The sequence below is a fragment of the Gymnoscopelus braueri genome, assembly GCF_963280865.1.
Source record: "Gymnoscopelus braueri genome assembly, chromosome: 23".
Lineage (NCBI taxonomy): Eukaryota > Metazoa > Chordata > Actinopteri > Myctophiformes > Myctophidae > Gymnoscopelus > Gymnoscopelus braueri.
Genome location: NC_137625.1, coordinates 12,028,324 through 12,316,681, shown reverse-complemented (window position 1 = coordinate 12,316,681; position 288,358 = coordinate 12,028,324). Strand labels below are relative to the sequence as shown.

Genomic DNA, 288,358 nt, shown 5'->3' with positions numbered 1-288,358 from the left:
ACCGGGATAAATTCCAGTGTCGATCCTACCAAACAATCCCTAGCAACCGTGTTTGGTGCCTGAGTTTCGTCCATGTTTGACATGGTGACTATAGCAGTGCTGATTGGTCAGCTGCCATATAAAACCCCTCGGAAAGATATGGCAGCTGAACAAACAGCTAAAGCTTAGCAGCCTATTGGTCCTTAAATCATCCCCTTCACACAGGGAAAATCAATTCTGGTTATATGATAATATATTGATATATTGTCCAGCAATATGTGCAGACTTAACCACTTGTCATAATAGGCAAACATTCTTCTCACATAGGTGAACATTCAGCTCACATAGTGGAGCATTCGGCTCAAGCTCACCATGTCTCGCGTTGTGAGCTTGTAGGCTATTTTCAGCGAAGAGATTTGGTGTAGAGGAGAAAAAAGAAGTTCGCCAAGGATTGACCCCTGACAAAGTAAACAGGGTTTAAGTGATCTCAGTTTAAAGCTGATATTTAGTGGTGAGTATTCAAACTTCAATTATTGTTACCTCTGTGTTTCATACCATGCTCTGGTGGTTATGCAAAACAGTACGTACTCCTAAAACAGATTAAAAACATTAAAGGTCAGGGTCAAAGACTTCTACCACACACCTGCAGGCACCCATGTGTGAATTCCTACTGTATGTGCACCCCCACACTCTTAATGTTATGTAGAGAAAGGGGAAATTATAAATATAATAATACGTTATAATAATAATAAGTTTGCATTCAAGTAATCAAGTTATCATGTGCATACACCACAGTTTGTGTACAACTGAACAGACGGATAAGGAGCCTATTCATATTTGTTATACTTGATCTTCATCTTCACCTTCCTCTTCCATGTTGCACAGCTTGCTAATGGCTAATTATGTCAGTGGTGGGCCTGGCAATGGTGGTGCCCTAGGGCTAGACAACGTCTTGCAATGCCCCACCCATCCTGAAACAGTAAATGATTGTTACCGTCATACCATCTTATTGCTACATCATCATATAAGTGCAACTAAACGGTTGCTGAAGCCTAATGATCACGAATGAGGATAATGGCATTTGCCTTCAAATATGTGAGAGAGAGATAGAGGGAGAGGGGAGCATCCAACTTGATGTCAAATCAGTACAGCATAGGCGTGCAGTACCACTGACATGCGGCGGTGGTTCTCAACCTGTGGGTCGGGACCCCCAGGGGGGTCCCCACATGATTTTTGGGGGGTCCTCAGGTGACAGTAAAGTGACAATGTAAGGATTTTTAAGACCTTTTTAATACCTAAAAAAATGAAATGAAATGAAAAAAGACTACAACTGCATCAAGTAATTAACCAACTATACTATAAAAACTGGTCAAACATTGGCCAAATTATCAAATAATATAAGAAAGGGCTAAAATCTTGAAAATAGCTTGTAGATCTGCTATTTTCACAATATTTATCTGTAGAACCGGGTCAAACTAAATTGAATGCCTCAACTCCTACATTCCAAGTGCTTATCAGGGTTGGGGGGGTCCCCAGTTCAAATATGATTATTTTGGGGGGGTCGCTGCCTGAAAAGGTTGAGAACCACTGTTATAGACAAGCAGGGTGCCTATCTTTAGCCTGACTTCTGTGCAGCAAAGTCCTTGATCAGGACAGTAATCCACTTTCCGCAGTAAATCACAATCAAAGGACATCATCAAGGTGAGAAGATTAAGCCTCTTTGAGCCATTGGAACTCAGTCTGCTTTTTCTTACCAGAGCCAATCTTTTGAAAGATTGCTCACTGCTTGCGCTTGTGACAGGTAATGTAAGGTAAATCTGTAAAGCCATATGCCTATCCACATAGATTTCTATTCCTCAGAGACTCAAACAGGGCTTCTACAGATTAAGCCCAATATGAAATATGATGAAAAACAAAACCTAAATCCTATTTGTTTGGATGTGATGAGGCTACATTCCATGAGCCCAATGACGTGAAATTGCGCAATTGATGTCTTTGGCAATCAGGACGTCAATGTTTTTCAGAGAAATACGCAGAAGACTTAAGGTATTTTTCCCCGCACCGTATTATCTTTAGTTTCAAAATCAGCAAAGTTTCTCTTTAAACTGAACCATGTCCTCCATAAAATATACTTCCCTTTATGTCCCGGTGCAGTTGTGTGTAGTTCTTGTGCAGAACAGCAGGATAGACTAAACTAGAAAAGAACATTTCAGAGATAGATGATCTATTTAACTGCCATGACCAAATCTCTAACGCGAAAACCTGAATGTTCACCTTTACCTGTCATTTCAAATTAAAAGCCCTACAGCGTTCCATACACGGTCCAGCCCTACGCTAGGTTTTGACCTAGTCTTGTTATTTTTGCATAGTTGCCTCACTGGTTTCCCACAAGTGTCAATCAACAGTGGTAATGTCCACAAAGCTAATTCTTCAATATTTTAATATTAATGTGGGTATCATTTTGTCATTCAAGCAATTTGAAAGTGTATCACCCGTTATCTCGGGTACCACCAGTATGATAGATGCTTGTGTTCATGTAGGCTAGGAGAGGCACGCATTTAGTATTGTTTAAGTTCATATTTCAATCAATGTGGGTTGCTACCCTTCCCCTTCCCCCCTCGATTGTTGTGCCCGCCAAGCGGCAACGTTTGGGGGGGGAAAGCCAGCATGAGTGCCTGAAGGCAGGTATTAAATTGCAAGACGACAAGGGCTGCCATATGTCACCTATCTATGCCAAGGATCACCACTGAACCACATAAACCATAATAAAGCATACAATCAAGACCTCAAGAGCTGGGCCTCCTAATGCTCTGTTCCCCATGATTTCCTATTATGCTCTGAGAAAATTACACAGCTGGCACACACAATAGGGACAGATAAGGAACAAACCATATTGAAGGCTATCTTTCTCTGAGCCTCCCATGGCTGGAGAGAATGAAGCTAATCTACAGTGAGGTTCACTTTATCTGTCCTCCACCCACACTGTCTTTCTCACAGTAGAACAAAAACGAAATAAGGACTGACCGTGTGAACAATCGGTGTTCCATTCGCTGAGTTGATGGTCTGATGGTCTGTTTCAGCACCTCACAGAGCACATGGAAAGTTTCAAACAGCCCTGTGCGAGACGTCCCACAATAATGTTTCCTATAATTCTTTGGTCAGACGTTTTGAATAACTGCCAGAGAATTGATATTGGATTCAGGCGAATCCACCTCAACGGTATTTGATACCATTTGATTTAAAGAGACACAACAGATCGTGGTTATTTTTTATCATATTGTATGATGTAAATCGTGGTACAATGGGTTTTCCTCTGTGTCCAATATTTGTTGAATTGTAAATGCTTTAGCCCTCTGTGCAAGGGGCTGTTTTCTGCTCTAATAGGCTCAGACTTTGGAACTGTATCCAAGTGTATCTGAGGGCAGTTTTGTGTGCCTTCAACAAGGACTAGTTTTAGTGACACCAAATTCTGTACTTTTTCCCTTTTACACTGCTCTTATTGAATTATTGATTTACATTTATTTTCTTTACTGATTAGATTTTGCAGTGCAGGCACTTTTATGGCAAGCACATTACACCACATTTTACAGACTGTGGATCAATTGCCTTCCAACTGGCTATTGTAGCGCAATGTTCAGACTGTGACTCGGTTGATACAATGGAGGCTTGGATGGTTATCGATCACTGGAATGTCCTGGGATTGACAAAGAGAGGATGTGAGTATTACAAGCATAAAATCAACAAGGCATGACAGCATTTTATGTACTATATGCAGGTCACTGTGACTTGACATATAGAAGCTTAATGGTATGTTTAAGACATAACAAACGCTATGGATCCATTGTATCCCTTCTCGCTTGAGAGAGACTTGGATCCATATGACAGATTAGTGTGTCCAAGCCCAGAGGGAATATGGCAGCCTACATCATCACTTTATGCTGTGGAAATAGCATAAGGCTTCCTGCCCTATGATCCACTCATGGCTCACTGAAGAGCCACTTGCCCTTTAATAAGACATGAGATGTCGGTGGTAATGCCCACTTACTTTGGATCCCAGAACATCAAAGACTTATCAGAGGCCTTAAGTCATGCATGTGGTGTTCCAGGCCCATAAGAAATCAATTCAATGGTGGGTCAGAGAGCAAAGTGGTGTGAGGTTACTAAGCTCGGGTCTGACACTCGCTGATGTCTGAACTTTCAAGAAAGCCGCCATTGGGGGAGGGGAAGCCAACAGTGAGGAATTTGAGCCATCTACTACGTGTGCGTGTGTGCGTGTGCGTGTGCGTGCGTGTGCGTGCGTGCGTGTGTGTGTGTGTAGAGAGAGTATACAATTGTCTGTCAACATAACTTAATCATGGGTGAACTCCTGGCACCTGTACGGTAACTGGCCTAAGATTATTGATCGTGTAGATTGCTATCCATCTATCCATCCATCCAATCAGTCAGCAGGCCATCAAAAGGCCAATCAAGGTGTTATTTGTAGGTCTAAAATAGCCTACAATATACTGTCTAATATGTACTGTGCACTAATATGCACATGAAACAATATTGGTAAAAATTCCGTAATGATTTGGGGGACACCAAACAAGTTTGGAATTAGTACAGCTTCCTCATCGATTTAATGATTTTATGTGCCCAGTTTCACAAGTCATTAGTACCTTGTCAAAAGAGTTAACCCACATGCCAAGATGGAGCTTAACTGAATTGGCCAACTTTAAATTACGTGCTGCTTCGCCACAGGATATTTACAGTTCTTTTAAATTCAGATTATCTGGGTAGCACGCCAAAACCCAGAGGCCCCAGAAGAACCTCTTGAAACCAAACCTATTACTTCCAGATCCTCATGAAGTGCAAAATAAACAGGAAGTAGTCTATTTAAGGAAGGTCGGTGTGCCCCATTTGTCGTGCCAGAAAATAATATCTCTCCATGTCAGACTTCAGTATTCATAGTGACAGAGAGGGGACAAGTGCGGGCCCCTTCTACTGCTATCTGGCAGCGGGCACCCTTCTGGCATGCAGATGTGTCAAAAGTGATGCCGTCATCTGCATTTCTCCCTGGCCTGAGTTTAATAGAGTTAGTTCAATTTGGAAGGGAGATAGCTGGAGACACGTGTGCATTTGACATTAGGCTGACGGTTTATCTCCGTGGCAGCAGTTGGCAGTGAAACAGTATTCTCCACAGCTTCCACTTTTAGCTCAGGAAAGGGGGGTGAGAAGTTCAGGTTGTACAGCATGAAAGGGTTGAGACCGACAATAGCTACAGCAGTTAAACAGGTAATTTAACCACATGAACCCTAGCATCCCCTATTCTATTCTACAAACTCACAGTGAGCGTGTAGCTAATATCGGCGAATATATTTGGTGTAGAGGGGGAAAAAAGGAGTGGACTTAGTATAGAGCTGTGGTCGGAACTCCACTCAATGAAGTATATAGGCCCTATATACTTCTTTGAGTGGAGTTCCCTACATTATAGGGTTTAAGTCAGGGGTCTTCAACAGGGGGTCCGGGACCCCTAGGGGGTCCTCAGAGTTACTACAGGGGGTCCGCCAAATCTTTGTGATATTTTTATTTTTTACCTTAACCACTTGAACCCTAGCATCCCTTTTCTGAGGAGAACTTAAGCCAAAAATAGCAGATCTACAAGCTCACAACGCCTCGCGCTGCGAGGCGTTTTTGAGCTTGTAGATCTGCTATTTTTGGCAAAGAGTTATAGGTGTAGAGGGAAAAGAGGAAAAAAATAACAGATCGACAAGCTCACAACGCTTCGCGCTGAAAGGCGTTGTGAGCTTGTAGATCGGCTATTTTTGGCAAAGAGTTCTAGGTGTAGAGGGAAAAAAGAGCAGAAAAGTTTATCTGAATTTTTTTTTTTTTACAATATAGAGGGGGTCCCTGCTTCATCTCTCTCACAGTTAGGGGGTCCTTGGCCTGAAAACGTTGAAGACCCCTGGTTTAAGTGGTTAAAACAACAGATCTGAACTGCAAGTCTCTTGACTATAAGCTGCTGTTGCGAGAGCTTTTTAGAGAAATCACACGAGGCACTGTTCATTTGAAATGGAATGTATATTTTCGGAGGTATGAAAATAGATCTCACACATTCAAACAATCAACTGGACAGAGTGGCTGTAAAGGGCACAGCTAGAACTCAGTATGAGGGATGATGGCAGCATTGAGGCATGTGTTCAGAGAAGCGTTGCTCCAGTTGTAGTCAATAAAGGGCACAGCTATCACTCTGCTTGTGCGGTGACGATGACATGGAGACATGTGATAGGGTGGTGATACACTGGCCGAGTTTTAGGGGCCCTGCAGATGGGCTGCACATCCAGACAGGGGAAACAACATGTTACAGAGCATCAGCCACTTTTCTAATGCTTACAGGAAGATATTTCCATATATGCAAATAATACTGAATAATAACGTTTTTTTTTAACACGACTCCCGTCAGATGGCCAGAAGGTTGCCTGTGTATCACCACATTTAGGGGAATCATCTCACACATCCATTCTCCACATTCTTCCTCTCAAAGCTGACTTGGTTCGTTTCAGCTCAGAAGAGCTGGAGAAAGACAAAAAATGCTCCACATGGAACTTTCACAGATTTAAGACTCTAAACAAAAGCAAAATAAATAGTCTACATACCTCAACTCTGGTTGTTGGTATACACAATTGAAAAATTGAGATGATATACTGCAGCTAAAATCAATCAAGCAATCAAATAAAAATACATAGGGCTATAGCTCATTTGGGTATTCCATCATATCTGCACAGTTTAAACACTACACAATAGAGGAAAAATGTATGAGTCTTTGGTTCAATTGAAGAATGATAACAATGTGTTTTAAGGACACATTTCACTCAAAAGGAAATTATATAATCTTATGGATGTGACTGAAATGAGTAACTACATTAACATCACTAGGCTTATTTCCAATGGAATTTGTTTTATAACATAGGATATGAACCTCCAAGCATATACCTCCATTTAACAACCATACTGTACATTCATCATCAATGACATAACACCTTGATAAAAAATATATACACATCTAATAAATAAGAGATATACCGTTGCACGTCGAAATACAAGGGTTTTCTCATGCTTTGTACATCAGTCTGTTTGTGTTTTTGTTTAGTTTTCTTGAAGAAGTCTATATTGAAAAAAGGGAATCGAGGCGAAGGATGCTGATCTCTGGAAATCACTAAAAATGGAAGAGGTGTTTCCTGGTGGACGGTTCTTGGTTGTGACACGACGGGGGGAGATACAGCCGGGTTCAACGTGGATCCTCCTGCTGAATGTCCAATTGGCCTGTGGATGTACAATCAATTAACACTGACTGAAGGACATGACCAACCAAGCACATGAAGTCTCCAACACATCGATTGCATTACATAGGAGCTATGACAGGAAAGAACCACTAACGTTATGTTAACAATGTTACCTCATCACACCAACATTACAGGGTTGCTTACTAGTGCAGCCACTACTAGTGTGTTATGTCATGTAGCCTATTTTACCACTTAAACCCCATGGGTGACCACAGTCCCTCAGGGCACTATGCTAGTGTCTTTTCAGTTTTCTGTTATTGTGGGGAAAGCTTTTGCTGAAAATAGCTCAACGTGAGGTTGTCGATCTGCTATTTTCTGTGAAAGCTTTCCCCACAATAAGGATGCTGGGGTTTAACTGGTTATAAGCTAGTGAGTGAATAGGGTCTATTACATCTGGAGAGCAAGCAACGTGGGAAATTTCGACTGACAGCATTTGAAGTGTGCATGTAATAACTTTGTGCACCCTGATGCATAATTTGGGATCACACTACATTCAACAAAGGTTTGATTCGATCAAGAGTCTTAATTTAAATATGTACTTATGCATTCGTCTTTCGTTGCAGATTACACATGTATGAATGCATAATATAGGAAGAATGAAATCAATTACATCTCATCTGCCTTTAAGCCGTTCCCCCATCAACACCGTGCGTAAAGCCGTGTTTTGGGTAACAAGAGAGCCCTGAGCCTCGTCAAAGATCAAACGGTGCCAGGGGAATGTATATCCAAGCGATTTTCTCGTGGGGGGATTTTCACCTCTGTGAGGATAAAGTGGGCCCAAGAAAGCCGCCGAGAGAGAGATCCATGTCGGATGTCTTAACGCAAATACCAAAACACTCGCCCCAAAACACAGTCGCCCCGGGGCAAATCCGGCGACCTCGGAACGGTCGCCACCTGGTATTCCTAAATATCCATGTCCAAACCTAACCTTATTCCTAAACGTAACCTCAGTAAAAACGGTGTCAAAACCTAACCTTATACCTAAATGTAACCTCAGTAAAAGAGTGCCAAAATCTAACTTTATTCCTAAACTTAACCTCAGTAAAACTATACCTAACCCTAAACTTGTTTCAAATCTTATCCTTATCCAGTGAAACAAATACACGAATACAAGAACCACTGGGGGCGAGCGAGCGGTCCACGAAATAAATGGGGGGCGAGCGTGTTTTGGGGCGAGCCTTCCGGTTTACTGGATGGCTTACCGCAAATGGCGAATGTCCAAAGCAGCGGTGTCACGCAACGTTTGGCGAGCTGCGAGCCATCTTCTGCCCCGGGATCTGCACCACGAGCAGGTGCTGCTTCTGTCTCGTCGACTTCACCGCCAGGATCGCCTGTCTGTTCTTGTACTGCACCATCTGCAGGGTGATCTCCGCGTTCCAGCCCTCGTCCTGTGGGCACCTGAAGTCTATCTCCTTGCCCTCCAGCATGACAACGGTGAAGTAGACGTATTTCCCTTTCCTCTCGACACAGTCCACCGTCTTCATGTTGGCAAAGTGCAGCTCCTTGATCTTGATCTCTCCTCCTCCGTGGTGGTGGTGCTGATGCTGGTGGTGGTGCGGGTGGTCGTGCTGCTTCGGCGGCAGCAGCAGCACGCCGTCCTCGGTCAGGACGCAGTGCTTCTTCTTCCACAGCTGCAGCAGACCGTCGCTCCGCTTCTCCAGGAGCCCCTCTTTGAAGATCTTGCCTCCGTTTTCCAACATCCTCACGTAAACGCCCGCCGGTCTGCTCTTCCTCTGGATCGTTATCCTCCCCCTCGCCCAGGTGAAGGCATCGGATGCTGTGGGGAGGATCACTGCGGTGGTGTATGTGTGTGTGTGTGTGTGTGTGCACTGTGCAGTGAAGCCGAAGCGTGTGAAGTGTTCTTCTCCTGCAGAGCGTTGGGAGGTTTGTCCGCTGGCAGCAGGCAGCACTAGAGTGGCTGCTCGTCACGTCGTTTTGATTGGGGTTTTGTGGAGCGGCGGACCGCCCCCTGTGTGACATCCATTGGGCTCATGTGTCAGCGGGGCCTTTCATAGGATACCAAAACGCTCGCCCCAAAACACGCTCGCCCAGGGGAAAATCCGGCAACCCCCGGCAAACGGTCGCCACCTGGTATTCCTAAACGTAACCTCAGTAAACTATGCCTAAACCTAACCTTATTCCTAAACATAACTTCAGTAAAACTATGCCTAAACCCAACCTTATTCCTAAACGTAAGCTCAGTAAAACTATGCCTAAACCTAACCTTCCTAAACATAACTTCAGTAAAACTATGCCTAAACCTAACCTTATTCCTAAACGTAACCTCAGTAAAACTATGCCTAAACCCAGTGGTGGAAAAAGTACTCAAATTCTTTACTTAAGTAAAAGTACCAATACTGCAAAATAAAAATACTCAGTTACAAGTAAAAGTCCAGAATTCAAAACTTACTTGAGTAAAAGTACAAAAGTATTGGCATCAAAATGTACTTAAAGTACCAAAAGTAAAAGTACTAAAATGTTTGAAAATAGCAGATCTACAAGCTCACAACGCGTCGCGAAGTAGATCGGCTATTTTCAAATAGCCTAGGTATAAAACAGGGCTAAAGTGGTTAATGTATGTTTCATAATATCATAATTTATATCTGAAAAGTAACTAGTAACTAATGTTCTCAAATAATTGTAGTGGAGTTAAAGTACAATATTTGTCTCAGATGTAGTGGAGTAGAAGTAAAAGTATTGGAAATTGGAAATACTCAAGTAAAGTACAAATACCTCAAAAGTACAGTACTTAAGTAAATGTACTTAGTTACTTTCCACCACTGCCTAAACCTAACCTTATTCCTAAACTTAACCTCAGTAAAACTATGCCTAACCCTAAACTTATTTCCAACATTATCCTTAGTAGCCTAAAACAAATACAAGAATACGAGAACCGCTGCTGGGGGGGGGGAGCGGTCCACGAAATAAATGGGGGTGAGCGTGTTTTGGGGCGAGTGTTCTGGTTACCCTCTGCTCTCATACACTGAACATTGTGCATTTACATTGCGGTGTGTGGAAGGGCCTTTCAATGTCACAGCGGGGGCTTCTTTCCTTAACGTTGAATTGTTTTGACATCGTGTTAATAGCCGACAGTCAGTGGCAACGGATAGGAAGTATTAAACTGGAGGATGTATTGTAAAAATCGATACATTGGCAATTCAATAATGCACAATTCTGAGTTATGACTCTACTCCACGTAAAACCCCACTAGAACTGAGGCCGATTCTAAAAACACCTAAATCCTGACTAGGTTATCTGGAAAACTTCCGATTTTAATGAAAATGTTGATTTTTTTTAGTTGTTGCTCACATACATATACACCTCAAAAGCTAATGTTACACAAGGTGTTCCCAGATTGAAAGCCAAGGTATAACAACGTATAGGTGTTCCAGGTCTAAATGGGTTAAATGACATTTTGAATGCATTTCGGTGACGTCTCCCCACTGCTGTTGCCTTATGAGCCACACATGTCTATAATGCATATACTTATACAATAAATATTACATAGTATAACTTGTCTTGTACATTTATATGAATGCTCACAACTTATGCAAGTAATACAGAGCCTACTTCGGGATTAGACCAGTGCGATTTCAGTCGATTGCAGTTGCAGTGAAGTTTTGGACTGAATTAAGTGATGTCTGACTGTTGGTTTAAGCATGAAAATCTATGGTCTGAACAGAGCTTTGGCCACTATAATCCCCAGAGCCAGCTTGGATCATAAATCAGCTTGGATGAGTTGTAGGTTGAGTACTAGTATTAAACCGCTTGAGTTTGCAGTATTGACCCCTCATTAACTATACCACTACTTGACATTTGCAGTAGGTTATTCAATAAAGATTGATAACGTGATTATAATGAATCAGACCTCAACAGAAAATACAAAGTTCTAAGCAAATTTCTATCCACAAATCCTTAGCTGATCAGATAAAAGATCAAATAAATCTCAGGTACTTATAATTTATATTAAATTATTTTAACCACAAACACATCAAAATAATTCACCACAACAGAAACCACGTTGAACCAATTTATTCATACACGAACAGTTATTGAGTACATTAGTATTTTTAGCATAGCATTTTGCTTTGACAACAGCTGCTCTAAAAAGGAGCCGAACAGAATCCTGTTGCATCCTTCCTTCCAAAATAAACGGATTTGAGTTCTCCCGTCTCCCAGCAAATTTGTAAAGTACCCTGGCTCTCCACTAGGGGCGACAGCGAGAGGCTGCCACTGGACATGATGCTGTCCAACACAACCGACATGAACGTTATACAACTTAAAAGGCATAAGGATGCAGTGGGTGGGGTTCGCTACTCTTCCTTCACAATCCAACCCCCCTCCCGACTTTAAAGTATTGCTCTTGACATGCTTCAGTGTGGCCTGCTGGGTAGAAGAGTGGGCTACACAATAAGGTGTGTGGGGGGGGGGGGTATGACCACAGAGAAGACTGTATTTTGACTCCGTTCCGTCACAGTGATATAAGTGAAACACGCACTCGGTGTTCAGACCGAGGCGGTGCCATGTGCCACCCAGTCTTACTTCAGTCTCATGAGTCAATAATAAGAGCTTTGAAGGGGTTAAAAACAAAAAAACTCGTATGTCTATACCAGATGCTTCAATTTGGACCCTTCATCAGTTAGCTGTGCTACTTCTACCAGAGTCTGTTCCTTAACCAGAGCTTTTACAGAGGGGCCAAACATGGATCCCCCATGTTAAGGTAACACACTTAAGGGCTCGATATACTTTGTTGTATGCGGTTCGGTTTCACGCACCAAAAATAGCAGATCTGTAGAAGTCAAAATACCCCCACCGGGACAGGGAGGGCGGGTGGTTGGATTGGTGGTTCCCCTGCCCAGAGGTGTGACACGTTTGATTACATGATCCGTCAAACAAAGTGCTGCTCTTGTGAGATTTGCACAGGGAATACTTGGGAACAGGCTAACCGTTCACAGAGAAGACACCACTGGTACATCACACAGTAGTACAAAGTGCTATAGAAAAGACAAACAGTCAACGCAACTGCAGGCCTACAGTGAGAGAAGCCTCAAACAAACATGATAGTGGGCTTGGTGGCCCCCTACTGGCCAGCCCTCAAAACTGTCTCGTCACCTCATTCTAAAAAGAATTCTCTGGAATGTTAAAGAGAGAGTCCTGACTGGGCCACAACAAGCCGTGGGGCAGAGGTGGTGGGCGGGTGGTTGGGTTGTGACCTCGTCACGGATTGATGAAGTCAAGACAACACTAGGCAAGGGGAATACAGAGTGGCAGACTTCATCCTTGCTCAGTTTAGCAGCGCCAACACATGGTTCTGTTTCGTTTAGAGTGGGGCCCATTGAGCCGGATAGGCGGACCCTTCAAGAGGAATTATTTCCTTCCCATGCCTGCCAGTCTGCTTACTGGAATGTATCAAGAGTGGAAAGTAGTTCAATATGATGGCATAGAGGTGGTCCAAAGAGAAAACAAAAGAGCTCTGAATGTCATACACGGCAGATTAGATTAGCCAGAACTGCAGGATACAACCGTTCACACATCTGGGTCCCTCTTCTCTACAACCCAATACACTTCATTGCTGTGACAAGTGCTAAAGACCCTGCTAACAACGAAAAGTACTCACTTTCAAACCTTTTTCAACTAACCTGGAACGTAGTAGCAGGGGGGGCGGGGGCGGGGGGGGGGGGTAATGTATTGGGCTTATTTCAAGTTGCCACGTTGCAGTCTAATTCACAGCTGTTGTCTAAGAGCAAATACAACAAAAGACTTCACGAGAACCCAAACTAGTTTAGCAGTGAGGAAAAAACAGTCATGCTTTTTTCTGAAGGGAGAGGGGTTCTGCAGTCTAACTATTGTACAGAGGAAGTGGAGAAAAAAAACATATAGGTCTAGTAAAATACTATGCATGTCGAGCCACAGCTCCCAGTATATTACCATGAGTTTTTGTAACAAAAATCTTCAAACCTTTTTTTCTTCAAATTATTTCTTCTACCAAGAAAAATACAAAACATTATAAGGCGTAAGTAACTATGTTTTTTTTTTTCCTTTTCTTTTGGTTTGTGTTTATTAACATTTTTTTATTTTTTTGAGAAGCTGTTACAGTGCAGTTGATCCTCAAGGCCGTCGGGGGGGATGTTGAGTGGTGTGGTGGTGGTGTTGGGGGTTTCACTGCTGCTTGCACTCGGCCGGTGGGTTTGCATCCTTCTGCAAGAGACCAGAGATACGGAAGAGAGTGTTGGGCAAGGAACACCAATCCACATTTACACACTCACCTCAGTCAAACAGAAAGCTGGGAACTAGAGCCTGACTGATAAGTGATACATCACTCTGTACGATATATTGCAATATGCCGCCGATGTTTCCCAATTTATTTTAACCACTTTCAACCTGGCTGGCATCCCCATTTTTGACATCATAGCCAAAGAAGATTTTCAAGTGATCAAATATTGTCAAAAGTAGCAGATCTACAAGCTCACTACGCTTTGCGACGCAGTCCGAGCTTGTAGATCTGCCATTTTTCAAAAATGTGTTAATACATTTGGTTTGCTTTTATGCATCAAAAGGTTATTTGTTTGCATACAAGTTAAATGTTCTTTAATAGAAACTTTTAACTTGGTCAAAACATGGGTGGTCCATAACTCCAAAAATCCGATCGGACCCACACATCTGGCATCAGTCAGGCTCTACTGGGAACAATCAAAAGCCACGCCACTGTGCGACACATTCAAAGTGACCTAACCATGGTCCTCAGCCTGCTGACCGTGTGAATATGTCAGGGTAGGAAAAAGGATCAGTTTTGGGGGTTCCCCCAGCATGCCCCAAGGACAAAATGGCTACAGAGTTCGATAGCCTGTTGTCATAATCAGGGACGAGTTAAGGCCTTGACACACTGAAAACATGTCGTCATAGATGCTCATGTCAAACGCTGTTTGGCTGCAGCAACACTGGAGGCATCAAGTGGACAAAACCGGTTGTCTTTCAGAGCTTGGTTAATGAAACCAAGCTGGGTGGCCCAGACCAGGGTGGGCAGCATTTTTTCCCCAAGGAGCCATACTGACTTCGATAAAGTGAGTTAAGGGCCACACATTGGACTATTGGATTTAAACTTGAAACACAAAGTGCTGAATCATTAAAACTGCATGAATTTGGTAGACATGGGGCCAACTTTTGTGAGCGATACAGCGTTACTGTATCACTCACATTATCAAATATATTGCATGTATAATATGCATTATAAATATGGACTTAAGGCAGACTGTTTCACCGTCTCATTATAAACATTTGTGTACATAACGATGCAATATAGAATGCAGGTATGTACTCAAAATGGTAAATACATTTCCGTCAAAAACATTAACATAAATGCTGCCTTTTAAGATGTAGATTTTCATTTTTTTTTTGGGGGGGGGGGTCATTTTATTTTTCTTTGAGGATCAGATTTAGATGGTCAAAGGGCCTGGTTCGGTCCTCAGGCCGTATATTGCCCATGTATGGCACAGACCATCCATGAGTCAATGACGCTTTCAGTGTGTCAGGGACTTTAGATCTTGGTTGCAGGGTAACGGTTTAACTTATTTTAAAGACTGGAAAAGAACAGGATGTGGACTCATGAGGACCATGGTTTGGAAACATTGACCAGAAGCACAGGACAATCTCAAATGTGACGGGAGTACAGTACACAACACAGCTCTGAATGTGGCGATGACACATTCAGATCCATTAGTATGACGTTACCTTCATAGCTGCTTCTTTACATTAAAGGAAAACTCTATATTTATTTTATGACACAACATGGGCCTCATTTATTTTCATAGTATTTGCCATAATGCTATATAATTGCAGACATTTTAGGAAACGGCAACACCACTAGACACAGCTTTACAACATGTAACTGGGCCACAGAACACGTTCCAATTTAACCCAATTATCTAAAATACTTGGGAGGGGAAAGTTAAGTTATTACCAACCAATGGTCCAATGCATTGCAGTTACTTCCTACTTGCAGTAACGGCCTACTGTACTTACACTATTTACATTGGAAGTAAGTAATACCTTAAGTACTGCATTTACAGATATTAGTTGGGACTCTGGACTGTGGACACCCTGCTTGAAACCGGGACGCCTGGTCACCGTACAATAGACACCACTGTAAACCTGTCTAGTGGTGGTATCCAAAATCTCTGGTGAGTGAAAGATCATAACCAACAGGCATGATGGCAAATAATCAGAAAATAAGACTCAGGTGGTAAAATACATTTTCCTTTGAACGTGATGCTTGCGAGTGTTTATGATCAGCCTGACAGAGGAATGCTAGCACTGTTTACATGAAACCCACCTACAGTATATATATATGTCACAGGTAGATTGGCATTCCAGGTAGATTGGAAGTGGAGCGCTTGTTTTTAGGCTCGGGGCGGGGCTGCGATGCGAGGACGACGAGAACGACAACATGAATATACATACATACTGGCCTCAGTGGCGCACTTCGATAATCATTGGACTCCCCATCCACTATCACTGGGTGTCTGGGTTTGACTCCTGCTCGGGACATTACTTTTTCAAACAACCGCGGAGTATTTTTTTTCGCCGATAAAGTATAGTTTTGGACCATGACGGAGGCGCTCCGACTAAGGAGACCTTGAGGCCAAGGAGTCGCGCCCGAGCGCCTCCAGGCGCGAGTGCCCGCGACGACCGGCCGATGGTCTCCTAGTCGACTAAGCGCCGTCCGAGTTATGTACCGATAGGCACAGAATAGTAAATGATGTTGTGGGGACTGCGTTTGCCCCGCTATGGTTTGCCCCAACTGCCACTCACTGCACTAACATAGCCCGCCAGCCATCGGCCTGCCCGCGACGACCGGCCGATGGTCTCCTAGTCGACTAAGCGCCGTCCGAGTTATGTACCGATAGGCACAGAATAGTAAATGATGTTGTGGGGACTGCGTTTGCCCCGCTATGGTTTGCCCCAACTGCCACTCACTGCACTAACATAGCCCGCCAGCCCCGCCTCCTCAGTCTCGCCCCATTGTTCGCGGGTGTGCGCGCGCACGCGTGCATGTGCGCGTATGCGTGTGTGCGTGCTCGTTTGTGTGCGTGGTGTGGGACTCATGTGTGGCTTGCATTGCCCTCTGGCGTTGGTTCTACAGAATTGCCTGGGGGGCGGACGGGCGGTGAAAACAAGCGCTTATTTTCCATTCTACCTGGAATGCCAATCTACCTGTAACATATATATATAGTGAGTGTGTATCTTTCTCTCTCCCTCTCTCTCTCTCTCGTGGGTGTCCCCTTCCCATGAGCACTCGAAAATAAAAAAACACAAGAGGAGACAGCAAAACATAATGTCTCAAATGTAAACAATTAAACTAAATTAAAGTCATACAGTGCAACATTCATCTTAGTAGTCTGTTTTAGCAACACGCCTTGTAGCTCTGTTGGAACGCTGAAAGGGTTCTAGCGCCCAAGGAGATTTTGGAAAGCAACACCACATCTGCAATTATATTTATTAACTCATTGACTGCCATGGACGAGTACACTCGTCAGTTGGCCCGAGGTCCACAGTGCCAAGGACGAGTATGATGAGTTTTCAGTGGTTCTCCACCAGATGGCGCTGTTTGCTAACCTATGAAGGCTGTCTTGCCTGTTTTTAAAAAAGTTAGTTTTTTTAATGTTTTTTTCTCCGTTGCCGTTTGGCAAAAACAAGCCACATTCAACTGGCCACAACTATGCAAACATATTACTGTGACCAGACACATTATACATATAATATACCAGTTAAAGATTATATTAAAAATTTTGTTTACCGTCAAAGTTACACAGTATGGCTTTAACCACTAACGCTCCATTTAGTATTTGTATCATACGATGCATGGCGAAAATAGCAGTTCTGCTGCCACTTTTGAAAATTTGTGAAAATTTAAATCTTTGCCTATAGTGACATGGCAAAACTTGGGACACCAGGTTTTAAGTGCTTAATTAAACAAAAAGGAAAACTCCAATGCCTGCTTCATTTTCTCAAGTACAATTGCACTGTGAGGGACTGCTAGCGGAATAAATGTGAAATAATATCTGGAACTAACATGCAATTACAGAAAGGACAAGTGATATTACGTTTGCTTTTTTGGTGTGAAAGTTAATATTCTGATCATAAAGGTTTGTTCAGTAAATACTAAACAGGGGTCTCCCTATCGCTACAGCTCCAATGCATTTTCAGGTGGGTGGCCATTATTTCAGCCAGTCAGGAGAGAGAACCCATACTATTTTGTAATACAGTTGAAATAATACAGTTGAAGAGCCTTGCATACAGATTCTGGACAACCATATCTCCATATATGGGCTCATCGGTTGGATCGGTAGTTCTGCACAACCGCCTATCTGACCGACTCGACACTGGTGATCCGGTTTGGAAAAAATAAAATAGGCTTTCGGTGGTGGGTTCCGGTTGGCGACGCATTGTTTTTGTTCCCCACATAATGACTCAATTACTTTAGTCTCTCTACGAGTAAGAATAAAAGATGGATACATAAAATATGGATATAAAAGAAACAAAACGATTATACCACAAAAAAATTAAATTAAACTAGGGGAATCATTTGAGGTGCACGCCACGCTTGTTTCCGGCCGTGGGTTCTGGCCGCCTGATGATGTTAAGTTATTTCCACTCCAGTCCTGACCAGCAAACCGAAAATGGTATTGATCCCAGGCTACAAAAGAGCTGGAGCGACAGGGAGAACTGTATGATAGTGAATATACACTGCACCTTTAATCTGACCCCTATTAACTACATAACCCATAGTGTCCCTTACTTTGGGCATGTTATAATAGGCAAACATTCTGTGAAAACGTGCGAACGTCCACCGAAAATAACAGATCTACAAGCTCGCACTGTGTCGTCAGCTTGTGGATTGGCTATTTTCAGCAAAGAGATTTGGTGTAGAGGGGGGAAAAGGAGGGGACCAAGTATAGACCCCTGGGGGATACCCCAGGGGTCACAGCTGCCAACAGTCCTCCAGTACAGACATCCCAGCGCTAAAAAGCCATATCTCTGGGAGAGGTAGCAATCCGCCCAGAGGTAGACTTATAAATGCACACGAAAATCAAAAGAAAACATAATAGAGAGATGAACAATGACATTCACATGGATTGGAAAAACATAACAAAACAAATATACATCCAAAATAAACAAAGCAGAGTTAAATGACTGACAATTGATTTTCCGTATGAAAGGAAAATCGAACTCTAGTCCACGTTTGAGAGGGACACGTTCAAACTGGATACAAGGACTGGACCAACTTCAACATACAGAACAGATACAGGTGCTATAACGCAGAGCTCACTAAAGGTTAAAAGGGAAATCCAAAAACTAAAACCAGCAATGCTCTAGGTTAGTCAGTCGAAGGTGGGGTTAGGTGAGAGGCGGAAGGTGCAGGGATGAGATGGGAGGGGGGGGCAAAAACAAAAATGAGCGAGGAGGAAAAGGTGGTTGCACTAGGGCTGGGCAATATATCAATATTGTTTAAATATCGTGATATTAGACTAGATACATTGTCTAGGAATTTGGATATTGTATTTATGACATTTTCTGGCCGAAATCACTTAAGCCCCATTTATACTTCCTAATATTACTGATTTTTTTTTTTAAATAGTAATTTTTTTAAATAATGTACACACAATCGTCACAATAACGATACAGTCACAATATAGATGGAGGCATTTGGTCACAAATACAGTGGTATTTGGTGACATTTGATTTTGTCCATATCGCCCAGCCCTATTGTGCAGTAAGCAGACAATTCACAGGCTGTACCTACCAGCACAGGGTTATTTCTACAGACACCATTTAAACCTAGTGAGGAAAGATTTAAAGAGCAGCTCACAAAGGGTGCCCAAGTGATTGGAGATGAAGATACAATTAATGAACTCGGGGAAATTAAGCAAGAATACAGAATGTCAAAGATGTTTTTTTTGGTCAATATACTGTACAGCACTGGTTCACAACCGGTAGGCCGGGGCCCCAGGGCCGGCCGCGGCCATAAGCAATATAAGCGGTCGCTTAGGGCCACAATTTTTTTTTTTACTTTCATATTGTAATTATGTCATTATCTCCTATCCAACAACTAGCGTTATTATTTTAGTATGATTTTATAATGGGGGTGTTTTTGGGGGGGGGGGGCACCCAAAAAAAATCTTGCTTAGGGCCACGAAAATCCTAGGGCCGGCCCTGCGGGGCCCCAATGGTGGGCCGTCAGGATATTGCAAGTGGGCCCCCAACTAATTGGCAAAACACTATGATCGGAATTATGATATAACGTCAATATAACAACTTATATATAAATAAATGTGATCTATTTTTTCTTTACAAATTTGAATTTGTTTTGTGATACTGATAAATATGAACTTAATGTTAGCTCCAATGATCCAAGCCGGAACACAAATAAATCCAGAAAAGGTTGAGAACCACTGCTGTACAGCATAACAAAGCGGTCATGCTCATTCTACACTTAGGCATTCCTTAGAAGAGAAAAATAATGTGTGGAAAAACCAGACTTCTTTTGGTGTTAATTCATTAATCTTAAAAGCAGCTTTAACATGGCAAAAGCACAGGAGCAAGTATCCTCCAGAATGAATCCATTAAGTTGATTTAAACATATTCTATGGATATTATCCAACTTTTCTTCAAAAGTATATTCCAAATTGTGTATTGTGGAAATATTGAGTCGACATCTTGGCAGGCATTACAGCATGCAACAGTGTCACAACTAACAGCCAAATACAATGGTGAAACCAAGACCGACTGAAATAACAGGATTATAATTGATTCTGGTTCATTTTGTAGTCTGGTCAGCCAGAAATCAAGATTGTCAAGGACACAAACAGGAAAGAAAAGCTGATGCAAATTAAAACCCAGTGCAAAACGAGAACAGTTTGTATTCTGTATGTTGAAATTTGACGAGTCATTGTTCAAAAGAGTTATTTTTTTAATGTGGAATATGGCTATGGATGAGTGGATTGAGTGGCGTCTTACCTTGGGGTCGTAGTCGGGATCGTTTTCCTCGTCAGCTTCTTCCTCGCCCTCCTGAACGACAGAGAGAGCCATTAAACAGCTGGACCACTGAATTGAAAGACTGTTGAGAGCTTTAGCACACTAGTAAAACACCACAAATCCCCTTCTGCAGTACTTTAAAGTGATGAGCTGTGAACTACACTGGATGCGGGTCTTCTTCATTACACTGAATAGATAATCCTGTCTATTAATAGTCAGTCTACATTCTTATGAAAACCATCAATAAAAAAAGAAAAAGGAACAGTAGGTTTAAAAAGCCTTATAACAAATGTTCTGTTCCAGAATTGAGCAAGCAATGTCTCGAGACATTGTTTCATTTCAACATGATAAAGCTTTTTTTGTAAGCTATCATATTGAGAATTCTGTGCAACATAAGAATGCCTCGTAGTGTATGTGGCCTGAAATGCCTTTCTTGATGAATAAAATGTAAGGACTTTATGTCTCCATTGTCAGGACTCAATTCTACACACCACTCCTCCATGGCCAACCCCTTTTGTGTTGCTTTACAGCCAGGAAAAACATTCACAACATTCACCAATTTACAAAACTGGTGGAGGTTGTTTCAATTGGCCGTTTTTAACTACATCGGCAACAATCGATTATCATGAACCTTACCTCATCATCAGCCTCCTCTCCTTCCTCATCGTACTACAACAAAACAAACTTAGGGTTAGCAAGAGACGCATCTTACAAATGAACAACTGTGGTTTAAGCTGGTTTGATTTCTCATACACATAAGTCACATTTTATGTATAGATATTCAACTACCCCTTAACACACACAGGCTACTCAAAAAGAATGCTGAATTGTTTCTAGACACTCACATCGTCATCATCATCCTCGATGGCCTCTCCTGTGAAATAGAGCACAGCTCTGGGAACGATGCGCTCGCGGATGAAGTGACCGATCTCAAAATCTGCAGCCAGGATGGCCTCCGAGTCCTCATCCTGAAGGAAGTCACAATCACCAGGTCTCTAGATCAGCACTCTTCCAAACTATACTCTTATTGAGGCTCCTCTGCCACTACTGTCTTGGTGGAGCGCAGCAAAATGTGTGTGACAAAGTCATACGACGGTGCATAAATTAAGCATAGTCACTAAAACAAATTATGTCTGGTAATAACACTAGAACTGTACACAGTAGATCATTACTCAATTCTTGAGAGTTTACTTGAAAAATTACTTACCAATTCTCCACTTTCTGGGACTGCAAAATGACAAGAAATGAGGTAAAATATGTTAACCATATACGCAGATGCAACACAAAACCCCGCTCATACAGTCAATTCCCCAAGCTAAAGCTCAACATAGTCATAACAAAAATAAATCATTTAAAAAAAATCATAGCGTTGACCAAAGATGCAGACTTCAGCAGCTGTACATAGTGTGGTTATATAAACTCACAGCAACGACGTATGCTTTTCCGCCTGATTTAAAAAAAAACTTTAAGTGAAATTATTTATATATACACAGAAGAAAAAAAAACAATTCAGCTGAAAAGTTATTTTTGTACGAGCCTAACGTAGAGTGTAGTTGTTACAGTGCGGCACCATACTACAGCAGTTGTGTTTTACACAGCAGAAATAAACTCAAATCATCAGTTATATTCAGTCATAGTGCTAGTGACTTCCTGAAACTTGTTGTGACTTTGGTGGTAGAATACGGTTGTCTTTTATAACCAACCTGCATGTGGGCTGGGCCATATGGACAAAATCAAATATCACAATAGGTTTGATCAAATACCATGTCTATCTATCTCCATCTACATCTACATCTACACACACAGGGCTAGAATTAACTGCATTTTACGGTAGTGTGAACATGCATAGAAGGGGTCCATCCTTACCCTCTGGCGGGGTGAAGAAGTTGAAGAAGGAGTCGTTAGGGACCGTTTTGGTTACTGTCCTGACGGTACCGCGACCCTTGTGCTTTTGCTTTTTCTTGATTGTTTTCAATGTGACGTTTTTGCCCTTCGTCCAGTCGATCGTGCAGCTGGGAAGGATGGAGGACAAGGATAGAAAACAAGTTCAGATCCCTGTGACACTTGGATCAGAGAGCCCCCTGGGGTCTACCATATACTGTATTATTATATTATATACCGTACCATATACCGCACTATAAGGCACACTGACGGTGCGCCTTATAGTGCGGATGCGCCTTATAATCCGATGCGCCTTATATATGTATCAATATTGGTTCCCTTGGTTTCCGCACTATAAGCCGCACCGTCAGTGCGCCTTATAGTGCGGATGCGCCTTATAATGCGGTGCGCCCTATATATGAAAATAATACATTTATTGAAGGTGCGCCTTATACTCAGATGCGCCTTATAGTGCGGAAAATACGGTAACTGTCTGTCATAGTGTAGACTGGGCTAACAGAGTAAAAAAAAATGTTATCAAATGAGGGTCCATGGCATAAAGCATGTCAAACTGGGGGTCCTTGCAATTAAAAAAGGTTCAATTCTTTAGACTAGATTATTTAGAGAATGCCCTCACTGAAATGTGTAATTGCATTTTAATTGATTTTGAGCTGGCATGGTTTCGCGAGTGAGTGAGTGAGTGTTTGTTTTCCTCACCCCGTGCAGCCCATTATCTCCGGCCCGTCAAAGGAGAAAGGGTCATTTTCATCTGGGACAGATCTCATCTTGTAGGTTTTTGTCAGCACTGTGTTTGTGAAGAAGTCATTGGGCTCAAAGTAGAATTCTAATGTGAAACTCTGAAACAACAGAGAGCCAAAACATGAGGGGGGTTAGGATGTCACTATTAAAATAATAATTAAGTCTGCACTCTGGTTCTCAGCTCCACTTTATTTGCCGTTCAATGTTTTTATTACACTACTTCTTCGGGAATCTTTCCTGACGAAGATCAGCGTGATCAAAGCAATTTTTATTGTTGATCTGCCATTTGTCCAGCATCTGGACACTGACGAGATCCTTAGGTTGTCACAATTACATGGCATCGACATTAATATGACACTGGACAATAGGTAGATGGCTGTCGATGGCGGCTGAATGAGCAGTAGGAACTCACCATAGGCTGGCCCGGGTCTGAGAATTTGACTTTGATATCTTGTAAATGTTTTAAGATGGGTTCGTCATGTTCCTGGAGAGGAGGAAAAAAAATGATGATATTGTGAGATGGGGAACATGGTTTCATGTATTGCTCCATGACCAGAATCAGAATCTCTGTCATTGTACAACGAAATTGAGGTAGCAAGCCAACTCTAGTGCATTAAAATACTTTACATCTATTTAAACGCACATCTGTCCATCAACAGACTGCACAAATTGAAGTGTCCGTTGTGCAGTGTTTAGAGCAATAACAGATCTGTGATAAAGGGAATTAATCAATTAACTAATTGATTACATCGTGATGAGTTGTGAGCTTGTAGATCTGATTTTTGAAAATCCATAATTTTATTAAGAGTCGTTTCTTTTTAAATAATTAGTTTGATCAACTGTTCCACCCCCATTCTGGGCTTGATGTCATCACTCGGTTGGTATAACCCTAAACAGTGGTTAGGTAGGAAAATCCATCCATTCAAAAGTTATGATAAAATAGGTGGTGGGAGGTCCCACATAAGACCACAAGGTGTGAAACTGCCTTAGGCCAGTAGGTGGCAGCAAAGATCCAGTTCTCCTCTGCAGTATTTGCATCTGGTGTGACCTAGTTTCCAGCAGCATATCATATTGTATCGTCTGTCTATCCTTCCTCACCTGCAGCATGTCACTGAGCAGGTCCACGTTCTTGAAGACCGTTAACCAGAACTCTGGGATGCCCTTGGGGTCCTCCTTCTCCTCGTCCTTCTTCTCTTCCTCTACCTTCGCCTTCTCTTTCATCTCTTCCTAAAATCAGGGGAGGATGGATAGGAGGGATACAAAAAAAAGGGAGTGTAAGACAGGGGTCTCACCCTCGAAACAAAGATTTGTCCTTGTTTAGATGTTGACACTATAATTGAACCAAAAAAAAAAATCCCCAACCGCACTTTAATTAAAGGCTTCACTCAGCAGCACCGTGCACTAATACCACAACATGGGAGAATTAGCATTCAGCACCACCGCAAAATGAAATCTCTATTCCAATCACCATTAGCGCTGTTGTCACAGGGTGGGGGGAATCGAACAGGAATAAGCCAAGGGCTCCAGTTCTAATAGAAGCAGTAAAAGATCAAAGAGATTTAAGCTGCATTGTGAGATCTTTGAGAGTCACAAGGAATGAAAACTTGCACCATGATGAGGGTTTCATTGAGATATGACCATAACGTCTCCCGTCTCCTTTCTACAGGATGTTTTTCTAAAGCTGTGTGCTTCCAAACTTAGTGCCCAAGCCATAACAATAGCCGAGTCAAAGTGTCAAGGCACACCCGTGTTCACCGCGGAAATAGCAAATTGACAAGTTCACAACATGATCGAAACACATTGTGAGCTTGTAAGTGTTTATAGTATACAGCATATTTTAGGGTATATAATTTACCTCTGCATTGGTGAATTAATGTGCACAAAGTACTGATATAGAAAGTTTAAAAAAAACTAAACGAAAAATGAATTAATAACTTAGAATAATGTGTGTTTTTCACAAAATCCCAAGGCACACCTGGACTAGTCTATCTGCTATCTGCACAGCGTTTGGGAACCACTGTTCAGAAGCATGATGTCCAATGGTTGATGAGCGATTCTAAGCTCCTCCCCATGACTTTAGTTTCCCCTCCCTGAGACACTTTGGCACACACCTGGCACCATACCGCCGCTTTTCAACTATGGTAGACTACGCAGTGCAAGATGACCAGTAGTAGAAAGGTTTGTCTCTAAACTTGGCTGCCTCTGACAAATACAGTAACAGCGTAATTGCCCTTGTTTATCGGCGGAGGGGTGGGTCGTGTGTCGCACAATGCAGCTTCGAGTTGCTTGAATAAAAGATGTAAGAGGCATGCAGGCGTAAAAGTCACCTGTACCTGCTTACTTACTGTCAACTCTTCCTCCTCATCCGCCTTCCATTCACACTCCTCGTCTGTGGGTTCGTAGATGGCTTTGACGATGTCACTCCTCTGTGGGGAAAAAAAGATGAAAAGGGAGAAAACTGTCAGAATTTGGAACGGCAATCAGGCAGACGGGCGTTTTCCCCCCCCCCATTCTTTTTAGCCATTATTAAGATCATAACAACTTAAACCCTACCTCGATTGACTGGTGTCCCCCACAGGTCTATACTTGGTACCCTCCTTTTTTTTTTATCCCTACACCAAATCTCTTGCTGAAAAACAGCTCTAGATCTACAAGTTCACAACATGTCGTTCCAATGCGTTTGTAAATCAGTACACGTGCCCTGGTACTGCTGGGCTTCCATCCTACCAGGACGTTGGTTGCATTTGCATGGTTATCCTTCTAACTCAAGCTGTCCAACCAGGGCCTAGTTCTACCTGGTAGGATCGAAGCCCTGCTGTACTGGGGGGCTGCAGAGGACTGGAGCTCCGAAGCGCTTGCTTCAAAAGATGCAATCGTTAAGTCCTCTGAGGGCGTATGATGCCAACATCTAGAGGGAAGGCTTGGAGATGGCAGAAGCCCATAGTGGGCAAAAAATAATAATAAACACCCTCCAAGAAAGACACAGCTGTTGTCAACCAAGATAAATGCAATATGAGCCCACTGAGCCAAGCCAATACATTATTTCCCTAAGACAGCGGTTTGGCGGGGGATACTGCTTGCTGCTGTGTGCGCCCCATCCCTCCTTCCGTCCTACAGTACATCAATGCAGTCAGCTGTAAACCTCGCGCCACCGTAAAAATCAGAGGGTGTCAACATTTCAAGAGTTTAGAGTGCAAAAAAGAAGGAAAAAAAAGGCCTCTACTTTCAGATTGATAACCATCCATTTCTGGAAATTGAATTCATGTATTGGGTTTTATGGTCCCCTGGCTCGTGAATGCTGCTCTACCTGTTAAAAAGGAATGTGTAAACCTTCTGTTCGTATAAAAACAGTGAAACCCAGTCCGCAGACTTGTATATCACATCTTATGAAAGAAACTAAAAAGCAGAGGTCCAGAGACCATGTTTGGTGCCACAACATAGCCACAACATAGAGTACCACGAGTGCAGTTTGGGAATTCCAAGTGGAGATCAGCATCTATGATTCTTGCTTTTTAGTTTCTTTCATAAGATGTGATATACAAGTCTGCGGACTGGGTTTCCCCCCAAAAAGGCCCAATATATTCTGGGCTCCAACCCTGGGCTCTGCCTGAAACGGCCTTGCTTTCTTTTCAAACAGAAAGCCTCCTTCTCCTTAAATCTTGAGCTAGCTTCAAAGAGCAGCCAAGCGAGGGGGTGGGGGTGGGTGTCTGTGCTGGCTAAGCAGCGGCAGAAACAGCAGCGCTAAAGATCTCTGCATACAGATGGCTGTCTGATAAAGGCCAACAGATGCTGTGGGAGAATGACTCCTCCACAATGTTACAGCGAGGTGCGGTGACACCGTTTTTTTTTTGACAACCAAGTACGAGTGCCTCAGATCAGGTGTCAAAGCAAAGACACTTGTGCAGTTCAATGCACAACGGTTCAAGAGGCTAGGGGCTCCTACAGTTCCTCCCTCATTAAATTCTATGGTATATAGACAAGTGGAATTTCTAAGAATACTGACTGAGCACATTCAATTTGTACATTGTTGAAAGGCCAAAGCGCATATTCAGAGTATTGGATAGCTATAACCATTACTTTAAAAAAAATGCAAAATACAAATTTGTATAAGTTATTTGTCTGCCCTGTGCAGTTTGTGTGTACAAAGATTAAAAGGCAAACAATTTTTACTTTTATTATGTTCCAACGTTCAACGACCAAAACATACTTAAATCATTAATCACAATCATTTGTATGATGATTTGTTAAATCGATCTAGTACTTACTTTGTCGAAGAGGGGCTGGTAGAGGGCAGCGTACTTTCTCTCCAGTTCATGGACCTCCTCGTAGAACTTGGCCTCGATGTGAGCGCATTTCACCTGGAGGTTCTTGAGGGCGTTGACACGTCTCTTTACAACCTTTGGTAAACTGAGGATGACGGGGAGGGAAAGAAATGTTAGTGGATTCATATCCGATTGGCTTATTCTAAGCCATGCTGTCGGAGCGAAAACCAGAGGTGGTAAATAAAATGCACAGATTCTGAGTGTGAAATATTTTTAAACTACATGGCCCTGATCCCATAAAGTTCTGTTTCACAATATGAACGTTCAACTAAGTTTCTGAAAGAATTAAAACACTGGTATCATAATGCCTGATTTATAATTGGTCGCGTGACATCGGCACAACTAAGGATAACAACCGTTAGACAAGCGCTGAGGCAACAGAAGAGCGGGACAAGACATTATCTTTTGTTGTTGTACCAACTGTTCAAATCAACAAGGCTATAATGCTAGCAGATTTTGTGCTATATCCATTCAAAGGTCTATTGGTGATAATGGTAACTATCATCATTGTGCTTTCCCCATTCAAGAGAGAATGTTAGTTAGTGTATTTTGTAATTAACAGCTGGCCTCTCGAGATGTTGGGCCCCAAGAGATTAGAGCAGAAACACCGCGAGTCATTAGGTTGCTAAATGGCATCATTGCTACAAAAGCTCTCGAGAGGGGATGTATGCGCTTTGGTTAAGACCACGTGACCCAGCCCTCTGGGACCAAGATGTCAATAAGGGGTGATGGTGCTCTTCACATGGGCCAGTCACACATGAACACAGGCACATCCAGGGAAGCAGCTGATTTGAATGAACTGCTTCCGTGTTCACTCCACAAGTTAAAGATAGTCACCTAGATTCAGTCTCACTACAAAGCAATTACTTAAGTTGCAAGGAGCTTGATAAGCTCATGACCGCTCACGGCCGTCTGTCATTGACAGACAAATGAAATATCCCGGTTGATTGGATCACCATCTTCACTTGCCATTTGTTCGCGTCTGCCTTCAAGGCTGCTGTTGAGATGACAACAGCAGCTATTCCAGTTAAAGGTCGAATTTTCCCAATTTTTAAACAGAATCCTATGATGTCGGGAAAATATAAAATGGTGGAGATTTTGGTGACATCATGTCCACACAACAGAACAAAGGATTTAGGTTAAAACATCTGCAAACAAACTCTCCCATGGTCTCTGGACAGAGGTCCAGAGACCATGTTTGGTGCCACAACATAGAGTACCACGAGTGCAGTTTGGGAATTCTAAGTGGAGATCAGCATCTATGATTTTTGCTTTTCAGTTTCTTTCATAAGATGTGATATACAAGTCTGCGGACTGGGATAAATACAAACTTTAAACAAACTTGAAACCATAGGAGCCTGGCATGGTGATGGTTATCTCTAGAGCGCTGGTGCAGTACACCAGCGCAGCACTTGCCCGGGGGGGGGGGGAGGGCTCTCTTTAAGTCTGTATGGCCATCCAAGTGCCTGCTTTAAAATGGACAGAAACCGAGCCAAGAACACATCTTATACAGATTTGCCTCATTTAATGGCAGTTAAGAAATTATGCCTTGCTTGCTTAGATTTGTTGGTTGTGGCGGCACTGGCCGGTTCTGTGTGGATGACACAGAGAATCAAGATTCATAAATGGGTCTCATTGCAGGATTTAAATACTAGAACAAATATTCTTGACTGCATTTGAGGATTTCAGTTGGTCTCCACTCTCCAGCATGACACCCAAGGATCTCAGCGTGTTAAATCAATTTAACATTCAACATTCACGAGTGACCAGCCAAGCACTGAATGAACACATTATTTGACCAAGCGGGAAAAGTGCAGGTTCAAAACACAAGGCCAGACCGGAGAAGCAGGTCACTCAGAGGAGTGGGCGGAGTCTATGGTCTGGACCCACGCAAGGACATCGTTCTATGCTCTTTAGTCAGCAACTTAACCGAGGTTATTCATAAATACGGCAATTAAGGAGTTGGGACCATAGAGAAGTCACACCGAAATAACTCTGTGTAATCAATAACAATGCCAGAGCCATCCTGGCAGAGACTTATGTCTCCAATTGCTCTTATTTTTACACTGCCATCAGTGGACCTAATACATTGACTGCCAAACCCATGACATGCTGAGAAAAGTTGTTGTTGGCAATGCAGCCTCGTCAGCCAACACACAGTTCCATGTCTACATAGCACCCTACAATATAACTGATCTTCTGTCAAGGACCACACACACACACCTCTCATCTCAAGTGACGATTAGGAATTTAAAGAATTAAAGCTGGGATATCCCCTAGTACTTCCTAAACTTCTATTTTGTATTGAGAGTGTTCCAGGGGGTCCCCAGCTAAATTAGTTAATATAGCATAAACAAATCAGTGTAACCACTTGAATGCTTTTTTATACTTCGAGTATCTGAAACTGTGTGCTATTTTCATAACATTTTGAAAAACAGTGAAAGTTCTTGAATAATTTAGAATCTCTGTGGTATAAAAAATGTTCATATGGGGGGCCAAATACTGTAAATATCAATTTGGGGGTCCTTCACATTAACAAAGGCTAGGCTCAGTACAAGACAGAAAAGAGTTTTCACACTGTAGCTCCCTATTATTACTTTGTGTCATCTACTGAAAAGTTACGTTCTGAACAACAATGCTCTTCTTCAGACTGATTAGCAAGACAGAGACCACTGGTCTCTAGCCTGGCTCCAACCCCTGTATTGCTAGCCTCGCATTCAGGGTCTGGTGATGCTGACGAAGGCGGGGTTTTCTCTGTACGGTTAGAATATAACCAGCCGGGGCGCCCGCTGGCCTAGCGTTCTAGGTGTATACCACATATAGGCTTGCGGGTTCGAATCCTGTTCCCGGTGACCATTGCTGCGTGTCTCTCCCCATCTCACTCTCCCTGTTTCCGGTCTACCTCCTGTACTATCAATAAAGGCAGAAAACGCCCAAAACAAAACAAATTAAAAAATCTAACCGGCCCAATGGGGATGATCCAGTATGAACCAATCTCAAAGAGTCCCACTTTGGCCATGTCCCCAATGCCATCTCAAAAAACGGCTGCACTGTGAGGGTTTTCAGACTGAATAATGGAGTGAAATGAAATGAAAATTCAGGCCGAGTGTCTGGCTAACTGGTCTCCATTGATGAGTTGTAATACAAAAGTGGAATCTCTAGCATGTCATCTTACACCAAGTACCATGTTTCGTGACTTCAAGCTCAATAAACTTCTGATCATTACATTTTTAACCACACGAACCCTAGCGTCCTCATTCTGGGCCATAAATATGGCGAAAAAGACGAGCCATTTTCTGTGAAGATATTTGGTGTAGAGGGAAAAGGGAGGGGGCTATGGTAAATTAAGTATATAGGGTTTAAGTTGTCTTAAGAGTCCATGTTTACACCCAAGCAGGTGGCAGTAATTGTGAGGTCTCACCTCTCCATGTACCCTGATGGTGAGCCCACCAGGCCATCCAGCCTTTCCTGTAGAGCAGCCAAGATCTGTGGGTTCTGCATCATCTGTACTGTGAGCTGGCGAGCTGAGGACGAGGACAGAAACGCACACATTGTAGAAAGATACATTTTGGCCCTGGTTTTAAATGACAGGAGGCATTTTACAGTATTTGGCAGCACACATTATATACATATTTTACAGTTACACTGAGCTGAATAACAGTGGCATATCAATTATACATCGTTAGGAATTACAGTTGGTAAATTAAAACAAATCGTGCAATATACTTTTTTTTTATTTAATTGTTTTACTTTTAATAACTTACAGGAGTTCTTACTGTATGGTGTGTGTGATATGAAATGTGAGCTTACCATAATCACAGTAATCCTTAATCATATTCCATCATATTCAAACAAAATCACTGTATTTTATTAGCTATTATATTGATATTATAGCTATTTTCTCCAGCTCCCTGTGGTGCATGAACCCCCCACCACTATTGTGTGGGGTGGGTCTATGATGGACCCACCACGCACAATAGTGGTGGTCCCCAGGTTGCTCTTAGTCAGGATGGTGGTCCCCGGGTCAAAATCAGTTGAAAACCCCTGCTGTAGATTACAAGTAAACGTATCCAATTTTCGATGTGTCAAGACAATTCTACAGTAATATTTCAGTAGCGCTGAATGAAACATTCCAAATGTCATGTCGATTATTTTGGGCATTTCAGATTTACATAGACAGAACCATGAAAAGAGACAGGATGCTGTGGTTCTGTGGATGGTGGATTCACTGGCTGAGTCATCAGGGCTCCAGTCTCGCGAGCCAGACTGTTGCCTCCCACAATTTTCAAATGCTTCAGTCATAGTCTGGAGCACGGAAGCTCTGACAATGATCAGAGGATAAAGCGGATGAGACGCCTCCTCCCCACTTCCGTATAGTCTTTACAGTGGTGCAAATTTGTCCCAATATAAATAATCGAAGCATATATAGCTTGCTGCTCATCAGAAATGGAGATTCTAAAATTAAACGTTAAGATTTTTAAAATATATTTTCGTGAACACAAATGTCAAACGGATGACGGCTTCCGTTATCGGCATGTGCACTTCCGGACTATAGAGCATTCGGAGATTGTGGAATAGCTGCCTGCCTACGCGAGACTATAAGGGCTCTAAACCAGGGTGCTTTCAGATACTGTCATTGATGCAAATGCATTCTAGATGCAAATTCGTCCAGCAACGTCAGGTTTGTGTTAACCACATGAACCCTAGCGTCCATATTCTGGGGAAAACATTCGGCAAAAATAACAGATCTACAAGCTTGCAATGCATTGAGAGTTTATAGATCGGCTATTTTCTGCAAATTGATTTGGTGTAGAGCCATGGGGGACCCCACTCAACTATAGGCTATAGCTCTAAGCCTGATTTATATTCATTGTATGACAGTGTGGGGAGCCGAAAATAGACAATCTACAAGCTCACAACGTGACATGTTGTGACACACGCGCGCGACACTGGTGTATGACAGACTATAAATTAAACATAAATGTGAGGCAGGCCACAAAAAAAAACAATAGCAACTCGTATTATTGGCCAGATATACGCAATAAATCACGAGCGTATCCCAGGTGCTGTAAATGGGAGATATTCCTGGACAACTCCGCTATCCAGGATTTTGACAGCAGTGTTAACGTACACGCCTATCCACTCACTGTTGTGAAGCAAGTGAAAATGGGGAATGCGCTTCCGTCCGCGACAGCCTGACAGGTAAAATGTGACACAATCATGAGTGCGAAACACACCCATCAAAGCCTACTCGGCTAGCTCACTGCAGAAGGTGAGTTGACAGGTATTGACATCCTGAAATAATTTGCCTTGTACCAGTTTACAGCCGTCACAATATTCGAAAACTCAATAGTATCTACAGCTACACGATTTAAAGGAGCCACCTGTCTCCCGTGTGTGGGGGGTTATCGATAATCACATATCTCCATTGCCAAACGATCGAGAACAATCGTCTGCAGCCACGACTAAAGCGAGGAGGAAGCTGCTGCATAATTTATAACCGAGCCAGCAGGCTTTACTTTGTGCTGTTGCCTTCAAATGCCAATGCGAGGTTCCCAAATCTTTTCAGTTGTGATTCATGGGGTCCACTGCATTGTGTTGACTGACTGTCGTTTTCTCAGCATGCAAACAGTGGCACGCTGTAACTCTCCATTATTCAGTGCAATTCTAATTTCACTGGGTGTTTGAAGTTCATGCAAGGTTTTTGCTGCACGTGTGTGTCTCTGTGTGTCTGTGTGTGTCTGTGTGTCTCTGTGTGTCTGTCTGTGTGTGTTCACCGTCAGCATGACTGAGAATTCTTGAAGTATGGTTAAGACTATAAATAAGTAAAAGGCCAAACGGTTGTCTAAGTCTATCCACAATAGGCTGCAAGTAAGCCAATGAGAACAGACCAACATTATTTATTGAAGATCTAAGGAAGAATAAAAAAGGGTGTCTACATCTTAAAATAATACAATAGATTACTCAAATTCAAACCCTTACTGCTGGAGCAAACAACAAAATGCCAACTCAAACCAACATCAGTTTAATGTTACCGAGTGTTGAGTTCAGAAGAGGAATGAGCACTGTTGAAAAATATTCAAATCCAATACCAGTCCATTATATACTTCAATTTCACTACCGGATCCAAAAGAATATTTGTTGATTGAAAGCATATTTCATTACGCATTATACGCATTAGGGTGAAATGATTATCAGTCACCAGTGAACAAGGAAAGACTGCTTTCATGTATTATGCTCCACACAAAAACTTCAGGACTCTCTGAAACTGGAGCGATTGGTCTCAATAGAAACATTTAGGGTACTTCTTGAGGACACATTGCATAGTAACTGCACCCGTTTCATGTAACACTATATTTATTTGTATCTGTGATGATCGTAATTTGATTAAAATGTTTGTTATGGTTTTTCATTATGTATGTATTCCATTTGTTTTAGATGCTGTTATCAGTGCGTCCTTGAAAAAGAGAGCTTTGCTCTCAATGGGCTCCCCTGAATAAATAAAGGAAAGAAAAAAAAAAGAAAAATAACTATTGTCAAATTATTGTTGCACAAAACAGACCCCGTTAACTGATTCACTGCCAATCACGTAGATCTACGCGAACCTATTTAAAGCCGCCACGTGCCAGTCGCGTAGATCTACGTAGATTTTTTTTCAATTTGACCCAAAGACCAAGGACATTTTTCGAAGATCTAGACTCCTATCCACTTCCTTGTTAACTCAAAACTTATAAATTATGTATCTCGGCTCCTGAGTACTTTTTTTTTTCAATGAGAAATCTCTGGCACTGGCTAAAAAAATATGAAAATACCTCTTGCAGTTAATGGGTTAATGTAAGAAACTAACAGCATTCGTCATTTGATACCTTTGCTGTTGACATCTTCTCCCGTCTCCTCCTCTTCTACCTCTTCCACGTCCTCCATGTCTGCAGGGTCCAGCTCAGCCTGGTCTTTGCTGTTCAGGGAGACAGTAGGAGTGGGGCAAATAGAAAGTCAGAAAAAAAAATACAGAAAGCCATGTTTTACCAGGCTTTTTGCTGTGAGCAAATTGTATGGATATTAAGTAGTAGAGTTCAACTGACAATGAAGGTGTTTTATTCAGTCAGATCCGGCTGGACATGATTTTACTTTAGAAATATAGAGAATCTATCTATCCTGATTTATAATAATCACCTTTTTATCCTGAATGCCATTTGATGTGGTGACATACAGTACAAAACCGTTTTAAACGCATCACAGGACAACACTGATACTAACAGCAACCAGTCATCACCTGCCCACCATCGTGTCAGTCCGTATCTATGGGGCAGATCAATGGCTGAACAGTGTGTGCGCGGGTCAAGAGGGCCTCTGTTGCCTGTGGTGTGACACACTGGAGCGTTGCTCCTATTGGACCTGTGTCAAGGCCCATCCATCAAAAGCAGTGATGCGTCTGGATGGCCAACAGCAGCGCATGTGGAACCAATGAGTGTTCGAGTGCCTGTCCATTTGTATGGCGGACGGTGTATATGCATCGCGAGGCCAAACATGACATGCCAAGCGGGTAAACAAACAACCACTTTCATGGCAGTGAAATGAGGAAGAGCCATCAATGACGCGAGACAGGCGAGCTGGATGGCCTTGTATTTATCTGCTTACTCTGACACACAATGATGAAACTGCCGCGTGCAGCATTTGTTCCCTTTTCATCAACACTGGTCCTGTTCACAAGCGTCAACTGTACTCTTGGTAATTGGCCTCTCTTTCAGCTATAATTTCATTAAGACTGTTCCCAGACACCATGGACTAATGTGGGTTTCAAATTGATACCACATCTGCCCTTCACCTCACCACTCTAAAGAGGAAAAGCAGTTCCAAAACAAGATGCTGCCGATTGGAATCCAAAGACCATTTTTTTCCATGATATACTGCATTTTAATTTAAACATTTTACGTAGGATGGTAGAGACAGGAATCTGAGGACAGAGATGGAGGAAGGACAAGCAATACGGGTCTCCAGTCAACTTGAAGCTATTTGACTTGTATAACTAGACTCTCCGGAAAAAAATGCGATTATGCGATGGCATTATTTACCGCATAATCAGCCAAATATGCTGCATATTTCACAACTTCCCGCAATTTCACTGCATTAAAAAAAAACGCATATCCCACACAAAAACCCTGCATATTTTATCGCAAAATCAAGGATTTTAGCCTGCAAAATTAAGGACTTTAGCCCACATATTAATTAAGTATTTTTGCCCACGTTTTTCTTTAGGGTCTATATAATTAAAGAAAAACATCATTCAACAATGCCAAATGCCCTACAGCAAGGCACTTGGATTTCTTAAATTCTGCAGGGGAGCTGCCGGGGGGCAAAGAGTAACTAGTTTTGGCCACTACATACTTTCATATCGGCAAAGCGTCAGTTTGAGGCTAAAACTGATTGGCCAGTACATTATTAAAGTTAGCGTGCAATGTGTGAGCAAACTGGTGCAAATGTAGCATGACAATAATGATCCACGAGTTTGCTTCCTCTTGGGGCTGGAAAATCAACACCAGCCTATGTAAATTGCTGTGCATCGATGCACTCGACACACAGCATGTACTGAAAAGTGTTGTCATATTCCTCAAAATAGAAGGATAGCATTCAGGATAAAAAAAAGGATGCACTTACTTGTCTAGGTCTGCCATCTTAGCCAAGTAGATTGATGCTATAAAAAAAAGAGAGGAAAGGAAACCGTTTAGACTTAGACAATAGTCAGTAGTTCGGGGTTACATCACAGGGCCAGTCTGCCACCAGACATGATTCAATAAGTATTTGCAGTACATCCTTTATATTCATTTTAACATGCTAGAGGTTGGAGGGATTTGCAGTCTCGAACAATGGGTTGACAGTAGCAGACAAACTTTAGACGAGCAAAGTGAAGTTGGTATGCTTTTCTGTGACTGACAATTGCACTCATTTGGTTTCAAAAACACACTGCTAAGAATTTTTTTATTATTTCAAACCGTTAATTAATTTAGGTCTGATTATGAGAGGCTGTTACAGACATTCATTCATCAATCGTTTAAGGAACCAATATCCCATTCCCAGGAACCATTAACCAACACTAACAGGACATAAACTGATATATTCAGCATGATCCTACACTTTCAAATACATCACCAAAAAGGACCAAAAAGAAAAAATCTCTTCAGCCCAGTTTCTCCACTGGAAACAACATGATGGCTACGAACTGTAATCCACCAAACCCCAGAGAAAATAGCAGTGCTAGCATTGCCCTGGTGTAAGGCGATATGCATTTTTAAAAAAGGCATACATGTGTTCATTACTGTACTACTTAGTCCCCACAGTGTTAACCAACAGTCAACATCTGCTGCTGCAGTTTAAAGCACAACCCAACAACGCCTTAATCTTACAAGCGACCTATATATCTCCTCAGTCAACCGTTTTCGCTGCAGCGAGCAGTGCTCAGTTAATCCATACCCTGCCTGCACTACCCTGGGCTGAGGCTTTGGCTGCTGATGACACAGGACAGGGGGCACCCGGTGGCTACCTGATAACATGATAGCAGCATGCAGCACACACGGCCTGACCCAAAACGGACACATCTGAAAGGGCCGCTTTCATTCAAATAAGCCAACAGGGCAGAGACCAACATGAAAAGAAGACAGTGGCCAACTGATTCCAAAGCAGCCAGTTTCAACCTTTCATCGGCCAAGATATATGGGTTTCAGCTTGGGAAACAACTTCTAGGCAATGGCCAAAGTGGCTGGTAGACAAGACTAAGAGGCAGCGAAAGACAATATTTACCATAATTTGGCTGGTGACAGATACAAGCTGCAAACCCTAGCCCTGCTTGTAAAGAAAGCCTTGTTCATAACGTGACAGAAGATAGTAGCAGACCCAACATCATCACTGTGATGCAGTACAGTGTGCAGCAAACACAATTTACAGATTTGTTGATCAACTAATAAACCTATGACTATTAGTGTGCCAAAGAATTTTTGTTGAGAACAGCTCCTAGAAATGACTTCACGTGTCATCATACAATTACGCATTTTTATACAAGAGACCCAGTCTCTCAGTCAAATAAAGCCACATGGGGACAGGATGAGAATCAAACTTGGTCATGACTCACACCACCTTCCTTAACCTTCTCCTAGAGCATTCCCTCGGGGGGGGGGGGGGGGTAGATTATCAGTGTTTTCTCAGGGGGTATGGGGGACAGGAGACATTCTCACCGACAATCAGCACCACAAGACAGTCATGGTAACAGCTCACGACCTGGAAGTGACACCGGTGTCAAAACTCACAATCGCTAAGGTGGCTGTAACTCAAATCCACTGACTTGTGGTGGCAGATTATGGATTGGAAGAATTCTGCTGGTCAAGTGAAATGGAAAGAGCCATGAATGCAGATTGATTAAAAAGGGGTTTGGATTTTCAATATTGGTAGCACAGAAATACCATAGGGGTAGCCAGGACCTCCACGTCAACCAAGGTGGAGGTTTGTCATCCATCAAATGTAATTGATCGTAATCATTTAAAAACGCATGCTACGGGGCAGGTTACGTGGACGTCACACTGTCCTATAGGTGGAGCATCAGTCACATCACACAAATACTAGGCGTGTCTTGATTTTTGGTTCTAAATTGAAATTAATGTTCCAATTTCAAGCATCTGAATCACTAACAGGTTCGGGAATCTGGCAGTTTTCATTCCGTTCATCCTGTGCATGCGTGCATCAGAGGGAAGCACACAGTTACCGTTTTTCTGTGTATCCAAACCATGCGCTCGTCTGAAGGGAAAAAAGGCAAAGGGAAAACATAATTGCCTTGAGCAACACAGAGATACATGACCATCATAACACTACATTAATGATGACTGGTTAATTGAAAATCCCTTTAAATGCTCAAAAGTGACAATTTGACATTTGTGTGACTTGAGGTAAGCAAAGCATAATGGTTATTTAAATAAACTTACTGAGAAACAAATGTTTGTCTTAGCAATGACAGCGCAGAAAATCTAAATTAAATTTTGAGAATCATGGCACTTCTAACAAATAGGGTGCCAGGAAGCCGGTGTTCCCTCACATCACTGCTGGCTATGAATAGGGATGGGACGATAATCATCATCGTGATGAAAAAAGAAACCCTCACAATAATCGTATAGCGGAGATTTATTATGAAATTGTCCTCAGTCATACAATAGGATGAATTAGCTTTTGTTGATTTGAAATTCAGTACCACTTAAAACCCGCTACACTTAAACGGACCTGTAATGAGCGCACTTGGTACACTCTCATGTCACTCTACACAAATCGATTGGCCAAAAATAGCAGATCTACAACAGCTTGTAGATCAGCTATTTTTGGCGAACGTTCCCCCCAGAATAGGGATGCTGGGGGTTCAAGTGTTTAACAAAAGGGTCATTTTAAGTTTTAAGCATATTTTGATTATCGTGATATCCTTAAATCGCAATTATTTTTGCCACAGTAATCGTGACATGTTATTTTCATATCGTCCCATCCCTAGCTACAGTATAATGCAGCAAAAGCTAATCCTACAGAATGGGCCATCCATTTATATTTAAAGCCAGAATATTTAACCCATTATGAACCCCCTCCCAGAAAGAAACTCATTATTGGAGGTCACCAGAAGCGAAGATGCAAAGAACATGCAAAGGACAGTGCTCATTTTCAAAGCCTGGAGCCATGCATCAAGGGTGTGTACGCATAAAGATGATGCTGAGCAAACGTCTATGCAAAGATCAGCATGTATGCAAAGGAAACTTGACGTGACAAGTTGCACACCTCTCCATATACTCTACAGTTAAGTGTATGCACTTTATCAGGGTAAATTATTTTAGTGAGGAGTGATTCCGAGAATAATTATAAATGTTATATTTTTTACTGTTCTTACTAGACAGTCCAATAGTCTGATCTAAGTCTAGGCCAGGGCAATACTGCATATCAATATTGTATCTAGATCGTGATATCTGCCGAGATATCATCTGAGATGATAGGACATAAGTGATGTCTTTTCCTGATCGGGGTCCCCCAGGCATCTATACATGGTCCTCTCCTTTTTTCACTCTAAACCAAATCTCTTCCCCGAAAGTAGCCTATCTACAAGCTCCCAACACGGTGCCTTGTGACACTCCCCATTTTGGCCATGTCGTTACAGGTGAAAATGTTCCCAAAATGTCAATTAACATAAAATGTAACAACTGGTTATCTACAGAAAACTATCCAAAAAAGTTGAATTACGTAAACCAGTGAAAATGACACATCTAGAGACACCAGCCCTGACTGCCAAGGGACAAATTCAGATTGGACAGGTGGTAACCACAGTCATTTGAAGAAAAAAAAAGAAGCTCAGACGTTAGAGTTAGGTTTGAAGTCCATTGTCAAAGATCCATTTTAAATAGAGCTTGTCAAAGGAACCTTGATTTATCTCAAGGAAGGAAGGAACTTAATTTAGTGAAGCCGCCATATCAACGGCAACATCTTTCTACCGATGTGATTAATTCTGAATCAGCCTGCGATTAGCTAATGAGGTATGATCAGTCACCTGCATGTTCAAAAATACCCACCCATATCACATTATTACAGTCACACTAGTTGCGTAGGACAGGCTAGTGTTGTTTCTTATTTAAGGGGGGTATTGATATGAAAGGAAAATTACACTTATGACACAACATTTCAGCTATAACTCATGTTATAACACTTCTCACATATCTAATGCAGTGTCGGCACAAGAACAGCCAAGATGCACTCCTGCACCAGGACATGCTGTATAGTCCCATGCATTATACAAGTCATATTGCCTTGCAGACACATATGTCACAAATAAGTTAACATGACAATATCAAGGCAAGATGATATTCTCCATTCTCACCAAATTATTGATGGCAGAGTGAGTACTATAAAAGGCTCTTAGCAGAGAATGTTTATTTTCTTTCCTAAAAAGCAAACAATGCATCAATTCAGTGACAGAGCAAATATGTTTGAAAGCCGAACTGTTGATTTTTCCTAACCAATGAAAACGCATCTAACTAGGACAGGATATTCTATAAATATGAACCTGCAACTCAACAAAATAACTACCGTCATTATGTTCCTTGAATATGTTGATTGCCTGCAAAGAGACACTTGACTCTGGGAGTGGGGCTATGCAGAGTGCCATTGCAGAAGATCTTTATATACCTGCCACCAACTCACAGAGCAGATCAAATACCTGCCAACTCACAGATCAGATCAAATATTTTCACCTTTTCTCTTCAATGTGTGAAAACTACTTATTTAGAAGGAATTTATAGAATCAGCCTCAGGTCTTAAACAAGATCATTTGGACCAAGCCTTCCAATCAAACACTGCTCAAGCCATGTCAGACACGTTATTGGCCAGTCAATCTGTCTGTACTCAGATCCGTTACTGCATATAGAACCTGCTTTTCACCAACCCATGTGGGAAGTAACTAAGTATTTACTCAAGTACTGTACTTAAGTTTTTAGATTTTTACTTTACATGAGTATTTCCAATTTTCTGTACTTTTACTCCTACTCCAGGCTAGCTCAGAGGTAAATATTTTACTTTTACGCCACTGCAATTATTTGAAAACTTTAGTAACTATTTACTTTGCAGATATACATTTTTATATCATAAAACACACATTAACCACTTTAATCCCATTTCATACACCCGTCTACAAGCTCAGTGCTACTTTACCTAAAGAAAAAAAAATTGGGTACTTCCATCAGTGTCACAAAGCCTTGCCAGCGACCACGTGTTGCATGCTGCACATTGCACTAAACATGGCAAACCATCAGTGACTTCACAAAGGACTGGTGGATGCCTGCCTACTTCACTTTGAACGTTAACAAAGTAACGATCTGAACCACAAGCCTACTACTAGAAATATGTTGGCATTATGGTAATAAACTTATTTTGACCAAGATAAGTCATAGCAAGTTGGCCAAGTTAGTTGACCGGGCCGACCAGACTTCTAGTCAGTACAGTGCCTTTAGTTAAGTTAGCTTCTACTTAGCAACCTTGCTATGTGTGCACTAAGAAACTTTATAGCGCACATACGACAGAAATGAGACGAAAATATGGGCAATCGGATGTAGTAGGGAGTACGAAAAATGGCCAGCTAATTGGGTCCCAATATAAAATAAACTACCAAGTTACATTGATCAAAGAGCATCATCCAGTCGATTCTATTCACACCCCACCCCGCAGCATCAGTAGGCTACTCATAACCTATTGTAGTCTTCTGTACATCACTGGGTTACTTTAGTTTATTATAGTAAATTGTTATTCTTTAATCAATAATTAATGTGGGGAACTTTCTGAATATCCAACACAAGACGCTAAACAAATATATATATATATATATATATATTTTTATATACATGGATGGTACAAACACAAGGTCCACACCCTCATCCCAATAAATAAGGTCTAGTCTAAAACACAACACACGTGCCAACAAATGCCAACTTATAACAGGGATCATCCGAGCCTAACACTACCGACCCGGTAGGAGGATCCATGATGACTTCTAATCACCGTGTGAGCAGGAACACCAAAACGCTCGACCCAAAACACAGTCGCCCCAGGGCAAATCCGGCGACCTCCGTAGGGTCGCCACCTGGTATTATTAAAAGTTGTCCCAAAACTATGCTTAACCTTATGCCTAAACGTAACCTCAGTAAACTACGCCTAAACCTAACCTTATGCCTAAACATTGCCTCAGTAAACTATGCCTAAACCTAGCCATGGATCACATGACGGTCATGGATGCACTTCAACCGTGTGGTGGCTTTTCTCCATCCCCATACATCTACATTAAAGTTCAGATTTCAAATATGAAGTGCTTACCCCATGGCCATGGATGTTACAATTTTGCACGCACCAGCAGAAGTAACCGAATCTTCCATATTGTTCAATAAAAAAGCCTCTTAATCTGATTGGTGGCCATGTTCTAATAGTTATAATGTATCAGAGTGCAATACACCTCCAAACCGATAGGGTCGCATAGTTGAAAGCATATGGCGAAAAAAAAGAGAAAATGACCACCGATCAGATTAAAACTCCCTTTATTTAACAATACGGAAGACGCAGGTACTTCCGTGGCGCGTGCACTAATTGTAACATCTGTGGCCATGGGGTGAGCACTTCATATTTGAAATCTGAACGTTCATATAGATGTACAGGTTGTTAAAGGAGAAATCCACCACACACGGTTGAAGTGCATCCATGACTGTCATGATTATGACAGTTATGTTTCAGGGCTAGCCTAAAGACACAACCTAAGTAAAGCAGTGCCAAAACCTAACCTTATCCCTAAACTTAACCTCACTAAACCTATGACTAACCCTAAATTTATTTCTAGCCTTATCCTCATTAAAACAAATACAAGAATACAAGAACCACTGGGGGCGAGCGGTCCGTGAAGAAAATGGGGGCTAGCATGTTTTGGGGCGAGCCTTCCGGTTACCCCGTGGAAGCAGCGAGCTGCTTTACATGTTAAAACACATCATGGTGGAGCCATGGTTTTGTGCCTAACATTGTATCCCTGTCACAATCCGTTTCCCACTCAAAAGTTTAGCGTTTTCTCCCACCCACTTTCGTCCACATTTGGGTTCCACGGTTAATAAAACCGCGAGGGGGAAAGAAGCTGATTCTTACCGGGGATACAAAAATTTGGTACAACACCACCCTCTCAGTCTCAATGGCTGCTCTTCACCGTTGCCAGATTTTGCGAGAGAAATAAGTAACCAGGTCTAGGAAAACAAGCCCAAAAGCAGCAACTTTAGTCACACGAACACTTTAAACCTAATATGCATCAGCAAGCTCACAAAAACTCACGCAAAAATAAATGTGAAAATGTTTTTTTTTTTTAAACATTCCAACACAAAAAATGCTCCCTGGGCACATAACATTTATGAAAATATTTTGAGAACTACCGATTTAAAAATATCTATTTTTTTGTGAGCAAGCCTAAATAAGCAAGTACACTTTAGAAACAAGACCCAAAAACCGCAACAACCACCAATATTTACAAGAAACTTTACAGAAAAAGAAGCCCAACGTCGCTTATAATAAGCCGAACTGGCAACACTGCTAGCATTTTTTAGCCGGATGGCTCGTCGTTTCAACACGTTATAGCCACATTATCGCGTTTCCTTTAGGGTTACAGGGTTACAATCCCGCATAAGGTGCGTGCGAAGCGACTGCAGTTCGACTCGGAGAGCATAAATATCGAGTCATTGTCCCCCTACCTTCTGGTTGTACAAGGCGGTGGTTGGTGCTACGCAGTGAAGCGGTCACACAGGGAGGAGGAAAAACACTCCGCTCTGATGGCGGTAAAAAAAGGGAGCGAGGTATCCCGCCGCCTGCGCTCATATACATCCGACGTCATCACGTAAAAACCAGGCGGGTCACGCTGCTTTGTGGGAGGGGTTAGAGAAGAATTCCCGGGAAAAAGGCTTGTCGACGTCAACTTTGAGAAAGGCTCGTCGTGTTTCGTGGTATGTGTGGTGTTGTACAGTGGTGGAAAAAGTACTCCGATTTTTTACCTAAGTAAAAGTATCAATACTGAAATGTAGACGTACTCTGTTACAAGTGAAAGTCTGGAATTTGAAATTTACTCGAGTAAAATTACAAAAGTGTTGGTATTAAAATGTTCTTAAAGGGATAGTTCACCCAAAAAATTACTTATTTTCTATCAATTACTCATACTCAGATTTTTCAGTTTTTGTCACATTCCCAAGCCAATAATTTGATGACCGGCGGAGTCTCCTACCGGAGACTCCGCTGGTCATCAAATTATTGGCTTACTAGGAAAGCCGTGGGATGACGGATGAGTAATCGAACTACTATAAAGAATGTCCCGTTTCACAAGTTTTCAAATGTATTAAAATCTTTTGAAAATAGCAGATCTATTCTACTCTTGAAAATAGCTGATCTACAAGCATTGTGAGCTTGTAGATCGCCTATTTTCAAATAGCCGATAGGGCTGACATGATTAATGTATTAGTAATAATAATCAAAATCTACAAAGTAACTACTAACTACTAAGTTTTCAAATAATTGAAGTCGAGTAAAAAGTATAATATTTGCCTCTGAGATGTAGTGGGGTAAGTAAAAGTATTGGAGTAAATGTACTTAGTTACTTAACATCACTGCGTATAGGCTCATCGTTGATGTCAACTTTGAGGAAAAGCTTGTCATGTCCAGTGGTGTGTGTGGTGTACTACTACTAAAGAACAGAGAAGTAGTAGCTGTAGTACTTTTACTGACATGGTAAACCTATCTTCATATATATGGTCCTCACTAATGCACATTATAATATGGTACCCTTTTTGTCTACTCACTCTCTTCACTACTCTTCTGTGGACAGTTTCTATTAGCTTCGACTCCCCATGATGTCACTGGTAGCCAGTGGTAGGTATACGCAGGGTCTCTGAACTGCAACATTTGTGTTCCTAGGATGAGCAGGGCGAGACGTGGTTTCTGATTGGCTAAGACGGGGGTAGGGAGCGCTCGGCTGTGTTCACTCAGACTGTGCGGGAGGCGGTGTTGACGTCTCGGAGGTACAGGCACTAGGGGGGACGAGGATTTACGATTCTGTCCCTATCGTGACATAACTTGGTACTTGGACGGTGCTGAGTTGGCTGAAGGGGACTTCGCAATGTTCGGCACGGCGACTCGCTCGCTTTAGCCCGCTCGGCGGTGCCTCTCGTGGCTCGAGTCCCCTTCAGACGGCGCGCCTCCATCGAGTTGTCCGCAAACAAGCGCTCCCTCGCCCTGCTCATCCTAGGAATACAAATGTAGCATACCTGTCCACAACCCTCCTCTTCAGACCAAGTAGACAAAAATGGCACCATATTATAGTGAGCGTTAGTGAGGACCATTGAAGATAAATTGAAAATGGGTGAAGTGGTCCTTTACGTAAAAGTAGCAATACCACAAAATAAAAGTACTCTGTTTGATTGACTGATTGATTGATTGAATACTTTATGAACAGTTTGCAAAAAGTACAGAGGTACAGTTGTACAATAATGCTAAAAGGATACAAGGGGCTTGTTTCCATTGTGGTCCTGTGTATTATTCAATTCATCAAGATATATAAAGACATATACAATACAAGAAATATTCAATAGGCCTACTGGGAGCAGTATATTAAAGTAGCCTATAAAGTATATAAATAAAGTATAGGCCTATTTACAGAAAAACAGTGGGGGGTCATTTCTTTTGGCAAGCTAGGAGTCCTGTATTAAACATTTTTACGTGAGTGTAAAAGTAAAAAAAAATTGGCATCAAAATATACTTACAGTACCAAAGTTAAAGTACTCAAATCTTTCAAAATGTGTCTAACTTTTTTCCAAAATAACAGATTGTGAAGCTCACAACTCACCACGACACGTTGTGACTCGTGAGCTAGGCCATTGTAATGTTATGTATGTATTATGAATGAGATTTTGTGCAAGGGACCCCCACAAGTGATTTGTGTTGTTAAAAGTGTCTTATTGCTGGGGCCTCTTATTTTGCTGGGGACCCCCTGGAACCCCCCCCAAGGACCCCACATTGAGAATCACTGTTGTAGCTCATAAGTCAAGTCAGTAAGCTATGAGAGCAAACAGCATGCATGCATCCATGAAAGATGGACTGGGTTTGCACTGATCTATACTTTGCCAACTGTTGACACATACAGTACTTAATCGCCTCCATAGTACTGATTTCTTAACCACTTCTGGGGGGAACATTAGCCAATCGTCTATTTTTGGCAAAGAGATTTGGTATAAAAAAAAGGTGGTCCAAGTCCGGAGAAAATTCAGGTCCACTTTACTAAGTCGAGAGGGGTTAAGTGGTTAAACTGTGGTATCATGATTCCAAATGGATCACATGTGCCAAAATCAATAATATTTTTATTTGGCCCTCCTATAACTGCTGACATTAGAAAAAGAAGTCAGAAGTGTTAAGACTTCTGACCTAGATAATGTATCTGGACATCAATCCTTTCGAGAGTGGTGGGCAGTCTATCTCAAAGTCAAAACTAAATGATTTGTAAATATCTTTTACCCTGGAGTGGACTGACCACAAACTAAGCCAGAGGCAAAAAACTGAACATGAATCATCCGTCAATGAACAGCAGTCCAGTATATTTACTAGCACAGAACACGCTGCTGCTTTGCTCAAACTCTCTGAGAGCAATACGTATCTGGCAAGAGCCCAAAGGTCACAACTGTGATCCAAAGCCTCCCGCAGGAGGAAACTTTTCTACTGTACAGTAGGTGTATGTGGGTTTCACATCAGAAATAGCATTTCTCTGACTTACCTTTACAAATAACACAGGCATGAATGAACAGTGGTGAGGGATCCAGGGTTGGTGTAAATACATGGTCTTTCATGAATAAATGATACGAGGCAGGCCCAACAATTTGTTTTCTTAACATTTATTCTGATTGGTCCAGAAGTGACGCTACCGGATGTTACAGTACCGTACCACTACCTACCCCTGAATAACACAATTTCTGTCCAAAACCGTGACTTTTTAGGAAATAGGAAAACTAACCTGTGTTATTATGGATCACTTTTTAAAAAGTGCAGAATTAGTGGATCTACTTGTGCGAAATTGTAAATCTGCAATTTTCGCTACTTTTTGTCACAGGACAAATTATATAGGGCATTCATTTATGACAAAAGAAAAAGATGTAACATCGATATACAAGGTTTCTGCCGGCATTGACAACATTGTCAGTGGCAGTTAGTTGTCAAGCATTGCTTTGTCTTCTGATGTGGAGCATCATGGTAACGTTTTAAGTGAGCCTGTCTGTCTATAAATAGATCTCAACCTACCCACCCTCTAGATCAAAATGGCAGGCTCTCTATTTTCACATTAATTATTAATGTTACCCACATTAGCATGAGTCATCTCATCACAATGCTGTATATTGTTATTAAGTTGGACAATGTCAGTAAAAACACAAAACCACATGGGCTGCAAATGATTTGGATGAAGACGTCAGACCCAGTTCAAATGAAGCTTGTAAACACCTTCATAATGAAAAAGATATTATCTGCTATCTGACAGATAGCTAATATGTCTCTAATAATCTCAGAGGAAATTGATTTTAAAATATTTTGCGGTAGTCTGGCATAAACCCAAGGCAATTTTTTTAGGGGTGTAACGATACATTAATTGAATCGATGTATCGATTTTGAATTCCAACGATACAACTACGTACATCTATGTATAATGTATTATTACACCCCTACTATTTTTCAAAGAAAACCCAAGTACCATTATATCATTACGTTGATATTTTGAATAACCGGACCACAAAAAGGGCCAATAGAGTACCAATGTCCTGATGTCAAGTGTTTTTTCAACATCAAACCTTTTGAACACATTACCAATTGGCATTTATATGGTATAACTATATTGCGTATACATCGGTTCATAATAAAAAATTTAACCGAAAAATGGGAGCCGAAACTTTTTTGTCTGTCCTTGTGTGATTGATTGGTTTCACTAAGCACCACCTTGACTCAAATGGAGTGCATTAGGTAATAATGCAGCTTTGAAGCACCTTGCAGCGAACCATCATCTAGGCAGGTGTAAAGAAGCGGAGACCATATTGAGGTGAGCAGAAGAGCGCCCTACATAGGTCCCTGTTGGCCAGCTGGGATCCACCTCAGCTGTGAGTCTGCCATGCAAGCATGCAGAACAAGCCACCCTCAAAATTTCACGGTACGTTGGGCTTGTGTTTAAACCCGGCTGAGGCAACAGTAAATGGTGTCACGCAGCATATCACTTCACACCCCAAGTGAGTGTTTTGTAACCTACCAACCGGTAGATTACACATTATCTGCTAAACAAAACAGACTTGATAACGACGATGCTATGTAAATTTCGAATTAATTCTAAAACCATCTTTAGAAAAGTTACAGCCTAACTTGACAAAAGGGCCAGTGGGCTGGGATAAGAAACTAATTGTTTTGTAGTAGGAGTAATACATATCAATTTGGTGAAATTTCAATTTGGTGAGTGGTTAAAACACACCCATAATAATTATACAGGTCTCTTAAATGTTATCCCAAATGCCACAGTCCTCCCAAAGCATAGAATTTCAGAAGAGGCGTTTGATGCTATAGGATCCACTGTCATTTTGTGCATGATGAGCTATCAAGTTTTAAGTATATAAATAGTTCTGCTTTGTTTGCAGCACAGCGAGTGACCTGGATGTGCGAGAGGGGACAGTCAGAAATGCACACCATACTTAGTCCAAATGCATTCAACTTGAAAATTAAAGTTTAACCATCCCTATGCATTATTAACTGAGGAGAGAGTAGAGATACGCCTGCAGGAATCTGCAGCCAATTGTGTACAACAAAAAGAATAGCAAGGAGACACCACTCAAAAATGTTGTCTTCTATGCTTAGTTCGGGCAATAATAACTTACATCAGGAGCGACCAGTTTATTGGGGATAATTTTTTTAATTCACATGGTTTTGTTCACTAAACAGTACATTCAGTACAAAGAGATGACCTTGCCTGACCTGATCTTTGATCCTTGGACCCTGTGCGAACCTTTCCCCTTGAGGATGAATTGTCGACTGATGAACGCCGTGAAAATGCATTGACCTGGAAATCGAGGTGCAAATGCACGATCAGCCACAGTCCCCGTACGGAATGGGGGTATCTGACAAGGTGGCCCACATTGAAACGGTCAAGAGCACTTGTTATTTTTGTAGTATTCCCTGCTCCCAAACCGCCCATGGCACCCACCTGCACTATGCAGCATCATGAAGGGTTATAGAAAATTATGTAGCTGGCTGAGAGCTATAAGTTAATTAACTCTCAGAAACAAATGGTACGAATGTAACCAAATGGACCCGTATATTTGTACGTACATAGTTACAAATGGATACATTAATTGACTGTGTTGTGGCAGAGTATCAGAATCATGGGACAATGGCTTTATTCAGGTTTGGGTTCATAAAAGGTGTCCCCCTATAACTTGATTTGGACTGGCTTTTCTGTCAGACTTGGGTCAGGGTGGGTATACATTTTCAAGTCCAAGTCAAAGTCTATCAAGTAACCTTGCTCAACCTGTACAAAAGGATAAGTCTCCGTTTGTCAGGGGAGGAGTTCCCTTTGATTGATTCCGAGGTGTTTGGTTTCAAACAAAGGAGACGTGCAATGATCAGTCCCCAGTGATGTGTAACTGTACATCTCAATGTGAGAAGAATGCATAGAGAGTCCATATAGAGCCTAACAACCCCAAAGGCTGTTTAACGAAGCTGTGACCTTAAAGGAGATTTGTCAGCTCCAAGCCATGGCATTGTGATTCAGACAGGATTATGAGGATTCCACCTCAGATGACTTTGGCTTTAAAAGAAACTGCAATTCCTCCCCTTGAGATCATACTGGGCCCCGGAATGGACTCTCGAGTGATTATCGAGGGAATTAAGTGACGGACGATGTTATTGCTCAAGTTTAATCACCTACATTAGTAATGCTGACAGATACTGCCTTCATAGCAACAAGGTGTAAATTTAGAAGAGGTGCACTCCAGATGACCAGCCAATGGTAAGAGGCGCTATGTGGCTGCAGGGGGAAGATGTGATTTTATTCACCGGATCCAAATAAAAATATGACATCACAATATCACAGTCAAATGCCTTAATGCGCTAGATGCCAAGGCAGTCATTGCATGCTCACAGTGATCTGTGGAGCTCCTGGAGACAGTCTTATCATTACACAGACTTTGAAATATAATTTGAACTATAATGAAGTTGAGGTCTGAGAACACAGCACAGCACACACCCAATAAGAGGTAAGCAAGAAGTAATGCTTCAGCTGACACCTCCAATAAGATCAGACAAAATTAGAAGTTTTCTGTGACAAAATGCACTCTGCACATGGAGCTACCCCGTCTGAAGCTGGGATTCGGGTGAACCTCGTATTGCCATATTTATTTATTTATTTTAATAGATTAATGCTATAGTCCATATTCACAAGGCGGCCATTTTGGAATTTAACATTGCGTTGCTGTGGCAACTGGGGTGGCATTTCATTGACTTAATGGCAATATGGCCGCCGTGTGAATATGGTCTATAGGTCACTTTACATCTCTCTGTGGGTTTTAAATATATTTAACCACTTACAGTATACTTTCAAAACATTTAGCATAATAATGCCTTGCCTGAAATGGGGACACCAGGTTAAAGTGGCTAACCAATGAAAAGTATTACAGCTTGTGACTAAATCTCATAACTCTCAAAAACGAATGTACGGTTTTGGACACAATACAAGGTTTCCACCCGACAGCAACGATCTTAACCAGGTTTTGGTGCATTAACTTTGAATCCATTCCAACATACAGTTTTAATGAGAATGGCACATTCAATCTCAACACACCCTTCATACTGTATATATTGTATAAGAAGCTGTGCATAGCTAAAGTCTTCCCTCTTGTAATGTACACTGATGAACACAGTATCACCTATTGCAAACATTTGGAACATCCTGACCAGACATCTTCCCAGTGGCGACTGTAAGGAGAGATGCCAGAGCGAGGGCCAAAGGATTGAAATATTAATGACAGCCACATGCCTCCTTTTAACCCTTTTAAGTGATGAACACTGCTCCATACTACTTTCCCCCATTCCTTCCCCAGACACACAACTCAAACAGCGGGGTTTGAGTCATTTATCACTAGCAGCAACATTAGCTAAAGGGGCTGAAGTTAGCATTAGCAAAATGGTTTGGGAGACATGGCTGACATGTGTGTATTTTGACCAAGTGCCTCAGGAAAAAAAACGAATATAGGTCATGTTTTCCTTGATGTGGACGGAATGCAGAGAATAACAATCTATTTCTTGATTGTTCGGGTCCTCTTCAGATACGAAACGCTCATTTCTGGGAACGTCATAATAGGCGAACATCAGCAAAAATAGCAGATCTACAAGCTCACAAAGTGTTGTATTGCAACATGTTGTGAGCTTGTGGATTGGCTATTTTCGGCAGAGATTTTGGCTACGGAAAAAGGAGGGGAACAAGTATAGACAGAACCCCTAGTCAACCAAGTATAGGGCATAGCAGTGGCGGCCATTTTCTGGTTCCACTTCAAAATTCAATGCATTTTTCCCATTGACATTTCCAAAAATATTTATATCAATTAATTTAAGCCTAGAATCAAGCCATCCAGGGTCCTGGTGAATCATGACCATAAAACATTTTTTTCTGTGATTTTATTTTATATTTAATTATATGATATACTATATTTAATAAATACCCTTTGTTTTGCCGTTTTCAAATAAGTTTTTTCACAGAATCAAACGTTTTATGGTCATGATTCACCAGGACCCTGGATGGCTTGATTCTAGGCTTAAATTAATTGATATAAATATTTTTGGAAATGTCAATGGGAAAAATGCATTGAGTATTTTGAAGTGGAACCAGAAAATGGCCGCCACTGCTATGCCCTATATAGGGTTGAAGTGGTTAAAATGTGTTAAATTATCGTGAGGTGAGTCAGGCAACATGATGAGGCAGTGTGATGCAGCAACTAACGGTGAGCTTTGTCTCTTCATTTCATTTGCTCTGTCCTCCTACAAACAGCTTTCCTGACAATCTGTGACGAGCATCTTCTGACACGCCAGATTTGAGCCTGTGATACCATCTGATATGACAAAACACAATGGTGTTTCAGTGGACCCACCTGTGGGACACCTTTATCCATCAGATGGGGTGTTGTTGTCACAAACTGCCACAGTCAAACACGTGACTGTGAGTATTTACTCATTGTAAAGGAGCTTTCTGTTTGATTTTGTGTCCTGTGCTATGGCAGCATATTGCTCTACATATTGTGATACACAGACAGGTTTGCGCACACTTACTGCCTTCTGGAATGGATGAGATGAGATGAGAAGACAACTTATGATGCCGCATCAGAGGAGAGCATTATCAGAAATATCACAACTACAAGCTGCACACGCACGCACGCACGCACGCACGCACGCACGCACGCACGCACGCACGCACGCACGCACGCACGCACGTACGCACGCACGCACGCACACACACACACACACACACACACACACACACACACACACACACACACACACACACACACACACACACACACACACACACACACACACACACACACACACACACACACACACACACACACACACACACACACACACACAACAAAGGGTGGGGGCACATGGAGGCTGGCTGTCGGGGATAGACTGCTGTGCTGGCAGATTGGGTCATCATGACATCTGGGTATCCTGAGAGAGAGTTTACTCTCTCTCTCTGTGCGTGCGTGCGTGCGTGCGTGCGTGTGTGTGTGTTCGTGTCAGAGAGACAGAGAGAGAGAGAGAGAGAGAGAGAGAGAGAGAGAGAGAGAGAGAGAGAGAGAGAGAGAGAGAGATGGTGTTTGATAGCAGAGGAAAGCTGTCTTCAGTATGCCCTTCCCAGCTTACACAAGACACATAAATACTTAACTAGGCTGTTGCAACTGTCATAAACGTACGGTGTGTTGTATAACAGCCCCTGAAAAAATGTTGGGACCTGGGAGGCAGCAGATGGGATGGGGTGATGACAAGGAGAGGGCCGGGGGTGGGGGACTGGGGGAGAACACAGCCCACAAGCAGGTATCCCTCTGTATGTAACATTGCTCTGCTCTTGTGGTAACAGAACATGTAAAAAATACAACGTTGTTACGTTGTTAACACAGACTGACAGACAGACAGATAGATTTAGTTTTAAAAGCCAATATGATAGAATAAAAGCGCTCATATATCTATTGGTGTCACCTATGGTGATAAAACATCCGCCATGAGTGTAGAAAATTAAACTCACTGTGTAAAGGGTGCTGGGAGTCTAATAAGATGACCTGAGCTATCTGTGTGGCTCAGATTTGGTACAGATGGTAAAGAGCGTTTCAATTTACACCAGTAACTTTACAGCGCAGAGCACACACTTTAGCCTATGATTTAGTTTTTTACACTGACCAAACCAACCTACAGTTAACCACTTGAACCGTGTACTGTACTTAATTGATCAGAGTACCCAAGGGGTCTATACTCCTTTTCCCCCACCAAATCTCTTCATTACAAATAGGCGATCTACAAGCTCACAATACGGCTGAACGTTTGTCCCAGAAGAGCCACGCTATGGTTCATGTGGTTAAAACAGATTCAATACACAAATGATATAACATTTTCAGCAGATACTTCCAAGCCTCTTTAACAAAAGACAATCTTTGGTTTGCCTTTAGTTTTTACAAATAAAATCAGCGTTGGCATCAAGGTTAACTTTATCATCCAGGATGGTATGGTTGTACTACAGTCACAGGCTCACCTATGATGGTGGCAGGGGCACGATAGGTAAAGGTAGTTCTCCTGTGAAAGTCAATGAACATGTCTTTGGTCTTAGAAACATTCAGTTGTAGGAAAGACTGTTCACACCAACTGACAAATTGTCCTACCACTGGTCCAAGATTCTGTTCCTCATTGTGCAAAAGGTTGACTATTACAGTATCGTCTGCTAGTACAGGAAGTGCACACAGTGCGTGAGTATGGAAATAAGTCGTATTTCCACAGCTGGCGGCAGTGGCTCAGGGGTAGAGTGGCCGGGTAGAGTGAACTGGAAACCGCAAGTTTCCAAGTTCGATTCCGGGCTGGGGCGCTCCCCCAGAGTTAGTGTCGAAGTGTACTTGAGCAAGACGCTGAACCCCTAATTGCTCCGGATGAGCAGGTTGGTGCCTTGCATGGTTTCCTCCGCCATCGGTGTATGAATGTGTGGGTGAATGGCACAATCAATGTAAAGTGCTTTGGATAAAAGTGCTATATAAATGCACCATTTACCATTTACATAAATGTGAGTGTGACATCTGGTTTTAGATTAGGACACGTCACAACCAAAAGTGTGAACTTGTTAAGTGTCATTGATAGGCTTTAATGGATTAATCGGTCAAAATTAGAATCAGAATCATCTTTGCAACAGGCTAACTGGATTAATAACTGATTATGCAAAACAATTACCCTGGGACTAGTTTAAAATAACATTAGAAAAGTATTTTCGTAATTTTGTAGGATACTTATTTTTCTTCAATTTACTTTCAAATGTTCTGCATTGCTGTCTAAGGGCAATTATTTAGCCAGAACTGAGCTCTCACTTCAGGTCTCCTGTTTTTTTTTGGTGAAGCAACAGAGTTTAAAATGTTAGCACAGGTGGAATTAAATAAAGACCATCTTCCATGTGCCTTGTGAGGCAAGGAGGGGAAGGCCTGTTTAGGGGAGCAGTTATTTAAGCATCAGAGTACTGCCTGCCACTATATAATGGAGGGTAGGAGGCAGGAGCGATTTATGAGTTGGACTTGGGAATGTGTCATCAAACATGATGGGCGAGTGATCAGACAGACAAACATCATTAACGACAACATTGGAGACTGGAGTGAATGCAGCCCCGGGGAGACCCTGTGGAAGAGGAGAATGTACTACACAGAGAACCATTCATTCAAACTCTCTATTCTGTTTGTCAAAAAAAATATATTAACCAATAAACAATATTAAAATCCAAATGAAAGTTTGACAGCAGCCTACAGTATGTGCAGGGATGTGAGGCTGAATACAATTAAAAGTTGAAGCGCAGTCTTGCATGTTTTGTTCCCAGCCAGATACTTCAAAACAAGCTTTAACAGGGTTGTCGTAGCATCTTCAACCCCTCTTCTTGCCATATAAAAAAATGGGGGTGGGTGGGTGGATGGATAGATAGATAGATTTTTTTGAGACATAATCCTATTCAGTGCCTTTGCCCTAGTGTGTCAGACCAGTGAAATAACAGCCGCTTGCTCATTACCCACTATCAGAACCCCCCCCTCTAACCCTGCTCAACTTCAATGACTCCAAAGAAATAACTCTTATGACTTAGTGAGTTGTGACACTGACAGCATGGATATCTTTGGAGACTTCTATTTAAAACATGAGAAAATTAACTGTCAAGCAGCGTGTGTCTATGTTTTCGTTTGAACGATAATCCTTACATCCACAGAGATCTGCCCCATCTGCGCAGGCGTCTGCTTGGGAGAAGTATTAAGAATATCATATGAAAGCTAAAGCCCCATATTTCAGTGTACGGTTTAGTCTGGATAAATGCATGTACACTAGTATCAACCTGCCTCTTTGTCTGTGTGCGGCAGTGGACGTTTTGGGTCGACTCGCTGTGCCTGTCTCCCTGTGAGAACGTCTGTCCTGAATGATCTTGTGTACCACAATCTAAATGTCACCCACTCTCCCTCTGGTAATCACATGTTGTGCATGCAGATGTGACTGTGCACGAAGTGGGAGACAGACAGGGAGGCAAATTCCCCTACATTAGACACATATAGAGCTCGATAGTGAGATATGGATGTCATTCACAGAGAAAAACAGAAGCAGACAGCAGCAATAGTCTATAACAGAACTGATGAGAAACAACACAAGTTTCACTAATGAGACAATTACAGTAGTCAAGGATATTTTTGTCATCCCACTGTACTGACTTTGGTGAGGTTTGTGTTTGTGTGCACATGAGACAAAAGGTGCAGGAGCAGTGATGAACAAAATGAATGAAAAATCTATATCACAGCGTTGCAAAAGAAGGTAAACCTGAACACGTTGCCTCCAACCCTCTCCAAAGCAAGGCGTCTCAGTATAGCCTCACTCAAAGTGCAAGTTATTTAGTATTTCAATGCATTATTCAGATCCAATGGCTCCTGCCGCCATTGGACTTGTGTGCCATGTCCTATTTACTGAGCCACTCGTGAATCCATTAGCCATGAACGCCTGAAGTGTGGTGGCTCATTCATATGCACACAAATCCACTCATAACCTTCTAACACAATGAGAGCAATGTGGACAATACATGGAGCAGGGAGTTGGTATGGAGGTATGGCAGCCACCTTTTTATTAATTTACATACTACAATGAAGTGCTATTGTTTATTCAGTTTATTTAACAGGCACAATGTGCAATTTTTAACATGGATTTCAGCAATGGAAATCTGAAGCATTGTACCAGATATAGCTAAGAGTTCATTTTCATCTGCAGTCCCTGGGTAGGTATACAAGTGTACAAAAGAAGAGGCCACGTTAAATAATACATTAAACAATACTCAGTGGTGGAAAGTGAAAGTATCAATACTGCAATGTAGAAAAACTCTTTTAAGTAAAAGTCTGTAATTAAAAATGTACTTGAGTAAATGTACAAAAGTATTGGTATCAAAATATACTTAAAGTACCAAAAGTTAAATTACTCATTGTGCAGTCGTCGTCCCATTTCACAAAATGTATAAAAAATCTTTTGAAAATAGCCGTATATTTTCAAATACATTATGTTGTCTCTTTTGTAATAACAATCAAAATCTAACTAGTAACTTAAGTTTTAATTGGAGTGAAAGTACAATATTTTCCTCTGAGATGTAGTGGGGTAGAAGTAAAAGTATTGAAAATTGTAAACATTGAAGAAAGTAAAAAATACCTCAACATTGTACTTAGGTACTGAGTCACTTTACACCACTGATAATACTTTACGATACTATGTAAAACGTCACTTAAATATAAAACTTAAAACAATAATAAAACACAGAGGATTATAAAAGAAAAATTAAACATTCACAGACATTAAAACAGCCATTTAAATAAGAAATAAGCACACATATAAAAGGTAAGTTTTGAAAAAATGTGTAATAGTGTGTTTTCCTTTAATGATGCGTTTCTTTTTAACAGTTTAAACTCAGTTTCTCATCTTTGTTCAAGGGGAAAGCACAGGCTGGGCCTCTGAGGAAAGATGGATGGACAAGCAGAGTCCTAATCCTGAGGTTAAATGAGAAACGCCACATCGGCTAGTTTGGAACAAGCGTCATAGACTATTCGTAGTGATGCATTCCATTGTCAAAGGCCATACAGAGAGCTTTAACGCCAGCGACTCGCACACATGTTTCTGCTGAATGCTACAAACCTAAAGACCATTAGGCTATGCAGTAACGTCTATCACACAAGGGCAAGGCAACACTTATATGAAACTTGTGAACCGTATGAAACTTTCCATCAGGAAAGACATAATCACATAAGCCTATATAGAGATTTTAAAATTATCTAAAATAGCTGATCTACAAGCTCACAAAAAAACAAGTCGCTAATAATAAGCAGACATGACAGCGCTGCTTGGATGTGCGTGCACTAGCCTTCCTACGTTTTAACACCCCCTCATAGGTAAGGCCATGAGAGGACATTGTGTGTGAAAGTGGGAAAAAATGACTAACAATTTGTTATAGAAATGGCTCCGCTATGTACCACTCATGTCCGTTTGCCTGACTATTAACTCCAGTAGTGATCTACTTCAGGCAGTTCAAAGGCCCCTCTTCACTGATAACCGCCATCCAGTGCTCTGGAACAGAATAATATTTCTATTCTGTAAGCTCTCAGGAGATTTTATCCTTCGTCGTACAACACTGTCGCACAAAAATACCAAAGAATAGCAAATTTACAAGCTCGCTATTTTTGAAATGTCCGTAGCTACCGCTACCCAATTGTGGGTGTTATGGAGCACTCACAAAAATAGTAAGATGCAATGTTTGGGTGTGCTATTTTGAACAAAAAAGCATGACGCATCTTTGGTGAGTATTTGACATCAATAGCATTCATCTCTTTTGCACGGCCTAGAAATTCCAGCCATGAAAGAGCCAGATGGAGGAGCTGGTTTGGTTTATTTGTTCCACAGCCCGAGAAGAGAGAAATGAAAACCTCACACTGACTGCTCTGTCACACCACATATATATATCTGTCCAGAACTAAAGCTCGCAACACCTTGCATAGCAAAGCGTTACTTAATTGTTTGTGTGTGTGTGTGTGTGCATTATTTAGGACATTGTAGAGTAGAGGAAACTGACAATAGAGAGAAGGGGGTTGACACGATTCATTTTATTAGCCCATTTCATAAGAGAAACTCACATCACTACTGAAGAGACCAAATTAGCAGAGAGTGCCATAAATTAAACAAGACTAAGAGTCTAAAAATCCTGCTAGCAGCCCCTAAAGGCTGTCTGGCTCTTTAAACCGGATTTTTTAATTATTAACCACTTAGTATAGACGAATCCACAGAGCGCGTGTCACCGACTCCTGATGCAGTGTGCATTCCTTTTGGTCTTTATTTATAGTGTATAGTGGAGATGGACAGGAAACAGGGAGAGAGAGAGAGATGGGGAGGGACATGCAGTATAGATCGCCGGGAACGGGACTTGAACCCACAATGCACTGTCAGGCTACTTTAGAGCGTAGGTGCCTGGACCGCCAAGCTAGGGCTTTCACCAACTAGTCGACTAGTATAACCACTAGTCGACCTTGTTGGTACTAGTCAAAGGTCAAAAGTATGTCCAATAAAAGCCTATTATTGGGCAATGGGGATCCTTGGAGACGCTGCTGTGGTGCTGTGCTGCTGTGCCAGAAACGCTTCCCTTAAAACGGCATAAAAATAAGGGCAGGAGGATAATAACAAGACCAGGAGACCTGGTTCTGCCAGACCCAGAATAAAATCCTAGTACTTTATAAGGACTTCGTATGACGGACTTCGTATTACGTGTCAGCCTGTGTCCCTTTTATGCCCATGTATGGAGAAGAAAGGGTCCCTTTTATACAGCCGGTCTTTTTCGCCCATGTATGGACGAAAGGGGGCAGAGCCTCATGTAGGCCGACCCTCTGGGTCTGGCAATAATAGTAATATAGTAGTAGGATGGCATTAAAACAATGCCGCCCCTAAAAAAAAAAATGTAAATGTAAATTTCGACTAGTCGACTAGTCGACTACCACTGGGTCAAATTAGTCGACCTGTAAAAATCTCTAGTCGTGAAAGCCCTACGCCAAGCCACGGTCCAGGCCTGCGGTGTGCATTCTGACACCGAAGTTACGATTGCGCCAGGGGAGTGCTCTGTGGATTCGTCTATACTTAAGCCTCATTCACAAATGAACTATAACATGGAAGTTTTCCAGACTTAAACGTTGTGGCTGTATGCACAGTAAAGTATGTGTGCAAATGTCCGACTGCGTAGGACCTGACATGCAACGAATCTTACGCTGCCAGCTCCCTTGAGTTAAGTCTGTGTAATGTTCGATTCAACCCAAACGGCTCTATGTGTGAATGGTGATACTCTGGTGAATTTACATTGAGCGAGTGGGCGTGTTGATGACGCTGCTTCTATGATCGAAGAGAGAGGAGCCTCCCCTACTCCTGAGGTGTTTGGAGAGAGAGATAAGATCACTGAATTCACAGTTAATTAATTTGGCTTTTTATTAGCGTTTGAGTTGGAAATATTCACCAATCTAACTTCCATAATCAATGGCTCAAAAGTGAAACATTGTTAATACACATTGCTGATACACAAACAACGCCTCATTGCTACCGTAGTAATGTTACATATTACTTCTGTCATGCTGCAACATGTATGTGGTCAAGTCATAACAGTGAACGTAAACAGGGCATCCCAATTTGGCAAAAATAGGCCAACATTCAGCAAAAATTGCGATATGTTGTGAGATTGTAGATTGTCTTTTTTGGTGAAGAGAATAAGATGTGGAGGGAAAAAAGGAGGGGACCAGGTACAGACCTCTGGTGTACCCCGGTCAACAAAGTATAGCTAGTTTAAAGGCCAGTTGAATGGAGCAAAATGTTTTTCACACTTTCACAAGTCCCTACTAGTCCAATCTTAGGTACTTCCTGTCAAACAAAAACATAATAAGCGATTATTACATTGAGGTACTAACCATTCTACCAATAAAATGATAACAAACACCGGTCAATCACTATTCCACAAGGAGCATTGATTAACTATGCTACTGTAGCTAGACACTAGACTAGAGGGTGGTGCTACTCTCTTGAAAGTCAACAAAGATGGCAGACGGACGTGCGCTACAATCTTGTTTTAATACAGTACACCAATATATTTCTGAAAATATTTGAGGTGACAAATAGGCAATAAAGTAACAAAAACATGATTCAGCACTGCCTTGATTTTTTGTTTTAGACCGACATTGACCTGACATTCAGGCTGGTACTCACAGCCAGATGTAATCCATATACAAGTCGTTGATCTTAAACTCCGGTGGTTCAACCCCAGTCCCCCGCCCCCCCCACCAACCCCATCGCTGTGACGCTGTCATTGGCCGAGACGTGCCCAACCCTTGTTTCACAAGGAAATATGTCACGATATGGAAGCGAAAAGCCATTTCCCCTGGTCTTTAAGTAGAGGTGTTCGAAAAGGCGAAAATTGTGGACCATACTGATGGACAGGCTCGGCGAACAGAGGCGATGACTCAGAGACAATCTCAGAGTCATCGTTTGACTTCCTTTGATTGCTCTCTCTCTCTCTCTCTCTCTATCTCCCTCCCTTGTCTCTCTATTGTTTCAGCCACCTCTCCCGCTGACAGCGCACGGAAATAGAGCTTTTTAAAAGCCAGACGTTTTGCCTTTGGCACGACAGGGCCGAGGGTGAAGTGAAAGCTGCCAGCCATCGTGAATAGACGGGGGAGGTAGGAGTGAGGGAAGAATGGAAAGAGAGCTTACAGTATGCCATTCAGACACTACAGACCGGTGTGACAGAGAGAGGGAGAGACACACAGGCAGCCACAGAGACAGACATATTGCCAGAGAGACAGTGAGCAGGTCTAATCTTAGGGGTGTGTGTCTGGTAAACTGGGGATACCGTTGCCTCTGTATATGGATCCATTATCCCAGTATATTTGATTTATTTGATTTGCACAACAGTTACTTAAACATAGGCATACATAATAGCTCTTTCCATGGGAAAGTTTACAGTATTAGTTGTTGTGCCGGTGAGGTAAGAAACCCTGGGGGGCTTATGCGAGTACCTCACCGTTTACATTACATATATTAATTTATTTATTATTAAAAACAAAAACAAAAAATAAAAAATAATGACCCCCCCCTCTAAGTTAGGAGACCTGGAGGAGATTCATCCGTTCAATCCAGGAACGCATCTGTGTCATTTTAGATTTATTTGGCTATTCAAAACAAGGGAACCAGGAGACCTGGTACTGCCAGACCCCTAGTGGTTGAAAAATCTGAATGGCCGGACTTCGCATGACGTGTGTGCAGAGGAAAAGAGGGACAGGACAGGAAAAGAGGGACAGACCGACCGACAAAGCCTCATGTAGGCCTACCCCCTGGGTCTGGCAAATAGCAGATATACAAGCTCATAGCTTGTAGATCTACTATCGGTATTTTAAGCGAACATTTTTAACTCAAATCTTTGCTTTTGGGGGGTGGGGTTTTTTCAGAAAACTGTTAGGATTTAGACAATTGTAGAACCCCCAAATTGTCTTTGGTCTACGTATCGATGACGTATGACTCCAAATTTGGGCTAGGTTTCAGCACAATCACATAAATTAATTAAATGAATCAAAAACATGTTAAACATGTTCTGTGGCCTACTGGCAGCGTACATACAAAGTCTGGCGCTGATGAGAATGAGAGATTAGCTGCGGACAGACAGACAGACAGACAGACAGACAGACAGAGACAGACAGACAGACAGACAGACAGAGAGACAGACACACACACACACACACACACACACACACACACACACACACACACACACACACACACACACACACACACACACACACACACACACACACACACACACACACACACACACACACACACACACACACACACACACACACACACACACACACACACACACAGCCGCGGCAAAAAAAAGAAGAAAAGGCTTATGCGTTTTTACACAGCAGTATTGTGTGTCAATATTTCGTACGAAAATTATATTTCAATCAAGTATTTCTCAAGAATGCTATTTCAAGTATTAGTGCTTGTAAGGCCATTTGCAACAACAACAAAAGGATGAGGTGAGTTTCTTGGAGAAACAATATTTTGTAAATTGATCTCCCAATTATATGTACACATTATCTCGAAGATAAGACTAACATTAAACATTCTGTTCTCCGGTATAATATATTTAGTGTATTTGTGTAAATCCAGCCTCGGCATGCAGTACAGTGCTTATTGTTTGCATCTAGACTAAGGATGCCCCCCCTTCACACCGAATATATGTTTTTGTGTCGATTCGTTGAAGAAATAGAAAAATATTAAAATCATTAAAACCTGCTTCTCGATTATTCAATTAACCTACCTGAGCAACATTAAGTCGGTTAGAGGTTAGAAATGTCGGTTTGGAACAACCTAAAATTGAGGTCTTGAGTCTTTGGTCTTGCCCCCAACAAGACTGTAAACGTCCATAAAACGGAAAAGGGGGGAGGGGGGGTAAACTTTGGTGATTTATGGACATGATTCAAAAACTGAATGTACGCTGGATTTTCCAAATACAAATAAAACAAAATGTCCGTTTGGATATATTTTCTGTTAACTGTCCAGTCCAAGTGTCAAAATGGTGCAGTCAGGAAACCTGATCGGAGCACACTGTCCTGTATTGATCCATGCTACTATGGACATCCATTAGCTTTGTTTTAACTTGGATGGATGGCTGAACGAGGAAACCTGAAGCAGGGGATTGGCAGTCTATTAATAAAACAGAGAGCCACAGGTGAGGTTTATCATTGGTCATGGACACACAGTCATGATCCCAATAAACAATTAAATATTTGTTTAGGGCCCTGCAATTGGTTCAGGGCCCCCTCCCTCCAACACTACTCAAAAGAGTAACAATGAAGATATAACTTCCTTTTTCTTAATATAGTGCGACACATATTGCTATTTTAACACTTTGCGATGCGCTTGTGAGCTATTTTCGTCGAACGTTTGCCCCCAATAGGGATGCTAGGGTTCATGTGGTTAAAAGGATATTCATCTTGGTGATACAGGTATGACTTACATTTAGCTACATACTTTCTCACCTGTTAAAGGGCGTACTCTAGTCTAGACTAGTGGTTCCCAATTAGCTTGAGACCCAAAAGAGAAATTTGATGTCTCCCCAGGACCCAAACTAATGAAAACAGCCGATGTACAAGCTCACGATGCGACGCATTGTGAGCTTGTAGATCTGCTATTTTCAATACTTCTTAAACGTTTATTTTATTGTTTTATTTATGGAATTTCTTAGATTTATTTTTTTAATGTTGGAAATTCTCTTGAAAATGTTTGAAATGTACTTTTAATTTCTGAATTGTTTTTTTCGTTTTTTACTTTCTGAAAATATTTTGAAATAATAAAAAAACTAAATTGTAGTAAGCAAAAAAATAAAAAGAGATATCTACTCCTGACCCAAACATGGGTCCCAACCCAGTGTTTGGGAAATACTGCTTTAGAGACCACTGGTTCTCAACTTGGGATCCTTGAGGGGGTTCCAAGGGGGCCCCAGCTAAACGTTTGACAGTTAGGAACCAAATGTACCCTTGCGGGTCTGTAACTCGGCGAATGAACAAATTGTACACTCTCTGAGTTAAAATGAACATATTAGATTGGGGTCCAAGAGATGAAAATCGTATCAAATGGGGGTCCGTCTGATGCATCTCAAACTGGGGTGGGGGTCCTTGAAATTAAAAAGGTTGAGACTCACTCACTGCTAGACCATTGGTTCTCAAAGTGGGGTCCGGGGACCCCCAGGGGTCCTTGAGGGGGTTCCAGGGGGTCCCCAGCTAAATGATGGATAGTTAGGAACCAAATGGACCGTTGAGGACCCAAATGGACCCTGACGGGTCCGGTCCATTTGATTCCATTTGTACACTCTCAGAGTTAAATTAACATTGATTTTACAATATAAATTGGGGTCCCAGAGATAGAAATGCCATTAAATGGGGGTCTGCGGGCTAATAAGTGTCAATTTGGGGGTCCTTGACATGAAAAAGTTTGAGACTCACTGCTCTAGACGGTAGACTACACGTATCAGTGCACAGCAGCATGACTTTCAGCCTGACCTTCAACTACTTTCCTGCGATTGACTCGACTCCCTGGCACTCGCTGCATTGTCCTATACATGGCGGGCTCACCCATTTAGCGCTCCATGCATGGAGGTGAAAATAAACACAAATAGTGACACTTTTTGCAAAAGCACTCGACACGCATAAACGAGCAGCACTGTCTGTCGGCCATGTCACCTGTTCTCAGAGATTTGTGGTTACCGTATTTTCAAGCCATGTTGAGAATTATTTTGAATGTTCACTGCTTTCTGTCCTGCGACCCGCCATACGGCAAAAATAGCCGATCTACAAGCTTGTAGATCTGCTTGTACTGTAGATCAGCTTTTTGGGGGGGCACGCACCGTGTCGTATGACAAGGTATAAACCCGGTTTAAATCCATATGCACCACATGAGAAGATGGAAGGCGGGGGGAAAAATCTCCCATAGCAACAGCAGATTAAAAAAAAAAAATCAGCATACAATACTGCAAAAGGTGTGTATGCGATTGGGTGTGTTTGTGAAGGGAGGGAGGGAGACATAGAGAGAGAAGTACTGTAGCTGTAGGCTACTTAAAGGGGTTCCACCACTGCTGTTCCCAAAGCACCTCCTGCTTCTAAAAATAGCTCCATGCAGCTCTGCCTCGCCTGGACCACAGCAAATATATGATCACTGCTGAAGGTGGGGTTCCACTCAAGGGAACGAGGCATGAATTCAAATGAAAGAGAGAGAGAGAGGGAGAGAGATGGACAGAGACAGAGAGAGGAGGTAGAGGGGATGAGGGGAAAAAGAGGGGATGGGGAGAGAGAGAGAGAGAGAGAGAGAGAGAGAGAGAGAGAGAGAGAGAGAGAGGGGAGAGCGAAGGAGAGAGAGGGGAGAGAGGTAGAGAGAGGGAGAAAGAAGGAGACAGAGAAAGAGAGAGAGAGAGAGAGAGAGAGAGGAGGGGGGAGGGGGACGACGACAGGAGGAGAATGAAGGATGTAGGATCCAGAGATATTGAAGGGGTTCCCTCATCGGCAGAGCGTGGATACTGGGCGCTGTGTGTGTGTGTGTGTGTGTGTGTGTGTGTGTGTGTGTGTGTGTGTGTGTGTGTGTGTGCGCGCGTGGAGTTGATGGCGGTGCTGAATGTCGCATGCATGTGTCTGTGTTGACAGGGACGGGCAGGGTAGGAAAAGAAAAAGAAGGGTGGGAAAAAAGAAGAGAAAAAACGGGTAATGCTCCTCTAATCCTGCTGTGAATGAGAGCGGCTCACTGCAGCAGTTCTTTTATGCACTGTCGATTCCACAGGGGGATAAATGCAATGCTGAGCCAGCTCTCTCTATCTCTCTCTCCCCAAACACATAGACACACACACACACACACAACACCGGTGCCCTCCCCGACCCCACTACACTGCAAGCACTGCGGATTACCTCATTTTATGTTAGTTAAGGGCATTCCTGGTCGTTTTTTTCTTTTCTTTTAAATGGGCTAGAAGGGAGGGAGGGATGTTGCCTTATCAAATAAGCAATGGACAGTTGGATGGAAGTGTGTGTGTGTGTGTGTGTGTGTGTGTGTGTGTGTGTGTGTGTGTGTGTGTGTGTGTGTGTGTGTGTGTGTGTGTGTGTGTGTGTCATGCGTGTGTGTGTGTGTGTGTGTGTGTGTGTGTGTGTGTGTGTGTGTGTGTGTGTGTGTGTGTGTGTGTGTGTGTGTGTGTGTGTGTGTGTGTGTGTGTGTGTGTGTGCGTGTGTGTGTGTGTGTGTGCGTGTGTGTGTGTTTGACAAAGTGTGACTGCTGCTTGACTAATTAAATGATCAATTCCAATGCATGAATTTTTCAGATAATAAAATAAATAAAAACAGGATACCACTGCATGTGTGCGTGTGTCTTTTGGGAGAGCGAGGCGGCACTTATCGCAGTGAGCCATGGCAGTGCAGTGCGTGGCCTCTTTTTCTGTACTGAACATGGTGTTATAGTACATGGCTCTGCTCTAAATAAACACCACAGTACATCCATGTCCCACAGCTGGAAGGATGCTTTGGTGGCGGCTGTGTTCCATAAGGAGGAGGAGGCGTGGTCTGGGCGAGGAGCTGAGATAGGAGCTGAGGTACGACGAGAGGCGAGGAAATCAGACGACAGGAGAGGGAAATGTAATAGCGCTGTGAGCTTGTAGAACGGCTTAAATAGGGCTAGTCACTTAGTCAATTATAAAAACAAATTCCAGTTGATTCATCGATATATTAAAACATTTAACAAATTATGAAAAAAAACATGCTTTATGATTATCCGAGTAATCTGAAAAGTAATCCATAGGATAATCGCTAAGAAAACAATAGATAGTTGCAGCCCTAATAATACGCTTAAAAAAACCTGACCTTGCTCCATTCCTTGATGTCGACCCACCTCCACTCCGCTTCTCCTTCAGTTTGTCACACTGGGGGAGGGGGGGCTGACTCACACTGAACTCATGTCTCTCGGTTGGCATGTGAGGGTGGCACTGGAGCACCAGGGTACAGAGGACAGAGGATGCTGGAGAGGCATGTGGCGGGTAGCCACACTTTCTCAGATCTGTGGCTCAGAGGAGGAAAGGCCGGCCAGATACAAGGATGCGGGCGGGGGGGGGGGGGGGCGGGGGGGGGTCTAGCAACTGTGACATGCAGGTTTAGCTGGCTGGGATAAACAGGATTCACCTATGGATGTTTTGATGTAAAAGGGCTGGAGGAAAGAGATTGTTCCACGGGTGGCGGTGGGGTGTGGGGTGAAGACGGGGATGGAGTCGGAAGAGGCCGATGATGATGGAGATGTGACCCTATCACCTGGCCTCAAGCCGATCGCGGTATCGACAATGTTTTTGAAATGTGCAGATCTACAAGCCCACAACGCATCACATCGCAGAACCACTGCCATAGACGGTTCAACTCAACAGGAAAAGCGCTTAGTCAAACTAAACAAAAGCCATTACAGTGCAGAAATATGATATGGTTTAAGATACTGATATGCCAAACATTGCAATACATTTTTCTCATTCTAAACAGAATTGGAACATTTGCTTCTTCCCTTCCCCTTATCAGAATAATATGTGAACAGGTGCGGGAGAAAAATGGAACAGAGTCATTGTGTGTGTGTGTGTGTGTGTGTGTGTGTGTGTGTGTGTGTGTGTGTGTGTGTGTGTGTGTGTGTGTGTGTGTGTGTGTGTGTGTGTGTGTGTGTGTGTGTGTGTGTGTGTGTGTGAGCGAGATGCAGTGATGGGGTTCTTGCCTCCAAGCTCCCAGAATGCCTCAGTAGATATGAGGATTACAACATAATAAACTGCCAAACATACTCAACGTTTTGTGTAAAGCACTTGTTGTTGAAATGTGCTCTACAAATAAACTTGCCTTACTCCAGCTGTTCTGTCATGCTCTCAGCAAAGTGAGTGAGTGAGTGTGTGCGCACATATCTGTGCAAGTTTGAGTAAATTCGACAGTTGGCCTCAGCCTACAAGACATTCATTTAGGATTAGAAGAACAAAACTGTACAATTAGGCCCCATCATGACCAATCTGGTGATCCTTCCTATTTAGGGTTCATTGGTTAAAACCCACAGCGACATTGTTCAGTTTCCCAGAAAGCACACATCTCGAGTGACGGTTACATTGAGTTTGATGACCCGTAAAGCTCGTAAACTAAATGAGAAAGACATGCAGAGAGAATCAAAGTTGATTACACCAGTGATCCTCAAACCTTTTCATGCCAAGGACCCCCACATTGATGTGTATTTGGCAGCGGGCCCCCATCTGAAAAGAGTTTGTGCCAGGAACCTCCTGAAGCAAAGATTTGAGTTGAAGATGTTTGCTTTAAATTATATATATATATTCAAAGATTTACAAAAAAAATGTTTAAAAAATGTTATACTTTGGCTATTTTTGAATATAGTATAAGTATAACACATGGTTAAAGTGGTTTAAATGACTGTGACGTTACCTTAACTAATTAAGGTACACCCCCATGGACCCCTTGGGGGTCCCCGGACCCCACTTTGAGAACCTACGGATTACACCACAAAGATGATCAATGATGGGATTTGACGAGTTTTACTGATGCATTGCCTTCTCTAGATGTAACCACCAAATTTGGTATTCTTACTCTAGCGTAGGCCTTATTATGCCATAGGTATAGGACATACACTCCAGACCAGATCTCAGATGAACAGAAAGCAAACTTACCATACATCCGCCCCCAACCTATGGACTAATATAGTAGAAAAACCTAATAAAAATAATCATTGATAAAGCACTGTGCTTGATTGCACTGCCACATTCTATCTGTTGTACAAAGTCATCTGAACTAAAAAGGCCACATCAGCTGTTGGCTGAAGCTATGACCTGTCGATTAAAAAGATATCTCCTTAAAAGTGCCAGTAAAGGATTCAAGCCGAGTTTTCTTTTTTTCTCCATCACTATTTCATTTCTCCCTGGATCTAATGACCCAGCAGCCAAATATGCTGAATAGATGACACTACCCACTTACTGTAGGCCCATTTCCTAATTTCCTAACATGCGTTATTCAGTGCCAAAGTTAATATAGTTAGTTAAAACCTAAACTAGGCATGGAAAAGCCCTGGAATTAAAATAGAACCTACATTTAATAGAAATATGTAATGAAACACGGAGGCAATCAGATCTGCTTGGTAGGTAACATCTGTCACCAACACTCTATAGGATACGGTACATCTGTCTTCAACACAGGCTAGGCCTATAGACATCTGTCACCAACACACAAGGTACTGTACAGACACAACATCTTTCACCAACAGCTTGTAGATCAGCTGTTTTTGGCTAATGTTCCCCACAGAATAGGGATGCTAGGGCTCAAGTGGTTTAACATTTCCAAGGATCTAGGACAGCGGTTCTCAAACTTTTTCATGTCAAGGACCCCCAAATTGACACTTATTAGCCTGCGGACCCCCATTTGAAAAGATATGCCAGGGACCCCCATAAGAGAAGATTTTTACGGCTCTAGCAGTGATTCTCAACCATTTTAATTTCAAGGACCCCCAGTTTGACATGCATAAGGCTACGGACCCCCATTTAACGGCATTTCTATCTCTGGGACCCCAATTTATATTGTAAAATCAATGTTAATTTAACTCTGAGAGTGTAGAAATGGAACCAAATGGACCCGTCAGGGTCCATTTGGTTCCATTTGTACACTCTCAAGAGTTACAGACCCATGATGGTCCATATAGTTCCTAACTATCCATCATTTAGCTGGGGACCCCCTGGAACTCCCTCAAGGACCCCTGGGGGTCCCGGACCCCACTTTGAGAACCAAGGATCTAGGACATTGCTAGATTGGAGCAGAAGACCAGCGCTGACCAGTAAACACAGTCGCGAATGCCAAGGCTTGTACACTATAGCTACACTACGGGAAATAGGCAATACACATAATGACATCTATGCCTGTATCTGAGCTACGTAACTGAGCTCCGACTATGCTCACCACTGAGTTGTGATAGTCAAATCCTAGGGAAGAGTTCCAATTATTCCGATAATTAATCATATCTACAGCGGGTTACTTTGGCTGTGACAGTAGTTTGCTTGCTTTCGAACACATGGCTCCCTGCTAAACAGCGGTGGAAAGTAACTGTACTTAAGTAGCACTGTACTTAAGTACAATTTTGATGTACTTTTTCTTGAGTACTTCCATGTTTCAATACTTTATACTTCTACTCCACAACATCTCAGCTGTGATTTAGTGGAGTAGATGTTATACTTAAGTTAAGTAAATGTACCTCAAGATTGCACTGAAGTACAGAACTTGAGTAAATGTACTTAGTTACTTTCCACCAGTGCCCAGTGTCAGTGCAAAGTGGCACAGGGAAACAGATAAGGGCCAGAGCAGGGCTTGATATCAGATGCCCTCATGTTATATGAGAGGGACAGGAAGAATTGCTCTGTTCACGTCCTTGCCCCCCCCCCCGCCTCCTTCCTCTGCGCCCTTGCAGGTGTAAACGAGAGCACCAGGGATACGAAGTCTGCCAATTTCGTTGCTATCGGGCAGAAACCTTGTAATCTCTCCGTATTTCAACTTTTTAGGTTTTGTTTCGTAATTTAATCATACAAGAGTGTCGCACTAAAGTAGTGAAAATAGCACATCTGCCAGCTCACAACGTGGCGCGATGCTATCTATGCGTTGAGAGCTTGTGGATAGGCTATTTTCACCATTTTATTTTATCATTTAAATAGTAATAAAACAAGGTATGTTTTTTGGACATGTGAGGTTTTGGCCCCGACAGCGACGGTATGATTCAGTGACTGGCCTTCCTCGACCTTGACACCTCTGGTGAAGTGCCTCGTCACTCACAGACATGCTTCAGCCACAAGGGAGACAAGTTCAGAGTGTTTTCTTCATGTGCCATTTAAATAGTAATGAATAAACACAAGCTCAGGATACATATTGGGCTACAGGTGACACAAGGACAGTGGTGGACAAAGTACTGTACTCAGATTATTATTACTTAAGTAAATGCTGCAACACCACAATGTAGGTATATTCCGTTACAAGTCAAACTCCTGCATTCACGATTCACTTGAGTAAAAGTACAAAAGTATGGGTATCAAAATATAGTTTCCACAACGACACATAAAAAGGTACTCATGATGCAGAATGGCCCATATCACAATAATATTATTGCTTTATAGCTTATGTTGCAGCTGGGTAAATGTGGTTGCTGGGTAACTTAACCTATACATAAATACATTAATGTATGAGTTAATGTATGTTTTGTAATAACAATCAAAATTTGCAGAGTAACAACTATAGTTGTCAAATAATGGAGTAAAGCGTACAGTAATAGAAACTCAACACCTTCCTCTGTGTTTCCGGTTCAAATCTGCTGCTGAGCCAATCAAATGAAGCTATGACAACCCCCCCCCCCCCCCCCTTATGACACCTTCTGGAAAAGGGAACTACAGTTATGCACAGAGGTGACAGAGCCTATTGCCCCTGAGATGGAGTGGAGTATAAGTATTACGTATTGTAAAAGGGAACTACTCAAGTAAAGTAGAAGTACCTAAAAGTGCACTTAAGTACAGTATTGAGTAAATGTATCAAGTTACATTGCCCCACTGCTCAATAATTTTGCTGTGGGCATGCATGCACAAAAATGTGTGGATCACGTCTTAAAGAAATCCCCCCACAAAGTTGAACCTGTACTGACATAGTATGGGTTTGTGATGATGAATTTACAGGGAGGGGAAAAAGACATGAAGGTTCTACAATGCCCTCTAGTGACAGTATGGTTCCATGCCACCAGTGTCTCACCATTTCCTCCATGAGCATACCATTTAAACGCTTTTGAGACTTTTCCACTGAGTCACTCAGAAATAATAACAAGGTATAACATTGGACATGAAATTAAATGTGCAAGTGACACACACACACACACACAGTACACAGAGTACACTTACATGGCAATGCCAGTCGTTTGGTTTGTCCATCCTCCAATGATATCTCCCAAATCCCACGTGATATCTCGGCTCGTTGCACCAGAGTTGGATCCTTGCTCATTTTGGTGACCCTGAGTCCTTTCCTCTAGCACAGGGGTGGGCAGCATTTTTGTCCAAGGGACCATACTGACTTCTATAAAGTGAGTGAAGGGCCACACATAGGACCTCAATGGAAACAAGTCCTCAGGACTTTCTTTGGGTTATCCTTTTAGGCCAAGAGTATGACTGTACTCGTGCTGATTGCATTTCTGCCTAATAAAGTATTCAATCAATCAAATTGGACTACTGTTGGATTGAAACTTGAAACACAAGTGTTGAATTCTGTTAAAACTGCATGCATTTGGTATACACGACAGACTACTTTACAATAGGGCCAACTATATATATATATATATATTTTTTTTTACAGCTTTACTGTATCACTCACATTATCAAACATATTGAAACGTGCAGGCTTATTATAATTATTAGAGCCAGTATTACTAATAGTAAGAATAATGTTTTTTTCTTTTTTTGGGGGGGCTTTTTTATGCCTTTATTGATAGGATAGTAGGTTGACATGAAATGGGGAGTGACATGCAGCAAAGGCCGTCGGGATCAGGACTCGAACCCACAATGCGCTGTCACGCTACTTTAGAGCCTAGGTGCCCGGACCTCTACACCAGCGATCCGGGCCCCTACGAATTATGTAGAGAGTGGGTCGGTCAGTTCAAAACACCTTGGTCAAGGAGCAGCACAGCACGACTTTTAGGAGCTGCCAGCAGGGCCTTTAGAATATTCATATTTCAGCAAACATGACAAAGCATGTACTGTATAGAATGGCAAGGTGTCCACAAACCACCCATGTTGGCCATGGTCACAAGAAACAGTAAATAAATGCAAATTATTAAGTGGAATGAGAGGATGAATAAACATTTGCATAAAAGCGACTAACCGCAACAAAAAACTAATGAATGAATGAAAATAAAATAGTAATTTAAAAAGTAGGTGAAATGGAGAAAAGTCACAATAAAATGTTAATATATCTATGTACATGTACTTCCAATTAAGTTCCTGTGCATCGGTATCACAATTAAACAGATTTTTCCTTTTACAGATTTCTTAGTTTACATACTGTAGGCCTATATATTTCGTATTATATTAATAATAGTTATATTATGAAAAAAAGTGTTTTGCGAATTATTTGGGGGCCCCACTTGCAATATCCTCACAGCCCACAGGGTGAGAATGGCTGAAGTAGAGATGTTATCAAGACGGTTGAACACATAATTACCACCACCACCACCACCCCTTCATGACACATCATTACCACCACCACCCCTTCATGACACATCATTACCACCACCCCTCCATGACAAACACCTCCAGACAAACCAGTCAAGGATGTCATTTGTTTTTATTTGGTGATATGTTACAAGTGACCATCAACTTCCAGGAAGTTACAGTTGCCATAGAAATAAATATGGTGGGGAAAGGGAGGGCTGTGTGAGAAGGGGTCGGGTTGATGTCATTGACAGTGTGCGCACGTCAAGCGTAGCGACGCTGCAAAATGACGAAGAATGAAAACGGCATCAGTGAGTCATGGAACTTTTAAAAACCTGCACTGAATAAAAACAAACGATAACAAAACAAAAATAAACAAACAAGGAAAACGATCTACAACTACGTGCAAAAACATACCCACATAGAAAAGAAAAATAACATCTTTAGTTATTTTTTTTACATAAACAGTGACAGTGACGAGCATAGACATGGTTTGTTCCCCTGGATTTGGTGCCTGAGAGAGAGAGATAGCAATGCAGCGAGAGAGAGAAAGAGAGAGAGAGAGAGAGAGAGAGAGAGAGAGAGAGAGAGAGAGAGAGAGAGAGAGATAGCAACGCAGCAACAAGGACTGATAGCAGCGTGGCAAGAGAGACAGACAGACCAGGATGGAGGGATGAGGTGGAGAGAGAAAGAGACCTTCTCTCTCCAGTGGCAGGAATCGGCATCCAGAGACGCACTGCTGTGTCGCTACCGTGACTCCAGGAGAGGGGTGGGGCTAAGAGGTGGGGAGCCAATCGGGACTCTTCGCTAAGGCTTCATATGGCACATCCTCTCTATAAATGTGACTTATGTGATGCTCTGCCCCGCCCCAGCAGTCAAACCCCTTACCTTACGCCTCCCAGCCCAACTCTAGAAGGCACTGGTGTTAAAGTTTTGTTTTCTCCACATTCTCATGTCTGGCTTCTCTATTAAGATGAGCAATTGAGGCAATGAAGACGCACATAAAAAAATAATAATAAAAAAATTACAACACATAGTTACACACGTCCATCCGGGTGCCTTCAATGCACAGCACAGCTAACTCTCTAGCATGGCTATCAAACTAGCATGACCTCTTTATAGTCCTCCTACAGTGGAGAAAGCCAAATCTGTAAACATTTACATGGCTAAGAATAAAAAACAACAACAACACACAATAAAAAACAAAAGCAACAGGTTATGTTTTGGTTAACCGGTGATATGGTGAACACCAAGATATGTGTGTGTGTGTGTGTGTGTGTGTGTGTGTGTGTGTGTGTGTGTGTGTGTGTGTGTGTGTGTGTGTGTGTGTGTGTGTGTGTGTGTGTGTGTGAATGTGTGAGTTCATGCCTCACTAGAGTGGGTTTACGTGTGTGATTTTTGCCTCAACTCTACGTGTTTATCAATACAATCACCGGCAAAAAAAACCAAACAAAACAAAAAACACAAGATACAAGAGAGTGACTTGTGCACAGAATGTGAGTGAGTGCCTGCGTGTGGCATCTCACAGAAACGACACACGCGCTATTTGAGTTAGCCGATCCCATTGGTTATTTACACAGTGGGTGGGACCAACTTCTATTCTACACACTGTGTTTGGCTGTTACGTACTTATGTCATTATGGACGATTGACAACAGTGACAGTTATAATTAGAAAAAATCTATCGCCTCCTAACAGTAAAGTGTCTACCATATGTCTCGTACTGTAGTAACATTAAGACAACATACGTAGGGTTAATGTTCAGATGACCATTCCTTATACTGCACATGCTACCTGTACAGTAAGAACATCTGGTTCTCTTGTTTTGTTTTATTTTACATCGACCTCGTATGCAAAAGGTGAAAAGAATCGCGTTGGACAAGCAAACTTCAGCAATCGTAGCTTTCATTTTGGTTTACAATGTCACTTTGCTTTATTACCGTTCCATTAACCATTTTCCCCTTCAAGTTTGGAACTTCAAGCCAGATAAAGCGTTTGATAATGACACTAGTAATAAAAAATAAAAATCACATATATTGGACCACTTCATTTCATTTTGTTATTCCTTTACTCTCACTCGTTTCCTTCCTTTGTTTTGTTTGTCTTTTCCAAGTAGAGGTCTACTCACACACCCAAAACATAAAAACAGCACAATCCTTTTGTTTAAAAGAAAAAAAAGGAGAGTCAAATTAAAAAAGTGTTTTCACGTATTAGTCTCTTCATTGTCAAATGGTCCCTGTAGTCTGGGAGCGAAGTGAAATGTGAACCTTCAGTCCATTGAGAGTGGTGGGGGGGGGGGGGGAATCTGCCAACTATCAGTGTTAGTTCAAAACCCTCATCCCCTTCTACTCGGGGCCGTGCTGCAGTCTCATCAAGACCTCCTCCTCTCCGTTTTGAAATTCAAGGATCACTTCCACAGTTTGTGGATTTAGAGCAGTTAAGAACAGGTAAAAAATAAATAACAAGTTTTTAAAAACGTCTCTTTGTTGTTTGTTGTTTTCTTTACCGTAAGTGGGCGTTTATCTGCAGGGGGGGGGGGGCAGTGTTGGTTCAAGATGGAGGGGAATCTTATGGTCCAGTGACGGCCAGCTCAAAGTTCACGGCTGTGATCCGTCACCATAATGGCTTGAGTTCATAGTTCAAGAGTGCGGTTGTGTGTGTGAGTATATGTGTGGGTGGGTGTGTGTGTGTGTGTGTGAGGGCTATGACTGCTACTTGAAGATGTAATTGATGACGACCTGAAGCAGGACAAGGAAGATGATGATGACATAGTCACGCTGACGGAGGAAGGAGCCTCCCGCCGACGAAACCTGGCTTGCCGTACGGCTCCTCAGCACACCGATGCTCCTGGAGGACGGACACACACACACACACACACACACACACACACACACACACACACACACACACACACACACACACACACACACACACACACACACACACACACACACACACACACACACACACACACACACAGTCATTTGATGCTCTCTCTTACAAAAACAAGGCATGAAAAGAGTGCGAGAGACAGTCGGGTGTGTCACCTGTTGATGTCCTCCTGCGTTTGTTTTATAGATTCAATGGCACTTTGAAGTTCACTGAGGTCGGTTCCCTTTTTCCTCAACCGGCGGTCGTGTTTGCTTTTGTGTCCTGCAAAACAGTGGTGCACCATTATTGAGTGTGTTTCTACTTTTTTTTTTGTTTTTAAGTGGTTCACTATTGCACATTTAAAGGTAGCACATAGTGAGATGAGAAAAAAAGTTGTATTTTGTGTGTGTGTGTGTGTGTGTGTGTGTGTGTGTGTGTGTGTGTGTGTGTGTGTGTGTGTGTGTGTGTGTGTGAGACTCACGTTCGCTGCCAGAGGAGTCTTGGCGGTCGAGCTCAGGTGAGGAACAGCCACTCTCTGTACTCTTAGGTTTGTCGCTATGCTTGTGTTTTCTCTTTGGTGCCGTCACCTGGAGTAAATAGTACACCACACACACACACACACACACACACACACACACACGATACAGGTTAACACCCGAGTCAAACAAACGAGGAGACGAAACACCAGCAAACACACCCATGCCACACAAACACTATGCAGTCTATTTTCAATAACTATGTTATCAAAACGATATAATGTATAAGAAATAGTACACTACTACCACACAACTGCTAGTATTATCACAAATCATTTGACACACACACACACACACACACCTACAGCACAGTGTGCTCATCAGTGCCGTGCAGTGCATTGTCAGCCATAGGAGGCATGCTTGTCAGCTGCTCAGCCACGTCCAGATAAAGTAACTAAGTAAGTAAAACTATCTAATGTCTCTCAAAACAAGCACGGCCAGGCGTAGACAGTGGACTAGCGCAGCTTGCAGCGAGTGCACATGGAACACAGCATGCACGCAACCAAAGTAGTTCTTTATTATTAACAACGAAAGACGGAAACGACAAAAACCTACGTGACCACACTGAGTCACAGCGCGGGGAAAACGGAAAAACAAAACATAGCTGGGAAATGGATGAAGAGGTGGAAGGGTGGGAAAATGGCCGCCAATCAGCGATGGTGGAGGCACGCGTGTGTCGGTTGATATCGGTGGTTGGATCAGAGAGGACACAGACAGCGCAGGCAGGCGGTGGGAGAGGCCAAACGAGACACTTAGGTGGTCAAATGAATGCAACGAGCGCTGTGCGGAGGGCAGGTGAGATGAGCGAGGTAAAAAAAAGAAAATTGTAAATACAATTTGGAAGGGAGTGGGCGGCGGTTTATTTGATCGGGCCGACCTACCTGACACTTGCATTTGTCCCTCCGCGGCCCCTGGTTACTGAGACTAATAACACTGCCAGAACGTACCATAGGCGTGCGGTGTCGGACCTGAGTCTGAATCCAGCCATCTTTCTCAAACTGAATCAGATCATTGAGGGGGTCCCACGGCCGCGTGCTGAGGTCAGGAGGAGGGGGAGAGAGTCACACAACCGTACACACGCACCACACACAAACACACAAACACACACACACACACACACACACACACACACACACACAGACACACACATTAACGTGAGAGAGAGACAGAGAAGGACGGAGAGAGAGAAAGAGAGAAATGAGAGAGACAGATTACACTTACAGAATTGGGAAATATGAGCAACATAAACACACCCACCCAATGGCAGGAAAATATAGGGAGAAAATGTAGAGGAAAATCTGTTAACATCTGTAAATGTATGATTCAATGCAGACAACTTCCAGTGTAAGGCTATATACGTGAGATCTGAATCTGAATGACTAAACTATTCACCTTATACTTGTTTGTGAGACACGGAAGCAAAGTATTACATTCTTACTGTCTAGAGTTAGCATTGTCATACCTGCCAACACTACCGATTATCAAGAGTCTCCCTCTTTTTTAACCCTTTCTCCCGCTGTGCTCCCGAATGGAAATTTGCCTTGTGCAATGCCTGTTGATTTAATACTTTAATAGACAGAAATGTAAACAGCACAAGGTACAGTCAGACGTTTAGGCTAAAAGGATAGCACAAAAAAGTCGTGAAAGTGTTGAATAGTTTAGAACTAACGATTTAGAAGGCATTTGTAGAATCGGCCACAGGTCTTAATGAGTTAAAGTAATTTTACTTTCACATTCTTGTGTTTATTCTATTAATATGTAGTATAGGGTTATATGAAGCTGCCATTTGCCGATATACCCCAGGAAATCTACCTCTTTTTCACAGGCTAATGTTGTCAGGTATTGGTATTGTACAAGACCAAACAGCCACTAGGGGTCAGAATTGTATTATTTAGTCACTGTACTATAAATAAACTGTGTTAGCTACACTTGCAAAATGCTGTCTTGATGTTTCAACCAAAGTGGTTTAGCTTTATATTCACATGCTGTATAATTTTTACTCTTGCAAGTTAATGAACAGGCCCTCTTATAAAAGGTTAATATTCAACATAATTATTCACAAAGTTACAGTGAACATAGTGGGGAGGCAAGAAAATATTCCCTGTATTTACAGAAAATGACCAGTAGATGGCTCCCTCTTCCTGTCTTTAACCTTGACCTCTGCACAACATGGGGCTGATGTTCATATTTTATAACATAATGTATTCTTGAACTATCATCCATCAAACCCATGTAAAAAAAAAACTCCTCGTCCTTTACAAACAAACAGGACACTGAGACTTTTAATCCATTAGACCTGAGGCCGATTCTAAAAGTGTTCTGAAAAACATACGTTGCTATATCAGTGGTGCTCAAAACTTTTTCATGTCAAGGACCCCCACAATGTGTAGAGATGCGACGCGTTGTGAGCTTGTGAGCAGACTGGATATTTTCGGCAAAGGGATTTAGTGTAGAGGGGAAAAAGGAGGGGGTCAGGTAGAGAGCGCTTGGGGACCCCGGTCAACAAATTACAGAGCTTAAGGGGTTAAATTAACACCGAGGATTTCACAGCTCATGACCATTGTGTTGTTAACCACTCACTCAGCATATCTGTAATGCCACTCTCCAGTAATGGGGTCCTGTTCGAACAATGCAGGGATCCAGTCCTCGCACTTGACCTTGCGCTCGCGGGCCAACTTCCTCTGAGCCTCCTCCAGGATGAATTTCTCATTGGTGGCCTCGGTCTGGTCCTTGTTGTTGATGGCCCGCGTCACGTGCTGCCACAACCTGGTGAGAGAAGCAACACGAAACTAAATAAGTTCATGAGAGAAACAGTGAATGACAAGGAAGAAAGATCCATGTGGATCTTGGATATCATGTAGATGATGTCATATTGATAGTACTAACACATTTTTTGCTCTCTCTCTCTTCATTCTTTTACAGAGCAAAACTTTACTAATCTACTTAACTCCCCAGTGTTTTTGGTTGAAAATATGCCACTTGTTGAGCGGAAGGGTCTTGTGTAAAACATGCCTCAAGCCCAACATCACTGCCTACATTGAAACTACATTGAACTGCGTTTGTTTGGGACTCAACCACAAATGCATGTTCATTACAAATGGGCAGTGTTGGGTAATGTTACTTTTAGAATTAACTTGTCAGATTACAAGATTACTGCCATTAAAAATGTATTAGTTACGCTACATAAGCCAAAATGTATCTGTAAATTGGGTGCTTTTCTGAAAACGAAAATAACGCATGCCCTGTCTTTTGCTATATCTGTATGAATATTGTTATGTATTGGATACTTTATGAATCTGTGCTCCATACCATGTGAACATAGTCTTGAGTTAAATAAATGACGATGACATATTTTAAAGGGAAATGGACTTGCTTTCCAATGATAAAATATATAGTGCTATTGATAAAGTATTAGTTAAGTTTCCAAACTTTTTTTTGAGGGTTTCATAAACAGAACAGAATACATACAGAGGAACTCCTAGGAGCCTCATACTGTACATAGACAAAGAACATTATTGTGGGAAGGACGGTACAGAGAGATGACAGAGAGATGGTAAAAGAAAGACCTTTCAGATTCAAATTCGTTCTGCTCCTCAGGGGGGACGGTGCAACGGGTCAGTCTGCTCTGCCTCAGCTCTGGGGTGGGGTTGAAGAACACGTCCCTCATGCCTGTCTTCTTGTCATTGATGAAGATCTCGCTGTCCTGGAAGGGAGGAGGGGATGCGGAAATGTCATGTCGTGCACACTCCAGAATAGCTTCACTCTCACTGCTGAAGCACACGATAGACACGCACTTAAGCCTGATTTATACTTGGTTGTGTGTCCGTGAAATAGTTCACAACATGTTGTGTGACACGATACGCAACAAAGTACATATTAGGGATTAAACCAGGAGCAGATTTGCCCCCCACACATACCACAGACAGACAGACAGACAGACAGACAGACAGACAGACAGACAGACAGACAGACAGACAGACAGACAGACAAGACATACACTCACTTGCGTGCTCACTCGCGCACACACACAAAGAGACAACATGTTCTATCATCAAAATGTCAAAACAACTAAATTGCAATCAACTGAAATGGCAAAGTGCTGAATCACTATTAGCAGGAAGGAAGCCTCAGGCAAGTTAAATTAATGGCCAATTAAGAACAGGCTAGATGTTGAGCTAGACAGACAGAGAGAGACAAACAAAGAAAGACAGACAGAGAAGAGACACTTTGCTACATGCTCATAATTCAAAACCTTATAAAAGTAAAGACTAACTGGGGAAAAAAAGAACAGGCTGAGAGCACCGAAACAGTATTGACTCATTTCTATGGGCCTGGCCTGCAAGCATGCACAAACATCCAGTTCTTCTCACTTTAAGAAGCAGTAACCATACTGGTTCCCCACAAAAATAATAATAACAGAATGCCTTGTGGCAGGCATGAGGGAGAATAATGATTCAGCCGTTTGTTATGGATGGGGCAGGCTCAGGTTAATATGGCTATTATTTTCCTTTTCCACTTCAAACCCCAGCCTATTTATTCTACACTTCATTCTTCCATCCCCATCTCTCTCGGTGTCATCCTTTCTTCTGCTCTGTCTCCATGTCTAATAATGCTTCAATCTCCTCTGTTTGCAGTACACCCGCAGTATATCATGCCTGGGTGTCTTTGAATAACGGAGAGGACATCAAAGAGCCAAAGACACAGCTGGATGCTGCCGTGAAAACAAATCAAACACAGCATGAAGGATACACGATGCAGAGACGTCTAGGCCTGTGTGACAACAGCCTGTGTCCCCACTGTCCTTGTCACAGTATTAATCAGGGGTGCAACAGTTAATCAAACTAATTGATTACATATTATTTGGAGGGAAATTCTGAAATGTAGCTTTTTCTGTAGTTTTTCTAAGTAGAAAAAAATTGCAGATCGAAGGTAACTGCACAACCCAAACCTCTACCAATGTGTCCTATCGCTTTTAAATGTTACATCCTAGTTTGATCATCTTCATAACTTTGTAAAATGCTGTAGTATGAAAGTCTCTTTGGGGAGAATTGAGAGCCATTTCATTCATTCTGTTTAATTCAAGTCTTTACAACACACAACCAGTGAAAAGCAACAGATTAGGACTGCAATTAATGATTATCAATCTGTTGATTAGTTTTTCATTGAATCTCTAATATAATCTATGCAATTAAGTTTGACCATACAATTAGGGGAAAATAAGATAATAAAGTACAAAATCAAGGTACATTTTCATTTATCTGAACCCAAATAGACATCCTGAAATAGCTTGACACGTTTACCGAACAGTAAAAGGCAATTTTATAATAAGGAACAAAGACAAGCGTTCACCTTTTTTGTTAAGTTATATCCCATATTAGAAATGTCTTCATGATACATCACTAAACAAATGATTTAATTGCTAAAATGTAATTTTATACATTTCTTTTGTTGATGGATTGATTATTCAATGGATCACTTCAACGCTACAACAGATATGACTATCGTCCATTCTCAGTAGTGGAAAGTAACTAAGTACATTTACTTAAGTACTGCACTTAAGTACAATTTTGAGGTATTTGTACTTTATTTGAGTATTTCCAATTTCCAATACTTTTACTTCTACTCCACTACATCTCAGAGGCAAATATTGTACTTTTACTCCACTACAATTATTTGAAAACTTTAGTTACTAGTTACTTTTCAGATATAAACTATGATATTATAAAACATACACTAACCACTTTAGCCCTATTTTATACCTAGGCTATTTGAAAAGCTCACAACGCGTCGCGATGCGACGCGTTGTGAGCTTGTAGATCTGCTATTTTCAAATATGTAGTACTTCTACTTTTGGTACTTTAAGTACATTTTGATGCCAATACTTTTGTACTTTTACTCAAGTACATTTTTAATTCCGGACTTTTACTTGTAACAGAGTATTTTTATATTGCAGTATTGGTACTTTTACTTAAGTAAAGAATTTGAGTACTTTTTCCACCACTGTCCATTCTCTATTTCACAAACCTTAGATTGTTCTTACCCAATGTCCTTCTAGCGTAGCCAGCACCTCTTTGCCCAGCTTGATCTTCCCGGCGATCTGATTTACACTGTCATAGTTGCCCAAGAACGGCTAGAGGACAGGAGACAAGGGGACAAGGGACAAGGACAGACACAGGACACAGAGGAGGTGGAAGGAGGGAACAAGGTAATGTCAGGAGAAAGGAGGTAAAAAGGAAGAGAAGGAGGAAGGGTGAAGGAGAGACATTGAGAGGGAGGGAGAGATATGCATAGAATTCAATCACTGACTGGGAAACAGTCGCTTATGGCAGTGGTTCTCAAAGTGGGGTCCAGGGACCCCCAGGGATCTTTGGGGGGGGTTCTAGGGGGTCCGCTGCAAAACGAGAACAGTTTAACCAATTTAACCCATTTACACCGGGAAGCCCTATACGTAACTATACCTTTCAATCCGGGAACCCTTTTGGGGTAGTTGTTGTTATGTACGACATACATTTTTTTGTAATTTTTGAATAAATATCAGAAATTTTTCAGAAAACTTGGGACAGGATTTAGAAGGCCTCAGGTCTAAATGGGTTAACACTATTTTATACTTCAGCTTTTTGGCCGATCTACAAGCTCACAATTGAAAAAAAATTAATAGTAGAAAAACTGTGAAGAATTCTGAATGTTTTTAACCATACATATATTCTCTTATGGTGGTCCCTGGCCAAATACATATCAGTTTGGGAGTCCTTGACATGAAAATGTTTGAGAACCACTGGTTTATGGAATAAAACTTAATTCACTATTAAATGTCCGTCAGGATCTCATAAACAGCTATTGTGTATAATTTTCTGGCCTGCTGCAACTTAATATCAAACTTCCTCCGTTTGACTCAGAAACCTGGAGTCTCCTCATGCAAACACCTTGGTATTTTCATTGACAAATCATTAACCTGGATCACCCATGTGGACAGTGTCTGCAGGAGATTACAACCGTAGATATATATAAACACTAGATGACTCACCCGCGCTCCTGGCCAATGGAGTACGACGTTGCCACATGGCGGCCATCTTGCGACAGTCAGCTCGCTCATTCATAACATTATGTCTATGGTGCATGTACTATTGAAATAACCATAGCGTGCTCAATTTTCATCCGATTTTCAAACACCAAAGATGTAGTTATGATACTGCATACTTAAAGTTATTTTCATATAAAGTCCATGATTATAATTATAAGTATGCATTATCATAACTACATCTTTGGTGTTTACAACAAACCAAACCGTTTGAAAATCGGTTGAAAATTGAGAACGCTATGGTTATTTCAATAGTACATGCACCATAGACATAATGTTATGAATGAGCGAGCTGACTGTCGCAAGATGGCCGCGGTTGAGCTACGCTTGCGACGCCCCCTTGAGCCATCTAGCATTTCTTATATATATCTATGATTACAACAACCACTGCACTTCCTGCTTCGACTTAAGTTCCCAGTGTTGATCAAAAATTTATGTCAAGTCTTTTATCATGCAGTCTTAGAGGGCCTTATCAGATACGGCATCACGGTTCGGTCTGGTAACCTTTCCGTGCAACTAAAGTCCAAACTGGTCCAACTGATCTCTGATTTCATCCCATGTTCTACACGCTGAGTATCAACTACTGCCCTCTGGGAGGAGGTTCAGGGTTCCCTTGTTGCAGACTAAACAGATTTAAATATTAATTTATCCCTGTGTCAACAAAACATTTAAAAAAAAATGGATGAGAAAAATAATGGAAGTTGGTTGCCAGGGCTGCTGTTTTTCAGTTTTTCTAGGTGCATCTTTTTTAGTTTTTTGTTGTTTTGTATGCGGAATGTTTTTTCTTTTACCACTGCAGCCAAATCTTCCACTTTGTTGGACAAAAAAGTTCATCTTGATATTGAATCTCGATGTACTGATACAAAGGGTTTATATACGAGTGGATCATCTCAATTTGTGGCTATATCAATGGGAATGTATTAACCACTCAAACCCAACAGTATATACTTTGTTGACCCCAGGGGTCAACAAATTTGCACCGAAATCTCTTTGCCGAAAACAGCTGATCTACAAGCTCGGAACACATCACGTTGTGAGCATGTAGATCTGCTGTTTTCACCGAATGTATACCCATTTTCTACAAATGTTCCTTTATTATGGCATGCCCAGAATAGGGACAACTAGGGTTCACGTGGTTAATGTACTGTACCTGGCTCAAGAGTGCAGGCTGTGGTATGGGACAGGGTGTGTGTGGGCATGGGGAAGGGTGTGGAGAGGAATGGAGAGGATGGGGTAATGGACAGTGACAGAGACATGAAATGAAAATCTCAACGTTTTATGTAAAGCCCTTTGAATTTCCTTGTTATTTGCTATACAAATAAACTAGCCTTACAGTATGTCTCCTCCATATGAATAATACGGTATAACCACTATAAGCCCTATTCTTATACTTCGTCATTTTGCTGCACGGCAAAAATAGTCAATCTATAAGTTCGCAATGCATCGTGACACGTTGTGAGCTTGTAGATCTGCTACTTTTTTGTCGTGTTGGCATATTTTGAAAAATATGGAAACTTTTCACCTATAATGACATGCCAAAAATAGGGACGCCAGGTTAACAGCGGATATAAGCCTGACATGACATTTACAACATATTTGGGGCACACAGTGACATACTTTCAGTTTGAACTCGAGCTGAGCGCTGTAGCCCGTCTTCTCGCAGGTGATGGTGACTTGGCCGGCCAGCTCCAGGGTCATGGTGCCATAGAGGATGCCTGGGCAGAGAGACAATTATTTTCAAGGACGTATGTAGGTATGAATGGATAACTGTCAAACTATTTAGCAAGTGCCTGCGCTCTAAAATCCTGAGCGTTGATTCAACCCAAGACGGTGTAAAAATTAAAACCCTCTTGGAGTTACGAATGGATGTACCAAAGTCATTGGTAGTAGACAATATTTATTTCACTGATAGAGACAAATTAAACTGGTTTAATTTCCTTGGTGAACAATTAGACACTTTGAATACAATGTGAGCAAGCAAGGTACTGTAGCGCATTGGTTCTCAAAGTGGGGTCCGGGGACCCCCAGGGGTCCTTGAGGGAGTTCCAGGGGGTCCCCAGCTAAATGATAGATTAGGCACCAAATGGACCCTTATGGGTCTGTAACTCAGAGAGTGTACAAATGGAGCCAAATGGACCCGTTAGGGTCCATTTGGCTCCATTTGTACACTCTCTGAGTTAAATTAACATTGATTTTACAATATAAATTGGGGTCCCAGAGATAGAAATGCCATTAAATGGGGGTCCGTAGCCTAATGCATGTCAAACTGGGGGCTCCTTGAAATGAAAATGGTTGAGAATCACTGCTAGAGTCATAAAAATCTTCTCTTATGGGGGTCCCTGAGGCATATCTTTTCAAATGGGGGTCCGAGGGGCTAATAAGTGTCAATTTGGGGGTCCTTGACATGAAAAAGTTTGAGAACCACTGCTGTAGCGTATTCATAGGAGTATAGTGCTTGCTGACATGAAGGGAAGGGAGTGCCCTACGCCCACTGACCTTTACAGTGGGCGTAGGGCATGTTCATGACATAGTCCTCTCCTCGGTTGAGAAAGGTGAGACGAGCCTCTCCGTCCAGTATGGCTGACAACGAGTTCCCTGATGAAACACACACGCCATGTTAATCACTGCAGCAATCATCATCATGAGCCATCATCAACAGGCTGGTGGAAAGTAACTAAGTACATTTACTTAAGTACTGTACTTAAGTAACATTTTGAGGTATTTGTACTTTACTTGAGTATTTCCAATTTCCAATACTTTTACTTCTACTCCACTACATTTCAGAGGCAAATATTGTACTTTTACTCCACTACAATTATTTGAAAACTTTAGTTACTAGTTACTTTTCAGATATAAATTATTATATTATGAAACATACATTAACCACTTTAGCCCTATTTTATACCTAGGCTATTTGAAAATAGCCGATCTACAAGCTCACAACGCGTCGCGATGCGACGCGTTGTGAGCTTGTAGATCTGCTATTTTCAAATATTTTAGTACTTTTACTTTTGGTACTTTAAGTACATTTTGATACCAATACTTTTGTACTTTTACTCAAGTAAATTTTGAATTCCGGACTTTTACTTGTAACAGAGTACTTCTGAACTGCAGTATTGATACTTTTACTTAAATAAAACATTTGAGTACTTTTTCCACCACTGTCAACAGCCCGTAATGCCAAAATTATACTGCGTGCCAAAAATAGCAGATCTCTGCTGTTTTAGTGCTTCCTTTCTAGCCTTGTGTGTGTGTTTATCTTTGTGTATAAATTCTGGTCAGTCTGCGCTAACAGGTTGACCAGGCTGTGTGCTTTAAAATCCTTGCAACACATTTCCCTCTGTCACCACTTAAACCCTATATACTGTACCACAGAATTCTTTCCTCTACACCAAATCTGTTTGCCAAAAATAGCCGATTTACAAGCTCACAACCCATCACAATGCAACGCGTTGTAACGCTTGTAGATCCAACTATTTCGTCCTGTTATGACATGCCCAGAATAGGGACGCTATGGTTCATGTGGTTAAAACATAACAAAGGCGATTCAAATCAGACATTTTAAAATGTGCGTTCACCATAGAACTTGGATTTGGCCAGGATGCTGCCACTCAGACAGAAACCGTCTTTCCTGTTGCTGGCGTAGAAGGCAGACACTGGAGGATGATGGGAAACCTGAAGAGGAGAAAACGCACACCAACCAAGTTCACTGGTAGCACTCATATTACACACATCCACGATACACACAGAAAATCCACTTCATGAACAATATCTTCTGTTTATAGTTTGGCTTGTACTCTACCTCCCTCCCGTCTAGTTTTCCCTTCCTTTCTCTCTTCACCTCATTTCACCCCTCTATACTTCCCTCTTCAATCATCAAGCTCCATTCTTTTTCCTCTCTCTCTCTCTCTCTCTCTCTTCCCAGTTCCCAATAGAACAGCTCCTCTCATTACAGTTTTAATGCAATCAACCCATCTGTGTCTGTCGTGTTAGCCGTCACCTGCTCCGCGATGTAGAACGTCTTGCTGCTGGTCTTCTGGTGAAGCCACATGCAACGGAACGTCTCTCCGATGATGGGGTTGTAAGGCTTCTTCAACCCCTGGGGTAAAAAAAAATTAACAGCGCAGTTAATTAAATTTGAATATACCCCATGTTTGTTTCTATATCAACTAAACTTAAATATTTATTTCCAAGGAACCTTCAAGAATGTTTTAATACCAATATAAGAAAATCATTTTCAAAAGTACAGAAAAAAGGAGGGAAATGGAAATTTTTGATACTGATGGAAATGTTTTATGGGGGTACTGCATTATGAAGTTGTAATAATGAATGTGTAATTATGTTTAATTATTTTATTCATAAGATTTGAGTGAATATAAAACTGTTCAAACGGTTAGGACATGATAAGAATATGGCTTCTTCCTGGTTTATGGAGATGGTTGGATTTGTTTTAATTGTATTCTGTATAATTTTTTACCTTTTATTGTGACTTTAAAATATTTTTTAAATGTATGATGTTCAAAAAACAAATAGAAAGAAAGAAAGAAAGTGTCTTCCAGTCCTTCTGACCTTTGGCTTTTTGTAGAATCCAGAGATGTACCACTTCACCACCTTCTTCATGCGGTTGTAAGCGTTCTCCTCTATTGCCGCCCTGGGAGGGAACAAGAAGACACCATTTACACCTGTTCCGTTTCTCAGGCGGTCATCCAATTCATAGAACTTATATAATCATACTGTAACTCTTTGTTGTACCAAAATGGAGTCGCATGTCCAAAAATAGACTATCTACAAGCTCACAACTTGTCACGTTGTGACGTGTTATGCAATTTTCAGGTCGCAACTCCCCTTTGTATGAAGAAGTTAGCATAAAGTAATAAAGTCTTTGTGGAACAAAACCAAAAACACCCCACTCAAAAGTGACCGGAAAGCGCCAACTAAAGTCTAATTTAAACTCCATCCACAAAATTGTAAATTATCGCCTTCCTAGGCAGTGCCAGCGCAGAGCACTATTTTCCACCACAGAGGAAAACCGGGCTGTGCTGTCCTCCTGGAATGTGACACAGTGACTAGGGGGGGCGAAGCAGTTCCGCGCGCGTCACAGAAGGGGCCGTTTTGTAGGTCAATCAGAGGCAGACGGGGGCGGGTCTTTGCGTAACCGGTTTGCAAAAATAGATATACGCGTCATGCGGAAAGTGGACTGGGCACTTACTCGGACAAGAAGTCGGCGTGGAAGTAGTAATCAGAGAGCTTGTCCAGGAAGGACCTCGGTTCCAGGATGAAGGTAGGCAGCACCACCTTGGACAGGTCCATCCCTGGTCGCACCTGCTTCAGCAGCATCCAGATCATAGACTTGTTCTCCTCCGACACCGTCTCTGTCTGGGACTCCTCGCCAGCCTGGGAGAGGAAGGCCATGTCGTTAGACTGCAATGCTCTACAGTCCCCTGTCCATCATCTGTGTGCCATCTGTCGCATTTCTATTTCTGCTTCTATGCTTATTTATTTGTGAGCTTTATTTTTTTAATCTGTAAAACGTGACACTCAATTCTATAGTTTAACCCACATTCATTAACCCTGGCATCCCTTCTCTGGGGCTAAGATTTAAGCCAGTAGATCTGCTATTTTCTGTGAAGATACTTAGTGTAGAGAGAAGAAAAAGGAGGGGTCCTAGTATAGAACCCTTTGGAATCCGGTCAACTAAGTATACCGCTTAACTGGGTTTTATATTATATTTATATTTAGTGGTGTATTTGTATTACATTTTTAACTGCCTGATTAAATTATGGTAAAAAAAACGAATCTAAAATACAGTATGCTACACATGTACTTACACACATACGTGAACACACATATCGTCACTGTCGGGTGGAAACCTTATCCCAAACCATTTTCTTTTTATTATTACGTTTTCTTTTTATTACATTTAAAAACATAAAATTAAATCGTGAAAACAACTAGAACTACAAGCTCACAATGTGTCGCGTTGCGACGCATTGTGAGCTTGTAGATTGGCTATTTTCACCACTTTAGCTCGACACTCCTGTATGATGAAGTAGGGCAGTAAGTGACGAAAAAACATACGTTCAAATTTGGAGATACAAGGTTTCTGCCCGACAGTAAAGATATGCTTTATACTGCTGCTACATTCACCCATGGGCATTCTAGGTTTTATATTTAAGCAATAATATAGTACATAAGAGGGAGCATTAGACTGTGGGATAATGGCACTGGTGCGCCAATATCGAACGGAATAGCGCAATCTTGAGTGTATTAATGTGATTATACCAGAGTTTCATTATTTCGGTGGCTGTTGCTAGGTTACAGGCAGGTACGGTAAACATGGTGGATGTGTTTGTATCAGGAGATATTAGCACCCAGTAGAATGTCCCTCAGCAAATCATAATGTTCTATGAATGCTATTTTGTCATTGGTTGGAAGGTGTGTATTAATACCGTGTAATGCACACACATAGTTCGGCTCAAGTTTATCCACCATTAAAAATGTATACGCTGGCTACAAATATAACCTCTAGGCCTATACTGTAGCTAACCAAAGCCCCAGCTGGCCAGCATTGCACGAGCTAGTGTAAACAACAATAAACGATCAAAACTTTACAGCAATTGGCACAGTTAAAACACTTGTTTTACCATTAGTTACATCAACAACAACTTAGCTAAGCAGTTTGGTGTTTATATGTGATGATGAGTTTAATGAATGTCTACAAACTAGTTAAAATAATAATGAAATGAGATGCCAACAATATTGCATTTATGAACAGTAGCTGTTAACACGCAAGCTAGACTTTAACATGTTACATATCTAGTTGCTGGTTATCTTTTCATGAAGGATTCACACACTGTGAATGAATAGATTTAGCTCCTAAATTTAGCAGGTGTTTCATTAGTAGAATGTCACCTCATCAATATTTCACACACCTCATCTCACACACCTCATCTCACACACACACACACAGTCACACACACACAGTCACACACACACACACACACACACACACACAGTCTCACACACACACACACACACACACACACACACACACACACACACACACACACACACACACACACACACACACACACACACACACACACACACACACACACACACACACACACACACACACACACACACACACACACACACACACACACACACACAATCAGAACCTACTGTTTGACAATCACCTCAATATACAGTAGCTGAGATATCTAGAATTCAATTTAAAAGGAAGTGCTGGAGTTGAGACTCAAGTGAACGGAAAACGACCTATAACGTTGTTGAAGAAACAAATGTGTACATTTATAGACATACTTAAGACAATATAGAATAAAAGAAGTCCGCAGCAGTCCGAGCTGCTGCTCCGAATCGTTTTTTATGCACAAACTGGTATGTACCAGTTTGCACATAAACTTCTTTTATTCAGACTTCTTTTATTCTATTATGTAATTTTTTTGTCCTGCACCAGCGACCAACATGGATGTGCATAACAACTCCTATTGAAATCACATACTTAAGACAAACCAGTATTAGCCTGATTCTTAGTTGTACGACGGTGTCCCGCACAAAGTAGCCACGTTCACAATACACAGGACACCGTTGTATGACCGAGTATAAATTAGGCAATAGTGTGGCCCGGTGCATACCTCTCCCAGCTCCTCGTGCGACTGCTCTAAGTATGGCGTTTCCCTCAGGGCCTCGTTGGGGTCCAGGTCAATGTACGAGTCATCCTGGCGCTCCGACGTGTCACTGTCGCTCTCCTCGCTCTTCTCCAAGCCCTCGGGATCTGACTCCTCGTGGTCCTGCTCGCCCTCACGGTCCGACTTGTCCGAGTACAGGTCGGGGTCCTTGAACTGGTCGCTGTCGTTGAACCTAGTGTGGAGCAGGGTGGGCGGAGGAGAGGGGGACACAGGAAGAGGAATAAATGTCAATTCAGATCAGACGAACTCTACGTTTCAACAAATAACAACCACAAAAGTCCTCACAAATAGAGCTATTATACCAACAAAGTGCTCATTTTCACACAATTATTTGGAGGAAATGGATATACTGTAACCATCCATTGGTAATTCATACTGTCTGTGCAGAGCTAATCTCACAAACAGCTGGACCGATCAACTCCAAACTTTGTATGAATGCTGCCAGTAGGCCACATAAGTCGTTTTTCATGTGATGTTTTATACTCTATTTAATTGTAGAATGTAAGTTAATGGGGCTGTGATTATACTGAAACTTTGCCCAAATTGGAGTTATACATCACTAATCCGTCACAGACGACCGATGTTATAGGCTGTTCGCATGAAGTCAGAGATCAACATTTTTAATTAAGTATTTGTTCTCACTCACTGGAAGCCCTGCATGTTGTGGGCTCGGAGGAGGCTGTAGAAGTTGATGGAGTGCTCTCCGGAAGGGGGGGCGATGTTCACGTCCTCCTTGCCCTCCCGGATCATGGACCTTTTCAGCAGGCTGGAGCACTTCAGGGCCAGCTCTAGAGCATCCATCCAACAACGGCCTGCGAAGGTCACAGAAAATCATGTTACATTCAGGAACATGACTAGGGTTCGATTTGTGACAAAAATAGAGGGGGGGGGGTACATTTTCTTAACTACTTAAGCCCTATAGAGAATATTCTTCTTTGTACGACAAATAGAGAAAATAACATATCTACAAGCACACAATGGGTCGCTTGTAGATCTACTAACCTCGCAATTTTTTGAAACAAATAAAGAAGACATTAAAAATAAATTTATATTTACAAAAATAATGAATGGCCAGAAGATCAAAGGCATGGATTTTGATTTTGTTGAAAATGAAGACAATTATGAGTAGCAAGGGTTATGGATTACCGTCAGACTCTGAGGCGGCACGGATGATGAGGTGGCTGCTGGGTAACGGCTGGGTGATGGAGCCCACCGTCTCGCCTTTGGGACCCTGTTTATCACAGCAGAACATGGACACACACAGCAAGATACAGAGTTATAAAAGTTAAGTGTGAATGATTTTTTTCCCCCGTGTCTTACCTAAGGCCCATCCCTTTCGGCACTAGTTGTCAAAGTGGAGTCCGAGGACCCCCAGTGTTCCTTGAGGGGGTTCCAGGGGGATTTTGTTGTCGTTGGGGATTATAGACGTGTTGTGAGCTTATAGATCGTCTACTTTTGAAAAAGTTTGGCATATCTTTACAATTGTTGACAAATCTACTCTTATTGGAGTCCCTGGAACAACATATTTTCAAACGGTGGTCCATGGCCAAATACATATCAATCTGGGGGTCCTTGACATGAAAAGGTTTGAGAACCACTGGTCTAAACAATATATCCTCTGACCATTTATTCTTTTTTATTGTTGACATTTCCAAGGAAATGTCAACAATACCTTTATTTTGGAATATATGGCATGCCTCAATTCCTATAATATCTCCCATTTAGTGTGCCCATAGACCTTTTACAGTTACGTACTAAATAAACAAAAGATTCTGGCAACTCTATTCTCTTATATTTTTATTAGTCTATTCCACAAAGCTACCTTTCTATTTTGCACAGCTGTTCCTGTGGGCAAAGTATGAGTCATGAGATTGGGACTTGTTCTTACCAAGTCTCTTGACAATGACTTATTTAGACTATGGAAAAAAGATCATGTCTTGACAATGGCTCATTTAGACTATGGAAAAAAGATTATGTTTTTCCTGAAAAACCCACATTGTCGCCCTCATGTGCTAATAATTCTAGTGCTAGTAATTCTTTGTGAATAAAATAGTGAAGATTTAGCAAGCAACTAAAACCAGTGATATATATGTTCCAGTTATCTATTCCAATTGTAGATTGAAATCACTTTATTAAAAATAAGACCTTAATATATTATGTAAGCCATAACAAGGGACGGAGGGGGGTAGGGATCCCAATCAATAATTGTGAAGCTTTGCGCAACTTAACTGTTTATTTCAACACCCATCAATACAATTGAGATTCTGAAATCATTGTACTGTAATACGGAGAGCCTAATTAAAATTAAACCCTTTTACACCACATTCATATATATATATATATATATAAGAGAGGTGAGAGAGAGAGCGAGAGAGAGAGAGAGAGAGAGAGAGAGAGAGAGAGAGAGAGAGAGAGAGAGAGAGAGAGAGAGAGAGAGAGAGAGAGAGAGAGACCTGCGTTGAGTAGTCGTTAATGGATACCAAATAATGACTGGGACTTACAATGCACCAGCTGAACCCACTGCAAAGGAACAATGTCTGTTCCCTTATGAAAAGGCTTCCAGATATGAAAATGTACTAACAAATTATCATGGCTGGCTGCATAATCTTTTCTATAATAATTCCTGAAAAGCTATTTAAAAAAGGCCTGAGCTCCAGTGATAAATTAGTCAGTACATTTCCTCATAAAAGCTAAGTGGCCTTGTGGTTAGAGTGTCTGCCCTGAGACTGGGAGGTCAGGGTTTAATCCCCGGCCGAGACAATGGTATACCCATTACATGGCACTCGCATCAAGGGTTGGATTGGGGGGAAACCCCTGCGACATACTAGCGTCATGTCCAGTGGATATATTTGTACTTAAAATTTGACCTGATTTGTACACTCTAAAGGCCTTTGCAGACAGGGTGCGATTTTTCGCACGGAAAAAACGGACAATATCATTTTTAAAAGAACACATGGTTCTCAATGACCTCATGCACACCGGCTCCGAATTTACAGTGCGGCGATGCGATGCGTTTTTTTTTTCAATTGAACCCAGTTCGATTCGTGCGTCTTTTCTCATGCGGTAAAAACTGATTGACTAATCGCACCCTGTGTGCAAAGGCCTTAAGAGTAAAGGCCTTTGCAGACAGGGTGCGATTGGTCAATCACTTTTTACCGCATGCGAAAAGACGCACGAATCGAACTGGGTTCGACTGGAGAAAAAAAAACACACCGCCGCAGCCACTTGCCGCACGGCAAATTCGGAGCCGGTGTGCATGAGGTCATAGAGAACATGTGTTCTTTAAAAAAATGATAATGTCCGTTTCTTTTGTGCGAAAAATCTTACCCTGTCTGCAAAGGCCTTTAAATGAACACTGATGATTTGACAATCTTCAGTATGATTGTCACACAATCATACTGAAGATTGGAGGTCCACCTCTCATCTGTGACTTAACAGACAGTTTAAAAAGACGGTAATCTGTATGTACTGTAAACCTTTATAGTGTGTGCCTTCATAGCATGTGATGCTTTCTTCTCTGGCACAATCTTTTACTATGACCCGTTGACTAATACTGTACAGATATTCATCTGTATGTACTGTATGTGCTGTAATGATATCTTTTTTCAACTCAGTTTTTTTTACCTTTAGTTAAGTGTAAAAAAGCAAAATAATAATAGCAATTAAAACAAAGACAAAGCTCAAACCTTTACCTATCCTAAAAAAAGAGAAAAGATTCAGATGTACTGTATTGTGTTGGTTCCTCACCTTGACAGCCCAGATGGACTGCTCCAGAGGGTGGAAGAGCTTAAAGCAGAAGCCATCCTTCTTGGACGGCCTCTCGATGAGCTCACAGGCGTTCAGTAGCACCGTGCCAACCCACTGGCCGTTCTTGTGGGTCTTGTAAATGAGCAGGACCCCTGGTTTCAGCACACACCATAGCTTGGTCCAGCTCTTCAGAGTGCCACGGATCTGTGATAAGGACACACGCACACACGCACGTGCACACGTGGAAAAAATATTGATTTCTTAACGTATAAACCGTGCAATGATGTTTAGCGGCCTGTCCAACCAATATGCCCATCTATAGGCATACATTTGAGGTTCAGTTGTCCAGAACAGCCTATCCGACCGATATATACTGTATGTACAGTATACTTTTTTCCAAGGAGTTGAAATTCGTTGTGAGCTTGTTCAGTGAATGTTCTCCTATTATGACATAGGGACGCTAGTGTTCATAGTGGTTAACATCTCTGAGGTGAAACTAAGGAGAAATTAACCCCCTTTTATATTTTTTGGCCTCATTTCAAGGTAGCGAGCATCCAATTATCAGAATTGTACGTTTTGTCAAGTGTGAAAACATCTGATGCATGCAAGGACATAACAGCAAGGCTGACAGCCGAGTGACAGCGGGTGATCGAACCTTTAGCCAGTCGGCCATGACAATGACAGAGGGATCGGTGATGGTACTGAGAAGTTCCTTGGTGGCCCTCTTCTTCTCCTCCCTGTAATTCTTCTTTTGCACCTGCAGATGACACACCGCCAACAAGGTTGTTATCAGTTGACTCCGGAGAAATCACCAACTCGAAAAATTACATTTCTCATGGTTGTTAATACTGAATACCAAGTAATTGATGCATATTTTATCAGGCTACATTCCTTGTTTGAATAATTGCCGCTGTAACTGTGCTACCACCATTTGTACATACTGCATATTTTATATCAATTATCTATTTATTACTTTTATACACGTGTATAAAAGTACTTTTATACACGTGTACTACAGTATGGTGCACACCAAACAAAACTGGACAATGGACATGAAAAGGAAAATAATGAAAGGGATGATTTTTTGTGATTTTTTTATTAATTTATTTCGAATTAAATATCAAAGCGACAACTTGTTGTTGTATGTGAAGTCCATGGCCAGTTAAGGATGCTAAATAACTACTGCGTTTATGAGGGCTACATTGGTATTCAATGTATAGTATCTCATACTGAAGGTCCAAGTTACAAAGAATTGTTAACACTCAAAGTTACAAAAAGAGGTTAATCTGATTGATTTGAATTAAGGAGAGCTGGATTAACCCATTGATACCTGGAACGCATCTGTGTCACTTTAGATGTCTTTGGCTATTCAAAAATAGCAGATATACAAGCTCATAGCGCGGCACCGAGTGCCGCGCTACGAGCTTGTAGATCTGCTATTTTTGAAAAATCGTGAAATTATTTTTTTACATTTTTTTCCGAAAAACTGTTAGGATTTAGAAAATGTTTAGAAGCGGCCTCAGGTCTTAATGGGTTAAGGCAATTTCATTGCATTACACCTATCGTTTCTTTTTTTTAAAGTTGAATATTTCCAATTGTAATGGATGGATAATTGCAACTGCACTGATATCTCACACTGGTAGGGATTTGGGTTGCAATCATTCCGTTTTGAACGTGACATGGGTCTCCATTTCATTTTGATGCATCAGATACATCGATTACAGTACATGGCTGCGGAGTGACAGGGAGATTTTCTAGGATCATGAATTAGTGTTTGTGGATACGGAATGGTAAATTCACCAACCTTGAGGGATTCCTTCTTCGTGAGCTTTCCTCCGGATGCCGACACGTCTTTGTCAGAGCCATTGTAGAGCTTTGTTTCAGACTACAAGGGCAGAGGAGGATATTTCAGACCGTGAACTCACACAGAAAAGAGGAGGTAGATATGACGCGGGTCCTGAGCGGGACTCAAACCCACATTGCTATCCTTTTATCTGTGGCTTGCAATTAAGGCTGGATCGGACTATTAGCAGTCATACAAATAAATGTGTTTTGGGCATTGGCATTCATTTGATCTAGCAGTTTTTATACAGATGAATGGAAATGATTCTAACGATTATGCAAAATAATTGTCATTAGCTCAAATAATTGTGGTCTGGCGATTATGTAATAACTGTGACCGGGCTAGTTAGCAGGCCGGTCAAACTAACCAGTGACATTTCCAGGGAAGAAAAGACAATCTGTAAGAACTGAAGTGCGGTGGTTTGATTCAAGATACCACCCAAGATACTGCCTAAATAAGTAAACACCTACTCTATTTGAGGCGTGAAACAAGTTGAGAGCAGCATTATCACAGCAGAAAAATATGATCGCTTGGTTCCTGCAAGGCCGGCAAACTTTTTCAGTGCCCACGGCCACACGCTATAGCCCAGAATTAGCTCAGCTGTTCTAATGAGGAAGCACATAGATGTCAATTCAGGTCTACATCTGTGTCAGCTAACTCCATGACCTAACTGGAGTGATTTAAGAATGGAGCGTGAGATGGGATAGAGAGTGGGAATCAAGACGATGGGATTCTAGGCAGAGATGAGAGCGCTTGAGGGCACAGAGTAAGTATCACCAGCCAAGTACAGTTTTCCAAGTCTTTGCTCTTGTTATTCAGAGAAGAACCATGAATAGTTTCCTCTGGCTGAGTTTATATTGATGCCGATACGTTGATGCCGAAAGTGAAACAAACAGAAATGGAGGGGTTTGATGTTGATAGGGTTCTGGCTTGATTTTACTTAAATCAGCCATCTACCCAACACATGTAGCGTATAGCGTTTGAAGTGAGGAGAGATGGCTTTAAGACATTATTGATTTCACCTTGCTCTTGGTTATGGAATGTGAGTCCTCTTTCAGAGGCAATGGCAGGAGGTCCTCCTTCCCTCGGTCGAAACCTAGAACGACAACACAACAGGAAAAGATCAACAATGATGAACAACATTAAAGGGTTTCTTTAAGACTATATTTAAAGGGATTTATAACGTATTAGGTAGTGCCATGGATAGAGACAGGAAGGATGGGGCAGACTAAGAGTAGTCGATACAACTCACAGATCATGAGTCAGATTCAAACCTACCTGTACAACGTTGTAGTCTGTGCAAATGTGTAAATAACTGACTGAGAAAAACTATATAAGCCGATACCTCAGCAGAAGTCAAACACAGAGGAGAAAATAGACTGCCCAGTAAGATGCCTGCGGTTGATGACATCAGCAGCAGTTCCCTTGCACTTTCTTAGCACACCGAGAAGCTCTGAATTTTTCATGGCATCCGTTCCCTCCTACAAGACCGTCAGCAATGATTTATGGGGATTAAAGAACCATCACTTCCATGCCAAGAATGCCTGAGTGACATTGACAAAATATTATTACATTGCAACTACATTGCTGGATATTGCGACTGCATTATGAATGCAACATACGGACGTGGAGATTGCAACAGATTCTAGATGTTTTTTCTTGAAACAAGTGGGTAATTGGGGTGTAAAGCTAAATGCTTCAGCTTTACTCAGATTACTGCCTTCAACAACTTAACTCATTGCCTAAAAATATATTTTCTTAGTCTCCGTCTAAGGAGTCTTCCTTTTAAAGTTTTTGATTGCGAACGCGGGAGGAGGCGCGGCGAAGCCGCGCCTCCGACCAAGTGGAGCTTACTATATCATCGTGCTTGCGGTGTGTGTGTGTGTGTCCCATATTTATGGTCTCTTTCCGTCTGTGTTCACGCTCTCATTCTCTCATTGGCTCGCCGGCGAGAGATTGCGCCTGATCCCATTGCTTCACCGATCTGTCCGTCAACCCCCGCCCCGTTAACACAACATTACGAGCGACGCCCACTGCACTCTGGTTGGTTGCGAAATGAAACACTTCCTCATACCGAGTAACCTCGCATCACCAGTCTTTTCCACCTCCGAGTACACCGACCCGCTGGGCCAGGCTTTTATTTTTTAGCAAAACTAAGCAATAAAAGCCTGGAGATCGAGGCGAATCTGCGTTCGCCTCCAGCGTTCGCGCGTCTTACTTGTTAGATTAGATTTAAGAAGGAACTTGATTGCCAGACCAACCGGGAAGTTGCTGATCAATTTGAGCTGCTAAAATGCATGATCAACTATCTGGATAGTCAGTGAGGACATTTCCACAGCCATGCTCTAAATTAACAGCAGATTCATTATTCAATAGTGTGAACAGCACAGCACAATTCACTATTGTCTACATCTAATATGAAATTAACAGCTGGCGATTTCCTCATCCTGAGGGATTTATAGTAATGTGCCTTTCAGAAATCACAAGCTTGCAAATCAGTATTATGCAACATTAGTCAACTCCATTAGTCTGCAATAAGGCTTTTAAATATCGACTGACTCAGTTTGTCACTCAAGCGGATTGGCTGGGAAGAGGCACTGTTATAAATTCGGGTTTTATCAGGAGACATTTATTATGTGTTCCTGCCTTTCCCAGTCAGGCAAATAAATCATCCTGGTCATCTGGATTCAGATCACTCAGACGTTCAAAAAATAAAAGCTTGTGAGCCGAGTCGCTGCCTAGAAAACATAGTAAATATCATCAACATGATGCTTTGATCAGAGACCCATTTGTAAACAGCCTGGACCTACTGTAGTATGAACCTACAATGTGCAACACTATCCATCCAACTCTTATCAAACGGGGAAGGCTTAGGCTGGCCTGGGAGTGCTTCCAGGCGTTTTTGAAAAATCTTTTAAGTGTGAGAACTACTGATTTAGAAGGCATTTATAGAATCGGCCTCAGAATGTATTCCAGTGACACATAAGAGGTCCAACTGGACCATCTGTTCCCACTCGTCAGGGTCATCTCCATGCCTACCTCAGCCAGAGGGGCAGCTCAAGGGCCTTTCAGGCAGCAACACTGCCAACACATTTCAACCACAAGCAATCCTCCATAATTTACAAAAGGAAAGAAATAATGATTATGTGAAGATCAAGATGGACAATCAAAATTGACATGAGAGTGAGTTGATAAGTGTGTAAAGAGCACTAAGCTAATCAAAATCCAGGTTATTCACTGCTGTTTCTTAATGCAAATAGCAGTGTCACCCATACATCATATCATTGTAATAAATATGGATATGATGAGATGTGATCATCAATGCACCACTGCAAATACGGTCATTTTATGATGCTATGATTATCAGGGTATCGTGAGGCTTCTAATAAAATAATAATTAGGGTAATGAAGCAAAATCTACACCAAGTGATTCTTCAAGGTGAACTTTCAATCTGTTCATTTGAAAAACACCATGCATGTACACACACAAATATACACACAGTCACACACACACACCCCCCCCCACACACACACCCCCCCCACACACACACACACACACACACACACACACACACACACACACACACACACACACACACACACACACACACACACACACACACACACACACACGAGGTTTGGGTTGCCCGAACACCTACGCCGCACCGCCGATCCGACCAATATGTGTGAGTCATAGTGTCTGGGTCTTTGTCGGAGTACCCATTGTACCAGTCTATGTACCATTTTATGCCCATATATGGAGATCCCTGATGTCATATATATATATGCCCATATATTGGAATGGCCATATAGGTTGGATCGGCGGTTCTGGACAACTGGATATCCAAACTACTCGACGGCGGGCACCACACTCCCTCGAGGCCTTGCCGCTGCATGTGCCGAGTTTGTGGTTGGTCGGTCCCATATATGCACATGACCATATATGGGCATAGCGATCGGATCTGTGGCTCTGGACAACCAGATCCGTCAGTCCCTGTCCCTTTTATGCCATGATTTCAACAACCAGGTTCATTACCTGGTGACATTAACTTGCTGGATAACCTATCAGCATGTATCTGTGATTTCCAATAACTATCCCCATTTAGTTGAAGGCCTATTAATTGTTAGTATTCTTTAGTTTTTGAGGAAGATGGAAGATGGACTGGCATTCTAAACATTTTACACTAAAAGCTTTCCATTCCTACGGATGCTTACAGCACTGGGACATGAGTCAGAGAGTGACATTAAGAAGCTGTCTGCTGGGAAGAAACACAGGGACCAAACTCAACATTCATTGTCTCTGTGTGTGTGTGTGTGTGTGTGTGTGTGTGTGTGTGTGTGTGTGTGTGTGTGTGTGTGTGTGTGTGTGTGTGTGTGTGTGTGTGTGTGTGTGTGTGTGTCAAAGACAAGATAAGAGGCATCATTATGACCTTGTGTGTTGTCTTCCTGTATCACATTCATACTGTATCATCTGTATCGATAAAGTAATCGATTGCCCGACACAAGATAAGAGTTGACTATTATGAGATGATGGACTCGATGCTGGTATCCCCCGAAGCTGGATCCTTAAATGCTTCATATCTACAGCCACAGAAATACGGCAGAGCCAATGCCTTTCTTCTGGCATTAAATGCACCCGTTATGACAGTACTAATTTTAGACAGTGGAGGCGTTTCAGCGAAATCGCTGTTCTGGGTTTGAGCGGGGTGATGTTTGTGGTACAAAGACAGGAGAGAGTGCAGATGGTACAATATGCACAGAACCATCTGCCAAATACAGAGCTAAAACAAAGACAAAGCTTGTGCACAAGCATACACACAAACACGCTACACTAAAAAGTTTAACCATTTCAGTCAGTAGTACATTTTTGACCAAAGCTGCAATTGCAGATCATTGTGCTCATTGTTACTGTCTCATACTAACCCCTGGTTAATATGAGAGTAATCTCTCAAGAACAGATTCTGCTCTGCGTTGGAATCTGTCGTGAAGGTTCGTCATAACGTGTACACACTGGGCTACAAGTGGGCGTTGCCTTCAGATCAGGAAGCAGGCCGCGCTTTACCCAATCAAATGTAGTGGGCGGGATTTACGTGTCCGCCGATCATTCCCCACTCGAAACCAACCGAAACTAATTTAACAATAGCGTCCGCGGAGCAGACAAAACCACGAAAAGATATTCACATTTTAACTTGCTCTTTTGTCATAGAAACAAGTGGGCTTATAACGAAAACGATCCATGTTCTCTGGGAGAAGTGGTGTTAGTGTTCCGTGCAGACATATTGTTAGTGGGAATGAAAACATAGTCGCACCACCGGAAGTGAAACGCTGAAGGCAGACCAAAACCCCGGTTTCCTTGCGCACGTGTGCTACGTCGTCATTGTCCCAGAGCCAAGTGAGATAGTACAAACAGCAGAGGGCGCTGTTTTTCCTTCTCATTTGGTTCTGGGTTCCCAGATTGATATGAGAGATATACTGTAGCTGTACAGCTTGGTAGTGTCACTGGGATGGACTGCAGGAAGAGAAAGACGAAACGAAAACCATGAGCATCCCTCAAAAACAGATGAAAGCGTGTACTGTATGTTTCTTAGATAGAATCTTTCCGTTGAATTAATAAAGCGAATGTGGAATGGAGAATGCAGTTTGCGTCAATGTCTATGAATATCAATGTGTGGGTACGGCTGGAGTAGCAGGAGAGTGTGGCTCAGACTGGCTATAGCATTCACATGACTGCTACTGATACTGCAGTGGTTCTTCTCTGCGACAAACCTGACACATATGTCACACAGAGAGAGAGAGAGCGAGACAGAGAGAGAGCGAGAGAGAGAGAGAGAGAGAGAGAGAGAGAGAGAGAGAGAGAGAGAGAGAGAGAGAATGAAAGATAGGTTATTTATAATACTACTGTTGTTATCTGTAAACATGTTTGCTTTGGCAATATGAGCAGCACTGTCTTTTCATGCCAATATAGCTCTTTAGTTTAGACAATTCGAGTGAGTGAGTGAGAGAGAGAGAAATAGAGGTTATTTCTAATAATTATTTTGGCAATGTGAGGGGGAGAGAGAGAGAGAGAGAGAGAGAGAGAGAGAGAGAGAGAGAGAGAGAGCGCAATATTTTGAATTGTGGCTAATTGCTTTAATTTACCCAAACACACAACCTTTCACATGAACTATTGATTTCATTGGTTGCACTTTAAAAATCCTGAGTGTTAATTCAACTCTGAGACATTCATAGTTAACACTGGTTTTGATGTTATTCAAAAATACATAGTTTGGACAAATGGATAGGCAGATAAATCAATGTGAATCAGACTGTTCAGTGAGGCAGACAGTGATGACAGTTATGACATAGTTGATGTTAGTTGATGCTACGTTTGAATTCCTACAGCAGGCTGCTCTACAGGATCAATGCTAAGCTGGCAAAGAAGGTAATGTCCACTTTGGATTAAAATATACTCAGCCACGTACTGTAGGCTACACACAGATGCAGACAATGTTATGTTTCCTCTTCAGACTGTGCTCAAAAGCCATGTTTCGGCGTGCTATGTTGCTATTTTGTAAGATGGTGGCAGACGAAGAGGCTGCTATAGCAACAGGTGAACTGACGACAGCAAGCTGTGAGCCGCGTCAACTTGTACCACACATCAATTTAGGGAACAGACAACAGAGAGTGCACTTATGTGGGAAACTTGTCATGGCAACGGTATCTCAGTTAATCTGACTCTGGATAGCTTAGAGCCGGGTGAAAGTGGAAAAATGGATGGGAGGGGGGTTTATGTATCCAATTTAAGCCAGCACAGAGAGTATGACATTTCTGCTGTGTTCCAAAACTTTCATTTGAGCAACATGGTGAAATCATTAAACAACTTTCAAACATTTAAACAGACGTGGCACTGCCAAAAGTGTCATGATATGAATTAACAATACTAGACAATCTAGAGCTTTGAGGATCTGCTATTTTAACCATTTTCGAAAGAAATGTGGCAAACATTTTTGGCCTATAATGACACACCAAGAATAGGAAGAATAGGGAGGCAAAATAGGGGGGGCAGGTTGAAAGTGATTCACCCCTGAGTCAATAATAATCAGTGATACAGCCCCTACTAAAATGATTCTCCATCGATTGTAACAGCACAGTGAAAGTGGAGTCATTCTGCCCATGGAGTGATCATCCATTGCAATTACCAACCCGCCGGAGCACAGCCGGTTCCCAGGTTTTCTACACTGACCGTATGAAAAGTTTTCATGCTCCCGTTTCATTTGCAGCCTGCTAGCTTGCCCCCTAGCAACAACAACACAGCACACAACAATCATCATCAGACACCACGTTGCACGACCCGCATGAACCATCCGCAAACAGCCGCCTCAGCCAGACAATTCACATTAAGAAGGGATAATATTCCAAATAGCAGGATGTGTGTGTGTGTGTGTGTGTGAGGATGGAGGCATTAAGACAGTGATATTACCCCTGGCAGACGCAATGCGTAGGTGAGCTCTATAAATAGCGCAATGGACCATTGGTTAATCTGTAGAGGCCCTTCACTGACCTCGTCCTACAGAACCCTTGCCCTGGTTAACATTGGGAAATGTAGGCTTTTCCAGACAATGCACTGCATCAGGTAAGACTGTACTCTGGTATTTCAGAGTACAGCTGTAAATCACGTTCAAATTTTGTTTTAGATGGGCACAGAGGATCATGGCTGAGTGCAAAAAAAATTAAGCACAAAAAAACCTCATTCATACGCATAATTCAATGTTGTGACAAGTTCATAATAGAGGATGACTGTCAATGCTGAATTCTGTTCAAGGAGAAGATAATCACCACAAATACAGATAACAGTTACTGTAACATCAAATGAAGACACACCAGACTTTCTGTGAGTGTGAGTCACCAGCCTTCTGTGTGGGTTTTTCTTTCTTTGTTTATTACTTTCTTTGTTTAACATTTATTTTTGGCATGTTTATGCTTCAGGTCCTTTAGAGAGACAGGAAATTAGGGTGGGGTGGGGTGGAGTGGCAGTGGCGCCTGCTGTAACCTGCTAGTCAAGCTTGGGCGGCCAATCGCGGTCCTGGATTCACAGAGATTTCAAAGAACTACCGACCAGTGAAAATTTTCCCCCCCACTCCCGCACCCCACCCCACCCCCGTCTGCCAAAAGCCAATCCAAGGTGCCTGCCACTGAGAAACGAGGAGACCCCCCCCCCCCCTCTACCCCTCTACCCCCCGAATCGAATCCACTGACAGCCAATCCGCACATTCCTGGTGTCAGAAACTCATTTACAGAAGGAAGAGCAGGAAACGTCAAGGAATAAATAAATTAAGTTTGATTTGATAGATTTTGATTAGTGACACTTTTTCAGCTTGTTCTTTTGTCATTCTATGGCATGTCATAATCAAGTTCTTCTCAATTGTGTTTTTTTTTACGTGACAGGTACGTCCATCTGGAAATCAGTTGGCTGTTCAGGCTTCTTTGCGACGAGGAAATCTTCATTACAATCATTACAATATTTTCTAGTCTATTATCACAGCGTGGCACCAAATGGCGCGCTACGAGCTTTTAGGGGGTCGTCCCTGGAACAAAATATTTTGAGATGGGGTCTGCGGCCAAATACATATAATTTTTGCTGATTGGTTGCTATATCAGTGGTGCTCAAACTTTTTCCATGTCAAGGACCCCCACCTCAAAATATTTTGTTCCAGGGACCCCCAGAAGCAAATATTGGAGTTAAAAATGTGCGTTTTAAATATATATATATATATTCGAAGATTTGCAAAAATGTTTTTTTGCAGATCTACAAGCTCATAGTATGAGCTCATAGTACAAGCTCATAGTATGAGCTTGTATATTTGCTATTTTTGAATAGCCAAAGTATAAAATAATGGTTATAGCTAAAATCTAAAATGAAACGTATGCATTCCTGTATTGAATGGGTTAATAAAACGTGCAGAGCCAAGTGCTCCAGTATTTTATATGGGTAGTCTATTTGAGAAGGGCAAGGAAGCACATGCTGTTTGTTGACATTCTAAGGATGCATGGCCTATTTGCATAAATAGTGATATGACATTATTCATTTTATCCCACAACTTGGCTGAAGCACGTTGGACTTTAGAGATGTTTTATATAGTAGTAGTATATTTTATACGTACCAAAAGGGATGTTACTACACTGTTTATTTTTATTTGTATTTGTAATAAAATGTCATTGAAATTACATGACGTGTTCTTCATTTACTTTTTCAGTATATTATGTATTCATATCATTCATTGTATTCTATGATGGGAGTGAAAGAGAAAGGTAAGAAAGAAGCGAGCGCAAGGCGGCTGTTTCCAAACAGCATCTTTAAGCAGGCTGCTGCCTGTTTGCCCAAGTATATGTCTCTCACACAGCATCTTAAGCAGGCTGCTGCCTGTTTGTCCAAGTGCATGTCTCTCACACAGCATCTTAAGCAGGCTGCTGCCTGTTTGTCCAAGTGCATGTCTCTCACACAGCATCTTAAATTAAGCAGAATGGAGCTGTGGGGCACAATGAATGACTCATGGATGACACAACCACACAAAGCACTAATCACTCAGAGAGAGAGAGAGAGAGTGATCAGGTTGATGGAGGATATCCCAATCACTCTTTCTTTTGCCTTTATTTTACCAGGTAGTCACAGATATCTTTTATAAGTAAGACCAGGCCAAATGGCAGCATTTAAATTTTCTAGACACAAAGAACATAAAGAGAAATGATTGGGATCAGGATTCCTCTGCCATTTCCCTGCTTTTTAAGTGCTGCTTGTGTAGTTTTCACCCATTTCACAAATGCATGTTAAATTGAGTTAATGTTAAAGTGTTTCAGGATTTAGATGCATTTCTGGGATTGAGGATTATCGTTTTCGTTCATTAGCGTGTCCCAAAAGTTGGAGCAGAGGCCTTGATCATTTATGAAACTGTAGATCAGCTGAAAGGCTTTTAATCTTCTTTTTTTTTTAACAAAAAAAAACATCCACTTTGCTCTATAATGCAGGGGGGAACAGAGGGGATAGGAGAGGAGAGGCACTAATAACTGATTAACAACACAGTTGCCCGTTTTCAATTGACAAAACTGAAGTGGGATTCAGCTACTGTACTATTTGTGTTTGTTAGAGAACAATCAATATCAAATGGCAACAAATGAAATACAATAAGGGTTCAACATCTCCGAAACTATTTGGCCTTGATTACCTTGTAGCTGGAAGCATTCAGGAAATAGTTGATTCTGTTTTAAGTTCTTTTTTTGGATAGATCCAGTGAGAATAACTCCTGTAATGTATGCTCAAGCTCTCAACACCACAGAAGTGAGAGAAAGACAAGAACCATGTGGTTGGGAGAAATTTGTCTTTAAATATTTTCTTTTAAAATCCTGACAGGTCTTAATGCTGTGTTTACACTGGTGCTTCGTGCCGGACGCACCAGCACCCATGTTAACTAATTGGGCTGTTTATACAGTACGTGTACCTCCCTGGTTGCTGCATTAAGCACCGTGCCAGCTCCTGATGTTCAGTAATCATTTTAGCGTATTTTTCCCCCGCAGTGCTTCCAGTGTGAACTCTGTGTAAGCCTAGCAAAGTTGATGTGTCTAGATTTCTATGAGGTTTTACCTCCAACCAGCCCGAACGAGATGAGATCGAAAGTAACATGACTTCAAACACTATATAAGCAGTCCAGATAATGTTTCTCCAAAGCACAACTTCATAGCTTCATAAGGCATAACATCTACTGTCACCGGTCCAAACATGTGAGTTTTATTTACTCTACTTTTCACATAAACAACAAGCGTAGCTATGGCTACGAAACACGAATGTTCTAGAGACCATCACCAGGTAAAACTAAGGGATCTAACTCTGCTCTGTTGGACAGAGAGCCACTGAACACGGTCTTCACACAGCACAGTCATCTAGCAACCCACCTGGCAGCGAGATGGGCGACAGCTCGTTATATCCCCCGAATGAGGCATTACGGATGAGCTTGCGTCCGCCAGGATGCTGGGGCCGCACGGACGAGGTCCCACCGCACGTGGAGAAACGCCGCCGACACAGGAGACCCTCCTCCTTCATCATGGGGCCGGCGGCCGGCGGCAGAGCCCTGGGAAGGGGCTGCGGCCGCGGCGTGTGCGGGGAACGGCAGGGGAGCAGAGCAGAGCAGGGGTCGTGGTGGGTGGAGGCACCGGGGGTCGTTGAACGCTCCGATCTGTCCACCCCCCCCAGTAGTAGCAGCAGCAGCAAGCAATCCGAACACACACCAAACCGCCAAGCATACACACACACACAAAGCACGTACGTACTGTAGTAGAGCAGGCAGTGAACCAGCACGACACACTTCTTCCCTTACACTGTTCTCTCTCTCGCTCTCTGCCTCCTGTGTGTGTCTGGGACTCTGGGTGAGATGGAACCGCCTGCAATTATTAACTGACAAATCAGCTGAGCCACTCCCACCGACTCCCTCTCTCCACAACTACGACACACACACACCCCAGCTCTTTTGTCTAACTTCTTATCTCTGTTTGTTGCTATCCTCTCTCTTTCTCTTGCAGTCACTCATTTATTCTTATCCTCAAACCATCACGTTTCAACAATCCTATCTCACCCTCTGAAGGGTGCTGGCAAAAAGTAATTGTGATACAGATTAAATTCTGTGGGGAGAACACTCACGGCCTCACACATACACAAACATACACACGTGCGCGTGCACAGTCACATTTACGGTATACACACACACACACACACACACACACACACACACACACACACACACACACACACACAATAATACAGACAGACAACCAATGAGGATAGAATGAAGTCTCACCAATACTCAGATTCCTTAGTTTACCAACTATCCTTATAGACCAACAAGCTGCCTATCAACCAGTCACAGACTGATAGGAGCATATCTGGCAAAAAAATATAATACTGACACTTTATCCAGGAGTAAGATTCTTAGATCTTTCTCATTTGCAACATTTAAATATATATATTTTTGCATGCATCAAGAAGTTTCAACAATTAATTCCAATTATGTTTTGCATCACGATACTTTGTGCTCAGGACATTGATTTGCTCAGCAAGGATATCCAGATGTCTGCGACAAATCATGTTCCTATCTACTGTTTTGCTGAAAACATTAAATTAAAACCTGAAACCTGAACCTCTTTATGCATTTAAGAGATGGGGGCATACAGGTGGGGAAAAATACCTGCCCATCACCGTGGAGACTGGGGTTCGATTGTCTTGTCTTGGCGGACGCTCCAATGAACACAATTGGCCAACGTGTGAAGCCGGCAGGGGAGGGTGTTCTCTATCTTTACTGCAGGGCACTGTATTGCTGAGGGCCAGGATGACAGACATTTGAGGGCAGGGTGACAATACATTGCCCATATACCCCCACTCCAGGTGACAGGACTGCATGTGTTGAAGTCTTTTCACAGGGGGTTATCTGTGTGGAAATGAATAGGCCTGGCTTTGGCACTTATCTCTGAAACCCAATCTCCCGGGCAGACTGCTATTGTTGATCTAACCACATAGTGTCTGCTGGCATCCTGGTATTTCTTTCAGCTGACCTGCCTTGTTTATGCTTCCACATTGGCTGACCAGAAGCTGCAATATTTACACTGTTTTGGTTTGTCAACAGAGGTGACTAGGGTGTCATGTCGCCCATTAAGGTGTGCCATCACACCTTGCCATCGTCCATGGCAAGGCTTCATCCCAGACCTTTTGGAGTGGTAAACAGCCAAAGTACTGACCTCGACAGCAAGTTAAGAACACTCTGGTGTCAAGGCGTTGCATGGAAACGAAACATACAATCTCCCTGAGCAAACTGATAAATCTTCTGCGGTGCCAGCCACAGTCAGACAGGAAATAATTAACACAGGGAAATAGGATGTGTTATATGTATAATTCACACTGTGGGCAGAATTAACCTACTTGTCGTGCACAAGAAAAGTAAAGTTCTGCACCTGCATCAAGTACTGGCACTGGAGTAATACTGTACTCAAATTAAGACAATGACAGCAAGATACAGATCTACTTTTTGAAAATCCAATTTCTAGGTTATATTAAGGCAATACTAACTCTGCAAAGAGGATCAGCATTTTGTGCTATGTGTATATGTACTGTACCATCATGTAAGGTAAACCTGCGTTGTGGCTAATTAGAGAACCCCAACCAAAGAGTGTTTGTCCACAAACAGTGCCATTTCTCTCCTAACCTCACTGCTGTTGCATTGAAAGGTCAATATAACACAACTCACTGACAACTCAAGCACTGAATGTACACAGTGTTGTGGAATTTTGCCTTACTCAGGCAAAATACTTTGTCGATGACCTTCGTTGCCAATAGTGTGACTCTGTTTATTAACCTCTGAACTAATAGCAGGCAGGATATGACAATACATGGTGTTATAAATATCTTTATACTTCTCAAGAGTCTGTGAGATATAAAATTCAGATCGCCTTCATTTCCCCCCCTTCTTTTTAAGCAGCCCTAACGGCTAACCTTTTCCATGGCCTAAGCAGCAAATTACAGTTGACCTTCTTGAGAACCTGTCCTTTTAAAATGCAAATAAAGAAAAAGAATGCTTGAGAAAGTGCCTGCATTATATATTTTTTGCTATCCAGGCAACAAGGATATAGCATTATGGATTCTTGGTTCCTAAAAACCCTTCATATCTGGTGCAGGTTTACAAATTCAAATGTTTGAATCCCAGCTTTGCACAAAGCATTTACTGGACAGACTTAGTCATTTGTGCATCTGATCTGTGTGCAACACTAGTTGTATCTCATGTACAGTACTGTACAGGTGGGTGAGTGTGTGTCAGTTTGTGTCTCATGGACATCAGGTGAGCGGGTGTCAGGTACTAGAAGTGCCAGTGTGCCCAATGGGTAAGCTCCAGACTGGGTCAAAACCAGATAGGCACAGGCATGGATCATTAAGAGATCATTAGGAGAGCCTCTCTTGGACAGAGGTGGTGGTACAGTTTATTTACATTTCCCGAGGGGGATTTCTGTGTTTTTAATCTCATCTTCTGTATCACTTTCCACATTTGAATTTCCTGCCGTCTCAATTAAGGCTCTGACACACCAAGGTGACTTCTTAGGACTACAGTAACTGCGACTACTGATCAGGTTGCTTTGCCTCGGGTGACGTCTCATGTTTCAAGTTGCTCTTGAACCATCCAAACACACACTACTCATAATCAGCTGATGGCGCTGTTCTGTGCCTGCATGTGAATAACTTTATAGTAACAACTTAAACTAAAACCGATGTAGGCAGTCTACTGTACGGATTTAGGCCAGTATTACTGAATTGCAGATTGGCTCAAACTCTGTAACTTTCCTGCCCTACCCGGGATTTCAACCTGGGTCTCCCACTCAAGTGCTGCCATTTTTACCACTGAGCTAGTAGAGAATGCCTGCTTACTAAGGCCGGGACTTTATCGCGTTAATTTCGATCAATTAATTACAGAAAAACGCGTAAAAAAAATTAACACGTTTTAATCGCACCCGTTTTTGCACCGCGGAACGTTTCTCACTGGACGAGTTTCAGACGGACCGATCATACCAGCGCACCAAGTTCTAAATCTATAAAAAAGCAGATCTACAAGCTCATATTGTGAGCTTGTAGATCTGCTTTTTTTTTATAGATTTAGAACTTTTTTTGATACCAATACTTTTGTACTTTTACTCAAGTAAATTTTGATTACCGTACTTTTACTTGCAACAGAGTATTTCTACACTGCAGTATTGGTACTTTTACTTAAGTAAAAAATATGAGTACTTTCTCCACCACTGGCTATATAAATATCAATCTTACAATGTAAAGTTAAAACGGAACGGGACGTGCAGCAATTGCTGCTATAAAATAATTGACGTGACGCATGAAAAAGAGCCGATCTACAAGCTCACGAACGCGTCAGATCATGAGTTTGTAGGTCGGCTATTTTTGCTGCACAACACGGGCGTTCAACTCAGCGTATGCACAAATGTATTTGTAGTGCAAACATGTATGTCCCTGGCTCTCAAAAACGTTAGAAGGAAGGAGTGGATGTATTTATTTTTAACTGTTAAAGACAAGAAAGACCAAACATGAGTCTGAACAATGTAAGGTAAAGCACTTTTTTCAGATCGGCACCTCATCTTTCTGTTATTTTATTACTGAACCCATAGTATGTCCACACGTTGGATTTCCCCCTGTTTTGAGGAGGATACAACTGCTGCGTTACTTCTAATCTTGGCTCATATGGAAAGCCTGGTTTATTTTTCGCGTTAACTTGAATTCCACGCTGTAATATGGATGAGGCTTGACAACAACTAGCCTGAGATCCTAACCGCGAATCACCAGGCTTTCCAGCACGGAGGAATCCGTTCGGTGGATGTTAAGTTGTGAAAAAGAAAAAAAAGTCAGCCGAATGGAGCGAATCCGTCTGGATTACAGGCTAGACATTAGACAACAACAACTTGATATAAACGTGACTTAGGTAACTAAAGATCAGCAGCTCAACATATTGGCAATACAGCTGGCTACAACACGCGTTCTCGACGGCACTGCCGTATATATATATATCTCAGCTACGGGCACCTTCGTACTAGTGCGTAGCACAAAAAGCTAGTACAAGGGACAGTGAGGCAAGTGCACCCACTCGCTGCGATGCTGCCTATTACATTACACCCGCCTTCTTTGGAACTGTATCCGGTGCAGTCCACACACATTTATATGCATGCTCACAGCTCTTTCTGTTTCCTTTGAGTCTCTGTAGGCCGGATGCGAACTGCCTTATCCCATATTGTTGAAGCGCAAGGGGGCGGGTGGGGAGAGAGTCAGCGCACTGAAGTCAAGGCACAGACTACTGTGTTGTTGACGGACAACGGATGCACGCTTATGAGAAACAACAAAAATAAAACCTGGCAAAACAGTTGTGTGCATTAGATAAAGGAAACATTCAGTCTAAATGTGAAAATGTGAAGTGAAGTCGGACTGAATAATGACTTCACTGTAGCCTATAGTAGCCTTTTCATAAATGATATTTGTACTTAGGCTGTCCTGAAAGTTTATAATATTTAGAGAAATTTAAAGTTTCAAATACAAAAGTAGTAGTAGTAGGCGAGAATTAGCAAACTGGACATTTAGGCTGAATGTTTCCTTTATCCTCATCTTGCGCTAATGTTTTGCCAGGTTTTATTTTTGTTGTTTCTCATAAGCGTGCATCCGTTCATTCTTCTCTCTTGTCTTCTATCCTCCAATTACTCCTTCCCATCCCACTGACTTTGCAACTTCCTTTCTCTCCACTATTTCATCTGTCTTTGACCTTCACAGCCCTATCTCCTCCAAGCTGGCAAGCCTGTGTCCTCCAGCTCCTTGATTAACTGAGCTGAGAAAACAAGTCTCAGAGCAGCTGAAAGGAAGTGGCACAAAACTAGCCAATCAGATGACCTCTCCCACATTCACTCCTCTTAGCCTTCCCCCTCCCATTATCCACTGCTACCTGCATATGCACTAAGATTTAGTCCTCTTTCCTCTAAGGGCTACTACACACTGCAAGATATTTGGTCCGATTATGCAGTCTGGGACCTTTTTGGCCGCTCGCCGACAAACCCCCTGATTTGACACAAGATCAGGCTTCGCTCGCTGAGGTTTTGCTCGTTTCTAGATATCTAGCCAGTTTGATATTTGGCTCTGTTGCCGACAGGAAATCATACAGTATGAATGGCGTTGTGATCACTACCCGAGCAGATCAAGAGCACATTACAGCCACTGTGGCTTCAGCACAGTGCAGGATTTTGTGGGGCCTTTTCCCAACCGCAAGTAGCCTATTTAAAAAACGCAAGATTTGCGTGGGCTGGGGACTTGCGGGTACCATGGGATCCCACTGCCGTTGCAGGGCTCTACTCTGTGTTAAATCCTGCGAATTATCTTGAAGTGTGTGAAAACCACAACGATATTATGCCAGCCGATTTCAAAAAGAGACTTGTGTAGTTTGAAATACATAACGATCTGATGACTCCCCGACGACTTTAAAAGTCGTACAGTGTGTAGCTGCCTTAACCCAAGGAAGCTCTTCTCCTCCTACTTTGATAAGAAGGTTGATATCAGACGTTCTTCCATCCTCCCACTAACCAATCATCAAACTCATCTAATGCTAACACCAACATATCATCCTGTCTTCATTCTCTCCTCTATCTCCAGATAGGGAACTGAAACGGGTAATCCACCGACCACCCTAACTTTTTAGCTCGAGACCCAAAAGAGAAATTCGATGTCTATGTGGGACCCAAACTGGTGAAAATAGCCGATCTATAAGCTCACGTGTCATAATGTGATGTGTTGTGAGCTTATAGATCTGCTATTTTCACAACTTTTTAATGTATGTAATTTCTTAGATTTTAAAATGTATTCATATGTATTACATTATTTTGAAAAATGTTTAAAAAAATTATTGATGAAAAATGTCAATGTCAAAATCCTTTGAACATCTTTTTAAATAATGTGTTTAGTTTTTTTTGTATAGGAAACAGGAAAAAAAGGGATATGTACTCACAACCCATAAAAATGGCTCTGAGACCCACAAATGGGTCCTGAACCAACGTTTGGGAAACACTGCTCTAGACCCCATCCCTCCCTCCATCTTCCAGCCCATTGCCTCGATCTACTCTTATTCATTACCACCATCATGAACACATCCATAACCTCAGCTTGCTTCCAATCTGCCAGCCGTTTAAAGTCAGTTTACATTTTCAAATCAGTTACTCCACTTCTCAAGAAACCAACTCTTGACCCCTCCAAGACTGAGCTACTCCTCTAGCTTGGAAGGTCTTGCCCCCGCAGGTTCTTTCCTTTTCCAGAAGACTGTGGTATAGCTCCTGTTCCAACTGCCAAGAAGAACCCAGGATTTGTCCTGGACAGCCACCTGTTGTTCAAGGCAAACATCCTGTGGGTGTGTGCACTGTAGCCTACATCCAGAGCGGATCAACGCCTTTCTCAGAAAAGAGTCTGTCCAGCTCCTTATCCAAGCCCCAGTCATCTCCAGGCTTTACTATTGCAACAACAAACCTTACTGGTTTGCCGGCATGCTCACTCAAAACTCCTACAACTGATCCAGAATGCCGTGGCATGGGGAAAATGTGAAGACACATTTTTAACATTTCACATTGTCTTCCAGTTGCTGCCAATTCAAAACACTGGTTTTGGCAATCAAGGATAGGGCAGCCTCTACCTCCAGGACATGCTCCATCCCTACACCCCTTCCTGCACACTTAGATCAGCTAACACAACATTTCTGTCCCTCCCGTCCCTATGACACCCTGACCAATGCTCTTCTCCCTTCTCACTCCAAAGCTGTGAAATGAAACAGCCCCTTCAGTCAGGACTGCAGTCTGAAAACTCTACCTTATCCCCTAGCACTCCTCATTACCGTTATCACTTCCTGTTGCCTATTTGATAGATGCCAGTTATACTATGCAGATGTATGTTAGTCACTTGTTCACATGTGCCATATATGTTATGTAGATAGGGATAACATGCCAAAAAACATGTGGTCAAGCAAACGGTATGTTTGCTTGACCACAAATGCTAAGAACACTATTTGGCATGTTATTTAGAGTTTGATGTGTACCTGGGGTCTAAGATATTTAACTTTGTAGCACTAGAAGTTTGCAGAGTAGGGTTCATGCCACTTTGTAATCCGCTCTGTATAAGTGCCTAAATTGTAGATTGTAATCTAAACTATAGCCACTGGAATGGTTAAGCACAAATACATCTACTTAAAAAGGTATCTGTTTCACATGACAGGGACATGAGACCACAGTGTTATGGACTGACCTTGTGATAATTGACTAGCTGAAATCCAGCCAAAACAATACTCACGAGTGTGTGTGCAGACAGACATCTCTGTCTTGCATAAAGACCACAAGAAGACACTATAAGCCTGGGATTAACTCTTGAACAAAAGAGGCTTTCTGAATGTCAGCCTACAAGCATCTCCCTCACGCGACCCAGCCCTCCACTTGGACTTGGGCACCGGAGTGAAATGTGTTTTTTTCCCCCAATCTCATAATGTAGCAATAGAAAGCCTGACTCTCGTTTTGTATTGGTTTTAAATTCATTCTATCCTCAGAGACACAAACACACATATGCACAACAAAGCACACACATTGTTAGCTAAGCAACAACACAACATGAACACGACATGGCAACTGAATTTCCCTTGTGGAATAGATTTATTTTTCTAACACAGATATAGATTCAGGATGATGAATCCATAGCATTCATCAAGCTAAGGTGGATTTCACGTGCAAAGGGGGTGGTGGGGGGCATCAGCTCTGCTCTAGCTCAAAAGCTAACAGTACATACAGTAAGCTACCTTGTTGTCTAATACAACTCAATACTGTACCTTGGTTTCCTTAAGGCTAAGATGTGTACAGAGGAAGAAATAAATAGTCCAAAGTGAAGTGGCTTTATCGCAAGTAAAATCACTAAGGCTTTACATCCACATTGCATCGGCCCAGCCAAGCCAGAGGCTCTGGCCTTGCAGCCCAGATATCCTCCATCATGTTGCACTGTCCTTATTTCCACCGACACTACGTTATCTGAAGCACAACACCGTCAAGCACGCTCTCTCAGGCCTCCCGTTACCCTGCCAGACATTGGAGGACAGCGTTGTGGAAAAAAGGAACACTCAATTGGCATTGGTAGAAGACGAGGATAGACCGCCCCCAGGCCTGTGTCATTAACCCTAGTTGAGAGGGCTTAATCCCCGACGGCTGAGCCTAAATCCATGCTGGTCCCACCTGCTCTCTCGCCTACTTTTCTCCCCTCCCACCCCACTTCTCCATTTACCTGGGGAGAAGACGATGAGTTTAGTAGAGCTTAGTTTAGTTTATTTGAAAAGTAATAACACAAGTTATAACTAATCGGGGATATGACACAATAAAGTCCAGGACCTATTTTCATTTCCTTCCACGCAACAAATACACAAGTGACAGTTGGTTAAAAGCCGTCAAAGTGAGAGTAACAGTAAATCCTTTTGGAAGAGCCATGTACTGCAGTGAACCTGATGGGCAGGTAAAAGGCTTTGGAAAATTCTCAAATGAATGTGGCAATTTTCCTAGACATGCTTTATATGACTGATATACCCCACATGGTTTGTGTGTGTGTGTGTGTGTGTGTGTGTGTGTGTGTGTGTGTGCGTGCGTGCGTGCGTGCGTGCGTGTGTGTGCATGCAAGAAAGAGACTGAGGTCATGTGGGACAAAGATTAAACATGGGTGGCTAACCTTTACAAAACAAACAACAAGGTACAATCACTATACCTCAACCAAATGGTGCAGTAGTTACTATAAAAAAAAGACTGAATGACAAAGACAGTGATATTATCACACTGGCCAGTGAAAAAATGACCAAGCTTACTCTATAGACCATATTCACACGGCGGCCATATTGCCATTAAGTCAATGAAATGCCACCCCAGTTGCCACCCCAGTTGCCACAGCAACGCAATGTTAAATTCCAAAATGGCCGCCTTGTGAATATGGACTATTGTTCATCACCTTCGCACAGTACAAAGGGCTTCCTGAGGATAAGTAGGTTGCCATGGATACAGAGCCAAGGCTTTTGAGTGTTGTGCGTACAATGTCGGCAAGAGAATTGATCATGCTCTCTTTTCAGCCAGTTTTGTTAACCATTATCTGAACACATGCAGCAGTATGGTCAGAGAGTGAAGTGTTATACAAAGGTGAGGGCAGACACTTACTATATATCTGGCCTATTTCACAATAAAATACTACAGAATCGTACTGCTTTTAGTCATGACACTGCAGACACTTACTATATATCTGGCCTATTTCACAATAAAATACTACAGAATCGTACTGCTTTTAGTCATGACACTGCAGACACTTACTATATATCTGGCCTATTTCACAATAAAATACTACAGAATCGTACTGCTTTTAGTCATGACACTGCATTAAATGAGCATGCACACAATGTTGCAGTGTCAGTTCCATCAAAACTCTCACTTACAAAAAACTCCTTCGACAAGTTTCAAAAGGCACTTTGTGTTCATGTGTGTTTGTGAGTATGTGAATGAGATGGGACAGGGAACCATAGGATGTGCAGATGTCACAGCCCTTTGTGTTATGCTGACTCCCTCTAGTGCCTAAGGCACACATTGCAGCAGCAATCACCCAGCCTACGCATTTCAACAACCAGACCCTTCCTCATCAGGGAAGTAAGCCCCTTATCAAAGCCTCAGTTATCTCCAGGCTTGACTATTGCACCTCCCTCCTTGCTGGACTGCCGGCATGTCCACTCAAACACTAGGTCAGTGTCCTGGCAAACAAATCGTACATGTCAATGATAAGGTTGATAAATCAATACAATTCTATCTAAATCTACATCTATAGAAAAAATATTTATAATACATGCTCTGGTGGCCTTTATTAGATATAATGCTGATGTATTGCTTAGCTGAGTTATGTTTTCTGAAAAAAATGTTTTTGTTAGTGACTCAATTTCCCTGAATTTGTTAAGCTAAAATGGGCCACCCATTTTACCTATTATGAGCCACTCAATCATTGTAATTTCTGATGAAACAATCATCAATTAACTTTTAACACACATAACACAGTGTGACATTACATTGTATTAATAAAACAATGAATAACATGTAACACAGTGTGTAACATTACATTAATAAATTAATAAAACAATGAACATTAATTAACATGTTAATTTGTTTAACTTTAAGAACTCATGTAAATTGGAAGAAATTCATGTGCATGTAAAAACAGCTCCAAAAGCCTATTGGAACTCTGGTGTGTGTGTATGTGTGTGTGCTGAAACCTAGGTGTGTGTGCTGAAACCTAGGTGCTGAAACCTATGCTGGACTCGGGCCAATTTCTTTCTAAGTCATTAGATGATGGGCCAGAACACAGTCAATGGCTAATTTAAGAACTGGAACTTTGACAGACCGTCTTATACAATAATCAATATATGAATTACTATGTATTGCTATTAAAGTTACTAAAGAAAGATTTGTGGGTTTTAACTGCATTCCAACTGTGAGTGTAATCAAATGTCACAAGTGCAGATATAAATACTTGGGGTAATCATTTTGTGAAGGCCACATCCTTGAATGAGGATGTTTAGTTAATAAAATAAAATAGAACACCTGGAGACAGACAGACAGACATACTCTTTTGAACAGAGATAAACAAGCTCTTTCATTGAATAAGAGCTCAAGGTCTTCTTAGATATGGAGAGAAACTTTATGAAACACATGCCTGTGACGCACTCCCAACATGGAAAAAAACATTCTTAAGGTGGGGGTAGATTCTCTATTTTGACATAATAAGAGTGCTTCTCAAACGTTTTAATTAAAAGGTTCTCCAGTTTGGTATGCAAATTTAGGTCACAGACCCCCATAACTCAGTGAGTCTAAAAACGGAACCAAGTGGACCCATAGGTTCCATTTGTACACTCTGAGTTATAGACCTTTTAAGGGTCAATTAAGTGCCAAACTACAATTTAGCTGGGGACCCCCTGGAAGCCCCTAAAGGACCCTTGGGGGTCCCTGAACCCCACATTGAGAATCAATAGCCTATACGTGGGACTGTTAGATATTGTCAATTATTTACAAAATAATTTGCCGGGCCAGATGTCATCACTGGTAGGTCAATTTTGGCCCATGGGCCACCTGTTGCCTAACACTGCTTTAGGCTGTAGTGTAGGGAGAGAACAGCAGACTAGGCAGGTGTCATTCATTGTTTTATTAATAAAATGTAATGTCACACTGTGTTATGTGTTAAAAAATCATGTTCATCAATGAGATTTTTTTTTATTATCAGAAATTACTCTGTTTTGCTTTGCAGCTGCTTGAGTGGCTCATTATAGATGATGAGTGGCTCATTTTATCTGAACACCTTTAAGGTAAATTTAGTCACAGCCAAAAATGCTTTTTCATTAAAAAAAATCACACCCAGTGTGAAGTGGGCGGTGTGGTCACAGTGGTCATCACAGTGATGGAAGAAGTGATGGAAGAAACCATAACTTAAAAAAAACACATTTATGTTTTTTTTTAAAGTTATGGTCCTATTTATAGGGCTATGCACATGTGTCATGTTTCCCTAGCCAATCACAGTCCTGAATAGACTGTGATTGGCCAATCACGGTGCAGGGTTAGGGGGGTACATTTGTGGCCAATCACAGCGCAGGATTTGGTGTGCAAATATCCAAACCTCACATATAGGGGCGGTTTCACCGCCCAAAAATAAGTCAGTTAAGCAAAACATCAGCATTATATGTAATGAAGGCCATCATAACATGCATCATAAAAATGTTTAGTTTTTTTAATTGATTTATCAATCTTATCATTGACAACAGATTGCTTTCACCTGGCGGTTACCTTCAGCAGTCATCATGTGACTGATGTGATTGCATCATATCAGATGTGAGGCATTACGCCGCCATAACAACCATAGACCAATCAAAGCAATTGTTTTATGTCAAGTACAACTGTGGCAAGAATCATGTGCATCCATTGGCTGTTAAACTTTAACCCATTAACTGCCAGAGGTATTTTCATATTTTTTTAGCCAGTGCCAGAGATTTTTCATTGAAAAAAAAAATGTACTCAGGAGCCGAGATACAGAATTTTTAAGTTTTAAGTTAACAAGGAAGTGAATAGGAGTCTAGATCTTCTACAAATCATATCTCCTTGGTCTTTGGGTCAAATTGGAAACAAATATATATATATATATTTTTTCTTTCTTTTTCTTTTTTTTCTTTCAGTTCACGTAGATCTACGCGATTGGCACGTGGCGGCTTTAAATAGGTTCGCGTAGATCTATGTGATTGGCAGTGAATCTTAACACATTGGGTGCCAAAACCGTATATATACAGGTTTTGCGCATACTAACGTTGAGTGCCAAAACCGTATATATACGGTTTTTGGAAAAAAAAAAAAAGAAAAAAAATGTTTTGTTTTTTTTTTCCTTCACAGCAACAGGAAATATCACTCCTACAAGATTTAGACTCCAATCCACCTCCTGGTTAACTTATGACTTCAAAAACCTGTATCTCGGCTCCTGTGCACTTTTTTTTTTTACAATGTTAATTTAACTATTTTCAACTGGCTGCAACTATGGAATGGATTTCCGAATGTTTTAAATTTTTTCCCCCCGATTGTACGAGACCTGTATGTGTGTAATGAGGGGATCACCGTGAGGACGGTGATCACTGAAAATATTTTGTGACTATTTGAAAAAGGTTCAAAATGTTTAAAAAGTCCTGGCACTCAAAGTATAATATTTTAATAAACCTCTGGCACCCAATGAGCAAGGAGCTAATAGGCTCAAATCAAAGTAGCCCATTTGAGCTGATCAGGTGGCCCATTTTACCTGAAACTGCAAAATCTTAAAAAAAAAATTGCGGCTGTTTCAAAAGCTGCAGGGCCTAAACAATTTTATTTTATTACATAAATTTAACACAAACATTCAAAACCTTAAACCATAAAAAACAAATTCAGTCTCATTCATTGCTTTTTCGCAGTTTCCCAGGAGATTTACCAAAAAGTGGCCCAATTTAGCTGATATCACCCCCTATGTATGTATGTATGTATGTATACTGTATGTATGTATGTATGACTATATTTGGTGCTATTTATTTCACCTCATTCCATTGCACACTACTGTATGTATGTTTTCATATAATATATATAAAGTATTTTTCTAGCAAGACAAATGCTGCTTGCTTTCTTGACTTTTCTACTAGGCAGAGACAAGAAGAGTCATAGGAGGAAGCACTGCTGGTATCGACAGTGCGGCAAATGAGTATTCACACAGTTTCAAATAATCCGAATGAATATATTGTACATTTGAGACAACACAAAAACCTTCTTGTTGCTGTGAACACTACAACAATGTCCACTGAAATTTGGGTATATATGGCATACTGCATACCTTAGTATACACTCCACTACACCATTGTCCATAATCGTTCACTTGTCTACTTTCACCGTAGTGGAACACAATGCCACTCCTATGCACAGCTAAACTTTTAGACATGGTACACATGTCTCCATATAGCAACATACACCTCACTCACTTCCAATAGAGATGGAGAGAGAGAGCATGAAGACGTTCATGTGTTTATGGACAAAATAATCTCAATGGGGGGGTACCAGAGTCTCAAAAAATAAAGAGTGAGGTATTAATCAATTTCTGAAGCTGTGCAAAGTGTGCATATCATTGTCTAGTCCTCACCTTATGGTCATCAAACTAGAAGATCTGACTGGATGAACAAGACATACAATGTACATCAAGACAAACAACAAGACAGACAACAGGTTACACCGACCCCATATTCACACTGTTCGGCTTTATAATTCTCTTAAAAAGCAAACGTCACTTAGCAGAAAAACCTCAAGAGGGCAGTGCAACACCAGAGCAGAATGTCACTAAGAGAAGCACAGATAGTACTTCTATAGTTTTCCAATTCTGATTGACATAACGAAACAGAATGGTGCTTAGAAAGCAGCATCCACCTCAAAGAAAAGACAACAGGTTCTGTTTGCATTAACATATTTTAAATAAAGCCTAATTCATACATTGTCACAAGACAATGTTCCTCACCAAAAATAACCGATTCCTAGAAAAAAGCGAAAAAGTATAAATGAGTATTAAATAAGTCATGATGTTGTATGGTCAGCTGACCTGTGCTCATATTTATCACATGTCTCAGCATGTGGCTCTTGAACTGGTTCTGGCTAACAGTCCAATGATCATAGCGATGACTCAACAAGTCTAGACAGGGAGCTAAATGCGAAGCTATTAGGAACTAAACACACTGGGGACGTGTGGGATATAGAGCAGTCTTTTTGCTACAATACCACCAATCATGGGAAGAAATTACAAAACTGCATGAAGTTCAAAATAACTTAATACAGCACACTATCATCAGGAAAGTCAGTAAAGAACACCACGATTTTAGCCTGCAGCAAACTCTTTGACCCTGTACACGAACGAAGGAGAGATAATAACACATTCACTGCCAGGGGCTTTCTAATACTGGAAGGTAGCTTCTGCCAGACTAATTTTTCAAGAACCAAGAAAATGTCATTGTGACCTCCCGTTCTCTTCTCCCAGTTGAAAATAGCACGTTTCGCCCAAAATACATAGTAAAAAAATAAAGTACACAGGAGCCGAGATACAGGATTTTAAAGTTAACCAGGGAGTGAATGGAGCAGTAAATCTTCGGATGACGTTATCTTGGGTTCTGGACGTTTAAAAGATTTTTCCCCCCCCTTTTTGGCAGTGAATGTGTAAGAGGGATTAGATTAGATCTGTGTAATTCTGTTTGTGGTTCAGAAGTGCACAGCTGTGTGTCAGGATCAATGACTGATCAATAAGAACAACTTTTCACTTTAAAATGTTCAATATTTTCCCAAATTAACCCAATGCATTTTCATGATCTCCATTTTGTTTTAGACGTGTAACTGAGCAAATCCCACGTCGGTCTACAGGCCCACCATCGGACTTGAATATTTCTGAGAACACCAGTAGACCAGAGGAGGCCTTTGTGATATAGGTCAAGTTAACCGAGGCTGCGAGCTTGAGTCAGGAAATCCTGCTCTCTCTCTCTCTCTGTGTGTCTCTCTCTCTCTCTCTCACTCTCACACACACTATATGATGATGGGAATCAAACACATAAAACATTGAACCCATAAAACGTACAATTGGAAGATAGCACTTACCCTGGCTGTAGCTGACCCCTGGGCTGATCGGGGAGGGGCTACTGAGGTGCTCTCTGCTGGGAGTGAGGAGGCCCCCTTCCTTCTCCTTCTCCTTCTCCCTCTCTCGCTCCTTCCCCTGGCGCTGGCTCATCCTCCCTGGGGTCAGAAGGACGGTGTCATCACCAGACACTATGGCAGCTGGAAAAAATAAAGAGAGGAAAACGGATTGTGAAGGAGGAGAAGACAGGAAAAGAAAGGGAGAGAGAAAGTAGAAAATACATTCAGGTCACAGAATCACCACTCACAGCCAGAGTCTGTTTCACAAAAAGTACCGGTCACTGTTTACTTCATCCCACTGTCCTAGTTTTACTCCATCTTGCGTCAATTATTTCTGTCCATTGATGTTATTCTCTGCACAGGTTTAATTTCAAGTCCATAATACAGGGGACAATGACGGATGTCCTTACTCAACCTCTTCTCAAATGCAGTCAGCATACTTGTCCGCACATAGTACAGAGTACGAAAAGTCATAACATCGGGGATGCACATGGACGTCCCCACGGACATGAGCTGGTGATGACAGTCATATGACGCTATTGGACCCTCGCGGCTATGCAGACATGGCAAGTACAATTTGTCCTCAACCCTGACAGTATTCGAACCAATATCACTGAGTTACAAAGCATCTTGACCATAATCAAAGCTATATAATGCATGTAGCAGTTGCTCTAATCCATACAGTCCATACAGTATCAAGCACTTACACATAATCCTCAAACGATGGTAGAGAACAGGCGGTCCTACACATTTCACTGTATAGTGCCCCGACAAACTGATTCTGACTTCTATATAACCTGACAACCCTTATAGAGGGGTCACAGCAACAGCATACACAGCAGTAAGATTATAGAAGCAACAGGCATCATGGAGCCATATGAGTATAATGCTACAGTATTTGTGGTCATCCAGGTCATAATCCAGCTCAAGTAGGATCCAATCTGACCAGAGAAGCATGGACAACAGCGTGTTTCCAGCACTAACTAGTGATTAAGAGTACATCTGGTGAAATGTGTGTTAGATTAGAGCACGGTTGACGAGGAAAGACACAACAAGCACAATAGACCATATTCACACGGCGGCCATGTTTCTATGAAGTCAATGAAAGTAGCCACCCCGGGTGGCGGCACTTTCAATGTTAAATTCCAATATGGCCGCCGTGTGAATATGGTCTATGACACGTGCAAGGCTATCATCACTAGCTCACGTGATATGAGGCTAATATAACACACCCGAGATATTTGTCTTATACTTAAAACAAGCTTAAAAGGTATTTTGTATTTTGTGAGTATTTCATTTCCGTATCTTGTTGTATACCCGCAGGTGCGTTGAGGGCCGACTGGGGGGTCCCCTCCACCCAGCCCCGTACCCAGGATCGGGGTGCCTTGGGCTGGGTAGAGGGGCGGCGTGAGGCCCCTGCCCTGGTTCTTTTGAAAAAACATGATCTGACGCCACCCAGCCCCGTACCCAGGATCGGGGTGCCTTGGGCTGGGTAGAGGGGCGGCATGAGGCCCCTGCCTTGGTTCTTTTTGAAAAAAGAAAATCGCTTTAAGTGTCCAGGGCCCTCTGGGAGCACCGCCTCTGCCTTCCTGCCTTAAGGAATTTTCCCGCAGGTGCGTTGAGGGCCGACTGGGGGGTCCCCTCCACCCAGCCCCGTACCCAGGAATGGGGTGCCTTGTCTGGGTAGAGGCGGGCGGCGTGTCGCCTGTTTTTTTATTTTTATTGGTCCCTGGGGAGGGGGCCCCCTCTAACTTTACAATCAAATACAATGTGCAGCGTTTTGTGTTGGTTTGTCATTTCACATCCAGGCAAGCAGAGTGATAATTATTATCACTAAATCTACAGATCTTCTGGTTAGCATCAAAAACTACACAGTAGACGTTATTTAATGAAGCGGCAATACGCACATTAAAACGGATTCGTGAAACGTACTATGAGAGTATTATGATGATGAACTCATTAAGATCTTATATTAAAATGTAACCTTTAGAACGTGTCCTGCCCATTAACATCATTCATTAATTTGATCATCTGAATGGATTCTTTGTAGCAGTTTGGGGCCAATTGGACAACTGGTGAAGCGGCACAAACAAACACACAAAATCCACTCTTTTCTAATAGTGTGTCAGATAGCAGCGGGATTGGTGGGATCATATCGTTTAGGCTATTCTAGGGTTATTATTCATGTATTTTATGGAAAATGGCCTCACTCGACACCTGTGGAGATGCTGAAAAAAGAAGAAGAAATACCAGCAGCATTAATTGGCTGTCTCTTTATCACCTAGATAGCAGTAGGGGATTATATTGAATAGGCTTAGGTTATTCTAGGGTTATTATTACGTTTTACTACTCTGTATGCCCTGACATTATCCATTAAAGGACGCGAAACACTGGCCTCTGTACAAGTGGAGATAGATATTAAATCCCTTTGATATGAGGGGTCATACGCAGCTGCTCCATTTTCCCTCTGTAAATATAGCTACGGTATGTGTATCTTCTGATGACATGTATTAATATGTTATGCTCTGTTGATGAATTGAATACATAGGACCACAATGGAAACAAGTCCCCAGGACTTTTTTGTGTTATCCTTTTAGCCCAAGTACTGTACTTTCGTGCTGTATTCAATCAATCATTTCAAGAGGGATGCAAAAAGAGAATCATGTACACTATATCCTAACACCTGAATGCACCTCATTACGCAGGCCGATACAGTCACTGGTGCAAAAATACCGTAGACAATAAAGTTCTTTACAAGCATAATGTTCAACTCCATATCATGCTGAATGGCATAAGGGTTGATTCATTTTGATCTGTGAAGTATATTGGGATATTCAAACAGTCAAGCCAAGGCTGATAAACGTAGCAAAGTGTTTCCATTTTCGAATCCATATTACTTGAGCATGTAAGCTCTGTAGTGTTGTATATTATGGGCATATTAAAGGAGTATATCCACCATTATGAATAAAAATATGTCATCTTGATCTTATCATGTTCCATAGACTGTAAAAAATAAGTGCACTCATAAGTGCAATTTAGCTCTCTCTATCACACTCTCACACACACACACACACACACACACACACACACACACACACACACACACACACACACACACACACACACACACACACACACACACACACACACACACACACACACACACACACACACACACACACACAGTATCTCTCTGCCTTTCTCTCTTGGTTGCTGCCTTTCAGAGGCAATATGCAATTAAGCCAACCAACCTGATGACAATAATTGTTTGGGGATTGCTTGTGATTATCAAAAGGCATGTGGCAACATTTCCATTTTTGAAGCCTTCAGAGTACTTGGCCTCCAAGTACTAGGAAGTTAGGAGACTACTGTCTCTACTGGGCCTGTGTATAATACTAGACCGGGCACCGGTCTTCATGGGGACCACATAAGTCGGAAACAATGCAAGTTGCATCTAGACCTCCAACATAAAAAAGTTGGCTACCCCACCTCCGATCAAAGTGAGGCACCTACTGTAGGCCTACGTACTAACTAGGCTGATGCCCGTTGGGAACACATGCCCCTTTATGGTTGTCAGAGTACTGTACATGTAGCAGTGTTGATTTTGACAGCACATTTTGATTTAGTTTTAGTCATATTTTAGTCATCTGAAACGTTTTAGTTTTTGTCTAGTTTTAGTCGACTAAATATAAGATTTTAGTCGACTAAATCTACAGTTGATTTAGTTGACTAAAATGTATTTTGGCGGTGCCTTGATGGCGTCGTAATGGCTGATTTTACACTTGGTTGCATTCTGAAAATAGCCGATCTACAAGCTCGAGCTTGTAGATCTGCTATTTTCAAAGTGCAACACCCACGAGCAACCAAGCATAAAATAACTTGTCTTTTAGTTCTACTTTAGTCTAGTTTTTATTTGTTGATGAAATAGTCAATATATTGACTATTATATTGACCGCGGAGGCGCGGCGGAGGCGCCCCCATGTGACTGGAAACTCTGTGCTGAAATATAGTAGCTGCACTGCCTGTGTGCAGCCGCCAGAGTGCGCCAGAGTGCACTCCTACAGTGTGACTGAAATACAGTCAAGCTGCGTTCGCTTCCAGCGTTCGCGCGTCTTACTTGTTAGTCTTAGTTTTAGTCATCATAGCTTAGTTTTTATTTAGTTTTCATCAGTGTAAAAAGGTAGTCGACAAACATTTTTCGTCGTAGTTTTAGTCAACGAAATCAACACTGACATGTAGTACCCATTGTCAGAGTGCCTGTTGTCAGAGTACTATTACTTAGTGCAGTCTCTAAGTCTATACATATTATCCACTTGAACTCTATAATATATACAGTACTTCATTGACTGGAGTCCCCCAGGAGTCTACTGTATACATGATCCGCTCCTATTTTCCCCTCTACGCCAAGATTCTTCAACAAAAATAGCCGACCTACAAGCTCACAACTCATTGCAACGTCATGCGCTGTGAGCTAGTAGATCTGAAATTTTTGCACCACATTTGCCTTTCTTTGCCGAATGTTCGCCTATTATGGCATAGGGTTCCTGTGGTTAAGAAAGTGTGAAACATCTTGAGCGAGTCGTTTGTCTGCTGGAAGCCAAGATTAGACGGCAGTCTGTATTGTTTGGACTTTCAGCATGGTTATTTGAGCAGGGATGTGAGACCCAATCAAAATTGGTCTCCCGAGACGTTTTTCAGAGGCCTTCCTAATCAAAGGTGTGAAGAAGCAATCTGTCTCAAGTGGACCTAGACAATCTGGATATAATGTGGATACAAAACACCTGGTATGAACAGGCTCTGTGGGGAAGCTCATCTAATCATTCCAAGTAAGAGGCTTGTCCCCTCCTATGGTCAGTTTATTACCACTCTAATTCGGGCATAAAAGATCTGCACACGTCACCTTTAAAAGCCATCAGACTGAATCCCAAGTCATACTCGTATGACACATTAATAAGGTTAACAGGCTGCATGGGAAAAGTGAAGCGGCAGTGCCGTGTATTTGTGTCTGAATGAAAATAACAGGGCTTCTATCCAGTTTTTTAATTAGATTTAAATTAGGGTCTCAGCGGAAAACTTTTCTGTCTGTACTTTTTGTCACCAGGGACTAAAAACCTTTCTTCAGTGGCAAAAGCTATAATTTCTTGGTGATACATTGGGCAACTTAAATGACAGTGAGAAAACAAACCCAGTGTTGCATGTGTCAAACTGGAAAGTTTTAAAACGACAAACTGCTTAAATCAGAAATAATTATATAGCACACATCTTACCGACAATAACTCTTTAGTATTACTGTATACAGACAATCCAATATTACAATAAATATTGAAGAGTCCTTTGTAGTCTGCTTTTCAGTCCAATTTAATGGCATGAAAGTGTTCAAGGTGATTACTTTTTGTAATTTATCATTTCTTATGCGCTTATGAATGATAATACGCCTTCTTTATCCTTTAACACAACCTTACTATGACATTTTGCTGTCAAAATCGATTGTGCCGCAATATATAACAGGTCTACCACCCTGTGCTACTACCTTTACGATACACCCGGTCCCTCTCCCCTTAAGGTAGCCCCTGACCCTCTCCCGACAGACTGAAATGTCACTGGCTTACCTGATGTGGCAGGATGTTCTTTAATCTCTGCATGATGCTGGCAGAGAGGAAGGGTGGACACACACAGAGGGCATGGTGATGGTGGGCACAGCAGCAGCAGAAACCACACAGGAACGACAAAAAAAATAAGAAGAGAAAGAAAAAAATAACAGACGTTAGTTGAACCAAAATGCAACGAAGGACACAACATGACAACACTGGCAACAAAATAGGCCGGGTAACAGAGGGGTAATTAACAGGTTTGAATGGCGGTACAGAATTGTCCATTCTAAGCTGGCCACAAACAGACGTTCATTGCTTGTGAAGACCACCATTGACTAAACCAATGTTACCTAACCCATATACTTTATTCAATACACTGAACCAAATCTTAATATGCACCTGTGGCTATATCTATCTATCCTTATTATGACATTTCACACCCACAAGAGTGTAGTATAGAGTATACTCTATAGTCTATACTGTGCTTAAAGCGCAATGGCACTTTGGTAGAGATTTGGGTTGTACCTTGTCATGATGTAACTAGTCCAAATAGAGAGATACCTTGCTCTGTTGCTCCATTGATTAGAAATTGATATTAAAAAAATAGTTTCCTCATTGACTTACATTGCATGGTGAAGCAGCTCTCAAAGTCACTAGTTTAGCCCATAAACACATGTAAATCAAGCTGATTCTACCAATATATAACATCACAACACCCAGCATGGGTTGTAAACTTCCTGTTACTATTTGAAGATCTGGATCCAGAGATCCAGTCCAGGTCTCCTTCCTAATACATATAGCTAAATCAAATCATGACAAGGTACATGTATGTAACTGCACAACCCAAAACTCTACCCCACACACACACACACACTAGAGTGTCTCACAGCCATCAACCACCTTCCACTTTATAAGGGGTTGAGATGAACAGCACACAACATTTCCATATGTATATTATGGGCATATTAAAAGAGTATATCCACCATTATGAATAAAAATATGTAATCTTGATCTTATCATGTTCCATAGACTGTAAAAAATAAGTGCACTCATACTGCAAGTGCTATTTAGCTCTACAGTATCACACACACACACACACACACACACACACACACACACACACACACACACACACACACACACACACACACACACACACACACACACACACACACACACACACACACACACACACACACACACACACACACACACACACACACACACACACACACACACACACACACGGTATCTCTCTGCCTTTCTCTCTTGGTTGCTGCCTTTCAGAGGCAATATGCAATTAAACCAACCAACCTGATGACAATAATTGTTTGGGGATTGCTTGTGATTATTAAAAGGCATAAGAGGCCTTCATAGTACTTGGCCTCCAAGTACTAGGAAGTTAGGAGACTACCGTCTCTATTGGGCCTGTGTATAATACTAGACCGCGGGCACCGGTCTTACCACACAAGTCGGAAACAATGCAAGTTGCATCCAGACCTCAAACATAAAAAAGTTGGCTACCCCAACGCTGATCAAAGTTAGGCACCTATACTGTAGGCCTATGTACTCGGCTGATGCCTGTTGGGAACACATGCCCCTTTATGGTTGTCAGAGTACTGTACATGTAGTACCCATTGTCAGAGTGCCACACACAGTACACACACACACACACACACACAATGTCGGCCCCAATCTGCATAGCACCTAGAAGCTTATTTGGGATTGTGTTAGCAAATGAGGCAGTTTTTATCCCAGACAGATAACAAAGCTCTGGGAAGGGTAGGAATATGAGTTATTTTCCACGAAAACAATACCACTGATTGGATATTGCGATAATCCAGAGGAGAAAGTACTAATGAGGATTTCTTATTGGTTACAGCCGCATGAGCCACTGATTGAGAGGATAGACAATACTATGAGCTGCTTACAACAAAAAGGCAAGAAGATTAGAAAGGAGGGGTCACAGAAGGGCAGAGTTTGAGTAGCAAAGCTTTAAAATAGACTCCTGCATTGCGATCCCGTGGGACCCAACGTGAATCTCGCAGGAGTGGGCAGCTTTTAACCACTTGAACCCTAGCAGAGGGACAGCGAGTGCATTTTCCGGCAGCGGAAGGTGCCGCAGAGCTGCCGCCAGCTGCCGCTCCTCCACCAGCAGTTCCGCGGCAGCTTCCGCTGCCGGAAAATGCACTCGCTCCTTCTACCCTAGCATCCCTATTTTGGGGGTACCGTAACATTCGCAGAAAATAGCCGATCTACATGCGCACATCGTGTGTCGCAGCGCTTTTAACTGCTGCTCCTTGAAGGAGTGAGTCCCAATTTTCCCAATTTTCTTCTCCTGTTCAGAGTGTCCATACGCCTTCACGTCTCAGGTTTTACTCCATAAATACAGTACATGCCTACATTCAAGCCCCAATGATCTCTACTGCCAAATGCTGAGGAATGGACAGATCCCCCCAGCAGCCTCAGAAAATATCCAGCTCTGTAACCAACCATCAATGTGGAGACACAGACAGACCAAGATCTTTACAGTAATCAACATTTTACCAAGACTTCAACTCAACCAGAAGTAAAGACATATCAGCTAATTTACACAGGAGAGCTAACTCACACCTGTAAACAGTATGACAAGTTTCAATGGGTTATTAACCCATTAAAACCGGGAAAGCATCTGTGTAATTTTCAAAAATAGCAGTTCTACAAAGAAATCTTCTCTTCTGGGGGTCCCTGGCACAAAACATTTTCAGATGGGGGGGTCCGCCGTCCTTGGCATGAAAGAGTTTGAGAACTACTGATTTAGAAGGCATTTGTAGAATCGGCCTCAGGTTTTAACCCATTGAAACCCGGGAAAGCATCTGTGTCATTTCAGATTTTAGCGTGGCTATCAAAAAATAGCAGATCTACAAGCAGATCTACACGTCAGGCGATGTGCACACGCACATCGTCTGACATGTAAGGCTAGTAATTGCAAGAGAGGTAGTGGGTTGACTGTTCGTGGCATGATTTGTTTGTATAAGAAAGAAAATAGGGCTTCTCCTGTCAACTTGTTGCATCACCTTGTTTGTAGCTTACGAGCGAGTCCTGCACCGGCCGTGTTCATTTGTGGCGCCTGAACAGAATGGTGTGGCTATAGGGGTTTGACACATGCGTAGTAGGGCCGCCACGCACGCAATCAGGGGCAACATCTGAGTTTTAACCAAAGTTTAAAGGAAAATATGAAAGTTGCAAGCATGAAAGGTAGTTTGCTGGATCTCCCATGGCATGCATTATATTTGTGCAAAGTTTGGAGCAAATTGCACTACTGGTGTGCCATTAGGAGCCGAACGGATAAATGGCGTACGCCTTGTCTAAGTGTAGGATGAAAGAAATGTCAACGTTTATTGGGGTTCTTTTAATTGTGCTTTGATTGAACATGTGGCTACAATAGGCAAAGATTTGCAGAACATTCGGTAAAAATAGCAGATCTACAAGCTCACAACACATCTTTGTAAGATTGTAGATAGGCTATTTTTGGCTATTCGATGTACTGTACAAAGAAGTATAAAGGGTTTAAATGGTTATTGGACTTTTGGTAGCTCGTTGACAAAGAGATTGTGCTTGTTCCTTCAAACCGGGGTGTTGAATCTCTGACCTCACAACAGTTTGATACGATTATGATTCTTTAGGAAATGGATTCAATGCATCATGAAATCTCTCATTTCACTACGATTCGATCATTTTGATACGATTCATTTCAATAAAAGAAATGTTTTACAAATGTTATAGAGGAACCTGCTTCTATCCGTGATGGACAATAATGGGCTATAGACATATACAAATGACCAACCAAGCTTCAACTTATCAGCAACAATTATTTTTCAAGAAGTGCCATGTACAGAAATAATTAGCACGCTATGCTGACACCGTTAGTAATAGAAGCCAATCTCTCCTTGTTGCAAGCTCAGTAACACCCCATTTACCACAGCAGCTTCTACAGCAAACTGATGTCCGGTTCACGTTTTGCTGACTGTTTGTGCTGACTTTGTAAGCACTGTAAGCAGTCTATTTACTATACTGCAGAAACCACACACCAATACTGATGGACGTAATCTCCTTCCAACAATAATTCGAAAACAAGGCAAGCTAACAGGTGTGCATAGTTGAGCCGCATGGCTCATTGCCTTTCATTTGGGGTGTCTGGTGGTAATGTGTTTGTTTTGGTGTCGTCAGCTCAGGGGTAATCTAAATTCAATGAATGGGCTTGGACGGCGGAGAAGAACAGCAGTACCAACAAACTTACGCCCACTGCACTGCTTTGAACACTAATCCTGATACCATCCCATATGAAGGGAGCGCCCCAAAGTCTTTGCTCTGTTTCCACCCAGTTTTAGCCCCACAGAATTTAGATGTCGCCAGACATACAGTATCTGTAGGCGGAGATCTCTCATCGTCTGGCTACGCGAGACTACATACACACAGACACATACACTAGTAGAAACAAATAAATATAAAATGAATGACCAAATCTGAATTAATTAAAAAACTAACAAAACAAACGTGTGTGCTAGCTTTTTAAGCACCATACACAGTGTGAAGATGACATATGAGGTCAATGATCAAATTGTGACATAAAGCCAACACATGATGGCATCATGAGGTACCGCCGTAGCCACACAGTGTGATAGCGTGACCAGAGATGTCATTTTACACAAGTTAAACACAGCAATACAGGGTGCATACCAGACATTGTGCCAATGCATTTGATTAAGATGAATCTGTCCAAATACACTCACAGTGACGCTCACACGTTTAGATCCTGTGTCAATACAATGGAAAAGGTCAGTCGACACCCATTGCGAGTAATCCACCGACATAAGTGTGCGTTTACCAACTTAATCCCTATTTCAACACGGGCCGAAAGGTCTATTGACAAATAGCCTAGTATTGCACCGTAATACAAGAAAAAGATATGTGAATAAAATAAGGCTACAATATGCAACTATTATAAATGGTATATATGGTTTTCATTACAAAGATGAACAGGTAAGCCTGGCTATTGCAGATAGCAAATTAATTCTCAAAGAAGCACAATAGGTTAGACAGCATTACAGGCAGATAAATGCAAACATGACGTCCTGCACAAATTATTGAGTCACTTATCTGAATATTGATATAATATCGTTGTCACACAGTGAAAATAGCCAATCTACAAGCTACCGATTATGATGCATTGTGATCTTTTGATCTGTTTTGAAATTGTTGACAGTTTTTGACAAATTCCACCTATAGCGACCTGCACAAACTAAGGACGCCAGGCAGGCAGTTGTTAAGATCATGTATGTAGACTGTGTAGAGTAGACTGTTAGAAAGAGAAGATTAAAGTTATATATTTCTCATCTGGGTAAATGTATTTGTATGACTGAGCAGTGAGTTCAAAATAACAAATGTGTGTGATATGAGGATTATAGAGTTTTTTACTAGTTTCTATGTTCCTCTAAGGAAACAAAGTAACATTTTCAAATTATCTTTGAGAAAAATGTTTATACCTTCAGATAAAACCACACATAAATGCCAACGTTCCCCTCAGGTCGATAGCATGCAGGATTGGAAGTTTACAGTGATTTAAAATGAAAACATGAAAGATGGACGGTACGCACTCTGTAGCTCCCACTTACTGTGATTTATGTCTGACATACCATATTTCAATACTAAGCAAATACTTAGACTAGTATGATACCAGACAAGCACACTGCTTCTTCAGTATAGGGTTTTCCTCCAGCGTAGCAATGTTCCCTTCTCTGGAATAGATGGAGAGTGCTTGTGCAGGAAAAAATGCCTTGACATATTACATAATGTTGAAACATAACTGCCAGCACATCTCTGACCCAATTCTCTTTTGGTTGCATAGTGGGGAAAGATATCACTACCAAAGCTTCTTTTTTTTCCTCCAAGCTACTGTATGTCCTAATCCTAAGGATAATACCCAATCAAAGCCTGCATTTAAAAGTAATCTCAACGATTTATCTTGAACAGTTGTGAAGCAGTATATTATAAAAGGTTAGATCTGATACCTAGTGTAAATCCAAATGAAGCTTTAGCAGGTTTTAAAAGGTTAAAGAGGATTTTTACCATTACTCACGTTTTGTTTCATTCATTTGGAATTATAAAGAATAGAGAGAGAGCCAGGGAGAGAAAGAAAGGGGGGGGGGGTATCAATTTACTTTGGGCTAGGTGCTACATTTTCTGCCAAACAGACTGCAGAGTCATCAACTGCAGCCCTTTTGGCCAGCAGTGTACAATTGCCACCAATTTCCACGGATAGAAATAGAGGAAGTGTTTATTCCATCACTGTCATCTGTGCTGTCACAAAAAGATTATTATCCAGGATGATGTGGCTGGCTGGCTTCTAAGGTAGCGTTCACACTACGTTCCTTTAAAAAAAAAAATATGACAAATTACCAACATTTTAGAAAGAACAGATCAGAGCGCCTTTTCTGGGCGAACAGAGCGCTTTGACAAGTTCAAAATGGTTACATTCAATACATTCTTTCAGAAATGCACTTATGATGTGGACCGCTTTTTTCAGATGTCCATCATGATTTCACACAAATGCAGAGCTGCTCATCCGAGCTGGTCTTGCTATGCCTAGCTAAAAGCCACCAAGGCACCAGATGGGGGGCCCATGGCCACATACATATTAATTTGGGGGGTCCTTGACATAAAAATGTTTGAGAACGACTGGCCTAGCTGATCCCCTCTACTTTGAAAATACAAATAAACTTGCCTTGCCTTGCCACCTGGGAGAATGAGTCACTATGATGACTATGTTTTGACAGCATGCATCAGGTACAATGGGTGGTGTAGTATTGTCTTCTGTGTGATATACTGTATGTATGTTATTGTTAAGTAGTGTGTGAGTCACATGGTGTATGATTATGCTGATTTATCCACTGACTCACGGGTGTGAAAACATGATGCCTTGCCTTTGGCAGTTCTAGCCTGGCGGGTAGAACTCCAGGAATTTATAGCTTTCCAGATAATTCAAATGCTCTAAATTTTTAATACTCGCCAAACATAAAACACCACATAAAATGTCCACATAAAATGTCCTACCACATAAAATGTCCTAAAAGCACTCAAATAAAATGTCCTAAAAGCACAAAAATAAAGTAACACTCTGAATGTGCAAGAAGACGGCATGCAAGATCAATCATTTTAGGTATCAATAATCTTTGAAAATCTCCTGAGATTCTCGTGTGCCTGCATTGCATCGACTGTCATTGTGCCTGTGCAAGGATGTCTGTGCATGTGCAATCAATAGGGACTAGGGAGCCACTTGCACCCAGGCGGGCGCCCCTGCTGATCATGTTTCCATCAATCAGTCACTGCTATCGAGTGCTGCGTGCTGCCAGCAGCACACAACTTTGTATCAAGCTCATGTGGTGCCACTGTGTGGAGCACAGTACATCATGTGCTGATGCACTCAGTGCAGGTACAACAGTATTCTGTCTGTCAACAACCTGAGCAGCAACATTTATTTTCTACACCTAGAAATGGTTCTCCTGACGTTTCTAATAAGAGACAAAGGATTACGGTACTGGTTACAGTGGTTAGGATGGTCTACTCTACCAGCTGGCGTGCTGGTTGGCTCTTTGGCTGACCAATTGTCATTTGGGCAATAACAGTCAAAAGATAATTGTCAATGTCAACTCAATTCACGAACTGTACTGTAGTTGACTGATAGATAAAACAGTTAAAATGCTGGCAAATGTAGGCATCTTACACAAAACATCTTCGAGACCCCGCCCCACAAACATTGGAGTTCCTTCCTTTTACTGTTAATTGTGCAAGTGATGAGAATAGGATAAGAACATACACTGTAGCCTAGCCTATGTTCAAACTGTAGCCTATATTATATTATATTATGTTCAAAACAATGCTGGAACGGGCCTTATCTGCAACCAAAATAAACCTCTGAGGTCACATTTGGTGCTGTGGCAATGCAATGAAACACTGAATAAAGAGAAATGGACAGCATAAAGGAGGTTGATCATTCCAAATGTCCGTAAGAAAAACTTTCCTCAGTTTGTTGAGGTAGTTCCTAACTGACACGCTCACATCTGCTTCATGACAAAAACTTAAGAAGCTTCTCTGTTAAATATTACACCACTGTGGTCGGCGGTACGCAGCTCTCGTCTGCAGAGTCAACACTAAGGCATGCAGGACAGACATTGAGGCTGAGTCAGCACCAATTCCATAACCGTTTACAAACGCAAGTAATGTAAAACATCCAGATTGATTATCTTCATTAGTGTAAATCATTAAAAATGGTCTGCAAGAATGCTATACAACTACAAAACAAGATTATTAGTTGTCCCTGTAGTGTAAACCCTTTCTCAAATGCTGAATGTATAGTATCTCTAATCAAGAAGCATCTATTGCCCGTGTGTGTGTGTGTGTGTGTGTGTGTGTGTGTGTGTGTGTGTGTGTGTGTGTGTGTGTGTGTGCGAGCGTGCACACGTCTCAAAGCTAAGGCCTGGTTTCTGGATGGAGAGCTGTAAGATGCCGGTGTTGGCTGGCCATATGGTTGATTTACAGCTGGGTCCCAGTCACAGTGACAGGGCCACATAAATTAAACGCTCTCAGCGGCATGCTTTGTGGACAGCACAACAGTAAGAACCAGCTACTGTACATCAGCCGGCAAGCCAAGACACTGTCCACAACAAACACTGAGCCAAGGCAGTAAAAAATAACTCAATGGCATCCATCTGTACACTAAATAATGTTAGATTCCATACATTGGCATGAGGTCACAACATGTTCCCTGGTCTATATCTCAATGCTGAAACGTGAGCCTAAACAGAAACACACTACACCAGCCTATCTAGAGTACCAACAGTTTCAACTGCAAGCCTCAAGGAAGGTGAAACTTGTGTTGAAAGGCTCAATCATCAGCACCACCTCACAGGTTTTCAAGGCTGCAACCCAGGCAAAGTGTATGAAACTTTGAAGAGCTGTGTGCCCTTTGGCCCCTTCGTAGAGTTGTGTGGCGGGCCAGGACAGGTGGCCTAGTCACAATTAGAAATAGACAGGAAGAGCATGAGATAGCAGGTGACAGAAAAAAGGAAAAAAAAAGGTGTTTGCAGGAACTGGGGCAGAAAGTCATACTGTAGGTGTGTGTGGGTACTGGGGAAGGCAAGATCGCAGCAGTCTTAACACTCTTACACTTCACACACATCTGATAACCCGCCGCAGGATGTTTCACCATTGGGCCGGGGAGCTCATCAGGTGGCTGTCGGATGCACAGCATCATCATTGAGGGAGGTGAAGTTGTTCTCTGGTCGTCAAGGAGCCAAAAAGAGTGGTTTGACTTGAAAATATTTCATTCTGTGAGGGAGTAGCCTCGGTGCCCAGGCTTTTTTTTGGTGAGGGAGTGACTTGCTGTTAGGCCTGTCCCCGACTAAGGATTTGTTTAGTCGACTCTAATTGGCGACTAATTGCCAATAGTCGACTGGCAGTCGACTAATAAAAAAAATAAAAAATAAATAAATAAACCTTTTTTTTTTTTTTTTGGGCCAAAATACATTTTATTTCAAAGGGCCAAGTCTACACAGTTTGTTTTGTCTCCAGCAGAGTTTCTAGTGTCTCTATCTCTCTCTGGAAGAGGTTGCACATGAACTCTGCAGCCGCACTGAGGCGCTCCAACACAAACAATACCAATACAAAGACGAGGAATAAGAAGAATAAAGTGGAAGTTACGTGTGGTTACAGGTGTAGACTTGGCCAAAAAACTATTTAAAACATTTTTGGCCCTTAAAAAAAAAAGAAAAAGAGTCGACTAAGAGACACTTAGTCGACTCGGACCCCCCGCGGCTAACCAGTCGACTTAGTCGAGGTCAGGCCTACTTGCTGTCCATAGTGATGGAGAGCATTGGAGACTAAAAAGATGTTGCACACAGGGTGTTTTCTTGGCCATTTCATGGTGATAAGATAATAAACCTTTATTGATCCCTGGAGGGAAATTCAGGTGTCATAGCAGCAACATCAGTACAGTATAACACAGGAAAGGTTAAGGTAAGATTCTGGCACTAGATATCTGCACTGGATTACTGAAAGAATGAGTCAATGTACAATATATCAATAAATATACAGTCTATCCACAGTGGATATATTATAAATGGATAAACATCTATTCCCAATTGAAAATAAAAAGGTATTTATGTCCAATATATCTACAATGAGTGTGCAGATGGATATATGCAGCGTCGTATCAACAATCTCAACAATGAACATACGAATGAATATGTGAGGTCTATCCAGCAATTAATAAATGAATGGATATTATGTTACACCGGAGATTCTAACTTGGGTCTCACGTGTGGGAAGGGACACTAAAGCCAAACATCTTAACCACTAGCGGCTGGTGACTAGCCTAAAGGGGAATCCCCCCCTTTTACATTTAATGTAACTAAAGTGCACAATGCAAGTAACTAAACCTAAGTTGTGCAATGATTCATAAATTACGGCTTGTGCAAAATGACTGGAAACCATAAAAAGTTATTAGATTTAATATCACAAAATAAAACATTTAGATTAAAATGTATAATGATTGATGTGAACTTTCATAACAGCTTTGAGCTTTTATTTCATTCCTGACAGCTAGTATCCACAATGTTCTACTGCTTAATTTATGGTCCATCATCCAATGCCGGAAATAGCAGATCTACACAGCTTGTACTGTAGATTGTCTATTTTGGCACGCAACACGCCATATGACGAAGTATAAATCAGGCTTTGTGGTTTTGTCTCATCGCAAGTTCCATGGGTCTGAACTAGGCTTTAGGAACCAATTTCATTACGTCTCCCCTAGCTTTTTGACTTTCACAAGGGAGAAGCTGTGCCCCCCACTGCAAAGCTTCTGCTGCACAGCCTCAACCTCAAACAGGATGCTGCAGACACCACCATGTCATTACACTGGAACCTTTCAGCCCGCTTGAACATGGGGAAGGAGTAGAGTTTGTGGGTGGCCCTATGTGGTCGCGTCTCTGTTTCAAGTAGTGCAAGGGGTCCTTGGGTTCAGTGACACTGTGCAAGTGACAGGTTGATCACTCAAGGGGTAGGGTGACAATAAATAGCAAAGTCGACCCTCAGGGGCCATGTCCACAGAAAGTGTTTTTTGAGCTGACAGCGTCTGTCTGTCATGCATTTCTATGGTAAAGACGGTATCTCTGGGACCCCAATCTACACTGTAAAATCGTCAACGTGTTCCTTCCACACGCTACGTCCAACCAGGGAAACTCCCCCCTGTCAGGTGACAAGAAGGTCAGCTGGCTCTCATGCATTGAAGGAGGCATGAGCTCGGCCCTGGCCTCCCTAGGTTGGCAGAGGGAAGGTAGTGCCCAGGATTACATAGACAATTGGCACTGGGTATAAAAAATAGGGTTACAAAATCGTGGGATAATTATGTAAAGTATAAAATAAAATAAAACGCTGTATAGCTAAGAGAAACTATTAGCATAATGTTGCAAGTGCATGCAAGAATGGTCATTTGGTATATCTCTGTGTTAAAACAGGTAGTGATGAATGAAGAATCAGGGTTAACCCTAACTGTCATATTAAGTATAAACATTCCACTTCAGATGAAACAAGAGGGCTGTCATTAACAACTCTGCATGTTTTAATGCTAAAGTCTTATGCTGTATTCCTGGTATGTCTTGGCAAATTCCTGATAAATCCATGAAATATGACCACGGCTGTATCTCGTTATCCACTAATGTAATTAGAGTCCATTTGAAACATCTACTACTAATAGCATGTGAGCAGGGCCCGGAGGAAGCCTTGCTTGGGTCAGTAAAGAGCTCTGTGCAAAGCCATTGCTTTTAAAAGATTTCCTCTCCATCTTTGGGAAAGAGAGTAAAGTCAATCGCCTGACTCCAGAAACTGTCCGAAATGAATTAGCACAGGCCGCGGCTAATGGTATCAATCTGATTACATATAGCCAGACCCGGCTGCTTGCATCTCTGATGCAGTGTCCAAGTCAAGGCTCCAGTTGTGGCAGTTCACAGTGGGGTAAAAAAACTAATTGAAAAGTAAACAAAACCATTCCTGAAATCCACCATTACAAAAAATAATAATACTACAAATAATACAAACAAATAAAACAATAACACATGCCAGGAAGGGATCAATCTTTAATTTTCTCTTTTCCACATAGCAATGGTCTTGATGCAAATGCTGCTCAAAATTAGCTCACTGGCACTTAAGGGAATTGATCGCTGCTGTGATGTGGATGGGGTGATCTGACGATGACTTTAAAATGGAGATACATTAGATACATTCAGGAGATATCATGTTTCAATAATTCTCGCTCTCTCTCTCTCTGAGAGAGAAGCCTCGCCTTCCTTTGATTAGCACTGATTAGGCTTGATTCAAGTCCCAGAACATCCCCCATTCATAGACATACAAGGGTCTCTGTGAAGACATGCCATTCAAAACAAACAACGGGCACGCTCTCACTCACACACACACACACACACACACACACACACACACAACCCTTGAGCAACACATGGCCAAACTATTAACCTGAATTCAGACACCGTACCTTTAACAAATACTGTACCATCCAGCTCCAATGAAAACAACACTTGCTTTGTGTTCTGAATCTTGTCCTGCAAACAAGTCAACTTAAGAAATGGAGTCTGATGGAGTAAACGGCACTAACTCTTGTGACCAACCACAGCTCTCCAACAGCTGGATTGCTCTAGTCGTATAGTCAGTCAGTCAGTCACACTCACACACCCTCACCCACTGACGTTTTGTGTCACACTTTGCATGTGTTCGACTTCGAGCACACTTGTAGAAGAGAGGACATGCATACCGTGTGTCCGTCGTAAGGCGAGGAGACGAGCTTGTTGCTGCTTCTTGTTGTGGTAATAAACCTGGTACGACAAGCCACTGAGCCCAGCTCTCTCATATACACACACACACACACACACACACACACACACACACACACACAAATACACAGAACAGGCAAGAAACAGACCTAGCCCCTCCCTCCCTCCTTCTCACATGCTGTCCTGCTGCCCACAACCCTGGCTCTCTTTCTCCTCCCTTTTAGTCTTTCCCATCTCCTTCTCTTTTCAGACAAACAGTTAGGCCCTTCTATAGTAATACTCAGTCTTTCCCTACTCTGTAGATTTGTGTATCGGCGCTGTTGGGCAGAAGCCTTGTATCTCCATATTTAATATTTTTTATTAGTATAAATGAATGCCCTATTTTATACTTTATCGTATGACATTAGAAATGCGTTGAGATATTATACATCTGCTATTTGCATATGTTTCTAGGAATTCTGAAAAATGCCTGATGAGGTTGAAAGTGGTTAATACATCTGTCTGTGGGTTTTATAAATATTTAACCAATTAAAATGATCAACTCTTGTGACTAAATAATTACATTGGCTCAATTGGAACAAAGTCTATTTTTCCAGTTGCTGAAAATGTACGATTTCGGACACATGAGGTTTCTGCTCGACAGCGAAGGTATGTTACCGCTCTCTCCCTCTCTCTCACCTCTGCTTTTCATAATGTTCAGTTTCTTCTCTATTTCTCTGTGTGCACTGTTGCTGTTCAGAACATACTATAAAGAGACGTCTGTCTCAAATGGAAGTCTACCACCTACACAAATACACACACAGTATTATGGGTAATGCAATACCTTATGTAAAATCTTATGTAATAATATTACATTAATTACTAACAAAGTAATAATGCATTTCTTTGACAAATTGTGTATTATTATTATGCATGCAATTCCTGTTTTTTAAAGCCCCAAGACCGTTTTCTTCATTTGATGGTGTTTTGTTAAAGTAACACAAAAGTAATCAAATACATGACTTAGTTAAGTTGGCACAGAAAGTAATTGACCCATTGTCAGCCTTCTGATTGGTCCCTGACTGACTAACCAGCAGGCTCTTTCTGCCTTGCCTGGTTCCACCCTGGTTCTGCCTTACGGTTGTTTTTGTGGAATTTGCTAAAACATTTAAAAACATAATTTATGCCCAGTCACTATACTGCACCTGAGATGTTCATTTTTACTCAGACCAAGTTAAAAATAAGAATTCAATACACTGAATATAAGTACGAAGCAACTGAAAAACACGTTATTTCAATGGTAGTGGATGGGGAGAGGATTTTTGTCCAACCAAGAAACAGCAACCAATGGGTGCGAAGAGGGGCACAACCACGGGCAGGACTTGACAAAGGGTCAATTGTAACGCAATGTATACATTTGAATTGGAAGTAATATGTACTACATTATATATTAAAGTAACTTCCACAACACTGTGTTATCACACACATACATAACTAAACTACAAACACATACATTGTCTCACACAATCTTGAACACAAACACACAATCACAGCAACAGAGCTCCTACTCGCATACAAACCATGTGTTCTTGGTAATTCAGGACTTTCTGCACCAATAAACCAAAGCAGGCCACCTAATTTCCTAAGCCAGCACAGAAAAAACAAGCACCCCAGGGACCTACAGAGGAGTACATAACCATTAATGTACTCTCCTCTGCTGCTGACCTGCTTCCATTAACCTATGACTGTTGACTGTTACCTCAAACCGCGCTTATGGATAGAATGCATCACTTAGCTACAGTACTTGACTGTGTAGAGGAAAAGGCAAATATTCCCATTCTTTGTACTAATAGGTTGGTTGCCTTTTAATGGTTTACAAACATTAAACATTTTCCATGCATCAAATTACTTGTGCAATGTATGTAGCTGTCACATAATGTCGGGTAAAAAGATCAAGCCATACGTTGCAGAAAACCAATATTTCACGTTGATAGGATCATGTAACAATTGCTTCCACACTGTTTAACACACTCCCTCCCTCCCTGCCCCATCACAGAACAAGTAATGTTCATGAGGTGCAACAGGCAATACTGATACATACAAACAGTAAACAAACAGCAATTCCTACCAGCAAAGTGTAACAACAGCCAAGCATGCATCAAGGGACATCGGTTTGTAGCTATCGTACGTACAGAACCCCAAGCATGAGCGCACAGACGCTGCTTTTCTCACGCTCCTTTGTTAATGAATTTTGTGTCCACATGCATATTTTCATAGAAATCATATCATATCAACCCATAATATAAATGTTTTTAAACATAGACAATAACCATTGTGGGATTAATAAAGTGAGATCAAGTCATACAGTTTGGATATAACCAGTATTCTAATTTTATTATCATGCTTTTTCTTTATTACAGTATAAAAATATATATTCTAAATGAGTGAAGACAATGCTTAATTCTGTTTTTATTATATGTATATTACTGATCGAGGTGGGCTACAGAGCAGAGGTCTGGCAAGAAGCAAATGACTCTCCATTGATATCAATGGCACTAAACCATACCAATGTGGAATTCAATCTTGTTTAGAACCGGGACCTTTAGTAAGTTGTTTACATTATCGACTGCATACTAGCCTCGTGCAACCCAAAACAAAACCCATTCTGAAATGAATCTGATGTGTAGGCCTACCTTGTCAGCTGTGGTTAGCCTACATGAGCCACGTTCTTTCATTAATCTATTCAATTAATCTGACTGATGATTAATTTTAGATGAGCGCTGATTTAACGATCATTTATGTCCCGCTTATCATAACTAGATTGTTGTGACCCGTTTCTGACAGGCAAAAACTGTTTGTTCAGAATATGATAAGCTACTTCTGGACTTAAGCTATCAAATTCTGTATGTGGGCAAAGAGAGTCCAGGATGTACACGTTAAAACACATCACAGAATTTCCGAAGGCCGTGCATGCCGTTCCAAAAATCTACAGAAATGATAGTCCTAACAAACATGATAGAATCAAAACAATCAGAACATTTTTAATTTCCCTTATCTATTACATATTATGTCGATACAGGCTTTGAGACAATATAGAACAGTAATCAGTTATGTGTATGCTGATGACAACTTTTCACATCGGCTGCTTTTTGAGACAGACAAATGCCCTATGAAAAAGCTGCTGGTGAGAACAGCCACGTGCAAATCTGATACTGCGCGTGCAATGAAGCATGTATCTGGTGGTGGGTTCAAGGCGTTAAAGTGATGCTTTAGAAAAACAACCATTCATGCTGAAGTCTGAGTGAGGCTAAATTGTCCTTAACAATTCCTACAAAGGGACAATTGTGGCAGAACAGTATAAATCTAGCCTGCTGAGAGAGGGCTATGATTCATGTCATGGGCTTAGGGGAGAAGTGATTAATTTGCATATTTACAAAATATACTTTCTCACACTGTACTATGCTGGCAAGGAACTCACAACCTTTTAAAGGATCCTAATACAACAAGTCAACCAAACATTTAGTATTTATTACAGATAGATATTCAGCTTATTTGTTATGGAAATTAGATTTAAGAAAAACGGTACTCTGGAAACTCCTGCATGGCTGAGATACAAGTTATAGAGTTGGATTACGTTTACACAATAAATAAATTAGTAGTAAAGTGAAGGCCCCTTTTAGTTTACAAGCAGTATTAATACTTCTACCACAGCCTAACTGTGTGATTCCTGCATAGCAATATGCTAGTGCTACACTTCACATGACACAAGAGTGCCTGCACCATGAATTCTTCAGTAGCTTCTTGGCAACCAAAAACTGACCAACAATCCAAGAATGGGGAGGGAAATCCTTTGAGTCATAGAAAATACGTTTTGTCCCCATTAGAAAATTGCTGATGATCAGATGCAGAGATTACTACAGATCATCACATAAACTCATAGTGTGCATTTCAAAATTATAGAAACAAATAGAAGATGGCTTTATACAGCAACCCTCTGGCATCTGGCATTTTGTTTTAAAATGGCACACCAAACAGTGACCTGGTTTCCCTTGAGCCACACGTGTCCCATCCATTTTTTATGGTTCATATTTTCACAACTTTAATATTTTAGTAACATACAGTACCATCTGATAGCAGTTTCTTTGCAGTTTCTAGTTGGGATAGACCCAAACATTATACTGTAGCTATAGTTGCGTTTGGCATACAGTATTTGCTGTCAACAGTTCAAAGTAATGTAACAAATAAGTCACCCACACCACCCAAGATGGTATCCTACCTAGAAGCTAGGTATGAAGGAGTTTATAATTTAGGCATTTAGCAGACATTATTTTCCAGAGCGACTTACAAGTGCGAGATACATGTATAACATAGAGTTGTGGAATAGATGTGGAATCTACAGTTGTGTGTGTGCGTGTGCGTGTGTGTGCGTGCGTGCGTGCGCGCGCGCGTGTGTGTGTGTGTGTGTGTGCGTGTGTGTACAGTATATCCTCCCACTTTAGTAACTGGATAATTCAGGAGAGATACTCACTGTGTCATTATGTGCATGAGGGAATATGTGTTTTGGTGTTGTAAATAGCATGGTTGGTTCTCCATATTCTGCTTAAATAGCACAGTCCTACATACTGTACAAGTGGGCGTCCCCACACACACATGCACATACAAACACACAAACAGAGTAATTCTCACTCTAATCCACATACGGCCAGCATATGCCATGCCATATGTGGCCCAATCTAATGGTCCTCAAAGTCAATACATCCATACCATGCTGATTACAGTGCTGCTCCAAACCAGCCACATGGTCGTGGATTGCATTTCACACCAGGGACAGGGTGTGGAGGCTTTTATAGCCGAGACAGCGCCCGACTTCAACCTTTCTGTACTCCCACTAAGACAGTGGTTAATTAAAATCTAAATGTCACTCAGGACATTTCCCTACACAATTTGAAAGTCATTACTGCCAACTGAATCAATGCTACAATTGCAAATGTACTTTTCCTAGAGTTAATCAAAGCTTAGGTTGACTGGCAAAGAGGCAAAGATTTAGGGCTGCAATCAACAATTATTTTCATGATCGATTAATCTGTTTATATCTTTTTTCATTATTCAATTAATCTGTCGATTAATAATGCTGCTACCATCTGCTAAAAATAGAAGTACAATAATTCATATTTATTATATAAAAACATCGATAGATCTATCAATGTTGTCCATATGAGCCTGTGTGGAGTATTGTAGTGTTATTTTTTGTTTTTGTTTTTATAATTAATATTTGACTTCTCAAATTAAATTAAAATAATTTCCATCAATGCTGCGGAAAGAAAAATGTGCGCTATCATTCTGTGCTTGGCTCCGTCCACAGTGTTCTGCGCCTGACAAGCAAACTGGTGAAGCTGGAGCTGTAATTGAACTCTTATCAACAGGAAGACACAGCCTGAGGATGTCTGCTTCCTGTAGCATGTGGCACTGAACATCAGTTGGACAGTGTTGGACATGTAGTGCTGCGTCACGTGTACTGCACTTACAACCACACTGTCACTTAGGCTAGTCCAAGTCTTCATCTGGCAAACATGCAAGTCCATAATGTACTAAAATCTGGAGTTTTAATCTAACTACTGTATGAAAAAGGGTAAATGTGCCCTCATGGGATCATTTTTACACTTCAGAGATCAGTGATAGATTAACCCTTCCGGATTTTACTGTATACTTGTCTATCTGTCATTTGTGTTGAGCTGGAACAGCATGATGGTGCCGACTGTTTTCTCTTGAGATGAAGTAACTAATGGTTACTCATGAGTACCCAAAAAAAAAGAAACAAAGGGAAGGTTGATCTCTGAATAGATATTATCTCTGTTTAGTAACAGCTATCAAGGGCACATGCGATGTGTTTGTATAGCCATCCAATCAGAATTGCCAGAATCGGTCGAATATTCAAATAATCGTTATTACGGTAATAGCAGTAGAATAATCAACATCGATTTTGGTTAGTCCTGCACATCCCTAATATGCACAGTATGACACCAAAGAGACCGAATTGAGCAACTGTGAATGCCTGAATGTAGAGGCAGCTGAAACCGGAGGCGAGCCACCGCCGGCCCATGAAGTCCTTAGTGAGAGACGTTCCCTAATTGTGAGGTCTCAGAACACAGGAGAGAGGGGAAGAGGAGCAGACACTTGGAAGCCTTCCCGGAGGCTTTCATCTTTGTCTTTGGAGCCATCCTTTCCTCCAGTCGGCCCTTTCAGTGAACAGCAGGATGTCTGCCTACACAATATGTCCACCTCCTGAGTCTCACACTATGCTGCCATGCCAGTTGTCAACAATGAACAGTAATAAATGTAACTCAGAATTGAGCTCTATAGCGTTTTTTGCCCCATGCAGAGAGATCAAGAATAGTAGGGTGGTTGCTAAGATTGCTAAGAATTAATTCCAGTAAAATGCATTACGCAAATACGCAACCTGTTGTTTCATCAATATTTCAGGCAATTAGCAGAACTTAGTCGTTGTTGTGCCAGAGGGAGCTAATAGACACAGCGACTATCTGCTCTCTCTCTCGGTCTCTCATCCCCATCCCGTAGTGCTATGCGATTTGTTTGAGCCTCTGCCGAGTCCCACGTGCAGCCATTCGTGGCATTTTAATTTTAATTTTTCGGGTCGGTTCAGGTTTGGGCTGATAAAATGTATGTTATGATCGGCATGGGTAGGGTTCGGGCTTCAACTCATTCGGGCCAGCCTTTAATTTCACATGGACAAAAACGATGGTAAAATAATCATCCAAAATAATAGTGCAAAGGAATTAAAAATAGGCTATGTAACTAAATTGCACAATGCAAGGACTAACTTAACCCTAAAGTAGTGCAATAGGCTAATTCACATGGTGCCGCTTGTGAAGAATGATTGGAAAATGAAAAACGTAATGACATTTAATAGGATAAAATAACGTTTGTGAATGTCCCACATGATAAAACATTAAAGTGGACTCTCATAATAAATTGTTGGATATAACAAACAAGATTTTGTCATATTGACTACAAAGTGACAGTTACTGCCAGTGTCAAACCATAATTTGTGACCAATTGAAACATGTGTCCCCACTGTGGCTGCTGTTTTAATTGTCAACGACAAGATCTGATACAGTGCCCATAATCAAAACAATTTAGCATTTAGCTCTTATCCAGAGTGACTTACAAGTGCGAAATCAGAATAAGCAGAGTAAGCATGAGCTCTAGTCAATAAACAAGGTAAATAGTCACATGAGATTGCAGAGAGATACTTACAGCTGTCACCAGGAAACCTAGCATCCAAAACATGCTATCTAATTCACTTTTTTAACATTTGTGACTGTGCCTGAAGAAAAAAGAAAGCAACCTAGAGATACATGAATCGATAGATGTCAAAGGGATTTCATGAGGTTTCAGTTGCCAATTCCAGCAGAACTAGCAATTAACACGAAGAAAGTGGACAAATCATACTTGGCACACACTCACTTAGCTGTCCTTCGCAAGAGGAAATTTGCACCATGCAAATTGACAAATATATTTTCTTTGTACACATTTCATTGCCAACCTCTGTCCATCGTTCTCTCTGACTTTAATGCACCCGATGATTAACCACTTAAACCGAATATACTTTGTTGACAGGGGTCCATCGCGGGTCAATACTTGGTCCTCTCCTTTTTTATCTCTACAAATAGCCAAAAATAGTCAATCGCAATGTGCTTGCGCTATTTTCTTACCTATTATGATGAGAATTATGATGAGAATATGCCCAGTTCATGTGGTTACATTTGTTAAATGTGGGGGTTTTGGGGTATTTTGTCACTTTGTTAGATTTATTTTATTTATTAATTAGTTTATTTCCGGGACAGTGCACATTAATGAACATTTCAATCAATACACATGATTGCATGTGAAGATGCCGGATTTAGCTAGAAGCTAATTTCTATCCGTAGTCCCACATACAAAAACACCAAAGTGAGAACATGACAAATAGAGAAAAAAACTACATACATACCTGCCTACAAATTAAAAATAAAAGAGTTTAAATGTTCATGGTCATATGTTTGAGACATTTTTAACCATGGTTTTAGTTGTGTTTTAAAAGTACACCGCAGCTATGGCAGCGCAGTGCCAGCGCTCTTGTGGATTCGTCTATAGACAAAGCAGAGACTTATTATCAAAGCTTAAAAAGTGATACTTTTCCAAAATGTAACAATGATGGTACGAGTTTGGTTTCTTATCTAAGACCTTGATGGCTCTCTTGGAAAGTTGTTCAATTGGTTGCCGGACTGTGGCACCAGAAAACTACCTGTTTGTGAAACAATATTCAATGTGTGATAGGATCATACAGTGTTTTTGCAGCAGGTTATATAGTTTTATAACCTTCCTTGTTGTGTTGCATAATTAGCTCATTTGTCATCTGGATGACATACACCTGAGGAACAGAGCACTTCTTATTCATTTCATTTTCATCCCGTTCCTGCTTTGAATGTGAAAATGGACAGTTTTTGACCCAAGACAAAGTGATTCAGTGTTATCTGTCATGTCCCCTGCCAACACACACACACACCCACCCACCCACCCACCCACCCACCCACCCCCACACACACACACACACACACACACACACACACACACACACACACACACACACACACACACACACACACACACACACACACACACACACACACACACACACACACACACACACACACACACACACACACACACACAGGCACGTGTGCTCTGACAGAAATATAATTACACACAGCTAAGCTCAGCGACCACTATCCAGCACCTGCCAAGCCTGTGGCAGGTTAGCGATACTATTGCCTTAAGCTAATCATTAATTGTTAGATTGGGCTCTGCTTTGCGGGCATATTCGCTGTCATTGTAGCCAGTGGGAAACATGACACGTCCTTCCCCAAGCCTGTACAAACAAGCCTAGATACGTATGGACATAAGGCACCAATTACTGGAGACATTCAGTTGCACGTTAATGGAAAGGTTAAAGGATGGGGTGGGATGAGACAAGTGAAGGTGATGTAATTTTCCTGAGTGAGTGAGACAAACAGACAGAGAAACAATGGGATGACTCACCACGATTTTCTCAGGTTCCACCTGTGACTCAGATGAAGACTCCATAGTTGCGTTGAGCCAGAGTGTGGCGTGTTAGAGCTGCTCAGCGGCCTGCATGTCTGTCAGGAGAGAAAAAAAGGCATTACAAGCTTAGTTAGTTACTGTTAAATACAATTTATTTAAAAAAGTAAACAAAAAAAGACCTGCTAGCCTGTTGCATCACCTCTGGTTAGATATAGCCACCTTTAAGGCCCCACCAGTAGAAGGACTACAAAAGTAACAGAAGAACTGAACATTTAAAACCAATCTAAATGACAAGAACCTGGCTAAAACAAATCCATTTTCTGACAGCTCTTCAACAGCAGGTGTCTGTCCCCAATGATAATTTCCCATCTGCTCTCTAATGTAATCCATAAAGCAACACACCTGCCACTTGAAACAAATGTTGTACACACTCCCAGTGTCAGTTCTCCCTTGTAAATACATACGCAGCAGACTCAATAATGCAGCTTTAAGGCCCAATGTCTACATGCTGAGGTGAGAGATCGTCTCCGTGTCTCCCATGATCCTGCTTGCAATCAACCTTGTCACCTCCTTAACACATTCAATCCGGGAACGCATCTGTCATTTTAGATTTCTTTGAATATATATTTTTTAAAGCGAACATTTGTAAAATATTGTGTTCCAGGGACCTCCAGAAGCAAAGATTTGAGTTACAAATGTTCGGTTAAAAAATATATATATCAAAAGATTTGCACACATTTTCACGATTAAAAAAAAATTGCAGATCTACAAGCTCGTAGCACGGCACTCTGTGTCGCGCTATGGGCTTGCATATCTGCTATTTTTGAAAAGTAGAAAATAATGGTTATAGCTCAAATCAAAAATGACACAGATGCGTTCCCGGTCTTAATGGGTTAAGTCAATAACCAGGACTAGCAGTATCAGAGTCCGTGCTTTTAGGAAATGAAATGACCGATGTCTTCAAAGGATTACAGAAGGATTGATATTCTCCAGAGAGGCAGAACATTTATCACAATCCATACCACCTTTTCCACATCAAAGCTGTGCGGCGGTGACTGCCAAGACAATAAATAAACAGCCTGTTTCCGGAGTGAACACAGGCGAAGGAGATCCTGCCCGGTTGTCAGATACAGGAAGGAAGATTACGGTAAAATGGACAGTCTGCATTTAGCACTTTTCTAGTGCCTTTTAACTCTTTTAGTGCCATGCTTATTTATGGCAGTTTGGTTCTGAGTGCCACAGCCAAAATTGTAAAAAAAAAGTGCTTAGAAGCCGAGATACAGCCTTTTTCAGTAAGAAGTTAAACAAGAAGTGAATGGAGCAGCAAATCTTCAAATCTTGGGTTCTGAACATTTTTTTCATTTTTTTATGACGTCTTAGACGTCATGTGGCGCTCAGGGCGCAACAGGCCATGACGTCTTAGACGTCATGTGGCACTGAATGAGTTAATGTGTGTCTCATGGCCACCAACACGGAGGTTGTGGGTTCGAATCCACCGTGGTGCATCCGGCTTTGTCGGGCGTCTATGCGAACACAATAGGCCCCGTGTTCGGGGGAGGGAAGCCGGGCGGGGAGAGTGATATCTGTCACTGTACACGTACTCCTGCGGGCTGGGGAGGCACCCGTCAGCGGGGAGTGTTGGGTGGAAGGAGTAGGACGGAGGCTCTACGTCTTCCCGGTGGGGGCTCCTCACTGGCAGGGGAGTCAGTAGGATACGACAGCAGTGACAACACAGAAATGTGTGTGGGGACGAATTAATTGGCATAATGACTAAATTGGGGAGAAAAATAGGTAAAAAAATGTTTGGCTACTCTAAATTAAAAAAATGCAAATAAACGTGTGTCTCATATTCACACGCACACATACATACATTCACATACAGATGACAAAAGGGAACCGTACAAGGCACCAACCTGCTCGTCAGGAGCCGTTATGGGTTCGGTGTCTTGCTCAAGGACACTTGAATATTAACAGGAGCCAGTTTTTGGAATACTAAGGATGTTTACATGACCCAATTGAAATTAACTTGAGTTAAGGTCAGTTAATATGCACAATAATACAAATATTAATTAACAACCAAACATGGCACGTGAATAGATATGGTCCAATAAGTATAGATAGACAGGCTTTCCATTGCTTTGATTATGGTTGATTCATTTGACATTAAGTCTTTGAACACAGCATATGAATGGATAATCGATGATAGTAAAATAACATAATGAGCACAGCATATGAATAGATAATTGATATGGGGTACAGTATGTCATGTTTATTTCTGTAGCTGGTCTGGATGCCATAGTACTTTTGCAGGGGCAAACATTCTGTGAAAGGGGTAGCAGGTTGTGTTCATTTATGTTGATTTTACTGAGATATTTAGAACACAACTCTAGCCATCCCTGGACAGAATCCCCAACCATTTTTGTGAGCATGTGGGCCAAATAGAAGGTGCACAGCCATGGACCTGGTCCAGCACTCCAGCTACACAACTGCATTGACTAAATAATAACTACAACGGTATACAGGCTCTTTCTTTTTTTTTTTTGGACATACAAGATTACCACCTGACAGCGATAATATAGTGTTGAAATAAAAAATGTCATGGAAAACACAAAGCGCATGCTTCATTGTTTGACTGTCACCTGACAAAGTGCCTTTGTGCTCCTCTGTCGTCACATGGTGTGTGTGACCACAACATGATCCATTTCCTCTTTATCGTAAAGCCCAGTCCACCAATGATTCGCAATGCAACGAGTTGCAACTTGCAACCAGTTGCAGCAGTCTGAATTGACCAGTTGCACGTCTGTGCAGTTTTGGGATTTGGTTACAGTTGTAACTTGTTGCGTTGCAAATCATTGGTGTGGACTTGCTGGCTTTAGTTAAATGTAGCTAAAGTACGGCAAATGTGCATTTTTAATATGATGATAATGTTTGTATTTTTGTGCTATGATGCTATTAACTTAAAGGGATAGTTCACCCCAAAAATGACTTGCTTTCTTTTTTGATTGATTGATTGAATATTTTATTAGGCAAAAAATGTAAAACAGCACAGTTACATTTTAAAATACTTTGTCTAACAGGTCCGTTCATAAAAGTCCTTGCGGACTTGTTTCCAATGAGGGCCTTGGTATTTAATTCATAGGCATATATAGTGGCACCACAGTTCAAATATCATTACAAAATAAACAGCCAAAAACAATATATAACACTATGTACAACAAAAAAAAATAAAAAAGAGGGGAAAAAAATAATATGTACAAGAACAGGGGGGGGGGGGGTCTGCTGTCTAACGGGAAAATGGTACTACCTCCACCTTTGGCCTCCTGAAAGGTGATTTTTTAAGGCTCTTTTAAATGAGCCCAGCGAACTGCATTTTTTGAGGGATGGAGTTAGACTATTCCAATCCTGGGTGGCAGTGCTGTAGAAGGAGAATTTGCCCATGTTTGATTTATGGGTGGGTGGTACCAAATTGTTGTTAACGCTCCCTCTGGTATTGTGACTGTGGGTGTCGCTAACCTTTTGGAGGTATTTACTCAGATATGCGGGAATTGGGGGCATATCGGGCAAATTTGCATTTACAATTTTGAAGGCCAGTCCCATTTTTAGTTGTTTAACCCTGTCTTCCACCCTGAGCCAGCCTAGGCTGGCAAAATGGGTGGGAGAAAGGTGGGTCATGGGCCCCAATCCGAGGAGTAGCCGAATCAGTTTGTTTTGGGAGGTTTGAAGCTTAGTCTTCAGTGACACTGAGGTGTTGGAGTACCAGGAGGTGCAAGCATAGTCAAAAAGTGGTTGAATCAGGGCCCCAGAGAGGGTCCTGAGGGCCTGAGGGTTGACAAAAGAGGAAACTCTGCCCATAAATTTGGTTCTCTGGTTTACTCTTTTGACCACCTTTGTAGCCATGCTATCACCTGTCAGGTATTTGTCAAGTACACAACCCAAATAGGTAATCTCTTCTTTGCTAGAGATAATTGTGTCATCGACTTTGACCTTGAAATCATTTACATCCATCTGTCTGAGGGAATGTTTGGTCCCAAAGAGAATGGATTCAGTTTTCCCAAGGTGTAGTGACAGTTTGTTATCGGTAAGCCAAGTACGGATTTTTGAGAGTTCGGAGCTGAGCGCCTCCTCAACTTGCAACTTGTCCTCTCCCGAGATCAGGAGTGCCGAGTCATCAGCGAACAGGAACAATTTGCAGTTACAGGCAGCACTCATGTCGTTAATGTATAGAAGAAACAGTAACGGCCCTAGAATGCTGCCCTGAGGAACCCCACAGCTCACCGGGAGGGATGAGGACATGGTTCCGTTGATGTCAACCACTTGTTCTCTTCCCTCCAGGTAAGATCTCATCCAGTTTAGTGATGTGCAGTCAAAACCAATCGCCCTCAGCTTATCAAGTAAAATTGAGTGGTTTACAGTGTCGAACGCTTTTTGGAGGTCCAACATTCTAACAATTAATCACCTCATGAAGCCTTGAATTCATGGAGATTCTTTAGTTTTAGTCGCTTATTGAGCTAATAATTTGATGACCGGCGGAATCGGTCATCAGAGAGGCGGTAGGAGACAAAAATGACCTGCATTTGAGTCTCCTACCGGAGTCTCTGCCCATCATCAAATTATTGACTTAGGAATGCGACAAAAACAAAAAAATCTCCAAGAATTCAAGGTTTCATGGGGTGTGTAATTGATAGAAAATTAGTAATTTTTGGGGTGAACTATTCCTTTAATAATGCCAGAAGAATAAATGGATATTGGGGAGGGGGAGTGCTGCATTAGTTAGCGCTCATTTTAGGTAGCATTTCATAAGTTACCCACTAAAGCATATTTACATAAGCTTTGTTATTAATTTGAATAAATGCTATAAGTTTTGTGCTTTGTATCTTACTAGAGGTCCGGCCGCCCGGCCCGCTAGCCGCGCACGGGGCTCTATTATTAGGCCTACGTCGTAGGAAGGAAATACTTGTTTTTGTTGTTACTTTTGGGTAAATTTATTGATGTATTTATTAAGTAGCCGTGTAATAAGCGGGATAATGGTGGTTAATCGCCCTGAAGGGCTTTAAATGTGAATAATGACTACGTCCCCATGCATTATCCCTTACATACTTTTGCGAGCGAAGGCGGCTGATTTCAATGGCCTCCGCTTCGTGTTGTTTCGGCTGTGACCGTCAGCATTCGGTTGTGCTGACGGTAAACGGTGCGAAGGTGTTTCCCCGTCCGGTGTGGTCGTAATGTGGTGAGTAGAATTAATTATGTTGCGAGGTGGAAAATGTGTAGTGAGCAATGAGAAGTACCCTACGCCACCCGTAAATTCAGCGCGCACGTTGTGGCTGGTGTTGTGGTGACATTACATATGTAGTTGTTGTGTTTAGTCGAAATCAATGCTGTGGGTATGGCGTCAGCGGCGAGAGGTCCAAATGCATGGAGTGGGTGTGGCGTCAGCGGCGGAAGTAGCTTTCTCCTTTATATAGGTAGATGATACAGTATGTTTATGTTACCACGGTATGTTAACACTTGAATGCACAGATGAAAAGATAGTTCAGGTTTTGTGCAAACAAAACTGTATCACAACATCAAAGGATGTGCAGCAGTATGTGTGTGCATGTGTGTGTGTGTGTGTGTGTGTGTGTGTGTGTGTGTGTGTGTGTGTGTGTGTGTGTGTGTGTGTGTGTGTGTGTGTGTGTGGAAAACTGCAAGCGAGATAATGACGCATTCCACCATTTAAAAAATTATAATTTATAATTATAATCTCTGCATGACATCAGACAAACAAATGCAAAAATAACTCGGATGCACAACTAGACACCTGCTGAGAGTGGCTGCAACTGGAAACACATTTAAATGGATTTTCAACACAGCCCCATTTCATAAAACTGACATAAATGCTCTGCATTTCCACAGTGCCTTTATTCAAAGCGCTTTACAACCATGCAAGGAAGGAACCACCGTCATCGGAATCAGTTAGGGGTTTAGTGTATTGCTCAAGGACACAAAACCAGGAAGAGGCGGGCATCGAACCAGGAATCTTGTCAGCCGCAGCCGCCCTCATATGCTGAATATGGTTTGTGGAAGGCTCTGTGCAGAGAGAAAAACAAACAAACGTGTGTGTCTGTGTGTTTGTGTGTGTGTATGCTGTCAAAAATCAGTATCACTAGGTCCCTTTGTTCAGGTGCAGTACTACCTGCAACACTCTACTCTACCCATTGAAGGACTGGCCGATATTAATGCTCTATATGCTAGTTTGCTTTCTGGAAGATTATATTCTGCTCTGCCTGACAAAGCTTGGCTATGCCACCAATGCTTTCAAGCTGATAAGAAGCGGCCACTTAAGCTGATTGCCATTTTGCGTGGATATTTTAATAGCTTTTGCTCCACAGCCCTACCTGGGCTTACACCTGACCCCCCACAGCACGCCACCCCCTGGCCCCCGAGATCATTGTTTGTCTATTTGAAAAGCCTTAATCCGCTGCTCTCAGACCAGTAATTTGATCATCGAAAGGGCAATCTCATCAGGAACAAATAAGGCCTCTCGAACAGTGACGGCCATGCATGCCCCCTGGGGAAGTTGGCAAGGATGTTTCAAGTTCAATTTATTAAAGCCATATTGTAGTGATAAGAGATAATAGGATGACGGGCTGCAGACGTGACACTACAAAATGGCAATAGACTGAGCAATGGGCACGGCATCAACAGTGTCACATCACACAGACTCTTGCTCTGTGGCGGTGTCACAAAGTCCTTTATTCGACAGAGAAAGTCACTGTCGGTCTTCCTGAACTGCACATACTTTGGCTCCTAAGGTGAATGCATGAGTCTTCAATGTAACATCTTCTATATAAACACATGAGATGAGGCGAGTGCACATCTGGCTGGCAAAATTGGTATAGGTCGGGAATAGAAGGAACTCTTCCACAACAGAAAATGGAAGGACAGCTAGCTATGAACAGATGAGGAAATCAAGGCATACAAATTAATTAAAGACAACATGGATCTATCCAAAGAAAAAATGGCAAGTGACAAATATTCTTTCCTCTGCCTAGAACACCATCCACTTCATCCTGAAAGTTACCCTAACCCTCAAAAAAGGTCCCTTTTGTCATTGAAGTGTCCGTTAAACCCAGTCAAGCAAGCTGACAGGCAAATAAGCAACAGGACAGACAGTGAACAGGCAGTGAATCTCAATTTCAGAGCTGCTGAGTTGCTCAGACGTTCTACTCTTGGGACCTCCGCCATCACCCCCACTCGATTTTCTACAGACAAATAGGCAAAAAGACAGACAGAGGCAGGCAGTGAATCTCAAATTCGGAGCTGCTGCTGCTCAGACAATGTACTCTTGCATCCTTAACTCGACCCAACACAGACTTGATAAAGCCTTTGGCACTCAGAGAATAACAGAGGTGTTCCATACTTTCTTAAAAGAACCTTGCAATAATCTCTGACTCAGACCGAACCAGCTACCACACAGATGAAGTGGGAAACATGAACAAATGTTGGCTTAGGTCTAGCATCTCCACTGGGCTTTGCATAGCAGTGGGAGAGGTTCAGGGTTATTTTGTTTTCCAGGGAAGGTTAGCTTGTTCTTCTCCCAGTCCCTGTTGCAATTTAAAAAATGACTTTCATCTGGATAGTTATACCATGAAACAACACCACTGTTCTGTAACAGCCTTTTATCTATTTGTTTTAGACTGAATAATATAAAGCTTAATTATGAATTTCTGTCTTTCTTCAAGCAATGGAGTGTTTTTGTGCCAACAGCGGAAGCATACTAGTACTCAATGAATGCCTTGGTAAAACCAATGCTGTGTGTACTGTAGCTTAACATGATCTTCTCAAGGAGAACAGGCGGACAAACTGAGGTAACAACGCAAATGGATATACCATGAACCTGGTGCAGTGGATCTCAACATGAGTTTCAGCAAGCACAAGGGGTCCTCAAGAGGTGTTTGAGAGCAGCCACATAAAAATGAAAATATCACATTAAGAACGCGTATAAAATCCCCATAATAAAAAAATATGTTTCTCAGATTTTTAGCATCGACCGACAGTTATACGGCTGTACTATCTTGTACAAAAATCTATTTGTGACCTTGTGCCCTTGACATGAAAAGGATAAGATAACCTTAACATAACAGCCTTAGTGATTGCATATAATAGTAGGAGAAACATGGCTGAAGGAATTTGTAAATTATGTTTCAGAGTCCCAACTTGATTATTCTCTTGCCATTTGACCTACTGGGTCAAGCCACCCCCCCCCCCCTCATAAATAAATAAAATCTATTATTGCTATTTGTGTTGTTGTTGATAATGTATCGTCTGTCATGATGATGAATTGAGTAAAATGGACCACATGGAAACACCCCCCCCCCTCCCCCCTTCTCCTCTCTATCTGTACTGCTTAATGCTTAGCATATGGGACTGCCAGTTACGCCCTGTTCTATACTACTAGTCTGCCCTCCACCCCGCTACTCTTTACCCATCACAATCTCGCTGAGCTGTCCTCTGTGAGCTTGGAATTATTCATCACTGCCAAAGACACAGGACACACGGACAGGGAATCCCAAGATAGTGGCCTGGCAGCGGCTGTGAATCAAAACAGGGAGAAAACGGCTATAGGGGATTACTCCAAAGCACCTGTTCTGGGCTGTCTGGGTTGCAGGCATCACACTGGCTTCATCATTTTATGAGTATACAGTATGCCACTGTCAGAGTGGTAAGGACAGTCTCCTACTTCATGAGCATTAGTGGAGAAAACAAGCTCTGTCATCATCATCACGCGGACCTGGCTGCAACACACAGATTTCCCAATTTCTTTACGACCACCGCACATTTTTTCTTTTTCTAGAATGCAGAGTCCAAGCTTGGATCCACATATATCCTCAGAATTGCGTGCAAGACTGACCTGTCGCTTGCACTGGGCACTGTCTGGCTCAGTCTGGCTGGCACACAACTTTGGCTATTCAAAAATAGTAGATATACAAGCTCATGGCGCGGCACCGAGTGCCGCGCTATGAGCTTGTATATCTGCTATTTTTGAAAAATCTTGAAAACATTTTTTTTAGATTTCTTTTCAAAAAACAGTTTTTTTTTTTGTTTTTTTTTATTTAGAAAACATTTTTAAGAATCGCCTCAGGCCTCAATGGGTTAACCCATTAAGACCGGGAAAGCATCAGTCATTTTAGATTTGAACCACTTTAACCATTAGTTTATACTTTGGCTATTCAAAATAGCAAATATATAAAAGCTCATAGCGTACCGTGCTATGAGAAATGTGTGCAAATCTTTGAATATATTTTTTTTAAAGCAAACATGTGTAACTCAAATCTTTGCTTCTGGGGGTCCCTGGAACTAAATATTTTGAGATGGGGGGTCCGCGGCCATTATACATATCATTTTGGGGGTCCTTGACATTTCAGAAAACTGTTAAGATTTAGAAGACATTTTGTAGAATCGGCCTCAGGTCTGAATGGGTTAATTCCCTTTAGATGACAGTCAGGCAGTCAGATCTATTAGGAGCATCCGTCCTGTACTGCTGCCTGTGTGCTTTCCCAGAAATACCAGTTACTGCCAAGAAGAGGAGTCAGTGATTGAGACGTGCCAATGCGAGCACTTTGGAAAAGTTGTTGTTGTTCAGAAGGACAATTCAGAGGGTGCGCCGGTGGTATGTGACTGGATAAAGTGTCGAACACATTAATTGCAACGTCCTCAGTTTGATTCTTGGCCAAACGTCCATTGTAGCATGTCCTTCTCCCTGTCTATCCTCAGCTTCCTGACTTGAGTGGTTCCCAACCCTCTTCCCTCACAGCTTACATCTGACAAAGATGAGACCCCCCCACATGTGCACACACACACACACACACACACACGTGAAAAACAAGCACGTGTGTGTGTTTGTGCGTGTATTTGTACATGTTAACCACTTAGGCTCTATACTCGTACAAGAATAGCGAAAATTGCTAAATTACAAGCTCACAACACCTCACAATGCGACATGTTGTGAGATCTGTTGTACATCTGCTATTTATTTGTTGTTTGTTTTTTTTACTTTACATTATTATTATTATATTATTAGTGTTTAGTATTAGTGTATTAGTCTTCACAATGATGTTACATGTGGGAGTTAGAGATGACTTTGTGCAACATGCTTAAAAGTTACCTACAAACAGACATGGCCTCACAAGGCCTTTGATCTTTGGTGTAGGGGTGCCCGGGCCCCAGTTTGGGAAACGCTGCTCTACAAACTACATTATGTTAAGTAAAGCAAAATACATTTAAAAAAGAGTGACACACAGTCTCATTACAATTGTTTTGTAATCCCTTTGTGGCTCAAATAAAGATTCAAAATGCAATGCATTCACTGGTGGTGCTGGTGCTACAGTTGAGCACATCATGAGACAATTTAGGTCAAGTCATGCCCCCATACCCCTTACACGTTGTATTGCTCACTTCAACCCTAGCATCCCCATTCTGACCTGGGGCTTGTGAGCTTGCCTTGTAGATCTGCTATTTTTGCAGAAGAGATTTGGTTCAAGTACATAGGGTTTAAGTGGTTTTAAATATTGATAATGAACTCAAACAGCCATGGGTTGGGATTGAAAGGCCAGCTGTCTATCTTTACAGTCATTAGCAGGAGAGGGAAGAGCCAAGGAGCCTCGTGCTGTTGCGCAGTCCTGATTGATTACAGTCATTCATTTCCACTGACACTGTCATTCTGTCCCGAAGGGTAGGAAGGAAGGGACAGCGATCATAATCTGACCAGAGTGGTTTGAGACTGCTGCTCCTCAAACAGACAGACTGACAAACGCATTTAAAAAATGTCTGACCGGGGGAGAAGAGGGTGATGGGGTGTCTGTCTGCCCCATTGCAAGGTACAGGTGTAACACAGGTAAGTAAATCAATGTTCCCTTAGTGGATTGTGAGAGGAGTGTGAAAACAGAGCAGGGAAGAGCATTTCCAGCCAGAGACGGACAGAAACGGTGACAAAGTGAACTAGCTGGCAGCTTCCTTCTGGGACACTGTCTGTCTTCGAGTCTAGATACTGTTACCTCTCTCGCTCGCAGCCACGCATGTACTGGTGAAGCAGTACACGGTTGGACAAACAGACAAACAGACACACTTAATTTCCTCTGACATCCAACATTATATGGAGAGGTCCATTTTTTGAGGGCTATAAGAGCCAGAGCATTCTGGACAGGATGGAGGATTCTCCAAATGGAGAAAAATCAATGGCCAAGCCACTTAAGAAATATCAGCCTGTCGGGAAGTGGTAGTGGCCGTGTGCGTGTGCGTGTGCGTGTGCATGTGTGCTTGAGGGGCCATCTTTAAACAGAATAAATGCCCATGTAGGTCAGGGTCTGTGTAAAATTAATCAAGCATGTAAGCAGAGGGAGGAGTGTTATTATAAGCCATGCCATGACCACTGAGAATTGAACACTATTTGCTAACCTGTGATTGGGGGGGGTTGCATGTTATCCCAAAGCCAACATAATTAAAAATCCAATTGTGGCAGATTCTGGAACACAGCCACATTCTATGACTAAATTCTATTTTCATCCAATCCAAATACAAAATGCGTTTTATGACACAACTTGCAGAGACTCACTGGCTCAGTTGAGAGGAATTCATCTATTTTATTATATTTTTGTCAACTTCCACATTTCCAGAATGGTGGTCTCTTGAGATCACAGCATCTTGTTTTTGAGAGAGTCCTGGCCAGCTATAAAGTAACATGAATTGTTCACTTATACAATAGCAATGGAAAAAGTGAGAGCAATATTGAGAAAACCTGTTGATATTGAAGTTATAAAGCCATGTTGGATACATTGATTCTGGGAAAGGGCAGAAATACGAATGCGGGTGTCTGAGATACACTGGCGTATTTCTGCTAGTGTGAGTGAGCAGATATTGGTGATGATGAGGGACGAATAAAATCAAACCAAGGCTTTGAAATGAAATGAGGGGCCTAAAACTAAATCTTTGCTGTGCGACATCACTCACTGATCTGATTCACAGGAGGGACATCTGGATGAGAATGGTGAGGGCACATGCAGTGTCAAGGAGACTGCACCGAGTCTGACCCCATTTCCCTACAAGCACATGCTACCACGGCTATCTGACTGATCAACCATCAACATCAGTGAAGGATCCCAGTGAGACAACTGAGAAATAGGACACCAAACGAATGGAGAAATGGTGATAGAAAGGGGAGAACACAAAGCACAAAGAGAGCTAAGCTAATAACATATTTATTTCTTATTGTACTTGCCTAGTTAGATCGATGCTAATTATGCTATTCAGATATGTTGTTTACTTGTTCACAGATGCTAGGAGGTTTAATCTAAATAACCTTCATGGCATCTGTGAACAAATAAACAACATAGCTGAATAACGAAATTAGTATCTGTGGACAAAACAAAGGATACATCTATCATAGATTATGCTTTGTTTTGCCCACAGAAATTAAGCATGTTATTTAAAGAGTATGTCATTTAGACAAGCTAGGTCTGATGTCTAACTGCTATCGTAGTTACTTTGTAGCACAAAGTACAGTGAAGGAAAGTATTAATTGCCGATTTTGTAAGTTTGAATGCCCACTGACAAACAAATGAACGGTCTATAATTTTAATGGCAGTTTATTTTAACAGTGAGACAGACTATCAGAAAAGAATTCCAGAAAAATCACATATATAAAATACATAAATTGACTTGCATTTAATTGTGTGAAATAAGCATTTGAACCCCTATCAAAACATGACTTATAGGAGAATCCATTGTTGGCCAGCACAAAAGTCAGACGTTGCTAGTAGTTGGAGGGATGTTTTGGGTCATTGTGGTGCTGGAAGACCCATCCATAACCCATTTTCAGTGTCCTGTCCCCTTAACAGAGAAACAACCCCAAAGCATGACTGTGGTCCCAGCTGCCTTGAGATCAGTAACAAGTTCCTCCCATGTAGTTCTGGGCTGCTCCCTACTATCTCATGAGCAATTGATACCCGACGAGGCGTGATCTTGAGTGGAGCCCCAGATTGATGGTCATTTTGTGTTTCTTACATTTTTGAATTTCGAAGCAAAATCCCTCCTGAGAAACTGGTAACCAAATACAAGTAACGTCGTTGCCAAGAAAGGGGATCAAATACTTACAGTATGGGACACAATTAAATGCAAATCAAGTTATATCTATTTATTTATCTACCATTAAAACTATAGACTAGTTCATTTCTTTGTCAGAGGGCAAACTTACAAAATTGGCAAAGGATCAAATTGTTTCCTTCACTTACGGTACTTGTTTTCTTTGCGCTCTATTTACATGACAACTTACTCTGATATTGTACTCTGATATTGCAAATTCTTGTGAATTGTCTTTGTTTTAATATAGTGCAAACATTTAACGCACTTCGATGTGCATTTCTTGTATGAAAGTGAAATGTGCATGACATTTTTATTTGCAATACAAATAATGATTATTACTACTATTAACTATTAGCAATTACAGAGGAAGTTGCTACAAAGAGGCACAGCACTTGTATATGGGACAGCACAGTAAAGAAAGACATAACAGACCAAGAGATCCCTGGCAAGCCTGGCATCCATTCATGACGTATGTACAGTATGTGACACACATCTTCACTCTATAGGATCCTTGTGAGTGTGGACTGTTCCTATAGACTGTTTGCTGAGAGTCTGCACCCTCTATCCATCCACTGACAGTAGAGCACGCTCAGCTCGGGACTTTTGTCCCATATTCATATCAGCCCCACATGACTGTCCTGTGTTCTCACACACACACACACACACACACACACACACACACACACACACACACACACACACACACACACACACACACACACACACACACACACACACACACACACACACACACACACACACACACACACACGATACAGCCAAGCAGAGGACAAAAATAGCCAATATAGGACCTACCTCATGCAGCTTGTGCAGCAGAAAGCGCTCTCACAGTAGTAACAGAGCGAGCCTATGAGAGACAGAGGGAGAGAGAGAGATGATCACAATGTTTTTTCCTTTCCTCCAATATGTAAGCTGGTGCTGCTAGAAGGCTGCCCACATTCTCAACGCCTCTCTATTGGGACCGAGAGTGCATTTTCCTCTACGCATGTGTGCGCGCACCGCGCGGGTGTATGGGTTTTCTATGGACGAACAGCGGTTGACTAATCTCATCCATGACAGTGGGCTCAGAGTAGGCGTGCAGCTTTGGCCCGCCTCCAGAAGCGCTGTTCCTTATTCCCGTTGGACGGAGACCATTAATGGCTCAGCCAATTAGCACATCAGTCTCGGGGTAACTAAGACCCGTCCGGGAAACGTTGGTCCTGGCAGACAGGATTTATCTCAGTGGGCAGCAGCGGCATGCAGGCCTGCAGAAGGAACATGCTGTGTGACAGCATGGCACGACTACTAACTACGGACAACATGGAGGAGCTATTAACTAACGTCCCAAACATGAGAAACAGAAAGACCCTGGGAGTGTGAGGTGCCATTACTGAGAGTGAGAGGCGTCACATTTACTGGTGTCTCTGGTAATTAATGCATTAAGCAAAGAGGCATGTATAGTGAATAATGAAACAGAAGGGGCAATGCCTACTTGAGAATTCATTACAAAAATGGGCGGAAAGGGGGAGAGGTTATTTCTTTGATCTTGAGATCTAGTGTGAGCATCCCCGTCCTTGTGCAGTTTGCTCGCCTGGCCGCTGGCGATTACTGTTATTTGATCAGGGTGTGTTGTGTGTTATGTGTGTGCATGCGTGTGTGCACGTGCCACATGTACTGGTGCTCTGGCTGTCAAAGAAGACGAGCTACCAAATGAAAGCATCCGACTGTGAACGCTCTCCTCCAGGGAGAAGCGGGCGGGTCAGAGCTGAGGTTGCTGTGTCACAGAAGGCAGAAAAGGACACGCACACACACACACACGTGACAAATTAAATGAACAATAACCTAAAGAAGCATAACATAAATCCATCTACTTTCATTAGGGGTGTACTGTGTACAGCATGACAAAATTGAGCAATTAGCAACCAATCACACAGCTTGTGGCATGTATAAAATAGTGAGCAGGCCAGTTGACCTCGATTTTGGCAAGAGAAAAATATCTTCGTAACTATGAAAAAGGGTTAATTCATAGTCACAAACAACAGTGACTAATGTGACATCACATGATTGAGCTCTGCATTTTCATCTACGGGAAAGACATCAGTAAATGAGGTTGGAAATTGTGGTCGAAAGTGCACATTCGATGACCATGATGCTCATGCTCGTTCATTACTTCATTCAGTGCAATATGTAAAGAAAAACAGAAGAGCGATTCTGTGTCAGGTGATGAGAATGTCAATGCAGAAGGTGATCGGACTGTGTCAGCAAGAACAGTCCGTCGATAGCTACACGTACATGTTTGCACAGTATATAAACCCCTCATTATAGGGACAAATGCACGTTTGAAAATGCGTTGGTGTAAAAACCATAGGCACTGGTCTATTGAGCAACAATTATATGTTCAGATGAGTCATCCTTCACCATATTCTGGTTTGGGTCCACTTGTCCCGTTAAGAGGGAAGGTTCACTGTAAATCAATATAATATCTGAGTGATCACCTTTATCATTATGATTCCATCCTGATGCGAGTGGTCTCTTCCACATCCACAGGGTTCACTGAATGGTCACCATTTAACCCATTAAAACCGGGAACGCATCCGTGTAACCACCATTATTTTATACTTTGGCTATTCAAAAATAGCAGATCTACAAACTCAGCTTTTTTTAAAGCGAACATTTTTTTTAACTTACATTTTTATCCCACGATTTTGCAACCCCATTTTTTTCTATAGTTACTTTGAATCGGATGGACTTTTGATTGCAAGCAGTGTGGGGGCGCATTGTGACTGTGAACCCACATACAATATACGTACAGGTCAATCTACTATCTAATGCCCTCTCTAAAATAACAGGGAAATGCTCTGTTGGGGGACTACACTAGACATTAGACCGTCACCATTTCACTGCACGTCTAAATCACTTTTTGACTCTTCACTCTGTGTGTAAGATAGACGCCACACCTCACCTCAATTACAGCTGCATTGGATGGAAAATAGCAATGATGATTGCGCTGCCCCTTAGCATCGTCTTGCACTGAGTGGAAGATAGGGCCCTTTATGTTGGTTTTTCCTTTAATTTGTCACCATATACATGACAGCAACAGTCGAGTATTGAAAAACATTGAAGCACATGGACAAGCTGGCCTATGTGTCGTATTTTTCAATTGAAAATGTGTTATTTCCAACGAGTGATGAAGCATAAAATAGGCCAACATGAGGGAAGAAATAGTTATCTGTATGCAATGGTAGTCTGTATAAACAATGTTCCAGAGAGAGAGTAAAAGGGAAAAATAGGTCCTTGTCCTTCCATTCCACCCTCCAGTGGCCAAGTTAATTGCATTACACACTTCCATGGAACAAGGAGCCCCTAGTGAAGCCAGCTAACACAGCCAGGTGGCTGCAGCAGATAGTCAGATGGACCTGGAGGAGGCAGAGCTGAGGAGAACAGGTCAAGGACTTAGATCAACCTTTGTTTGTTTGTTTGTGAGATACTATGGATGTTATGTATTACTGTGTTTGTATAATAAATAATAATCTCTCTCTCTCTCTCTAATTTTTTTTCCTTATTTATCCGTTAAATAAAATACAATCAATGAATCAATCAACACAATCCCAGACTTCTAAAGAGAGAGGCCACCTCTTGTAGTAATGCCGCCATGGGATCAGAGATCCCAGCACAACTCTTTTGTATCGTGGATCCTCTACTGCAGTGGTTCTCAAAAATATGGATAAAGTGGTTAAAATGGTTGCAATGCTGTCATCACTCCCACCCCCATTTGTGCACTATTTGGCTTTACGCCAGAGACCCGTTACGAGGCAAAGCACATGTAATCATAGCCTTTACATCTCTGCTTGCGAGGAGACTTATCCTCCTTTCATGGAAGCAACAGTCTCCACACAGCTTTACCAGGTGGATTAAAGGGAATGTATTTCTTGAAACTAGAGATAATCAAATACATATTAAAGGGTCTTCAAATTTCCTTCAAGATTTGGACCCCCTTCCTTGACTATTACGAGAGTTTACAGGTGCCACTTGATGGCTTAAAAAGGAGTAGTGAGCATCTTGATAACGGAAGAGAACAAAAATATAAGCTGATGGTCTCTAGGGATTTCTTTCACTGAGTGGCACAGGCTTTTGAGACAACAGTCTCAATTCAGACTCAGAAACAAGGTATTTCCAAGAAGTACGGGTGCATTCAAGGACTTCTTTGTGTTGGCATGAGAGGCCAACTGTTTTAGGATAGGGAAACCCTGCTGTTTAGAGTTAATCCAGTTAATACCTTAAACTAGCATAAATGGCTATTATCCTTAGTTTGAGTATTAGAAAGCTCTAACAACCTAAATGGACAGCAGAGACATGAGCCTAAATAAAGAAGAAATAAACTGCATGAATAGCTTCCTGTTTATCGCACGGGTCAGAGGAAATGGCACTTAGGAATCATAGCCGATAATAAACAAGGACAACTTTGGCCCCGGGAGAGCACTGTCCTATAAAAAAAACACAATGTAATCATTCAGACATTAAACGTAAATGTGAATGCTTCTACAGGCCAGGCCATTGCACTTGCTCTATTTTGTTCTCTAGTGCTTGACCAACACTACTACGCTCTAATGAAATTAAACAGCAGCAAAATAAAAATAAATCCAAACTCATATAGCTCATAAATATACAGTAACCAAGGGCCAAACTAAATGATGAGCCTGGCAAATTAAGACTAACTGCAATGACTGTGGCTTTGTTGTGACATTGTATGGGGGGGGTGGTAAGTCTGGAATGTGATGGCATAAAAATTACTTAAAAAAAATGTGTGTGTATTTTGAGGCTATAAAATGTTCAACATTTTGTTTTGATTTAGAATTAAAAAAATTATATGATTATTCTTCCACCTGTGAGTCAAAGGTTTAATGTGACATTACGCAAAGTTTAACTAATCAAATCCAGATTGCATCTTTTATACAATCATGTGATAATAAAATGTGATAATACCATATCATCTCACTCACAACAACATCCAAAGAATGCCAAGCTAGCTGTAACTATATCCCACCTCATCCACAAGCCAACGGTTAAGTCTTACTATAGGTGCATTCACACCGGACACAATCAAAATAATAACAAACTACTTCCCCAATTGGGTCCTGAAATAGAAGTCTGCTCCTGTGACTCAAGCGATGTGATCATTTTTATTGTGTCCGTTATGGCTGTAGATTTAAATGTCTCTAGCAGAGTGAGCAGTCTGGATGCATTCCCAGCAGGACAGTGCATGTAAAGAATTATTTAATTACAACTGCCTCTGATTCTATTCAGCTCCAGTCATTTACATTTAGACTCTCCTAGATCTGAGACCCTCATCCACTCTTTCATCTCCTCCCGCCTGGATTACTGTAATGGTGTCCTGTTCGGGCTCCCCAATAAAACCCTGGACAGATTGCAGTATGTGCAAAATACAGCTGCCAGAGTGCTCACCCGCACCAAACGCTGGCAGCACATCACCCCCACCCTCAAACACCTCCACTGGCTTCCGGTTAAGTTCTGCATCACATACAAACTACTCCTCCTCACCTATAAAGCTCTCCATGCCCTAGCCCCAGGGTACCTCTCGGACCTCCTGGACAATTACATCCCAGAGCGGGACCTGAGGTCTTCCGACTCGGGGCTTCTCACCACCCCTCGTAGCAACAGGCGGACCCTTGGCGATAGAGCTTTCAGCGTGGCAGCCCCTGACCTCTGGAACTCTCTCCCAATGGAGATTCGCAGGTGCCAACATTGGACTCCTTCAAGTCCGCACTGAAGAGACATTTATTTACCCAGGCTTTTGGCAATTAATTTGTGTTATTTTGTGTACTGTAAAGCGTCCTTGGGTTTCTGAAAGGCGCTATATAAATCCAAGTTATTATTATTATTAGGTCATCTGGACTTAAAAAGACAATTATGCAAGTTAAGAGAATGAACACCTGAAAATGGAAACAATGAGTCCGTAATGCGAATTACATTATGAGAATGTTGGCGTACGTCAGAGGCACTCTCCCGTCTCCCCAGCCTCGGACTAAACCCACATAGATTACTAGAGCTTCTGCTAAGTTTAACAGCAGGGGAGAGATGTGCAACATCGTCCTGGAAGATTTCTCTGAAACACTCCTGCTTTTTTTGTGGAATTAATGAGTTATTTGAGCAATATATAGTCCTAGAACGGAAGTGGATTCGCAATGGTTTCCCTCAGCAGATTCTCAATGCTTTTTCCCATAGGGTTTAGCCTATAGCTGGTCAATATATTGATATTATATTGGTATTGTGATATGAGACTATACTAGACTTTTTTTAATCACTGACTTCAGGTCTGCTATTTTTGATCATTTTTTAACAATTAAAAAATAACTGATATTATCGTCACAATATCGGTATTTGATCAAAAATATCAATTTTAGATTTTGTCCACATTGCCCAACCTCAGTTTAGGCTATATAAACAAGTTCTGTGGTGACAGACAACAAGTAAGTTCCCCATTTTGTTTGATAAAATAAATTATACCAATTAAACCATTAAATACGGTATCTCAACCATGGATTTGTTTGCAACAGAGCTTATTTTCTTCATTCATCCAAAACTCAATGCAGAAAGTCCCATTGCAAATCTGCCATAGGAAGTCATAACGGGAACAACTTTCACGTCGCCATTCAATAAAACTTCATCCCTGTAGTACTCTATTATGTTTTGTCTGTGCACGTGTACACTAAGAAAAAAGAAAAACTAAACTAGAAAAAGTGCTCCTCGGAGCACAGGTCTCCGCCAGGTCAGGTAGGTTATTGTGGCCTCCTGGTGGCGCTATAATAGGCCAATGTGAAAAGGGTGGCATTTCTTCCTCGGCCTAGTGGGAATGTGTGTGCATTAGAGATGCGCGGATGGGTTTTTTTGTCACCCAAATCCGCGTTAACAAGTTCATTATCCATCCGCCATCCACCCGCGGTAATTATATCATCCTATTTATAGATCCGCACCAACCGCACCAAATAATTGTTATTTTCATGACGTTAGTTTTCTTATAAACAATGTCACTCACCACTGTCGCGATGCAGTGACTGTATACAATCCACAACCATGGTAACAACAAGCCCACGTCTTCATTCAGTTCATTGAGTTACTTTCGCTTTCAACCACTTTGTTGCCATGTCGGCTTTTTATAAGCTTTTTATAAGCGACTTTTGTTTGGCACTTGTTGTGGGCTTGTTTTCATAGACCTGGCTGCTTATTTCTCTCGCAAGTTGTCGCAACCTGGCAACACTGGCCGGCTGCAAAGCAACATGTAGTGAGCGGCTATTTTGTGCCTGGTGTAAAATGACGTAATATTAAAACACTACAAACGCACACAGTGAAATTTAGTGCTTTTTAAAAGCTATTGTAGGTCTATAGATTGATATCATTAATTTAATTCCCGCATTATTTCACCCGCGGTTTATCCAATATTAACTCATTCACTGCCACTGACGTAAAAAACGTTTTTTTTTTTTTTTTTTTAGTTTTTGTTTCAAATTTGACCCAAAGACCAAGGAGATATGATTGTTTAAAGATCTAGACTCCCATCCACTTCCTTGTTAACTTAAAACTTAAAAATTCTGTATCTCGGCTCCTGAGTACTTTTTTCTGGCAGTGGGCAAACGCGGCCAGCAATAATTGTGGCAGTGAATGAGTTAATTAATAATTATATTTCATTGACCCAAATCCACCCAAACTGCGGTTAACTGCGGCAACCGCGGCTAAAACCGCGATCCGCGCATCTCTAGTGTGCATTCATGATTTGAGGCATTTTGTTGCAAAAATGTGTTTTGCTAAAGTAGACCTGCTGGTGGCACTATAACAGGGCAATGTGAAAAGGGTGGCATTTCTTCCACGGCCTAGTGGGAATGTGCGTGCAAATTTTCGCGGAAATCGCAAGCTGCGTTCATGATTTGAGACATTTTGTTCAAAACTGAGCAATCCTGCAAATTTTGGAAGCCAACCTTAGCCAATCAGGATGGAATATGAAATATCTGACAGATGCGCCTTGATCACATGACTATAGAGATACTGTGTACCGATTTGCGTGATGTTTGGATAAAATCTGGATTAATATCCAAAAATGTTATTGACATAAGTCGGCCTCCTGGTGGCGCTGTAAAAAGCAGATGTGAAAAATGCAGTGCAAATGTTTTTCCTTGGCCTCTAGGGAGTATGCGTGCAAAGTTTCACGCAGATCGGTGCAGTTATAGTTAAAAAAGCAAATTGGCCTGTTATAGCGCCACCATGAGGCTGATTTGAAAAGTTTTAAGTGGCATTTCTTCCTCGGCCTAGTGGGAATGTGCGTGTGCAATTTTATGGAAATGGCAAGCTGCGTTCATGATTTGAGGCAGTTTGTTCAGAACTAACCAATCCTGTAAACTTTGGAAGCAAACCTTAGCCAATGAGGATGGAATATGGGAAATTGAACAGATCCGGGTTGATCACATGACTATAGAGATACTGTGTACCGATTTGCATGACGTTTAATTAAAAGCTGTAGGAGTAATGGGAACATTTTTGTTTTGCACACATCGGCCTCCAGGTGGCGCTATAACAGGCCCATGTGAAAAATGTGGGGCAGAGGTTCTGAATTGGCATCCAGGGAGTGTGTGTGCACAGTTTTGCAGCGACCGGGCCAACGGTGCCGGAGATTAGCTGCTAACACACAGACAGGACGGACGGACACACACACACACACACGGACGGACGGACAGGGGGCAAAACATACTCTCTCGCCAGGCCGACAATGACAGTATGTGTCTGTTTGTTGTTTTCTGACCAGCAAAAACAAAACACATCACACTGCTGTGTAAGTGCTCTTTATACGGTAATAGTTCTATCTCTCAACAACAGATAGGGCCTATATCAACAGTTTCAACACCAGTGTTATCAGTCAAATACATCATCCTTGTTATATATATCTTTCTTGTTGGCTTCTGCAACCTGACTTTGTGTGATGTGCTCTTGTGTCTGCAATCTGAGTACACACCCTGGCCAGGTAACAACATATAGGACCTCAGGCAATGTTTTATTTTGGGGTGGACAATAACACATGCCTTATGCCAGCATGCAGTAAAGCAAGATTCCTGCACAAAGGATGGCGAGGGGCTGAGTCATGGCAGACTCCAGACAGCACGCCTCAGAGGACTCAGGGCTCATCATGATCAAACCTCAGTGCACAAGAAGAGGCAACTAGTTTGTTATTTTGTTCTCCTATTAATCGAGGTCGTTCTTGTTACAAAAGTAGAATTGCAGAAAGACTAATCCAGGCAATAAGAACTGAACAGCATGCATGTTTCATGTTTTCATAATGTGCACTCTTGTACACAACTACAGCACATCCAAGTCATTTAATACTTGCCGATTTGAACAAGATTTGTTCCTAACAGGTTGATGCAACTAACGTTTAGTTTTTTTTGCCTGAGCAAGAGATTAATTTATTTATCTTCTATTTATGCAAAGAGATTTCAGCTCTTCTATCCTAAGAGCCTTCACATATCATTGATGCATTTCCCGGAAAATACTCTGGACCGAGTTGACAAAAACTGTTAAAAAAATATTGGTGCTATTAAAGATCTTGGGGTAGAGCAGAGATGGTCAGATTCAGAACAATTAATAATATCACCACTAGGTAAAGCTTTTAATTTAATAAGTTAATTTAGTAGTGCCGGCAAAATCCACTAACGCACTACAACCATCACTGTGGTTGTGGGTGTTTACTTTCCCCTATAGCCCGTCATTGTAGCCTCGCGTGGCCAGACAATATCACACGACACACTGCGCGGATATTAGTCTGGTCCCTATCAACGATAGATTTTTTTCCAAGGGGCGGTCCAAACGGACTCTATTGGTTAGACCTAAACCAATCAGAGCAGTGCTTCCTTGTACGAACGAATCAGAGCAGTGCTTCCTTGTACGTCATTGCTCCAAATAAGGTGATAAGCCCGCCCACATTTGGATACTGGGCCCTGATTGGTCCCGCACAACCTCTGCGGGAGAGAAATAAATTCTCTATGGATGGGGGCCAGACCTAATCTGCCGAGGGCTAAAGTGCATGCAATTTTGCAAAGGCAGATTCGTCTGGAACCAGGCTACCGTCATTGCATGAGGAGTGGCATAATGTCCAGCAACTCCAGCTCAAGTACACATACTGTAGCTCTGCTTGACACTGTGGAACACTTTGAGTGGAGTAATGATGACATATTTACCATGTCTGAATGTCAAAACAGCAACATGAATACAGCCTCCCGGCAACAGATTTCTACTGATGGTAAACCAGAGATACAAAGGGGGTGGAAACTAAAAATAAAACCAGAAACTCTGCAGTCATTTCCGTCATTCTCAGAGACCTCCTCTCCTCTGGACCTGGCTTACAGTATAAGAAGGCTGCCACAAGGAGTCATCCTCAATTGTGGCCTTTCATCACACTAAACAGGTTATTAATTATAGACATGCTTTTTTAGTTTAGCTTGATTAACAGATGCCAACTGCAACTGAGGTTCGGTGGAGAAATAAATCGCCCTGGGCCCGCGTGTAAAGCTACAAATGAAATAATAGTATAGCAAAAGCTGCTTCCAATTAGATTTTCACTTACCTACTGTGCAACATAATAAAGGCTTAATTTTAACTACATAATCCTTCGGCTAGCTAAAAGTAGCAACGCTGGCCAGATTGTTAAATCTTGTTTATGTGCCTTACACTGGGTGATGTCATTGGATGTGAAATGTGAGATAACCACCTATCTTTTGAGCACATTTGGTGCTTAGGACAAATGCATCCAGTCACTCAAATAGCCAATAGTCTGGGCCTAAGTGTCCCAGCTGTATGTATACATTACTCTAATGATGCACAAGCCTCAGCATTTTAATAGTCCATTATAAGACTATACTGTATGTATTGAAGATTCTGACTTTCAAATGTACATTTTTTTTGTTTTGATTGTATTGCTGTATTGTTGTATTGTGCTTTCTGCTTTGGCAATGTAAACGTATGTTTTCTCATGCCAATAAAGCCCTTTGAATTGAATTGAATTGTATGGCCACGTTGCTGTGGCCACAAACAATAGCAATGAATCTATAGTTTCCCAAACAATTTGTATAGGTCGCAAGTACATATCCCTTTTATGTATTTTTTCTACATTAAAGTATAAAAATATACATATATTTCAAAAGATTTAAAAAGGTTTAAACAAAAAAAGTCACAACTTTTCATCAATTAAAAACAATTCCAACAAATGAATGAATAAACGAATACTTTCCATAAATAAATGTGATGCGTTGTGAGCTTGTAGATCTGCTATTTTCACTAGTTTGGGTCCTGGGCAAAAGTCTAACTTCTCCTTCTTCAAAATGTTTGGGAACCACTGGTTTACACAACAAAAGGTGGAATTGTTGCTTCGTTCTGATGGATCACATACAGTAACAGGTGCTCTTAGTTAGCCTGGCATTGCCAGACTGATCACGAGGGATCACTCAAGTTCCTCCACGATATCTTGGGAGAACTTGAGAGTGATCCCACATGATCAGTCTGGCAATGCCAGGTTAGCTCTTAGCAGGACAGGTGAATATACAAAACAGAATCAGGAAGTGTTGTTTGATAAATAGCCTCCAATGGCACAGAAAACCATGGAAAAAAGGTGCTCAGGCATATGGATTGATCATTTTTTTCCCCTGAAGACAGAGTGCCTTAGTTTTATTCTTTTCCATGGTTGTCTGCACTCTTTGGAAATATTTATCAAGCAAGACCTCTTGGATTCTGTTTTGAATAGCAATCTCTAGTATAGTCTGATTGAGAGTTTATGAATGGGTTAACCACTACAGTCATTTTTCTGCATCCCACGACCCACAAACACGCAACTGAATACAAATGAAGCTAATCTGCAATTAACTCTGTGAAACAAAATGTCAAGAGAATGTGAATCTGTTCTTAACTTCTTTCAGAATAGATCCGGGCAATATATCAATATATTCATCTTGACATTGTAACATGAAAGTAGATATCGTCTGGGATTTGGGATATCGTGAAAAGTGTGTTTTTCTGCTTTTAAATGCCGCATTACAGAAAAGTGATGTAATTTTCTGAACTTAACTTACTGTTCTAGCTAGTTGTATTATTTGCCTTTAACCACTTAATTATTATATAGTCATTCATTATTTATGATTAAGCCTATTCATAAAGAAATCTCATTGTGTGAATATTTGTGAAAGCACCAATAGTCATACCCATCACAATATTGATGATTTCAAGATATTTCATAAAAAATATTGTGATATTTTATTTTGTCCATATCACACAGCCCTATCTCAGAATAATAATTAAAAAAACACTTACATTTACTTTAGGTGTTTATTTCAATAGTGAAAATAGCAGATCTGCAAGCTCGCAACACATTCTGATACGTTTAGATCTTGTAGATCGCATTTAGTTTGACAATTTTGAAGTCTTTTACATTTATAATGACATCTGAAAAATCCGGACACCAGGTTGAAAGTGGTTAACATGAGGTGAGGATATCATTATTATCAACACAAAATGTATAAACAAAACCTCTGTGCTCTAAAATACCCCTATGCACAGAACCTGTGCTCTAAAATACCCCTATGCACAAAAGATCCTCTGACAAAAAAACTATCCATTTACTTCTTTACTTCTGAAAATCTGATTAGTTCTTATCATAGAAATATTATACTGCTTCTCTAGCATGGCACTAACCCACAATACTGGCATAATACAGCAGCCAATACAACTAGCATAGCTACATTTGATTTGCTGAAAATGTTATACTTTCAAATGAATTACAATGACTTACAGCAACACTTGGCTTTAAATGACAACCAACCTCAATAGCCAGGGTCTATATGCTGTACTAAATCTTTGCAGCGTACAGTAAAGGGAGGAGGTACATCATGTACATCATGTAAATCTTTGCAGTGTACAGTAAAAGGGAGGAGGTACATCGTGTACATACATGGATCGATGCAGTCCTGGGCTTATCCATGCAGCTGGACACATTCAAATGAAGCAATATTGCTACCAGTACCGGGCAGTGCACGAGCAATAAGCTATTTGGGAAGGAACAGATGGAAACTCGATTTGACTGGCAAATGACCTGTGTCTCCCTGTGACCCTGGACTGCAGGCCTCACTGATGATAGGAATGTTTCCTTACATGGAAAGTCCAGGATTACACATCATCATTCACATGCAAATGTACAGAGAATGGAAAAGATGTAAATACTATATTGACCGGGCCTAAACAAGCACAATTGTTTGGCATACCATTATGTTCAAATGGCACCAATTTTTGGGGTGTCCCACCATAATATTTGTTATTACATGTATTAGCAGAAGCAACAGAGCACACCACTGTACTAGCCTTGGATCAAGAGTCAAGACTACCATAGATGTATTTTATCGATTATGACATTTGCATTTATATATTATACATTATATTACTATACATATCATAGATACAAAAGTAAAAGTCAAGACTCGATAAAATACTTCTATGATAGTCTTGATCCAAGGCTACCACTGTGTGCACTAGTGTCATGTTTCTCTTCTCCTCACTCTAGTCAAGTGAAAGTCATAACATGGTACGTCTGCTGTGACATGTGACACTATGTGACACTATGTGACACTGCATCAGGAGGATGTTTACTTTGTGTAGAATGCCATGGCTGCGGGAGGATGTTTTCAAACTACAGATCTGGTGATAAGCAACAACAACAGTTTATCTGCTCTATATGGGAGCATAACAAAGCAGAGTCAGTGACACAGATACAGTTACATAATCTTTACTAGTCTTATTTATACACATCTCAGTAACAGTACACCAATACACGTGGACTTAAGTAGAGATGTGCCAAAGACTCAGTGGCGGAAAAAGTACTAAAATGTTTTACTTGAAGTAAAAGTATTAATACTGCAATGTAGAAATACTCTGTTACAAGTAAAAGTCCGGAATTCAAAATGTACTTGAGTAAAAGTACAAAAGTATTGGCATCAAAATGTACTTAATGTACCAAAAAAAAGTACTCATTATGCAGAATGTCCCAAATGTATAAAATGTACACAAATCTTTTGAAAATAGCAGATCTAGATCTGCTATTTTAAAATGGACGAAATGTATATAGAAGTGGGTAATGTATGTTTTGTAATAATAATCAAAATCTACAAAGTAACTTAAGTTTTCAAATAATTGTAGTGGAGTAAAAAGTACAATATTTGCCTCTGAGATGTAGTGGAGTAGAAGTAAAAAGGTACAGAAAATTGGAGATACTACAAATACCTAAAATTGTACTTAAGTACAGTACTTGAGTAAAAATACTTAGTTACTTTACACTACTGGGTTAGAGATGATTAAATTCAAGAGGTGGTGGTGGGATCATTAATTAAAGCCTCCAGACTATCCATTACATAATAGTGCTGACATTGCAGAGTCATCAATGTAATCAACTCGCATCTGAGAAGCTATTAGCAGGCATGCTAGCTAGTAGCTACCATGTAACAACACTGGAAAATGGCAAAACGCTTCAAAGGCAACATAACGGCTACATTGTATGGTTACTAGTCTATTCCACCCACCTGTGCTGCTTCAGTGCTTCTTCACGCGGGGGGGGGGGGGGGGGGGGGGGTTATTCCACCGGTTACAGAGAGAGTAGTTCTCCGGCCACAGCAGGAAGGAAGGAAGCCAACGGCTCGGTGTCAGTTGGCTGTGTCGCTGGCCAGGCTAACGTTCACCTCAGATACTAGCTGGCGTACTCCTCTTGGGTCAACATTTGCGAGTCCAAACCGTGTTCGTTTGCCGTTTCTAACATGTTTTGTTGGTCACCCTACTTGCTGATAATGTTTTCATAACCACAATTCAGTCAGCCTCGTAGGAGGCAGTCCCTCTCGGACGGTGGGTGTTCGTCCCCTCGACAACAATCGCCTCTGCTTTGCTTTCATCTCGGTGATCGTCTAGGATGCCCTGGCTGCGCTGCTGCTGCTACACTGTGATGATGCAGAATTCTGATTCGATTGTGTTTGTCTGACTCGACTACAACAACAATATTATCTTCATGTTTTTACGTCCATAAATGCAACGAAATAGCAAAAATGGTATATTGTATTTATGTTGTATGTTTGCCCCCTTTTTGTTTGTGTGTGTGTGTGTGTGTGTGTGTGTGTGTGTGTGTGTGTGTGTGTGTGTGTGTGTGTGTGTATAAAGCCGTAAAAAATATATATATATATAAATATTATATATATATATAAATATTATATATATATATATATAAATATTATATATTATTATTATTATTATTATTATATTATATTATATTATATTATATTATATTATATATTACATTATATTATATTATATTATATTATATTATATTATATTATATTATATTATATTATATTGTATTACTATATATACTTATGCCATGTTCTCAATTTTAAAAACAAAAAAGCGACAGTAGGCTACTAATTATACTCATAATAATGTAATTTATAGTCTCCTCCGTAGCAGGTACTGTAACATTTGTTTGTAAAGAAAGAGCGACGACCAGTGGGTTATGAAGGTAATTGCCATATTCATATTTTGTGACGCAGAGGCGACACCCAGCGGTAAAAAACTGAAAAGAACTGTTGTTTTAGATAGTGTCGTATATTGGCCCTTGTTTGCTTATATTTTATGAACAGTATACTGATATGATACTACAGTAAGAAGAATCATGTGTGTGTTGTGACCCAGTCTAGCTGTTGCTATCTTTGAGTTAATTAAGGGAAATCTCACTGTCTACACATGCTCCCTGTTTGAAGAGAAGTGTCTGCATAGCTGTGAGTGAGATTTACATCTCCATTGTTAACCTGACGACATCAGCCAGGCTTCCTGACAGGCAGGATACAGACAGATAGAGACACTGATCAAAGGAATTGATCAACTGGTGGGGGGATTCTCATTGACCCCCACCCACATGTGAACCTACAGTATAAAAGGTGTATGAAAATGTTAGTTAGTGAGTACTGACCACGCCGTGAGGCTGGGGGTGGACAGGGGCTCTGCCCCTGGAAGCTTTCTATGCTGTTAATAGATAATTAGAATCTATCTATCTATTTTCTTTGCTCGCACATACAACAGATCAAATGGTAGGTAGGTAGGTAGGTAGGTAGGTAGGTAGGTAGGTAGGTAGGTACTAGGTAGGTACTAGGTAGGTAGGTAGGAGGTAGGTAGGTAGGAGGTAGGTAGGTAGGTAGGTAGGTAGGCAGGCAGGGAGATAAGCAGGCCAACGCACTGTTATTTCTCTAAATAGCGCTGCTATCCTTGATTATTCCTCATTTTCCCCTTGATGAGGTATTAGTATTATTTTTATTATTAATGCTGCTACAACAGGGGTCATCACCATGTGACCATGCAAGTTGCATGGTGATGACCCCTGTAGCAGCAGACTGTGGAGTGTTATATGGTTGTTATTGGTATTATATTGGCCACTTTAAAACACTTTCTCTCAAGTCTCAGCTGACGTAAATCAGCTTTACTTGTCCAGTTCTACCCTCCTCTGCCTTGGTGTTCCTTCTCAACAGATGACATGCCATCTGTTTTTCACTGTGGTCACTCACATTGACTGTAATTGTTGCATTGTCTGACACACGTGACACGTCATACACTCCATTAATCCATTGTCTTTAAAAAAAATGTGACATTTTCAGGGAATCTTGATGTATGGTCTTGTTGTCCTCACATGATGCAGCCATCATGTATATGGGTACCACATACAATACCACAAATCTCCTGCAACATATTAATGAGCATTCAGAGCATGTCATCCCGACACTTTTATGAGCCACCAAAATTATTCAAACACATTTTTTAAGATTAGATTGTGAATATTTAAAATATGTTTTTACATTATAATGAAAAAGCATATTTTTCGTTTAAAAAAAGAGTGCCACGGTCATAGACAAGTCTTGCCATGGACATGTTTGTCCATGTACGGATATGTTGATGATGACCCCCTGTGCTACAATGTCTGAAAACAAATTGTATACTGTTCTGCGTCACGTGTACGCGTAAGAAACCTTGTTTTTATTTGTGTGTGTGTGTGTGTGTGTGTGTGTGTGTGTGTGTGTGTGTGTGTGTGTGTGTGTGTGTGTGTGTGTGTGAGACACAAGACTTGACACTTACTTTAAGCGCCATTAATTATCTTTTCATGAATTCACTCCCCCACTATCAAATTATGGCCAAGGAGATGGCAATGACGTAATGTACCACAACATGTGAGGTAGGCTAGAGCTCTTCATTTGACAGCATCCTCCCTCTCTCTCTCTCTCTCTCTCTCTCTCTCTCTTCTCTCCTCTCCTCTCTCTCTTTCTCCTCTCCTCTTTCCTCTCTCCTCTTTCTTTCTCTCTCTCTCTCTCTCTCTCTCTCTCTCTCTCTCTCTCTCTCTCTCTCCTGGTTGTTTCGAATACTCGCCCCAAAACACAGTCGCCCCGGGGCAAATCCGGCGACCTCAGTAAAACGGTGCCAAAACCTAACCTTATTCCTAAACGTAACTCAGTGAAACTACGCCTAAACCGTAACTTCTTTCTAACCTTATCCTCAGTAAAACAAATACAAAAAAAATGAAGAACCAGTGGGGGTGAGCGGTCCACGAAAAGAATTGGGATGAGCGTGTTTTGGGGCGAGGTTTCCGTTTACCGTTGTTTCCACACAGCTAGTATCCATTACCCACAATGCTGAGCGAGGTCGACCACCAAGATGGCAGACGCTATGGATGAATATGAGAAAGAAGCAGGCTGCGTCCCTATCCTCCACCCAGAGGTAATAACGCTTTAACGGACCATGTATGCTTATTTTGCAAGAAAAAAGCGCACGCCAAGGCCTTGCGTGCGTTCATGCGCGTGCGTGGCGGCGCACGTTTTGCGCTGTGTTTCTTGGATAAACTACGATGCCCCCTGCATCATTAGTGGGGGGGTGGGGGGGTGGGGGTGAAGGGGGGGTAGCTAGCGTTGCTAACGCTACTAGCTTCCAGCGTTGCCAGGTCCGCTTATTATAAGCGACTTAGGGCTTGTGGTTTCTGTAAAGTCGCTTGTAAATATTGCTTGTTGCGGCTTTTTGGGCTTGTTTCTAACGTTGTTGCTTATTTGGACTTGTTATCTTTATTTATTTGAACCAGTAGTTCTCAAATAATTTACATAAAAATGTTTTCTGCCAGGGAGTTATTGTGTTGTCTCCCAAAACCTGGCAATACTGCTACTAGCCTCTTGCTGCAGATGTTAGCTAACGGAACAGCTAAAGTTAGCATTTGACTAGCAAAGGCCATTTAGGCATCAGAGCCTTTCAGCCAACAGACAGGAATAATAACATGATTATTCATAGACGCGCACCAAAAAAATAAAGCAGCTTAACTGACAGTTGACGATTTCATATTAGAAACATGCAACGCTCTCTTTTTTTTAAATTATACTGTTCCAAAACACATCGGTGAAAATGGCACCCCCCCCTTGCTGCTCACTGTAATCAGGCAGCTAGCTTAGCTTCATTGATAAATAACCTGACCCTAACCCCATGTATTTGATATGTCGTCAATTCTGTCGCTGTCATCATCAGTGTATAATATGATCAGAATCCCAATCACTTTATTTGTCCCTTTCCCCATGTACTTGCATACATAAAGACATTGAAATACCGTTCCCCCTCAGTCACTTGCAGTGCAACACAAAACATCAAGCCTACCTAAGAAACATAAAAAAGACCCAAACTAAAAATAGCATAAACAAACATTAAACAAATTAAACAGTATGTAAGACGTGCAATTCATAAATATATTGATGATTAGCTAATGTTATTATGTGCTGCGTTGATGATGCACCATTGCACCTCCAATAAATGTCACCAGGACTTTTTCTTTCTGTTATTATTTTTGTTCAGTTTTATTTATTAGCACATAGACATAGAGTTAAAACAGGAGTGTGTGTGTATGTGTGTGTGTGTGTGTGTGTGGACAAATTACAATGTATAATTAGTTTTTGTTTTTGGACAACACGATGTCACCATCAGTTGAAGTTTGCTGGAGACTATAAGTATATATGCAACATATGGTAGCAAAACCATCCCTGACCATCTCATAATGTGCATTAGCTTTCTTGTGTAACATCATAGTGGATCAGGTCCACAGCTTTAATCAACATTTATTTCAATGGTTTGTAAGTGGCAAGTTGTGTGACTGTTAAGGCGGTTAGTCAGGGTTAGGTTACTTCTCATATTTGGTGTCAACTGCAGTGTCTGGTACTGAAGTGATGGGAAATGTAACAGTGCAGCAGGTGTTATGTGCTGACAATTGCAACCAATAAAGGACATTTTGGGGAATTCTGTCTTGAATCTTTCACATTGTCAGCCAGACAATTAAAGATACATACATGGCTCTTATAAGTGGCTCTAATAACTACCAGTCTAACAACGTATGAAAAGGACATGAAGTATGAAGGACATTAACCTCTCAAAGGTAGTCATGGGGGGGCTTTCTTAATTACTGTAGGGTACCATCTACCATCTGTTTTTGCTCTTTTTCATTTGTCTTTCATTTGTGAATGCCTCCGTGTGTGTGTGTGAGATTGTGATGTTTGAGAAAGCTCTGCCAAACTTAGACCAGACATATTTATAAGCTAACTGTTAGAGACTATGCTACTACTAGAGACCCATTGCCATAACTGTCTCTCTGAATGGTAGGGTTGTATGACTAACAACAAGCAGCCCAGTAACATTGTTTAAGCCTGGCCTGGACAGATGATTGTTTACTTGTTGTTGTTGTTGTTGTGCTGCTGCTGCTGCTGCTGCTCAATGAAACTTGACTGAATTTATCGTGGCCCAGGGGATATTGTTTCACATTCTTGTTTGTGTTGCACTGATATATCTGAGTTGGCCGATAGTGGGCAATAATTAGACAATATACATCCTACCCATTAGAACCGGGAAAGAATCTGTGTCGTTTTACATTTTAGCGTTGGCTATTCAAAAATAGCAGATATACAAGCAGATCTACATCTGCTATTTTTGACCATTTTTGAAAAATCTTGAAAGTGTGAGAACTACTGATTTAGAAGGCATTTATAGAATCGGCCTTAGGTCGCAATGGATGGGTTAACATACTGTATAATGCATCGCGAACGTTAATCTGATTAACTATTATAATAATAATAATAATATTAATATATTGCAATATTTATTGATTGCACAAATATTTCTTCTGGGATCAATCAAGTATCAATACATATCTAAATAGATTAAGAAATAACAAAATAACAGGAGGCTGTCCGTTTTGTGGAGTTGTGGACCTCACCTGCCATGATGAATCTGCATTCTGCACTCGCACAGTCAAATCCTGAGTGTTCATTTAACTCACTGTAATGGAATCAAAGGGTTCATTTGGTTCCATTCCATTTGTAAACTCTTAAGTTAAATTAACCACCTAAACCCTATATACGTACGTCATTGACAGAGTCCCTCTGTCTATTTTTTCTTTGGGGGGAAAATAGTCGAACTACAAGCTTATAATCTACGAGCTTGTAGATCTGCTATTTTCACAGAATGTTCGCCCCCGGAATAGGGACGCTAGGAGTTCATGTGGTTAACACTTAACAGATGGCAACAACTTCCCTGAAAGACCACATTCTCCTCTCAAGGCAACACGTGTGGCTTTGTTCATAAACACACACCTCAGCTGTTGTCTGTAATATCCATTACATTTTAGCCGGGATATGATAATTGTGGCTTAACCATGAACCAAGGTAAAACATTTTCCAGCCAATGCTCCAGCGACTGGCTGAAAAGTTATTCTTCTTTTCAGTGTGGTGGTAGAAATCTGGGTCATGTCTAAGACTGTACTGACAGAGGCTTGAGAAATAGGCCTACATACTGAACAAGGCATTCAAACACAAGAAGCTGAGGCTCAGACATGCACACTGTACAATCCTCAGTGTTCATTTAACTCTTGAGATTGTGCAAATGTAACCAAATAGACCTTTAAGGGTTCATTTGGTTACATTTGTAAAATCTGTTGCAAATGGATAGGTTACAATGTGGCTAATGATTTTACTGTGCACCTGTACCCTGAAAGCCATACTGAACATGCCTCATTCCAAACAAGAATGCTATGTTTACTCAATATAGTTGTGCAAAGTGTGAAAGTCCTCAGCGTGTGACCTGATTTGCAAATGCAAATTATGCAATAATGTGTGTGTGTGTGTGTGTGTGTTGCTCTATCTTTCTCCCACAAATGAGGTGCAATCTGAGCCTTTGGTGCCATATTTAGGCTTGCTCTATAACGCAAAGATGTGTTCATTGGAATATACTGTAGTTTCTTCCTTCATAACAAACAGACCCTTGTCTCAATCATTGTAATGATACATAAAGGTAAAGTGGCGTTGGAATAGTGTAGGCCACCCTACAAAATGGCCCTCATTTGAGATTGAATTTCAGATTGTGACAGTCAGCTGCAGCTACCTGGGTCCTTACTCTTCTCACTGCTCTCAGACCTCATTTGGCTGAAAGCAGAGCACAATTCTAGTACAATAAGAATGGCAGTAGCATGTTACTTTTTGGCCTTTGCGACAATGGAAATAAGAAGATGCCCCAGACAAAATAGCGTCTTTTTCATTTCCTTAAAGAAAATAAGTGTGTGTGTGTGTGTGTGTGTGTGTGTGTGTGTGTGTGTGTGTGTGTGTGTGTGTGTGTGTGTGTGTCTATATATCTATCTATATATATATATATATATATATATTGACAAAAGACTGGTCCATGACATATGATACAGTTTTCCACATAAATTGGGAATTTAATCGGTCATGGCCAGTGCTGTCCAATATTTTTGGCTCTAGGCACACCACACCCCCCCAATGAGTGGTCGCCATATGTCCAGCTGAACAGCTCATATTGACGAAAGTCTGCTTCACTAAATGGATGAGGATCCAGCCAACCGAAAATCAATGGCTAGTGAGAAATGGATAAAATGTTTCAAAGGATAATGTTATCTGTTCTACTTATTCCTACATAGTCTGCATGCATCGACAAGTACGACTTGCAGAATAATTAAGGTATTAAAAAAATAAAAATGTTCTAGCCACAATTATCACTGCGGTTATGAATACCACCAGCATGCTTTTTAGAAAGAAGGAAGGTGAGGACTGGGGCTGTGGTTGTTGACCTTGAGGTTAACTCTAGGGTCATCATGGACCCAGGTCTTCCTCTACAGAAAGGTTAATGTCTATGTTAAAGACTCATGAGCACTTTGTTCCAGTAAGTATGCAGATGAAGGAACTGGCATAAAGTCTGGAAGCTTTGAAATGATATAGCGGAATACATTGCACACTGTCAGCATTCTCATTATGTCATGCATAAGCAAGTGATGTTTATGGCAATTTATAGCCTATTGCGTTAATATATCCTTTATACACAAGCTATTACTAATTTAGACATAATCAAAGTCCCATTGTATCCTTTATAAGTTGACACATCAGCCTAGTGAGCATACAGCCCTCAACCTTTTGTTTTCGGCAACCTCAAACTAGGGGCTTATTTTCAGTGGGATGTCAAATTATGTGCGGATTTGGGAAGTCATTGTTTGTAATTCACCAGTTATTAGACACATCCTTTTGCACAAAAGTACATTTGCAATGTCTCAGAGCTCTGTGTTTTATGCCCACACACATGCACGTCGCATACCCCACCACCACACACCCCAGCCCCACTCCACTTCTCTGTGATGTAATTGCTGGCTCAGCACATCACACCAGGGTCCATAGGGATACCCAGTGAAACTCAGAGAGGCGAGATGGCAGTACTGTGCTCCTGTCCCTAAGTCTACATGGCCCACAGGCAGGCACACGCCTAAGGCCAACCACAAAACCCCTTTGTGTCAAGTCTTTCTCCAGGGGCTGTTTAGCTGCGTCTGGTTATTCATCATCATGCATGGAAGCTACTTTTCAGCTAGAATTTTTAAAATCAATCCATGCTTTAAAATGCAGAATATAACTATAATGTGGCTTTGACTAAAACTAAAGGCGCACAAAGTTCACTGTGTTGGATTATCTCAAGCAAGTTTCAAATCTCTGCAAGTTGATTTACATACCATACTGAATTTAATGTAATACAATGGCTACCTTGTAACACAATCTAACAATATGCTTTGGAAAATGGTTAGCAGTAGTAATTACATGTACTCCATGAGTCGTGGTCAATCATGGTCAAAGTGCTGAATATACCAGAGCACCAGTATGTGCAGTTGCTGTTCATTATTGCAAAACTCATTGAGACCCACTAACTTGCTATAGTTGCTTTTGATCCCAAAAACATGCATCGCACGACCATTAATTATCGCTACAAATAATAATGTGATGATTCAAATCAGTGAATTAAAGGAATCACAATAACTCTTATTACCGGTAAACAGAGTGCAAAATCTATTTTGAGTTTGCCTGTTCACCACAAGCACTCCTCTTTGTTTTCAGTGCTCCTACTGTTAGAGATGTTCCTGATCTGGAGGAGCTGCATGTCTGCCAGCAGATTCAAAGGGAGTCCCGTGTTCACCTCAAACCATGGTGTAATTGTTTTTAGGCAGTGCCTCCGGCAAGACAGAAGTTTTGTCTCGAACAGAGTTCTGGGAATCGCAATTATGAATTGCTTTCATGACTGGTGTCACCAAAAAGACTAAACTTAGCAAAAACATTAGTAATAAAGCCATTTCATGACTTCTTCAAAATCAGTTTCAGTCCTTTGTCTGGAATGTCATTTTGTTGAAAGAAAGCGAGTGTGTGCGTGTGTTCGTCGGTCTGTGAGCAGCTAGTCTACTGCACCATAGACCAATTATTTGTTTACCAACATTGAGACTGAACACACAGGTGATTGTTTCATGCAATCAATTCCCAACATAGGGTGTGTTCGGAAATACAGCAATGAGCGCACTGGCCAATACAAACAAATAGGCGAGTGTGCTCCGGTGCGCTATTTCCGAACGCACCCTCGGTGCTGGACCTGCGCGCGCAATATCGCTTGCAACCAGTGTGACGTCGTCTGTTAAGGGGTCTATTGGACCGATTGGCATGAAACTGGAGGCCAGAGCAGAACCAAAGGACAGCCAATGAGGAGAAAGTCATGAAAAAGTCACTACTAGCGCAGCGACTGAATATAGACCAGCTTGCTTCACAAGCTGGTAAAAATCTCATTGTGAACCCAGTATCGTGAATCGTGAGTTGCGTGAATCATTAAATCCCTACTACTTGGGAACTTAGGTTCTTGCTGACAAAGCACATCAACTTTGGAAGCCGTTAAACAATTAAAATTTCAAATGGCTAAATCATCCCAGTTGTCTACTTTTGTGACTGCTCTAGAGTTTGAAGACTTCCCCATCACACACGCTCTTGCTCTCCATGTTCTCTCAGATTTTTTGCTGATGTCCTACACACAATCCTACCTACTCCTCTATTTCCCTGCCATATAGGCTGCATCAGTCCAGTCTGCTGTCTAGCTTTATATTACTGCTACTTTCATAAAATGGGGACCATTTTAATCCGTCCATTAACCATGTATCACTCTCAACCAAATGACTTGTAATGTAATGATGCTAATCCCAAACTGGGCTACTATGAAGAAGAATAACATGCAATGATGCCTTCTGACAGAGTGGTTCTCATTATTTTATTTTTTTAATACATTTTTATCCCACGATTTTGTAACCCCATTTTTTACACCCAGTGCCAATTGTCTATGTAATCCATTCCTGGGCACTACCTTCCCTCTGCCAACCTAGGGAGGCCAGGGCCGAGCTCATGCCGAGCTCATGCCTCCTTCAATGCAACTGACCTTCTTGTCACCTGACAGGGGAGAGTTTCCCTGGTTGGACGTAGCGCGTGGAAGGAACACGTTATTCCAACCAGTTCCTTGCCCCTCCATCAGGCGCCCCGGCTGGCCAGGGGGAGGCAGTATAGTGACCAGGATTACTGTGAATTAAAGGATTACTTTGTGAGGGTACCTACCGTAGGGAACACGGGGAGAACATGCAAACTCCACACAGAAAGGCCCTTTCGCCAACCCCACCTAGGGTGTGGGCACTGATGACGCGGAGGAGAGAACACGCCCCCAGTGCCCACAGGTTCTCTGTAGAATATCATGCCTTCTGACAGAGTGGTTCTCAGTTATTTTTTTAAATTATTTTTTTGCACCGTGCCCCTGGTTCTCAGTTCTTAATCCTGACATGAGAAGTACTCAACCTCAGTATCCCCTACTCGGTACCTCCATGTTTCCATTTGGTTTCCCAATGTTAGAGCCAATTTATTAGAATATGTTTTTAAACAGCTGTTGGCAGTTGTTTTGCAGAGTGTTTTTTCACCGACCAAGAAGGGATGCTAGGCATTTTATGTCTTCCAGATGCATGTAACAGTCAGTGGACTGTTGGGGAGGGAGGCTAATTGCTGCTCTGTGTGTGTGTGTGTGTGTGTGTGTGTGTGTGTGTGTGTGTGTGTGTGTGTGTGTGTGTGTGTGTGTGTGTGTGTGTGTGTGTGTGTGTGTGTGTGTGTGTGTGTGTGTGTGTGTGTGTGTGTGTGTGTGTGTGTGTGGGGGTGTGTGTGTGTGTGTGTGTGTGTGTGTGTGTGTGTGTGTGTGTGTGTCAGCCAAGTCATAACAGAAAGTGTGTGTGTAGGTTGTCATGGCTGAACAAAGCTGCATTGACTTCAGGACTCCCTTACCTCGCTCTCTTGCCATCTTTTCTCTATTGTACGCAGTCACAGGAAAACCATGACAGTTACTGTTTACATAAAGGTGCAGTGAGTGATTTTCTTTAGTTAAAATAAGGGTTAAATAGCTTTAATATTCTGATAGTAATCAATCATTGCTATTTGAGTGTTCTCCAGCTCTTTGGCAAATAGAAAATGCATTTTAAGGTCAGGATACCAATTGTTTCCAAACAGGATAGAGAACTCATACAAGATACATGATAAGCAAGTGAATTTGGAAGTGATGACAAAATTAAAATTGAAGCTGATAAATGGGTTCTCTCTCCTGATTGGAAGAAATTGGCAACCTACCTTAAAAAGTATTTTCTGTTTGTTAAAGAGATGGGAAGACCCCTGTTACTGAACAAGCACTCTAGTCTCTGCATAGCAATGATTACTATCAGAATATACAGTAGAGGTTTAACTTGAAAAAAAAACTAACTTTTTGTTTTAACCAAAAATATCGCTTACACTACCTTTAACTGTGTGCTGTTGTCACGCAACAAAGTATAAAAGGCATAATCTGGCACATTTTGCTGTGACAATTAGTTTAAGAATTGTTTGTAAACTATATTTGCTCTACTTTCTTCAACTCTTTTCCCTTCCATCTCCCTCATCCCTCATTCACTGATATGCGTCTATCCCCTCTCTTCAGGAGATCAAGCCCCAGAGTCACTACAACCATGGCTACAGTGAGAATGTCGGGCGCAAAAACCACGTGGATGACTACAGCACCTGGGATATCGTCAAAGCCACGCAGTGAGTGGATTGTGTTTGTTTGGAAGGAGGTTATGCAGGGTGATTTGATTCCTGACTGGTGTGCAATCTTGATAGCCCTTATTACTTATTAGTCTGTGTAGGGCTTTTGTTGCATAGGTGTGTCTGTGCACTGTGTCCCCTCCCTTTTTTCCGGAAGTGTCGAGCTGTGTAGTGCGATAAGGAAAGTATTTCCTAATAGCAGAACTGGCTCTGATTATTTAAACTTCATCTTTCTGGCACAATGCTCTGTGGTAGACAGTCTAGGTGTGTCCAATACGCTTACTGTTTGGGAGTGCTGTATGATGTGAAGCCAAGAAAATGGCACATCTAGGGGCAGCCATAGCTGAATGGGTAGAGAGGCCTGGCAAAAACAGAACGTCCCATTTTCGATTCCCGGCCCTGGCTCGGCGGCTATGTGTTGAGGTGTCCAGGAGCAACACTTAACTGTGACCCCCTGGGCGCCATCAGCTGGCCGGGACAAAGCTAAATCAGAATTTCCCCTGTGAGATTAATAAGGTCTAAATTTTTCATTCTCATTATTGTTATTATGTAATATGTAGGGCTGAGCAAAATAATCTACAAACACATTATTACATCCGATCTCAGAATATCAATCCTAGGCCATGAGAAATGCGAGAGAGAGGCCAAGAAGAGGGTAAAAAATAAGTTCATACATTGCTTTTTAACACCATTTGAAGTTACTGTACTCCTCGCTGTTTGAAGATACTACATTGAACCGTCCAGGAAGAACATTGTAACAATGACATGTTCTAACAGTTGAGCCTGATTTCAGCTGTGTTTGGTGTGAGACACCATGCTGCGCAACTAAGTATAAATCAGGCTTTACAGTCGCATGTCCTCAACCTTGACATAGTCTTCCAAAATGCATTCAGGTCCATTTGTCCATTGTTGCGTATACGGCCATGAGTTTGTAAGAATCCACTAAAACCTTCCATCGTACACTCTCACATTGTCAACGTTTATTCTCCATAGGCCTGTCGTACGCCAGCTAGAGCTTGGCTGCCAAATGCTTCTCAGTCTCTCCTTAGAGAAGGGTTTTTTGCATCTAGATTGACGACCACACGCCTCCTGCAAGCCAACGTAAAAGGAGAATTGATGCCCATGTTGTGATTCAGTCCTGGGACGTTTTCTGACCGACGGCAGCAGGAACATCAGCCTAAGCTAAATGCCCCAGTCCCCAAATGAATTCAACTCTCCAGTTGATGGGTTTCTTCTGGTGGTGGTGTTTTTGAAACAAACATACTTGCTCTCTGCAAGTGGAAATGACTTACAAGACAAGACAAAGAAAGTCGCATGTGTCATTTATGCCGTTTTGATTCAAGGGTGCAATTATCAACTGTGTGTGCCAAGTCCTAACAGAATGTGTGTGTGAGTAGTGACCTAGCTTTAAGCCATTCTTTATCTGTTTCGCAGGTATGGTATCTTTGAGCGTTGCAGAGAGCTGGTGGAGGCCGGATACGACGTGAGGCAGCCAGACAAAGAGAACGTAACACTCCTGCACTGGGCTGCCATCAACAATAGGATAGACCTGGTCAAGTGAGTCACATCTGTCTCTGTATGGATCAGGAAGCCCATTTCCACCACAGAGGCCTGACTCGCAATTCTGACTTGATCTCAGCTGTCTTTCATTTTCTTTCTCAAAACTTGTTTATCTCACGTTTGTGAGAAAAATAACCCTCAGAACTATGACATATTAAGTCATTTTTGTAAAAGTGTTTTATTTTTATTGAGTGGCAGAAATGGGCCTCCATACTGTATCTTGAAATAATTCCAACATTCATTATTTTGCTCTCTATGCTAAATACATACAACAGATATTGCACACTTTACACATGAAATGTGTGTAATTATTTGCTTGTCTCTGCTATGCTTTTGTTAAATCAAACTGTCACTGTTGTCATCTTAGGTCTCATGGCTCTCTGCTCTTTATGACGTGTGTGTGTGTGTGTGTGTGTGTGTGTGTGTGTGTGTGTGTGTGTGTGTGTGTGTGTGTGTGTGTGTGTGTGTGTGTGTGTGTGTGTGTGTGTGTGTGTGTGTGTGTGTGTGTGTGTGTGTGTGTGTGTGTGTGTGTGTGTGTGTGTGTGTACAGAAGTGTTCAATGTTCTAATAACCTGTATCTGTATCTCGGCTCCTGAGTACTTTTTTTTTCTCAATGAAAAATCTCTGGCATAAAACTGCAAAAAAAAATCTGAAATAATTCTGGCAGGCAATGTGTTAATGAAACATTACTCCACACATGGGAAAAGCTGTGTTTTTAATCTGTATTATACTCCCATTAATGATGAAGTTGTCCTTAGCTCCCAATAACAGAATACACATTGTCAACCTATTACCGTATGTGTTTTATTGTATTAATCATATATATTTGTGCTTCTCATCACAGGTACTACATATCAAAAGGGGCCGTAGTGGATCAACTGGGAGGAGACCTCAACTCCACACCACTGCACTGGGCCACCAGGTAACACACAGGGAGTTGGAACTATGTCTCTATGGAAACGGTGACAGGAACACCTGGACTGAACCCGCCATGACATTCTATCGCCTCATCTGGTGTAAAATGACACAGAGGTCTCAGACAAAAGTTAGATCATTGTAGAATTAGCATAGAATTTGGATGTGCCTTGACCACATTGCAAAACATATTGATATGACATCACATCACGTGGGTCTTTGAAGTTTGAAAACCAGCATCAGAAATACTGTATATTGGAGAATATAGGCAAAGATTTCCCACAAATCAGGTGGCGGCAGACATAAATTGTCCCCAATATTCTTTGCATTTACTTGATAAAGTTGATATTGATCTACATTATATCTTCAGCTTCTTCAAAAATGTACGCCAATGTTCAAGACAAAACTTTACAAAGGGGAAACATGAGTTACATATATATTTTAAACACTATACACTATACTATCAAAAAAGCATGAACACGCATGTATAGAAAAAATGGCGAAGGGGAATGTCAATCGATGCAAGTACAGACAGAAATATGACAACCAACAAAGGTGAACAGATAATGCAGAAACTGTCGACCTCTTCTCTCTCCAGATGTTCAGGTTTGTAATCATGGAGTTATCTTCTTTACTAAATTGAATAGTCTGCTTTTGGCTTCTTGTTCACTTTAAAGTCATAGTCAACCATGGGTATGGCAGAAGGACTGAGTTGATTTTTGTTCTTCCTCTTCTTGTGGTTGCCATGGTGGCTGCTTGAGGAAAAAGCAGCTTTCTTTGCCTTCAGATCCTGCAGGGCTTCCTTGTGACTGGGCTCATTCTCCTGGTTCTGGAGGTCTGGAGAAGTGTTGTTCTCTTTCCGACTGCCCGACTCACGTTTTTTGTTCATAATATGGTCTGGTATACCGCCAAGTGCACAAACCGCTGCAACTGATGTGACAGACGACATGCTGAACAAACGCTCTGCTTCCTTGACTTTCCTATTTCTTCTGTCCGTCTTACTGTTGGAGTTCTTTTGGTTGGTGAGGTATCTGCCCCATCCTCTGAAGGTGTTCCCATACATCTGGGTGTCTTCTAAATAGCTGCCCTCTAATGCATAGATCTTTCCTTCCAATTTCATCAATGTTTCAGCCAGTTCTTGTTTCCTCTTCGCCAGTTCTGCGAGCACCTGACGAGTGTTGGGGATCTTTGGCGGTGTTACGCCATGATGGACCATCCTCTTTGAAAAACAAAACCCTACTACTACAGTACCTGTTATCAGAGTACTTGGGTAGCCAGTTTATGATGTCAGTACTATGACGTCGGTCATCTCCATATTTGGGTACAGAACACACACACAGAGATTCCTGAACTGTATTTATAGATGGATGGAAGATGGTTTCAAAGATGGCTCTGTGATTTCTTACATTTTTATTGATGGCCTTCAATATATAAGGGTGCCGAATTTTCCTCTGCAACATTTTGTATACCTCCACTGTATAAAACGAATTGGAAACAAACCGTAACAGGCTGAAGATTCTAATGCAAATCCTGACTCTTACTAATGAATTTCCACTCTGTATATGCAATGTCACAACCTATAAACGCCTAAAGTGGTGTTACTATATAATCTGAAGCTTCTTAAATGAGTGTGAGAGAGCCTAGGCTATTTAAACCCTCCGCTGCACATTATGTGTCTGACTTGTCTGGTAGGTTTTTCTCACCGCTATAACCTAATCCAGTTCAACGAGAGCGAATGGGATTGTAATAGTGTCCCCCAAATAATTTTGAAAATGCAGATCTACAAGCTCAAAAACCTCATATGAGAGTATAAAATAGGGCATTCATTTATGAAAAAACAAATGGATGAAATGCCTGCCTGACAGCGACACTATAGTACTACATAGTACTACACAGACGTTATCTGGTTTTAGATAAGCCTAGCTTTACTTCATTGATATATCTCTTCAAAGGAATTGGACACACATCCTGCCTGAATAATGTTTGCTCTGTATTGTAGTAGTTCTTGGCTGTCATGGGAATGGAGTTAGCCAAGTATGACTATATAGTATATACTCAGGTGTAGGCTGATAAATAATGATAAAATATCATTCCTGTTAGTTTAGTGCTTCTTTGTGATTGAACGTTTGCTTGGCAGTATTTGAAAGACTAGTAGTCAACACTTCCTCGCTGCTACTCTGAGCAAACTAAAACAAAGGTGAATATTTGCAGTTTGTCCCAGGTCAAGTCACCCCAGAGCCCACCCCAGAGCCTTTCTGGTCCCAACAGAAACGGGTGCAGCAGGCACTGAACGAGGCTGTACGATGCTTGAAAATATCAGTTTTTAGAAAACATTTAAAATGAACCACGGCCATATGTATTTTTGACGTTAAGTTGGTTGTTATCTGTTATGTTTCTTGTTATATTTAGTGTCCCTAGCTTCCATTTCCTGGAGACCTTGCCTTGTTCCCACTGTGTATGTGCCATGTGTTACCATAGTGTAATGGCCTGTTTGAAAGGAATGGGTCTCATGAGACCTCCTGCAGTCATCCCCTGGGGGAAAGAAAGCTCTTTCCTACTGCATAATTGATAGATTAAACAGGGGGCATCCACTTGCATCCGGTTACACACACACACACACACACACACACACACACACACACACACACACACACACACACACACACACACACACACACAGAGGACCCACGCACACACACACAACCCACACAGGACTGTCATGTCAGCCACCCTACCTGCAAACAGACCGTTACAGACCTGGGCCATGTTTCAGACGAGTCCGATCTTTTTCTGAATTACATTGATATTATTTGTCATCTGTATTTTTTATTATACAGATTTTATACATCAGCGTAGTCTATTATTGGATGTGATTGCTTTGTATTACACATACACATAATAAAGTGGTTTCCAGATTGACTTTCCCTGACTTTCCATAATGTATCACAGATGCATAGATAGCCAGCTGCTTAGACGTCACTGTGAAACTACTTATGAACATAACGGATGCTTCCCAAGACTTTTGGCCGGCAACCGCTGTAACACAATATTCAGTGTTTGTGCACGACCTAAAAACCACTGAACTGTTTTAATCCTACAGTCATACTGAATACAACTATTTAGGCATGTCACTCAAAAATGTTACCGGCAAGCTACTACATATCAGATGTCACGATTTGTTTGCACCGCTTAGCTTAGCAGGTGGAATGATCCTCAAGTCATTTTAGGAATTTTACTTTTAAGTGCCACTGCCAGCTAGGCGTGCGTATGTACAAGAGTAATTTGTCTATGTCCGTGGCACGTATGTAAGAGTAATTTGTCTTCACAGTAACTGGACCATTATTTTGTGTGTGTGTGTATTTGCATTTAGACAAGGCCACCTATCCATGGTGGTACAGTTACTGAAGTATGGAGCAGACCCGTCACTAATCGATGGAGAGGGATGCAGCTGTGTTCACTTGGCTGCCCAGTTTGGCCACACTTCCATCGTGGCCTACCTCATCGCCAAGGGACAGGTAGGATCTGATTTGAAACCAAGTTTGGTTCCTCAAAGGCGCTGTAAAAACAATCAACAGAAACGGGTATTACATTTGAGGTAGACTCAAATGTAATTCATGGTTCTGGATTGTTTTTTTTCAGTCAACTCTCCACATTTCTGCAATTGTAGAAGTGTTTCTACAAACGACAATTGATCTGTAGTGTCTACTAGGCTCCTCAATACAGTCCTGATGTTATTAGTCGTATTGGCCACCAGGGGGTGCCCTATCACCTTTCACAGACAGATCTATTGACAATGACTGTCTATTGACTGCCTACATACATCACTCCATCATTGATGGTGAATTATTTTTTGCTTGTGTGATGATGGTGTATTTTTATTCCAAATAGGACGTGGACATGATGGATCAAAATGGCATGACTCCTTTGATGTGGGCAGCTTACAGGACACACAGGTATGTGCATAGTCTACAGTATGTACTGTATGTGTGCATGCACACTTACACCATTGAAATTGTGTTTTTATTTAGTTTTCAGTTAACGGGTGGCGGTGGCTCGGGATAGAGCAGTCACCTCCCGCGCATTGTGCCCTTGAGCAAGACATTGAACCTTTAAATTTATACTTAGTTGTGCGCCAGTGTCTCGCACCAAAAATAGCCAATCTACAATCTCACTACGTGTTGTGCTGCAAGTCTGCGACACATTGTGAGCTTGTAGATCTGCTATTTTGGTGCAAGACACGATGAGCAACTCGGGCTTAACTGCAGGGCCGGATTAGCACTATGTGGTGCCCCAGGGCGACCTGAAGTTGAGGTGCCCCCCGCGCGCTTGAAATCGTGCACTCGCGCGAAAAATTGGCGGATTTTGTTAGTTTCTTTTCGGTTTTTGGTTACTTTATTTCGGTTTTAGGGTTAGGGTTATGTTAAGGTTATGTTATTTAATTCTTATTTTTGCCCCCATTGGCTGGTGCCCCAGGGCACTCGCCCCCAACGGCCTATGGGTAATCCGGCCCTGCTTAACTGTAACCCGGGTGCTCCTAATATTTGCAGAAGGCAAATCTTCTTGGCCAATTCAGTGGTTTCCTGTCCCATAAGCAATAATTCAATTAATTTAGATGGTGGCTATTCCCATAAACTATACAAGTTTGCCTGCTTCCCTGCCCTCCCACCATGTGTCTGCAATGCAGTGGAATATACAAAGAGAACTCTGCGGTGCTGACTGCAGCTCACCCCATGACCTCCTCCTGTAAATCAGTCATGATTCATCAACACTGCCTGACATCCTGTGCACAGAGATATATCCTGCTATTCCTACAGTGTCCAGCTGCTTCGTTTGGATTGTCCTCTAGTCTTGCAAGTAAATGTCTTTGATGTCAAACACAGCAAATAAAGGAAGTGCAATGGAAATGCCTGTGTTTTCCACGCAAATGTCCTTGGTATGGAAGTCTTGCTTCGCTGACAGATTTCCTTTTGGCTTGGCGTGTTCACACACGGTCACAACTTCTAGCAATTGGACCGGGGTCCGGATTAGAGCCCCTGGTGTGAATTTGCCCTTAGAGGACAGCAGTGCCTCAGGCTTTTACACAACACTATGATTACCAGCCAGCTTCCACCTAAAGGGCCAGGTGTCTTCTCCCGGGTGTATTGATTATGTGGTTGAGACACACTATGCAGAAGTAAACAAAAGGACATGGGAGGGGGAAAATTACAACTTGTTAGATTGTTACACAAACTCTTGGCTGACAAGCTAATTATCAATCAAATGTTTCCCACTTCTCTAACCCATGTTGTCTGTGTGCCCACTGTCCACAGCGTGGACCCGACGCGGCTGCTGCTGACCTTTAACGTGTCCGTCAACCTGGGGGATAAGTACCACAAGAACACGGCGCTGCATTGGGCCGTGCTGGCCGGCAACACCACAGTCATCAGCCTCCTGCTGGACGCCAATGCCAACGTGGACGCACAGAATATAAAGGTTGGCCTGTGTGGGGGGGTACATACTAACCACTTTCAACCTGGCGTCCCGTCCCAATTTTGGCCATGACATTAAATAGACAGCCTACAAGCTCACAATGCGTTGGACATCAGCTATTTTCACTGCATCATATGACTTAAGTGGCTGACTTTACAGAGAAGAAAACATGACGATGTTGTTGGGTGTTGTTTGTGTAGTAACCATTGAAGAGGGTTAACTGCCATGTACCAATACCTGGAAATGTATCTGAACAGCGTCAAAAAACACAAATCGGTTAACTGAACTTTGGATTTTAGCACGGTAACTACAGTTTCTGTAGAACAGAAGTTGAATGACAATTCATTTATTAGAAAATAGTTCTATGGTCTGAAGTCATCGCCTAATTGCGTTTTCTGTCTTTTGTTATGTGATTTTTTTTTACACAAAGTTTTTACTTCTGTACAAAGGAAAAACACAACGCTTTGACATCTTCTGTCTGATTGCCCTGCTTGATAACCTTAAAGGTCAATCTGTTGTTGGACTAAAACATTATTTGCTGTAGGGGGAGACGCCGCTGGACCTCGCCAAGCAGAGGAAGAATACGTGGATGATGAACCACTTACAGGAAGCACGGCAGGCTAAGGGCTACGACAGCCCCTCCTACCTAAAGAGACTCAAGATGGACAAGGTACATGGAAATATTTAACACACAGTGGCCCCATCAATGGCATAGGTATATACTTACCGAGATGGACGGATATACACTTAACACATTAACCGCCAAGAACGTAGTCCTACGGTCCGTTAAATCCAACTGTTAAGCGCCGAGACCGTAGCCCTACGGGCTGCGGTCTTTTCGCGCATGCGCGGTCCGGGTGCACTTTCGGAATTTTTTTGATCCACTTCCGTTTCCGGTTTGATGACCGGAAATAGAATTATTTGGGATCCGGTTTTGACGATCACGCCCGCTCCCATTCTACAGACGAAACTGAAACTCAATTCTCTTCCTGTAGTTTTTTCTCCTCGCATTTCACTGTTTAACGTAATCCGCTCTAACTACAACATGGATACCCCGTTTGACACGCGATCTTCACTGGGAGATACAGGGAGATCTCGCGGATGTAAACAGACCGTGTAGAGCTCAATCTTAAGGATTTTAACAAGATCTATGGCGACATGAAAAAAAACAACAAAAACACCTTGGCACTGGTGAGTACATTATGAGATTAACCTCTGGCGGTCGATGTGTTAAAGAAGTATAAATACACCCCTTTAGGATGAATACATACCAATACATATCATATATACATACTAATAAGAATAATACCTGTAATCAGGGTCCGAAATGATATTTTTGTCTCACCAGCCAAATGTCTGGTAGATGAAAAATTATACCTGCCATTTTTTTTACCAGACAAAAAGTTAAATGTATATACACAGGCTTTTTTTTGTTGCATATCATACATACTGTACATCTACAACAACACACTAACACTAACACTTTATAGTTGTTACCAGTGGTCAAAGCAGATTGTAATCGTGAATGACCAACAGCAACATAATTCACAAAAGCAGGTCAAGTTAAGCACCGAACCATCAAAGGCGATACAAATGTGTTAAAAGTCACCCGCCAAACAAAGTCTTCTCGGGTGGCTTCCGAACTTACATTCCAAATGAAAAATTTGTTAATTTTGTGTTAATTTTGGACCCTGCCAGTAATGCCTATAGCATTGCAGATTTCTATCTCCTATTCTAAATAAAATACAGTTCTCTTGCCTGAAATCCTAACGAAGAAAACATCTCTATCCCACATCCTCACAAACACAGCATGATGTTGACAGAGTTTAAACCAGACGAGCTAAAACGAGCCCCTCGAGAATAAATTGGTGCTCTCTGGTTGACACAACACAAGCTAACGCTCTATTTACCTTCACATCGGCTCCACAGACTGCTGGTGCTGGCTTGTCTTGGGTAGCAATTAACTAGTGTCCGTCACTGTGTGTGTGTGTGTGTGTGTGTGTGTGTGTGTGTGTGTGTGTGTGTGTGTGTGTGTGTGTGTGTGTGTGTGTGTGTGTGTGTGTGTGTGTGTGTGTGTGTGTGTGTGTGTGTGTGTGTGTGTGTGTGTGTGTGTGTGTGTGTGTGTGTGTGTGTGTGTGTGTGTGTGTGTGTGTGTGTGTGTGTGTGTGTGTGTGTGTGTGTCATACAAAAAGAAAGACCCTGAATGGAAAAACAGGGTCTTAAACTACAAAATGGAGAACAGTCAAGACTGAAAGCAGGAAACTAACATTATGGTGTCTCGAAATTCACCATCTGTCTGTTTAACCTGTCAACTATCTTTTATATTGAATAGAAAAGTATTCCTGGACAAATGTTTGCCTTTTGTGTTGAACTTTTTCTATTTTAGTTTTTCTGTTTATGTATTTGTTAACATGACTTGAATGATTGCTTCAACTGTAACTCAAATAACTGATTGTTTTTACTTTTGTCATAAACACAATGAATCTCATGAATCACGATGTCTCTCAACTCATCATCTGGATGTTATTAGTGGATCAAGGTATATGAATATATCAATATAGATACAGTATATATACAGTATATAGTAATACTCTTATAGATGTCCCCAGTGATCCTTAAATCCATTCCCCACATAGAGATAGTAGCAGTGTTTTGCTACATTATCGACTGTATGCTACTCAGGTATTTAGCAATGCTTCCCAAATGTGGAAGGATAGTCAATAAATGCACACAGCCCACCTGGGTATTATCCATATACAACTAACTTGCTAGCAATTCTCCCAGTGTGTTTTGCCTGTTTATTGTTGCAAAGTAGCATTCACTCACAGCAATGCTGTGCTTCAAACATAGTCTTTATCTCTCTATGCATCCATCCATCCATCTCCTTCCCTGCCCTCTACCCCCCCCCCCCCCACCACCACCACCCCTTGGTCTATGCAGGAGTTCAGACAGAAGGTGATGCTGGGAACTCCCTTCCTGGTAATCTGGTTGGTGGGTTTCATCGCTGACCTGGACATCGACTCCTGGCTGGTTAAGAGCCTCATGTATGCTGGTGTATGGATCTCGGTGCAGTTCCTCTCCAAGTACGTATTTCACTCGAATGCCAAACTCACTAGTCAGTTTCTAAACGTTTCACTCAACTAGAGTCTAGGGCAATCACACATCCTTTGTGACTAAAACTTTGTGGAAACAATTGGAGGGTTAAAAACGTGCTTTGCAGAACCAATCCATAGGCCGGTCCTTCATATTGGGGCGGTGACATCACATGATTAATTTACAAAGCGGTAGGCTTTTGTTTGTTGGGGCTTTGTTGCGGCTGTTCTCTCTGCTGCTAGCTAGATACTTGTTTGCATTTAGAAGTCCCCAGATGTATTGGTAGGTGGAGATCTCTGATCGTCTGGTAAGCGTGACTATCGGAATGTTCAGTGAATACACGCAACCTTAGACCAATCCACAATCCACACCCTTACGTGTGCACTGTGCACACAACAAATGAACATGCAAACTGACACCCTGTTACCACTGCATCTGTTCCTGCTGGTCTGTTGGCCTGCTATACCTCTCTAATGTTTAGCTCTGTAACAGCACCAGCACACATTAACCAACAAAACCAGTATGTGTATATTGACACAGACTGGCATTCATTAGATGGAAAAGTGGTTCTGATTATCAGTGCTGTTGAGTCGAAGCAGAGGCATGTCAGCATGTTACAGTATGGTTGTTTTTTTGTTTTTTTTCCCCCTGTGCTGGTTAGAACAAAGACTTTCTTCTGCAGGCCTCCATGTGTGTTATAGTGGATTGGCCTTGATGTATTGAATACAATTTAGGCTTTTAGCAGATGCTCTTATCCAGAGCGACTTACCAGTGCGAGATCAGAGTAAATGGCGGGAACCCTAGTCATCAAACGACAGGGTAAATAGTCACATAAGTAGAGTGCAAAGGAAAAAAAAGTTTGTGCTTCAAATAAAATGGATTTAAGGGTAAACATCAAACCTAGCTAAAAACATTTGCATTTGTGGTAAAGAAAATATGTATAGCATAAAATATGTGAACAAGTAACCAACATACACATTACTCAGTATGTGATGTCTTATGTTTCGAAGGATGGTCTGTGAATATTCTATTGAGATTCCAGACAGATTGCTGTTTGCTTAAAAATGTCTTTCTCCATTTTCTTCCTCTCCTGTCTGCAGGGCTTTCTTCGACCACTCCATGCACAGTGCCCTCCCGCTGGGCATCTACCTGGCCACCAAGTTCTGGATGTACGTCACCTGGTTCTACTGGTTCTGGAATGATATCCTTTTTTTCACAGAGGCAGCCCCTACTGTCTTATGGTTGGGCTTGTGTGCACAGTAAATACCTCTGCATTCATTTATCCATTTGTAACTCTGAGGGTACAAATGTAACGACATGGACCCATTAGGGTCCATTTGCATACTCGCCGAGTACAATTACGTGTCCTTGTGTGACACTTGGTGGCAAGCATGTTTTAGGAGGTGGTACTTTTTTTTACGCGCTGTATTCTCAGGTTTCACAGTTGTTGTTTTTTTCCACTCGGCAGTGAGTTGTGAAATGCAGGAATAAGCTTGATTGCAGGCATCATAGCTGACTGTCATTTCACTCAATGAGAGGCTTCAGATTTAGGGGAGGAATGTGTCTGTGTGTGTGCGGACAGGAGCCCTCCCACAGGCTATAATTGGCATGTTGGGGTGTCAGTCAAGCTGCATTCTGGTCCCGCCCACCACCTCCTGTGCTGTGTACCGGTCGGTCCTTTGGATCTGATAGACAGGCGTCGTTCCTCCCACATCTGGCATTTTCTGCCTCTTAATTGCACACACTGTGTGTGTGTGTGTGTGTGTGTGTGTGTGTGTGTGTGTGTGTGTGTGTGTGTGTGTGTGTGTGTGTGTGTGTGTGTGTGTGTGTGTGTGTGTGTGTGTGTGTGTGTGTGTGTGTGTGTGTGTGTGTGTGTGTGTGTGTGTGTGTGTGTGTGTGTGTGTGTGTGTGTGTGTGTGTGTGTGTGTGTGTGTGTGTGTGTGTGTGTGTTCTAACTAAAGAGCAGCCACCCAATCCCATCTGGATGTGAGCGTAGGCCGTATCATTGGCTACCTCTGTTTTCAAGTTTAATCTCTTAAACCCATACATCTAGTTTACCGGAGTCCCCCAGGGGTCTATACTAGGCCCACTCCTTATTTAATTATTTTAAGCTAAAATAGCCTATCAATGGGGCTTGTAGATGAATCAGGGTCTGTACAGAGAATGGTAGATCTTTCAAATCTGATTTCTGTCAGTCATGCACATCCCTAATAAGGAGTAACTCTCATTTATAATCTGTGTACACTGTACAGGCTTTGCAGCTAGTGGTGTCTTGAGGCATTATAGCACTTTGTGGTGTCCCATACGTCAAGCGGTGGTTTTGTAACGGCACTATGCAGTACATTTATTCCAGTCTTGTTTGTCCCATTTGTGATCTAAGAACTTGGAACTTTCTACTCCAGTAATAATTTTCATACCACTTTCGCTAGCAAACCTCTGCTATCATCAGCAACAGAGATGCCAGGTCAATGGAGGGACGTGGCTTTAAGTTAAAAGCCAATTACAGTGTCATAAATGAGTATGCATAAAAAGTGGTGAAGTGTTACAAGAGTTATTGGTCAGAGGCGATGAAGAACGTCTCACAATGAAACTATTAATGTCAACCTCTTGTTAGTCATGTTATAAATAGCGTTTTACTGTGAGAGAAACACTAGACCTCACATTAAAAAGAATGCATTAATATTATGCTACTTGTTCCTCTGTGCTTAGTTTGAGCCTGTTGCCCTCATCGAGTACACAGTGTTTGTATGCGTTTAGAATAGCGCGTCGTGAGCAGAAGTCTCTGGTTGAAGTGTAATGAAGCAAGTCGATGAGTTTCTGTTGGCTTCACGATGGCTGCTACTTTTATCGTTTCAGGACAGAAAGTGCTAATAGCTGGACGTTAGAGTATTGTCTGTGACAGACATTAGATTTGACGCTTCATTGCTATTCAAATGGGAGGGGAGAGCACAAACAAAGAAGAAATTAAAATTGTGCCCCTTGTGGAAAGTTGTATTAGTCGAGCCATGAAACGATTGCAAAACTATTGTAATGAGGTTATCTTTTGTCGTCCTTTACATCACTTTATTGCATACCTCTAGGATACCCATGTACGTTGTTCTGACCTACAACACCCATTATTTAGTTTGCATAAGTTATTTGTGCTTTTTGCCTTAAGATTAACCTTGGTAGTTTTATCTGCAGTAATAGGCCGTGGAAGAGTCCTTTAATGACAACACTGTTTTAAGGCAGTGTTGGAAGGCTTAGACTATTTGGAATTCAATTTATTATGTTTGTTTATGTGACTCGCTGCTATCTGCATTGTTTTGAGGAAGTAAATGTGACCCATCTGGTACTCCAGTTAGATTAAACAAACGGCAATAATGTTTATTGCGTTTGCACTTCGCTATCTGTTGTTTATTTCCCACAGGCTTTTCCCCCATTCCATCAGCCGTTTATCTGTTTGCACCTGGATCACTTACCACTGAGTAACAGCGTAATAAGTCTCACCTGTGCACAGGTTCTTCCTCAAATGACAGAGGCTTTCTGGTTGAAAACGGGTTTCTCTAGTTTCCATTACTGCCCCACAGCTATTGCTTACACTCACTTCATTGCTCTGAACATCCCCATTCTATTACCTTCAGTAAAATAAATCATCAAGGGACATATCCCAGTTTGCGCTTACCCTGGCCTGGTTTGATAAACTGTCAGATGGGGCCCTATATTACACTATCCAATCTATTTCAGTTCTCTTGATTGGCTCACAAGAGAAGAGTTTGGGACTAAAGATGCTGTATGTGATATTTATGTGGTAGTGTTGAATAGCTCTATATTCCCATAGGAATCATTGCTATGAAATGTTTGTTCAGTAATAGGGGTCTCCCCATCTCCAATCAGGAGGGAGAACTCAAACAGGACACAGGATAAATAAACAAGTGAAATTGTAAGCGATGATCACTTCAAAATTGAAGCTGATGAATGGTTCTCTCTCCTGATTGGATGAAATTGGTGTCCCACCTGAAGTATTGCCCGGTCCTCAGTGTGTCTTGTGTGGTTTCCCAGGTATGGGTGTGTGAGTGCCAGGCCAGTCCCTAACTGCTATTATAGGCCCATTATCCTCCTCAGGCCTGTGGTTGAATGAAATCAGATCAAGTATCATGGGTGGAGCAAGCAAGCAGTTTAGTTATTTTTCTTTTTCAAGCCCAGACCAGACTTTACCTCAGTTTTCAAGGGAGGAAAAAAAAGCTTAGCTTGTGAAAGCAGTTACAAGCAAAGGGCTTTGACTGTCTTAAAATGGCGAGATTGTGACTTTGATGCAAACAGAGAGTTGGTGCAAACATTAAACCATTTTAGAGAATAAACCCATAAGCATTAAGAAAAGAGCAACTGTTATATGCCTTTTCAGTTAGCTACCACTGTTACTAGACCGTTATGCAACATGCACGACACCCTGGCCATCTCTGTGCAGCCAGACTGATGGATGTGGCTCTGACCCTGTCTCATATAGCATTTTGCTATCTGCTGCCGGGAGCCATCTCATGAAACATCCCTGGCCTCTCATCCATTTAGAAGATGAATGCATGTTGAGGGCACAGATACACACAGCAGGCCCGCTCAAGGATGCATCTAAACCCCATTTCTACGATCGGCTCCATTGATCAACCAGCTCTATCTCAACAGTATCACCAGCTGTTGACGTGGTGGGCGGATCGGGATTTCCACACAGGTCATTTAAGGGTATTTATCTTATTAACTCCCTGCAGTGAAAAAGATAATGTCAACATGCAGGTTTTTTTCTTTTAATGGTGATAATTATGAAGATTTATGGCTTCATTTAGTGCCCTGGATAAGAGCAGTACTTAACTATGTCATCTGTGCTGTCTTAGAGGAGACTGCTCTAGTGAATATGTCAGCAGCAGGAGGGGATGTGATTAATTGTAGACTGCCCTTTGCTAACCTTCATGTAAGTAATTGGAGTGGTTCTTCTCCAACTAACTTATATGAAGGTAGCTTTACAACCAAAGTTCTATTTGAATAGGCATTGGCCTCTAGGCCAATGCCTATTCAAATAGAATAGCCTTATCGTCATTGGCCTAGAGGTGTCCTTTTATGGTTGTGAATTACTGAATTGTCTCTTTTCACAGTGAGTCAGAGTGAGAACAGATCTACTTTCTTCATCAGGTAGAGGGCAGGAGGGTGGAGATGAGTCAGAGTTGCCTAGGCGTTTTAATCTGTTAGTCCAACGTCTAGACTGTTGCTCAGAATACATTTCACTGCTATAAATGCACTTGGAGAGATGCTACACCTGTGTCACATCATCATGCAATGTATAAGCATTGGGATAAATGTTGTCCTTGCACTGTGACCATGACCTTTGACCAATGGGGGAAAGGTCCACTCATCTGCAGTTTAATCCAATTCGGATTTAAACTGTCCCGAGTTATTGCTTTGACAAACTCACAGACATGCCCTGGTAATTACAATACATCAGGTGTAATAAACATGTTAGGTCTATGGTGTTTACCTGGTACCATAGTGGACACCTTTAAAAGCGTGCTGAATGCCGCACCGTGTATGTGCATCCAGTGACGGAAAGGAAATCTCTCAAAGCACCCATGCACCTCTATAAGGACTGTAAATATCAATGAAACCATTACTGAATTTGTGTAAGTGTATTCCACATGCTCAAAATGTTTATAATAAGGGTAAAAAGGGGATACAGGAATATAGATGGAGTACATTTTATTAATAAAAATAGACAAGAGTGTGACACATCTTAAGAGCTACAACCACATCAAACCAGCTTTTCAGTGTGCGACACTCACGAGTAACTGCGTGTCACTCAGGCTTAATGTGAAGTTCCAGGGTTCATGATGTCAAATGTTTAGGGGACACGGGGAAAAAATGGCTGCCTTGTCACGCTCTTATATTGTTCCTTAACCTCATGGCACATCTACCGTTTGCCACCGTCCACGTTCCCTTCCTGATAAACAGCATCTTCCTCTTCTACAATTTCGGCAAATCCTGGAAGTCCGACCCTGGCATCATCAAAGCCTCAGAGGAGCAGAAGAAAAAGGTAACGACACCAGACAGACGCACATCAAGCATGCTCGTCAGGTCCCTTGAAAAGAGGAATTCGTCCGAAGGTATTTTCATTTGTTGGTGCAGTATTGAGCCTGCTGATCTGGCCCGCAGCCCACAGGCATCCACAGTGGCTCTCTCTCCGGCCGCTCTGTCCCTCATTAGCACACTCTGATGTGTATAATAGAGGCTCTGGTTCATAGCAGGGCCTAGGTTCCCCATTGTGTGATTGATGAGCGAGCTAAATTTAGCCACCATCGTTAGCGCCCAGTGTGATACTAAATCCGTCTCTGGACTGGCGATCTGCCGCCGAGGGCCCAGAGGCTCAGGAAAATCTCTCACTGCCTTATGGAGGATTCTGTGCTCTTCTGACCCATACATTTACCCCTGAGGAGAATTTCACCATTGTCTTGGTGTCTCACAGCCTGAGTTCCAGTGTGATTGCTGAGCCAGAAAATCACTACCTCAAAATCTGTGTTTTGGTGCCGCTTCAAAATAACAGGATTTGTAGACGGATCTATTTGATGCTCTGTCAGTTCAACTTCTCTCGTCTCACTCCGTTTGTTATTTTCCACCTCCAGACGATTGTGGAGCTAGCAGAGACAGGCAGCCTGGATCTCAGTATATTCTGCAGTACCTGCTTGGTAAGAAGTCCCTTTTCTTCCTAAAGCAGCTCCTTGGCAGCCAAGGCATTCTATTTCTTTTTACCTTTTCAAAGTATTTACAAGATTGAATTGTTTGCCAAACATTCTAGGAATGAGCAGCAAACCAATGCAGGTGTTCTTAAATAAATGTTACAAATAAATGTTACATGCATTGTGTACTGTTGTGTATTTCCTCTTCATAGATACGGAAACCCATCAGGTCCAAACACTGTGCCGTGTGCAACCGTTGCATCGCCAAGTTTGACCACCACTGTCCATGGGTGGGGAACTGTGTCGGTACGTAACAACATTCCAGTTTCAAACAACACACGCGCGATTCCTAACAATCAGCTGCTTGTAATTTCTGTTAACGGATTTAAAATCTGCTTTTTATGAGTACAAAATTCCAGTTTTAAGAAGCAGCACATGGTCTAAGTTGAAAGGAGCCTCTCTTGTGAATTCATTAACTGGTCTGACACAAGACAGAAGGACAAGTGGAGGGGAGTGGTTGAACTCCGGAGCTGAATTGGCCCAGTCAGTGTTTGAACATGAGCCAAGTAGTAGCCGTTGCCTGTTTATCTGTCCACTGTTGGAGCCTTCAGACAGACAGGCAAGTAGGCATACCAAAGACCGACGTGTGTCTAGACATGGACACATTCTCTGAAATGGACTAGGCAGCAAAGAGGGGGACAATGGGGAAAGGAAGGGGGTGGAGTCCTTTGTGTGTCCTTAATGATTCTGGAATGCCAGGTGGGCAGGATGGCTCTTGTCTTTTAGTGGGGAAGCAGTGTAGACAAACAGCAAGTCATTCCCCATGAAGATCATCTTGTTTTGTTTGCTACTGGGTGGGAATCATTATTCTCAAGCCCCTGAGCAAGGATAAACGTAAGCTCTCCAGTACCAGATCGGAGCACCCCGATCCCCAATTCTTTCAGTGTTTTTTTTATTTTTCTTTCCCTCTCCTGCTTTGATAGAGCAAAGAAAAGAGCAAAACATAATCCATTTAGGTTTTGGAACGCATCAGTATTCCGATAGTCTGTCATATGGTCTCGGATGATGTTGGATATGGGTGTCTGCCTCCTTGCACTGCTAAGCGAGACCAAACGTGTTGACACACTCCTCTGACAGCTTCCTGGCTTTTCCGGTCTCTCCTCCTCTCTTTACTCTCCTCTCATGTCTGTCTTCTGACTCCAGATGGAATGATGCCGAGCAGGTATAGAGAATGGATAACCAGATGAGTCTGGACCATTACTTTTTTTTAATGTACTTTTCTGTTCTTTGTGTCTTTTGTCCACAGGAAGTGGGAACCACCGGTACTTCATGGGATATTTGTTCTTCCTGCTGTGTATGATCTGCTGGATGATGTACGGGTGCATCGCCTGTGAGTGGAACCCCTTTTAGTGTTGTAAACTACTACTACTCATGCTAGATAGCCAGGTCTCCTGTGTGAGTCTGGATGGTTTGAAATATTGGAAAATCTTTTGTTTTCATCAAAAGCTTAAAATAAAATTCCGTCTAGAAATGAAGGAAATAGGGAGAAATATACAATTGTATATTTGAGGAAAGTCTACTATCTATGAATCAGAACTAGTAAATGATTAGGTTAGTTGCTCTTGTGTGTATTCATTCACATCAGAGTGAATCTTGAGTAATACGGAACTGTAAGAAACTTAAAATAAAACTATTACTCTTTATTATAGCTAAATCATTTACCAGACCACCAAAACTAAACCACTAAAACACCAGTATAATTTATTTGTCTTCATCTTTTTTTATTCTCATATTTTCTCCTCTCTCTTCATTCCTCTCTCTCTCTCTCTTTTTCCTCCCTTCCTTTCAAAGACTGGAGGATCCACTGCGCCACCAGCTACGCCAAGGATGGCTTCTGGCTGTACCTGACCCAGATCGCCTCCTGCTCTCCCTGGATGTTCTGGATGTTCCTCAACAGCGTCTTCCACTTTATGTGGGTGGCCGTCCTCATCATGTGCCAGCTGTACCAGGTCTGTATCAGTCTCGGCTCATACCTTCATCCACCCACCCGCCTACAGACATTTTATTTATCATTATCTTTTCTTTAGCGTCGGAGAGAAAGAAAAATTAAGCATTGTGATCGATCACTTTGAATCCTGCAAAGACTAATTGCAGAGCAAATGGTGCCCTCAAGGCAGAGCTTTAATCGCTCCTCAAAAGCTGAGCCTGATCCTGTCCGAACCGCACCTTTCTCCTAACCCTGAACCCGATTACAGCCCGACATTTTTCTTAACAAGTTTCCCTAACTGACAGCAGCAACAGACCTTTTGTGTCCTCATTAAATCTTATATTGTGTAGGGTTGGTTATTCATCAAGAACAGGAGGCATTCTACCCTTTTCCAACTGTCTTTATTTCTGAAAACAACTTGAGCCTGTAAAATATGTGAGAAATGAAGAGGGAGGCACGGAATACGGAATGGAATTCTCTACTATCGCATGTATAGATTCAAAAGTATACCATTATATATTGTATGGGCCATATGATTGCTATATACAGTAGGCCTGGAAATGGGGTAAAATATTGTGGGAAAAGTATGGAAAAGTTTTGAAAAATCATCTGTAAAAATGTGTGAGAGCCCTGAAGAACGATTAAGCCTTTCAATGGCCTTGAGCCAGCCCCAACTTTCTAGTGACATGTTACAGGATGTAACTAAATCCAAGTCTCACAAAGCTTTTTTGAAACATTTTTTCATAAAGATTATGACCTTTCTGTAGTTGAAGCACCTAAAGCCAAAAGTCTTGTTCCCTCTAAATGGAGACCATAGCGTTATCTGCTTGATTTGTACTCCCTGAGTTTTGCCTTGACTTTGGTCTGCCCTTTCACAGATCGCTGGTCTGGGAATCACTACCAATGAGAGGATGAACGCAAGGCGGTACAAGCACTTTAAAGTCACAGCCACATCCATTGAAAGCCCCTTCAAGTAAGTAAGCCAGCAAGAGTGATGTAATATAGTCATATTCAACCATAATGGGATCCTCACGCACAGCAAACGCTATGTACTTAAACATAAAAAGACAGTAAAAAATTAGACCAGCTAGTTTTGGCTCATTTTCTTAAATTTGCTGTTCATCTACAATAATTTCATTGTTATTTTTTTTCGGTCAGCCAGTCAAAAGTGTCCCTTTTGTCTACAGTTTTCTCCCACAAATGAATGCAGTCACAAACATGTCTCTCTCTCTCTCTCTCTCTCTCTCTCTCTCTCTCTCTCTCTCTCTCTCTCTCTCTCTCTCTCTCTGCTCCTCCTGTCCACAGCCACGGGTGCATACGGAATCTCATAGACTTCTTCGAAATCCGCTGCTGTGGTCTGATCCGCCCTGTGCCGACGGACTGGACCACGCAGTACACAATAGAGTACGACCAGACGACTGGCTCGGGATACCAGCTGGTCTAGAGAAGGGGGACCAGGAAAGGTGGAGCAAGGGGAAGCCGAGTGGAGTCCAGAGGGGGAGGAAGAAGAAGAGGAAGAAGGAGAAGAAGAAGGCTTGCCTCTCTCTCTCCCTACCTCCCACCAACCCACCCAACCCCCCTGCCCCCGTGTCCCGCCCTCCCTGCCTGACTGGCGTTCATATCGGAGCGATGCTGTTCTCGGGAGCGCTTGCTTTGTTTGGACCATCTCTCTCCTCACCGATCAAATAGACTGAGAACTCAGCTGGGACTAGCATGCTGTTAGGGGACAACACCACACACACATCCAGTTACCACCACCGCCACCCTATTATACTACTACTACTACTATCACTGCTCTACCACACTCTACCAAGGTCTTGGTTTATAATTACTGTACCGCTGTCGCTACCACCCGATGCCCCCTGCCCTACCCCCCCTGTAGGGGCTGGGCATCGGCTGACCCCTCCTTCCCCCCTTTGTCTCTTCTCCGGTGCCCATTGGACAGTGCAGTGCTGCCAGACACGCATGGGGAGGGGGAAGTGGGGGGGAAAGGGAACGAGGAGACATTTTAGTCCAAAAAGAAAAAGGGATCTTTTATTTGTTCGTTGTACTGGAGCGGCCACTCTGCGAAGAGAACAGCGTGATCAAACGGCAGTATCGTTCATTCTCCCTGGTTTTTTGTTGTTGTTGTTTTTTCTTTTCAGTTTAACCATAATCATGTTTACGGCGTCACTGTCGCTGCAAATCGGTTTTATTTTGGATTAGTTGTGGAAACTGCAGTTCCTGTTGTTATATTGTGATGGTTGGGGAGATGAAGGAGGAGGTTTTTTTTTTTTTACAGTGCGTTCCTAAGTAATATTTAGATAAGGGAACGCCTTTTTAAGGTCTTGTTTTTGCACCGTGATCATTACTTTTTGAGTGGGTAGCCCCCACCCCCTCAAGGGGGGGCCTCTCAAAGACCTGATGAGGATTTGCCAACATTGTTGAACTTGTCAGAGTTGACCTAGCAAGGTGGTCACTTAGATGACACAGAAAAGAGAGGATATCCTACAGAAAATGTGATACAAGTATATTTATTTTAAAGCTATTTATAGATGATATGCGTATGTCCTAGTACCATCTTATTTTTTACATTTTATGCCATTTTAAGCAAGTGGCTTTTTGACCGAGAAACGAATTCAAAGCAATTCTTATAGCTGTTTGACATGGTGCCCTAAGAACTTTTACAGGAAAACCTATATGCAGGTACAGTACATATATTTATTAATATAAAAGTTAGGCTGTAAGAGTAGATGTTAGGAGGAGAACAATCGAGGAGCGAAGAGAAGGAAAGATCATTTCATTTGTGACTTTATTGAAATGGTGTCTTGAGTTTACAAGAAAGGTTCATTCCATGTGTATTCTTTTAAGACTTCTAAAGTCTTTTTTTTTCACTTTATGTCCATTATGTTACTTTTTTGTCCACCTACAACATTGCACTGATCACCTTTTTTCTTTTTCTTTTTGCCGTTTGCTGAAGGGAGGTCAACGCCACTTCAGATTAACTCTTTCATGTTTACAGAGAGAGGAGGGGCCAATCAGACATGCTGTGTATATGTATGTATATATACTGTGTGTGTGTATATGTATGTGTATATATACACGCACACACACACATAGACCCTCCCCTTCCTCTGAGCTCTCATCACTTTATTTCTGGATCCCCCACATAGACTGTAAACAGCAACCAGACATACTGAAGTGTAAAGAATGTGCATCTTGTACATAAAACTGATCAAGCCTTTTGTTTTTTCTGTGAGTGACTTTTTTTTTCAGTGTTAGTTGAAGCTGCTCCTGGAAAAGAAATGTTTTTTTTTTTTTTTTTTCATTCAACCAAAAGGAAAGACGAAAAAAATACGTGATTATAATCCAATTGTATGACTGTAGCTTTTAGTGATGTCCGACACTGCTGTCTATAGGCGTTTTAACCCCCGTACCCCGCCCGACTCGCGAGACAACTCCACTGCATGTGTAATGCTTGGACACTGGGCTGTCGCCATACCGTTGTTCCAACCGTCGCCATCCAAGCTGCCCAGGTGATAGCCCAGCAAGCCACGTGTCTGTATATAGTGAATGTTCAGTATTTGCAAGTACTTTTCTCTGTTCTGTTCATGTCTTCTTTTCCCTCTTCTTTTTTTTTTCATTTCTTTTCTTCATCCAGTGTGTGTTATGTTGAGGCCTCTTTGGTCAGCAGGGCACCAGGCATCATGTCTGGCCCACCTGTGCAAGTGTAATATATTTGAATGTTCCATGCTGGTGAATTCTAGTCATATTGAAGGTTTTTTTCTATGTCATATTGCTGGGTTTGTTATACCACTGGATGTACAAATTGTAAAGCAAAGACACTAGAGAACTAAGGACAGCACAGATTTTTTTTTTTGTTTGGTTTTGTTTTTCTAAAAATTGAAACGTGTTCATGCAATAGTTTTAAGGATAGCATTCAAGAGATGGGGGTATATTATACAATGGTCTCCCAAATGTTTTGGGTCTCGTGTTTGCATCATCAGAAGGGGACAGTGTCTCATTTCACACACAACCCCACCCCCCGCAGCCTTTTTATTCCAAAGGGGCACGGTATATCATTGATGTCACCATGCAACCCATAGATCATCCCGTACGCCTGATTAATACTTAGTTGCGCGGCGTCGCCTCGCACTGGAAATAGCAGAGCCACAAGCTCACGTGTCGCAGTGCGATGCGTTGTGAGCTCGTAGATCTGCTGTTCTGTGTGAGACATGATGCGAACGGCGTATAATTCAAGCGTAACATGAATCTAAAGCCATTTCAGAGAAACCATCACTAGTTCTTCCAGACAGCAATCTAGGTTCATCTCCCTCTCACCCACCCCACCACCATCACACAGCACCATGTGAAAAGCACATGCTCATCTCCAGTGCCTCTCCGTCTACTTCAGGACATCACTGTAACTCTGCTTCAGATGTAAACATATTGGGCATGGATCAATTTTAATGGCTTTAATAATAAAATACATTCAAATGTGAAAATGACGCTTTGTGCACTTGTGATTTCTTCCCCCCCAGACATCTGTAGGAACTTTAGGAAGACATTGTTCAGTGGGTCTTTATTTAGATTTTTAATAAAAGCTTTTATTTCTATATTGCATAGTAGAATACATAACAAACTCCTGTTTGTGGAAAGATGAAATCAAAAGGTGTCTGAATTCACTGTTTTTCTCTAACCTGGACAGAGGAATGTACAAAATATGTGTTTGTCTTCATGTGGACCCCATTAGTTTGCAGACCAGAGGTTATCATTGGGCGTGTACCAGAGCCCCTGCTCCCTGGCCGTAACCAAATCCTTTTGGTCCGAAGTTCTTGGCGTAACATGCTGTTGAAGAGAGGATAGAGAGGAGGGAAAACACATGACTAAGTTATTGTGTCAAATAGTGAAAATAGCCATCTGCAAGTTCACATGTTCAACGCATCACGCTGCGATGCAAATTTGAACTAGACAAACTCGGGAACAATGCTAGTTGGGAATGCTTGCTTCACTCGGTTATGCAATAACCGTTGTACCTGTCTGTCCCTTTTACGCCCATATTATGTGGCGATCTCGGTATCTGTCTGTCTTTGTCCTTTTTATGCCCATACTACATATGGAGAACCTTGATGTCATGAATTATGCCATACAGTATATGGACATGATTTGTACATATCAGTCGGATTGGCGGTTCTGGAGAACCAGTGATGCTGCACTTCCTTGAGTCCTCGATATGCGTGCCGAGCTTGAAGGTGATCGGACAGGCGGTTCTTGAGATGCACGAAGGACAGATACGCAGACACTCAGACATTTCACGCGTTTATAGTAAGATGTTCGTCTATTTTTGCCAAATGTTCACCATTATGACATGCCCAGAATAGGTTCATTTGCCTGCTTTATGCTTTGTCATACCACAACTAGCCTCGGAAACCCAGGCTTTTTTTTTTGTTACAAAAGAAAAAAAGCCTGGGGGAGCCATGCAGGAACGATGGTCTTAGGACCTTGTTATCTCCTAACCAATCGGAGTGCAGAGGGGCGTCGCTCTAAATTTGGTGACGTCAGCGTGCTCCGTGCACAGGCTGGGGGGGAGGGGAGGGGAGGGGAGGCGGGGACATAGATTGGTGAAGCAATAGGAAGCCCCGCACGAATCCGGGCGGCTGTGTTTGGATCCGCCCTTCAAGACCATCGATTGGGCTCGTTGTCTCAGTCTATACCACAACTGGATTGTGTCTTATTTTCTGAATAATCTTTAGGTTTTGTTATATCTGCTTGGGATGTTCAATGGGATTTGCCACACAGAGGTCAACACATTGTGTATCAGATGATGACAATCGTATATCTCTTTAGGCAGCTAAAGTCGATGTCTATGTGATTGACACTTTATCTCACACGGTCTTAATTCCCTTGGTTTTGATAAACCCCACCCTCCTTGTTGTCTATAAATGAAACGCCAGAATGAATTCACAAATATTGTCTGACGAAGGCAAGGTTGGATGAACACATCTGTTTTATGGAAGTTTTTATCAGGAAATCATGAATAAAGTCGGCCACAAAAGCTGAAATGGAGTCAAGATGTTTTGATGGTGAGGAGGATAGTAAACCATCTGACCACCAGAGCCCTGGATGATAACAGTACAGGCTCTGTTTGGACTTGGAGCTGAGCTGCAACATTCCGGCTAATCAGTGCAGGGATTCATTCGAAAACTCAGGAACCCTCAGTCCAACTTCATCAATCTGTTGACCTATATATGCGTGTCAGGGGTCATCAATATGTCCGTACACGGACAAACGTGTCCGTGGCAAAGACTTGGTCTTGCCTGTAGCAAATGTTATTTTTTACACACCATTATAATGTTCTTATTTTGATCATAAATCCCAATTACTGAATGTCAGTCTCCAGGTTTTCTTCAGAATATGTATATGACACTTATTTACTACGACACTATGGCAAAATACGAGTCCAACTATAGTAGTGGTTCTCAAATGTTTTATTTGCAAGGACCCCCTTAACTCAGAGTGTACAAATGGAACCAAATGGACCTTTTTCTACACTCTCAGAGTTACAGACCTGCTATGGTCCTTCTGGGCTAGCTCTTTGTGTTTCTGGCAATATCATTGTCCACTCATTTTGTATGTCCGTGGCAAAAATTGAATTTTGACAAAAATGTCCACCACAAGCCAGCATGGCAATGACCCCTGATGCACGTGTGCGTGTGTTCTGTTTAGCCAAAACATATCCAGCCTCGTCATGCTGATGAGAAAAGAGCGGTCATTGTGGAGAGCGGATTACAGCTGTTGAGGTCAGCTGATTGTTCCCCTCCAGTTTGAACTGGCACGATAAACGGCACTGTTGGAGAGACAAGCCTGACAAGTCCACCGCCGCCAGCCAAACCCGCAATTTGAGAAAACACTAAACTGGGGACAGCCCGGAGTATTATTGTGTGTAATGCTTGTGATTTTGTGTGCTATACTTTGCTATACAAGCACACTAGTTCATCCAGTTTTTCTCTCTGCTGATATAATCACATAATCTTCCAGTGTTAGGCTGTGTGTGTTGTGGTCCTTTATTGTGTTGTGTCATGTCAGGTTGGAATGACTTCCAACAGCACATAATAGTCACACACATCCATAAACCATTAAAGGCAGGTGCTGCCATTAAAGGCAGGTGCAGATATACAAGCTCATAGCGCGGCACCAAGTGCCGCACTATGAGCTTGTAGATCTGCTATTTTTTAAAGCGAACATTTGTAACTCAAATCTTTGCTTCTGGAGGTCCCTGGAACAAAATATTTTACAAATGCTCGCTTTAAAAATGTATATATGGCGTAACCGTCATTTTATTCTGCTACGCACAGACACATTTGCAGTCGTAGTTGAGAATTTACCTTTTGAGTCATTAGCGTGACTCAAAAGGTACAAATAGTGTATAAATAGTGTTAGCCAGTGTTTAGTCAATGGGATTCAGACGAAATGCTATCCTTAGTGGGAACATGAGACCACAAGTTGCAGACAACTAATGTGAAAGGGGAAATTGTCCAGACATTTTCCCCTTTCCTTTTCATTGTAGAGTAGTTGTAACCTATCGCTTGGGCTGGTCCAGTGATCCCATCGCACCAAGTGGGACCCACGCCAACAGACTGATTGTGGTCCTCACAGCATGAAAAAATAACATCAAGGCTAATGGCCATCATACCTTCAATATGGATATACTGTAGAAGCACTCATGAAATAAATTCAAACTAGGATGTAATATCACAGTGAGGAATCTACTATCTCCAGCCCAGAGATAATTACCTACCGTAGGAGTAGAACATGAAATCCTTTAAAACATTGTATTTCAACATGGTTTTTAAACCTTGTCTTTCAACATAGTTTTCAAAAACGAATTAAAAAAATATAAACGAGGGAGACATTTGTTTTAAAAAGACAATGTTTAAAAACAATGTTGAAATACAAAGTTTTATCAGGTGCCGATCATGTAACAGGAACAGCTGTATTTAAGATGGCGCCTCCATGTTCTGTGTAGTCTGATGAAGAGTATTGGTAGTGACTACCACTGTCAGATGTACCAATGATTTGAACTATAACTAGGGAATTGCACTATAATTAGGGAACTATAGTGTGTGTACCTTCTTTCTATCTTTTAAGGTCGGACAGACTTGCCTTTGGCCTGCTAGCTAATAGAACTATCTGATCACCATGTCTCTGCCTTCCCATGGTATGCAAAGGACTCTTCAAACGGACTGTGTGATAGGAAAATATAGGAGCCTTTATCACTTAACAGTGTGATAAGTGTTCATTTACATGGGCTAGAGCAAAGCCAACGCCTTTGAACATGAAATACCTGACATTGGTGCCAATTGATGTCTAGAGGGTTTCACCTCACCTTTGCAGTAGATCTCTCCATCTTTCTCTGTCTGGGTAGTGGACTCCAGACTCTTCCCACATTTGGCACAGCGGAAGCAGTTCTTATGCCAAGGCTGCGGAGGAGAATTAATGGTGTGATCATGGTGCTTGACAATATGAGATGCTGAGGTCAAGTTGTGACAGAATCTGCGTTCAGCTATGAGGAAAATTCACGATGGGAGTGTAATTGATATGTGGTGTCTGACCGATGTCATCGCTGTTGTCCTCGTCTCAGTCCGAGTTGTTTCTGAATCAACTAGAAAGCTTGCACTCAGTAGAGTGCAAACCTGCTCTAACACCTGAGATATGAGTGTGTGATTTTGACCGTACCCTTGATTGTGACCTTATCCTTTGACCTTTTCTAAACGGTCTTCGGGGAAGCCTACTGAGCATTACCCAGCAAGTTTCATGCAAGTCCGTCATCCGTTCTTATTATTTTTAATAAAGAAGATAGATTCCATAAGAACGGAATAATATTTATATTCATTTATCCATTCTAGTTATTTTGCTACAAGACAAACAGAATGGGTCAAAACAACGGCATAATAGGTGGAGTTAATGAACTGAGACTCTCCAGCATTTTAGCTGCGTGTGTGCGTGCGTGTGTGTGTGTGTGTGTGTGCGCACAGCCTGAATACAGCCAGCCCAGCAGGATCCCAACACAAGGTATTTCGCAAGCCAGCACTCTCAAGACAGAATTTATGAAATAGTTTCAGTCCGACAAACAGGATTCCTGACCTGTCACTAAAATAGGACAGTGGACTGTGCCAGATCTACTGTGTATAGTATTAACACCTGCTTGCAATCCAGAGCCTGCTCCCAGTGAACTTATGCCCCTGAGGTTCTGTTTGTGCTCTGTCTATATTCTGCTATACACACAAACACACATTGTGAAGGGTGGCCCCCATGACACACACATTTACACTCAACTCACCTTGCCGGCCCCAACGATCTTCTCCGCTGCATAGACCGAATCCCCACACCGGGCACATTTCTCTGAACCTCCAAACTTTTGAGCAAATTTGGATGGGTTGGGGTTGGTGGTGGGTCTGTGAATATGTGTTCTAAATAGGAGACAATAAATGCAATTAGCTTGAAACACAGGGCAATAGAAGAGCACATTATCTAAGCACCAGCCTAATTTAAGTTGTAGTTATATAAAAAAAAAGGTCTTTGCATGCGGTTCATTTCCGACATCTGTACTCAAACACTCTGAAGTTATTGAATTGCAAGTGCATCTTGAATCTTAAAACCTTTATTTTTAACAGGAGAGATATACCGTATGTACTTTTCTTGGGTCTTTGGTGTATTAGCAGACACAACTCTGTGTCTTTCCACTGTACCCACTCTCCTCTCTCTGAGGAGAGGAGAGATTTGTTCAAAGTTAAGAGGCCTGGGGGGCCCTGGAGCTGTGTTTAACGAAGGGGAACTGCCTGCTCCAGCGGCCCCTAAATGAAGGCCTTTGTGCTGGGGACAGTTGTAGGGAGAGAAGGTTCAACAGGTCAACTCAGGAGCCTGCCTATTACATAATGGAGCCATTCATAACAATAATCACCTGACATCCAGAGCCAGGCTCCGACTGCAGCACAAACAACTGTGTGTGTGTGTGTGCGTGCGTGCGTGCGTGCGTGCGTGCGTGCGTGCGTGCGTGCGTGCGTGCGTGCGTGCGTGCGTGCGTGTGTGTTGTTTTTGCAATTTTGTACATGTGTGTACATTTGTGTTTATGTGTAATTATAGCGCAATGCGCATGTGTACAAACGTGCTTACTGCCCCACTGCCATAGAATGTATGTGACCGCCTCTGTCACTGATTGGATATAATATGAAAGCCTAATCAGGGGACATCGTGCCCTGTTCCCAGGCCTGTTAGGGCAGCTTAGATCAGTAAGGACTAAGGAGTCTAATGCACTGCTGCACTAATATAATGACTCTGCTTTGAAATATCCCACAATACTTGTGCTTTCTTTCCTGGATTTGTGCGGACTGTCATTGGTACTCAAAAGTACATTCAAATTAAGAAGTGAGAATTACTTCTACGGTGACTACAATTTGACCCAGGTCTGCAGGGAACCGTTCGAACATCTGGTAAAGACCCCGACTGTACTGCACTATTCCTGTGACACTACCTATCCTACCAGGTGCTTTATTCTTAATCTTTCAAGCCAGACAACTCTTCCACAGTCTTTTAATGCAACAGAGTCTGTAACTACGCCTCGTAAAAGTCACGAACAGTAAGCTATTCAGACCGGAATGGTATTCGACCAATCACGCCACAGAGTTCACAAAAAAGTATTTTAAAATGTCTTTAAAATAATATTTTTGAATTTCCACTTTTTCTAAGCAGCAAGCTACATAGGCTTCGACCAATTTGATTTACAGTCGAATTTTTTTACACGACTGCAAAGGCGTAATGGCAGTGGGGTAAAGCGGTGTGTGTGTGTGTGTGTGTGTTCCTAATGGACCCTTACAGGTCCATTTAATTCCAATTTGAGTATACTCTCAGAGATATGGGGGTCGTTGAATTAAAACGTTTGAGAACCACTGTTCTAGACCGCGAAGTCTTTTGCACACCTGTCAGCTGGGCTGGTGGAGGCTGTGTAGGAGAGGAACAGGACAGGCAGTGAACTGGCTAAATTGTGATATTATCAAACATAAACACATCAAATAAGACTGGCTAATTCAGTCTGACCAAAGCAGGCATGAAACATATTCCCTCCTGCCATGAAAATGAATGACCAGCGCATGGGATATCAAAACCCCCACATTCTTCGGCAAAACAACATATAGCTAGCAGTAAACAGCGTGTGGGAGTTTTCTTCCATCCAGATGCATGGTGACTCTAGGCACCGAAAAGTGGTACATGTTACAGATGACGGGTGGGAGTAACAGCAGAACAAAAGGTCATGGTTTGAACCCGGGCAGATGTGCAGCGAAGCGCCCTGCAGGCCAGGGTGGGAAGGGTTTTCTTCTCTTCTCATCTGAGAGACTCATGTTTTTAAACACGGTGAATGAAATTAGAATGGCGCTTCACTCTCGTCTAGTACAACATGTCGCTTCTGAGAAGTGAGTACGGGTACGGTAACAATGATGATGTAACAATGGCTGCTACACCTTTATGTAGCCATGACGTTATGCCAACGTTAAAATGACCAGTGGTGTTTTAAAGTGAAATACCCCTTTAAATAGCCCTATATTTTGATAGTAATTATTGCTATAGAATGTGTGTTCAGTAACGGGGGTCTGCTGGACCCCATATCTCCAGCTCTTAAGTGAACAGAAAATACATTTTCAGGTAGGGATACGATTTTTTTTCAGTCAGGAGAGAGAACTCCTACAGCATGCAGGAAACACTATAAAATTAAAGCTGATTAATAGGTTCTCTCTCCTGATTGGATGGACTTGGTGTCCCACAAGGAAATATTTTTACGAAAGAGTTGGAGAGACGGGGAGACACCGTCACCTATTACTGAACACTCTATAGCAATGATTACTATTAGAATAGAGCTTTAACTTTTTAACAAAAAAATTTGTTTTAAATGAACACAAAGGATTTAACTTTGAACTTACTCTTCTGGTTTGATCCCCAGTCTCTCTCCTCTGTCCATGTTGAGTGTGCCTGCTCCCTGGCCATAGCCGTAGCCCTTAGGACCGTACTTCTTCCCATAGCATGACTTGCAGTATAACTCTTGGTCATGCATAGCCACGGTCGTACTGTCTAGCCCCTTCCTGCACACCACTACAGAGACAGAGATGAATGATTTTACAGTAATATAGTGATTGTTAAAAGACATTAATCTGTTGGTTGAGAAGACCTGAACTTGCCCCTCGTTCCAGGATTAAATGACGGTGGTCCCAAGGACAAAGACAAGATCATGGTCTTTTGAGTGGGAGTTTTTTTCCTTTGCAATTTCTGGTTCCAGTCAGCACTGTTTCATTGTTGGAAACATTGTTGCTTCAGGTGAATGGGAATCGTCTCTACTGACTCATCAGCAAGTGACTTGTGGCCTCGACTGTTCTTCTAGTGCCCATGAGGAGTTGACTCTAAGATAAGCGACACTCACCAAAATAACAAATTTTCATCAAATGTCACCATCGTGTGACAGAGTAACTTAGGCTTTTAACCACATTATTCTCCATGCATGCACTGTAATGTCATGTTCGGTAACAGACAAAAGGGGACAGTTGGAGATGGTCAGAGACAGACACCGGATGAAATGCAAGGGAGGAACAACAGCACTAGGTCTCTCTACTAAGATCATTCATTATCTCCTCAGTGGGAGTTCTGGACAATGCAGCTTTTGTAAGGGGAAGCCCAGAAAAATAAACACTTCCATTGTGGCCCAGTTCGATTTGGCCTGGGAAAGCATGAGTCGCCCTTCTGCAGTCTGAAGCAGGGCTGTTTCTCTGGAACATCTTCACTGACATTTGGAGGAGGTTCGAGAGCAGGACACGCACCCCCCTACCGTCCAGTGAGCACACACACTGAGTGGGCTCTGAAGAGTCATTCACCAGTGAGATGTCAGTGAAGAAACCGTCAATGTGAGCTCTGTTTCTGGAGTGGACGAGTTGCACAGAGGTCGCGTCGAGTTCAACTATGATCTTCACGTGCTTCTCTGTACCAAGGATTCTTGGTTTTGAGGACATGAGGACAGATCTTGAACAAATGTAATGTTTTGTCCTGTTCTCTGCGGAGAAAGTGTCTAGGACCAAATGCATCTCAGGACCAGTGATGTGGTGTGCTCGTTGCACAGGTGTACAGCCCGACCGATGGCCGAGTTTGTGGTCCAATCCTAATTTTGGAGAGTCCTTGACCATTACCGATGTTTTGACAGATACTGTATTACAGTATGTCAAAAGTATGTAAATTATAGAAAAAATTAAAGCAAAACTGGACAGAACAGTACTCACTGCAGAGGAAACAGCATTTATGGAAGCTCTTCCCATCACATTGTACCTCCTCAGCGTGGTACACCGTCCCTCGGCATGCCGTGCACTTGTTGCCTCCACCCCAGTTTGGCATTCTGTCTGCTGTTAAGAGGAAAAACAGAGGCGATGTCACAATGGTGCACAGGTCATTTCATGCACAAAACCTTAGGACACTCATCATGTTGTTGTTTTGTGGGGTTTCTTCCCTCTGCTTTGTGGTGAGATGTTTTTATCTCACCAGTACAATAACACTCCCACCATCTTTAATGAGTTTCAGTCAGTGTCCTTGATCACACCTCCGTTATGCATTTTATCGCCGTGCAAATAACTCAACAAAACAGTCAGGGAGAGGCATAATCCTTCTGTTTGACTTGACAGATATTATGACACACCCTTGTTGGTTTAACAAGACAGTCACGAGAGGAAAAGCTACCCCCACTGAGCGACAGGACGCACCACAGACAGACACTCAACAGACACACGGTAAAATCCTGAGTGCTCATTTCACTCCAACTTGATTTAACATAGCACTCAGGATGTTGCCGTTGCAGACTTCGAAACAACAGGAAAATAGCCTTTGGAATGGTTTGGTGGAACAAAGTAAAGGCCTACCATTTATCACAGCTATGTCTGCTCTCTAATTTGACGGACTCTGAATGCAGGTTTCTGCAACATGCACTAATGTGAGTCCTGTAATAATATAGTCCTGTGTTCGGTGTTAATTTGTTCTAAGTTGGGTCTCCCACTGAAGTATACACCCTGTACTGGGCAATAGAGTGTTTCTAATCCTGCTTACTGATTACCCGCTGAGTAAGAGGATGTCCCAGAAAAACCTCAAACCGAGCCAGAGAGTCTGAGCATGTCCTAAAACAATAGGACAAATAGCCATGGGAATGGTCTGGTGCAACACAATGCCTTTGAGCATTGTTCTTATGGCCCTGTGGCTGCAGGATATAAATCTAAAGCTGCAAAAAAAACAAGTTAGTCAGTAAACACTATTGTAACCGCATGGAATTTGCCTGACGCACGCAGTCACTTTCTGTCTCTCACACATGCACTACACAGTGTTTGTAATTACAGACTCTCTGGCCCATTTAAAATCTGCTAGGAGACTCAAGCTGAGCTTTTCAAAGTGACAAATAAAATGGCATGTTAAGAAGCGGGGCTCCCTGCGGTGTCCCCGTTTGCCAACCAGCACGTCATGATGTCACCCCTTCGAAGAATATAGAGCAGTCTTAGTTTTCATTAAGCGAGGGACCACAGACGGGTACAGCTCATTAATCTTGTGCGCTGCCACCATAAGCTCATCCTCCTAGTTATATTACAGAGCTTATATGACAAGCTCAAACATGATGAAAGGAGATCAAAGGAAGACGAAAATTGCTCCTGCGTTCTCGTCGGGCCACAGCTTGCCGAGGGCTGTTGTCGAGAGGTCTTTGGTATATGGCTCACAGTGCATGACCCCGAGAACAGGGCTGAAATGTCTTGTAGATCAGTGTGGCTCTCAACCTTTTCAGGCCGTGACCCCTCAAAATAATCATTATTTGAACTGGGGACCCCCCACGCTGACAAGCAATTGTAGGAGTTGAGGCATTACATTTAGTTTGACTCGTACAGTAGATCGGCTATTTTCAAAATGTTTGCCTCTTTCTTATATTATTTGACAATTTGGCAAATGTTTGAACAGTTTAACAGTATAGTTTGTTGATTACTTTTGATACAGTAATGGTCTCTCTTTTCTTTTTTCTTTTTTTAGCTATCAAAAAGGTCTTAAAAGTTATTAAATTGTCACTTCACTGTCATCTGGGGACTCCCCCAAAACCATGTGGGGGTCCCGACCAACAGGTTGAGAACCACTGCCCTAGAACTGGTCCTTGGTGATTGTAGACCAGTGGCTCTCTCAACGTGGGGGTCCTCGAGGAAGTTCCAGGGGTCCCCCACTCGCCAGCTCATGACTGAGAGTTAGGAAGGAACCAAATGGACCCTTATGGGTCTGAAACTCTCAGAGTGTGCAAATAATACAAGTTTATTGCCATATGTATAGTAGGCAGTGGTGTAAAGCAACTACTGTAAGTACATTTACTTAAGTACTGTACTTAAGTACAATTTTGAGTTATTTGTACTTTACTTGAGTGTTCCAATTTCCAATACTTTTACTTCTACTCCACTACATCTCGGATCCAAATATTGTACTTTTACTCCACTACATTTATTTGAAAACTTTAGTTACTATTTACTTTATAGATTTTGAATATTATTGCAAAACATACATTACCCACTTCAGCCCTATATACATTTCGGCCATTTGAAAATAGCCGATCTACAAGCTCACATTGTGAGCTTGTAGATCTGCTATTTTCAAAAGATTTTTATACATTTCAAAACTTGACATGGGACATTCTGCATAATGAGTACTTTTAATTTGGTACTTTAAGTACATTTTGATGCCAATACTTTTGGACTTTTACTCAAGTACATTTTGAATTCCGGACTTTTACTTGTAACAGAGTATTTCTACATTGCAGTAATGATACTTTTACTTAAGTAAAACATTTGAGTACTTTTTCCACCACTGTATGTAGGCTACAGTAAACCACAAGTGTTTACACTACACACTATAAAGGTCTACTACTATTACTTTGCCTTCCTCCACTGTGAACACCTAAAAAGTTAGACTAAAGAAATTGAACCAAATGGAGCCTTATGATCCTTCGGAACAATCTCAGAAATGAAGACTAGGCCATTTTACAGAGTGGATTTGGGTTCCAGAGATACAAATCAAATCATATCAAAAAGGGGTCTGTGCGGCTGATGATTCATATCAAATGATTGTGGTCCTTCAAATGAAAAGGGTTGAGAATGTAGACAACACAACGAATGACACACTGAACTTGTATCAGTTCAAAATGATCTCACTCTTCTCTGCTTCTAGCGTTTCTACCAGTGGTGTGAAGTAACTAAGTACATTTACTCAAGTAGCCTACTTAAGTACAATTTTGAGGTTTACTGGAGTATTTCCAATTTTCAGTACTTTTACTTCTACTCAACTACATCTCAGAGGCAAATATTATACTTTTACTCCACTACAATTATTTGAAAACTTTAGTTTATTACTTAATGATTATTATTACAAAACATACATTAACCAATTCAGCCTATACATTTCAACCATTTGAAAATAGCAGATCTACAAGCTCGCAACACATTGAGCTTGTAGATCTGCTTTTTTCAAAAGATTTTTTATACATTTGAAAATGTGTGAAATGGGACATTCTGCATAATGAGTACGTTCTCATTTTGGTACTTTAAGTACGATACCAATACTTTTGTACTTTTACTGAAGTACATTTTGAATTCCGGACTTTTACTTGTCTACATTGCTGTATTGATACTTTTACTTAAGTAAAGAATGTGAGTACTTTTCCCACCACTGCCTACAGTTCAATATACGTGACTCACTCCATGGTATCAGAGTGATCTGATACATGGTTTTATTATTAGGATGAAATGAAGGTGTTACAATATCGACGTACAAAAAAATATACAGTTGACTGGGGAAATAGGCCATAAAGAATAGAACTTAAATCGCATTGAAATGTTACCTTATATCGCGGATTTCCAAGTATATAAATTCCAGGCGTCAAATGATTGAACAGCGGTGAAGAAAAGTGTTGGATTGTAGCCTGTATGAGTTACAAAGTGTCCAAAGCGTTCAGGTCAGACTGAGGCTCCTGCAGAGAGACAGTGCAGCGCTGTCTGTGACTGTATGAGTGAGTATTATGTCATTTATATCACATCGTTTTACACACAGGGAGGGAGTGGTTCAACAAAATGGGCGTGATCTAAAGACTATAGTGAAAATAGTAGATCTACAAGCTCACAGCGGGGTGCATCCGAGACGCGCTGTGAGCTTGTAGATCGCTATACAAGCTATACACTATACAAGAGCGATAAACTTCAACCTGGTGTTTGCACTTTTTCTAATTATAGCCCGTAGCCCCGTACATCTACATAAACGTTTAGATTTCAAATATAAAGTTCTTACCCCATGGCCACGGATGTTAAAATTATGTACGGGCCCTCAAGAGTACCCGTATCTTCCGTATTGTTCAATAAAAAGCATTTTATTCTGATCGGTGGCCATTTTCTCATATAGTTATATTGTATCAGAGTGCCATACACCTCCCAACCGATAGGGTCATGTAGTTGAAAGCATATGGCAAAAAAAACGGAGAAAATGGCCACCAATCGGATTAAGATGCTTTTTAATGATTAATACGGAAAATACGGGTACTTTTGAGGAACCGTACAGTATTGTAGCATCCGTGGCCATAGGGTAAGCACTTTATATTTGAAATTTGAACGTTTATGTAGATGTGCGGGTCAAAAAGGGAGAAAGTGCAAACACCAGGTTGAAGTTATCATGACAGACGACCGTCGTGTGATCCATGGCTAGGTGACGCAGTCGTACGACAGTGTTTTTGATTGATTGATTGATTGATTGAATACTTTATTAACATTTTGGTGAAAAGAAAAAAAAAGTACAGTTTAATACAAATACAATGCTAAAAGGATTGAACCCAAGAAAGCAGGCTTGTTTCCATTGGGGTCCATGTCTATATAATTGTGTATTAAATTCATAGAAACATATTAGTGACAAACAAATATACAATACTATGCAAAAATATCATATACATGAGTTAGAAAAATATGTACAGCAAACAGTTCCGTATTGTAACTGTAAGTGTGCCTTAGAACAGTTTTGAAGGAGATAAGGATTCACACCTTTTTATGTTAATTTATCTATGAGGTACTGTGTTGTTTGTGTATCAATGAGACTAGACACCTTTTCATTTAAAGCAGGTACTTTGGAATTAATTTCCATCAGATATTAAAAAAATAATAACAGTCTAGATCAGGGGTCTTCAACGTCTTTTATCTAATGTCAACACTGTCTGCAATACGTCATAAAATCCATTCAGTGTGTTTGCCGGCTCAGCTGTGCATGCTATGAAGAGAGCACAGCTGCAGAAGAAAACAAACTTCAAAACTCGGATGATTACTGATTAGAGGTAAGTTATAGGATGTTTAGTTAATATTGTAGCGAACAATGTGTCATTTTCATTGGTAACTTGGTCTTATGATGATACAACTCGTCCTTGAACAGACAAATTAAGTCCATTCGATAGTTACATTGTTTGTTTGTGTAGGATACTGTAGTTAGCTGTTGATGCTAGCTTGATGGTCTGTTGGTCACTGTGTGCAATGTTTTTAAATGTTCTCATGTTATTTTTGTTGTGTAAGAAAGAAGACGCAATGCAAGGAGGGAAACAGAAGAGGATTGATGCCTTTTTCAAACCACGTAGTCATGTAAGTGGAGCTCATAACTATACTATGTCTTTACTTTGGAAGGAAACTGCAATTACATTATCTTTATAAATATTGTATAAATTCTATGTACAATGTGTGTCATTTACATAGATTAAAGCTCGTGTTGTGTAATGTATTGAGCTAATCTAAGCTTTATAAGGGATGTGTTGTGTTCTGCATGTTTAGGATTGTACATCACATCAGCCAACATCTTGCTCGGTGGGAGAGATGACGACGTTGAGGTCGAGGTGAGTTGTCAAATATAATTGCCAGGCCACAATTGCAAAAAAATATTAGTTTTACCCATGGTTTTAATATTTGCTCTTAAATAAAAGTCAATATGTTAGGCTGTATGTGGTAGAGATGCAGGAGGCAGAGTAGACGGGGCTCTGAAAAATCATGTCAATGTGTTCTTTCTTTCTTTTTTTGCATAATAGGATGTTGAAGAGGATAACACAGGAGAAGAGCTGGATGAGGACCAGGACAGTACAGAGGTGAGCTATCAAGTGAAATTATTAGAGGATTGCCCTCATCCTAAAGTTTACATGTTTAGATGTGGTAGAGATGTATTCAGTAGGTGACAGATGAGTAATATCAATATGCTCTGGAATATTAACATTGAGCTACATTATGTCAATGAGTTTGTTTTTTTGTTTTTACATTATAGGATGTTGATTTCGTGGGCGCTCAAGAAGGAGAGGATGAGGACGTTATGGGCACAGGAGAAGAGCTGGATGAGGACCAGGACAGTACAGAGGTGAGCTATCAAGTGAAATAATTAGTTGGAGGTTTGCCTTCATCCTAAAGTTAACATGTTTAGCTGGGGTAGAGATGTATTCAGTAGGCGACAGATGAGTAATATGCTCTGAATATTAACATTGAGCTACATTATGTCAATCAGTTAGTTTGTTTTTTACATTATAGGATATTGAGTTGGTAGGAGATCAAGAAGATGAGGACAGTATGGTGCAGGACACAGAGGTCACGTCTGCTGTGGCAGTCTCCAACCAACCAGTCTCGGCAGCAAAACCAAATCAACCAGATCCTAGACTAATTGTCAAGAAGCAAGTAGGGAAATATACTCTTTCCTTCCAAGCTGAGTGGTACAAAAAATATCCATGGCCCCATTTCAATCCAGGTGTAGATGGTGTGCTCTGCTTTTACTGTTGCAAAGTGTTTTATAGAAATGCATCACCACTTTGCAAAGACTGCAGAACCTGCGTTTATTTCAGCAGGCTTCAAGAACTGGAAGAAGGCATTAGAGAGTTTCCGTTTACATGAAAATTCTGATTGTCACAAGGTGGCTGTAAATGCTGCTCTGTATGAAGACGGATCAGTACAGTGTCAGCTGGCGAGTGTGGCTGTATCACAGCAGGAAGAATCAAGGGCCTGCCTCTTAAAAGTAATTGGTGCTGTGAACCACTGCCATTTAGAACAGTGGTTTTCAACCTTTTTCATGCCAAGGACCCCTAAATTGATATACATTTGGCCGAGGACCCCCATCTGAAAATGTTTTGTGCCAGGGACCCTCAGAAGCAAAGATTTGAGTTAAAAATGTTCGCTTTAAAAATGTATATATATTTCAAAGATATGCACACATTTTCAAGTTTTTTCAAAAATAGCAGATCTACAAGCTCATAGCGCCGCACTCGGTGCCGCGCTATGAGCTTGTAGATGTGCTATTTTTTGAATAGCCAAAGCTAAGTGGTTAAAAATGATTGTGACGCTATCAGTGGCGTACCCACCGAGGCAGGAACTAAAATCTCTCCTCCCCAAGAAAATGAAGTAAAAGACTGACTGAAAAACAGGCAGTGAAAAAAATCCAAACAGAATAGTGGCCGTCGGACCATTAGCCCGCCTCCTCGTCCATAAAAGGGGCTCTGAGAGCAGCTTGAGACATTCATTACTAAACTACAACATGAAGAGACCACCACTGAAGGATTGATTGATTGATTATACTTGCATATTGTTTTTATTAACGTTTTTCATTTTTTTAGTCGGTGTAGTGTTGTTGTTAACTTGTTTCCCCCGAGTACCCCTCGCCTGCCCTAAATGTAATTCCTGGGAACACCACTGATGAAATGCATCATTTATTAAATAATATAAAGGTAATATCAAATGCATCGTAAAAAAATTAGACATTTATTCTCGTGTTGGGTTAAGTAAAGCGGTGTTTACTCAATTTTACTAATTACAAAACAGCACTTATTTGTTTTCTCTTCACAAACAAGACCGAAAGGAAAGGACGTATGCAAATGTGTATTTTATTCATAAAAAAATAAATTGTGCAAAATATTAACTTTTCAGGAAAAAGTCACAAGCTCTTGTTTATACTTTATTGGTTTAATATGATCCGAGTTGAGTGGAACTGGATCCCTGTTCTGGAATGTGGTCATCTTCCTCCTCTTCACTGTCATAAATGACACCTGCCTTCTTCTTAGTTATTATAAACGAGTCAGCAGATTGATCCAGCTCAGAGACACAGGCGCCATTGACACTCGCACGCTCTCTTTTCACATTGAGTGACTTGCGCCTAGAGGCCACAGAGGTGTTCCCTCCACAGCTCATCCTGGACCTTGAGCCTTGTGCGGCGGATCTGATTGGAGTGGAACTGGAAGCTCCCAGTTCTGGAGCAAACAATTCATCCAACGGGCCAATAAGGGGCTGGTGCATGTGGTCATCTTCCTCCTCTTCACTGTCATGAATGACACCTGCCTTCTTCTTAGTCATTATTAACGAGTCTGCAGATTGGTCCATCTCAGAGACACAGGAGCCATTGGCACTTGCATGCTCTCTTCCCACATTGAGTAACTTCTCCACATCGAAACTGCCCTCTAACTGAAGACGGGAGAGCAACTTCCTCTCCTGGGCTTCAAATTTCTCTTCGTCAAGGTCTTCGCCTGCGAACATATTGCCCTTCCGTCAATTCCTTTAAATTTCAGCTTTGCAACCATACTCCCCCCGGAACCCAAAGACTTTGGTTTCCCGGGCACTGCCCGGCGGGTCATGGGTGTAACGCCGCGAGTCGGCATCGTTTATGGTCGTCGCAACTGTCCTCCAGCTGAAGGACGAAGTCACCATGTTGGGGGGACTCATGTTGGGGGGACTCATTGTATGAGTTCATTTCACTGTCTTCATTCATACCGATAGGATGTCGTCATCATATCGGGGGGAGGAGGGGAAAGGAGGGCGTGGCTCTGCCCCCTCTCGTTTGTCATTGGACCTTGCCGCTCCATTCTGACCCGTTTGTCTCAGCCAGGCTGGCTCTGTGCTTGCACCCACGCTCTCCGCCAGCTGGGCATGCAGCTCGGACTCGACCCTCATCAGTTCCTGTGCCTTTTGGACCCTTGTCTCAATGTAGCGCTGAGACTGTTCATCCTCGGGGTCCTCGTCATCGCAGTTGACCACCTCAAGATAAATAAGGTTTATTGTCAGGTTCAAGCAGTGAAGTGCAAGTGTGGATGTCCAAAATACTGTGAAACAAACATAATAAAGCAAGTGTGGTCGTATGCAAAATACTGTGCAACAACATAATAAAGCTAGGGTAACAGATGGGGGGGGGAAAAGCCTCGTCAAGGATGGCAGCAATAGCAAGAATAAAAACGGTGCAATAAGGAATTAGATTAGGAAATTAATTGTACATTAAACCATTGGTTCTCAAAGTGGGGTCCTTGGCGGGATACCACGGGGTCCCCAGCTAAATTAGTTAATATAGTATCAGTCATTTTAACCATATTTTATACTTTGGCTATTCAAAAATAGCAGATCTACAGCTCATAGCATGGCACAAAGCGAGCTTGTAGATGCCATTTTTTGAAAAATCATGAAAATGTGTGCAAATCTTTGAATAATATGAACTTCTTTTTAAGTGAACATTTTAATTCAAATCTTTGCTTCTGGAGGTCCCTGGCACATAACATTTTCAGATGGGGGTCCGCGGCCAAATATATATCAATTTGGGGGTCCTTGACTTGAAAAAGTTTGAGAACCACTGCATTAAACATATGAGTTAAAGCAATCTGTACAGGAATAACTACCTGCGAGAACATGAGATCGTGGTCAGTGATGCCAAACATCTCCATAGAGTGCAGGTGTGCTATGTGTTCATCCAGCTCGGGGTCTGTAATGCGGTGCCTGGAGTGGAGGGTCTGCAGCTGAATCTGAGTATTGGAGGAGCGCGTCTCCTCCAGGCTGAAGAGCTCCTTCAGTTCCTGAAAATAGCCATTCTGCAAGCTCAACGCGTGAGGGTTCAACAAGTGGCAAACTGGTTTCCAGCAGGACCAAAATAATGTTGAATATGAAAGTTTAAAATGCTTGCTTGTTTTATCCTCCATAGTGTCACATGATGAATAACCCAAAAATAAACATAAAACTGACACCGTAAAAGTAGTATCAAGAGCTCAGTGTTGACAGGCCTACCTGGTTGTTGTGAGCAGCTCTTTGATGTGGTCAAGGGATAAGAACTGGTTGTAGATGTCTTCCTGTACCTTGCTCAGGTATGTCCACACAACCAGGCCATTCTTTCTTGTCAATTTTGGCATGACTGCCGTGCCTGATTCGGTTTCATTATTTGTGCCTTGGCTGTTGTTTGAGTCTAGGTGTTCTTCTCCATTCATTTCTTCATTAGCGGCCTGTTTCTTCTGGACCTCTGCTTTGGTCCTCCTTAGAAAATACGGTGCGATGGTCATCATGAGGTTCTCAGACAATCTGAGTATTGGAGGAGCGCGTCTCCTCCAGGCTGAAGAGCTCCTTCTTGCTGAGTACCTGTGAAGATAAATATATTGAAATGTATTATCTTACTGTGTTATTCAAATGAAGTGCCTGTGAAGGTAAATATATTAATGTTTTATCTTACTGAGTGATTAAAATGAAACTGGTCACACATCGGGTCTCTGCTCTACAAATTTTCTTGAGACCACTTGTTGTGATTGGCAATGTGATCAAATTTAATTGAATATAAACGTATAATCCCACAGCATACCTGAAAGGGTTCTTCTTGTCACCTGTGGTCTGTCTAATCAGGGAGTCTTTGAAGACCTGACGCCTGTAGATCTTCTCCTACACTGTGCCACAGGTAATGAGCCTGTAGATGACCACATTTTGCGTTTGCCCAATGCAGTACGCGCGGTCCACGGCCTGGGCGTCGGTGGCAGGGTTCCAGCTGGGGTCATAAATCACCAAGCGGTTGGCAGAGGTCAGGGTGATGCCGCCGCCGCCCACTTGGGTGGTCAGCAGGAAGACGGAGTAGCGTCCGTCTTTCTGGAACTTCTGGATGAGCCTCTCCCTCTCAGCCATCTTGGTGATCGTGCCATCAAGCCTCATAACCTTACAACAGGGGAAGTGGTTAATTGGGTCTAATTAAGCAGTGGTTCTCAAAGTGGGGACCAGGGACTGCCCAGTGGTCCCCCAATAAAATCAGTTTAAATTTCACTATTAGAAGTTAGAGAATTGATAAGTGACTATTCAGATCATAGGTTTAATCTCACTCTACAAGCTGGATCTACAAGCTCATATGTCGCATTGCAAAGTATTGTGAGCTTGTAGATCTGCCATTTTTGAAGAAAGAACATTTAATTTGTTCATACATATTTAACCATACATATTGGACAACACAAGTTCAACTGCAAGTCATGAAGTTGAACTTTTGGCTGAGGGGGCGGAGCTAAAAGTACACCCTGCGTATGTCACTGATCACATGACCTCAATCAATTATCCTTTTCTAGGCAACACAGAAGGGAGGGGGACTTTTTTCTTATTTCCACACAACAGCTCTAAGGTGTATTAAAGACATAGTTCAATGTTGAAAATGAGTGGTCTTCCGCTTTAAAGTAAAAAGAAAATCATAGATAGTAGGAATGTGCAGACTTGGAGGCACCGCTTTTGAAATGGACACAGCTGCTATATTAAAGCCGTGTTAATCATCACTTTGCTCTTGTAATTTCAGCACTTTGTCAAATAGTTCTGCAGCAACTCAAGGTCATGCCCCAGTAATGGAATTCACACACAACCTCAGCGATTACGAACTAAAGAAAATTCACTTAAAGGCTGCTGACAGTGGTAGTATGAACTTCTCTACGGGAGTGAATTAAATAATATTACTCTATTGTAAACACACAGACAGTGAGTTAATGCACATCGAACACCCCCTTGCATAACACTAATAACTCACCACTCCTATGTTACAAAAATCTTGGTTAAAGGAAGTGATGAATTTGCACAGTCATCCAAACCCAGATCTGTCCTCCCCACTGAGGTCATCATGCTTGATGCTAGCCAGACACATTCTGGCTCTTTCTGTCATGTTTTTATTTTTTCCCCTCCTCCATCTAACTACGCTATCTTAGGAAGAGCAGCAGTAATGGTATTTGAGGCCACCGTTTGCCCATACCATACGTCATTATTCGTTTCCAGAGCATTGGTTTCAGACAGACGCTTTTCAGGTGCTTAGTTTCAACGTTCATCTCTCCCAAGCCCTGCTTGTCTTTAATCTCAGGTAAATGATAGATGGGGGAACAGTTGAAATGTGCCACGTAAGCGAGATTGTGCTCCAGGGTCTGTCAGTGTGTGAGGGACCAAGTTTCCATAGAGAATAGCAGCTGGGCTTTGCAGTTATTCTCTGTGGTGAGTCTGAGACTGAAGAAGAATGTGAAAGTATAAAGCAAGGAGCAATATGTTATTTTAGATAATTATGCATAATAAATGGAAGTTGTGGTTAGTGTGTTTAACAGTCTCTCATATTTGGCTTTAGCAAACTGTAACTAGATGCCTTACAGCTGATACAGGAGGTTAAGACATTTGATATCGAAGAAACACCAAAAGCTATTGAAGTTTCGGTGGAGGCACAAGTTACTTAAAGAATGCTGAATGAGAGGTTCCTGTCTCTCTGCATCCTAATTATAAAGTTTTTTTCTCATCTCCTGCCCAAATACAGTTCCAAAGGTTAGAATATCTGCTGGGAGCACAATAACTATTCAAAACAAACTGGGTCAGGTATGGACTTGTCTTTTATTAACTCAATTGTAATTCCGCATGAGGACACAGGGAGTGAACTGGTATGGTTGAGTAGGCTACTGGACTGGTATGATAGGCTTGAATTAATTGTGGAGCCCAAATTGATGACTGGTAGTGGTGCTGGACAAATTAAAGGCTGTTTGTATATAGAAAAGCTGTAATTAGTTTTCATACAATATGAATTATGTCATTGCTGATTTATAAGTTCCTGGTTTTTAGTTTCTTAATCAAGAAACCAGACAGGAAGTGCTTGGTAACTGAATTAATAAACACCACCCTATGACACATTAAATTTACTTTTTATAAAATACATTAATCATTAAGTGTTAGTAGGTTAGTACTGTACTGTACTGTACCGTAGGTTAAGCCTGTAGCAATGCAAGAACTTGTTTTGGCTCCAAGGAAGATCACCTTACTTCACATGGTGCAAAAACACTAGTGTTGCTCTGTCCTCTACAGGTTGAAACATTCAACTAGGTTGCTGTCCACACATCGTACCTGTTTTTCCTAAGCTGTCAGCGGCTCTGCTCCAAAAGCAATTCGGTATGTGCTAATTTGGGCCATTACAATGCTTGCATGTAATCCCAAATATAAATTTTAAGTTGGGTCAAAGCATAACAAAATGTTTTTGCAGCTGATGATTATGCAATTCTCGCAATATAATTGTGTAACCCAGTGGAGTTGCTCAGTGGTTGTACTGGGCAGCTCCCAGTAACTGTATGAGTGTTAAGCAGGGCGTTGCTGAGAAAAAGTGTTTGTGCTCAGTGAATCTACCCTGAGTAAAGGTACAAATATTTTGGTTAGGCCTACGTCAGTGTGGAGCATGTTAGACATTATTATATGACCACGGACAGAAGCAGAATGAGCACTGTGGTGAGGTGTTCCTAATGCCATAGCTTTCTGTTGGAACGCAAATAATAAAATGTCATTCAGAAAGAATTTGTGGCAGTAGAGTAGTGGTTCTCAATCTGTGGATCGGGACCCCCATATGATTTTTTTTTTTGGGGGGGGGTCCCCCAGATGACAGTGAAGTGACAATTTAAGGACTTTTAAGACCTTTTTAATACCTAAAGAAATTTACAGCATCAAAAGTAATCAACAAACAAACTATACTATAAAAACTGGTCACAGTGGCCAAATTGTCAAATAATATAAGAAAGCATTTGAAAATAGCCGATCTACAAGCTCACAACGGCTCGCAGCGCGAGGCGTTGTGAGCTTGTAGATCAGCTATTTTCACAATATTTATCTACCAGTTCATATAGGATTATTTTGGGGGGTCACGGCCTGAGAAGGTTGAGAAGCACTGCAGTACTAGAGGAAGGAGAAATGGCAGAGAAATGATAATGGAAAACAGATGGACCAGGTAGCGTTGCTTCTCTCTTGATCCTTATATGGTCACAGGCCTGGAGGAAATCCTCAGGCAGCAGAGATAGATTGGAGTGGTATTCAATGCATGGAACCAAGTGAGTGTTGAGAAATGGCTGAGGAATTCTACGGATGTAACATATTGGCATCAGTTACATCAGTGGTTCTCAACCTGTGGGTCGAGATCCCCAGGGGGGTCCCCACATGATTATTTTTTTTGGGGGGGGGGTCCCCAGATGAAAGTAAAGAGTAAATTTAAGGACTTTTAAGACATTTTTAATCAAATAAATAAATACAATGAAATAAAAATATATCAATACTGCATCAAAAGTAATCAACAAACTATACTATAAAAACTGGTCCAACATTGGCCAAATTGTCAAATTGTTAATATAAGAGGCAAAGCATTTGAAAATAACCATCTACAAGCTCGTGTTGTGAGGCGTTGTGAGCTTGTAAGGTCTGCTATTTTCACAATATTTATCTGTGGAACCAAGTCAAACAAAATGTAATGCCTTAACTCGTACAATTCCAAGTGCTTGTCAGGGTGGGGGTCCCCAGTTCAAATATGATTACGTTATATAACGTCCTCAATGACCACTTGAATGACCACATTCATAGCCTATAGGTTATGGCCTTGCCTTGGTTATGACTCGCATCCGTTGACGAGACAAAGTAAAGTACAAACATTGCAACGGAGGAGTTGGATGCGCCCTCTCAGAATTAAGTTCTTCTGTTGCTAAACCAGAAACATATATTTAAAAAATAAAATAAAAAAATAATGTACAGTATGGTATCCCAAACCTTTAAGACAGAGACAGTGCCTCAGTTTCACCAATTCACTTTGGCCAAAATAAATTGTTTTGTTGTTTTAAAAGTTTGTGAGTGCTATTTCATACATCTTTGGATGTTTTTTTTATATGTAAATCTCACTATCTTAAAATGCTTACATTAATATTTCACCATGCATATTCTTGCCTCCAAGTGCAAGCCAAGCACCTCATAAATTGTCTATTGCATGAACAGCCAATAGAAACCTTCTGCCGGGCCTCAGTGAGTAATGTCCACATGTGTAGCGTTTCAACTGTAAACATACACAGTATTGACATTCAGAAGTGATATAGAGGGCCACTGAGTGCAGTTTCTCGCATGGTCATCAGGTTTGGGGATTGGACAAGCAGCAACACATGAATGAATAAATCCCAGCAAGGCTGAGTAATTGATTTGGGAAGATCCAGCACTTTGCAGCTTGCAGACCAAGTCTCACACACAGCATTGTCTATGGATGTGCAGTCTGACAGTCTGCTGCAGATGCATTTCTCTACCGTTGGCTATCGTTATTTCAATGTGGCATCAAGTTCTACTGTAACCTAGTGCAGTGGTTCTCAACCTGTGGTTCTGCACATGATTTTTTTGGGGGGTCCCCAGATGACAGTGAAGTGACAATTTAAGGTCTTTTAAGACCTTTTTAATAAATAAAAAAAAGAAAGAAGGACCATAACTGCATCAAAAGTAATCAACAAACTATACTATAAAAACTGGTCAAACATTGGCCAAATAGTCAAGTAATGTAAGGATGCAGAAATTGTGAAAATAGCCGATCTACAAGCTCACAATGCCTCGCAACCTGTTGTGAGCTTGTAGATCTGCTATTTTCACAATTTCTTTCTGTGGAACCAAGTCAACTCCTACAATTTCAAGTGCTTATCAGGGTGGAGGGTCCCTAGCTCAAATATGATTATTTTGGGGGGGGGGTCACTGCCTAGAAAGGTTGAGAACCACTGACTAGGTGAACCATAGCATCCATATTCTGGGCATTTCATAATTAGGCAAATATTCTGCAATAGCCAAATCTACAAGCTCACAACGCACCGCGATAGGACACACTGTGAGCTTGTAGATTTTGGCGAAGAGATTTGGCATAGAGGGGGAAAAGGAGGGGACCAAGTGTAGACCCCTGGGGGTCAATTACGTATATTGGGTTTAAGCGGTTAAATAAAAAATACATCTTAAAAATACTGAAAATATTTACCTTTTTTTTGTTCATCTGGGAAAGAGCCGTTTTAATCTGAGTTACTTGGCTACAGTAGTTAATAAAATGTCCCCTCTATAATGTTAATGGGTCCAACACAGGCCGATTGACAGTCCCAGCTACCCATTCGGTTTTAGTGCAGCTGACATTAACTATAAAGTATTGATAGATGTTCATGTAGTTTGACAGATTGAGTGTGGAATAGCCTCATGAATATAGCCTATAACCTCAGACAATTGTCAAGACTTCACCAAATAAAATGGTATGCTGCCATCTATAGACCAATTGACCGATCAGCAAATTGACGATTAAGCGGCTCATAATATAGATCCTTTTAATTTATTATAGCTCTTATAATGTAAATCTAATTATATAAACAGTTTGGGATGTTGCATCCGGAATGGTATTCTATAAAGCTGTTATAACTAATACATTTTCTATGTTAAATAAAAAGCCTACTACACCGTTAAAATGATTAAACATTTTGCACTTTTTATTATTACAAAGCGTGTGAACGTAGAAAACCAGTTTTACCCATAACTAGCTGGGAAGCACAGCTACAGTTGTTGGAAGAAACTGTTCAAGTTTTGGAAGGTTTGAACAAGTCTACAAGTCATCACTCCGCAGTCATAACTAAGAAGCTAGCAGTGCAAGTATCATTAAAAAACAGGATATTAAGCAGCATTAAATTAAACGTTCTGCATATCAAGGTATTAAATGGCATTGTAGGAATGCAGTATATAAAAATCATCACTGACATACAACAAATATGACTGTACATACATTAAGAACTACATATCCACATTTCATAGTGGATGATCTTTGCACCCTTTGGCGTAGCATAGCTAAGCTATCCTTAAAATTATTCCCAATTCTTTTAGAATTATTCCCAATTCTTTTAGAGTGGCTGTTACAGTACATACAATAGATCAACAAGAGTAAAAATAATAAAATCATTTTACAGTACTTCGATATTTCCCCAGAGTATCACTCAGGAAAAGTCACAAGCAAGTTAATTCAAGTATCTGAGAACATTGCCGTCAGTTTCACATTTCCACAAGCTGTCTGTGACAGTGGTCAAGTCTATAATGGGTGGTCTCTCTAACAGTGCTTCCAAACGCTGGTCATTGGGATTATGCCTGGTACTGCAGGTCTTTTTTCATACCAGGAAGTTGATTACATTCACCTCCCACCCTAGTCACTCTACTTGTCTAATGAAAGACTAGTGGACTGAGCTAGGGTGCAGGTGAAGGTAGTTAACCAACTAGTAAATAGCCAGCAGCAAAAGCAGGGGTCCCCCCAAGGACCACCGCTCTGTGAAGCACTAAGATAGATTAAAACACATTCATACCAACGTACAGCTGGAGTCAGGCCTAGAAACAAAGGGCACCAGTTACCGCCTCTGACTCTGTCTGGTGACAAATAATAACCATAACCATGAATTTCAAGTAGTTTGTAAACCGCTCCTTGAGAAATGTGCGCAGCTACAGTGCTATTGGATGGATGACAGTACAATTAAGGCTCTTGTGATATCACCTCACATTAACGTTTGAAGTAGAACTTGAAGGAGGACTTTCTGATCCTCTAGTCGTTATGAAGCAGATTTCCTTAACTATATTTGAACAAATCCTGAGTGGCCTGGCAAAAGACATTACTCAGAAATTGACATACATTCTTAAATACTATGCTAAAATATTACAGTTGCAAGTAATGATCAATTACAGCCCCTATAATCAATATGTATATAAATAACAGGTGTACAATACAGGGATTAGGTAGCTGGGTCATGTTTGGGGCTCTTAGGCTGATGTATAAAATACAGCAGTGGCCTACTCCCACCACAGGAGGGCACTGTTGCATTGGCAATACTGATTCATCATGACAGTGGCCCATACAAAGTAATGTAATGATGAGGCACTTTGAACCATACCACTCAGCATTTGTTCCTTAATAAAGTAACATAAAGCACCAATGGTTTCATACAACACATTTGTTGTAAAAACTAAAACAAAGCTAACACCTGAGTGTTGTAATGTCGTATAGCACCCTAGCTTAGCTCAGGTAGCAGCACATTGCGATGGCAGGCGCCATTTTGACAAATCCAATGCCAAAATGCCACACGGGAGCGGCCAAGGTATGCACACGCCTAACACATCTCTTCACTAATTGGCCGGTTGGTGACCGATGTCCAGCCTCCTCTGGGCGGAACCACGTTTGCGGGCGACCGGGGTGGCGTTGCCCACCCCTCCCAGGGCGCCTGGGGTTTGGAAGAAAGCCTTGGAGCCGGGCGCCACAGCCTCCTTTTGCGTATGTGGTGTCTGTGGAGTGAAAGAGAGCGAGCGATGAAAAGTCTGAGACCCTCAAAACCACACGCAGTCAAAGAGCACCGCCTCTGCACAGTGTCCTGTGCTCCCAAAATAATCAACACTGACAGTTGAGTATCAGCGTGACACGATTCAATCCCCCATTATCCCATCATGTAAATACCAGGCTTAGGGAACACCGCACTAAACACTCCCGGGGATGGTTTTACTTCCAAACGGGCACTAAAGAATTAAGTGTCAGTGCAATGGGAATACATTTTCCTCACATAACTATGGTAAAAGAAGACGAATGAAAGTACACATGTTCCAACAAGCTTGGGAAAAGGAGGGTGGGCATGGAACATTCGCACTTTCCAAGGGAGAAAATGAACGAACACACCACAACTTGGACAGTGGAAGCAATTTGTCTACTGCTGCGTCAAGTCTGTTCTGTGTACATACAAAAAAAAGCAGCTTAATATGTTAAAATAGTACTTTGGTTAGTTCTAAGTAATATATAATATACAGTGTATAGCTACAATAATGGAAAGTTGCATGGTGTCAATCAAAATGGTTTCTTCCTAAATGCCTGTAGACCAGTTGGGAGTGTTCAGTCCCTGGGAGGGAGTACAGGTTCTAGAATGTGACATGTAGCAGTTGGAGATAAAAAATTGCCATTACGCAATTCCATGTACTATATATTTTGGTTTGCAAATTACTTCCTGGTGATTAAAAACAGAGTGACCCAGCTTCTTCAGTCAAGGTGTCTGTTGCCGTAAAGGCTTCGGTTTGTCTGTGTTAAAGTTGAAACTGGGAAGGGAAGCGCCGGACGCCCCCTGATTTATGCCTCGCTACAACGTAGTCATCGTCTCGTCCCATCGTTAATAATACTCGGTTAATTTGGCACCTGGGGGTCTCGGAGGGAGTCTGAGAGCTGTTCTCTCTGAGGCTACGCGGGGAAATGTCATCGGAGCTATGTTGGGCTTTGCCGTCAAGAGCATTAATCCCTGTTTAATGGCTCAGAGATTAATCAGCCTGTACTGAGGTGGAAAGAAACACCTCCTAAAACGTGAGGAATTGTGCCCTGAAAACAAACACCATACTTGGGCTTGCATGAAGCCGTGTGAAGTGTTGTGGCATTTTGCAGGTGCCTGGTAGTAAAAAGAATGTGCAAGTTAAGCATTTACAACAGGAGGTTTGGTGTGTGTGTGTCTGAACATCAATTTCACCTCATCACAGAAATAATTCATTCAGTTTGTGCTTGTGGCTGTGCGAGGACAAAGCTTTAAAAGTGCAACCAACAGTTACAATTCATTATAATGAATAATAATGAATATAATGTAATATTAATTACATTTACACATATCATAGGTCGAAAACAAAACATGAGGAGAAGTCATCGGCCTTACCAGTGGTTCCGTTATAGTGATGCCGATTGGCTGGCTGGACCCCTGGGGAGAGTGTGGAGCATAGTGTCTGCTCTGCTCTGGGGTGGACGGGGTTGGAACCGATGACACGCTGATCTCCGACGACCCCGCTATAGCGTAGGGCGCGGTGCCCACCATGAAGTGCGCGGGCGACACCATGGCGGGCAGAGTGAAGTTCAGGTTGCCGTGGGCGTCTGCCTCTGTGCGCTGTAGGCCGCTGGCCAGGAGAGGATAGTGAGAGAGGGCAGAGGATGGCACCAGAACGTAGGGCAGGGCCAGAGTGGGCATGGCGCCAGGAGGGAGCGCCAGGCCACCGGGCGACTGGCCAGCAGGGAGGAGGAAGTTAAGGCTGCTGAGGCCTGGCGGGGACAGAGGAGAATTAATGAGTCGTCTGCACAAAATCATCACTTACGCTATCGTACAGTAAGGTCACTGGTCCTCTGTGAGTCTACCCAGACAGCCTGTGCATGTCAATGGCTATAGCTGTGTACATGGATGTGTGGAGGCAGAACCGTGTGGAGGCAGAGAAATTGTCATTTCTTTTTGAAAATAATAAAAAATATCAGTGTAGATTGGCTATTCTAGCCATTCGTCTTATGGACAAGTATATAGGGCTTAAGAGTAGTTAGTACTATGTTCTTTCTTTCTTGATAATTTGAGTCAAATAAGCCGTACAGATATAAATTATGTTGGCATGTAGTGGTTTTCAGAAATGCCTACCTGCTGCATTATTTGGTACGTAGAGGTAATGTTGGCCAAGGTGGGTGGGCTTACATGCACCCACCTCCCTGTAACTAGACGCCATTGCCGGGGCTTCTGGGGATCGTGGAGGGGTCTCGGCACGACTCATCTGTGACTCATCCCTCGCCTCCCTCTGTGCTTCAGCACTTTGCTAGAAGAACATAAAAAAAAATATGAAAATATGTTTGGAAGAGAGCCCAGTTGATTGAATATAAAAAACCTGGATCTCGAGATCCACATGGGAACGGCGTGGCTGCAATGTGGATCTCAGACGTCATGTGGGCCGCCTGTGACGTCAGCCATCTACAGTATGATGATCTACGATGTATGACTCCATATTTGGGCTAGGTTTCAGCCAGTTAAATATATCAAAAAGTATAAAACGATACACATAATTAGTGGAGGTATTTCTGTGGCCTACTGGCAGTGTGCACAAGAAATCTGGCACTGATTGGTCCAGACTCCAGCAGTTTGAAGGATTAGCTCCGGAAACACAAGACAGACCCTCTTCTAGACAGCTCTGCCTCCTATAGAGCAACACCATAACAACTACAGGGCTTTAAGGCTTTTTAGCCATTATGTTGTAAATAGTGTGTGTTTAGTTACTATGTGTTGACCACATGGCACGTGGCAACACTCCCAAGTGCATGCGTACTACTCATCATCTGCCTTTCCCTGTACACAACCTCTAACCATGCATCTTGTGAAATAACTTCAATCAGAAAAGATTAAGATTCATGGGGCAGATAGATTCATTCCATTAACGTTCACCGTTAACTTCTCTAGGCTTCTAGCGTAATTTTTGCAATATAACTCAATGGAGCAGTGCTCGTAGCCTGCTCTTTTAATCCACCCTTTTTTTCCTTCATTTTTTTTTTTTTTACAAAGGACCATTATCTTGCCATGAAAAATGGGACTTCTCAATTTTGGAGAAATCCAAGTGGCAGATTAACTTCACAGGTTTTTCTCATTAAGAAACACCCTATACATCACTGAAATGATAACGCTTTAATTACAACAGGAATGACTTCCCCTAGTCAGTGAGCATGCCGATATCATTTAATAATTTTAATTTAATGATCTGCCTTCCAGAATTATTAACATCTTTTGATCAAGGGAGTGAAATTCAATTGAGGGGAAAAAAAGAGGACATGACATTGATGATGCAAATGCTATGATTATTATTGTTTCCTAGACCTGAAAAATAATTAATTCTTAACCCCTGCCCACCCATGTATAAAAGACAACTGGAGATATGGTTATGGTTAAATACTAAACAATCTTCTATTCCTTGTTTAAAAGGTTCACTACATGCTACACGCAAAAGCATCGATTAACCACTTAAAACCTATACTTTGTTTCTATACTAGTCCCCCATGGGTCCATACTTGGTTCCCTTTTTTTCCCCCTCTATACCAAATCTCTTAGCTAAAAATAGCCAATCTACAAACTCACAACACGTCACGTTGGCGAACATTGTGCCTGTTATGACATGCCCAGCATAGGGACTCAAGTGTACATTATGCTTGAACTGTAAATGAGCAGGAAATGGGACAAAGCAAAAACAGTGATGGGCTGGATGTCTCCTCTGAAAACAAAACGCAGAACCCCAAGTACCTCTGCAGCACAGAGGGACAAAGCAACAACCAACTTTCAGGATGATCATCATTTCCTGTCAGCGTCGAGCCCGATTTCCATTTTTGTCGTGCAACAGAGCATCATTTAGGCTTCACACACCTGTTTTGATGTCTTCCTGGCATTGCTGTGTTTCACATGGGGGCGCACGATGATGCCAGGAAGCTCGTTATGGACAACAAAATGCACGAGAGCGCTGTTTACTGTAGGGATAGACTAGCGAGGGGAGAGGGTGGTGGCACAATTCTCCCGCGTTGTCTGATCAAACCTGTTTACGGGTGACTTTTTTTACAAAACACTGACTACAACTACGGTTGCAACAGTTGGGTGAACTAATCAATTTAATAGATTATAAAAAAGAATTGACAATTTAATAAAATAATAGGGATTCATCCCTATTTTGAGCATGTTATTATAGGCGAAATTTTCAACAAATTTCAAAAATAGTGTACAATGGTAGATCTTTAAGCATAAACACATCGCATCAGTGAGCTTGTAGATCTGCTATTCTAACTACGATAAATGTGTGCGACCAAGTATAAAATAACACTAAAGTGGTTAATCGATTTGAAGTACCGGTATAAACATAAAAAAAAAAAACTTGCTTCCCGATTATTCGATCAATCGAAAAAGTAATCGATAGAATATTCGCGAAGATAATCGATTAGTTACGGCCCCGACTACAACAACACAAACCTTGTCAGACTCTGTCCTCTTCTTCACAGATCTCTTCTCCTCTTCCTCCTCATCCCTCCCTCTCTTCCCCCACTCCTCCGGTGCGGACGCGGGGGGCTCCAGTGTCTCGGCTCCATACAGCATCACCACGGAGGGCTGAGACAGGCTGGAGAGGTAGGCCAGGTGGGGGTGGTGCTGGTGTGACGGGGCGGCGAAGGGACCCTGGGGGTGCAGCGGGACAGCCAGCGGGGAGAACTGGCCGGAGGCGTGAATCAAGGGGTTGTTGCTGCTGTGGGTGTAGGTCTGCACTCCTGCACTTAGCTGGTCACTGCAAAGAGAAAACAGCCACACGTCAGCGGTCCAGCTCTTTTTAGTGCTGTTGATGATTCTCTGTGTTATTATGCTATCGCAAACTTTTTTGATTAATCAAATAATCAAGAAAATGACAGCAAATCGACATGAAAAAAAAACTATCAATTGGTCTATTTAGACATTTAAGCCCTACTTTATACTTTGACTTACAGTGGTGTCGCGCAAAAATTGCTTAAGTAGCCACTCGAAAAGCTCACAGTTGTGAGCTGGTAGATCTTCTATTTTTGTAATCAATCATTTTTTATAATCAATTAAATCGATTTGTTTGATTAACTGTGGCACACCTACTTATTGTTATTATCTGACAGACGGTTCTTCCCCCTGTTTGTTCCCCAAGAACGAGTATTATGAATTATGCCAATGTCATGGTTGCCCTGGTGACTGCCATTCCTTCATTATGCATCGGCAGCAACTACATGCCACAGGAGTAGTTAGTGTTAGTGTTGAAAGTTACAAAGAACCACACCATCATTCTTGTTGCAACAAGACTACTCTCTCAGGCTAAAGAACCCTGTGGATAGCAAATTGAAAATACTGTGGGAGGCAGAGTATACCATAAATGTAACTTAAACGTGCATACGTACAGTACGTATTCTAAAGTTTAGTTAAGCACATGTGTTGTGTGTGGTGGTGAAACTTTGAATTGCTTTGTGCAAAGATAGGTATTCTTGGAGTCGTACCACGTTTCTGAGGCCACTAGCACACTCGTGCATAAAATATTCCTCCTCAGCAATCTTTCCCCAACCTCCTCTCTCTAGAAACACTTAACAGCCGTCTCAAGGCGGCCATGCGGCTTGGCCACAAGCAAGCAAACCTTCCGCCACTGCAGGCACAGCACAGCACAGCACAGCACAGCACAGCACAACACACATCCATAGGAGAAAAGCTCAAGAAACAACAGTCTAAAGAAAAACAGTACTGCCAGCTCCTGTAAAACGTAGCCTAAAGCCAGACACAGCAGCCAATGCAAACACTAGGGGTTAGAGCAAAATACTATGTAAGAGAGACTATAAGAAAAACTCCTTTTATGAATTAAATGATCCGTGCAGACTTGGACGAAATGTGAGCCCCTCTCAATTTCAGTCAGCCTGTTAAAAATCCTGGGTTGGTGGGTGCCATGTGTTAATTGACAAACAACATAATGTAAATGCCTTCAAGTTCAGCTTAGGACCTTTGTTCCCTCTTTAACCACCTCTATATGCTGTACTGTTGTATGTCAAGTAGCGAAAATAGCTGATCTATAAGCTTACAACGCAGTGAACGCATTGAGTTGAGTTTTGTAAATTGTTCGCCTATTTACACCGAATGTTCACCAATTATCATGCCCAGAATAGGGATAGGGGCTAGCATTCATAAATAAAAAGGTTGATAAAACCATGTGATTCCATCCCATTCTTCCAATGAATGTGATGGCTGTTATTTGGGGACGATAAACATGGTGTCCTCTGAATGCAAATGAAAAGTATGAGTAGAAAAGAGTAAAGCGCAAACAACAGGAACTCCTTTCATCCACTGCTTCACAGTCAAAGTTCAGGGCTGATGTTTATCATTCATTGTAAGAATAAAACGTTTTCATGCGACCACACAAAGACGTGGACCCAATTGAAATGGCAACAAAAGGTGTATTAATGGGAGTTCCAGACATGATGGCTGTCCTCTGAGTCTACTGTGACCTCACGTTCCGTATCATCGCAACCTTGTTCCAAGACTCATCATTTGGCCACAGCCAACATTTCCTCCAGGACAAACAGCGATTAGCAGCAAATCATATACGTTTGTTCCATTATATATGGTCTATTGCTATTCTATTAACTCAAATTAGAGAACAGGCCGTGGCACAATAATGGGATAATAACTACCTGTATGGCCTCTATTTTATGTACAGTTCAGCAAAGAACACCCCACTTAATGTGCAAATAATATAATTATTTGGAACAGGTTGGCAAAGGAAGCTACTTAATTCAGAAAATGCTGCCAATTGTATTGCAGTAAATCAGTGGTGGACTACTGTAGAAGATTATTATAATTGAAATAATCCCGACTGCAGAGAAATTGCAGGATAGAGTTGAGTGTGGTTAAGAATTATAGGTGTGTGTGTGTGTGTGTGTGTGTGTGTGTGTGTGTGTGTGTGTGTGTGTGTGTGTGTGTGTGTGTGTGTGTGTGTGTGTGTGTGTGTGTGTGTGTGTGTGTGTGTGTGTGTGTGTGTGTGTGTGTGTGTGTGTGTGTGTGTGTGTGTGTGTGTGTGTGTGTGTGTGTGTGTGTGTGTGTGTGTGTGCTCACTCTGTGCTCTTCCCAAACTGCAGCTGATACACTGTGCTGTTACTTGTAGTCCTTATGGAATAGTCTACAGGCTGGGGTACCAAACCTAGTAGTGGGAAAGAGAAATCATTTGTCAGACATCTATGGCAATTTTAACACATCTATTGTGAGATCAGGGAAGCTATGGGGGTTCTTACTTGTTTGCTCTCTGCGAGGGCTGCTAGGTGCGGAGTTGACCAGCCGCTGGCTGGCAGCGGAGGTGGGCGTAATGTTGAAGGAGGCGTAGCGTGCCAGCTTGGGCTTTGTCTGGTCAATCAGCTGCCTGACCGTCTGACCGCCCCATGAGAATGGACCGACGGCTGCCTCGTTCACTCGGTTTTCTGAAAGCAGAAAGAATCAGTAAGAGTCAACGGTCAAGAGTCAGGAGCACAAAAGTGTTACAGTTTGTAGTCCTAAAACCTGGAAGTGAGTTAGCATTTTTAAGCGACCCCATAACAGATATTCAAGGGATAGGGAGTCCGTAATAAGGGAGCATAAGGCAGTGGGAAGTCATTAATAAGGCAGTAGGGAGTCAGTAATAAGGGAGTATAAAGCAGTAGGGGGTCCGTAATAAGGGATCAAAATTAGCTAATCCAAGGCAGTGCTTTTGCTATTATCAGGGTTTCCCCTGATTACAGGAAACTGACAGATTATACATGAAATGTTGTGCAGTGATTCTTCTATTCTTACCGTCTGCATTTGTGAAATCGACAGGACCGATCCACTCGAAGGCCGGCTTCCTGCCCCACTCCTCACGCACGTGGACTTTCTTTATCAGGCCCAGGCTGGTCAGCACATTGGCAATATCATACAGCCGACGAACCTTAGCTGAAGAAACAGACGCCAATAGAGAATGAGAGATCACAGCAGGCATTCTAGCTAACACCCCAAAAAACACTTTATCTGCTTCATCTATCTGCTTCGTGTCATTTCACCTGGCATCTAAACCACATTGCAGAAGGTCACACTGATTGTTGATGTGAGAGAAAAGGCTGGCAGGAACTGGGAATGTTAAGTAGCTGAAGCAAAAATACTCTCAACCACACAAAACCTTCTCTGTAAAGGAAAGGATGTTAAGAAAACTTTAGGAATAGCAAATTGTTGTGTGTCCTAGAGACACATGAGATTAAACATCAGATTCTTAAAATAAAAGTCACATTCCTGATCCAATATTTCATTAATTGAAGTACTGTAAATAGGAGGCCAAGGAAAAACTATATAAAAAAATATTTATAAACTATAAGTGAATGTTTGCCTCCTATTTACTTTAATTCATTACATTCTGGAATATTGGATCAGGAATGCGACAATAAAAGTATTTTTGTGGGTGACCTATCCATTTAATCCATTAAGACCAAAGGCCAATTCTACAAATGCCATCTAAAATCAGTAGTTCTCGCACTTTCAAGATTTTTCAAAAATAGCAGATGTACAAGGCAAGCTCTTGTAGATCTACTATTTTTGAATAGCAAACGCTAAAATCTAAAATGACACAGAATCCTTTCCCGGTTTTAATGGGGTTTATGTGATATTGCAGGTGTCCTTACTTTTGTATTTGCTATGACTCGATGAATCCTGGCTCTCCTCGATGAGGATCTTGGCGGCCAGATCCAGTGTGACCGTGTGGGTTTTCGACACCAGGAACAGCATGACAAACTTCTGGCTCATGATGCGTAGTGACTTGTCTTTCCTGTTGCTAGCAGCTCCTGCAGGAACAACACATAGGCAAGCCAAATTCATCACTACGGTACAAAGCTGTACAATTGTGTAAAATTACTGTGCTACTGAAGCTGCATCCAAACTTATCTTAATGTCAACATGGCTCATGGCTGACATGTACTGATAAAATATCTCATACAATGTAGTATGAAAACATCAACGTCAACCTGGAAAGACAACAGACTTCCACTAAACTCTTGAGTTGTGTTACCTGTCCTATAGGCTGATCAGTACACAGAATGTCAGCAGCAACTTGTTGACTCATGAATGTTGAGTAAAACCTATTCTCTGACATACTTGTTGTTCCTGGGGAGGGACAAGCTACTACCGTGGCAACCACTGCATCCAGGGACAAGTATGTAAAACTAGAGCTTCTGCTAATGCTAGGGAACACAACCAAATGTTTTCCAACGTCTTAATTTACTCCCTGGACAGCCCGCTATCCAGAGAAAAAAACGAATTACTGTCAAGTACACTTAATGAAGCCATTGTGTTCAAGAAAGGCAACATGCTGAGTCACCACGAGTATTTCTGATAATTAATTAATAATAATTATTTCTCAGTAGAGAAACCCCCTCACTGGATTATGCGTAGGCTGGAGTTTGCACAAATTACTTGTAAGAATAAACGGGGGGTAATACATTCCATCCACAAAGCAGCAGCGACTAAATTAACACACCACAGCCAAATTAACGCCACATCCCTCCATTAGCTGTTAAGCCAGCGGAAATGAAAACACAGCCTAGTTTCCATAACAACTTCTCAACATAGCCCCTCTTTCTCTCAGTCCAATTTTCATTACAAGTGATTATCCAAAAGGTATTTGTGTTTGTTGACTTGTTGTCAAAGCTGGATACTAATAACCCTCAATTCCAAAACTAATCATGTTGAGACTTGGTGACAAGCTGTGACATTTATTAACTAGAAAAACTCAATTTGTTGTAGGTAGGGATTAGGGAAATGCTGTACGACGGCTAAAATAGCATTAGGTAATGTGTTAGCTGCCATGACAGTTTAACTGCACCGCAAAGACTTGCTTAGACATTTTAGATCAACGCATGGCAGCTCCTTACCATTGCAGGATTCTGTGTCCCCAGCCTCTACACCTGTCCCCACCTCCCTGCCCTCAGCCGCCTGCTCCATTTGGAGGTGGTAGCCCTGCTGCCGTCCCTGTCGCTGCAGCTCCTCCAAGGTGGCCCTCAGGCGCTGGCGCCCATACCAGGTGTAGCGATTCTTGGCAATGCGACCCACGATCATCAGCGACTCCAACACGTTGATGATGTCGTATATTCGCCGTCGCCCCACACCTAAGTAGAGAACAGGATACAATGGAAATCTGCCTTTGGCTTCACTGTGGTCAGATGAAACAGAATAAACTACACACATACTGTGTGTGTGCGCATGTGTGTGTGTGTGTATATATATATATATATATATATATATATATATACGTGTGTGCGCTAGGGGTGGAAAATATAATCGATTAAGAAATTAATCGCGATTCGGACATGGACGATTATAGAATCGATTATTAAAATAAAAAATAGATTTAAAAAAAATAAAATAATAATAATAATAATAATCATATCGTTAATTGCACAGAGCAGTAGCCACATTTTGGTTGGGTATCAGAATATTGAGAAGTCTTTGTTATAAGTCAGTATTATTTTACAAAAAAGGACTTGTTTATTTTCTTGTTGTTTTTTTCTGCAATTGTTGATGTTGGCAAATATAACCTTCCAGCTGACAGTGACACATCTCTTCCATTAGTTTTTATTATCAATAAAATATAATGGAAGTAAATTAATCGCGAAACGCAATAATCGCGATTTAATTGAATCGTAGCCCTCGGAATCGGATTGAATCGTCAGGTACCTACCAATTCCCGCCCTGTGCGCGCGCGTGCGTGCGTGTAGTTTGAGCAAAATTGGAAAACAAGAGCACCATGTAAGAAATTGCAACTCTATTTATGGCACTGTTATGCTATACACAATGGGATAGGATGGTTGGTATGAAAGGTAGGTAGCCATAGCAACCACCCCCCAAAATCCAATGTCGTTAAAATAACTTTATGATGCTCGTGAAATGGATATTAGCCATTTCCATTATTGCTCCCACCCCTGAGTCGTTTTCCTATTGCGGCATGGGCTGTGACTAGTAGTGTCTCTGTCTCTCACACACACACAATCACCCTCTTTGCTCATTGGCTCTTACTGAGGCTGGTCGCGACTTCGTCCAGTGAGATCCTGATGGCTTCATTGGCTGGTGGGTAATCCGGATAGAGAGCCAGGAACTTCTGACACAGCAGGCCCAAACTCTTTTGTTTCCTGTCTACCAGTATGTGTTTCGGTTTTGTCTCTCCGTCCTCCTCCGTCCCCTCGTCCATGACATCAAGCTGATCAGACTTCATGAGAGTGAAAGAGAAAAAACAAGCTATTATGTGGGCAGAAGTTACAAAGCAAATAACATGATAAATGCCCCTCAGTTCATGTCGGAGCACTATCTGCATCCATAATCATCCATTCTTATGATAAGAATCTTGATCTTAACGAATGTGAGGTTGAAAAGCACTAGTTGTCACATGATGTACCTGATGTTGTTTTTATTATTCTAATACACAGCTGTGCACCCCCTCCCCGCCGGTGGGGGACAGTGAAGTTTTATCTCATCTTAATATGACAGTATTAGTAAGTCATTACAGTAAGTCCAAAGTTTGGCTTTTATTCGTGGAACTGATCATACCTGACAGGACTCCTCTACTTTTGCGTCCTCCGGCAGTGCTGTGTTCTCCCTCTCGTTCTCTATGGGCCTGAACAGCACCTTCCGCATCTCTCGATCCCGGATGTCGGGACTCGCAGCACTGATCAGCATCTTCAGGTTGGCCGTAGGGGTCCAGGGCTCTGCGTGGAGGCCTCGGTCCGGGTGTTTGATAGGGGTGATGTGGGCAAGTTCAGGGGTCGGGACCTTGTTGTTAAAAAAGAAAATGGGCACAGTGGACTCTGCCTTCAGCGGAGTGGATTTCCTCCTCTCTGTGCAGATGTTCTCCTGTAAGGGAGAGATAAACTTGACTTATTGTACAGTACATATTACGATAATTATGTATACTTGACATTTCAATAAGATGTTTTTTGTACATAGTTTTGTACATAGTAGTATTTTTTCTCTGTATTTTTATGTTGATGTTGATGTTGATTTGGTTGCTACTATATATGTCTATGAAATTAATTCAAGGACCCCAACGGAAACAAGTCCGCAAGGACTTTTTTGGTCAGACCTTTTAGACAAAAGTATTATAAATGTAACTGTGTTGTTTTACATTCTTTTGCCTAATAAAATTTTCAATCAATCAATCAATGGTGGGAAAAGGGTGCAACACTAGAGAACTGGGCAAACAACCAAATATTAATGAGGCTTACTGCCATACAGAAGGTTTGTACTTAGTATCCTCTTATGTGTCTCATATTAACACGAATGGGATCTGGTTTGGGATTTTTTTGTGCTCCCACATTCATTCACATCATAAGAAACCTCCCATGCTGATTATGTCTGTCTTAATTATGGCATAACTTTACCTTTTGCTCGTTTTCAGTGCCATCCTCCACCAAATCTATTCTGGCATGTTTCCTAGGACTTGAGAGGTCTTTCAAGGCCAGGCATTTGACTTCCATCTGAAGAAAAGAAAAAAAGGACATGAGAATAACATCAAGTTCAAAATGAGATGTAAGTAATGTAATCTAGTTTGATAATCAAATGATAAAACACTGTGAGGAATGGGTAGTAAACGTATGTGGATCGATTGAGGGCAGTGGTGGAAAAAGTATTCACATTTTTTACTTCAGTATAAGTATCAATACTGCAATGTAGAAATACTCTGTTTCAAGTAAAAGTCCGGAATTCTAAATTTATGGTATCAAAATGTACTTACTGCCAAAGGTTTATAGTAATCATTATGCAGAATGTCCCATTTCATAAGTTTTCAAATATAGAAGCAGAACTACAAGCTTTGATGTGATGCATTGTGAGCTTGTAGATCTGCTATTTTCAAATGGTCAAAATGTATATAAGGCTGAAGTGGGTAATGTATGTTTTGTAATAATAATCAAAATCTACAAAGTAACTAGTAACTAAAGTGTAGTAGAGGAGTAAAAGTATGATATTTGCCTCTGCGTGTAGTGTAGTAGTAGTAAGTAAAAGTACTGAAAATTGGAAATACTCCAGTAAAGTAAACACAATACCTCTAAATTATACTTAAGTACAGTACTTGAGTAAATGTACTTAATTACTTTACACCACTGCTTGAGGGGGGTCACGTAAACTTCTGCAACTTATGAAACGATTTGGCGCAAAGACACTGCTAATTAGCGCATAGCGAGCTAACGGCATTAATCTAACTATATACAGTACGTCAACATGCATTGGCAATGTTCTCTTTAATAGTCTACGTAGCTTTACTGTATTGCTGTTGCTATTAGTGACGGGTAAATTAAAACATTTCCATTCATAACTTCATGAACATCGGGGCTCACACGTAGCATCCCACCTAGCCATAGATCACGACGGTCATCTGTCACGACCGTCGTGGATGAACTTCAACATAGTGTTTGCACTTTCTCCATTTATGGCCCGTACATCTACATAAACGTTCAGATTTCAAATATAAAGTGCTTACCTTATGGCCACGGATGTTACAATTGTGTACGGGCCCTCAGAAGTACCTGTACCTTCCATGTTGTTCAATAAAAAGCATTTTAATCCGATCGGCGGCCATTTTCTCATAGATTTATAATGTATCAGAGTGCAGTCGCGTAGTTGAAAGCATATGGAGAAAATGGCCACCGATCGGTTTAAAGTGCTTTTTATTGAATAATACGGAAGATACGGGTACTTCTGAAGGCCCGTACATAATTGTAACATCCGTGGCCATGGGGTGAGGACTTTATATTTGAGATCTGATCGTTTATGTAGATGTACGGGCCAAAAAGGGAGAAAGGGCAAACACTCTGTTGAAGTTCATCCATGTTTCAGGGCTATAGCATAGTATAATACATCCCACCCACCCTTTTACATAAATGATGCCCATTTAGTCAGTACGGCTGTGGGATGATGGGAACCATTGATTGATTGATGTAGTTTATTTAGTAAGACATGAGAATAGTACATGACAGTACATAACAGTACATGGAAGTACAAATTCACAATACAAGGTCTACTAAACTGGAACTCTCATTAAGCACTAAGCTTGTTTAAGATGAGAACCCCATGCACACAAATCATGAAACCATAAACCAGAAGTCTTAACTTATTGATCATTCAATGCATTAATATATCCAAAATAGCTTTAGTTTAGCAGGCTACGATCAGCATAATAATTGCATGCATGCAGTAGGAAAATAATGTTATTCTCACCATAATTCCCACAGCTTCCTATGAATGAAAGATTCCCACACAGTTCAGCCTGATGTATTTACAGTTGATATTACAGTTGATACGTGTTTTTTGTCTTCAGATCAACACATAGCAGCACATTAATGTCCCTTTCTGAGAAGAATAAGCGGGTACTAAGTATAAGTACTCCTCTTCAACTTGTAGGCTACTTCTCTCTGCTGGGACTGACTGGGAGGAACTTAGACCAAGGATAGACATGACCAAGGATAAGTCGGTGACGTCACAACTAAACGCAGCGTTGGAAAAAAGGACTCACACTTTTTTACTTGAGTAAAAGGACCAATAAACTGCAATGTAGAAATAATCTATTACAAGTGAAAGTCTGGAATGCTTGTAGATCGGCTGTTTTCAAAATATTTGTATACATTTAATACATTTGAAAAGTTGTGAAATGGGACATTCTGCATAATGAGTGGTTTCTACTTTAGATAAAGGTACATTTTATACCAATACTTTTTAATTCCGGACTTCTACTTCCACTACATTGCAGTATTGATACTTTTACTCAAGTAAAAATGGGAGTACTTTTTCCACCACTGGTGACGTCCCTGTCGTGTCCTTGGTATGTTGTATTGTAGTGTGTAGAGAGCGGACCGGCCGACCGGGGGGCGGGGCAGAGACTTCATCAAGAACACCCGCTCAAGCTTGTTTTCTGGCGCTCTCGGCCATCTGACCCACAGCAGCCAATCAAAGAGCACGCGGAACGCAGCGTCATCGCGCCTCGTCCAATAAACGTGACCCATGGATCTATGACATTATTCATTACCCGCGCCCGCAGAGCTTGGCTTTGGCGGGGAACCCGGCGCGCTCTGAAGTCATCTGGGGACTGCCTCTGCCTGGAGGACTCGGATTTTCAGCCTGTACCAAGTGTTGCCAGATTCTGCGAGAGAAATAAGAAACCAGGTCTATGAAAACAAGCCTAAAAGAAGCAACTAGGCGACATGGTAACAGGACAGGTGGGCACCTAAACCATCTGGGCACTAGGGCCATGTGGGCACCTGGACGAGTGGGCACTTAGGGGTGGAGATAACTGGGCACCTGGATGAGTGGGTACCTGTAGAGGTGGGCATTTGGATAACTGGGCACTAGGACGACTCGGCACCTGGAGAGGTGGCCACCAGGACAACTGGGCACCAAAACCATCTGGGTGCTAGGGACATGTGGGCACCTGGACGAGTGGGCACCTGAATTAAGTGTTTTTTTTTTTTTTTACTTTACATAGAATGCTGCTTTGTTGCTGGTAAGTCAGGGGTCTTCAACGTTTTCAGGCCGTGGACCCCTTGGCTGAGAGAGAGAAGAAGCAGGGACCCCCACTAGTCTACATATTGTATAAAATTATGTTAAAAAAACACAACACAAAAACGAGGTCAAAAGTACAATATAAGAGTTTATTTCCCAGATTTTGCATGCAGATCCTACGTAAGCAGCTATTGTGGAAGATGCCAACCGTTCTCATATCCTGTTTTGTTACTCTCCAGCACTCAGAGCCATATAGCAGGACAGACTTAACATTGCTGTTGTAGAGCCTGAGTTTGGTTTTAAGGCTATATTGTTTAGACTTCCAGATGTTGCGAAGTTGGCTGAAAGCACCTCTTGCTTTGTTGAGACGCGTCTTGGTGTCTTTTTGCGTTCCACTTTCACTGCTTATGAGGCTTCCGAGGTATGTAAAGTCTTCTACACATTCAAAAAAGAAGTAGGTCTACTGTTAAAAAATAGAACAAATTAGGAAAATGGTAAAATACCAAAAAGAAAAGTATACAAAAAAATGGTCAGATGATCAATGTTAAGATGGAGAAAACATAGCTAAATAGTACACTATAAAATGATAGTAAAATGGAGATAAATAGTAGTCTACTGTTAAAAAAAATGGATAAAAATGAGTAGCCTATGTTCAAAAATAAATGAAAAAAACAGAGACATAACCCCCCCCCCCCCCCCCTTATCACTATGTATGCACAGGGCTTGTCAATCCACAAGCCTGCTTAAGCATCTGCCAGTCAGCTGTTCTGTCTCATAGCCAGACCACAAGTTGGCCAGTTTGCCTTGAGATATATTGTAATTTGAAACTCTGTTATAATGTAGGTACTTTTGACCTCAGCACTATTTTGGCAAATAAACTCTTATTGTACTTTTGACCTCGTTGTTGTGTTGTGTTTGGGGGTTTAAAGAACAGTGGGTTAAATACCACTTACCAACAACAAAGCAGCATGCTATGTAAAGTTAAAAAACACTTGTGGACACGAATCCTAATTCAGGTGCCCACTCAGTTATCCCAGTGCCCAGTGGCAGTTATCTCCACCCCTAAGTGCCCACTCATCCAGGTGCCCACATGTCCCTAGTGCCCAGATAGTTTTGGTGCCCACTCGTCCAGGTGCCCAGTCATCCCAAAAATATGATGCCCAGATGTCGCTAGTGCCCACCTGTCTTGTATTCGGCTACATGAGCCCTTTGGCTAATTGAAAATAACAGATCTACAAGTTGTTGCGATCCGACGCGTTGTGAGATTGTAGATCTGCTTTTTTTTTTATCTTGAAGAAAATAATGTGGAATATTTTGAAACATTTTAACAATACAAATCTTGAATGGGGGGTCCCTGGCAGGCTGGCACAAATGCATATTCATTTGGGGGTCCTTGACATGGAAATGTTTGATAACCACCGGTTTAAACAACATTAGGAAACAAGCCCAAATAAGCAACTACACTTTAGAACAAACAAGCCCAAAAAAAACGCAACCCGCAACAATACCAATATTCACAAGAGACTTAACAGAAAAACTAGCCCAAAGTCGCTTATAATAAGCGGACATGGCAACACTGCCTGTCCCCAGATCGATCCCGGCGTTGTTGGAGTCTTGTAGAAGCACACAGAACCCCTATTAATAACCCTAATCACCGAGGCTTTGTTGTCTCCTCCTGTAATGATCATTGGTTGAGGTCTGTTCTGTAGACAGATGGGGGTCAGGGACAGACGAGTGGCGCTAATATTACCTGGGAATCCGCGCGAAAAGTAGTAATGTGAGAACTGCGTTCTGGGGGTCCTGCGGCCGCTCCGCCTCCGGCTCCCCTCAGGCAGTCCCCACAGTCTGTGAACAGCATTGCCAGGTTTTGCGAGAGAAACAAGCAACTAGGTCTAGGAAAAGAAGCCCAAAAGAAGCGACTAGACCACATGAGCACTTGAGAATGAGCACTTTAATTACACCTAAATGCGTCGGCTATTTGAAAATAGCCGATCTACAAGCTCACAACATCTCGCGATGACATGTTGTGAGCTTGTAGATCTAGAATTTCGAAAACTCTTGCAATAAAAATGTGGAAATGTGGAATATTTGGACAACACAAATGCTCCCTGGCACAAAACACTTTCATGAAAATATTTGAGAACCACTGGTTTAAATAATAATAATAAAAACAGCCCCAAAAACCGCGACCAGCAACTAACTAGGCCTACCAATATTTACAAGCAACTAAGAGGAAAAATAAATAAAAAATAAGCCCAAAGTCGCTTATAATAAGCGGACGTGGCAACACTGTCTGTGAACTTGCCCCAAGTGTTTGCATAATCGCCCCCCAATAAACAAGACCATTCAATTCAGTCAATTTCAGTGGAGTAAGCCAATACAATGGGATGTAAAATGTTACACATTTTATATCATCAAATCCGACTGTTCATATATAGGCTAGCCCACAAAACCATCAAGATGGTTTAGGATTCAGTCGTGCTTGAGATAAATCGATTGACACAAAACCATCAAGATGGTTTAGGATTCAGTCGTGCTTGAGATAAATCGATTGACACAAAACCATTAATGCATAAATATGCAAATGCTTTCTACAGATGTTTTATTCTCAAACGCTCTAAACTGCTTAGGCTATTGGAGAACATTTTCATGTTTGCAACTGCAAACTGAATTTATCTTGACTTAATTTAGGCCTCGCTAAATTGCAAATGCCTGTTTTCTTTGGTGCCTGAAAACATTGCAGACTGATCTCTGCAATGAATGAACTGAACTGCCTAGATCTCTCTCTAGGCAGTGTCCCCACCCCCCCCCCTTTTATCCCTCTTTGCTCTTCAGAATAGTATTTCAATTCTTCGGGTATGAAAACCAAATGCATTCACAACTAAGCACTATAATAAGCATTGTAAAGCAACAATGGGATAGCTATTGTACATTGTCCCCGTAGACTAGTGGTTCCCAACCTGTGGGTCGGGACCCCCAGGTGACAGTAAAGAGACAATTTAAGGACTTTTAAGGCTTTTTTAATATAAAAAAAGAATACTATAAAAAAATATATATGATTAAATATATATATATGAAAAGATTGGCCACATTGTCAAATAATATAAGAAAGAGGCAAAGATTTTGAAAATAGCCTATCTACAAGCTCGAAGCGTTGTGAGTTTGTAGATCGTCTATTTTCATATTTATCTGTGGAACCAAGTCAAACTAAATGTAATGCCTCAACCCTCAACTCCTACAATTCCAAGTGCTTGTCAAGGTGGGGTGGGGGGGACCCCAGTTCAAATATGATTATTTTGGGGGATCACGGCCTGAAAAGGTTGAGAACCACTGCTGTAGACTACTGGACAGTGCAGGAGTATACTGCCCCATTACTGTCTCTGGCTCTGCTCGTGCTGGGAAATGATGGAGACTGCTGTAACCTTGTCAACAATAAACAGGGCAGGATTCGGATAATGAATCAGTCGGCATTTAGGGCCCATTCATCAATAGTTTACAGTATAGCGCATCATGTTTAAATTGAGACGTTGCATTCTGATGGGATCATGTGAGATAATGAGACACATGGATCACAGGAGTCAAATGAAAACCTAATCAGCCCACACCTGCACTAGGGTATCTCTATCATTCTGCTTAGGTGGATCCTCTGAATCTACCCACTATCACCTATGCTCAGACTCTATTGCACCTTTATGTGCCAAGGATAACCCAGATGGAGGTGACACATTTACAAGTGGCTGTATAAAACCACCGGTGTCTGCTGAGGGCAGCCTGGCAGAGGACCAAGAGTGTAGAATAGCAGTAGCCTACCAGCTTTCGTTGATTAGGTGAAAAGCATGCCAGTTGAATTTTAAAGTATTTTAACCACTTAAACCCTATACTACTTCATTGACAGGATTTTCCCAGGGTCTGTACTTGGTCCCTTCCTTTTTTACCCTCCACCAAAATCTCTCCAAATATATTCACTTCTGGCTATTCACTTCTGGCTATACAGAGGACACTCCTACCCTGCTAGGAACTTAAACCTGAAGCTGTGTTGGAATAGACTGAGACAAATCTCAACAGTGAGTGAACGCAATCTCTGTGAATTAACAATGTTCACTGTCTTCTCTAAAAGTGTGTTTATTGAAAGGGAAGGAGTTTTCATGAGCTGTCGCGTTAGTCTGATGCTAAAAAGGTCATGTAGTCTCACACACATCATAAACACACGTAGGGCCATGTCTTATTTTGTTCAATTTCTGATGTTTACTCCAAGCTAATATTGCAAGTGAAAGAAATAATGTTTACCTCATCTGTGTGTCTGTTTGGTAAACGTCAGCTGGCACCTTGGTGACCCCCTTATAAGAGGTGCAAGGCGTCGTCAGTGTATCACCATGAGAGGTGTAATAAGTAGTGAGTGAGATATTAGGAGATCTGTGTGTGAGAAAGGATATATAATGCCATGGGGATTGGGGAGCATAGCCAATGCTTATTATTCTTGTAGTGACGTGCCCCCACAGTCAATCAGTCACAGTGCATTGGCGGGGAGTCTATTGTCTCATATGTGGAGTGGAGGGAGAACTCAAACAATCCTCTTGACTCTTTGACACACTCGTGTGTGTGTGTGTGTGTGTGTGTGTGTGTGTGTGTGTGTGTGTGTGTGTGTGTGTGTGTGTGTGTGTGTGTGTGTGTGTGTGTGTGTGTGTGTGTGTGTGTGTGTGTGTGTGTGTGTGTGTGTGTGTGTGTGTGTGTGTGTGTGTGTGTGTGTGTGTGTGTGTGTGTGTGTGTGTGTGTGTGTGTGTGTGTGTGTGTGTGTGTGCGCGCGCGCGCACGCGTGTGTGTATATTACTATGGCCTACTTTTGAGGGCCAATGTTCCCACAAGTATATAGTAGAATTTAGGAAATGGACATTGTGAGAAAAAAATGTGATTGTTTTTTGAGTGTTTTATGGTTAAAATAGATTTTATAAACAAAATTGCCATCCTAAAATATTTATGACTCCTCACAATTATAGTAATACCTGTTTGTTTGTGTGTGTGTGTGTGTGTGTGTGTGTGTGTGTGTGTGTGTGTGTGTGTGTGTGTGTGTGTGTGTGTGTGTGTGTGTGTGTGTGTGTGTGGTGTGTGTGTGTGTGTGTGTGTGAAAACACAAGAACCTTGTTACTTACCATGGACAAGTTGTGACTTGCTCTTATGCTCAGCTGTTTGTTGACGCTATTAAGGTTGACAAGGACTCAGCTGGGTTGACAGTTTGTTCTTAACCTGAACAGCTGACTGAATGTGATTCCTCTCTTTCCTATTTCTGTATGTGTGTGTTTTAATATCATATCTAATAGTGATATTTATGCCAGAATCCAGACTGGGTGACTTAGTTTGGGATACATTTTTAATTAGTTTAATTTATGTTGCTTACATGTTATTCATCTGGTGCCACAAAGTTGGACAGATAAAAAACTGCTGTCATGCAGTTGATGATGTTTACAATGTAAATGTTTAATCAATGCAGCTGGACAAATTTGATTATAATTGCTTTGCTGCAATTTCAGATTATTCGGGGCGTCACATTAGAAATCTGGTTCCCGTCTGTTATTACATTGGATCAGTGCACTGGCCTGGGTGTGGACATAAGACACATTTTTGTTATGGTTGTAAATGGACATTGTATTTGTAAAAGTGACTGCACCATATTTGCCAAACTGTGGGGTAGGATGATGGGATCAGATGAACTTTAATGATCTCAAATGGGAAAATGGTGTGAGTAATGCTTTCCAAACAATAGCACATGCACGGACGGACGGGTGGATGGAGGGTGGGTGGGTGATATCCATAAATTAGTGATGGAGGGAGACAGAGTAAGAGAGAGTGAGAGATACTATACTGTAGGGTGGGTGATGGCTGATTTAAGCAGTTACACCTTGATTTGATTGATTGATTTATTGATTTGCACAACAGGAATCATATACATATACACAGTATACTACTTCTTTCCTTGGAAAGATGACAGAAAATTGTTGTGCCGGTGAGGTAAGAAAGCCTAGGATGGCATATACGAGAACCTCACCGTTTGCATTAGAGCCTGAGTCAAACTAATTAGAGTAGACTAGACTCTATGCTGTGTGGGACTTCACACCTGTTGTGAATCGAGCGTTGTGCACACAGGATAAATCAGCCATCCCCACACCTTATTCAACATAGCGAGAAAGAGCCTCTGTCATGACAGCATGATTCATCTGCCCTGGTTTTAGCTTGTAGTTTCAATGTGGTGATAACTACTTTGAGATTATACAGAAGGCATGGCAAACAGCTGAATTTATTTTATCTTGATGCGTGGTAAAGACTGTAAATGGAATCACTTGTATGTCTGCAACTATTGAATCCGTTACACAGTAAAAGACTGATAGATGCCAGTCACCAAGTCATGCAAACTGCAGGAAGGTAGGCGTGCAGTAAGTACTGTATGGGGCCTGAACTGATTTGTTGTCTCGGCCAGGCCGAAAGGCATGGCGAGAGAGTATGTTTTACCCACCATCCGTCCGTCCGTCCGTCCCTGTGTCCTGATTGGCTAAGGTTGGCTTCCAAAATTTGCAGAACTGGTCCATTTTGAACTAAATGCCTCAAATCACAGCTTGCAGCTTGCGATTTCCGTGAAATTTCACACGCACATTCCCACTAGGTCGAGGAAGAAATGGCACTTGGAAATTGTCCAATCAGCCTCATGGTGGCGCTATAAAAGGCCAAATTGCATTTTTAACTGTAACTAAACCGATCTGCGTGAAACTTTGCACGCATACTCCCTTGAGGCCAAGGAAAAACATCTGCCCTGCATTTTTCACATTAGCCTTTTATAGCGCCACCAGGAGGCCGACTTATGTAAAACACATATTTTGAGATTAAGCCTTCAGATTTTATCAAAATTTCACGCAAATCGGTACACATGATCTCTATAGTCATGTGATCAAGATGGATCTGTTTGATTTTTCATATTCCATCCTGATTGGCTAACATTGACATCTAAGGTTTGCAGGAGTGGCCCGTTTTGAACAAAATGCCGCAAATCGATTGCGGTGGAACTTTGCACGTACATTCGCACTACGTTGAAGAACAAACACCACCCTTTTAACATTGCCCTATTATAGCGCCACCAGGAGGCCAATTCTTTTTTTATATTACTCCTACAAATTTTGTCCAAACATCATGCAAATCAGTACACACTATTTCTATAGTCAAGGGATCAAGATGATTCCGTCCGATTTTTCATATTCCATCCTGATGGCAAATTCTGAACATTGCTGGCCCACAATAACCTACCTGACCTGGCGGAGACACTTTTTCTAGTTGAACATGGTTTTGAGCTGAAGCCCCCCACCGCACGCACGCACGCACGCACGCACGCACGCACGCACGCACGCACGCACACACACACACACACACACACACACACACACACACACACACACACACACACACACACACACACACACACACACACACACACACACACACACACACACACACACACACACACACACACAGACAGATGCTCTTTCCTGCAAAGCACTTTCTCACCAGGCAAAAGATCAGTGGAGAGATATGAGTCACTGATTGTGTGTTGATATCCTTTTATTTTCATTACATCATCATGAACACACACTCTCTCTCTCTCTCTTTCTCTCTCTCTTACACATAGGATTATGGATTATCAGAACTGGAAACATGGTGGAATGTTGTTAGGGGATAGATGTTTATCATGCATCGCGCATGGTCCATGTGGGAGATCAGGCATCTTTTGCCTGCCATTGCCTGAGCAGCATATTAGGTTTCTCATACATTTCCAGGCCAGGTGGGTACATTGTAGCCTGGTAACCCCCACCACCCCTCTAGCCCGGTAAACCTCCCCCCCCCCCCTCCGGAAATCTTGTGGGGTTTACCAGGCTAGTTACATTGGGGGCTCCTCCAGATCGTGTGTGTGTGTGTGTGTGTGTGTGTGTGTGTGTGTGTGTGTGTGTGTGTGTGTGTGTGTGTGTGTGTGTGTGTGTGTGTGTGTGTGTGTGTGTGTGTGTGTGTGTGTGTGTGTGTGTGTGTGTGTGTGCACGTGCACGGCCTTTCATGTATACATGTCATAATACAAGTACGTTACTCTAGCATACCCAACGTTGACAAGTCATGTGTCCCAAATCAATTGGGGGTGAAAACTGAGGCTCTGACCTCCCTGTCACCATTGATAACAATATGTAAATATGTCTATTAATCATTAGTAATTATTGGTGAACAAACGTTAACCATAAAACATCATAGGACATGGAGATTAGTATTGATTCTATAGATTTGCTCAGAATAATTGTTTATGCTGCTTGTCATTCCTTTCCTCTTTCTACTAAAATAAATCTATAAGATAAATCAAGATACTGTAGTGTAGTAGAGGATGTGAGCAAAAATGATAGCTGTCATAATGTAATCTAGTTCAATTGAGAAAAACAACAATCCTCTCTGATCATTCATTACACATGGTAAAACAGGGCAGTACATTTCAGTGGTCCATTGTAGGTGATTGCATCCCTGTTTACAGTGTAATATTATTTCTGACACTGTGCTTCCTCTTCTCAAGCACAATGATGGGTAATTTAACCAAAATGCACAGGCACAGGGTTTTATGTACTGTGGGCTACAAGCCATTGCTTGAGTAGTGTGTATGACTATCATTATTCTTTGTTCACAGACATTTGGTCTTGTTTCCATCTCCGGGCTCCAATAATCTCATTGAAAATACGAAGCACAGAGTTATTTTGAATGTCATTGTGATGCTTTGAATGCGGCCATCATACACTCGGGCAAAACAAGAACAGAACAATTTGTCATTGGGACTGTGCGGTGCGCCGTTAATGCACACATGTGTGATGTATTAGGAGTAATTCAGGCTGTGCTTTTTCTCCACAATGTAACTGCGTAATTTCTGCTTTGTCGTATGACTGTGGCTCAGAAAGCGTTGCATCCACTACGCATTGTGAGATTTTAGGCTTTCAGGGCAATTTTCGAAGTATAAATCTGACTCAAAACGGGTTTGTCCGTTCACAACTCTTTGGTCTGAACTAGGTTTTAATGTTAGAGCGTGTTTTATGGTTGGAAGACAGCAGTGGAAGGGCAGGTGCAGTAATGTCGATACAAGGATGTTATAGGACTCACCAGGCTGGTCCCCACTTCACTACTGTTCAATGTCACACTCTGCACTGAAAACACTGAATGAAACTCTTTCTTTCTTTCTTTCTTTCTTTCTTTCTTTCTTTCTTTCTTTCTTTCTTTCTTTCTTTCTTTCTTTCCTTCCTTCTTTGGTCTGAACTAGGCTTTAAAGCCTCACTATGTAACTTTTTTAATGAATAAAAGGTAATTTTGGCCAACCTGTATGGTAGAGTATGTTAATACAATATAACTTTTACAATTGGGGTGGCTGTATTTTGTCTCCCTGCTCTTCTATTGAGACATTTAGATTGTGTCAAAGGTCATGTCTCACCTAAACACAGGATCTGACACGAACATTAGATGTTGTGCTTTGTCATTCTGTCACAGTGAATGGAACAGGATGCATTTATGTTGCTCCCAGGTGTGAACAGAACACAAAACATAGAAACATAATATTCACACGGACAATACAGTAATATAGACAAAAGAGCATGTTTTAAACCAGACCCAAAAGAGAAATTAGACGTTTGCCTTGGACCCAAACTAGTGAAAATAGCAGATCTACAAGCTCACAACGCGTCGCTTCGCGCCGCATTGCAAGCTTGTGGATCTGCTATTTTCACTACTTCTTAAATGTTTATTACATTTTTTATGGGAAGTTTGATTTTTTGATTTTATTTATGATACTTTTGAAAAATGTTGGAATTGTTTTTAATTGATGAAAAGTTGTGACTTTTTTTGTTTAAACTTTTGAAAATATTTTTAAATACATATATATATATAAATATATATAATTTTTTTATGTAGGAAATGAAAAAAGGGGATATTTACTCGCGACCCATACAAATTGGCCTGCGACCTAAACACGGGTCCCGACCCACTGTTTTAAACCATGCCAATATGTCTGTCATTCTGTAGTTTGTCTGTGTCCCCTTCTGTCTTTTCAGCTTCTCCTCTCCATCCTCTCCTTATCTGTTCTCTGCAGTGTGACATCCGGCCAATTAAGCCCATCACTGAGCAGAGTGAGGTGAGCGTCTATTCTAAATGCAGAGCAGGGCTGAATCGTATAAAACTCACCTCACATCCCTCAATGTTCCTCCACAGTTCTGTGTAGCTTTCAGTTTTCACTGTGGAACTGCTTTGTTTAGGAGGTAGATGAGGCTGAATTGGTGTGTGTGTGTGTGTTTGTGTGTGTGTGTGTGTGTGTGTGTGTGTGTGTGTGTGTGTGTGTGTGTGTGTGTGTGTGTGTGTGTGTGTGTGTGTGTGTGTGTGTGTGTGTGCGCGCGTGCGTGTGTGCGTGCACATATGGGAGGGACATTGACACGCTCACTGATGTTTTATGTGCATCACTGGGCAGAAAGCTCAATCTGTCAATATTGTGTGTGTGTGTGTGTGTGTGTGTGTGTGTGTGTGTGTGTGTGTGTGTGTGTGTGTGTGTGTGTGTGTGTGTGTGTGTGTGTGTGTGTGTGTGTGTGTGTGTGTGTGTGTGTGTGTGTGTGTGTCTGTGTGCTTTGTATGTGCACGCTTCAGTGAATGTGTACTGTAGATGCATGCATAGGGCCACTGCTGTTAAGGTACAAGGCGTTCTGCTGTGCTATGTGGAGGTTAATTGAAAAATTCTGACCCCACTTTTCATGTTTTGAACTGAAAGGGGGTGCCTAAATTCCTTTGTGTCAGTTAATAGCTTGACACACACACACACACACACACACACACACACACACACACACACACACACACACAGGCACGCACACACACACACACACACACACACACACACACACACACACACACACACACACACACACACACACACACACACACACACACACACACACACACACACACACACACACTGTGTTGGATGGCTTCATCTGTGAAAGATGCGACAGTGAATTACTTTGTCACCATGTTACAGATGTCATTTGCAAGACCTGAGGCACACTTCATTAGCCACAAACAAACTTCAGCCCTCCGGTGTTGATTTGCAGTAATTTTAAACACAATATTCACAGTGCTGAATAAACCACAGCCTTAGGCAAAGAGCGTGCATTGAGACACTGCTGCATTGTACAATAACGTGGAAGTGACTGCACGTGGTGTTTGATTGATTGACCAAAATGCATTAGCTTGGGAGTAAATTACATGCACTTTCTGAGGATAAAGGAACATTTGGTAAATCACTTGTCTGGTACAGTGGCCTTGCCCTGGATGCTTGTAGCCCTTGCAGTTTAAGAAGTCTAACCTTATTCTATTGTTGCACTGATTGGAGTTATTATGCTGTTATTATAGAATATAACCACTAGGGGTCACTCTTGTTGGTTATGCCTTATGCTTACAACAGTGACAGCTTGTTTATCTATTCTATAACATCAAAGCTTTGAGAATCCAAAAATAACATTCCTTTCTAAGCTACATCCTGATACTCTATATGCAAAGAGATTTTAATGAGGTCTCAGGTTGTTTTCTTGTGCATAAACACCTGTTATGGCCAGGCCACCTTGTTGCTATGCCTACATTTACTGCTGCTATCTCAGGCAGTGCCATTTGATGATGTTCTAGGAGTGGAGAACAATACTTTTCTCTCCACCTTGAGGTCCATGACTACAAACCACAGATACAAAAGGCACGGATAGTTCTTTTTGGGAAATATATGAAAATGTCCACTTTTGTATAGTTGTAAAATTGCAGAAGACAAATTCAGACCAGACATGCATGCATGCAGGAAGTGAGACAAGTCTTCTAAACATGTCTTTGATTGAAGTTGAATGTGAAATGGTCTAATTTCCCCTTTCAAAACCCCCTGCTACAGTCGCTGCCTCAGCCCATTGGAGTATGCATAGATTGCATACTGACAATGATTGCCCTCCCTGTCCAGTTCCCCACCTCTGAACATCGACCGTGTTTGTACAGACGCTCAGCCAACCCGGATGCACCCGGATTCAAACCCCCTAGACTCCGTGATGGTGAGCAACCACAATTGTTTTTATATACAGTAATCAGCAGTGTTGCAGGGAGTACAGAGTGAAATAATTAGTTATTAATGATCATTTCGAAATAACCTATGATGACTCGGTGCACCGCAGAGACTAAATTGCTCACCACAGAGACTAAAAGTCAGAAAACTATACCACAATAACATAGTTCTGTTTTCCATTATCTATGTGACACCACCCTGTCACTCACTCTATACCATGATCCCCAATAGGCAGCCCGCAGTCCAGAGCCATTAGTTTGGCCTGCATCGACCCCTATCATAACTAACTAGAAATTTAGCAAATCTCTGCGTGCTTGTGTGTGTGCATAATCTGCATAGGCTATCTGTCCTTAGCATATCTCGAGAATCGTCCAATCGATCGACTTCAAACAAGCTGCATGTACTGATAACATCAGGGATCTCCATAGGCATAAAGGGGACAATGCAAATCAGATACAGAGATATCCATATATGGGCATAAATTGGACATAGGCAGACAGACAGACAGACAGACAGATACAGAGATCTCCTTATAAAAGGGAGAAAGGGAGGCGGTACAACAGGTACAGACAATGGGTATAATGGGTTATTGAGCCTAGCAGTGGTGGCCATTTTGTGGCTCAACAGATTCATAAATTTTTCTCATAGAGATTTCCAAAAATATTTTAACTTACTATTTTAAGCATGGAACCAAGCCATCCAGGCTCCTGGTATGTAATGATACCACATTTGATTCTGTGTCAAAATATAATTGAAAACCTAAAAAAAAATTAATTTTTTTTAAATAGTATATCTCTGCTGTCCAGCCCGAAACTGCTAACTCCAAAACGCTCATTGTTCAGGAAACGCAAAAACAAAATATAAAAATTTCAGGAAATGAAGAAAACCTTATATTTTTTAAAACAAAGCAATACTGCCTCATCAAAGTTGGTATAGTGGCTTTATATATTGTCAGATACTTGCATGTGTCATTATATTATCAACACTTTACCCAAATCGCGGGTAAATCAACACTTTACCCAGCGCTAGTGGAGTTAGTAGTTTCAGACGAGCAGAAATCAAGCTGAAATGGAGTTAGTGTCCAAAACAATAGCTCCACTCGCTGCTGAGGGAGAGGTTTCAGCGCGACAGAAATGCTATGAACGCCTTTCTTCTTGTCACATTGCTCTCCTCATTAAACACTTCATAGATTTTAGAAATATAATTACTTGTTTTCATAACATTAGCATCAGTGCTAAGTTTGATAAACAGGTACACTGCATAGTTTTAACAGACTACGGGGAGTGTGTTTACGTGATCCTCCTCCTCGTTCACTGCGCAGCGCGCTCTACTCATGCTCTGAAAACGCAGCACTGGAGAGGAGAGGGGGGAGTTGTTTGTTTTTGACGGACAGTTTGAGGATCCAATGGAGTTGGGAGTTTTCGTCAGAGGCGCTTTTTAATACTTTTCATTGGTTCAAATGTCTAGATTTTTTACACAGACGTAAAGGGTGTTCTATAGACCGCCGAAGTCTGACGTCATTTACACATCCTTTGTTTGTCTACCTGGTTCGCAGTTTTCCACCCCCGTTCTGAATCCCATAGACGTATTTAATATCGCGTCAAATAAGAACTGTGTTCCAAAAATAAACAAATGACCCCGGCGGGTTGACTCTTATGGATATGAAGCATCAACTGACGGTGAGAAAACGCTAATGTTACTTCCGCCGAATTAGTTACATTTTCGCCAGAAACAGACTGTATCAAATATAAGTGACTGACTATCATAAACGATAAAGAACCTCCTCCCTGACAATAACGCCGACACGCTGTGTTTATTTTTGGACCACAATTCTTATATGAGACGATTCTAAGATGACCCAATGTTATTCTCCATAGAGAAATTACTTCCGCAAACCTGGGGATGAACGAGTCACGTCAGGACTTCGGTGCTCTATAGCGTTGATTTATGAAAAGAAAAAAAAAGATGAAAATGGAGTTAGCCGGTTCGTCCTGGACACCGACGATATAATGTAATTAAATAGCCTATTAAAATATGTTTTGACACAGAATCAAATTTATTATGGTCACGATTCAGTGGCGGCCACTGCTATGCTCTATTGCAACAGGTGGAGCATGCATTCCCAACTTGCATCGTTCCCAACTTGCATCATTTCCGAGTAGGCCGGTGCTGAAAGGACACTTGTCTAGTGTTATAAAGTGCACAAAATAAAGTGGAAAAAAAGCACAACGACGCAGCTGTATGATGGAGTATAAATTGTGCAATCAATGCAATTCTGTGTGTGTGTGTGTGTGTGTGTGTGTGTGTGTGAATACATTTTTATTTTCGTGTCTTGTCATAAGACCCATCCCTTATGGGATTATAAGACACGAATGAATGAGAAACACAGGCATTTTCGGGAAATGATGTTGAGGTGCAGGTGTGTGTGTGTGTGTGTGTGTGTGTGCGCGTGCGTGCGTGTGTGCGTGCGTGTGCACGAGAGATAGATAAATATGAATCAATCCTCAAGCATTCTGTAATGTCCTGCATGTCCTGCAAAACTTTTAAATTAAGTGGTTGGGTGTGGACTTATTTTGTTTCAAGAATGTATTTATTTTCTTGTGTGACCCTCAACATATAGGCATAATTGCTACTACCACCAGTATTCCTACTGCTACTAGTACTATTTCCTGGGGGAAACCCATGTATCCTTCAAAGTTGACTAACTAGGATTAAAGACCTGATGGTTGAAACATGTTGGCATTTTAATTAATAAAGCCTGTTCTCCTCTTTTTTTTCTCCGTGAGCACCTGGTCATTCTGCTTTTAGGATTAAACTTAGTTTGCGTTTGTCAAAGCATAGCAATGCAATACAACTGGTTTAGGGCTGTGTGGGCCAGGAACTGAATGGGGAAGGCACGCATTTTCGGGAAATTATGTTTAGGTGTTACTGTAAAGCCTGTTACCGTATAGCCATCCTGGCTGTATTGATCCTGTAGCCGTGTGGAGACGAGAAGCACTGGGGTGAGGTGAGAATTTGAGATGAAAACAGCACTGTGAATCATAAACAGAGGAGGAGGGTGGGAGAGGGCAGAAGATGGACAGAAGGGAAAAGAGGAGAGTGAGAGGGGCCCGGCCCGGGGTGCAGGATGAGACCATCCTGAAGACAGCTGCGTCTTGGGAGAGGATGTAGGGAGAGAGGAGAAAGAGAGCCGAGCAACCTGGAACGATTAAATAGCTGTTCATCTCTCCTCATTTCTCCCTTTATCTCTTGCACGCACGCACGCACGCACGCACGCACGCACGCACGCACGCACGCACGCACGCACGCACGCACGCACGTTTCAGGGTACTCTACACTACAGTGGTGTCATTTTTGGTCGCTGACCGGATTGGTCAGAATGTGACCTTGTACAGCTCACAATACTTTCTGAACTTACATGATGAGTGATTAGATAATGAGGGTGGCATGACAGGATTTAAAGGAATGCTGTGTCATGCTGGTTTCATGCAAGGGCTCCTAACGTCTTTGACTTCTTCCCACAATGAGGTAGATCATATGGAGTTTATATTGTACGTTTTATCTAAAGTCCATACAAACTTTTCTTAAAGACGCAACCCACTATTATGCAGGGGAGACATCCATGCTAGTTTATTTAGTATGGTGGAGGCTGATTAAGTGGAGTATATTCTTGTCTTGCTTTTTACAGAATATTGAGCGGGTACAACTACAAGGCCATGGGTGTTCACCTATAAATTCTCTTATGTTCTCCTGCATAGTAGCAAGATAATAAGTCATCATGAGGACAGAAAGAAATTGTGTGTGTGTGTGTGTGTGTGTGTGTGTGTGTGTGTGTGTGTGTGTGTGTGTGTGTGTGCGTGCGTGCGTGCGTGCGTGCGTGCGTGCGTGCCTGTGCACGTGCACGTGCATGAACCTTGTTTCTGGCTCGGTAGGCACATACCTCACCTTGACAGCCCAGCCCAGCCCAGCCTGTAACTGCTGGACTAAGGACCAGAGGAGGCCAGGGACCCATAAGAGAAGATTTCAAGGACCCCCAGTTTGATATGCATGCGGCCATGGACCCCCATTTGATGGCATTTCTTATCTGTGGAAGCCCCAATCTACACTGTAAAATCAGTGTTAATTTAACTCTGAGAGTTACGGGTCCATTTGGTTCCAATTGTACACTCTCTGCGTTACAGACACATAAGTTACACACACACACACACACACACACACACACACACACACACACACACACACACACACACACACACACACACACACACACACACACACACACACACACACACACACACACACACACATGGCATTGTACGGTAGCTAGTGGATTCCATTAAGGTGATCAGGTATTCTCTGTTGATGAGAAAGTCCAAGGCATGCACATGTAACAATGGAAAAGGATACACCCTGCAAGCTACACTTGATTTGTTTTTGATTTATTAGACATAATAATTATATGTTAAATGCTTCTCACGGAAACGTCAAGGATAAAATGCCAATGGAACACTGGAACAAGGAAACTTGAGAGACAAAAAAATATATGATGAGTGATTAATGAAGGGCATGCCAGAATTTTAATTGACTGCAGTGTCACAATAGTTTAATGTGAAGGCAAGTTTGATCAGACGTAAGCTAACATTTAGGTTGGAGGAGATCCTAGGCTGTCGATGGAGGGTTTCCATGGATTATGATTGTGGAGTGTTATTATAGTTGTCAATTAATGAAACGCCAAACATGGAATATACTTGGACCATGCCACATTTAATGCCTGTCTCAGGACAGCCACCTGCCAGTATACAGTGGATAACTTCCCAGTCTCCAGGTGTTCGAAAAAATAGCTACCACTTTAACCCTGACTATCCTTCTCCGTTCTCTACACTGGCTCCCCGTAGCGGCTCGCATCCAGTTCAAAACCCTGGTGCTAGCCTATAGGGCAGTGAAAGGAACAGCTCCTTCTTACCTCCGGGCTATGGTCGATGCCTACACCCCTGCCCGACCACTTCGGTCTGCCACCTCGGGGCGACTGATTGCCTCGTCACTCAAGGGTCCTTCTGGCCGATCCACACGGTCACGACTCTTTTCTGTTCTGGCCCCACAGTGGTGGAATGAACTTCCCACTGATGTTAGGACAGCAGAGTCACTGCCCATATTTCGCCGCAGACTGAAAACCCACCTCTTCAGGAAACACTACCCTTCCTCTCTGCCTGACCTACTTGTTGTTAACTAGTTGTACGAACGCTTGTTTTCTATTGCTGTATTGTTTATTGGATCTTGTTTAGTCGATACACTTATTTGTTTTAGCTCATGCTCATTTGATTTAACTATTTTGTCTCATCTGTTTAAGGAAATAGGTAGCTGATATATTGCACTTTTACCTTAGCGCTAGGTATACTCTTGGTTGCTTGTTTTTGCAGAAAATGCACTAAAGACTTCTGGTGATTAGTAGTTTTCGTTCCCTACCTATGTTGAATACCCTTATTGTAAGTCGCTTTGGATAAAAGCGTCTGCTAAATGACTGTAATGTAATGTAATCCCAACAGTTCGGAAAAATTATATTAAAGAGCTTGAATTTGGGAAAAGGTGAAAAATATCGTTCGGAGTGTCTGCACATGGTAGTGATCATTGGCCATGTGCAAGGTCAGATCAATTACTGAACGCACCGAGGAGAAAAACCCGGTCAGACAGACAGACAGAGGTCATATGGAGCTGAGCCAGGGGCCCAGCCATGTGTGGGCCTGGGTGAATTTTGCAATAAAAAAAAAAAGAAAAGGATTTTTTTATTTTTTATAATATTTTTTTAATAATAAATAAGATCAGGCAAAAAATCAGACAAAAATAAGAATTGAATAACATAACCCTAACCCTAAAACCGAAATAAAGTTTTAAAAAAAATAAAAAAATCCGCCCAACCGTGCGCGGACTGCCTAGGCCCAGCCTAGGCCCAGCCTATACTAGCGTTCTGGCTGCGCCACTGAGCTGAGCCAAAAGAAAAGAAGGCAACCATTATTATGAGGAACAGATAAACTTTGCCAAAATGTTTCTTTGAGATGCTGCTGGATGGGTAGTCGTGGGACAAAGTTTTCTTGTCAGCCAGGAAGTTTTGTTGTTAGGAAATAAGATACCTTTAAGTTAGGTGCAAAGGGGTTCCTCAAGCTAAATTCAGACTGGTCCGGTGCATCTCAGAAATCTCTTTGCATCATGAGCAGTATGAGGAAGTAACTTGAAAGTATCGTTTCGATGTCAATCTTTCAATGGTAAATGGACTGCATTTATATAGCGCCTTTCTCCAAAGCACTTTACAATGTACTTCACATTCACCCATTCACACAACGATGGCAGAGGTAACCATGCAAGGCACTTACTTGCTCATCGGGAGCAATTAGGGGTTCAGTGTCTTGCTCAAGGACACTTTGACACGCAGCCAGGAGGAGCCGGGAATGGCACCTGGAACCTTCGGATTCCAAGACGGCCTCCTGAGCCACTGCCTCCCCATGACATACTACTATAGGCTGTTGCCACAGAGGGACTTGTCCCCCTTGCCTATATAGATGGTAATGATATTGGCATCTCTCCACTGCTGAGGGACAGTTTCATGCTTCCACACATTACTGATGACGAGGAAAAGGGCACAGATGCAAAGGTAGCCACCCTGTTTGAAGATCAAGTTTCAAAGTGTTCTGCCCATCTTCTGGTCTTTTATGAGGGTTGCACCATGATTAGACTTCAGTGAGGAGACGGAGCAGTTTCTTGGGCCGTAGATGGTTTTCACTGCATCATAAAAGTTTTGCATAATTATATATAAATGTTGGCATAAGATTGTATTTCAGCTGCCTTCCATATCCACCTCATTCTGCAGGGCACGCAATTTTGACTGCACCTGTCCTCCCTCCTGGATGTTTGCCAAAACTCCCGGAAAGACTGATTGGCATAAGTGAAAGGCTTATGTCAATCAGGATCCCTCTGGTTAAGAAAAGATATGCCAGCCTATATGCACGACCCTACCATCAAAGGAAGACGTAAAGGTCCGCTTCTACCAGGCATTAGATGAGGTCCTCTGTTGTATACCCAAGGAGGATAAGATCTTCTTGCTGGGCAATTTCAATGCCAGAGAGGGGAAAGACAACAAGGTGTGGAGTGGTTTTATTGGTGGGCATGTCATGAGGCAAGTCAACGCTTATCATAACCAGGCTCCGAGTGGAAGTATGCCCTGCTCTGGAAGAAGAGGCTTGACTGTACCCGGCTAGCAGAGCCTATGGCTCCGGACAAGCTCCGCCGCTCTCTGGCTGAAAACCTGGAAGCCTATCCTGATGAGAGATGACTCCATTGAGGAGGAATGGTTCTCTATCAGCTCCAGGCTTTATGAGGCAGCATCCCAATCCATCGGCTATTACCGCAGAAGGTAACAGAACAAGCAGCTTGGAGGTCGTTTATAAAAAATTTAAAACAACAGGGGGCCTAAGACACTACCTTGCGGGACGCCGCAAATCACAGGCAGAGCCTTTGAGAGATGGCCTTGAAAGTCCGTGATTTGGTCCCTGTCGGAAAGATACGACATGAACCAATTTAAGCTGGAAGAGCAGGCCTAAAGGTCCTTACACACCGGGGCGATTTTTTCGTGCGAATAATACGCTTTTTTTAAAAACCTTATAAAGTCAATGCAAGCGTACATGGCGCGAAAAAGCGGAAAAGCGAAGCGAAAAAGCGTCTTTTAATTATTCGGAACGAGTCCGAATTTTGCGTATATTCGCACATTCGCCGGTGTGTAACCGCCTTAAGGCTGAAAGTTTGTTAAAAAGTAAGCCGTGGTGTACTGTGTTAAAAGCTTTTTGGAGATCAATTAGGATCATTCCACTTAGCTTGCCAACTTCCAGTCAGTTGAGTGGGACTTCCTGAAACCGGACTGGAAACAGCAGTTTGGAGTCACTGATGTACCCATAAAGTTGTTCATGAATGACTTTCTCCAGTACCTTGGAAGTGACACTGAGTATGGAGATTCGTCTGTAGTTTCCGGGGTCAGACCAATTTCCCTTCTTAAAAAGAGGGATTGTCTTGGCATGTGTCATGTCCAAGGGGACAGTTCCTTGCTCTAGGGACAGATTAACTATTAGTCCATGGGCCAGACCAGAAGTCAGGGACACGAAAGGTGGCAAAATCTCTTTGGCACCATTTTGTTTGTAGGGTCCATATAAGTACTTTGAAACATGATAGCCTTTTCAAATGAGTAGCTTTAATACATTTTAGGATATTATTTTTTTTGCCATTATCTCCCCACATTATCTGCACCTGGCCTATAGACCCGTTCGCAATTTGGTGGTAGGAGAATTTCTCACTTGAACAATGGGTACCTAGACATGAAAAAACACAGAGGTGCTCGTCCGCCATAGTGCCACGAATGGCGCAATGGCCAAATCAAATATGGCTGCCATCGGCTATGATGAAAATCCAACTTCTTTGTTTCTGAGTGTATATACACATGCAATACCTCCATGACTAATTGTGGGGTGGGGAATTCATTTCTGATATTGTTATGACCACTTTGGGTGATGTTGACTTTGAAAGGTCCTTGGCCATAACTTGGCCATTGTTAGGACTAAAAACAGGTGCAACTAGAAAAAGTGCTCCTCGGAGCACAGGTCTCCGCCAGGTCAGGTAGGTTATTGTGGCCTCCTGGTGGCACTATAACAGGCTAATGTTGGCATTTGCTCCTCAACATAGTGTGAATGTGCGTGCAAAGTTTGACCGCAATCGGATGCTGCGTTCATGATTTGCGGCATTTTGTTCAAAACAAGCCACTAATGCAAACTTTAGATGTCAATCTTAGCCAATCAGGATGGAATATGAAAAAGCAAACACATCCGTCTTGATCACATGACTATAGAGATCATGTGTACCGATTTGCGTGAAATTTGGATAAAATCGGAAGGAGTAATATAAAAATAAATGTTTTAGATAAGTCGGCCTCCTGGTGGCGCTATAAAAGGCAGATGTGAAAAATGCAGGGCAAGGGTTTTTCTTTGACCTCTAGGGAGTGCGCTTACAAAGTTTTACACCGATCGGTGCAGTTATAGGTAAAAACACGAATCGGCCTGTTATAGCGCCACCATGAGGCTGATTTGAACATTTTCAAGTGGCATTTCTTCCTCGGCATAGTGGAAACACTCGTGCAAAATTTCAAGGAAATTGCATGCTGTGTTCATAATTTGAGGCATTTTGTTCAAAACGGAGCACTCCTGCAAACTTTGGAAGCCATTTTTAGCCAATCAGGATGGAATATGAAAAATCTGAAAGACCTGTTTTGTGTAATGACTGTAGAGATACTGTGTATCGATTTGCAGGATTTTTGGCCAAAATCTGTAGGAGTTGTGTCCAAAAATTTGTTTTGCAGAAATTGTCCTCCTGGTGGCGCTATAAAAGGCCCATGTAAAGAATTTGGGGCAGAGGTTCTGCTGTGGCATCCAGGGAGTGTGTGTGCACAGTTTCGCTGCGAGCAAGCCAACGGTGCCGGAGATTAGCTGTCCACAGACAGAATGACGGACGGACGGACACACGGACGGACACACAGACGGACGGACAGAGGGCAAAACATACTCTCTCGCCATGCCTTTCGGCCTGGCGGTGACAATAAGACTAATTCAACTAATTCTGACATTTATAATTCCTTTCTGATATTGTTTTGACCATTAAGGAGCATCTTGTCATTGAAATATCAAAGTCAATGTAATTTTTCAATAACTCAGTTACTCAATAATTGTGTTCATTGTATATTTTTTCAATAATGATTTGTTTTATTTATAACAAAAGACATACACCACATGAGACATGGTCAGGTAGATTATTATGGCCTCCTGGTAGAGCTATAACAGGCCAATGTGAAAAGGAGGGCATTTCTTCCTTGGCAAAGTAGGAATCTACGCGGAAAATGTTATGGAAATCGCATGCTGCGTTCAGGATTTGAGGCATTTTGTTCAAAACGAACCAATCCTGCAAACTTTGGCAGGTGTGTGTTTATGACGAGGAGCACCCACTGGATCGGTGTCTACGACATCATGTGTGTATGTTGTGCCTTGGGATATTTAGCTATGCACACTTCTCTGGGGCATGACATGATCTGTTTACTGGGTTGTACGTACTATGTCTAAAAAGAACAGGAGCACTCAAAAAATGTGGAGGAGAGGATAAAAAGTTAATACACAGATTATTATATAAAGCGCGAGAACTGAACCCGATCACTCCCTGAAGAAGACCATGACACTTGTGTGACGGCATAAAGTCCACCAACCACACAGATGACTTTTGGTCAAATTTACCTTTTTTTCTTGTGTTATCATTGGCCACTGTCTCCCCTCGGGGCTCCACACGTCCTAACACCTTCTTCCACGCAGCGGGGGTACCATAGTCTTTTAAATATTATTTCAATCCCACTCACATCTCAAAGGTATACTACGCTTCATTTGGCTTAAAGACAGAAAACTAAATCTGATATATAACTTAAGTTACACATATTAACTTTTCAAAAAAACTAAAAATACAAACATATACCACACACTGTAGGCCTACAGTAGTAGTCACTACAACACTCACTTCTACTGTACAGTATGTCACAGGAGCAATCCATATGAATTCAACAGTTATAGCATTATTCCTTTTCACATTGGCAAAGTAATCACTGAAAATCATTATTCAATATACCAACAGTCACACAAAAGTTCTACATCCAGTCCAGTGCTTTTCTATTCCGTACATACAACATACCATCATGTCAACAAAATGTTTCCCTCAATAGAGCGTCGCAGTTCCCGCCCACTTCCTGTTTTTTTTGGTGCCGGAAGAAAAAACTCAATGCATTTTTCCATTGACATTTCCAAAAATATTTATATCTATTAATTTAAGCCTCGAATCAAGCCATCACGAGATGACATGAATCATGACCATAAAACGTTTTTTTCTGTGATTCTTTTTTATTTTATATTTAATTATATGATATACTATATTTAATAAATACCCTTTGTTTTGCCGTTTTCAACAAAAAAAAAAATCACAGAATCAAACGTTTATGGTCATGATTCATGTCATGTCATGATGGCTTGATTCGAGGCTTAAATTAATAGATATAAATATTTTTGGAAATGTCAATGGAAAAATGCATTGAGTTTTTTCTTCCGGCACCAAAAAAAACAGGAAGTGGGCGGGAACTGCGACGCTCTATACAGCAGTCACAACAGGAATGCTATACTATGGTATTATGAAAACATGGCATCTGTCTACCTAACATGCTTCTAAATGACATTTTAGCCTCTGCATAATCCTGCAAGGCTAGGGCAAGTGCTACAGGCTTTTTAGACAAGTACACGTACAACCCATACAGTAAACAGATTCCGTCATGGCCCAGAGAAGTGTACATAGTTAATATCACAAGGTACAACACACACCTGAGGTCATACGTGCCGATGCTGTGGGTGCTCCTTGTCATAAACACACACCTGAGGTGGTGATCAGGGGTGCCCTGGGCGCTTCGCGTGACACCACGGCGTTCCGCCAGTTTTCTGAACAAACATTATGTTGCTACCAGTGGTGTAAAGTACATTTGCTCAAGTACTGTACTTAAATACACTTTTGAGGATTTTTTACTTTACTGGAGTATTTCCAATTTGCAGTACTTTTACTTCTACTCTACATCTCAGGAGCAAATGTTGTACTTTTACTCTACTACAAGTTTTTCAAAACTTGAGTTACTAGTTACTTTGTAGATTTTGATTATTATTACAAAACTGATTATGATGATGATAATGATGACGATGACGAATACTGAATAATTGATATTGGTATGACAGTTATGATGATGTTCATTGATTAAAGTGAATGAAAGAGAGAAAATTTGTATGTTTTTTCCTCTGTATGACATGTCCTCTATTAAAGAAAAGTGGTGCGCTTTCTTGATTATTTGAATATATGGTTGCTGTCTTAAGACTGATAACTGTGACTAAGCTACCACTTGGGGAAGGCTATCATGATTAAATATAATCTAGGGATATAGACCTATTCAAAAATACAAAACTAGAATTAGCAAATGTTGCACTTGAGTGACCCCGATTAGTGAAAATGCTGTTCACATCGTATCACAACGTGAGGTGTTGTGAGATTGTAGACATGCCATTTGCTGAATGTTCGCCCCAGAATAGGCATGCTAGGGTTCATGTGGTTAAATAAGTGAATGAAAGAGATTGAACAATGTTTTTTTCCCCACTGTATGACATGTTCTATTCAAAAAAAGTTAGAGAATTGTTTCATTCTTTGGAACTATGGTTGGTGTCATTGAAGGCTGATAACTGGGACTAAGCTACTACTTGGGAAGTTTTTCAAAACTTGAGTTACTAGTTACTTTGTAGATTTTGATTATTATTACAAAACTGATTATGATGATGATAATGATGACGATGACGAATACTGAATAATTGATATTGGTATGACAGTTATGATGATGTTCATTGATTAAAGTGAATGAAAGAGAGAAAATTCGTATGTTTTTTCCTCTGTATGACATGTCCTCTATTAAAGAAAAGTGGCGCGCTTTCTTGATTATTTGAATATATGGTTGCTGTCTTAAGACTGATAACTGTGACTAAGCTACCACTTGGGGAAGGCTATCATGATTAAATATAATCTAGGGATATAGACCTATTCAAAAATACAAAACTAGAATTAGCAAATGTTTCACTTGAGTGACCCCTATTACTAATTAGTGAAAATGCTGTTCACATCGTATCACAACGTGAGGTGTTGGGAGATAGTAGACATGCCATTTGCTGAATGTTCGCCCCAGAATAGGCATGCTAGGGTTCATGTGGTTAAATAAGTGAATGAAAGAGATTGAATAATGTTTTTTTCCCCTCTGTATGACATGTTCTATTCAAAAAAAGTTGTTTCATTCTTTGGAACTATGGTTGGTGTCATTGAAGGCTGATAACTGGGACTAAGCTACTACTTGGGAAGGGCTATCATGTTTAAATATTATCTAGATATATAGACCTTTTCAAAATACCCAACTAGAGTTTGCCACCTTGAGTGTCCCTGATTAGTGAAAATTCTGGCCTGGGCCCATGGACTATATATGTGTGACACATGGTGTGTGCAATCATGTCGGCTGCAACTTTGTTTCCTCATTCTGTAGTGTAATATGAACATTCATCTGTAGATCTGATACCGTTATGTCAAATCCTTGTCAAGCTGGTTGGATGGTACAACACACACCTAAGGTCATACGCGCCGATGCTGTGGGTGCTCCTTGTCATAAACACACACCTGAGGTGGTGATCAGGGGTGCACTGGGATTTTTTGTGGTTCAAGAACATGATATAAAGGCCCACATCAATCTGAAGAGACAGCAGTTCCTAGAGAAGAGAGGCAGAAAGGCAGAGCAACTGAGACATCATGAGAGCTATTGCAGTCTTCTTGCTGGTGCTGGGTCACCTACCGGCTCTCTGTCAGGGTAAGTCACTGACCTCCAGTCCACTTTTTATCTCCTGTCAACTTGCATTTTCGATCTTTGATTTTTGAATATGTTATAAAGTACATTATTTGGTTCAGATTTTTCATCCAATGATAATTATCATGATGTTGTATTCCTCCCAGGTTGGACATGCACCGAGGGCCCACGGCTGCAGAACAGGGCATTGCAGGTTGATGCTGGCTCGGGACAAGTGGTTGCTACAGACACACACCGTTCAGCCTATTTTCTGAGTGGCTCATCCTGGACCAGACTGCCATATGCCAACCTGAAGCATATCTCAGTGGGAGAAGCAGGGATATGGGGGATTCATGTTTCAGACTACATCTACACATATGTGGGTGGCAGCTGGGCACGAGTTTCAGGTAAAGAAAACATTTTCAGCTTCAGCTCCTTCTTTACATCAAACGTCATTAGAAATAATTTGATAAATCATCACATTTGCAATAAATTATGGTAGATATGATGTGGTATTTGGGCTGTTTATTGACACCACTATTGCACTGTATTTAATATCTTCAATTTTTTTTCTTTCAATTGTTGCCTTTAGGACTCTTGATACAGGTGGATGCTGGAGGCAATGATTTTGTTGTGGGAGTTAACAAAGGCAACCGAGTTTATTGTCTTAGGAGTGCTTACACAAGGGCCTTCAATGGTCGTGGCCTTTTAGCATGGACTGCGGTAGGAGGAAGATTGAAGTACATCAGCTGTGGCCCATATGGATGCTGGGGAGTCAACAGCAAAGACAACATCTACTTCAACGCGGTAAGATTTCTGGGTACAAATAACTAACTAACTAACGAGAAAAAATATATATAAAAAAAATAAATAAAATAAATAAATAAAATAAATTCCTTCCGATAAAAGTAACTTTTAAAAAGCGATTTCAAAGAAGAAAGAAGACACTGATTTAGCAATCTCAAGCTGAGCTCCTCAGGCAGGTCATTCCAGAGCCTGAGAGCCAAGGGTCCCTGTGTGAACAAAGGTACGATGAACCTTTGTCTTCAACAGCCAGTAGGTTCTGAAGATCTCAGGCTGTACACAGGCTCATAAGAGTAAATACTATAGGGCCCTATACGCCACACAACTTGCCCTTTTTGTCTCCGCCAGGCCGAAAGGCATGGCCAGAGAGTATGTTTTACCCCCTGTCCGTCTGTCCGTGTGTGTGTGTGTGTGTGTGTGTGTGTGTGTGTCATTCTGTCATTTTGTGGACAGCTAATCTCTGGCACCGTTGGCTTGATCGCAGCGAAACTGTGCACACACACTCCCTGGATGCCAGAGCAGAGGTTCTGCTCCACTTTTTTCACATGGGCCTTTTATAGCGCCACCAGGAGGCCAATTTGTGCAAAACACATTTTTTAACAGTACTCCTACAGATTTTGGCCAAAAATCCCCCAAATCGGTACACAGTATCTCTATAGTAATTAAAAGAAACGGCTCATTTCAGATTTTTCATATTCCATCCTGATTGGCAAAAATTATCTCTCAAAGTTTGCAGGAGTACTCCGTTTCGAACAAAATGCCTCAAATCATGAACACAGCATGCAATTTCCGTGAAATTTTGCACACACATTCCCATTAGGCCGGGGAAGAAATGCCATTTGAAAATGTTTAAATCAGCCTCATGGTGGCGCTGTAACAGGCCGATTTGTGTTTTTACCTATAACTGCACTGATCAGTGTAAAACTTTGTATGCACACTCTCTAGAGGCCAAGGAAAACCCTTTGCCCTGCATTTTTCACATTTGCCTTTATAGCGCCACCAGGAGGCAGACTTATGTAAAACACATTTTTTGATATTAAGCCTTCAGATTTGATCAAAATTTCACGCAAATTGGTACACATGATCTCTATAGTAATGTGATCAAGACGGATCTGTTTGATTTTTCATATTCCATCCTGATTGGCTAACATTGACATGTAATGTTTGCAGGAGTGGCCCGTTTTGAACAAAATGGAGCAAATCATGAACGCAGCGTCCGATTGCGGTGAAACTTTGAATGCACATTTGCACTACGTTGAGGAACAAATGCCACCCTTTTAACATTGGCCTGTTATAGCGCCACCAGCAGGTCAAATTTAGCAAAACACATTTTTAGAACAAAATGCCTCAAATCATGCATGCAAGTGTCCGATTGCCGTGCACGGCCTAGGAATAAATGGCACCCTTTTCATATTGGCCTATTATAGCGCCACCAGGAGGCCATAATAACCTACCTGACCTGGCGGAGACTTGTGCTCCAAGGAGCACTTTTTCTAGTTTTTTACTATTTTTACAAATATTTTCAAATAGTTCAACTAGCCGATCTACATCGACTCGTTGTGAGCTTGTAGATGCAGACATACAGTATCATAATATCACATAAAAATTATAATGCTAGAAAAAAAAATCTAAATAAACACAAAGACAACAAAATAATTTAAAGACATTTAAAGTTCAGCCACATGTATTTATTAATCTGCATTATAATCAACGCATCGGCATTCTTTGGGCTATGAAGATGACTACTAAATGTTGATGATGTGTTTTTCTTTTTTAATATATAGCTCAAGTCTGCAGCCACCTGCTCATTCTCAGGCTGGAAGCACATTGGAGGAAAACTCTCAATGGTTGAGGTGGGGAGTGACGGCAATGCCTTTGGGGTAAACGGGAAAGGTCGAGTTTTCCAAAGGTGAGCCAGAACTAAATTTAGACTTGTATTTCCCCATTTCTTTTGTGTGAACACTGAAATCTTGATGTCTTTAAGCCTCCATGGTTTTACAGTTTTTATTTTTCATACTTTTTTTATATTGGATTTTTCATTGTTGTCTGTTTGTATTGTAAACCATGTTGAACTGCACTAACATTTATGAACAGTGGTTTATAAATAAAACTTACTGAGTTGTTTCTGTAGAACATTAGTCTCAAAAACTTCAAATATGTCAGTTTCAATTTAAATGTCTATTATGCATTATCAACAGACTTAGAATGCATTATAATGTGCTTATATTAATGTAGAATTATATTTATAAGTACTCATAAATATTCATAATGATTTATATCAATAATCATAACACGTTATAGAGCATTTGATCATCATCAACACTGAATCACAGACATTTTTGGCAAGGATCATAGGGTATTAAAATTCTCATAGTTATAATACAATCTATTAATTTTATAATGCATTACAATTGATTGATTATGATGAATATTGTGATTATAGTTATTGGGTGCTTTAAGTAAAGCAATAACATTCCTGGAGGAGAAGGAATCACTTTATCTAAAGCATTCAATCACCACTTATAGTGACTTATAATCACACTATATGCATTATACAATTATTATAATGTATTACAACTCTATGATCTTGGCAAAAGTAATCAAGCAAGTAAGTAAGTAAGTAAGTAAGTAAGTAAGTAAGTAAGTAAGTAAGTAAGTAAGTAAGTAAGTAAGTAAGTAAGTAAGTAAGTAAGTAAGTAAGTAGATAAGTAAGTAAGTAAGTAAGTAAGTAAGTAAGTAAGTCAGTCAGTCAGTCAGTCAGTCAGTCAGTCAGTCAGTCAGTCAGTCAGTCAGTCAGTCAGTCAGTCAGTCAGTCAAAAGTTGCAACGCGTTGTGAGCTTGTAAATCTGCTATTTTTGGCAAATGTTCCACTCCAGACTATGGATGCTGGGGTTGAAGAAGTGGTTAACAAAAGCATATTTTGATTATCGCGATAATATCGTAAATCACAATTATTTTGGTCACAATAATCGTGACATGAAATTTTCATATCGTCCCATCCCTAGCTTCAAGCAGAAAATAATTAAACTTTTTGAGAGGAGCTTTTCTAATTAATGTCACGTTTGGCTGTGTCTGTCTGACAACCCGATCATTTACGACCTGATGTGGAATGATTACCACAACCATGAGAAGTCCATGTTTGCGTTGTTTAAGCTAGGCTATTTGTGAAAATAACGCAGATGAGCATAGCAACGGTAGCACATTACGGGCATCAATACAAGCCAAATGCTTTCTGTGGACAAGGCCCCATAATTAGTATATGAAAACTAATAGAATACGCACATCACTTCATTGAGGTACTGGGTTGGAAAGTAACATTTTTATAGACATTGGCTTCGATGTGTTACCGCATGTGCCCAATTCCATGGTACAGTATGTGACTCTAACATTTATACATCAATATTGTGTCCTAACAGAACTGGTATTTCCAAAGGACGTCCATATGGGAGCGGTTGGAAGGTGGTTCCCTTGGGCATGACCATGAGACAAGTCTCATATGATCTTGGTACCATTTATGGTGTGTCCACCAGTGGAGTCATCATGAAGTGCACTGTGTGAGGTGTCAACACTGTGGCAGACATTCAGTTCTCTTCTACTTCTTCTAATAGCTGACAATCAAATAGTTATTAGCACAATGATACATTATTAGATTATCACACTCAGTCATTAGGGATGTGACATTATGGGGGGTAGGGAATGTTTCCTTACCGGGTAACGTTATTTGCTGTAAAAATATAACCCTGGTGCTCTCTCTCCTGTGTTCAATCATTCAATAAACTTCTATTCAGCATTGAAAACAACACAAAAACTCTTTATTTATTACTGCCCCTGCCAACCTTTGTCAGGTAATCCTTGTCTGTCTGGTTCCTTTACAAAAATATTTACTTTTCAGATAGACACTTTTGTCAGAAATTACCATTTATTGCAATGCTATTGCATTCAGTTTGGCGGTGTGACTCTGCTCCTGTGATACTACAGATTAACTGCACAAGCATGACACAGAATCTGAGATCACAAACCTCCCAGAAGCAGAGCATAAGATACAGAGTTACAGAGTTATGCATCAACAAATAGAATCCTTCAAAGGCATAGGTTAATATACAGATTAACATGCAATCCACAGAACATACAATCCACAGAAAAAAACATTTAGACATAAGTTAAGATACACAGAAGAACATCATACCATCCACAGAATCATATACATTTTACTTAGATGGCAGAGGAGGAGGCTGGGGAGGTGGAGGGAGTTTTATAACAGACAGCTGCAGGAACAGCTGTGGCCAATGCTGAACATGAAGAGTGAACCGTGTTCTCTATCTCATTGAGACTATCTCTCCACCCAACATATTTCATATGTATTGGGAATGACCCCACTTCGCTTGTGGCGTGGATATTTATTTATATGATAATAATATAGACATAATAAGACACATAGACCGGTGGGATTTCTGAAAAATGTGATTAGAGGCATTTTGGGGTAAAAGTGGGCTACCAGGCCATTCAACATAATTCAAGGGTGCTGAATCTGAAAAACATGGT

The 288,358-nt window shown here is 41.7% G+C and overlaps 8 protein-coding genes across 11 annotated transcripts; 2 read left to right on the top strand and 6 right to left on the bottom strand.

Annotated features, from left to right (window-relative positions):
* Positions 1-6,060: 6,060 nt before the first annotated feature.
* Positions 6,061-9,184, bottom strand: phlda1 (pleckstrin homology-like domain, family A, member 1). The gene is made up of 2 exons (XM_080420864.1): positions 8,504-9,184; positions 6,061-7,281 (listed from the first exon to the last, which is right to left on the bottom strand). The coding sequence occupies exon 1, from the start codon at positions 8,999-9,001 to the stop codon at positions 8,534-8,536; it is 468 nt and encodes a 155-aa protein (XP_080276990.1). The 5' UTR covers positions 9,002-9,184; the 3' UTR covers positions 6,061-7,281; positions 8,504-8,533.
* Positions 9,185-11,317: 2,133 nt separating this feature from the next.
* nap1l1 (nucleosome assembly protein 1-like 1) lies at positions 11,318-43,706 on the bottom strand (the record flags this gene model as incomplete). The annotated part of the gene is given in 16 exon segments (XM_080421299.1): positions 11,318-13,499; positions 20,316-20,366; positions 20,970-21,002; positions 21,179-21,301; positions 21,541-21,560; positions 22,200-22,345; positions 22,932-23,071; positions 23,386-23,457; positions 24,072-24,200; positions 25,319-25,399; positions 27,239-27,380; positions 30,717-30,819; positions 34,162-34,250; positions 35,951-35,987; positions 43,567-43,660; positions 43,662-43,706. Coding segments are annotated over 16 exon segments (1,344 nt in total). The 3' UTR covers positions 11,318-13,460.
* A 29,379-nt stretch (positions 43,707-73,085) lies between these two features.
* osbpl8 (oxysterol binding protein-like 8) lies at positions 73,086-179,192 on the bottom strand. Of its 4 annotated transcripts, XM_080421573.1 has the most exons (26): positions 178,832-179,192; positions 165,033-165,084; positions 151,098-151,195; positions 129,160-129,196; positions 123,515-123,691; positions 97,780-97,853; positions 96,719-96,799; positions 95,570-95,671; positions 94,915-95,118; positions 92,314-92,398; positions 91,814-91,979; positions 91,114-91,339; positions 88,665-88,849; positions 88,025-88,106; positions 87,456-87,554; positions 87,034-87,130; positions 85,952-86,050; positions 85,073-85,170; positions 84,606-84,623; positions 82,418-82,507; positions 79,944-80,080; positions 78,958-79,143; positions 77,325-77,412; positions 76,323-76,428; positions 76,018-76,123; positions 73,086-75,817 (listed from the first exon to the last, which is right to left on the bottom strand). In XM_080421573.1, the coding sequence occupies exons 3-26, from the start codon at positions 151,140-151,142 to the stop codon at positions 75,682-75,684; spliced, it is 2,724 nt and encodes a 907-aa protein (XP_080277699.1). In that variant the 5' UTR covers positions 151,143-151,195; positions 165,033-165,084; positions 178,832-179,192; the 3' UTR covers positions 73,086-75,681. The 4 variants fall into 4 exon arrangements, with proteins under 4 accessions (XP_080277699.1, XP_080277700.1, XP_080277701.1 ...); XM_080421574.1 differs by lacking the exon at positions 84,606-84,623; XM_080421575.1 differs by lacking the exons at positions 123,515-123,691; positions 129,160-129,196; positions 151,098-151,195; positions 165,033-165,084; positions 178,832-179,192 and adding an exon at positions 107,681-108,125.
* Positions 179,193-181,988: 2,796 nt separating this feature from the next.
* zdhhc17 (zDHHC palmitoyltransferase 17) lies at positions 181,989-214,959 on the top strand (the record flags this gene model as incomplete). Its single annotated transcript, XM_080421012.1, has 17 exons — positions 181,989-182,051; positions 190,650-190,753; positions 192,188-192,310; positions 193,158-193,235; positions 196,599-196,743; positions 197,117-197,181; positions 198,538-198,700; positions 199,242-199,367; positions 201,638-201,780; positions 202,891-202,993; positions 207,723-207,845; positions 208,432-208,494; positions 208,698-208,791; positions 209,792-209,875; positions 210,337-210,494; positions 211,351-211,445; positions 211,778-214,959. 17 exons carry the CDS (start codon positions 181,989-181,991, stop codon positions 211,914-211,916), a joined length of 1,869 nt encoding a protein of 622 aa, XP_080277138.1. The 3' UTR covers positions 211,917-214,959.
* On the bottom strand, positions 193,863-194,467 carry LOC308079173 (chromatin modification-related protein MEAF6-like; the record flags this gene model as incomplete). Its single annotated transcript, XM_080420553.1, has 1 exon — positions 193,863-194,467. Exon 1 carries the CDS (start codon positions 194,442-194,444, stop codon positions 193,863-193,865), a length of 582 nt encoding a protein of 193 aa, XP_080276679.1. The 5' UTR covers positions 194,445-194,467.
* Positions 214,960-215,066: 107 nt separating the features above from the next.
* csrp2 (cysteine and glycine-rich protein 2) lies at positions 215,067-227,537 on the bottom strand. Its single transcript, XM_080421017.1, has 6 exons — positions 227,385-227,537; positions 223,765-223,884; positions 222,424-222,592; positions 219,792-219,921; positions 218,838-218,931; positions 215,067-215,299 (listed from the first exon to the last, which is right to left on the bottom strand). The coding sequence occupies exons 2-6, from the start codon at positions 223,874-223,876 to the stop codon at positions 215,223-215,225; spliced, it is 582 nt and encodes a 193-aa protein (XP_080277143.1). The 5' UTR covers positions 223,877-223,884; positions 227,385-227,537; the 3' UTR covers positions 215,067-215,222.
* Positions 227,538-241,095: 13,558 nt separating this feature from the next.
* Positions 241,096-256,315, bottom strand: e2f7 (E2F transcription factor 7). Its single transcript, XM_080421057.1, has 13 exons — positions 256,140-256,315; positions 254,306-254,401; positions 253,476-253,778; positions 252,948-253,137; positions 251,807-252,040; positions 250,562-250,720; positions 249,705-249,842; positions 249,173-249,355; positions 248,997-249,081; positions 246,366-246,672; positions 244,014-244,185; positions 243,276-243,652; positions 241,096-241,881 (listed from the first exon to the last, which is right to left on the bottom strand). Exons 1-13 carry the CDS (start codon positions 256,140-256,142, stop codon positions 241,726-241,728), a joined length of 2,403 nt encoding a protein of 800 aa, XP_080277183.1. The 5' UTR covers positions 256,143-256,315; the 3' UTR covers positions 241,096-241,725.
* A 26,869-nt stretch (positions 256,316-283,184) lies between these two features.
* On the top strand, positions 283,185-287,566 carry LOC308079397 (fish-egg lectin-like; the record flags this gene model as incomplete). Its single annotated transcript, XM_080420863.1, has 4 exons — positions 283,185-283,419; positions 283,605-283,819; positions 285,601-285,725; positions 287,233-287,566. Coding segments are annotated over 4 exons (717 nt in total), but the record flags the coding sequence as incomplete, so codon positions are not given.
* Positions 287,567-288,358: the final 792 nt, after the last annotated feature.

Coding starts and splice junctions, on each gene's coding strand:
- phlda1 (XM_080420864.1), bottom strand. CDS start 9,001: ATGTTGGAAAACGGAGGCAAGATCTTCAAAGAGGGGCTCCTGGAGAAG.
- osbpl8 (XM_080421573.1), bottom strand. CDS start 151,142: ATGGAGTCTTCATCTGAGTCACAGGTGGAACCTGAGAAAATCGTG. Junction 91,340..91,813: donor CACAACATGCAGGGCTTCCA/GTGAGTGAGAAC, acceptor GCTCCACACTAG/GTTCAACGACAGCGACCAGT. Junction 76,124..76,322: donor AGACTCCTCTGGCAGCGAAC/GTGAGTCTCACA, acceptor ACTGTTTTGCAG/GACACAAAAGCAAACACGAC.
- csrp2 (XM_080421017.1), bottom strand. CDS start 223,876: ATGCCAAACTGGGGTGGAGGCAACAAGTGCACGGCATGCCGAGGGACG. Junction 222,593..223,764: donor TAAATGCTGTTTCCTCTGCA/GTGAGTACTGTT, acceptor CTGTCTCTGTAG/TGGTGTGCAGGAAGGGGCTA. Junction 218,932..219,791: donor AGATCGTTGGGGCCGGCAAG/GTGAGTTGAGTG, acceptor TCTCCTCCGCAG/CCTTGGCATAAGAACTGCTT.
- e2f7 (XM_080421057.1), bottom strand. Junction 249,843..250,561: donor GAGTCATAGCAAATACAAAA/GTAAGGACACCT, acceptor CTGTTTCTTCAG/CTAAGGTTCGTCGGCTGTAT. Junction 241,882..243,275: donor TCACTATAACGGAACCACTG/GTAAGGCCGATG, acceptor TTCACTCCACAG/ACACCACATACGCAAAAGGA.